General features: G+C 47.2%; 3 protein-coding genes across 11 annotated transcripts in view; 2 read left to right on the forward strand and 1 right to left on the reverse strand.

Annotated features, from left to right (window-relative positions):
• Positions 1 to 30,925: 30,925 nt before the first annotated feature.
• Positions 30,926 to 187,255, forward strand: LOC140726056 (disintegrin and metalloproteinase domain-containing protein 19-like). 7 transcript variants are annotated; one of them, XM_073041955.1, is made up of 23 exons: positions 30,926 to 31,072; positions 33,102 to 33,181; positions 33,355 to 33,431; positions 41,330 to 41,408; positions 41,891 to 41,967; positions 44,285 to 44,459; positions 55,274 to 55,339; positions 60,358 to 60,429; positions 61,151 to 61,317; positions 62,413 to 62,497; positions 68,077 to 68,219; positions 73,511 to 73,688; positions 81,047 to 81,136; positions 109,506 to 109,701; positions 117,834 to 117,942; positions 122,128 to 122,329; positions 135,645 to 135,722; positions 136,065 to 136,173; positions 157,862 to 157,997; positions 159,305 to 159,380; positions 163,996 to 164,394; positions 174,195 to 174,307; positions 179,631 to 187,255. In XM_073041955.1, exons 1-23 carry the CDS (start codon positions 30,985 to 30,987, stop codon positions 179,674 to 179,676), a joined length of 2,841 nt encoding a protein of 946 aa, XP_072898056.1. In that variant the 5' UTR covers positions 30,926 to 30,984; the 3' UTR covers positions 179,677 to 187,255. The 7 variants fall into 7 exon arrangements, with proteins under 7 accessions (XP_072898056.1, XP_072898061.1, XP_072898058.1 ...); XM_073041960.1 differs by lacking the exon at positions 163,996 to 164,394; XM_073041957.1 differs by lacking the exon at positions 135,645 to 135,722.
• An 18,689-nt stretch (positions 187,256 to 205,944) lies between these two features.
• On the forward strand, positions 205,945 to 284,709 carry fam113 (family with sequence similarity 113). 3 transcript variants are annotated; one of them, XM_073041971.1, is made up of 9 exons: positions 205,945 to 206,058; positions 207,252 to 207,342; positions 221,712 to 221,791; positions 226,139 to 226,362; positions 226,801 to 226,951; positions 227,360 to 227,603; positions 257,001 to 257,138; positions 279,877 to 279,999; positions 284,421 to 284,709. In XM_073041971.1, the coding sequence occupies exons 2-9, from the start codon at positions 207,270 to 207,272 to the stop codon at positions 284,678 to 284,680; spliced, it is 1,293 nt and encodes a 430-aa protein (XP_072898072.1). In that variant the 5' UTR covers positions 205,945 to 206,058; positions 207,252 to 207,269; the 3' UTR covers positions 284,681 to 284,709. The 3 variants fall into 3 exon arrangements, with proteins under 3 accessions (XP_072898072.1, XP_072898073.1, XP_072898074.1); XM_073041972.1 differs by having other exon boundaries at positions 227,363 to 227,603; XM_073041973.1 differs by lacking the exon at positions 205,945 to 206,058 and having other exon boundaries at positions 226,746 to 226,951.
• A 364-nt stretch (positions 284,710 to 285,073) lies between these two features.
• Positions 285,074 to 288,358, reverse strand: part of LOC140726062 (dynactin subunit 1-like) — a 225,943-nt gene continuing 222,658 nt past the window's right edge. The window contains exon 32 of the mRNA XM_073041988.1: positions 285,074 to 285,592. Within this exon, the coding sequence (XP_072898089.1) occupies positions 285,460 to 285,592 (133 nt within the window). The 3' untranslated portion in view covers positions 285,074 to 285,459. The remainder of the gene's footprint in view (positions 285,593 to 288,358) is intronic.

A 288,358-nucleotide genomic window follows, 5' to 3' on the forward strand; every position in this document is an offset into this window, starting at 1 on the left:
GGCAGGAAATTGGAGGCTTAAATTGGAAACAAATGTTCTCCAGGAAAAGTATGGAAGAAATGTGGCAAATATTCAGGGAATATTTGTGTGGAGTTCTGTATAGGTACATTCCAATGAGACAGGAATGTTATGGTAGGGTACAGGAACCGTGATGTACAAAGGCTGTAATGAATCTAGTCAAGAAGAACAGAAAAGCTTACAAAAGGTTCAGAGAGCTAGGTAATGTTAGAAATCTAGAAGATTTTAAGGCTAACAGGAAGGAGCTTAAGAAGAAAATTAGGAGAGACAGAAGGGGCCATGAGAAGGCCTCGGCGGACAGAAATAAGGAAAACCCCAAGGCACTCTACAAGTATGTGAACAGCAAGAGGATAAGATATGAAAGAATAGGACCTATCAAGTGTGACAGTGGGAAAGTGTGTATGGAAGCGTAGGAAATAGCAGAGGTACTTAATGAATACTTTACTTCAGTATTCACTATGGAAAAGGATCTTGGTGATTGTAGTGATGACTTTCAGCTGACTGAAAAGCTTGAGCATGTATATATTAAGAAAGAGGATGTGATGGAGCTTTTGGAAATCATCAAGTTGGATAAGTCGCCGGGACCAGATGAGATGTACCCCAGGCTACTGTGGGAGACGAGGGAGGAGATTGCTGAGCCTCTGGTGATGATCTTTGCATCATCAATGGGGACGGGAGAGGTTCCAGATGATTGGAGGGTTGCGAAAGTTGTTCCTTTTTTCAAGAAAGGGAGTAGAGATAGCCCAGGAAATTATAGACCAGTGAGTCTTACCTTAGTGGTTGGTAAGTTGATGGAGAAGATCCTGAGAGGCAGGATTTATGAACATTTGGAGAGGTATAATATGATTAGGAGTAGTCAGCATGGCTTTGTCAATGGCAGGTCGTGTTTTAACAGCCTGATTGAATTTTTTGAGGATGTGACTAAACACGTTGATGAGGGTAGAGCAGTAGATGTAGTGTATATGGATTTCAGCAAGGCATTTGATAAGGTACCCCATGCAAGGCTTATTGAGAAAGTAAGGAGGCATGGGATCCAAGGGGACATTGCTTTGTGGATCCAGAACTGGCTTGCCCACAGAAGGCAAAGAGTGGTTGTAGATGGGTCATATTCTGCATGGAGGTCAGTGACCAGTGGTGTGCCTCAGGAATCTGTTCTGGAACCCCTACTCTTTCTGATTTTTATAAATGACCTGGATGAGGAAGTGAAGGGATGGGTTAGTAAGTTTGCTGACGACACAAAGGTTGGAGATGTTGTGGATAGTGTGCTGGGCTGTCAGAGCAGGACATTTATAGGATGCAAAACTGGGCTGAGAAGTGACAGATGGAGTTCAACCCAGATAAGTGTGAAGTGGTTCATTTTGGTAGGTCAAATATGATGGCAAAATATAGTATTAATGGTAAGACTCTTGTTAGTGTGGAGGATCAGAGGGATCTTGAGGTCTGAGTCCTTAGGATGCTCAAAGCAGCTGCGCAGGTTGACTCTGTAATTAAGAAGGCATACGGTGTACTGGGCTTCATCAATTGTTGAATTGAATTTAGGAGCCGAGAGGTAATGTTGCAGCAATATAGGACCCTGGTCAGACCCCACTTGGAGTACTGTGCTCAGTTCTGGTCACCTTACTACAGGAAGGATGTGGAAGCCATAGAAAGGGTGCAGAGGAGGTTTACAAGGATGTTGCCTGGATTGGAGAGCATGCCTTATGAGAATAGGATGAGTGAATTCGGCCTTTTGTCCTTGGAGCGACGGAGGAGAGATGACCTGATAGAGGTGTATAAGATGATGAGAGGCATTGATCGTGTGGATAGTCAGAGGCTTTTTCCCAGGGCTGAAATGGCTGCCACAAGAGGACACAGGTTTAAGGTGCTGGGGAGTAGGTACAGAGGAGATGTCAGGGGTAAGTTTTTTACTCAGAGAGTGGTGAGTGTGTGGAATGGGCTGCCGGCAATGGTGGTGGAGGCGGATATGATTGGGTCTTTTAAGAGACTTTTAGATAGGTACATGGAGCTTAGTAAAATAGAGGGCTATAGGTGAGCCTAGTAATTTCTAAGGTAGGGACATGTTCTGCACAACATTGTGGGCCGAAGGGCCTGTATTGTGCTGTAGGGTTTCTATGGTTTTTCTTCTGTCTATCCTTCCTCACAAACTCCCTACAAGCTGTTTCTACTTGTGCGCAAACAGCCCCATCCTCTGCCTCTTCTCTTCGGTTCCCACCTTCTGGCAAATCTCGTTTAAACCCTCCCCAGTAGCATTAGCAATCCTTCCAGCCAGGATATTGGTTCTTCTCCAGTTCAGGTGCAACCAGTCCCTTGGGTACTGGTCACCCCTTCCCCTGAAGATGTTCCAATTATCCAAGAACTTGAAACCCTGACCGCTGTACCAACTCCTCAGCTACTCATTCGGTTCCCAAGAACCTTCACTCTAGTTATGGTGACTTCACACATTTCATGACCCCTGAGATCTGGAACTTCCACCAGACTTCCGGAGTCTTCCACAGTGAAAACTAATGCAAAAATACTTATTCAGTTCATCTGCCATTTTCTTGTTCCCCCATTGCTGCCTCTTCAGCATTGTTGGATATCCACTCTCTCTTCTCTTTTACAGTTTGTGTATCTGAAGAAACTTTTGGTATCCTCTTTAATATTATTGGCTAGCTTACTTTCATATTCCATTTTCACCTTCTGAATGATGTTTTAAGTTGGCTTCTGTTGGTTTTTAAAAGCTTCCCAATCCCGGTCAAGATGGCACCTGCGTGCAACACTCCCTTGGTCGACATCTTCTGGATAGATCATGAAACTATATTTTCACTCTTTTATATCTTTTTTGTTTGTTTTTCTTCTTGAATGTGTTTCTGGAACTGTTGGAGCCTAGGTTTGTCTGTTCGTAGTTGGTTGGGGGCTTCAGCACTCTGCAGTCTCCGAGGTTACTGGAGGCGGAGACAACATGAGTAAACCTCATGGCCAGAGGCCTGCAAGATGGTGTGCTAGCCGATGTTTAACCCTATTTCACCGATTAGAGCTTCCATTGCTTACCGGTTAAAGTGATGAGAGTGATTGAAACATCAAAGCAAGTGCAGAACGTTGGTGATTGTTTGGGTGCTCCGGCGCTCTGTCGTCTCTGAGGCAGAGGCAGAGGCAGCGTGAGCAAACCTTGTGGTAAGAAGCCCGTAGGCTGGTGTGTGAGACCACGTTTGACACCATTTTGTTTATTATAGCTTACATTATTCACTGATTAAAGTAATGAGGGTGATTGAAACATGAAGGGGAGTGCAGACATTTGGAGAATGCATGCCTGGACCTTTTAACGGGCAGGCTGCAGGATGGGGCGCAAGCTCCATTTCATCTCATTTTCCCAAGAAAATGAGATGGTCTGCTGTCATCCCTGCCTGCAGCTCCTTCCAATTTACTTTGGCCAACTCCTCTCTCATACCACTGTAATTTCCCTTACTCCACTGAAATACTGCCACATCAGACTTTACTTTCCCCCTATCAAATTTCAAGTTGAATTTGATCATATTGGAATCACTGTCTCCTAAGGCTTCCGTTGTTCGCTGACTAAACCAACCAGGGTGATTAAAGCATCGAAGCAAATGCAGAGGCTGAGCACTAGCTGTCTTTTGATCGGTTGCTCTGTACTGGAGAGGGAGAGCCTACTGCTGTGCCTGGGCCTGGAGTGTATTGCCCAGGTTTTGTCTGCGTTTTTGGATTTGGACTTTGGACTATAGACTCTATTTTTCAGTCATATAGTTTTTATATTCTGTATTTTGCCTGTTCTCGTTTTTTTTTTAATCCCCAGAGGGATTTGAGGGTCAATGTGCCTAATCTCCTTTGTGTAGGAGGAGAGAAAGAAGGATTTAGGAGTGGATGTGCCTGATACTTTTTGTTCATTTTTTTTGTACAGGGAGAAAATGTTCAAAAAGCTGAAAGACTTAATGGTACATAAGTCACCTGGACCAGATGAACTGCACCCTAGGGTTCTGAAAGAGGAAGGCAACAGAAAGGAAATTATAGACCAGTTAGCCTGACCTCAGTGGTTGGGAAGATGTTGGAGTCAATTATAAAGGATGAGATTTTGGAGCACTTGGTAACACAGGACAAGATCAGACAAAGTCAGCATGGTTTCCTTAAGGGAAAACTTTGCCTGTCAAATCTTTGAGGTGATTAAAAATAGGATAGATGAAGGGGATGCAGTGGCTGTTGTATATTTGGACTTTCAGAAGGCCTTTGACAAGGTGCCATACACGAGGCTGATTACTAAGTCAAGAGCCCATGGTATTACAGGAAAGTTACTAACATAGTTAAAGCATTGGCTGATTGGTAAGAGACTGTAAATGGGATCAAAAGGATCCTTTACTGGTTGGCTGCCTGTGACGAGTAGTGTCCCTCAGAGGTCAGTGTTGGGACCATTTCTATTTATGCTGATTATCAATTATTCAGATGACGATCTTGTTGCCAAGTTTGCAGATGATACGAATATTGTTGGAGGGGCAGGTAGTGTTGAGGAAACAGATAGGCTGCAAAAAGACAGATTAGGAGAATAGGCAAGAAAGTGACAAATGAAATACAATGTTGGAAAATGCATGGTCATGCACTTTGGTAGTAGAAATAAATGTACACACTATTTTCTAAATGGGGTGAAAATCCAAAAATCTGAGATGCAAAGGGACTTGGGAATCCTTGTGCAGAACACCCTAAAGGTTAACCTGCAGGTAGAGTCGGTGATGAGGAAGGCAAATGCCATGTTAGCAATCATTTCAAGAGGTCTAGAATACAAGAGCAAGGATGCAATGCTGAGGCCTCACCTTGAGTATTGTGAACAGTTTTGGGCCACTCATCTTAGAAAAGATGTGCTGGCATTGGAGAGGGTCCAGAGAAGGTTCACAAGGATGATTCCAGGAATGAAAGGGTTATCATGAGAATCGTTTGATGGCTTTGTGTCTGTACTCGCTGGAATTCAGAAGGATGAGGGGGGGGGATCTCATTGAAACCTTTCGAATGTTGAAAGGCCTAGACAGTAGATGTAGAAAGGATGTTTCTCATGATGGGGGAACCTTGAACAAGAGGGCACCATCTCAGGATAGAGGGGCATTCATTTAAAACAGATGCAGAGAAATTTCTTTCATCAGAGGGAGGTGAATTTATGGAATTTATTACCACAGGCAGCTGTGGAGGCCAGGTATTGGGTGTGTTTGTCAGAGATTGATAGGTTCTTGATTGGACACAGCCCCAAAAGTTACAGGGAGAGGCCGGGGAGTGGGGTTGAGGAGGGAAAAAAAAAGGATCAGTCATGATTGAATGGTGGAACTGACTCGATGGACCAAATGGCCTAATTCTGCTCCTATGCCTTATGGTCTTATAAAACCTCAGCATTATCTCCTTGCTTTTATATTCTATTCTCCTTGAAATAAATGCTAACTTTGCATTTGCCTTCTTTACCACAGATTCAACCTATAAATTAACCTTCTGGGAGTCTTGCATGAGGACTCCTCAGTCCTTCTGCACCTCTGATGTTTGAACTTCTCCGTATTTAGATAATAGTCCACACTATTGTTCCTTTTACCAAAATGCATGATCATTCATTTCCCAACATCTGCCACTTCTTTTGCCCATTCTTCCAATTTGTCTGTCCTGTTGCAATCGCATTGCTTCCTCAGCACTACCTACCCTTCCATCTATCTTTGTATCATCCGCAAACTTTGCCACAAAGCCATCTATTCCATTATCTAAATCATTGACAAATAATGTTTAAAGTTACGGTCCCAATACTGACCCCTGTGCAACACCACTAGTCACTGGCAGCCAACCAGAAAAGGCCCCTTTTATTCCCACTCACTCCCTCATACCTGTCAGCCATTCCTCTATCCATGCCAGTATCTTTCCTGTAACACCATAGGGTTTTATCTTAAGCAGCCTCATGTGTGGCACCTTATCAAATGCCTTTTAAAAATCCAAGTAAATGACATCCACCATCTCTCCTTCATCCACACTACTTGCTACTTTCTCAAAGAACTCTAACAAATTTGTCAGGCAAGATTTCCCTTCACAGAAACCATGCTGACTTTGACTTATTTTATCATTATTCTCACAGTACTCCAAAAACTCATCCTTAATATTAAACTCCAACATTTTCCCAACCACTGAGGTTAGACTAACTGGCCTATAATTTCCTTTCTTTTGCCTTCCTCCCTTCTTAAAGAGTGGAGTGACATTTGCAATCGTCCAGTTCTCCGGGACCATGCCAGAATCAAGTGATTCTTGAAAGATCATGACCAATGCATCCGTTATCTCTTCAGCCACCTCTCTCAGGACTCTGGGATGTAGTCCATCTGGTCCAGGTGACTTATCCACCTTAAGACCTTTGAGTTTGCCTGGCACTTTTTCCTTTGTAATAGCAATGGCACTCACTCCTGCTCCCTGACACTCATGGTCCACTGGCATACTGCTGGTGTCTTCTACAGTGAAGGCAGATACAAAGTACCCATTTAAGTTCATCTGCCATTTCTTTTCCCCCCATTACTACCTCACCAACATCATTTTCCAGTGGCCCAATATCAACTCGCACCTCCATTTTACACTTTATATAACTGGGGAATAAACTTTTACCATCCTGCTTTCTATTATTGGCTAGTCTGCCCTCATATTTCATCTTTTCCCTCCTTATAGCTTTTTTAGTTGTCTTTGCTGGATTTTAAAAGCTTCACAATCGTCCAACTTCCTACAGGGGGTGACAGCCCTCAGCCCAGCCAAACTTTAGAAATCTCGTTTCAGTGGATACTGTGTGATGTGTCCCGTTACAAATCAGTACCCTGAAATTACAAACAGTACACAATATGCAAATAAACAATTAAGCTTTATAATTGTTAATTTTACTATATGGTTAGTAAAGAAAATGAAAAAAAGGGGCCCAATCTTATGACCTTCTTTCAGCCATGATTCAGTGATTCCCACAGTGTCATACCGACCAATCTCTAATTATGCGATATGTCTGTCCATCTTATTCCAAATGCTACGCGCATTTAAATACAGCACCTTCTGTCCTGCATTCTTCACCGTTTTGAATTTTGCTTCTGTGGTACAATTTAACTCTTTGCACTGTCTGCATTTGTATCCAATCATTGGCTTGTCCTTCCTTACACCCATCACCTACATTGTAAACCTGCTGGCTCATCCTCAGCACCATCATCCTGGTTCCCATCCTCCTGCCATATCAGTTAAAGCATTCCACCAGCTCTAGTAAACCTGCCCACAAGAATATTGGCCCACTCAGATACAAGTGCAACCGTCCCTTGTGAACAGATCACAGGGTCAATGTGTCTGATCCATTTTGATGGTTTTTTTGTGTGGGAGGAGGGATGGAAAGATTTCGGGGTCGATGTGCCTGATCCATTTTGTTTGGTTATTTTTTTGTGTGCAGGAGGGATTAGGAGGGTTGATGTGCTGATATATTTTTTTTCTTTTTTGAGCAGAAGGGATTTAACATCCCATCTCCTATGCTCAGTACTTTGATTTCTGAAGACTAATATGCCAAAATCTTCCATTACAACCCTGTCGATCTGTGATACAATAGACAGTAGGTGCAGGAGTAGGCCATTTGGCCCTTCTAGCCAGCACCACCATTCACTGTGATCATGGCTGATCATACACAATCAGTACCCCATTCCTGCCCTCTCCCCATATCCCTTGACCCCACTATCTATAAGAGCTCTATCCAACTCTCTTGAATGCATCCAGAGACTTGGCCTCCACTGCCTTCTGGGGCAGAGCATTCCACATATCCACCACTCTCTGGGTGAAAAAGTTTTTCCCACATCTCTGTTCTAAATGGCCTACCCCTTATTCTTAAACTGCGGCCTCGAGTTCTGGACTCACCCATCAGCAGGAACATGCTTCCTGCCTCCAGCATGTCTAATCCCTTAATAATCTTATATGTTTCAATCAGATCCCCTCTCATCTTTCTAAATTCCAGTGTATACAAGCCCAGTCGCTCCAATCTTTCAACATATGACAGTCCTGCCATTCCGGAAATTAACCTTGTGAACCTACGCTGCACTCCCTCAATAGCAAGAATGTCCTTCCTCAAATTTGGAGACCAAAACTGCACACAATACTCCAGGTGGGGTCTCACCATGGCCCTGTACAGCTGCAGAAGGACCTCTTTACTCCCTTACTCAATCCCTCTTGTTATAAAGGCCAGTATGGCATTAGCTTTCTTCACTGCCTGCTGTACCTGCATGCTTGCTTTCATTGACTGATGTACAAGAACACCTAGATCTCGTTGTGCTTCCCCTTTTCCTAATTTGACTCCATTTAGATAGTAATCTGCCTTCCTATTCTTGCCACCAAAGTGGATAACCTCACATTTATCCACATTAAACTGCATCTGCCATACATTTGCCCACTCACCCAACCTGTTCAATTCACCCTGCATTCTCATAACATCCTCCTGACATTTCACACTGCCACCCAGCTTTATGTCATCAGCAAATTTGCTAATGTTACTTTTAATCCCTTCATCTAAATCATTAATGTATATTCTAAACAGCTGCAGTCCCAGCACTGAACCTTGCGGTACCCCACTGGTCACAGCCTGCCATTCCGAAAGGGACCCATTAATCACTATTTTTTGTTTCCTGTCAGCCAGCCAATTTTCAATCCATGTCAGTACTCTGCCCCCAATACCATGTGCCCTAATTTTGCCCACTAATCTCCTATGTGGGACTTTATCAAAAGCTTTCTGGAAGTCCAGGTACACTACATCCACTGGATCTCCCTTGTCCATTTTCATAGTTACATCCTCACAAAACTCCAGAAGATTAGTCAAGCATGATTTTCCCTTCATAAATCCATGCTGACTCGGACTGATCCTTCTACTGCTATCCAAATGTGTCGTAATTTCCTCTTTTATAATTGACTACAGTGTCTTTCCAACCACTGACGTCAGGCTAACCAGTCTATAATTCCCTGTTTTCTCTCTCCCTCCTTTCTTGGAAAGTGGGACAACATTAGCCACCCTCCAATCAGCAGGAACTGTTCCTGAATCTATAGAACATTGGAAAATGATTACCAATGCATCCACGATTTCTGGAGCCACCTGGGATGCAGACCATCAGGTCCTGGGGACTTATCAGCCTTCGGACTCAACAGTCTATCCAACACTGTTTCTTGCCTAATATAAATTTCCTTCAGTTCATCCTTTACCCTAGTTCCTTTGGCCACTATTACATCTGGGAGATTGTTTGTGTCTTCCCTAGTGAAGACAGATCCAAAGTACCTGTTCAACTCATCTGCCATTTCCTTGTTCCCCATAATAAATTCACCCGTTTCTGTCTTCAATGGCCCAATTTTGGTCTTAACTATTTTTTTGCTATTCACATACCTAAAGAAGCTTTTACTATCCTCCTTTATATTCTTGGCTAATTTACCTTCGTACCTCATTTTTTCTTGGCATTTTGCCTTTTTTGTTATCTCCTGTAACTCTTTAAAAGCTTCCCAGTCCTCCGGTTTCCTGCTCATCTTTGCTATGTTATACTTATTCTCTTTTATTTTTATATTGCCCTTTACTTCCCTCGTCAGCCACGGCCACCCCTTACTCCCCTTAGGATCTTTCTTCCTCTTTGGAATGAACCGATTCTGCACCTTCTGCATTATTCCCAGAAATACCTGCCATTGTTGTTCCACTGTCTTCCCTGCTAGGGTATTGTTCCATTGAACTTTGGCCAGCTCCTCCCTCATAGCTCCATAGTTCCCTTTGTTCAACTGTAATACTGACACATCTGATTTTCCCTTCTCCTTCTCAAATTGTAGGTTAAAACATATCATATTATGGTCACTACCTCTTAATGGCTCCTTTACCTCGAAGTCCCTGATCAAATCCAGTTCATTGCACAACACTAAAACTAGAATTGCCTTCTCCCTGGTAGGCTCCAGTACCAGCTGTTTGAAGAGTCCATCTCGGAGGCACTCCACAAACTCCCTTTCTTGGGGTCTAGTACCATTCTGATTCTCCCAGTCTACCTGCATGTTGAAATCTCCCATGACAACTGTATCATTACCTTTGCGACATGCCAATTTTAACTCTTCATTCAACTTACACCCTACATACCCTTTCAACAAATTATGGACCACTCTTCCCTTTGTTCTTCAGCACTCCACAAGTCCAACTATTCATTGTGGAAAACCTACCCAGGTTGTTCCTACCAAAGTGCAAACCTTGCACTTGTCCACATTAAATTACATCTGCTATTTTTCAGCCCGTTTTTCCAAGTGGTCCAAAACCCACTGCCAAGCTCTGAAAGTTTTCCTCACTATCCACTACACTCCCAATCTTGATGTTATCTGCACATTTTCTGATCCAGTTAACCACATTATCATCCAGATCATTGATATACTGTAGATGACAAACAACAAAGGACCCAGCACCGATTCCTGTAGCACAACATTAGTCATAGGCCTCCAGTCAGAGAGGCAACCATCTACTAGCACTCTCTGGCTTCTCCCACAAAGCCAATGTCTAATCCAATTTACTAGCTCATCTTGAATGCCAAGTGACTGAACCTTCTTGACCAACATCCCAAATGGTACCTTGTCAAATGCCTTGCTAAAATGTTATGCCCAAGTTAAGATTTTTACTGCTATGCTGTAGATATTCCGTTTTAGCAGATTCTGCTAAAGTTTGTCCAGCTTGTAGAATGTTTTTGTTTCGGCTATAGGCAAGAAGCCCTGAAGTTCACTTAGGAATGTTGTGTCAACCAATCAGGATGGTGGAATCAGGAGAAATTTCCAGAGTGAGCATGGCTGAGAGATAGTCTGATTCAGGGCTTTTGGTGGGAGCAGTGGAGAAGGAAAAATGCCTTTGAAAGGAGAGTGCCTGCTGCACATAGTGTTTTGTGTAGATGAATGGCTTCAAGGAGGAAGGGCCAATATTTCTGAGAAGGAGACTGCTTGAGATGGATTTTGAGTGAAGAATGTGATGTATGCCTTCACGCATACCATTGGTCCAGCACGTGAGTAAAACATAGAAAACCTACAGCACAATACAGGCCCTTCGGCCCACAAAGCTGTGCCGAACACGTCCTTACCTTAAAAATTACCTAGGTTTACCCACAGCCCTCTTTTTCTGAGCTCCATGTATCCATCCAGGAGTCTCTTAAAAGACCCTATCATATCTGCCTCCACCACTGTTGCCAGCAGCCCATTCCATGCACTCACCACTCTCTGTAAAAAACATACCTGACATCTCCTCTGTACCTACCTCCAAGCACCTTAAAACTGTGCCTTCTTGTGTTAGCCTTTTCAGCCCCAGGGAAAAGCTACTGACTATCCACACCATTAATGCCTCTCATCATCTTATACACCTCTATCAGGTCACCTCTCTTCCTCCATCACTCCAAGGAGAAAAGACCAAGTTCACTCAATCTACTCTCATAAGGCATGTTCCCCAATCCAGGCAACATCCTTGTAAATCTCCTCTGCACCCTTTCTATGGCTTCCGCATCCTCCCTGTAGTGAGGCGACCAGAACTGAGCACAGTACTCCAAGTGGGGTCTGACCAGGATCCTACATAGCTGCAACATTACCTCTTGGCTCCTAAACTCAACCCCATGGTTAATGAAGGCCAATGCACCATATGCCTTCTTAACCACAGAGTCAACCTGCACAGCAGCTTTGAGCGTCCTATGGACTCAGACCCCAAGATCCCTCTGATCCTCCACACTGCCAAGAGTCTTATTATTACCATATTCTGCCATCATATTGACTGACCAAAGATGACTCTAGGATGAGCTCCAACTTTATGTGCACATTGGTCCAGTTTAACTGTAATTAGCCCTTTTATTATTTTTTCCCATTCCTACTAACCGTTTGATAAAGCTGAAAATTGTGATTATATTCTCTTTATAATTTTATGCCACATATGACCTGTTAATTCTTGCTGACTGACAATTGTGTATGGGCAATTTTTACACAACATTCTAGTGGCAAAAGCAGAATAGAGAGCTGCCTGCAGCTTCCTGCAAGCCAAATAGAGACAGATACAAAGTGATTGGTGGACTGCCCTAGTGGAAGAAATGCAGTACTATGCAGACACCAGCAACACTCGAGCCTTCTATGACTCGCTGTGCGTAGCGTATCGTCTGACTCGTCAGGCTCAAGCACCTCTACGCTCATCCGAAGGATCCAGCCTGCTGGCAGACAAGAAAGCCATCATGAGGTGATGGGCGGAGCCACTATGAGAGCCTTTTCAGGGATAAATATCATGTACAAGAAGCTTCCAGTAAAATGCTCCACCAGCTTGAGCTCAGGGTTAAGCCCGATGGCCCACCAACTCTGGACAAGGTCAAAGCTGCTATTTCCAAGCTGAAATGCCATACAGCCTTAGGAATTGATGGGAGCCCAATGGAAGTGTACAAAATGGGCAGAGACATTCTCCTGAGCGAACTCACAGTCTGTTGTGAGAAAGGTTCAGTCCCAAATGACCTATGTGATGCTGTGGTTGTTTCCCGGCACAAGATATCAGGTTGCTCAGACTACAGAGATGTTACCCTGCTACCACTACTGGAAAGATCCTCACCAGAATTCTCTTGGATAGAATCATCCCTACCATTTCCAAAGGCAACCTCAGGGAGTCTGTGCAGAGTCACAGTGAACAGAGGCACATTCAACATTATTTGTCCTGTGACAGATACAGAAGTGTTGTGAACAGAACATGGGACTGTTCATTGGCCTGAATTACGCCTTTGATACAGTTAGCAACAATGATCTCTGGAACATTCTGTCAAAGCTCGGCTGTCCCCTGAAATCCTGCAGCAGCTTCATGAAGGCCAAAGTGGTCAGGTTAAACACAAGGGCAACCTGCCTGACCTATTCGCCATCAGTACCAGTGAGAAAAAAAAAAAAAGACTGTTTTGGCACCAACACCCTTTGCCACCTTTCTCAGCATGACGCTAAGGGAAGTGAAAGAGGCCTCAGAGAGCATCTATTCTCAGTTCAGCACTGTCAGAAATTTCTTCAACCTCCACCACCTTCTCACCTGAACAAGAGCCAGGCAAGAGCCCATTCTTAAGCTACTATTTGTGAACGACTCTGCTTTGCTCATAGACACAGATGACATGCTACAGGCTTGTGGTAAACTATGTATACCTGTCTGGACACACCCCTCTGCTGACTGCACCTGTGGCTTCTCCCACAGACCCCTGTATAAAGCAATTGGAGGCACTGCTCCTCCCTCAGTCTCCAAGATGTCGTGGTCTCTTTTGCTACTAATAAGAGCCTATCGTTCACCTCCCGTCTCCGAGAGTTATTGATGGTGTATCAAGGCCGAAGTCACTCAGTTCACCAAGGCTGCAAGGGCTTTTAGATTAATGGACAGGCTGAAGAAAACAATGATCCTCTATTAGAAGCCCCCCCGTGAAGTTTACAACCCTCCTCGGATCACCATTGACGATCACCCTCTCACCATGGTCAATTAGTTCACCTACCTGTGCAGCGTCATCTCCAACGATGCTATGGTAGTAAGGGATGTTGACAGTCGACTCACTGTGCCTTCAGCGCTTCCAGAAACGTGTGGAAGAACCACAGCTGTGTCTGTCCACAAAAATCCAGGTGTAAAGGGCTGCTGTCATCACAACACTTATACCTATAACACACTAAGGTTTCACTGCTAATGTAATGGCTTCTCTGTAATGTTCTACTGTTCAGGTAATGGTTTCTCTGTAGCAGCAATGTTTGGGTTATGACTAAAGATAATGGGGCATGCTCGCCAATGAGCAGGATGTTGTTTTTTTCTAGTGTGTCTGGGAGCCAGAATTCATGGGTCTTTTGCCAGGGAAAGATGAGGAAAGAAGATGCAAATGGAGAGACTTGGTAGACCACCAGTGGATTTAGAGCAAGGGTTCAAAGGTCGATGGTGGACAAACAGCCTTATCAGTGAGCTCCAACCTTGCACAATAGACTGTTTCATGAGAAGGGGCCCTTTTTTTGTTTTCTTTACTAACCATATAGTCAATTTTAGAATTCTAAAGCTCAATCGTTTAATCGCATATTGTGTACTGTTTGTTATTTCATGGTACTGATTTGTAACAGGACACATCACGCAGCTTCCACCCAAATGAGATTTCTAAGAATATACAGACCAACACTAAACTAGGCATGACAACCCGCCTCAAAGTACTGAAATGTTACATTTATCCAGTTATTATATGGTTCAGAATGCCAGACAATATCTAATAACATGAGGAAACGAATTGAAGCAGCAGAAATATGGTTTTTGAGGAGGATGCAAAGAACATGATGGATAAAACGAATATCTAATGAGGATGTCATGAACAAAGTAAGCAAAAAATGTATGAGATCATGAAAAGGCAACGTAACTTCATTGGACATGTGATTAGGAAAGAGGAGTTAGAATGCACGGTAATTATGGAAAAGATTGAAAGGAAGAAAGCAAAAGGAAGCCAAAGACAAATGATGATGGAGACAGCAGCCAGAGAACTGGAAATGAATACCAATGGATTGATCCACTTGACCTGAAACAGGAGTGAGTGGGTCATGGCAGTCAAAGCTCAGACTGGACATGGCACCTGATGAAGATAATGATGAAAGTTTGGACAGGCCAGGGGCTATCATCCCCTATATTAAACCACTAGCCGAGGTGAGAGTTACACACCACAAGCAAATCTGGTTGCTCAAACACTTCCATCAGCATTGTCTCCGCTCCCATCATGGGTATCAGCTGGCAGGATTGTGTCTCCAACAACAAGTTCCTGGAGAAGCTCAACTTCAAGCACTGAAGCCACTTTGCTTCTCAGACCACGTGTCTCGCATGGACAGCTGCAGGTTACCGAAAACAGTACTCCACGGAGAAATCTCTCAGAGAGAGATCGTGGTGCCCTGCACAGGAGATACAGAGACAAACTTAAGTAGTAGCTCTCTCAGGTAAGTATTGAGGTCAATGAATGGCAGCAGCCAGCTTGTGACAGAGAGCACTGGAGAACGCTGATCCATGGAGCAGCCAAGAATTCTGAGGAATCCAGAAGAATGACTGCTGAAGAGAAGAGGAGATGCAGGAAGGATCTGACTATCCAAGCACCCGCATCCCAGCTGTTCCCGTGTCCCTCCTGCTCCAGAGTCCGCAGATCCAGAACTGGCCTCTACAGTCACCAACAATCCTGCCGTCACACCCGAGGACTCTTCTTCCTTCCTGATCTTCACAAGTGAAGAACCAGCCATCATCAAACAGCATTTGTTCAAATCGAGGTTTCTTTAATCGGAACATGACAATGTTTCCGTTTGACTGAACCCCAGATCATACTGGCTCTAGAAATATAGCGTTTGTGAAAGGTGACCTTCTCATCGAGTCACCTACTCCACTGAGCCATGTTTGTATACGAGCCCAGTGACAGGGTTACATACACAGCATCCACTGTCCTTCCTGGCAACTTCCTCACAAAACTCTACAAGATTGTTACATGACCTACCACACACAAAGCCATGCGGACTATCCTTAATCAGTCCATGTCTATACAAATACTTATATCTGCTCCCTTAGCATACCTTCCTACAAGTTCCCCACAACTGATGTCAGGCTCACCATCCTATAATCTACTGGTTTAAATTTAGTGCCTTTCTTGAACAGCAGAGCAACATTGGCTATGCTCCAATCCTCTGGTACCCCACCTCTCAGTAAGTATGATTTAAATATCTCTTCTAGGGGCATAGGCAATTTCTGCAGTTGCCTTCTTTAGGTTCCAAGAAAACACCTTGTCAGGCCCTGGGGATGTATCCACCCTGAACTGCCTCAGGGAATCCCCTGATGATCCAATGATTTCAGTCTCTGAAGCTGATGTAAGGGATGCCTTCAGGAGGGTGAATCCACAGAAAGCATCTGGACAAGATGAGATACCTGGCCACATATTAAAGACCTGCACTGACTAACTGGCTGGGGTGTTCACTGAGATCTTTAACTCCTTGCTTCAGCAGTCTAAGGTACCCACCTGCTTCGAGCAGGCTTCGATTATACTGTGGTGACCTGTCACAAAGTCTATCATAGAAACATAGAAAACCGACAGCACAATACAGGCCCTTCAGCCCACAATACTGTGCCACACACATCTACTTTAGAAATTACCTAGGGTTACCCATAGTCCTCTATTTTTCTAAGCTTCATGTCCCTATCCAGGAGTCTCTTAAAAGACCCCATCGTATCCGCCTCCACCACCGTCGCCATCAGCCCATTCCACACACTCGCCACTCTCTGCGTAAAAATCTTACCCCTGACATCTCCTCTGTACCCACTTCCAAGCACCTTAAAACTGTGCCCTCTAGAGATAGCAAGTTGTTCTATCGCCTAGTTGCACTTTCATCCAGTGATGAAGTGTTTTGAGAGGTCGGTGATGAAGCATATCAGCTCCTGCCGGAGATGCAACTTGGACCCACTCCAATAGCAACAAGTCCACAGCACATGCCATTTCTTTGGCTTAATCCTGGAACATCCGGATAGCAAAGGATGCTCTTTATCAACTAAAGCTCAACATTCAATATTGATGGTACTGAATTTGAGGGAAAATTAGTTTCCCTCAAAACTAATTAATAAGCTCCAAGACCTTGGCCTCAGTACCTCCTTGTGCATTGGATCCTGAATTTCATTAATTGTAGACCCCAGTCAGTTTGGATTGGCAACAATATTTCCTTCATTACCTCAACGCAGGTGCGCTAAGGTCTGTGTGCCAATCCCCTGCTCCACTCGCTTTGTGCCTATGACTCTCTAAACTAAATTGGCAGGGGGTGGGAACCGGAGGGAAGGGACTCAGGATCATATGGATGGTCAAAGAGCAAGAATAGTCTGCACTCAGGCTGTCAGGAAGAGCAGGTAGATGATGGGATATAATTGCAGCCAGCAGGGTGAATATGTGTGTTAGGGATGCAGAATCAAAAAGGGTAGCAAATGCGGCACTCGAAGTTTGATATCTTAAAGCAGAGTACAAGAAATAAGGTGGATGATCTTGTTGCACTTTTACAGATTGCCAGGTATGATGTTACGGCCATCACTGAATCGTGGCTGAAGGATGGGTGTAGTTGGGAGCTGAATATCCAAGGTTACACGTTGTATCGGAGGGAGAGGAAAGTAGGCAGAGGGGGTGGTGTGGCTTTGCTGGTAAAGAATAGCATCAAATCAGTAGAAAGATGTTGAATCCTTGTGGGTTGAGTGAAGAAACTGAAAGGGTAAAAGGACCCTGATGGCAGTGATTATGCAGGCCTCCCAACAGAAGCTGGGATGAGCATCACAAATTACAAACAGGAAATAGAAAACGTGGGTCAAAAGGGCAATGTTATGGTAGAGATTTCAACATGCAGGTCGATTGCATGTTGAATGTAATTAGGGGATCAGTTATACTACATTAGCTGCTTTGAAATGAACCGGGGGTGATTAGGAAGCTTAAGGTAAAAGAACCCTTTGGAGGAAGTGATTACAATATAAATGTTTAACTTGAAATTTGACAGGGAGAAAGTAAGTCTGATGTAGCAGTATTTCAGTGGGGTAAGGGAAATTACAGTGGTATGAGAGAGGAGTTGGCCAAAGTAAATTGGAAGGAGCTGCTGGCAGGGATGTTAGCAGAGCAGTAATGGTGTGAGTTTCTGGGGAAAATGAGGAAGGTGCAGGACATGTGTATTCCAAAAATGAAGAAACACTCAGATGGCAAAATAGTACAACCGTGGCTGACAAGGGAAGTCAAAGCTAATCATAAAGCAAAAATTAGTTGGAAGACAGAGGATTGGGCAGTTCTTAAAACCTACCGAGAGAACTAAAGGAGTCATTAGGTAGGAATAGAAGAAATATGAAAGCAAGCTACAGCAAATAATATCAATGTGATAGTTAAATCTTTTTCAAGTATGTGAAAAATAAAAGAGAAATGAGAGTGGATAGAAGACCACTAGAAAATGAGGCCGGAGAAATAATAACAGGAGACAAGGAGATGTCAGATGAATTGAATAAGTATTTTACATCAGTCTTCACTGTGGAAGATACTAGCAGTGTGCCAGATGTTGAAGGCTGTGAGGGAAGAGAAGTGAGTGCAGTTACTAATACAAGAGAGAAATGCTCAAAAAGCTAAAAGACCCAAGGGTATACAAGTCACCCGGTCCAAATGACCTTCACCATAGAATTTTGAAAGTGGTAGCGGCAGAGATTGTAGAGGTATAGAAACATAGAAAACCTACAACACAATACAGGCCCTTCGTCTCACAAAGTTGTACCGCACATGTCCCTACCTTACAAATTACTAGGCTTACAGATAGCCCCCTATTTTTCTAAGCTCCATGTATCTATCCAAACGTCTCTTAAAAGACCCTATCGTATCCGCCTCCACCACCATTGCCGGCAGCCCATTCCATACACTCACCACTCTGAGTAAAAACTAACCTCTGACAGCTCCTCTGTACCTACTCCCCAGCACCTTAAACCTGTGTCCTCTTGTGGCAACTATTTCAGCCCTGCAAAAAAGCCTCTGACTATCCACACGATCAATGCCTCTCATCATCTTTTACATCTCTATCAGGTCACCTCTCATCCTCCTTCACTGCAAGGAGACAAGGCCGAGTTCACTCAACCTATTCTCATAAGGCATGCTCCCCAGTCCAGGCAACATCCTTGTAAACCTCCTCTGCACCCTTTCTATGGTTTCCACATCCATCCTGTAGTGAGGTGACCAGAACTGAGCACAGTACTCCAAGTGGGGTCTGGCCAGGGTCCTATACAGCTGCAACATTACCTCTCGACTCCTAAATTCAATTCCATGATTGTTGAAGGCCAATACACCATACGCTTTATTAAACAGAGTCAACCTGCGCAGCCCAACGGGCCTGGCGAGAGTTCAATCGTTTGGCGGTCTGAATATACCCCAGGTTTTTATGACCAGTCCACACCACAAAGGGGTGTTCTGCCCCCTCCAACCAGTGCCTCTATTCTTCCAGTGCTAGTTTGACCGCAGCAGTTCCCGATTTCCCACATTGTAATTCCGCTCGGCGGGGGACAGTCTGCAAGAGAAGGTGGCGCAGGGGTGAAGCTTTTCGTCCGAACTTGCCCGTTCGGATAGAACCGCTCCAATTGACAGGATGGGTCCAGATGGACCAGGATGGGAGTGGTTGTGAAACCCTTTCAGGTCGGTGAATGCTGAGTCTGCTTCGGAGTCCCAGCAAAACAGTATGGTAGGCGAGGCAAGCCGGGAAAGGAGGTCCGCCACTCGACTGTAGTCTCTGATGAATCTGCGGTAGAAGTTTGCAAACCCCAGGAATTGTTGAAGTTGTTTGCATGTCGTGGGTCTGGGCCATTCCTTCACTGCCCGGATCTTCTCAGGGTCTGTTTTCACCTGCCCACTTTCAATGATATACCCTAGGAAACTGACCGATCGGACATGGAACTCGCATTTTTCCACCTTTGTAGATAACTGGTTTTCCCATAGTCTCTGGAGGACTTGATGGAATGGTGTACGTGTTCTTGGGGGCTGCTAGAAAATATCAGGATATCATCAAGATAAACAAATGCGAACTGATTGATAAAGTCCCTCAGTACATCATTGATCGGGTTTGGAAAATGGTGGGAGCATTGGTGAGGCCAAACGGTATGGCCAAATATTCAAAGTGGCCCAGGGGTGCATTGAAGGCTGTCTTCCATTCATCCCCCTCCCTCATCCTGACTAAATGGTAGGCATTGCGAAGGTCCAGCTTTGAGAAGATAGTGGCTCCATGCAGTGGTTCAAATGCCAAACTAATGAGGGGTAAAGGGTACTTGTTCTTAACTGTTATATGATTTAAGCCTCGGTAGTCGATACAAGGGCGAAGCGTCCCGTCCTTTTCTACAAAAAAGAAACCAGCACCAGGATGAAGACCTGATCATGCCCGCAGCGAGACATTCGCTAATGTATTTCTCCATGGCCTCTCTCTCCTGTCAGGATGGATTAAAAAGGTGACTGGTGGGTAGTGGGGCCTCGGGGAGAAGGTCAATGGCACAATCATATGGGCGATGTGGAGGCAGGGAAAGGGCCCGCTGTTTACTGAACACCTGTCTCAAGTCATGATACTCCTTGGGGACGCGGGACAAGTTGAGGGGTTCCAAAACAGGCGGGGTCGTGGTAGCTTCTCTGGGAGATGTGGCCAACCGCAGACAGTTGGCATGGCAAAACGGGCTCCATTTGGCTATCCTCCCGGTAGAACCAGTTGATATGGGGATTGTGCTGGGTCAGTCATGGAATCTCTAGAACTACCGGGGCTTGAAGTGAATGAATGAGACTGAATCGTACCTCCTCCCGATGGTTGTCAGATCGGATCAAGGTCAGGGTTGGCATACAGTGGGTCACCCGAGCCAGCAGTTTTCTATCCAGGGCCCGGGCCTCTGGGGGGGATGGTTAGCGGATCACGAGGTATTCCGGTCTGGGTGGCTACCTCTTCATCCAGCCAATTGCCCTCAGCACCGCAATCCACCAATGCGGATAGGGACAGGGACTGTTGTTGGTAATTCACGGTTGCCAGGATCTGCATCCGAGTCTGGGGTGCTGAAGGGAGTATCATTTGGCTTACCAGAGCTCCCTTTCTCACTGGAGCCCTCCCTTTTGGCTGCTGAGTGCAGGTCTCCCGGAAATGTCCTGGCTGGCCACAATAGTAGCAAACCCCAGCTCTCCACCTCCAAAGTCATTCGGCCGGGGAGAGACGGTTCCATCCTAGCTGCATCGGTTCCTTCCCCCGGGGGGGGGGGGGGGGGGGGGGGGTGAGGACAGTCATAGCAGAAGCCACACTGAGAGCAGCTGGGGAAGGGGGGGCTGGGTGAGACTGGTAAGGTGGACTGTGGGCTTCCCTGAGGAGCAAGTCACTCAGTCTCTCTCTCTCTCTCTCATCTAATCGAATGGCTAGCGAGATCAGAGTCCAGACAGTCCGTGTCGTCCCTCGCGGCCAACTCTTCCTTTATGTTGTCCGAGAGGCCCTGTCGAAACACCTCCCATAGGGCCTCGTCATTCCACCCGGAGTCTGTGGCTAAGGTCTGGAACTCAATGGAATACATGGCCACACTTCGCGAAGCCTGACGAAGAGTAAACAACCGTTCTGCAGCAGCCTTACCGCGAATGGATTGTTCAAAGACTTTCTTCATTTCAGTGACAAAGGAGGAGCAGGAGAATCAAACCTCTGGTCAATTACCCCATATCACTGTTGCCCAAGCCAAGGCATCCCCTCATAGCAGCCCCATGATGTACGCAATCTTTGATTTATCAGAAGTGCAGGTACGTGGCTGCAGCTCAAAGACTAGGGCACTGTAACAGGAAGGCCCAGCACCTACCTCAGTCCCCGGCGTAAGGTTCAGGCTCAGGTACATACAGCTCTCGAGGGGATGGTGTTGCTGATTCCAGGGGCAAAGCCATCCCGAGCATTGCAGTTTGGGTAGCCGGGGTTCTTGGAGGGGACGGAGAAAAAGAAGCAGAGACCCGGTCCACTTGTTCATTGACCTTCTGCACATTCATGGTTAGTGTCCGAAGGTTTTCTGTGATCTCCCAAAGCAGTTGGTTGTGGGCACCCAATAGGTAGCCCTGGCTGGCTAGGGCCTGTTGTACAGGATCCACATCCACTGGGTTCATCGTGGCCAGTTCATTCTGTTGCAAGGACGTGGCAGTGGAACGAACCCAAGTGCAGAACACGGGTGTGGAGGCAGAGTCGGGAGGCATTATTAACATAGCGAGCGTGGGGCCAGTATCCAGGAGCGATGCTTGACTTACAACTGGTAGTCCTAAGAACCATGAAATAAGGTTACTCACACCAGAGTCAACCAGTGAACTGGCAGTTCCTTGTTGTGCTCACAGGGTTTTTATACTGCATTTGCTGATGGAAAGCAGGTGTTTGCAGTTAGTGGAACCTGGGAATGATTGGGAACTAAATGAGGTGATTGAGGCCCAATTCCTGAGGTAAATAGCCAGGTGGGCGATTGCCAGAAGGGACCATGACATTTGTTGCTTTCTGTTTTAACTGCACCTTCCCTCTTTTGCCCTGTAACTCATCCTACTGGCTGTTATCATGCCTCATCTCCTGCCTGTCCTTTCTATCATCTCTGTTGCATGCTATCTTTGATTTATTTCTGTTTTCCCCTTCCTCAGCCCTATCACTCTGGTTCCCATCCCCCTGCCGAATTAGTTTAAACCTTCACTGACAGTTCTATTAAATATCCCTACTAAGATATTGGACTCCTTTGGGTTCAGGTATAACCTGTCCTTTTTGTACAGGTCGTACCTCCCCCAGAAGAGGCCCCCAATGATCCATACCCAGGAACTTCACCGGGTTCTGAGCGACGGGGACTTTGGAGGGAGAACAATGTAGCCAACAGCGATGTAGGAAATTCAGGTCTGCAGGATCCTTTCGACATGTTTCCTCGCTCGAGATGGCATAGCCTGGAGGAAGAGAGCACAGCCCTGTGGGGACTGCTTCTCCGGATCGTGCAGAATAAACGGAATTACAGCGTTCTAGGAAATCGTCAGGGGTCACCTTTCTTGGTTTACACTCCAAGACATCGCTGGCGTCCAGAACATGGGACAAGGCGTCCAGTATATTTTCAATGGTCTGCGGTTCGGTTTGGCCGCTCACGATTTACTGGTCACGATTGCCGTGTTCGAACCGAGTGTCTGATCAGTGGAGTAAGGGTGGCCACAGCCAGAGGGAACAAACCTCGGGAGTCAGGACAGTTCTTAAATAATTACAGAACGCTTGGGGTCGACCTTACTGTCGGGGCGGCACTCAATATACCACAGAGCTCGGAAGGGGTCCAGGGCATATAGATCTGAATAGTAGGTGCTTGTCCTGCCACTCCGGATTGCGGACTAGGAACGGTCCTCATGGGCCATTGACACTGAGTCCCGGTAAAACCAATGGCCTTGTTCAGGGTCCAGTCTGACTGTGCGTGCGGGCAGAAACGGGTACTGGGCTTCCCGACCGTTCTGGAGGATCTACATCGGTCGGTGGTGATGCAGTGACTGTCGATCTGGCGACTGAGGCACCAGGGCGAGAACCATACGGGGGTGGGGAAGCTGACCGTGGTAACACAAGCGCCGACGCGGTGGGAATATTAGATCGTTTTACCCATTCCCAATCATCATCAGTATCGTTTGGGGAATCGGTCGGTATGTCTGGATAGAGGCAGGGTACCCCAGAATTATTTTTTTATTTTCAGTTTCCCTTTATTCACTCTTCCATGGCCAGTATCTTTTGTCTCTGATACAATTTATTTCCCCGTCTCCTCTGTCCCTTCTCCCATTCTTCACAAAAAGCTCTCCACTCTTGCCTAGGATTGTCTCTTTCGTACGTCTATTCCTCTTCGCTTAATGTTATGGTCCAACAATTTAATTAATGCCAGTCTTTTAATTCTGCCTCTTGCCACCATAGGCGACCATACTCTTTCCCTGCCTTCCCTTTCCATAGTAACTTCAAATCAAATGTACCTCCTGCAGGTCAATTGCCTTTTCCCAAATGTCTTGATAATCGGAACATTTGTCTCGATTTCTTTTCATTGACTGGATATTTGTCTATTATTTTCTGTAACGGACTACTCTTTCCGGCCCCCCCCCCCCCCCCATCTGAGTGCGCACCCATTGTTTTGACTTATTAGAAGACTCGACCTCAGTTATTCCGGGGACTCGAACCAGCCGTCTTCTCTTTATTCTCTTTGGGTCCCATCAGTGGACGTTCCCTGCCGAGATGAGGGAACAAACAGAGTCGGCAGAGAGGAACCAAGGTTAAAGCTTACCCCTTTCGTCTCTGAGTCACCCCAAAGATACGTCTGACCACTTCTTCAGTTTTGGCGAGGGGTCTACCACTCACAGCGCCATGATATTGATCTGCCTCTCTACCAAAAGACTTTAGGTTTAGACCAAGGGAATAACTGTCAAACCCAGTTTATTTAAGATTACATATTGTTTATTAGCAACCTTGCGTCACTCAGATGGTCCATGGAGTCCCGCTCATAGAGCCTGGATATCTATGTCCCGCTCATAGAGTCTGGATATCTATGACCAAGCGAGTCCCGCTCATAGAGCCTGGATATCTATGACCAAGCGAGTCCCGCTCATAGAGCCTGGATACCTATGACCAAGCGAGTCCCGCTCATAGAGCCTGGATATCTATGACCAAGCGAGTCCCGCTCATAGAGCCTGGATATCTACGACCAAGCGAGTCCCGCTCATAGAGCCTGGATATCTACGACCAAGCGAGTCCCGCTCATAGAGCCTGGATATCTACGACCAAGCGAGTCCCGCTCATAGAGCCTGGATATCTACGACCAAGCGAGTCCCGCTCATAGAGCCTGGATATCTACGACCAAGCGAGTCCCGCTCATAGAGCCTGGATATCTATGACCAAGCGAGTCCCGCTCATAGAGCCTGGATATCTATGACCAAGCGAGTCCCGCTCATAGAGCCTGGATATCTATGACCAAGCGAGTCCCGCTCATAGAGCCTGGATATCTATGACCAAGCGAGTCCCGCTCATAGAGCCTGGATATCTATGACCAAGCGAGTCCCGCTCATAGAGCCTGGATATCTATGACCAAGCGAGTCCCGCTCATAGAGTCTGGATATCTATGACCAAGCGAGTCCCGAGAATTGTCCGGTGCTGCTTGTTGAATATTCGTTATCACGTTCTCTGATCAGTGGTTACACAAAACAGCTGTCTCATACAACGACCACTCCTTCATCTGCGTCTCGAGCAACCCTCCGGTTTGCAGTTAGTAAAGCGCGATTATCCGCACAGGGTGACTCGTCAAACTGCAAACAAGTCGTCAGGTTTTCATCCTTTTTATTCTACGTATAATTCCCCACATTCTCCCAACTTTGTCCACTCTCATCCCAGTCTATTCTCCCACACCTCTCAATGCCAACACCTCTATCCACTCTCCCACCCCTGTCCACTCTCATACATGTTCATTATTCCACCTCTCTCTACTCTGCCACTCCTGTCCATTCTCCTACCTCTGTCCACTCTCCCACCCCTGTCCACTCTCATACATGTTCATTATTCCACCTCTCTCTACTCTGCCACTCCTGTCCACTCTCCCACCACCGTCCACTCTCCCACCCCTGTCCACTCTCATACCTGTTCATTATTCCACCTCTCTCTACTCTGCCACTCCTGTCCATTCTCCTACCTCTGTCCACTCTCCCACCCCTGTCCACTCTCATACATGTTCATTATTCCACCTCTCTCTACTCTGCCACTCCTGTCCATTCTCCTACCTCTGTCCACTCTCCCACCCCTGTCCACTCTCATACCTGTACATTATTCCACCTCTCTCTACTCTGCCACTCCTGTCCATTCTCCTACCTCTGTCCACTCTCCCACCCGTCCACTCTCATACCTCTACTTTCCCACCCCCTGTCCCCTCTCCCACTCCACCCATTCTTCCACCCCTGACCATGCTCCTACCCCTGTCCATTCTTTCTTCTCTTCTAATATTGGTATATCTGTGCACTTATAATGCTACAGTGACATTGTAATTTCCTTGGGTATCAATAAAGTATCTAACTGGACGAGGGAAGTTTAGTGTAGCGGGGGGCAGGGAGACAGGGCTTTGGACAGGACAGGGCTGAACTCCGCCCTCAGCACCCTGACTGTGGTGGTTCAGTCTGAAGTCCATGGTCCGGTCCGCGGACACCGGACTCCAGGTTTTCCGGCAGCCCCTTGCTGCGGTTGGACTTAACTAGAAACACCTGAGGCTCATATTGGAACTGGGAATATAAGTGGCCCTGGTATTGGGGGGGGGGGGGTGTGTGTGTGTGTCTGTCTGTCTGTATGTATGTCTGTCTGTCTGTCTGTCTGTCTGTCTGTGCGGGCACAGGTGGCTGGTGGAAGGCTAGAATGGACTCTTGCCATCCTTTGGGCTGTGTTGGAGAACCATGGCTTCTGGGAGCCTTGCTGGTAGTAGTCGGAGCAGTCATTGTGGTATGGATTCAGCTGTTCCCCGGGCCAGCTGGGTGGCTGTCAGCCACTCCGAGCTAGGTAGGGATCCGGTTGCTTCCGTAGCCAGCCAAGGCTGCCGGCCATAATGGCTACTCGGAGCTACCCTGATGCAGAGGTGGAACTGTCTGTTGTTCCTTGGTGTTTGTCTCTTCCTGTCCTCGCCCTCATGGGGTAAGTCTGGCTGTTCTGCCATTGCCCTGCAGGAGGGTTCTGTCTTATGACAATAATAGACAATAGACAGTAGGTGCAGGAGTAGGCCATTCGGCACTTCTAGCCAGCACCGCCATTTACTGTGATCATGGCTGATCATACACAATCAGTACCCCGTTCCTGCCCTCTCCCCATTTCCCTTGACCCCGCTATCTATAAGAGCTCTATCTAACTCTCTCTTGAATGCATCCAGAGACTTGGCCCCCACTGACTTCTGGGGCAGAGCATTCTACATATCCACCACTCTCTGGATGAAAAAGTATTTCTGCATCTCGGTTCTAAATGGCCTACCCCTTATTCTTAAACTGTGGCCTCTAGTTCTGGACTCACCCATCAGCAGGAACATGCTTCCTGCCTCCAGCGTGTCCAATCCCTTAATAATCTTATATGTTTCAATCAGATCCCCTCTCATCCTTCTAAATTCCAGTGTATACAAGCCCAGTCACTCCAATCTTTCAACATATGACAGTCCCGCCATTCCGGGAATTAACCTTGTGAACCTACACTGCACTCCCTCAATAGAAAGAACGTCCTTCCTCAAATTTGGAGACCAAAACTGCACACAATACTCCAGGTGGGGTCTCACCAGGGCCCTGTACAGCTGCAGAAGGACCTCTTTAGTCCTATACTCAATTCCTCTTGTTATAAAAGCCAGCATGCCATTAGCTTTCTTCACTGCCTGCTGTACCTGCATGCTTGCTTTCATTGACTGATGTACAAGAACACCTAGATCTTGTTGTACTTCCCCTTTTCCTAACTTGACTCCATTTCTCTAGTGCCTTTAACACCATCCAGCCCAAGATCTTAAGGCACAAACTAACGGAGATGGGAGTAGACTCTCACATGGTGGATTGGATAGTGGACTACTTGACAGATAGACCTCAGTATGTGCGGTTGGGAGACTGTAGGTCTGACACGGTGGTCAGCAGCACAGGGGCGCCGCAGGGAACCGTACTCTCTCCGGTCCTGTTCACCCTGTACACATCAGACTTCCAATATAACTCGGAGTCCTGCCATGTGCAGAAGTTCGCTGATGACACGGCCATAGTGGGGTGTGTCAGGAATGGACAGGAGGAGGAGTATAGGAAACTGATACAGGACTTTGTGATATGGTGCAACTCAAACTACCTGCATCTCAATATCACCAAGACCAAGGAGATGGTGGTGGACTTTAGGAGATCTAGGCCTCATATGGAGCCAGTGATCATTAATGGAGAATGTGTGGAGCAGGTTAAGACCTACAAGTATCTGGGAGTATAGTTAGACGAGAAGCTAGACTGGACTGCCAACACAGATGCCTTGTGCAGGAAGGCACAGAGTCGACTGTACTTCCTAAGAAGGTTGGCGTCATTCAATGTCTGTAGTGAGATGCTGAAGATGTTCTATAGGTCAGTTGTGGAGAGCGCCCTCTTCTTTGTGGTGGCGTGTTGGGGAGGAAGCATTAAGAAGAGGGACGCCTCACGTCTTAATAAGCTGGTAAGGAAGGCGGGCTCTGTCGTGGGCAAAGTACTGGAGAGTTTAACATCGGTAGCTGAGCGAAGGGCGCTGAGTAGGCTACGGTCAATTATGGATAACTCTGAACATCCTCTACATAGCACCATCCAGAGACAGAGAAGCAGTTTCAGCGACAGGTTACTATCGATGCAATGCTCCTCAGACAGGATGAAGAGGTCAATACTCCCCAATGCCATTAGACTTTACAATTCTACCGCCAGGACTTAAGAACTTTTTAAAAGCTATTATTAATGCTTTTTGAGATAGTGATTTAGATGCATATCATATTTTTTACTGAGTTAAGTATTGTATGTAATTAGTTTTGCTACAACAAGTGTATGGGACATTGGAAAAAAAGTTGAATTTCCCCATGGGGATGAATAAAGTATCTATCTATCTATCTATCTATCTTTAGATAGTAATCTGCCTTCCTGTTCTTGCCACCAAAGTGGATAACCTCACATTTATCCATATTAAACTGCATCTGCCATACATTTGCCCACTCACCCAACCTGTCCAAGTCACCCTGCATTCTCATAACATCCTCCTGACATTTCACACTGCCACCCAGCTTTGAGTCATTAGCAAATTTGCTAATGTTACTTTTAATCCCTTCATCTAAATCATTAATGTATATTGTAAACAGCTGCGGTCCCAGCACCGAACCTTGCGGTACCCCACTGGTCATAGCCTGCCATTCCAAAAGGGACCCATTAATCACTATTCTTTGTTTCTTGTCAGCCAGCCAATTTTCACTCCATGTCAGTACTCTGCCCCCAATACCATGTGCCCTAATTTTGCCCACTAATCTCCTATGTGGGACTTTATCAAAAGCTTTCTGGAAGTCCAGGTACACTACATCCACTGGATCTCCCTTGTCCATTTTCATAGTTACATCCTCACAAAACTCCAGAAGATTAGTCAAGCGTGATTTTCCCTTCATAAATCCATGCTGACTTGGACTGATCCTTCTACTGCTATCCAAATGTGTCATAATTTCCTCTTTTATAATTGACTCCAGCATCTTTCCCACCACTGACATCAGGCTAACCGGTCTATAATTCCCTGTTTTCTCTCTCCCTCCTTTCTTGAAAAGTGGGACAACATTAGCCAGCCTCCAATCAGCAGGAACTGTTCCTGAATCTATAGAACATTGGAAAATGATTACCAATGCGTCCACGATTTCTAGAGCCACCTCTTTAAGTACCCTGGGATGCTGACCATCAGTTCCCGGGGACTTATCAGCCTTCAGACTCAACAGTCTATGCAACACTGTTTCTTGCCTAATATAAATTTCCTTCAGTTCATCCTTTACCCTAGTTCCTTTGGCCACTATTACATCTGGGAGATTGTTTGTGTCTTCCCTAGTGAAGACAGATCCAAAGTACCTGTTCAACTTGTCTGCCATTTCCTTGTTATAAATTAATAAATAATAAATTCACCCATTTCTGTCTTCAATGGCCCAATTTTGGTCTTAACTATTTTTTTTTGCTATTCACATACCTAAAGAAGCTTTTACTATCCTCCTTTATATTCTTGGCTAGTTTACCTTCGTACCTAATTTTTTCTTGGCGTATTGCCTTTTTTGTTATCTTCTGTTGCTCTTTAAAAGCTTCCCAGTCCTCCGGTTTCCCGCTCATCTTTGCTATGTTATACTTCTCTTTTATTTTTATACTGCCCTTTACTTCCCTCGTCAGCCACGGCCGCCCCTTACTCCCCTTAGGATCTTTCATCCTCTTTGGAATGAACCGATCTTGCACCTTCTGCATTATTCCCAGAAATACCTGCCATTTTTGTTCCACTGTCTTCCCTGCTAGGGTATTGTTCCATTGAACTTTGGCCAGCTCCTCCCTCATAGCTCCATAGTTCCCTTTGTTCAACTGTAATACTGACACATCCGATTTTCCCTTCTCCTTCTCAAATTGTAGGTTAAAACATATCATATTATGGTCACTACCTCCTAATGGTCTTGTCTTGTCCTCGCCTCTGTTGGGTAGGTCAGGCTGTTCTGCCGTTACCCAATGGATGGTCCTGCCCCACCTTGGTGTGGAGTTATAGATGAGTCCCAGCTTGTCAGAGGATAACTCCTGGCTCTATGTCTGTGTACACTGTCCTGTCTCATGTCAGTGTCCTGTTAAAGATGAGTCCTGGCTCCATGTTGATGTACAGTTCCTAGTCTGCCCCTAGCTCCAGCCTCTGAGTTCCCCAAGCTCCAAGCCTGCAGCCTCTAGCCTCAAGTCTTGACCCGAGCCTCAAGACCCTAAGTCCCTAGCCAAGCCTCATCACGTCTGAGCCTGGGTTTGGGGGTCCGAGCCCAAGGCAAGACCCAGGTTACGGGTCCTTGTCCAATCTTGGGCTCGGAGTCCATCCCAGGCTCCTTGTTCCCAGTCCCTCGTCCTGGTCCTGCTTTCCCTGTCTAGACTGCATCCCGTCCCGTCTTTGGGTTCCATCTCGTCCTGCTTCTGGGTCTCCAGTGTCTGTGTCCTGATTCAACACCCGACCTATGACACTGACAGTTGGACTCGGAGTGGCTGAGTTGGAGTAGGTGAGGGGTGCAGAAGACAAGATATTGAGGTCCCATCAGCAACTGGAGATGACTAGAATGAGAATCTGAATCAAATTTATTGTAAATGATCTATGAATGCCCTGAAATGTGTTGTATAGCCGCAGTGAAGTGCAAAACATAAAATATACTACAAATGAGAACTATACAGTATATATTTAAAAAAATGTTGTGCAAAGAGAGTAGAAAATAGTTAATGTTTATGGACCATTTATAAATCTCATGGCAGAGGGGAAGAAAATCCCCTCGCTCCCGGTGGTCAGTAACTCACTCCTGGTGGTCAATACCTCTCTCTTGATGGTCAGTAACTCATTCCTGGGCGTCGGTATCTGGTTAGTGGGTGGGGTTGTGTCCAGAGATGGCGGGAATGGGAAGAGGCCAGGTCCGACTCGGAGCGAGGACGGGGACGGGTGACGGGGAGGCCAGGGTTCGGCTATGGCATGGACTGGAGACAGAGAGCGGAGATGGAAGGGAGAGACGGGGGTCGGGGACGGGTAGGGAAGAGGAGAGATCGGTATCCGGGAACGGAGGGAGGAGAGTCCTTGCGGGAGCCGGGTCCGCTCTGGATGAGGGAAGGCTGGAGGGGCGGGGCGGCGAGACAGGGCTCTGGGCAGGACAGTGGGAGATGGAGGGGAGGGAAGAGGAGTTGATAGAGGGGCGGGGCGGCACCGGACCGGGTCGAGCTGGGCCAGGCCTTGGGCTGCAGGCAGTGTCGGCGATTGTAAAGGATGCGGCCGGACACTCGGCTGAACCCCGCCTTCATCACCCTGACTGTCGGACTCGGACTGGCGGCGGCTAGCGGGCAGCCGGCAGCTGGTAAGTGGGGCCGAAGGAGGCGCGGACGCGGGGTCCGGACGGCCCTTCATCCCCGATCCCTCACACCCGACCCCTCACTCCGATCCCTCACTCAGCCCCTCACCCTGATCCCTCACACCCGACCCCTCACTCCGGCTCCTCATCCCTGACGCTTACTCCGACCCTTCATCCCTGATCCCTCATTCCGCCCCTCACCCCGATCCCTCACTCAGCCCCTCACCCTGATCCCTCACACCCGACCCCTCACTCCGGCTCCTCATCCCTGTCGCTTACTCCGACCCTTCATCCCTGATCCCTCATTCCGCCCCTCACCCCGATCCCTCACTCAGCCCCTCACCCTGATCCCTCACCCCGATCCCTCTCTCAGCCCCTCACCCTGATCCCTCACACCCGACTCCTCACTGCGGCTCCTCATCCCTGATGCTTACTCCGACCCTTCATCCCTGATCCCTCTTTCCGCCCCTCACCCTGATCCCTCACACCCGACCCCTCACTGCGGCTCCTCATCCCTGACGCTTACTCCGACCCTTCATCCCTGATCCCTCATTCCGCCCCTCACCCCGATCCCTCACACCCGACCCCTCACTCCGGCTCCTCATCCCTGATATTTCACTCAGACTCCTCACTCCACCCCTCATCCCTGATCCCTCATTCCACCCCAACTCACGATCCCTCACCCCGATCCCGAACTCCACCCCTCACCCCAATCCTTCACCCCCGACTCCTCACCCTGATTCTTCACACAACCCCTCACTCCGGCTCCTCACCCAAGATCCCTTACTCCATCCCGATCCCTCACTCCCAACCCCTCACCCTGATCCCTCAATCCAACTCCTCATTTTGGCCCCTCCTCCGATCCCTCACTCCATCCCCTCACCCGCAACCCCTCACCCGCAATCCCTCACTTCATCCTTCAACCCTGACCTCTCGCTCTCAGCAAATCAACCAAGACCCCGACCCCCAATTGCTCAACCCAATACCTCACCCTGACCATTCACTCCTGACCCCTCACCCTGATCCCTCACTCCATCCTTCATCCACAATTCCTCATCCCTGGCCCCTGACCCCTGATCCATTGCCCCCAATACCTCAACCTAACCGCTCAACTTCAAAACCCTCACCCTCAACCCCTTACTCCACTTCCTCACCCACAACCCCTCATCCCTGATCCAACATACCCAACCCATAATCCCCGATCTCTCATCCCTGACCCATCACCCCAATCTGATCCCTCAACCCGATCCTTCAATCTGACCCATTGCCCGACCCCTCTTCCTCGATCCCTCACTCCATTCTTCATCCCTGATATCTTGCACTAGGCCAATCACCCTGACCCTGATCCTTCAACACTGATACCACACCCTGACCATGACCCCTGACACCTCAGGCTGACCCCGCACTCTGGCCTCTCACTCCTGATCCCTCACTCCCAATACCTCACCATGACCCCTCATCTGACCCCCTACTCCTCCGACCAACTCCTCACCTTAATCTCTCACCCCTGAATCCTCACCTTAGACCCTCACCCCCGACCTCTCACTCCAATCTGTCACCCCCAATCCCTCACTTCTGCTCCTCACCCTGACTCCTCATCCCTGATCATTCATCCCCAACCTCTCATATCAGGCCAATCACCCCTTACCCCTGCCTCCCCATTCCCTCACCCACGATCCCTCACTCCAGCCCTTCACTCCAGATCCTTCACTCCAACCCCGATACCTCACTCAAAATCCTCGCCCTAACTCCTCACCCTGATCTCTTACCTCCGACCCCTCACCCGTGGCCACTCACCCCGATCCCTCACTTCTGCCCCTCACCCCTGATATCTCACACCAATTCCTCATTCCATCCTTCATTCCCGACCTCTCATCCCATGCCAAACACCCCTGACCCCTGACTCCCGATCCCACACTCTGATCTTTCAACCCAACCTCTTCCTTCCCCCTCCCCTCCCCCTCTTCCCCCTCCTGCCCCTCCTCCCTTCTCATTCAGCCTACATGCGCTGCTGAGTTTTTGCTGTTGTTCACAGGGCTGCCCGGTGAGGATCTGACCATCCTGTACTGGTTGGGATCTGGACTCCGCCGACACGTCGTCTCTGTGGAGGGCCAGGTTAGTCCAGCTCTCACTCGCACACTCACACACACTCCCTCTTTCCCTCTCCCCCCTCCCTCCCCCTCTCTCCCCTCCCCCTCTCTCCCCTCCCTCTCTCTCCCCTCCCTCTCACCCCCACCCTCACAGGGAACACTGAGCCCTGTACTGATCTGACTGTCTGTCTATGCCAGGGGCGGTGCCCTGATGCCGGTGTGTTGGCATTGTCTGTCGATGGCAGGGAGCTGGTCCTGGATATCACGCGTAATCAGTGAGTACTGACCTCTGTGCAGCTAACACCAGCCTGTGACCCGGAACTGTCTCAGCATCTACAGTCCTGCTAACAATGGGGATAGCTTACGGAGAAAACCCTGGGCTAGCGATCGCAGGACACGAGCCAGCTCTGTAGGTTCCCTTATATGGTGGGACTCTCCAAAAAGCACCGTGACCTGTGCTCAGTTAAACCTTTCACGCGTGATGCTTGGACTCTTACTGGGCACCACAGTGGTAAGAATCAGTGGAAGTCTGCTCAAAGGCTGACTGCCTCCAGCCCAAGGGCCTGAGTGCCAGGCACTTACGGTGAAACAGAGGGCTGCCCCCTTTTCTCTGCCTTCCCCCCCTCCCGCCAGTGCTGACCTTCGTTCACTGTGTGAAAAATTCAGTTCCACTCCCAACATTTGGATGAATCAGGGATCCTACAGGTAGGTGCAGAAGACTAGTTAATTCTACACCTGGCTTGCTGACACTCCAAAGACTTGAGTACAAGATGTTGTTGAGGCCACATATCAGAATCAAAAACAGGTTTAAAATCACTGACATATGTCGTGAAATTCGTCGTTTTGTGGCAGCAGTACAAAGTAATACATAACAATAAAAATTGTAAATTACAATTAGTAGGTTTATATACATGTGTGTACATATATAAATTAAACAATTGAGGGAAAAACAAAGTGATGTTGTGTTCACGGGTTCATTGTCCATTCAGAAATCGGACAGCAGTGGGGAAGAAGCTGTGTCTCCTCACTCCTGTACACCCTCCTTGCCAGTAGCACGGAGAAAACGGCCTGTTCTGGGGCTGGGGTCCATAATAACAGGTGCCTCCTTTTTGATCCAGTATAGTTGCAACATTATGTTTAGTTTTGTCAGAAAGATGCCGTTGAGTTGGAGAGTGTGCAGAGGAGATTAATGAAGATGTTACCAGAATTGAGTCTGGATAAGTTGGAGCTTCTTTCCTTAGAGCACAGGAAACTGAGGGGTGATCGTATGGAGGTGCAGAAAATCACCAAGGATGAATGTATACAGTGTTTCCCCAGGTTTGGGAAATGTATATAGTGTTTCCCCAGGTTTGGGAAATGTATACAGTGTTTCCCCAGGGTGAGAGGGGAGCGATGCTTTTATTTATTTAATGATACTGCAGAGAATAGACCCTTCTGGCCTTTTGAGCCAGCCCCGATTTAACCCTAAGCTAATCTTGAGACTGGGGTAAAGGGCTGATTTATCTATTACCATTCCCACATGGAATGTGGAAGCTAACAGGGTTGCATGGAAAGTTTGGGAATGGGATGGAGAGCTCACATTTCCTCACCTTCTCAGGCACTGTGATCCTCATTTAAGTGGATTCTCTCCAACATTAAACTTGTGCTATCTGGTGCTTGCCAGCTGTCTGAGGTCCTTGTGGGTCACGCACCCATGGCCGAACTCTGTGTTTAGTGCGCTGCTGTGTCAGGCAGAGTCTGTGGTTGCTGGGGAAGGGTGGATGACAATGGTTGACTGGCTGAGCTTTACGAGTGGCTAACAGGAAGGAAGCTGAGGCAAGTGTTATTTTAAGAGCATTACACTCCCTGTGAGAATGGGCAGATTTCTATGTGCAGCTGGCGAAACAGGCGCCCTCAGCTGTAGCACATTGGTCAAAGTCCAAGAGTCTCTGTCCCCTCTGGATTCTACCTCGGCCATCAGAACCTGAGAGTCTCTCTGTCGTGCTGGAGTATCCCCATGGAATGACAGCATGGCTCTGAGAGTGTATACGTTCTCTCAGTCTGTCTCAGCCTTTCTGTACTTCCTCAACACTATCTGCCCCTCCACCTATCTTCACAAACTTGATTTGTCAACAGATTTGTCAGGGAAGTCTTTCCTTTGAGGAAACCATGCTGACTACAGCTTATTTTATCACGTGCCTCCAAGTACCTCAAAACCTCATCATTAACAGACAACTCCAACATCTTCCCAGCCACTGAGATCAGGCTATCTGGCCTGTAATTTGCAATTTTCCATTCTTCTGGAACCATTCCAGTCTAGCGATTCTTGAAAGATCATTACTAATGCCTCCACAATCTCTTCAGCCACCTCCTTCAGCTTTGTGGACCGAAGTGTCTGTATTGTGCTGTAGGTTTCCTATGTTTCTATGTTTTGTAAATCCCACTGCACTGTCCCTGCTTAACAGCACAAATTGCTCTCCACTAATCCCACTGACCAGCAGGAATCCCTTTCCACTGACCCACTATTCAGGAGGAATCCTCTGCACCAATCCCACTGACCATCAGGAATCCCACTGCACTGACCCCACTGACCATCAGGAATCCGACTGCACTGACCCCACTGACCATCAGGAATCCCACTGCACTGACCCCACTGACCATCAGGAATCCCACTGCACTGTCACCACTGACCAGCAGGAATCCCACTGCACTATCCCCACTGACCATCAGGAATCCCACTGCACTGTCCCCACTGACCATCAAGAATCCCACTGCACTGACCCCACTGACCATCAGGAATCCCACTGCACTGACCCCACTGACCAGCAGGAATCCCACTGCACTGTCCCCACTGACCAGCAGGAATCCCACTGCACTGTCCCCACTGACCATCAGGAATCCCACTGCACTGACCCCACTGACCATCAGGAATCCCACTGCACTGTCCCCACTGACCAGCAGGAATCCCACTGCACTGTCCCACTAACCAGCAGGAACCCCACTGCACTGTCCCACTGACCATCAGGAATCCCACTGCACTATCCCCACTGACCATCAGGAATCCCACTGCACTGTCCCCACTGACCAGCAGGAATCCCACTGCACTGTCCCCACTGACCAGCAGGAATCCCACTGACCATCAGGAATCCCACTGCACTGACCCCACTGACCATCAGGAGTCCCACTGCACTGTCCCCACTGACCATCAGGAATCCCACTGCACTGTCCCCACTGACCAGCAGGAATCCCACTGCACTGTCCCCACTGACCATCAGGAATCCCACTGCACTGACCCCACTGACCAGCAGGAATCCCACTGCACTGTCCCCACTGACCAGCATGAGTCCCACTGCACTGACCCCACTGACCATCAGGAATCCCACTGCACTGACCCCACTGACCATCAGGAATCCCACTGCACTGACCCCACTGACCAGCAGGAATCCCACTGCACTGTCCCCACTGACCAGCAGGCATCCCACTGCACTGTCCCCACTGACCATCAGGAATCCCACTGCACTGACCCCACTGACCATCAGGAATCCCACTGCACTGTCCCCACTGACCATCAGGAATCCCACTGCACTGACCCCACTGACCATCAGGAATCCCACTGCACTGTCCCCACTGACCAGCAGGAATCCCACTGCACTGTCCCCACTGACCATCAGGAATCCCACTGCACTGACCCCACTGACCATCAGGAATCCCACTGCACTGACCCCACTGACCAGCAGGAATCCCACTGCACTGTCCCCACTGACCAGCAGGCATCCCACTGCACTGTCCCCACTGACCATCAGGAATCCCACTGCACTGACCCCACTGACCATCAGGAATCCCACTGCACTGTCCCCACTGACCAGCAGGAATCCCACTGCACTGTCCCACTGACCATCAGGAATCCCACTGCACTATCCCCACTGACCATCAGGAATCCCACTGCACTGTCCTCACTGACCATCAGGAATCCCACTGCACTGTCCCCACTGACCAGCAGGAATCCCACTGACCATCAGGAATCCCACTGCACTGACCCCACTGACCATCAGGAGTCCCACTGCACTGTCCTCACTGACCCGCAGGAGTCCCACTGAAATCCCCACTGACCAGCAGGAATCCCACTGCACTGTCCCCTGACCAACAGGAGTCCCACTGCTCTATCCCCACTGACCAGCATGAGTCCCACTGCACTGACCCCTGACCAGCAGGAATCCCACTGCACTGTCCCCTGACCAACAGGAGTCCCACTGCACTGTCCCCACTGACCAGGTGTCCTACTGCTCTGTCCCCACTGACCAGCATGAATTGGACTGTTACCCCGCTGACCATCAGGAATCCCACTGCACTGACCCCACTAACCAGCAGGAATCCCACTGCACTGACCCCACTAACCAGCAGGAGTCCCACTGCACTGTCCCCACTGACCAGCAGGAGTCCGACTGCACTGTCCCCACTGACCATCAGGAATCCCACTGCACTGTCCCCACTGACCATCAGGAATCCCACTGCACGGACCCCACTAACCATCAGGAATCCCACTGCACTGTCCCCACTGTCCAGCAGGAATCCCACTGCACTGACCCCACTAACCAGCAGGAGTCCCACTGCTCTGTCCCCACTGACCAGCATGAGTCCCACTGCACTGTCCCCACTGACCATCAGGAGTCCCACTGCACTGTCCTCACTGACCCGCAGGAGTCCCACTGAAATCCCCACTGACCAGCAGGAATCCCATTGCACTGACCCCTGACCAGCAGGAATCCCACTGCACTGTCCCCTGACCAGCAGGAGTCCCACTGCTCTATCCCCACTGACCAGCATGTCCCACTGCTCTGTCCCCACTGACCAGGTGTCCTACTGCTCTGTCCCCACTGACCAGGCGTCCTACTGCTCTGTCCCCACTGACCAGCATGAATTGGACTGTTACCCCGCTGACCATCAGGAATCCCACTGCACTGACCCCACTAACCAGCAGGAGTCCCACTGCACTGTCCCCACTGACCAGCAGGAGTCCGACTGCACTGTCCCCACTGACCATCAGGAATCCCACTGCACTGTCCCACTAATCATCAGGAATCCCACTGCACTGTCCCCACTGACCATCAGGAATCCCACTGCACTGTCCCACTGACCATCAGGAATCCCACTGCACTGTCCCCACTGACCATCAGGAATCCCACTGCACGGACCCCACTAACCAGCAGGAATCCCACTGCACTGTCCCCACTGACCAGCAGGAGTCCCACTGCACGGACCCCACTAACCAGCAGGAATCCCACTGCTCTGTCCCCACTGACCATCAGGAATCCCACTGCACTGACCCCACTGACCAGCAGGAATCCGTCTGCACTGTCCCCACTGACCAGTAGGAATCTGCAGTCCCCACTGACCAGCAGAAATCTGACTGCACTGTCCTCACTGACCAGCAGGAATCCGTCTGCACTGTCCCCACTGACCAGCAGGAATCCGTCTGCACTGTCCCCACTGACCAGCAGAAATCTGACTGCACTGTCCTCACTGACCAGCAGGAATCCGTCTGCACTGTCCCCACTGACCAGCAGGAATCCGTCTGCACTGTCCCCACTGACCAGCAGAAATCTGACTGCACTGTCCTCAATGACCAGCAGGATTCGGACTGTTACCCCGCTGACCATCAGGAATCCCACTGCACTGTCCCCACTGACCAGCAGGAATCTGCAGTCCCCACTGACCAGCAGAAATCTGACTGCACTGTCCTCACTGACCAGCAGGAATCCGTCTGCACTGTCCCCACTGACCAGCAGGAATCCATCTGCACTGTCCCCACTGACCAGCAGAAATCTGACTGCACTGTCCTCAATGACCAGCAGGATTCGGACTGTTACCCCGCTGACCATCAGGAATCCCACTGCACTGTCCCCACTGACCAGCAGGAATCTTTGTGCACTAAGCCTTTGGTGCAGAGGCGTCTTAGAGTTCCTCAGTGTTGAGAGTCTTGGCTTTCACCTGCCTCGGGGTGTAACCGTCCTTCTGTTTCAGAGACTTCCTGCCCTTTGTTCCAAGTGTCTGGTTGGTCACACTAGAGTCCTTGCTGATTGCATGTGCTGCATGCTGGGAGTCGTTAATGACCAGCAGCCATGCCCTCTCCTGCCAGGGACCCAGCTTTGCAGCACCTACCCCCCAGCCCCCTCCTCGCTGCTCTCTGCCCTCAGCTCCAGGCTCAGACAGACTGTTCTGTGTGGCTGCACGCCATTTCACTGGTGTTAAAAGTGCTTTAATCGCCAACCCTTGTGGTTGAAACCACCAGTTCAAGAAACCAAAACACGACAGAGTGGCTCTGAGCTGGAAGCAGTGTACAGACAGCTTTGGCTAGATGTCAGACACCCCTACACCCTGGGCCTTGTTTAAGTCTTGCTACAATTACATAGCTTCCTCAGCACATCTACCCCTCAACCTATCTTCCTATCATCATGAAACTTTGCCACAAAGCCATCAATTCCATTATACAAATCACTGACAAACAATGTGAAGAGTAGTGGTCCCAATACTGACCCCTGTGCAACACACTGCTTACTGGAAAACCAGAAAAAGCCCCCTTTATTCCCACTCACTGCCTCCTTGTCGGCCATTCCTCTATCCATGCTGGTATCTTTCCTGTAATGCCATAGGATTTTATTTTGTTTAGCAGCCTCATATGTGGCACCTTATCAAATCCTTCTGAAAATCCTGGCAGGCAGGTTTGCTAAGGCTACTGGGGAGAGCTTAAACTAGAATTGTTGGGGAGTGGGATCCGAACTGAAAAGTCAGAGGAATAGGAATTCCAGACCTCTGAGTGTAATGGTAGGAACTGCAGAACTCAGTGTGTAATGGGAGGAACTCCAGAACTCAGTGTGTAATGGGAGGAACTCCAGAACTCAGTGTGTAACGGGAGGAACTCCAGACCTCTGTGTGTAACGGTAGGAACTCCAGAACTCAGTGTGTAACGGGAGGAACTCCAGACCTCTGTGTGTAACGGTAGGAACTCCAGAACTCAGTGTGTAATGGGAGGAACTCCAGAACTCAGTGTGTAATGGAAGGAACTCCAGAACTCAGTGTGTAATGGGAGGAACTCCAGAACAGTGAACGGTAGGAACTCCAGACCTCTGAGTGTAATGGTAGGAACTGCAGAACTCAGTGTGTAATGGTAGGATCTCCAGAACTCAGTGTGTAATGGGAGGAATTCTAGAACTCAGTGTGTAACGGGAGGAACTCCAGACCTCTGTGTGTAACGGTAGGATCTCCAGATCTCAGTGTGTAATGGTAGGAACTGCAGAACTCAGTGTGTAATGGGAGGAACTCCAGAACTCAGTGTGTAACGGTAGAAACTCCAGAACAGTTTCCAGAAATTGATTCCCAGAAACACGACCCACCAGCTGTGTAACGGTAGGAACTCCAGAACAGTGAACGGTAGGAACTCCAGACCTCTGTGTGTAACGGTAGGATCTCCAGACCTCAGTGTGTAACGGTAGGATCTCCAGAACTCAGTGTGTAGTGGGAGGAATTCCAGAACTCAGTGTGTAACGGGAGGAACTCCAGAACTCAGTGTGTAACGGGAGGAACTCCAGACCTCAGTGTGTAACGGGAGGAACTCCAGAACTCCGTGTGTAACGGGAGGAACTCCAGACCTCAGTGTGTAACGGGAGGAACTCCAGAACTCCGTGTGTAACGGGAGGAACTCCAGAACTCCGTGTGTAATGGGAGGAACTCAGTGTGTAACGGGAGGAACTCCAGACCTCAGTGTGTAACGGGAGGAACTCCAGACCTCAGTGTGTAACGGGAGGAACTCCAGAACTCAGTGTGTAACGGGAGGAACTCCAGAATTCAGTGTGTAACGGGAGGATCTCCAGACCTCTGTGTGTAACGGGAGGAACTCCAGAACTCCGTGTGTAACGGGAGGAACTCCAGAACTCAGTGTGTAACGGGAGGAACTCCAGAATTCAGTGTGTAACGGGAGGAACTCTAGACTTCATTATGTGGCTAAAGTTGGCTACTCCAACAGTTATCACTAAACCAGCATTGTCAGGGTTCCATTGCTCAATCCACCAGTTAGAGCCTGAGAGCCATTATTCAAATCCTTAGTATGTCTACACTTTCCTGTCCCAGACTGAGACTGTCAGCTACCCCATCGCCACCCCTGAATAAATCTGTTTCTAACTTCCTGTTGTGATTCCAGGAGGCTGCTCACACATGGTTACACGGAGACACATTATCATCTGGATGGCAGTCGGGTTACCATCAGTCCGAACCGCACGGTGAGGGAATGGGGAACCAGCCTGGGTATGGTTCATACCATGTGTCAGTGGAATGGGTGAGGATAGTTCATGGTGGTGGGGGGAGGATGGCGGGAAGGGAGGTCATAGGGGTATGGGTCACCCCAAGGGTTTATTCGGATGGGAAGGCGAGGCGTGAGTGGGAGGGGAGATGTCAGTGCCTGTGGGGAACAGGAGGGGAGTGGTCATGGGTGTAGGTTGTCCTGGGGTTGGGAGATGTAAATGAGGTGTGGGTCATCCCAGGGGTGTGAGGTACAGGCTGGGTCACATTGAGGGTTGGCTCACCCACGGGTGTAGAGTGGGTCACTCAGGTGTGAGGGTTTATCACCCGGGCTGAGGGATCGATCACCCGGGGTACAGGTGGGGCACCTAAGGTGAAGATCTTGGTCAGCCAGGGTGCAGATTGGGTCACCAAGCGGTGCTGGTGTGAGTGTGTGGTGGTGATGTCTGTTTTGTCCCTACAGGATCACTGCCTGTACCATGGACTTATCCGTGGCTATCGGCACTCCTGGCTTGCCCTCAGCCTGCGCTACGGTGTCCGGTGAGAAGCTGGAGGGGAGAGGGAAGGTTGGGTTTGGGGTGGGGGTAACTGGTGGAGAGGGGGTGGTTGGGCATTAGGAGTGTATCTGGGATTATTGATCGAGGGGAGTCAGAGGGTGATTGGATGTTGGGAGTCAGGTTTATGTCGGTGAGGGGTGCGAAGGGTGAGTGTGGGGGCTGTCAGTGGGAAATGGAGGTGTGTGGTTCTCAGTGAGGGTGAGTGGGGTGTCAGGGGGTGTGGATGTGGGTTGTTGGGAAGTCAAGGAATGGCTGGGGGTGACATTAGGAGTCAGTCGGTGGGTTTGTGTCAGTGTTGTTGGGGGTGTCAGTGGGAGTCAATCAGTGAGTGGCTGCTGGTGGTGAATGTGGGGGTATCACTAGGAGTCAGTCGGTGGATGGGTGTTGGTGGCGACTGTGGCGGCGTCAGTGGTTGTCAGTTGGTGGGTGGGTGTAAGTGTTGACTGTAGGGGTGACAGTGGGAGACAATCATTGGAGGGGTGTTGGTGGTGACTGTGGGAGCTATCGGGTGTCAGCAGGGTGTGTCTCTGGGAGTCAGTGGGTGGGGCGTGTCTTTGGGAGTTGGTTGGGGGGTGTGTCTTTGGGAGTTGGTCGGGGGGTGTGTCTCTGGGAGTCAGTTGGTGGGGTGTGTCTCTGGGAGTCAGTGGGTGGGGGGTGTCTTTGGGAGTTGGTCGGGGGTGTGTCTCTGGGAGTCAGTTGGTGGGGTGTGTCTCTGGGAGTCAGTAGGTAGGGGTGTGTCTCTGGGAGTCAGTTGGTGGGGTGTGTTTCTGGGAGTCAGTCGGTGGGGGTGTGTCTCTGGGAGTCAGTCGGTGGGGTGTGTTTCTGGGAATCAGTCAGTCGGTGGGGGGTGTCTCTGGGAGTCAGTCGGTCAGTAGGGGTGTGTCTCTGGGAGTCAGTCGGTCAGTGGGAGTTTGTCTCTGGGAGTCAGTTGGTGGGGTGTGTTTCTGGGAATCAGTTGGTCGGTGGGGTGTGTCTGTGGGAGTCGGTCGGTGGGGAGTGTCTCTGGGAGTCAGTCGGTCAGTGGGAGTGTGCCTGTGGGAGTCTGTCGGTGGGGTGTGTTTCTGGGAATCAGTTGGTCCGTGGGGGTGTGTCTCTGGGAATCAGTCAGTCGGTGGGGGGGTGTCTCTGGGAGTCAGTCGGTCAGTAGGGGTGTGTCTCTGGGAGTCAGTCGGTCAGTGGGAGTTTGTCTCTGGGAGTCAGTCGGTCAGTAGGGGTGTGTCTCTGGGAGTCAGTCGGTCAGTGGGAGTTTGTCTCTGGCAGTCAGTCGGTGGGGTGTGTTTCTGGGAATCAGTTGGTCAGTGGGGTGTGTCTGTGGGAGTCGGTCGGTGGGGCGTGTTTCTGGGAGTCAGCCGGTCAGTGGGAGTTTGTCTCTGGGAGTCAGTCGGTGGGGTGTGTCTGTGGGAGTCAGTCAGTGGGGTGTGTCTCTGGGAGTCAGTCGGTCAGTGGGAGTTTGTCTCTGGAAGTCAGTCGGTGGGGTGTGTTTCTGGGAGTCAGTCGGTCAGTGGGAGTTTGTCTCTGGAAGTCAGTCGGTGGGGTGTGTTTCTGGGAATCAGTCGGTCAGTGTGAGTGTGTCTCTGGGAGTCAGTCGGTGGGGTGTGTCTCTGGGAGTCAGTCGGTCAGTGGGAGTTTGTCTCTGGGAGTCAGTCGGTGGGGCGTGTTTCTGGGAATCAGTAGGTGGGGGCGTGTTTCTGGGAATCAGTCGGTGGGGGAGTGTCTCTGGGAATCAGTAGGTAGGGGTGTGTTTCTGGGAGTCAGTCGGTGGGGGTGTGTCTCTGGGAGTCAGTCGGTGGGGTGTGTTTCTGGGAATCAGTCAGTCGGTGGGGGGGTGTTTCTGGGAGTCAGTCGGTGGGGAGTGTCTCTGGGATTTAGTTGGTCGGTAGGGGTGTGTCTCTGGGAGTCAGTCAGTGTGGGGTGTCTCTGGGAGTCAGTCAGTGGCAGGTGATGACTGTGGGGGAGTGTCAGTCGGCAGGGGGTGTCTCTGGGAGTCAGTCGGTGGCGGGTGATGACAGTGGGGGGTGTCAGTCAGTGGGGAGTGTCTATGGGGGGGTAATCTTTTGCTATCCATGGACTTTAACACTTGTTATTGTACCAACACCCTGTAGCATCTGATTCCACATACCCACTGCCAACTGGGTGGAAAAAGTTGCCCCTCGGGTCCTTCTTTTAAAATCTGTCGCCTATCAATGTAACTTGTGTTGTCTGATTTTGGAATCTCCTCCGGCCTCAGCTGACCGCTGGTGGAGGTGATCAATAAACCCTGTCGGTTCTAGAGTAACTGCTGTTATTATTGTATTCCACAGTGGGATTGTTGCCATGGATACCACTGATGGTTTTTACCTACAACCAATCAGCGATAATCTACACCGGGTGACCCGGATGGGGAGCCTGACTATTGGCCACGGCCGGTGTGGACGGGGCGATGACAGGTGGACAGACAGGGTCTTGATGGGTCGCCTGGTGCAGCACTTACACAGGGTGAGGTTCACCGTCATCTTTTCCTACCTGATCCTTGGAGCCTAGCTTCCCACTCAGTTTCCCCTATGTACACCCTGCCCCCCGACCTCCACCACCTCCCTGGACTGACCCCTGACCCCCTACTTCCAACCACAACAGTTGGACCCAATAGAGCACTGACCAAGGATTCTTGACCACCCCTGGGCCCCTGAGCTGTGATGGACTTCTCAACTGTGATTGACCACGACCCTGCCGGAGCCCGTCCCTGACAGGACCCCATGACCCTATCCCACAGCCCAGAACCCGAACCCACAATGGTCCCTTTGAGCCCAGAGTCCCTGAGAGACCCTGGCCCTGCGGTCACCTTGACCCCAACTTCCTACTGTTTTTGTCCCCCCCCCCACCAATCCTCGAACGGCCAACCTGCTGAGCCTTGACTCCAATTCCCTACTGACCAATTTACTCCTATGAACCCCTGTCTGCCCCTGCTGAGCCAAACCCCTGACTATTCCTAAAGTTCTAGAACATAGAACCTTGCCAAATAGTACAGGCCCTTCATAGAGATCTAGAACATGGAACAGTGCAGAATAGATCAGGCACTTCGTGCAGATCTAGAACATAGAACCGTGATGAATGGTACAGTCCATCCAAAGAGATTTAAAACATAGAATAGTGCAGAAAGTGAAATGCCATCTATAGGGATCTAGAACATCGAACAATGCCAAAACATAAAGGTCCTGTACTGAGATCTAGAACATATAACAGAGTTAAATATTACATGTGTTTCAGATTGATCTAAAATATAGAACAGTGCTGATCAGTACAGGCCTTTCATTAGATCTAGAGCATAGAAAAGTGCTCAACAGTACAGACCATTCATGGAGATCTGGAACATAGAATTGTGTGGAACAGAACAGACTATTCATAGAGATCTAAAACATAGAACAGTGCTGAATAGTACAGAGCTTCATAGAGGTCTAGGACACAGAACAATGCCGAACAGTACAGTCCATTCATAGTAATCTAGAACATAGAACTGTACAGAATAGTACAAGCCCTTCAGGGAGATTTTGAATGTAAAACAGTGCCAAACCATGCAGACCCTTCAGACGGATCTAGAACATAGAACAATGCCAACCAATAAAACCCTTCACGGGGATCAGAACATGGAAGAGTGCCAAACATTACAGGCCCTTCAGATTGATTTGGAACATAGAACAGTGCTGATCATTACAGGCACCACATAGAATCTAGAACAGAACTGTCCTGAGAAGTACAGGCACTTCAAAGAGATCTAGAAGAGTGCCATACAGTATAGTCCTTTTATAGTAACCTAGCACAGAGAATTGTGGCGAACAGCACAAGTCCTTCAGCGGGATTGTGAATATCCAACAGTGTAGGTTTTTCCACTGTGTGTGGTGGGTACCAGAACAAGTTGTTAGGGCTGGTGTCGGAATCTGGTTTCAGGGCTGGTGTCGGAATCTGGTTTCAGGGCGGTGTCGGAATCTGGTTTCAGGGCTGGTGTCGGAATCTGGTTTCAGGGCGGTGTCGGAATCTGGTTTCAGGGTGGTGTCGGAATCTGGTTTCAGAGCGGTGTCCGAAACTGGTTTGAAAGTGGTGTCGGAATCTGGTTTGACGGCGGTGTCGGAATCTGGTTTCAGGGCGGTGTCGGAATCTGGTTTCAGGGCGGTTTCGGAATCTGGTTTCAGGGTGGTGTCGGAATCTGGTTTCAGGGCGGTGTCGGAATCTGGTTTCAGGGCTGGTGTCGGAATCTGGTTTCAGGGCTGGTGTCGGAATCTGGTTTCAGGACTGGTGTCGGAATCTGGTTTCAGGGCGGTGTCGGAATCTGGTTTGAAAGTGGTGTCGGAATCTGGTTTGACGGCGGTGTCGGAATCTGGTTTCAGGGCGGTGTCCGAAACTGGTTTGAAAGTGGTGTCGGAATCTGGTTTGACGTCGGTGTCGGAATCTGGTTTCAGGGTGGTGTCGGAATCTGGTTTCAGGGCGGTGTCGGAATCTGGTTTCAGGGTGGTGTCGGAATCTGGTTTCAGAGCGGTGTCCGAAACTGGTTTGAAAGTGGTGTCGGAATCTGGTTTGACGTCAGTGTCGGAATCTGGTTTGACGGCGGTGTCGGAATCTGGTTTCAGGGCGGTGTCCGAAACTGGTTTGAAAGTGGTGTCGGAATCTGGTTTGACGGCGGTGTCGGAATCTGGTTTCAGGGTGGTGTCGGAATCTGGTTTCAGGGCGGTGTCGGAATCTGGTTTCAGGGCGGTGTCGGAATCTGGTTTCAGGGTGGTGTCGGAATCTGGTTTCAGGGCGGTGTCGGAATCTGGTTTCAGGGTGGTGTCCGAAACTGGTTTGAAAGTGGTGTCGGAATCTGGTTTAACGTCAGTGTCGGAATCTGGTTTAACGTCAGTGTTGGAATCTGGTTTGACGTCGGTGTCGGAATCTGGTTTGACGGTGGTGTCAGAAACTGGTTTGAAAGTGGTGTCGGAATCTGGTTTAACGTCAGTGTCGGAATCTGGTTTCAGGGCGGTGTCGGAATCTGGTTTGACGTCGGTGTCGGAATCTGGTTTGACGTCGGTGTCGGAATCTGGTTTCAGGGCGGTGTCCGAAACTGGTTTGAAAGTGGTGTCGGAATCTGGTTTGACGGCGGTGTCGGAATCTGGTTTCAGGGCGGTGTCGGAATCTGGTTTCAGGGCTGGTGTCGGAATCTGGTTTCAGGACTGGTGTCGGGATCTGGTTTCAGGGCGGTGTCGGAATCTGGTTTGAAAGTGGTGTCGGAATCTGGTTTGACGGCGGTGTCGGAATCTGGTTTCAGGGCGGTGTCCGAAACTGGTTTGAAAGTGGTGTCGGAATCTGGTTTGACGTCGGTGTCGGAATCTGGTTTCAGGGTGGTGTCGGAATCTGGTTTGACGGCGGTGTCGGAATCTGGTTTCAGGGCGGTGTCGGAATCTGGTTTCAGGGTGGTGTCGGAATCTGGTTTCAGAGCGGTGTCCGAAACTGGTTTGAAAGTGGTGTCGGAATCTGGTTTGACGTCAGTGTCGGAATCTGGTTTAACGTCAGTGTCGGAATCTGGTTTGACGGCGGTGTCGGAATCTGGTTTCAGGGCGGTGTCCGAAACTGGTTTGAAAGTGGTGTCGGAATCTGGTTTGACGTCGGTGTCGGAATCTGGTTTAACGTCAGTGTTGGAATCTGGTTTGACGTCGGTGTCGGAATCTGGTTTGACGGTGGTGTCAGAAACTGGTTTGAAAGTGGTGTCGGAATCTGGTTTGACGTCGGTGTCGGAATCTGGTTTGACGTCGGTGTCGGAATCTGGTTTCAGGGCGGTGTCCGAAACTGGTTTGAAAGTGGTGTCGGAATCTGGTTTGACGTCAGTGTCGGAATCTGGTTTAACGTCAGTGTCGGAATCTGGTTTGACGTCGATGTCGGAATCTGGTTTGACGTCGATGTCGGAATCTGGTTTGACGGCGGTGTCGGAATCTGTTTCAGGGCGGTGTCGGAATCTGGTTTCAGGGCGGTGTTGGAATCTGGTTTGACGGCAGTGTCGGAATCTGTTTCAGGGCGGTGTCGGGATCTGGTTTCACGGCGGTGTCGGGATCTGGTTTCACGGCGGTGTCGGGATCTGGTTTCAGGGCAGTGTCGGGATCTGGTTTGACGGCGGTGTCGGGATCTGGTTTGACGGCGGTGTCGGAATCTGGTTTCAGGGCGGTGTCGGGATCTGGTTTCAGGGCGGTGTCGGGATCTGGTTTCAGGGCGGTGTCGGGATCTGGTTTCAGGGCGGTGTCGGAATCTGGTTTGACGGCGGTGTCGGAATCTGGTTTGACGGCGGTGTCGGAATCTGGTTTCAGGGCGGTGTCGGAATCTGGTTTGACGGCGGTTTCGGAATCTGGTTTCAGGGTGGTGTCGGGATCTGGTTTCAGGGCGGTGTCGGAATCTGGTTTCAGGGCGGTTTCGGAATCTGGTTTGACGGCGGTTTCGGAATCTGGTTTCAGGGTGGTGTCGGAATCTGGTTTCAGGGTGGTGTCAGAATCTGGTTTCAGGGCGGTGTCGGAATCTGGTTTCAGGGCGGTGTCGGAATCTGGTTTCAGGGCGGTTTCGGAATCTGGTTTCAGGGCGGTGTCGGAATCTGGTTTCAGGGCGGTGTCGGAATCTGGTTTCAGGGCGGTTTCAGAATCTGGTTTGACGGCGGTTTCGGAATCTGGTTTCAGGGCGGTGTCGGAATCTGGTTTCAGGGCGGTGTCGGAATCTGGTTTCAGGGCTGGTGTCGGAATCTGGTTTGACAGCGGTGTCGGAATCTGGTTTCAGGGCGGTGTCGGAATCTGGTTTCAGGGCGGTTTCGGAATCTGGTTTCAGGGTGGTGTCGGAATCTGGTTTCAGGGCGGTGTCGGAATCTGGTTTCAGGGCGGTGTCGGAATCTGGTTTCAGGGCGGTGTCGGAATCTGTTCAATAGCCACATGTACAGCAGGGATTGGGACATGTGAACATTTGTAGTTAGAAGAGATGTACTTTGATTTGCATTTTGTTCAGTACAGGGCATAAGACCATAAGCTTTTGGAGCAGAAGTAGGCCATTTGGCCCATTGAATCTGCTCCCCTATCAATCATGGGCTGATCCAATTCTTCCAGTTATCCCCACTCCCCTACCTTCTCCCCATACCCTTTGATGCCCTGGCTGTTCAAGAACCTATCTATCTCTGCCTTAAATACACCCAATGACTTGGCCTCCACAGCTGCTTGTGGCGACAAGCTCATGATGTTGTTGGCCATAGAATCCATTCCTGTGCAGTATTGTTTTGTGTTCTGTGTTGTGGTGGGTATCACCGGAAATGACCTGTTGTTCTTCACTGCAACAGAGCTGTAGTTGAACAGCAGAGAGGTTTTGTTCCTGCTGCACAGGGAGCTGGCGAGTCCGTGTCGGAATCTGGTTTGAGCTGTCGTTGAACAGCAGAGAGATGTTGTTCCTGCTGTACAGGGAGCTGGCGAGTCCGTGTCGGAATCTGGTTTGAGCTGTCGTTGAACAGCAGAGAGGTTTTGTTCCTGCTGTACAGGGAGCTGGCGAGTCCGTGTCGGAATCTGGTTTGAGCTGTCGTTGAACAGCAGAGAGGTTTTGTTCCTGCTGTACAGGGAGCTGGCGAGTCCGTGTCGGAATCTGGTTTGAGCTGTCGTTGAACAGCAGAGAGGTTTTGTTCCTGCTGTACAGGGAGCTGGCGAGTCCGTGTCGGAATCTGGTTTGAGCTGTCGTTGAACAGCAGAGAGGTTTTGTTCCTGCTGTACAGGGAGCTGGCGAGTCCGTGTCGGAATCTGGTTTGAGCTGTCGTTGAACAGCAGAGAGGTTTTGTTCCTGCTGTACAGGGAGCTGGCGAGTCCGTGTCGGAATCTGGTTTGAGCTGTCGTTGAACAGCAGAGAGGTTTTGTTCCTGCTGTACAGGGAGCTGGCGAGTCCGTGTCGGAATCTGGTTTGAGCTGTCGTTGAACAGCAGAGAGGTTTTGTTCCTGCTGTACAGGGAGCTGGCGAGTCCGTGTCGGAATCTGGTTTGAGCTGTCGTTGAACAGCAGAGAGGTTTTGTTCCTGCTGTACAGGGAGCTGGCGAGTCCGTGTTGGAATCTGGTTTGAGCTGTCGTTGAACAGCAGAGAGGTTTTGTTCCTGCTGTACAGGGAGCTGGCGAGTCCGTGTCGGAATCTGGTTTGAGCTGTCGTTGAACAGCAGAGAGGTTTTGTTCCTGCTGTACAGGGAGCTGGCGAGGCCACTCTGGGGTTCTGTGCACATTTCTGCTTCTCTTGCCAAACAATGGCAGGGCAATACCAGAGGCAGCCGAGAGACTGATCCTGGGATGTGTGATCAGGACTGACTGAGCAGTTTGGGCATGTTAGAGTTCAGATGAAGGGGGGTGACACTAATCACACATCTCAGACCATGAGTTCGGTTTGGCAGCTCAGCTGTTGGGAGAGTCGGAGGTAGGGGTCTGATGCACCATCAATAACTCACGCTGAGACTTAGGAAGTGAGATATCGGCTTTTATTGACTGGAAGAATAAACAACACTACATCCTGGGGAAAATGAGGGAGAGCAGCAGCCCACAGTCGCCTTTATACAGGGGTCTGTGGGAGGAGCCACAGGAGCAGTCAGCAGGGTCTGTGGGAGGATCCACAGGAGCAGTCAGACAGGTATATCTAGTTCACCACATTCACCCCCCCTTTGTTTTAAAAGAGTCCCCAAGTATATTTACAGGTTAAGTCTATCAGGTGGTCGAATCGTTCGCTGCGATCTACGTAGCTCCGGCTGCAATTGCACAGGTGCCGGAGGTGGTGTTTGCACCAGAGGCGGAGAGTGGGTTGGTTCTGTCCCAACTGGAAGTGTCAGGGATCCCTCGCGTGTGTGCGAGGCCCCCGGAATAGACGCGTACGAGATGCCCGGTACATGAGCGTCGTGAGGAGTCTGGGTGTGGCACGGTGTGTGCGGTGTCACCTCGGGTACAGGGTTCATAGTTATCGTGGAATGTTCGGGGTAGTGGTCTGCTGCTCCGGCGGGCGCCAGGTCACGGACAGAGACCGTGTCCTCCTGTCCATCAGGCAAGACCACGTAGGCATACTGGGGATTAGCATGCAGGAGGTGAACCCTCTCGACCAGCGGGGAGTACTTATTACTCCTCGCATGTTTACGTAGCAGCACTGGCCCCGGGGACGTCAGCCAAACTGGTAGGGTGGTCCCAGTGACAGACTTCCTGGGAAAAGAGAATAGGCGTTCGTGAGGGGTGGCATTAGTGGACGTACACAACAGGGAGCGGATAGAGTGGAGTGCTTCAGGGAGGACCTCCTGCCATCGGGAGACTGGCAACCCTTTTGACTTAAGGGCTAAAAGTGTGGCCTTCCACACTGTGGCATTCTCCCTCTCCACCAGGCCATTCCCCCGGGGATTATAACTCGTGGTTCGACTAGTAGCAATGCCCCTAGCCAGCAGGAACCGGCGCAGCTCGTCACTCATAAAGGAGGACCCTCTATCACTGTGGACATAGCAGGGATATCCGAACAGTGTGAAGAGCTGGCGCAGGGCTTTTATGACCGACGTGGTAGTAGTGTCGGGGCAGGGAACGGCAAAGGGGAATCGCGAGTACTCGTCAATAATACTGAGAAAATAGACATTGCGGTCGGTGGAGGGAAGGGGGCCCTTAAAGTCAACACTCAGTCGCTCAAAAGGGCGGGTGGCCTTGACAAGCTGCGCAGTGTCAGGACGGTAGAAGTGCGGTTTGCACTCAGTGCAGATCTGGCAGTCCCTGGTCATCGTCCTGATGTCCTCCAGGGAGTACGGCAGGTTCCGGGCTTTAATGAAATGGTAAAATCGGGTGACCCCCGGATGGCAAAGATGGGCATGAAGGGCATACAGCTGGTCGAGCTGTGCGCTAGCACACGCTCCCCGGGATAGGGCATCAGAGGGTTCATTGAGTCTGCCAGGCTGGTACAGGATATCATAATTGTAGATGGAGAGTTCTATTCTCCACCGCAAAATTTTATCATTTTTGATTTTGCCCCGCTGTTGGTTGCTGAACATGAACGCAACCAGGCGCTGGTCGGTCAGCAAGGTGAACCTTTTGCCGGCGAGATAGTGCCTCCAGTGCCTAATAGCTTCCACTATGGCCTGGGCTTCTTTCTCCACCGTGGAGTGCCGAAGTCCAGAGCCTTGAAGGGTACGAGAAAAAAACGCCACTGGTCTGCTTTCCTGATTGAGGGTAGCAGCCAGCGCAAAGTCGGAGGCGTCACTCTCTACTTGGAAGGGAATGGTCTCGTCCACCGCATGCATCGTTGCTTTGGCAATGTCCCCTTTAATGCAGCTGAAGGCCGCACAGGTCTCGGCAGAGAGGGGGAAATGTGGTAGACTTGACCAGGGGGCGGGCCTTGTCTGCGTAATGGGGGACCCATTGGGCGTAATAGGAAAAAAAACCCAGGCACCGCCGGAGGGCCTTGAGAGTGGTGGGAAGAGGGAGTTCTAACAGGGGGCGCATACGGTCGGGGTCAGGGCCAATGACCCCTTTCTCCACGACATACCCAAGGATAGCGAGTCGTGTGGTTCGGAACACACACTTGTCCTTGTTATAAGTGAGGTTCAAAGCTTCGGCCTGGAAAAATCGTTGTAGGTTGGCGTCGTGATCCGACCAGTCGCGACCACAGATGGTGATGTTATCTAGATAGGGAAATGTGGCCTTCAGTTTGTACTGGTCCACCATCCGGTCCATCTCCCTCTGGAAGACTGAGACACCATTGGTGACACCAAATGGGACGCGCAGGAAGTGATAGAGCCTGCCACCCGCCTCGAAGGCGGTGTAGGGGCGGTCCTCTGGGCGGATGGGGAGCTGGTGATAAGCGGATTTCAGATCTGTTGTCGAGTACACCTTGTACTGAGCTATCTGGTTGACCATACCGCGATGCGGGGTAGGGGGTACGCGTCAAGCTGCGTGAATCTATTGATGGTCTGGCTATAGTCCACAACCATCCTATTTTTCTGCCCAGTCCGAACAACAACCACCTGGGACCGCCATGGGCTTGTGCTTGGCTCAATGATCCCCTCCCCGAGCAGCTGCTGCACCTCTGACTGAATGAAGGCCCTGTCCCCTGCGCTGTACCTCCTGCTTTTAGTCGCCACCGGTTTACAGTTGGGGGTCAGGTTGGTGAACAGTGACGGGGGAGGGATCTTGAGGGTGGAGAGGCTGCAAGTGTCAGCAGCACAGCTATCGACATGGTGCTGGGCGGGATGTGTGGTTCGGTGTGTATGTGCGTGTGGTAACGGAGTATATGGCGAAGTCCCACCAAACTGAGGATTCCTGACAGTGAGTGGTGGTAGGGGCCCGTCATATGCCATAGTCACACTTTTGAGATGGCTCTGGAAGTCGAGCCCCAACAGCACAGGGGCGCACAGCCGAGGCATGACCAGGAACGCAAAGATCCGATATTCTGTGCCCTGCACCACCAATGTCGCTACACAACCCACCCGGATGTCTGTGGAATGCGACCCCGAAGCCAAGGTGATCTTCTGATGTACCGGCCGTGTCACGAGTCCACAGCGTTGCACTGTGGCCGGGTCAATAAAACTCTCAGTGCTGCCTGTGTCAAACAGGCAGCTAGTCCTGTGTCCCTGCACCAGGATGTCCATCATCGACCTTGCGAGCTGGTGCGGAGCGCTTTGATCGAGGGTCACGGTAGCCAGCGTTGAACGGGGCGAGTCGGGGGTGGGGCCTGGTGACGCCAGCAAAGATGGCCGCTCACATCCGGGCATGCAAAATGGTGGCTCCCAGGTCGCACACGGTTAGGTAGGGGCGGGGCATGGTGACGCCGGCAAAGATGGTTGTTCACATCCGGGCATGCAAAATGGCGGCCCCCAGGTCTCAGACGCAGCGCTGCTCGACCCCGGGCGCGGTTTAGATTTACAGACCTTGGCGAAATGGCCCTTCTTCCCGCAGCTGGAACAAGTCGCTTCGCGAGCCGGGCAGCTGTTTCTGGAATGTTCCGGAAGCCCACAAAAGTAACAAAGTTTTATGCCTGGCGAGGTCGGGGAGTTCGTGATACCACGACTGGCAGCGGCGTTGGCGAATTCGCCCGCAGGAACCGGTGGCGGCGGGGAATCGCGCGGCTGGACCACCTCGGCCTACAGCTGTGCAGCCTCCAACGTATCAGCCGTCTCTATCGCTGAGCGTAAGGTCAGATCAGCTTTTTCCAGCAGCCGCTGGCGCAAATACACTGACCTGACTCCGGTCACAAAGGCGTCTCGGACCAAGAGTTCCGCATGCTGTTCCGCTGTGAGCGTTTTGCAGTCACAAGTCTGCACGAGAGCCTGTAGAGCTCGGAGAAATTCAGCAGTCGACTCCGTAGGCCGCTGTTTTCGGGTAGCCAAGCGATGCCAGGCATAAACTGCGTTCACCAGCCGCAGGTACTGTCTTTTGAGGGCGTCAAGCGCCCCTTCATAGGTCGAGAGGTCCCTGATGAATGAATAAACTTTTGGGGCGACCCTCGAGAGGAGAAGTCTGTGCCTAACAGCTGGGTCGGTTGCACGAACCTCCTCCAAGTAGGAGTGGAAGCATACAAGCCAGTGTTCAAAGGCAAGAGCTGCGTCAGGGTCCTGGGGGTCCAAATCTAAACGTTCTGGGCGTAAAAAGGTTTCCATGTTTTAACTTCCAGTCAATAAAATTGATGCACCATCAATAACTCACGCTGAGACTTAGGAAGTGAGATATCGGCTTTTATTGACTGGAAGAATAAACAACACTACATCCTGGGGAAAATGAGGGAGAGCAGCAGCCCACAGTCGCCTTTATACAGGGGTCTGTGGGAGGAGCCACAGGAGCAGTCAGACAGGTATATCTAGTTCACCACAGGGTCTTAACAACGTGATGAGGACTGGTCTGTGTAAAGCCGAGGTACGAAGATATTTCTTCTGTCAGGGACTATAGAATCTGTGGAACTTTGTGCCCTGGCCATTGGTGAGAGACACTCATTGGAAATGTTTAAGGTGGAGGGGTGTGGGGCTTGGTGCAGGTGGGAAATCGAGGCCTTGAGAAGACTCACTGTCATCAGGTCTGGGAGTCCTGACTACCCCCTGCTGCCACCATTCTGTCAATATGGGACAGCCATGGGGTCAATGCTCAATGGGCTGAGTGGCCTGTCTCCTGCTGATGTTTTGGGGGTGGGGTCTGCAGTTGAATTGCATGGAGCCCAGATCTTCCATTCTCCCTCAACACTGGCCTGACCGGCCCCTGTGTCGTGGCAAAGGCAGGGCAGGAGAACAGTCCCTGAGAAGGTCAGTGTTAACGCATGAGACACTCCCTTTCCTCCCGTCTCCTCTCCCACAGGTCCGGCGCGATTCCTGGGACACAGAGAAATTCATGGAAATCTATATTGTAGCCGACCATGCAGAGGTCAGAGGTTGCTGGCTGGGCGAGGGGTCAGGGGACTGGGAGGGGGATTATTGGTGGTGTGAGGGGTCAGGGGACTGGGAGGGGGATTACTGGCGTGACGAGGGAACGGGATGGAGGGTGAAGAGTCAGGGGATGGGGGGTTTACTGGTGTGGTGAGGGGACAGGGAGGGGGATTACTGGCATGGTGAGGGGTAGGGTGAGAGGTTACCATAAGACAGGAGTAGTATTAGGCCATCTGGCCCATCGAGTCTGCTCCGCCATTCGATCATGGCTGATCCTTTTTTCTCCTCGACAGACACACTCACCGGCCTTCTCCCCATAACCTTTGATGCCATGTCCAATCAAGAACCTATCAATCTTTGCCTTAAATACACCCAACGACCTGGCCTCCACAGCTGCACGTGGCAACAAATTCCACAAATTCACCACCTTCTGGCTAAAGAAATTTCTCCACATCTCTGTTTTGAAAGGATATCCCTCTATCCTGAGGCTGTGCCCTCTTGTGCTACACTCTTCCACCATGGGAAACATCCTTTTCACATCTACTCTGTCTAGGCCTTTCAACATTCAAAAGGTTTCAATGAGATCCCCCCCCCCCCCCCCATCCTTCTGAATTCCAGTGAGGACAGACCAGAGCTAACAAACGTTTTTCCCGCTATTCATTCTTGGAATCATCCTTCTGAACCTCCTCTGGACCCTCTCCAATGCCAGCACATCTTTTCTAAAATGAGGGGTCCAAAACTGTTCACAATACTCAAGGTGAGGCCTCATCAATGTCTGACAAAGCCTCAACATCACTTCCTGCTCTTGTATTCCAGACCTCTTGAAATGAATCCTAACATGGCATTTGCCTTCCTCACCGCCAACTGGACCTGCAAGCTAACTTGTAGAGTTCTGCACAAACCCTCTCAAGTCCCTTTGTACCTCCCGTTTTTGGATTTTCTCCCCATTTAGAAAATAGTCCACATTTATTTCTACAATAAAATGCATGACCATGCATTTTCCAACATCGTATTTTATTTGCCACTCTCTTGCCCCATTCATTACATAACGCCCAATCTAGTATAGCTGATCTCCTCATAAACTCAGTGATAAACTGCTCTAAAAAGCCGTCTCGTAGGCATCAAACAAATTCACTCTCTTAAGATCCATTTCCAACATGATTTTCCCAATTGATCTGCATGTTGAAATCTCCCGTAACTACCATAACATTGCCTTTTTGACTCGCCTTTTCTATTTCCTGTTGTAATCTGTGGTCCATATCCCAGCCACTGTTGGGAGGCCTGTATATAACAGCTGTAAACTTGCCAGTCCAAATAACCACACCACACATAAGTCTTTACCTTAACCTTTCACCAGTTTATTTGTTTGAACTCAACTGGCGAGAAGACTTGGAGCCGATCATCAGGAAGACAGAGTGTCTCCCTGGCAGCTCGCAATGAGCTTTCTAACACTCAGAAACATGACAATTTATAGAACCGGTGAAACAAAGAATCACTTAGTTGAACAGATATTCCAGCCAAGTCAGTTAGAGCAAAACTTAATTACTTAGATAAGAGAGTTACTAAATCAAGGTTTTAATTACAGATAGATTTTTGCCTTATCAGTGTGTCTTCTCCAAACAAAGAGGGAACTTAGATCAGTGATGTGAAAACGTAAGAAATGTACGCAGCCCACAGATCATTCCCAAAGGTACAGCTTTGAGTCATTAATCTAAACAAACTGAAGGCAGTTTTTTTTTTCAGTCAAGGACAGTCTCTGCAACTTTTCATGGAACAGAGCATACACGAGGTGGCACTTGATTTTAACCCGCTACTTACCAGAATCAGATAATCATTTCTTATGTCCCCCAATTCCCTTAAAATTTCATCACTACCATCAGGGTCCTTTTACTCTCGCAAGTTTCTGAACTCAGCTCACAAGGATTCAACATCTTCTGATCCTATGTCACATCGTTACACTGATTTGATGCCATTCTTCACCAGTACAGCCACACCGCCCCCTCTACCTACCTTCCTATCCCTCCGATATAACGTGTAACCTTGGACATTCAGCTCCCAATCACAACCATCCTTCAGCCACGATTCAGTGATGGCCACATCATACCCAATAATCTATAAAAGTGCAACAAGATCATCCACCTTATTTCTCCTACTCCGTACATTGAGATATAACACTTTGATACTGTATTTGCTGCCCTTTTTTGGTTCTGCACCCATAATGCACTGATACTCACCCTGCTGTCCGCAGTTATGTCTTATCATCTGCCTGCCTCTCCTGAATGTCTGACTGCACGCAATCTTTGCTTTTTTATCAAGAGGTCCCTTCTTTCCAGTTCCCACCCTCCTACCGAATTAGTTTAAAACACCCCAACAGCTCTAACAAGCCTTCCCGCAAGAATTTTGGTGCCCCTTGGGTTGAAGTGCAATTCATCACTTTTGAACAGGATGAGGGGTTACAGGGACAAGTGAGGGGTTACGGGGAAGGGTGTGGGGTTAAGGTGCAGCATGAGAGGTTGGGTGTTATTTGGGTTATAGGAGGGGCGTTACTGGGTGAGCATTTCACTGTGTGAAGGGGGCTATTGGGAGGGGGTGAGAGGGGTTATTGGGAGAGGGAGGTTTGTTGAATGAGGGGGGTTTCTGGGAGGTTGCTGGGTGATGGGGGTTACTGAGCGAGGGGGTTACTGGGGTGAGGGGTTACAGGTTGAGAGGAACTACAGGGTGAGAGAGTTAGTGGGTGAGAGGTTACAGGGTGAAGGAGGTTACAGGGTGAGAGGTTATTGGGTGAGGGGTGTTACAAGGTAAAAGGGGGTGCTAAGTGAGGGGGTGATAGGGTAAAGGGGGTTACTGGGTGAGGGGGTTAACTGAGTGAGGGGTTTACTGGGTAAGGAAAGGTTTCCGTGTGAAGTGGTTACTTGGTGGGGGTGGATACTGCTTGGGGGATTAATGGGTGAGGGTGTTGTTACTGGGTGAGGATGTTGTTAATGGGTGAGGGAGATTGTTATTAGAGTGAGGGGTCGTTGTTACTGGGTGAGGGAGATTGTTATTAGAGTGAGTGGTGGTTGTTACTGGGTGAGGGTGTTATTGAGAGTGAGTGGTGGTTGTTATTGGGTGAGGGTGTTATTGAGAGTGAGTGGTGGTTGTTACTGGGTGATTGTTATTGAGAGTGAATGGTGGTTGTTACTGGGTGATTGTTATTAGAGTGAGGGGTCGTTGTTACTGGGTGAGGGAAATTGTTATTAGAGTGAGTGGTGGTTGTTACTGGGTGAGGGTGTTATTGAGAGTGAGTGGTGGTTGTTATTGGGTGAGGGTGTTATTGAGAGTGAGTGGTAGTTGTTACTGGGTGATTGTTATTGAGAGTGAGGGGTGGTTGTTACTGGGTGAGGATGTTATTGAGAGTGAGTGGTGGTTGTTACTGGGTGAGGATATTATTGAGAGTGAGTGGTGGTTGTTACTGGGTGTGGGAGATTGTTATTGAGAGTGAGTGGTGGTTGTTACTGGGTGAGAATGTTATTGAGAGTGAGGGTTGGTTGTTACTGGGTGAGGATGTTATTGAGAGTGAGGGGTGGTTGTTACTGGGTGAGGGTGTTAATGAGAGTGAGGGGTGGTTGTTACTGGGTGGGGGTGTTATTAGAGTGAGTGGTGGTTGTTACTGGGTGAGGGTGTTATTGAGAGTGAGGGGTGGTTGTTACTGGGTGGGGGTGTTATTGAGAGTGAGTGGTGGTTGTTACTGGGTGAGGGTGTTATTGAGAGTGAGGGGTGGTTGTTACTGGGTGAGGGTGTTAATGAGAGTGAGGGGTGGTTGTTACTGGGTGAGGGTGTTATTGAGAGTGAGTGGTGGTTGTTACTGGGTGATTGTTATTGAGAGTGAATGGTGGTTGTTACTGGGTGATTGTTATTAGAGTGAGGGGTCGTTGTTACTGGGTGAGGGAGATTGTTATTAGAGTGAGTGGTGGTTGTTACTGGGTGAGGGTGTTATTGAGAGTGAGTGGTGGTTGTTATTGGGTGAGGGTGTTATTGAGAGTGAGTGGTAGTTGTTACTGGGTGATTGTTATTGAGAGTGAGGGGTGGTTGTTACTGGGTGAGGATGTTATTGAGAGTGAGTGGTGGTTGTTACTGGGTGAGGATATTATTGAGAGTGAGTGGTGGTTGTTACTGGGTGTGGGAGATTGTTATTGAGAGTGAGTGGTGGTTGTTACTGGGTGAGAATGTTATTGAGAGTGAGGGTTGGTTGTTACTGGGTGAGGATGTTATTGAGAGTGAGGGGTGGTTGTTACTGGGTGAGGGTGTTAATGAGAGTGAGGGGTGGTTGTTACTGGGTGGGGGTGTTATTAGAGTGAGTGGTGGTTGTTACTGGGTGAGGGTGTTATTGAGAGTGAGGGGTGGTTGTTACTGGGTGGGGGTGTTAATGAGAGTGAGGGGTGGTTGTTACTGGGTGAGGGTGATTGTTATTGAGAGTGAGGGGTGGTTGTTACTGGGTGAGGGAGATTGTTATTAGAGTGGGGGTGGTTGTTACTGGGTGAGGGTGATTGTTATTGAGAGTGAGGGGTGGTTGTTACTGGGTGAGGGTGTTAATGAGAGTGAGGGGTGGTTGTTATTTGGTGAGGGTGTTAGAGTGAGTGGTGGTTGTTACTGGGTGAGGGAGATTGTTAGAGTGAGGGGTCGTTTTTACTGGGTGAGGATGTTATTGGAGTGAGGGGTGGTTTTTACTGGGTGAGGATGTTATTGAGAGTGAGGGGTGGCTGTTACTGGGTGGGGGTGTTATTGAGAGTGAGGGTTGGTTGTTACTGGGTGAGGATGTTATTGAGAGTGAGGGGTGGTATTGAGAGTGAGGTTGTTAGGTGAGAGGGTGTTACTGGGTGTGTGTAACTGGGAGAGGGTAGTTACTAGGTGCATTAGGAAACTGGGTGAGTTAAGTTACAGAGTGAGGGGGATTACTGCGTGAGGAGATTACTGGGTGGGAGTTATGGTGTGGATGTCCTGTCCTATTCGCTGCACTCTGACGTTTTGCTGCCGCAGTTCCAGAGCCAGGACCGTGACCTGGGGAAAACCAAGGACAGAATCCTGGAGATTGCAAACTATGTGGATAAGGTACGAGCGACCTCTGTCCCCACCTCCTGGCCCAGTGAGGGTCCACCATCGTATACGTGGTAGTGAAAATTTGGTGTTTCCAGAACCTTCCACTGCTTCTGGGAAAGCTGATGTTATTCTCAGAGCACAGGAACAGTCCTTTGGCCCACACTGTCTGGCTGAACTAATTCATAATTTAGTTAGGCATTCGGCCCAAAAAATCTAATCCCTTGTCTCTACACAATCTACATCCCTTTCCAGTTTCCTCTCATTCATGTCTCTGTCTAAGAGCTTCTTGAACACCTTCATCTTATCTGTGTTTACCACTACTCCAAGAAGCATGTTTCTGGCGCCACCACTCTCTGTCCCTTACATCTCCTTTGAAATTACCCCCTCTCACCTGGTATTCAGCATTTCAACCCTGGGGAAAAGATGCTGTCTGTCTACTCTATCATAATATATAAACCTCTATCAACTTCTGACACTCCTGACCCAAATAATAACCCCAAAAAACCCCCAAGTTTGTCCAAGCTCTTGTTATAGCACATGACCTCTCATGCAGACAGCATGGAGAGATAGTGTCAGCTGGACAGGGTGAAGGGTCTTCACAGGTGTGACCTCAGTCACTTCCACAGTGTGTGAGTGTCACTGAATCTCAGGTTTGTATATGGTGATATATATGTACTTTGATAATAAATTAACTTTGAATTTTGTATTTCGCGTGTCCCGCTTTTCCCGGCAGTTTTACAGAAGTCTGAATATTCGAATCGCACTGATCGGGCTGGAAGTGTGGACCCACAGGGACCAGATCACCATCAGCACAGACCCCAATGCCGTGCTCTCCGCCTTCCTGAAGTGGAGGCAGCAGCTTTGGACGCGGATGCAGCACGACAATGCCCAGCTCATCACGTAGGGGGGAGATTTCTACAGGAGTGTGCACAGGAGGGGCTATGGGCTTACTCATTTGTTTCTGTCTCTGCATAGCTACGTGTATGTGTGTGTGTGTATGTACACCTGTTTGTGTGAGTGTGCTTGTTTGTGTGTCTGTGAGTATCTGTGTGTTTGTGTGAGGGTACATGTGTGAGAGTGTATGTGGCTCTGAGGTTTTTGTGTCTATCTGTGTGTCTCTACGTGTGAATGTGTTTGTGTGTGTATATGTATATTTGTGTGAGTTTGTGTATTTGTGTGTATGTGTGTCTGTGTGAGTGTGAGTATTTGTATAAGTTTGTGAGTGTGTCTGTGTGTTTGCATGATAGTGTATGCAAGTTGGTTTGTGAGAGTGTGTGTGCTTGTGTGATAGTGTACGAGTTCGTGTCTGTGTGTGATAGTGTGTGAGTTTGTGTCTGTGTGTGATTGTGTGTAAGTTTGTGTCTGTGTGATTGTGTGTGCTTGTGTGATTGTATGTGAGTTTGTGTGTGATAGTGTGTGAGTTTGTCTGTGTGATTGTGTGTGCATTCATGTGATTATGTGTGTTTGTCATTGTGTGAGTTTGTGTGTCTGTGTGCTTGTGTGTTTGTGTGTGAGTTTGAGTGTGTGTTTATGTGAAAGTGTGAGCCTGTGTATGTGTGTCTCTGCATGTGTATGAGTTTGAGTGTGTGCGTGTGTGCATTTGCCTGCGTGTGTGTGTGCTTGTTTGAGTGTCTGTGTGTGTGTTTCTGTGAGTGTGTTTGTGCATGTTTGTGTGAATGTGTGTGTCTGTGAGTATCTATGTATGTGAGTGTGTGTTTTTCTGTGTCTCTTGGAATGTGAATGTGTGTTTATGTAGGTTTGTATGAGTCTGTGAGTTTGTGTGTGAGTGTGTGAATGTGTGTGTTCCTATGTGAATGTGAGTGTGTGTATGTTTATGTGTGTGAGTGAGTTTGTGTATGATTGAATATGTGTGTGTGTGTGTTCCTGTGTGTATGTGAGTGTGTATGAATAGGTGTGTGTGTGCATGAATTTGTGTGTGTGTGTGTGTCTTTGTCTTTGTGAGCTGAGCTCTTTTTACCCTCTTCCCCGCTGCAGAGGTGTGACATTCCGGGGAACGACCATCGGGATGGCACCATTGGAGGGGATGTGCTCGCTGGATACCTCTGGGGGCGTCAGCATGGTGGGTCTGCAATCTTCCTCCAAGGCTGTGCATTGACTGGTAGTGGGGAACGAGGGAGTAAAAGGCAGGAAAGAGCGAGTGGGAGGGGGAGGGTGGATAGGGTCTCTCTTTCTATCTATCTACCTAACTATATATAGTGTATATAGAAAGTATACACCTCAGCTTGGAAGTTCCCCTGTCTTACTGTCTTATAACATTGAATTTTTCGTTTGGAGAAGGAAATCGGAGGATCAGAACGGGAGTGCGGTGGGAGCCATCTTGAATTTTTCTTATTCTCATCGGAGTTAAGAGAGGCAGGACTGCGCAGGCGTGTGACGGCGGGCAGTGAAGCGGGGAAGATTTAAAAAGGGTAGAAATCCTGAATTGGTTTTCGTTTGGAGAAGGGAGTTGGAGGATCAGAATGAGAGTGCGGTGGGAGCCATCTTGAATTTTTCTTATTCTCATCGGAGTTAAGAGAGGCGGGACTGCGCAGGCGTGTGACGTCGAGCAGTAAAGTGGGGAAGATTTAAAAAGGACACAGCCTTATACAGCGGGCAGCGTTGTTTGCGGGCAGTGGAGTGAGCCGGGAGCAGAGTGAAGGCTTAAGGGCTTGGGCTCAACGGGCTTAGGAGGAAGCGGACGAGGCAAGGTAGGTTTAGGTTTCAGTTTTTCCTGTTATTTGAGGAAAGGGAAAGTATGAGTGTGAGGGCAGCTTGTTGTTCTCGGTGTCGGATGTGGGAGGTCCTGGAGTCTCCTAGCCTCCCGGACGTCCATATCTGCGCCAGGTGCGCTGAGCTGCAGCTCCTAAGGGACCGTGTTACAGAACTGGAGCTTCAACTTGATGACCTTCGTCTGGTCAGGGAGAGTGAGGAGTTGATAGAGAGGAGTTACAGGCAGGTGGTCACACCGGGACCATGGGAGGGAGACAAGTGGGTCACGGTTAGGAGGGGGAAGGGGAAGAGTCAGGTACTAGAGAGTACCCCAGTGTCTGTACCCCTTAACAATAAGTACTCCTGTTTGAGTACTATTGGGGGGGCGGGGGGGAACAGCCTAACAGTGGCCGTGCCTCTGGCACAGAGTCCAGCTCTGTGGCTCAGAAGGGTAGGGAAAGGAAGAGGAAGGCAGTAGTAATAGGGGACTCGATAGTTAGGGGGTCAGACAGGCGATTCTGTGGACGTGATCAGGAGACCCAGATGGTAGTTTGCCTCCCTGGTGGCAAATGAAATGCAATGTTGGAAAGTGTACGGTCATGCACTTTTGTGAAAGAAATAAATGGGCAGAATATTATTTAGATGGAGAGAGAATTCAAAATGCAGAGATGCAAAGGGACTTGGGAGTCCTTGTGCAAGATGCCCTAAAGGTTAACCTCTAGGTTGAGTCAGTGGTAAAGAAGGCGAATGCAATGTTGGCATTCATTTCTAGAAGTATAGAATATAAGAGCAGGGATGTGATGTTGAGGCTCTATCAGGTACCCGTGAAACCACACTTGCAGTGTTGTGTGCAGTTTTGGGCTCCTTATTTTAGAAAGGGTGTACTGACATTGGAGAGGGTTCAGAGAAGATTCACGAGAATGATTACAGGGATGAAAGGGTTACTGTATGAGGAATGTCTGGCAGCTCTTGGGCTGTATTCCCTGGAGTTCAGGAGAATGAGGGGGGGGGGGATCTCATAGAAACAATCTGAATGTTAAAAGGCCTGAACAGATTAGATATGACAAAGTTATTTCCCATGGTAGGGGAGTCTAGGACAAGAGGGCATGACTTCAGGATTGAAGGACGTTCATTTAGAACTGAGATGTGGAGAAATTGCTTTAGTTAGAGACTGGTAAATCTGTGGAATTTTTTGCCACGATCAGCTGTGGAGGCCAAGTCATTGGGTGCATTTAAGGCAGAGATAGATAGATTCTTGATTAGCCAGGGCATAAAAGGATATGGGGAGAAGGCAGGGGAGTGGGGATGACTGGAAGAATTAGATCAGCCCATGATTGAATTGTGGAGCAGACTTGATGGGCTGAATGGCCTACTTCTGTTCCTGTATCTTATGGTTTTATAGATTGGGACAGGCTGTTTTGTGGCTAAGTTGTATTTGGTAAGTAGGAGACATCCAAAAGTGAAAATTTGAGAGTGCAGAGCTTGTATGTGGCTGTCAGAATACAAGATTAAGATGAGAAGTATAAGAGAGCCTTGGTTTTCAAGAAATACTGAGACATTGGTTAAGAGAAAAAAAGGAAGTGCATTGTAAGAACAAGTGAGGTGTTTATGGAGTGTAAGAAATCCAAGAGAACATTGACGAAAGAAATCGGGAAGGCAAAAAGAGGGCATGAAGTTGCCCTGGCAGCAAGGTGAAAGAGAATCCTAAGGAATTCTACAGATATATTAAGAGCAAAAGGATTGTAAGGGACAAAACAGGTCCTCTGGAAGATCAGAATGGTAATCCATGTGAGAACCAAAAGAGATGGGGAAGTTCTTAAATGAATTCTTTACATCTTTATTTACTCTGGAGACAGACACAATCTATAGAAATGAGGGAAGATGGCTTCAATTTCACGGACCTGATACAGATTACAGAGGAGGAGGGGTTTGCTACTTTGAGGCAAGTCAGGGTGGATGAATCTCTAGAGCCTGACAAGGTGTTGCCTCAGACCCTACGGTAGGCAAGTGCAGAAATGGCAGAGGATTGGAGGATAGCCAATGTACTTGCACTGTTTAAAAAAAGGTTCTTAAAATGAACCAAGCAATTATAGGTCAGTAAGCCTTGCATATTCAGTGGAAAAATTATTGGAAGATATTCTAATGGACCTGATATATGAGTATTTGGATAGAGATAGACTGTTTAGGATAGTTAACATGGCTTCATGTGTGGTAGGTCATGTCTAACCAATCTTACAGAGTAGTAAATTGGATTAGACATTGGCTTTGTGGGAGAAGCCAGAAAGTGGTAGTAGAAGGTTGCTTCTCTGACTGTTGGAATGACAGTGGAGTGCCACAGGGATCGGTGCTGAGTCCATTGTTGTTTGTCATCTATATCGATGACCTGGATGACACCCAGATTGGGGTTGTAGTGTACAGCGAGGGAGACTATCAGAGCTTGCAATGGGATCTGGACCAGCTGGAAAAATGGCAGGTGGAATTTAATGCAGACAAGTGCAATCATAAATAAAGCAGTGACTGATTGGCACGAGGCAAAAATTTGGAATTAAGGGAGACTTTTCCAGCTGGCTGCCGGTGAGAAGTGATGTTCCACAGGAGTCTTTGAGGGGACCAATTCTTTTTATGTTATATGTCGACAATTTGGATGATGGAATTGATGGCTTTGTTACAAAGATTGTAGGCAATATGAAGATTGGTGGTGATTTTGAGGGAAGTAGAGAGGCTACAGAAGGACTTGGATGAGGAGAATGGGCAAAGAGGTGGCAAATGGAATACAGAGTCAGGAAGTGTACGGTCATGCACTTTGTTACAAGAAATGAAAGGGTTGACTATTTTCTAAATGGAGAGAAAAAAAAGATTTGAGGCACAAAGGGACTTGGGAGTCATTATGCATTATCCTAAAATGTTGATTTGAAGGTTGAGTTTGTGGTGAGGAAGGCAAATGCAATGTTAGCATTCATTTCAAGAGGACTAGAAAATAAAAGCAAGGATGTAATGTTGAGACTTTATAAAGCACTAGAGAGGCCTCACTTGGAGTATTGCGAGCAGTTTTGGGCCCCTTTTCCTAGAAAGAATGTGTTGAAACAGAGAGGGTTCAAAGGAGGTTCACGAAACTGATTTTGGGATTGAATGGCTTGCCACATGAAAAGTGTTTGATGGCTCTGGGCCTGCGTTTGCTGGCATTCAGAAGAATAAGGGGTGACCTAATTGAAATCTATCGAATGGTGAAAGACCATGATAGAATGGATGTGGAGAGGATGATTGCTGTGGTGGCAGAGTGTAAGACCAGAGGACACAGCCTCGGAAAAGAGGGGTGTCCTTTTAGAACAGAGATGAGGAGGAATTTCTTTAGCCAGAGAGTGGTGAATCTGTGGAAACCATTGCCCCAGGAAACCATCTGTGGAGGCCAAGTCTTTATGTATATTTAAGGCAGAGGTTAATCGATTCTTGATTGGTCTGGGTATGAAGGGATGAGGGTTAGGGTTAGGGTGGGGGGGACAGGAGACTGGAGCTGAGAGGAAAAGTGGATCAGCCATGATGAAATGGTGACGCAGACTTGATGGGCCAGATGGGCTAATTCTGCTCCTGTATCTTGTGATCTTATGGTGTTGCACTTCAGTAGGACCAACCAGGGTAGGTCTTACACAGTGAATGGTAGGGCACTGAGGAGTGTGGTAGAACACAGGGATCTGGGAATACAGGTCCAAAGTTCGTAGAAAGTGGTGTCGCAGGTAGATACGGTCATAAGGAAAGCTTTTGGCACATTGGCCTTCATAAATCAAAGTATTGAGTACAGGAGAAGGGATGTAATGAAGTTGTGTAAGATATTGGTGAGGTCTAATTTGAAGTATTGTGTGCTGTTTTGGTCACCTACCTACAGGAAAGATGTAAACAAGGTTGAAAGATGCAGAGAAACACGTTATAGGGTGTCGCCGGGTCTGCAGGACCTGGGTTATAAGGACTTTATTCCTAAGAACAAAGAAGATTGAGAGGAGATCTGATGGAGGTGTACAAAATTATGAGGAGCATAGACAGGGTAAATGCAAGCAGGCCTTTTCCTTTGAGATTTGGTGAGACTACAACCCGATGTCTGGGTTAAGGGTGAAAGGTGAGAAGTTTAAGGGGAACATGAGGGGAAACTTCTTCACTCAGAGGGGCATGAGAATGTGGAATGAGCTGCCAACACAGGTGGTGCATGCGAGTTCGATTTCAATGTCTGAGAGAAGATTGGATAGGTATGTAGATAGTAGGACTATGGATGGCTGTGGTCCTGGTGCAGGTTGATGGGAGTAGACAGTTTAAATGATTTGGAATGGACTAGATTAGCCAAAGAGCGTGTTTCTGTGTTGTACTTTTGTATCACTCTCTGCCTGTCTCCTCTCTCTCCCTCCCCTCTGGTACAGAAGCTGGGCCCCGCCAGCCCCATCCCCCAGCAGAACCACACCCGCTCCCATACCATCGCCTCGACCCCTCACACCCAGACAATCTGAGGGGGTACAGTCCACGCCGTCTCTGCCACCATCCTCCTCACCTCTTGGCCTCCATACTGCAGCAGGGGCAGACCAGCGGTTCTGGCCAACGGAGAGTGGAGGGACCGAATGCCCAGTCTCTGTATAGTATGACATTTGCCAGAGCAGCTAGCTGGTGATGGCATGACCAAAATGGGGAGTTTGTGTTTTTGGGAGACAATCACAGTTTTGGGCCCGGAGCTTTCCTGAGGATGCATCCCCCCCCCCCCCCCACCACGGACCCTTCACTGGGGCATACCCTCACCCAACCCCGTGGACCCTCCATCAGGACATATCTCCCCAGGCCTCCTCTCCGTCTTATGTTGTGAAGGGAGGCAGAGGAAGAGTGGAAGAGCCGGTGTCTGCAGAGGGGAGTAGGTTGGATGGGGTCACTGTGTAGTGTGTGTTCTGTGTCTGACACTGATGGGTTCTTCACTCTCAGGATCACTCGGAACCAGCCATTGGAGCAGCCTCCACTATGGCCCATGAGATCGGCCACAACCTGGGACTGGCCCACGATGGCGTCGGCTGCTGCACGCAGGCCTCGGCCGAGCAGGGAGGCTGCATCATGGCAGCTGCCACAGGGTGAGGACATGCAGACACTCCTCCGACATTCCCACCTCCTGAAACCCCCGACGGTTTGGATGACGGAATTGATCGCTTTGTGGCAAAGTCTGCAGACAATATGAAGAGAGGAGGTGGGGGGGGTGGGCAGGTAGTTTTGAGAAAGCAGAGAGGCCACAGAGGATGTATACAGATAAGGAGAATGGGCCAAGAAATGGCAGATGGAATACAGTGTCAGGAATTGTATGGTCATGCACTTTGGTAAAATAAATTAAAGCAAACTATTTTCTAACTGGAGAAAAAATTCAAAAATGCAAGAGGAAAAGAACTTGGGAGTCCTTGTGCTGAACACCCCAAAGGTACGTTTGCACATCGAGTCTGTGGTGAAGAAGGTATGTGCAGCATTAGCATTATTTTCTTTTCAAGAGGACTGGAATATTAAAGCAAGGACATAATGTTGAGACTTTATAAAGCACTTATAAAGGAGTTAGGAAGGAAGTTGAGAAGCAGGACCATAAAGGTAGTAATCTCGGGATTACTGCCTGTGCCACGCGACAGTGAGAATAGGAATTGGATGAGGTGGAGGACAAATCTGTGGCTGAGGGATTGGAGCAGGGGGCAGGAATTCAGATTTCTGGATCATTGGGACTTCTTTTGGGGCAGGTGTGACCTGTACAAAAAGGACGGGTTGCACTTGAATCCCAGATGGACCAATATCCTGGTGGGGAAGATTGCTAAGGCTTCTGGGGAGAGTTAAACTAGAATAGTTTAAACTAGAAACTTTAAACTAAGACTTTGGACATCTTCATGAGGCACTCCTCTATTTTATTGCGAGGAGTATTGTGAACAAAGCAGATGAGCTTAGAGTGTGGATCAGTTCTTGGAGCTATGATGTTGTGGCCATTGCAGAGACTTGGATGGCTCAGGGACAGGAATGGTTACTTCAAGTGCCGGGTTTAGATGTTTCCGAAAAGACAGGGAGGGAGGCAAAAGAGGTGAGGGCATGGCACTGTGGATCAGAGATAGTGTCACAGCTGCAGAAAAGGTGGACGTCATGGAGGGATTGTCTACAGAGTCTCTGTGGGTGGAGGTTAGGAACAGCAAGGGATCAATAACTTGGTGTTTTTTTATAGGCCACCCAATAGTAACAGGGATATCGAGGAGGAGATAGGGAAACAGATCCTGGAAAGCTGTAATAATAACAGAGTTGTCGTGATGGGACATTTTAATTTCCCAAATATCGATTGGCATCTCTAGAGCAAGGGGTTTCGATGGGGTGGAGTTTGTTAGGTGTGATCAGGAAGGTTTCTTGACACAATATGTAGATAAGCCTACACGAAGACAGACTGTACTTGATTTGGTATTGGGAAATGAACCTGGTCAGGTGTCAGATCTCTCAGTGGGAGAGCATTTTGGAGATGGTGATCATAATTCTATCTCCTTTACAATAGCATTGGAGAGAAATAGGAACAGACATGTTAGAAAAATGTTTAATTGGAGTAAGGGGAATTATGAGGCTATCAGGCAGGAAATTGGAAGCTTAAATTGGAAACAGATTGTTCTTAGAGAAAAGTATGGAAGAAATGTGGCAAATGTTCAGGGGATATTTGTGTGGAGTTCTGAGTAGGTACGTTCCAATTATACAGGGAAGTTACGGTAGGGTACAGGAACCGTGGTGTACAAAGGCTATAATAAATCTGGTCAAGAAGAAAAGAAAAGCTTACAAAAGGTTCAGAGAGCTAGGTATTGTTAGAGAGCTAGAAGATTATAAGGCTAACAGGAAGGAGCTTAAGAAGGAAATTAGGAGAGCTAGAAGGGGCCATGAGAAGGCCTTGGCAGGCAGGATTAAGGAAAACCCCAAGGCATTCTACAAGTATGTGAAGAGCAAGAGGATAAGATGAGAAAGAATAGGACCTATTAAGTGTGACAGTGGGAAAGTGTGTATGGAACCGAAGGAAATAGCAGAGGTACTTAATGAATACTTTATTTCAGTGTTCACTATGGAAAAGGATCTTGGTGATTGCAGTGCTGACTTGCAGCAGACTGAAAAGCTTGAGGATGCAGATATTAAGAGAGAGGATGTGCTGGAGCTTTTAGAAAGTATCAAGTTGGATAAGTCACCAGGACCAGATGAGATGTATCCCAGGCTACTGTGGGAGGTGAGGGAGGAGATTGCTGAGCCTCTGGCAATGATCTTTGTATCATCAATGGGAACGGGAGAGGTTCCGGAGGATTGGAGGGTTGCAGACGTTGTTCCTTTATTCAAGAAAGGGAGTAGAGATAGCCCAGGAAATGATAGACCAGTGAGTTTTACCTCAGTGTTTGGTAAGTTGATGGAGAAGATCCTGAGAGGCAGGATTTATGAACATTTGGAGAGGTATAATTTGATTAGGAATAGTCAGCATGGCTTTGTCAAGGGCAGGTTGTGCCTTACAAGCTTCATTATATTTTTTGAGGATGTGACTAAAACACATTGGTGAAGGTAGAGCAGTAGATGTAGTGTATATGGATTTCAGCAAGGCATTTGACAAGGTACCCCATGCTAGGTTTATTGAGAAAGTAAGGAGGCATGGGATCCGAGGGGACATTGCTTTGTGGATCCAGAACTGGCTTGCCCACAGAAGGCAAAGAGTGGTTGTAGACTGATCATATTCTGCATGGAGATTGATCACCAGTGGAGTGCCTCAGGGATCTGTTCTGGGACCCTTACTCTTCGTGATTTTTATAAATGACCTGGATGAGGAAGTGGAGGGATGGCTAGATGGGAGATGCCAGAGAGTAGTGGTGGATAATTGTTTATCGGGATGGAGGCCGGTGACTAGCGGGGTGCCTCAGGGATCTGTTTTGGGCCCAATGTTGTTTGTAATATACATAAATGATCTGGATGATGGGGTGGTAAATTGGATTAGTAAGTATGCTGATGATACTAAGGTAGGAGGTGTTGTGGATAATGAGGTGGGTTTTCAAAGCTTGCAGGGAGATTTATGCCGGTTAGAAGAATGGGCTGAACGTTGGCAGATGGAGTTTAATGCTGAGAAGTGTGAGGTTCTACATTTTGGCAGGAATAATCCAAATAGAACATACAGGGTAAATGGTAGGGCATTGAGGAATGCAGTGGAACAGAGAGATCTAGGAATAACAGTGCATAGTTCCCTGAAGGTGGAGTCTCATGTAGATAGGGTGGTGAAGAAGGCTTTTGGAATGCTGGCCTTTATAAATCAGAGCATTGAGTACAGAAGTTGGGATGTAATGTTAAAATTGTACAAGGCATTGGTAAGGCCAAATTTGGAATATTGTGTACAGTTCTGGTCACAGAATTATAGGAAAGATATCAATAAATTAGAGAGAGTGCAGAGACGATTTACTAGGATGTTACCTGGGTTTCAGCACTTAAGTTACAGAGAAAGGTTGAACAAGTTAGGTCTCTATTCATTGGAGCGTAGAAGGTTGAGGGGGGATTTGATCGAGGTATTTAAAATGTTGAGAGGGATAGATAGAGTTGACGTGAATAGGCTGTTTCCATTGAGAGTAGGGGAGATTCAAACAAGAGGACATGATTTGAGAGTTAGGGGGCAAAAGTTTAAGGGAAACACGAGGGGGTATTTCTTTACTCAGAGAGTGATAGCTGTGTGGAATGAGCTTCCTGTAGAAGTAGTAGAGGCCAGTTCAGTTGTGTCATTTAAGGTAAAATTGGATAGGTATATGGACAGGAAAGGAGTGGAGGGTTATGGGCTGAGTGCGGGTAGGTGGGACTAGGTGAGATTAAGAGTTCGGCACGGACTAGGAGGGCCGGAATGGCCTGTTTCCGTGCTGTGATTGTTATATGGTTATATTGTTAGTAAGTTTGCTGATGGCACAAAGGTTGGAAGTGTTGTGGATAGTATGGAGGGCTGTCAGAGGTTACAGCGGGACATTGATAGGATGCAAAACTGGGCTGAGAAGTGGCAGATGGAGTTCAACCCAGATAAGTGTGACGTGGTTCATTTTAGTAGATCAAATATGATGGCAGAATATAGTATTAATGGTAAGACTCTTGGCAGTGTGGAGGATCAGAGGGATCTTGGGGTCCAAATCCATAGGACAGCTAAAGCAGCTGCGAAGGTTGACCCTGTGGCTAAGAAGGCATATGGTGTATTTGCCTTCATCAGTTGTGGAATTGAATTTAGGAGCCGAGAGGTAATGTTGCAGCTATATTGGACGCTGGTCAGACCCCACTTGGAGTATTGTGCTCAGTTCTGGTCACCTCACTACAGGAAGGTTGTGGAAACTATAGAAAGGGTGCAGAGGAGATTTACAAGGATGTTGCCTGCATTGGGGAGCATGCCTTATGAGAATAGGTTGAGTGAACTCGGTCTTTTCTCCTTGGAGTGAAGGAGGATGAGAGGTGACCTGATAGAGGTGTGCAAGATGATGAGAGGCATTGGTTGTGTGGATAGTCAGAGGCTCTTTCTCAGGGCTGAAATGGTTGCCACAAGAGGACACAGGTTTAAGGTGCTGGGTTGTAGATACAGAGGAGATGTCAGGGGTAAGTTGTTACTCAGAGTGCTGAGTGCATGGAATGGGCTGCTGGCAATGGTGGTGGAGGTGGGTACGATAGGGTCTTTTAAGAGAATTTTGGATCGGTGCATGGAGCTTAGAAAAATAGAGGGCTGTGGGTAAGCCTAGTAATTTCTAAGATAGGGACATGTTCGGCACAACTTTGTGGGCCAAAGGGCCTGTATTGTGCTCTCGGTTTTCTATGTTTCACTGGTGAGGCTCCACTTGGACTAATGTGAGCAGTTTTGAGCCCTTTGTCTAAGAAAAGAAGTGCTGAAACTGGAGAGCGTTCAAAGGAAGTTCACTCAGCTGTGGAGGCTAATTCTTCAGGTATATTTAAGGCAGATGTGGATAGATTCTTGATTATACAGGGCATGAAGGGATGAGGGGGTAAAGCAGGAGGGGCTCAGAAGGAAAATGGATCAGCTGTGAAGAAATGATGGAGCAAACTCGATGGGCCAAAAGGTCTATGATTATGCTCCAATATCTCATGGTTTGATGGTCATGCATAGCAGGATCCCAGGGACTACACTGGCTTGCCAACACGTACAGCAGGGACACAGAGACAGTGCTGACCACCCGACATCCACAGCAGGATTCCAGAGACACTATTGACCACCTCGACGCCAGTCACACATTTCCTTCTCCCTCAGAAACCTATTCTGAAGATCACTACGCACACCCTGGCACCCATTCCCGATGGTCTTCACTCCGCTCTCCAACTCCCTTTCACTCATTTTCCCAAGGATCTTCACTCTGTTCTCCCTCCCCCTCAGACACCCGTTCCCGAGGGTCTTCAGCTCCTGTAGCCATTCGGACCTACGGTTTTACCTTCAGCGTGGAGGAGGTGTCTGCTTGTACAACCGGCCGGATATGGAGAGACTGTACGGAGCTCAACGCTGTGGCAATGGCTACCTCGAGGCTGATGAAGAGTGCGACTGTGGGGAGGTGCAGGTCAGTGGGGCAGGGGGAGGTAACTGCGAGGACAGGAACGGCAGTCGCAGGGGTTGCAGAACCTGATGGGGCTTTAACTGGCGGGAAGATGGGGGCTTTAACTGGCAGGAAGATGGGGGCTTTAACTGGTGGGAAGATAGGGGCTTTAACTGGCGGGAAGATGGGGGCTTTAACTGGCAGGAAGATGGGGGTGACTGAGAGTGACTGTAACTGGCAGGAAGGTGGGGGCTTTAACTGGCGGGAAGATAGGGGCTTTAACTGGCGGGAAGATGGGGGTGACTGAGAGTGACTGTAACTGGCAGGAAGGTGGGGGCTTTAACTGGCGGGAATTTGGGGGCTTTAACTGGTGGGAAGATGGGGGTGACTGAGAGTGACTGTAACTGGCAGGAAGGTGGGGGCTTTAACTGGCGGGAAGATGGGGGTGACTGAGAGTGACTGTAAATGGCAGGAAGGTGGGGGCTTTAACTGGCGGGAAGATGGGGGCTTTAACTGGCGGGAAGATGGGGGTGACTGAGAGTGACTGTAACTGGCAGGAAGGTGGGGGCTTTAACTGGCGGGAAGATGGGGGTGACTGAGAGTGACTGTAACTGGCAGGAAGGTGGGGGCTTTAACTGGCGGGAAGATGGGGGCTTTAACTGGCGGGAAGATGGGGGTGACTGAGAGTGACTGTAACTGGCAGGAAGGTGGGGGTGACTGAGAGTGACTGTAACTGGCAGGAAGGTGGGGGCTTTAACTGGCGGGAAGATGGGGGTGACTGAGAGTGACTGTAACTGGCAGGAAGGTGGGGGGTTTAACTGGCGGGAAGATGGGGGTGACTGAGAGTGACTGTAACTGGCAGGAAGGTGGGGGTGACTGAGAGTGACTGTAACTGGCAGGAAGGTGGGGGCTTTAACTGGCGGGAAGATGGGGGTGACTGAGAGTGACTGTAACTGGCAGGAAGGTGGGGGGTTTAACTGGCGGGAAGATGGGGGTGACTGAGAGTGACTGTAACTGGCAGGAAGGTGGGGGCTTTAACTGGCGGGAAGATGGGGGTGACTGAGAGTGACTGTAACTGGCAGGAAGGTGGGGGCTTTAACTGGCGGGAAGATGGGGGTGACTGAGAGTGACTGTAACTGGCAGGAAGGTGGGGGCTTTAACTGGCGGGAAGATAGGGGTGACTGAGAGTGACTGTAACTGGCAGGAAGGTGGGGGCTTTAACTGGCGGGAAGATGGGGGCTTTAACTGGCGGGAAGATGGGGGCTTTAACTGGCGGAAGATGGGGGTGACTGAGAGTGACTGTAACTGGCGGGAAGATTGGGGTGACTGAGAGTGACTGTAACTGGCAGGAAGGTGGGGGCTTTAACTGGCAGGAAGGTGGGGGCTTTAACTGGCGGGAAGATGGGGGTGACTGAGAGTGACTGTAACTGGCAGGAAGGTGGGGGCTTTAACTGGCAGGAAGGTGGGGGCTTTAACTGGCAGGAAGGTGGGGGGTTTAACTGGCGGGAAGATGGGGGCTTTAACTGGCGGAAGATGGGGGTGACTGAGAGTGACTGTAACTGGCAGGAAGGTGGGGGTGACTAACTGGTGGGAAGATTGGGGTGACTGAGAGTGACTAACAGGCGGGAAGGTGGGGGGGACTGTAACTGGTGGGAAAGTGGTGGTGACTGTGAGTGACTGTAACAGGCGGGAAGGTGGGGGTGACTGTGACTGTTGGGAAGATTGGGGTGACTGTAACTGGCGGGAACGTGAGGTTGACTGTAACTGGTGGGAAGATTGGGGTGACTGTGTCTAACTGTAACTGGCGGGAAGGTGGGGTGACTGTGACTGTTGGGACGGTGGGGGTGACTGTAACTGGCTGGAAGTGGGGGTGACTGTAACTGGCGGGAAGGTGGGGTGAATGTAAATGGTGGGAAGGTGAGGGTGACTGAGTGTGACTGTAACTGGTGGGAAGCTGGGGGTGACTGTGACTGGCGGGAAGGTGAGCGTGACTGAGAGTGACTGTAACTGGCTGGAAGGTGGGCTGACTGTAACTGGCCCGAAGGTTGGGGTGACTGTAACTGGTCGGAAGATTGGGGTGACTGAGAGTGACTGTAACTGGCGGGAAGGTGGGGGTGACTGAGTGTTACTGTAACTGGCGGGAAGGTGGGGGTGACTGAGAGTGACTATAACTGGCAGGAAGGTGGGGGTGACTGTAACTGGTGGGAAGGTGGGGGTGACTGAGTGTTACTGTAACTGGCGGGAAGGTGGGGGTGACTGAGAGTGACTATAACTGGCAGGAAGGTGGGGGTGACTGTAACTGGCGGGAAGGTGGGGGTGACTGAGTGTTACTGTAACTGGCGGGAAGGTGGGGGTGACTGAGTGTTACTGTAACTGGCGGGAAGGTGGGGGTGACTGAGAGTGACTATAACAGGCGGGAAGGTGGGGGTGACTAACTGGTGGGAAGATTGGGGTATCTGAAAGTGACTGTAACTGGCGGGAACGTGAGGGTGACTGTGACTGTTGGGAAGGTGGGGGTGACTGTAACTGGCGGGAAGGTGGCGGTGACTGAGAGTGACTGTAACTGGCGGGAAGGTGGGGTGACTGTGACTGTTGGGAAGATGGGGGTGACTGAGAGTGACTGTAACTGGCGGGAAGGTGGAGTGACTGTAACTGACGGGAAGGTGGGGGTGACTGTAACTGGTGGGAAGATTGGGGTGACTGAGAGTGACTGTAACTGGCGGGAAGGTGGGGGTGACTGTGCCTGTTCGGAAGATGGGGGTGACTGAGAGTGACTGTAACTGGCGGGAAGGTGGAGTGACTGTAACTGACGGGAAGGTGGGGGTGACTGTAACTGGTGGGAAGATTGGGGTGACTGAGAGTGACTGTAACTGGCGGGAAGGTGGGGGTGACTGTGCCTGTTGGGAAGATTGGGGTGACTGAGAGTGACTGTAACTGGCGGGAAGGTGGGGGTGACTGTGACTGTTGGGACGGGTGGGGTGATTGTAACTGGTGGGAAGGTGGGGGTGACTGAGAGTGACAATAACTGGCGGGAAGGTGGGGGTGACTGAGAGTGACTGTAACTGGCAGGAAGGTGGGGGTAACTAACTGGCGGGAGGGTGGGGGTGACTGTAACTGGTGGGAAGATTGGGGTGACTGAGAGTGACTGTAACTGGCATGAAGGTGGGGGAGACTGTAACTGGCGGGAAGGTGGGGGTGACTAACAGGCGGGAAGGTAGGGGTGACTGTAACTGGCGGGAAGGTGGGGTGACTGTAACAGGCGGGAAGGTGGGGGTGACTGTAACTGGCGGGAAGGTGGGGGGTGACTGTAACTGGTGGGAAGGTGGGGTAACTGTAATTGGCAGGAAGGTGAGGTGACTGTAACTGGCGGGAAGGTGGGGGTGACTGAGTGTGACTGTAACTGGCAGGAAGGTGGGGGTAACTAACAGGCGGGAAGGTGGGGAGACTGTAACTGGCGGGAGGGTGGGGGTGACTGTAACTGGTGGGAAGATTGGGGTGATTGAGAGTGACTGTAACTGGCATGAAGGTGGGGAGACTGTAACAGGCGGGAAGGTGGGGAGACTGTAACTGGCGGGAGGGTGGGGGTGACTGTAACTGGTGGGAAGATTGGGGTGACTGAGAGTGACTGTAACTGGCATGAAGGTGGGGGAGACTGTAACTGGCGGGAAGGTGGGGGTGACTGTAACAGGCGGGAAGGTGGGGGTGACTAACTGGCGGGAAGGTGGGGTGACTGTAACAGGCGGGAAGGTGGGGGGTGACTGTAACTGGTGGGAAGGTGGGGTAACTGTAATTGGCAGGAAGGTGAGGTGACTGTAACTGGCGGGAAGGTGGGGGTGTGTGACTGTAACTGGCAGGAAGGTGGGGGTAACTAACAGGCGGGAAGGTGGGGAGACTGTAACTGGCAGGAGGGTGGGGGTGACTGTAACTGGTGGGAAGATTGGGGTGATTGAGAGTGACTGTAACTGGCATGAAGGTGGGGGTGACTGAGAGTGACTATAACAGGCGGGAAGGTGGGGGTGACTGAGTGTCTGTAACAGGCAGGAAGGTGGGGTTGAGTGCAACAGGCGGGAAGGTGGGGTGACTGTAACTGGCGGGAAGGTGGGGGCGACTGTAACTGGCGGGAAGCTGGGGGTGACTGAGGTTGACTGTGACTGTTGGGAAGGTTGGGGTGACTGTAACTGGTGGGAAGGTGGGGGTGACTGAGAGTGACAATAACTGGCGGGAAGGTGGGGGTGACTGAGAGTGACTGTAACTGGCAGGAAGGTGGGGGTAACTAACTGGCGGGAGGGTGGGGGTGACTGTAACTGGTGGGAAGATTGGGGTGACTGAGAGTGACTGTAACTGGCATGAAGGTGGGGGAGACTGTAACTGGCGGGAAGGTGGGGGTGACTGTAACAGGCGGGAAGGTGGGGGTGACTAACTGGCGGGAAGGTGGGGTGACTGTAACAGGCGGGAAGGTGGGGGGTGACTGTAACTGGTGGGAAGGTGGGGTAACTGTAATTGGCAGGAAGGTGAGGTGACTGTAACTGGCGGGAAGGTGGGGGTGTGTGACTGTAACTGGCAGGAAGGTGGGGGTAACTAACAGGCGGGAAGGTGGGGAGACTGTAACTGGCAGGAGGGTGGGGGTGACTGTAACTGGTGGGAAGATTGGGGTGATTGAGAGTGACTGTAACTGGCATGAAGGTGGGGGTGACTGAGAGTGACTATAACAGGCGGGAAGGTGGGGGTGACTGAGTGTCTGTAACAGGCAGGAAGGTGGGGTTGAGTGCAACAGGCGGGAAGGTGGGGTGACTGTAACTGGCGGGAAGGTGGGGGCGACTGTAACTGGCGGGAAGCTGGGGGTGACTGAGGTTGACTGTGACTGTTGGGAAGGTTGGGGTGACTGTAACTGGTGGGAAGGTGGGGGTGACTGAGAGTGACAATAACTGGCGGGAAGGTGGGGGTGACTGAGAGTGACTGTAACTGGCAGGAAGGTGGGGGTAACTAACTGGCGGGAGGGTGGGGGTGACTGTAACTGGTGGGAAGATTGGGGTGACTGAGAGTGACTGTAACTGGCATGAAGGTGGGGGAGACTGTAACTGGCGGGAAGGTGGGGGTGACTAACAGGCGGGAAGGTAGGGGTGACTGTAACTGGCGGGAAGGTGGGGTGACTGTAACAGGCGGGAAGGTGGGGGTGACTGTAACTGGCGGGAAGGTGGGGGGTGACTGTAACTGGTGGGAAGGTGGGGTAACTGTAATTGGCAGGAAGGTGAGGTGACTGTAACTGGCGGGAAGGTGGGGGTGACTGAGTGTGACTGTAACTGGCAGGAAGGTGGGGCTAACTAACAGGCGGGAAGGTGGGGAGACTGTAACTGGCGGGAGGGTGGGGGTGACTGTAACTGGTGGGAAGATTGGGGTGATTGAGAGTGACTGTAACTGGCATGAAGGTGGGGAGACTGTAACAGGCGGGAAGGTGGGGAGACTGTAACTGGCGGGAGGGTGGGGGTGACTGTAACTGGTGGGAAGATTGGGGTGACTGAGAGTGACTGTAACTGGCATGAAGGTGGGGGAGACTGTAACTGGCGGGAAGGTGGGGGTGACTGTAACAGGCGGGAAGGTGGGGGTGACTGTAACTGGCGGGAAGGTGGGGTGACTGTAACAGGCGGGAAGGTGGGGGGTGACTGTAACTGGTGGGAAGGTGGGGTAACTGTAATTGGCAGGAAGGTGAGGTGACTGTAACTGGCGGGAAGGTGGGGGTGTGTGACTGTAACTGGCAGGAAGGTGGGGGTAACTAACAGGCGGGAAGGTGGGGAGACTGTAACTGGCGGGAGGGTGGGGGTGACTGTAACTGGTGGGAAGATTGGGGTGATTGAGAGTGACTGTAACTGGCATGAAGGTGGGGAGACTGTAACAGGCGGGAAGGTGGGGAGACTGTAACTGGCGGGAGGGTGGGGGTGACTGTAACTGGTGGGAAGATTGGAGTGACTGAGTGTGACTGTAACTGGCGGGAAGGTGGGGGTGACTGAGAGTGACTATAACAGGCAGGAAGGTGGGGGTGACTGAGTGTCTGTAACAGGCAGGAAGGTGGGGTTGAGTGCAACAGGCGGGAAGGTGGGGTGACTGTAACTGGCGGGAAGGTGGGGGCGACTGTAACTGGCGGGAAGCTGGGGGTGACTGAGGTTGACTGTGACTGTTGGGAAGGTTGGGGTGACTGTAACTGGTGGGAAGGTGGGGGTAACTAACAGGCGCGAAGGTGGGTGTGACTGTAACTGGCGGGAAGGTGAGGGTGACTGTAACGGGTGGGAAGATTAGGGTGACTGAGAGTGACTGTAACTGGTGGGAAGGTGGGGTGACTGTGACTGTTGGGAAGGTGGGAGTGACTGTGACTGTAACTGGCGGGCACATTAGGGTGACTGACAGTGACTGTAACTGGCGGGAAGGTGGTGGTGATTGTAACTGGCGGAAAGGTGGGGGTGATTGTAACTGGCGGAAAGGTGGGGGTGACTAACTGGCGGGAAGGTGGGGGCGACTGTAACTGGCGGGAAGGTGGGGGTGACTATAACTGGCGGGAAGGTGGGGGTGACTGTAACTGGCGGGAAGGTGGGGGTGACTATAACTGGCGGGAAGGTGGGGGTGACTGTAACTGGCGGGAAGGTGGTGGTGACTATAACTGGCGGGAAGGTGGGGGTGACTGTAACTGGCGGGAAGGTGTGGGTGACTGTAACTGGCGGGAAGGTGGGGGTGACTGTAACTGGCGGGAAGGTGTGGGTGACTAACTGGCGGGAAGCTGGTGGTGACTGTAACTGGCGGGAAGGTGGGGGTGACTAACTGGCGGGAAGGTGGGGGTGACTGTGACTGTTGGGAAGGTGGGGTGACTGTGACTATTGGGAAGGTGGGGGTGACTGTAACTGGCGGGAAGGTGGGGGTGACTGTGACTGTTGGGAAGGTGGGGTGACTGTGACTATTGGGAAGGTGGGGGTGACTGTAACTGGCGGGAAGGTGGGGGCGACTGAGAGTGACTAACTGGCGGGAAGGTGGGGTGACTAACTGGCGGGAAGGTGGTGGTGACTGTAACTGGCGGGAAGGTGGGGTGACTGTGACTGTTGGGAAGGTGGGGGTGACTAACTGGCAGGAAGGTGGGGTGACTGTAACTGGCGGGAAGGTGGTGGTGACTGTAACTGGCGGGAAGGTGGGGTGACTGTAACTGGCGGGAAGGTGGGGGCGACTGAGAGTGTCTGTAACTGGCGGGAATGTGGGGGTGACGGAGTGGTGATGTGGTGCGATATTTAACAGGGACAGTAACTGTATCGGTGCAGGCACAAGGCAGTGGACAGAACCTGTCTGTATGGCGAGGCCTGTGTAAGGCGACTTTCAGACATTATTATTCTCTGCTTGTGTTACAGGAGTGTGTGAACCCGTGTTGTAACGCCAATAACTGTACTCTTACTCCAGGTGCCCAGTGTGCACACGGAGTCTGCTGCAGCCAGTGTAAGGTATGATTCCAGGATGCTCTCTCGCCCAGCAACACCCCTCACTGCCCCTGGACCTAGGGTCAGGCAGTTGATATGACCTCACTGACCGTGGATCTTTATTACCATGAGATGTAGGAGCACAATTAGGCCATTTGGTACATTTTGTTTGCCCCACCATTCCATCATGGCTGATTTATTATCCCTCTCAACATCATTCTCCTGCCTTCTCCCCATAACCTTTGATGTCCTGACTAATCAAGAACCTATCAAGCTCTGCTTTAAATATACCCAATAACCAGGCCTCCACAGCTGACTGTGGCAATGAATTCCACAGATTCACTCCTCACTGGCTAAAGAAATTCCTTCTCATCTCTGCTCTGAAAGGACGTCTTTGTATTCGGAGGCTGTGCTCTTCGATCCTACACTCTCCCACTCTATTCAGGCCTTTCAATATTCAATAGGTTTCAATGAGATCCACCCTCATTCTTCTAAACTTCAGCAAGTACAGACCCTAAGCCATTTGCTCATTAACCCTTTTTTATTCCTGGGATAATTTTCATGAATCTCCTCTGAACCCTCTCCAATGCCAGCAGATCCTTTCTTAGATTAACCCCGACCCTCACTGCGCACATGCATTTATTACCCTGAATATTTATTAACCCCTGGCCTCACACTTGTGCAACAGTCACCATGGCTGTGTGCTGTTTACAACGTGGTTCATTTGGAGGATGTGATAATAGTGATTGGTGAGAAGAGGATGGTGTGTGGACATCAGTGAGGCTTTGGCATGGATCCTCGTGTTAGGCTCCTCCAGAAGTCACCAGGGATCCACACTGACTTGGGAAATAGGCTTGGCACTGGAGGTAGAGAGTGTTAGTGATATTCAGTAATCATTGGATCCACCCACACCATTGTCAGGCACTGGCCTGTAGATACCCTTGCCCACCCAGCATCAGCCTCTGTGTGAACGCAGAGATTAATGGGTCGTGATCAAATCACAAACGAGAAAACCTGCAGATGCTGCAAACCCAAGCGACAGACACAAAATGCTGAAGGAGCTCAGCATTCATTGGCTTCGTTGTATACCCACCGGCCACTTCGAATGAGCATCCTCAGACATCACAAACATGGAATCCATGAATGGCCCAGCAAAGTCAATATGTACTTTTTGCCATAGTGATGACGGCCACTCCCATGGGTGTAATAGTGCTTGTCGGAGTGCAATTTGAACTTCTTGGAATCCTGAACAGCTTTTGGTCAAGTCTTCAATCTGTCTGTCTATTCCTGGTCACCACACATATTAGGTCCAGGCAAGACTCTTCACCTTGACTGCACCCTGATGTCTTTCATGTAGATGCTCTAACACTCCGGTATGCAGCTTAGAGGGAACCGGAACATGAGATCCACACATCAGCGTTCTTTAACATACTGACAGTCGGTCTCGACTCACTGAGAACTCTGGAAACAGGGTTGCCACTAACTGGCCGTCCTTGCATGGTGATGTCATAGACTTCTGACAATGAAGGGTCATTCCTTGTTATTCTTTTGTTTCAGAATTTGTTACTGGCAACTGGTGCACCAATGCCTTGTGGACCACTTCTGCTGGGTCACAGGGCCACTGTTTTCTTCTTCAGTTGTCAACAGTGGAAAGTGTGACAAATCATCAGGTTTGCCTTGTTTTTTGGTGCCCTTGAACTCTATGTCATAAGAGAGGGCTCCTAGGGAAGGTGCCCAAAGCTGCAACCGGGCAGCAGTCATCACTGGAATTCCCTTCCTGGGATTGAAAATGAACACAAGGGGCTGGTGATCTGTCACTAGTGTAAATCTTTGTCCGTAGGGGTAGTGGTTGAACCTCTTTATTCCTCATACTAGACTAAGTGTCTCTTTGTTGACCTGTGTGTAGTTGTGTTCTGCGCTCATCGGTGATCTTGAAGTAATCAGGCATTCAGATCCATCTTTCAGTATGTGTGACAAAGTGGACCCAATGCCATAAGGGGACACATTGAACGCCAGTCTGATGGACAGAGATGGATCACAATGGATGAGCAGTTCATCAGATGTTATTAATCCCTTTATTTCATTGAATGCTCTTTCACATCTTTCTGACCATTCCCGCTTTGTTTCTGTCTGCAACAGTGCATTCAGTGGGCACAGCACTGTTGCAACATGTGGGTTAAACCAGTGGTAGTAGTTTGCAAAGCCCGAGTAAGACCTGAGTTGTGACACATCTTCCAGCTGGGTGCCTGCAGCACTGCTTCGATCTTCTCTTGTGACTTGGGTAAGCCCTGCTTGTCCACAATATGAGACTTGTGTCATTTCTTCATTTTCAATTCTTGGAAAAACTCAAATTTATCACTCTTTGCACACAGACCATACTCACTCAGCCTGGTGAGCACTTTTCCAAGGTTCTGGAGGAGCTCTTCATCTTTCTTGCCAGTCACAATGATGGCATCAGGTAACACTGTGTTCCTGGGATATCTTGGAGTACTTGGTTTACTCTTTGCCAAATTGCTGAAGCTGATGCAACACCAAAGATGAGATGATTATACTGGAACAGTCCCTTGTGAGTGTTGATTTTGAGAAAATTCCTGCTTGACTCCTCAATCTCCATTTGCAGATAGGCTTGTGACAAGTCAATCTTTGAAAACCTCTCCCCACCTGCCAAAGATGCAAAAATGTCTTCTATTCATGGCAGGGGATACTGCACAGTACGCAGCACTGGGTAACAATTACAGCACGGAAACAGGCCATCTCGACCCTTCTAGTCCATGCAGAACGCTTACTCTCACCTAGTCTCACTGACCCACACTCAGCCCATAACCCTCCATTCCTTTCCTGTCCATATACCTATCCAATTTTACTTTAAATGACAATACCGAACCTGCCTCTACCACTTCTACTGGAAGCTCGTTCCACACAGTTATGTCTCTCTGAGTAAAGAAATTCCCCCTCATGTTATCCTTAAAGTTTTGCCCCCTAACTCTCAACTGATGTCCCCTTGTTTGAATCTCCCCTACTCTCAATGGAAAAAGCCTATCCACGTCAACTCTGTCCCCCTCATAATTTTAAATACCTCTATCAAGTCCCCCCTCAACATTCTACACTCCAAAGAATAAAGACCTAACTTGTTCAACCTTTTCTTGTAACTTAAATGATGCTCACTTTGAAATCCCCACAAATGTGAATTACTCTGGACTTCCCTTTCTTGATCACTGAGACAATGGGCATGGCTCAATCACTCCACTCGATGTTGGAGAGAATTCCAGGTGCCTCCAAGTCTGAAGTTCAGCATCTGTTTTAGGACGTAGTGTGTAAGGCACTGGACGTGCTTTTGGAATCTTGCTGTTGCTGTTTCAGCCAGTTCATTTCTGTTCTGCAAACCTTTGAGTTTACCAATCCCCTTCTCAAATACCTTCTCAGAGTCAGAATCAGGTTTATTATCACCGGCATGTGTCGTGAAATTTGTTGACTTAGCAGCAGCAGTTCAATGCAATTCATAATGTAGAAGAGAGAAAAAACAGTAACACTAATATATAAGTAAATCAATTACAGTAAATGTATATTGAATAGATTAAAAATCATCAGAAAACAGAAATAATATATATTTAAAATGTAAGGTAGTGTCCAAGGGTTCAATGTCCATTTAGGAATCGGATGTCAGAGGGGAAGAAGCAGTTCCTGAATCGCTGAGTGTGTGCCTTCAGGCTTCTGTACCTCCTACCTGATGGTAGCAGTAAGAAAAGGGCATGCCCTGGACACTGGAGGTCCTTAATAATAGACGCTGCCTTTCTGAGACACCGGTCCTTGAAGGTGTCCTGGGTACTTTGTAGGCTCGTACCCAAGATAGAGCCAACTGAATTTGCAACCCTCTGCAGCTTCTTTCGGTCCTGTGCAGTAGCCCCCCCCCCCCCCCACATACCAGACAGTAATGCGGCCTGTCAGAATGTTCCCCACAGTACAACAGTCATTGGATTGAGTTCAGGAGCCGAGAGGTACTGTTACAGCTGTATAAGACCCTGGTCAGGCCCCACTTGGAGTACTGTGCTCAGTTCTGGTCACCTCACTACAGAAGGCATCTGGAAACCATAGAAAGGGTGCAGAGGAGATTTACAAGGATGTTGCCTAGATTGGGGAGCATGCCTTATGAAAATAGGTTGAGTGAACTTGGCCTTTTTTCCTTGGAGTGATGGAAGATGAGAGGTGATCTGATAGAGGAGTATAAAATGATGAGAGGCATTGATCGTGTGGATAGAGGCTTTTTCCCAGGGCTGGAATAGCTAGCAAGGGAGGGCACAGTTTTAAGGTGCTTGGAAGTAGGTACAGAGGAAATGTCAGGGGTAAGTTTTTTATGCAGAGAGTGGTGAGTGTGTGGAATGGGCTGCCAGCAATGGTGGTGGAGGCGGATACAATAGGGTCATTTAAGAGACTCCTGGCCAGGTACATGGAGCTTAGAGAAATAGAGGGCTATGGGTAACCATAGGTAATTTCTAAGGTAAGGACATGTTTGGCACAGCTTTGTGGGCTGAAGGGCTTGTATTGTGTTGTGGGTTTTCTATGTTTTTATGTTTTTTGAGAGTATTTGTTGACATGCCAAATCTCTTCAAACTCCTAATGAAGTATAGTTGCTGTCTCGCCTTCTGTGTAACTGCATCGATATATTGGGACCAGGTTAGATCCTCAGAGATCTTAACTCCCAGGAACTTGAAACTGCTCACGCTCTCCACTTCTGATCCCTCTGAGGATTGGGATGTGTTCTTTCGTCTTACCCTTCCTGAAGTCCACAATCAGCTCTTTTGTCTTACTGACATTGAGTGCCAGGTTGTTGCTGCGACACCACTCCACTAGTTGGTATATCTCACTCCTGTACGCCCTCTCATCACTGCCTGAGATTCTGCCAATCCACATAGTCATGGGTATAGAGAGAGCAGAGGTGGGCTAAGCACACGCCCCTGAGGTGCGCCAGTATTCATCGTCAGCGAGGAGGAGATATTATCACCAATCCACACAATGGTCTTCTGGTTAGGAAGTCAAGGATCCAATTGCAGAGAGAGGTACAAAGGCCCAGGTTCTGTAACATCTCAATTAGGATTGTGGGAATGATGGTATTAAATGCTGAGCTATAGTTGATGAACAGCATCCTGACATAGGTGCTTGTGTTGTCCAGGTGGTCTAAAGCTGTGTGGAGAGCCATTGAAATTGCATCTGCTGTTGACCTATTGTGGCGATAGGCAAAATGCAATGGGTCCAGACCCTTGTTGAGGCAGGATTTCATTCTAGTCATGACCAACCTCTCAAAGCATTTCATCACTGTAGATGTGAGCACTACCAGGTGATAGTCATCAAGGCAGCTCACATTATTCTTCTTAGGTACTGGTATAATTGTCGCCTTTTTGAAGCAAGTGGGAACTTCTGCCCATAGCAGTGAGAGGTTGAAAATGTCCTTGAATAATCACACAGTTGGTTGGCACAGGTTTCCAGAGCCTTACCAGGTACTCCATCAGGACCTTCCACCTTGCGAGGGTTCGCTCTCTTTACGGACAGCCTAACATTGGCCTCTGAGACAGAGTTCACAGGGCTGCTCATTAGCATTAAGCAGCATTGACAGTTTCTGATAAATGCTACCATTTGGACTGCAGTTTCCTGTTGATGACAGATGAGAGCTTTGATTCAGTGACAAGTCTAGTTGGATTTTTCTCAACCATTCATGTCCAAAAAGTGCTGGCCCTCCACTTTTCAATACATACAGCTCTAACTGCTGTGTTTGGCTTGCATATGTTACATTCATCTTCAGTTTGCCTTTGAGAGACACTTTTTTGCCTGTGTAGGTCTTCAGCATCACTGAAGTTTCATCTAATGACATCTCAGAAAACAGTCTTGTAGTCAGCCACTGAAGTTATGGACAAAGCTAACCCTGTATCCAGCTCCATTTTCAGTTTTACACCAGACACATACATCTATTGTGATCCTTATGATTTTCTGATCTGCTTCAGCCATACTCTGCAGTTCCAGATATGACAGTTCACTTTTGTCAGGCTCTGTTTTATCTCTTTCTGTTTTACATTCGGTCATCCATTTGCTTAATTTTGTGTTTGAAACTTTTCACTCAGTGTGTTCCTTCTCTTTGGTTCTGCTTTTTGTCTGCCTTGCACATTCTTTCTGTGACCTTGTCTATGATACTTCCTGCAAATATTTTCTTTGAAACAATAGTCACTTGTTTCATGGGAGGATTTGCTACATCGATAACATTTTTGGCTTTGTTATGTGCCAGTAGCACTAGACCACAGACTCAGCTTTTAATGTTAAACAAATATATTTTCAGTATCTACCCAAAATACAGACAATTGAACAAATTACACTCCTAAACAAAAATTAACAGTGCTATGCATTTTAGCTCACAAACTGGAGGTCTAGGAACAGTTCTTCCCAAGTCTAACTCAAACCGAGTCCTAGGATGGCAATCCAGAAGATACCAGAGATTCACGGAAACAGGTGAAGAAAAACTCATAAATCCACACTAAGATGACACAAGGTGGCAATCATGGAGGATCCATGTTGAGAAAACAAGGACAGTCACAGAAGATTCTAGACGTCGAGCAGTCATCTTAGAGTCCACGCAGGGTAACAAAGTGATGCCTAAGTTCCAATATCCAAATAAGGATATCACTAGGTGACAGTCACAATATTCCTTAGGTCACCACGTAACACAGTCGATTTCATGTATAGATTAACAAAAGTGGTCATCACAGAATACTCCAGAAATCCAAGTATGGATCATACAAAGTGACAGACACGCATCCAACATGCACTGTGTGCCACTAGTTATCACAATCTTCTTGACGTGGAGAAGTTTTAGACTCGCCCACTGCTGCAGTGAACTCTTCAACTAACTCCACTCAGCTCGCTCTCCCGCTGGTAGCTCGCAGTCCGTTGTATCCCTTAACAGCCGAATGTCCCAGAAACCTCTTCGCATTTATTATAAAGACGTCATCCACCCACCTCGTCCAGGCGCCCAAATGACACTCACGGTTTAAAAAAAACATTGACATGTAACAGCTTTTTGCACTATTCAGGAACGTTCTGTGCACTTCACATTCTAACCTCCTTTTCTGTAGTTCTGCCTCATTGTTTGCTGTGGGCTCTATTGTAATGGACAATGACCTTTCTAAGCTTAGGTCTTTTTCTGACAGTAGCCTCTTTTGAGTGCTATGACCAGGCATGCCACATATAATCCTGTCTCTTAGTGCACCAGAAAGTCAATCTCTAAAGTCACAATATTGGGAAAGTTTGCACAGTTCTGCAATGTATTCAGAAATGCTTTCATCCTTTGGTTCCTTTTGTAAAATCTGAATCTCTCAGCTAATACCAGTGGTTCAGGGCTCAAGTGATTTTGTAAAATTGTAACATTTTCATTGAACATCCTGCTTGCTGTCTTTTCAGGAGTTACTAAGTTGCTTCAGAGACTATACGACCTTGCATCCATTAAGTTAGGAAGTGTGGGGGCTTTCTTTTTGTTACTCCACGTTCCACCCTCTCGAAATACGACATTCAGCTTTCATTAGCGTGATCAAATTCATCAATTTTCCTGACTAAAGCCATCACCACCTTATTTACACTTTAACTTTGCTGGTTGCATCTTGCTATGCAGTGTTACTCATGCATTCCTTTGTTAGCGTCTGTGACGCAGCCTACTCTGTACTCTTTAACTCTGAACTCTCGCTGTTTTGTCCCATAACTGTTGGTGCAGTTCGTGATATTTTCTGACATTCAGAGCCGTACTTTTCACCAATTTGTTCTGTCTGTGTACAACTATATATTGATTAAATAGAAGAACACATGCAGGAGATGGCTTCAACTGGTGTACAGTATTCATGTTGCAGCGCGAGAGAGAGAGATCAATATGCAACCGTGAGTCGTGGCTGAAAGAAAGCCATAGTTGTGACCATTACATCTAAGATATACTTTGTGTCGAAAGGACAGACAGGAAGGCAGAGGTGGTGGTATGGTGTTGTTGGTAAGAGGTGGAATTATAAAATTAGAAATGGTGATAATAGGTCAGAGAATGTTAAATTTGTGTGTTTCTTTAAGTTAAGAAACTGCAAGGATTAAAAAAAAACCATTATGGGAATCATATATAGGCATCCAAATAGAGGCCAAGATGTGGGGTTGAGATTGCAAAGAGAGCTGGAAAGGTAATGTCACAATTGTAATGGGGAACTCCAATATGCAAGGAGATTGGGAAAATCAGGTTGGTGTCAGATCACAAAAGAGGAAATTTGCTGAATGCCTATGAGATGGCTTTTTAGAACAGCTTGTGCTTGAGCTTACCCAGGGAAAGGCGAACTTAGATTGGGTGTTGTGTAATAACCCAGATCTGATTAGGGAGCTTAACATAAAGGAACTCTGAGAGGGCAGTGATCATCATACGATTGAATTCATTCTGCAATTTGAGAGGGAGAAGCATATGTCACACGTATCAGTATCGCAATGGAATAAAGGGAATTACAGAGGCATGAGAGAGGAGCTTGCCCAGGTGCACTGGAGGAGAATACTGGCACGGATGAAAGCACAGCAGAGATTGCTGAAGTTTCTGGGGATAGTTCACATGGCGCAGGATAGATATAGAACATTACAGCACATTACAGGCCCTTCGGCCCACAATGTTGTGCCAACCCTCAAACCATGTCTCCCATATAAACCCCCACCTTAAATTCCTCCATATACTTGCCTAGTAGTCTCTTAAACTTCACTAGTGTCTCTGCCTCCACCACTGACACAGGCAGTGCATTCCACGCACCAACCACTCTCTGAGTGAAAAACCTTCCTCTAATATCCCCCTTGAACTTCCCTCCCCTTACCTTAAAGCCATGCCCTCTTGTACTGAGCAGTGGTGCCCTGGGGAAGAGGTGCTGGCTGTCCTCTCTGTCTATTCCTCTTAATACCTTGTACACCTCTATCATGTCTCCTCTCATCCTCCTTCTCTCCAAAGAGTAAAGTCCTAGCTCCCTTAATCTCTGATCATAATCCATACTCTCTAAACCAGGCAGCATCCTGGTAAATCTCCTCTGTACCCTTTCCAATGCTTCCACATCCTTCCTATACTGAGGCAACCAGAACTAGACACAGTACTCCGTGTGGCCTAACTAGAGTTTTATAGAGCTGCATTATTACATCGCGTCTCTTAAACTCTATCCCTCGACTTATGAAAGCTAACACCCCATGAGGCAACTTTCAGGGATCTGTGGACATGTACCCCCAGATCCCTCTGCTCCTCTACACTACCAAGTATCCTGCCATTTACTTTGTACTCTGCCTTGGAGTTTGTCCTTCCAAAGTGTACCACCTCACATTTCTCCGGGTTGAACTCCATCTGCCACTTCCCAGCCCACTTCTGCATCCTATCAATGTCTCTCTGCAATCTTCAACAATCCTCTACACTATCTACAACACCACCAACCTTTGTGTTGTCTGCAAACTTGCCAACCCACCCTTCTACCCCCACATGCAGGCCGTTAATAAAAATCACGAAAAGTAGAGGTCCCAGAACAGATGCTTGTGGGACACCAGTTGTCACAACCCTCCAATCTGAATGTACTCCCTCCACCACGACCCTCTGCCTTCTGCAGGCAAGCCAATTCTGAATCCACCTGACCAAACTTCCCTGGATCCCATGCCTTCTGACTTTCTGAATAAGCCTACCGTGTGGAACCTTGTCAAATGCTTTACTAAAATCCATGTAGATCACATCCACTGCACTACCCTCATCTATATGCCTGGTCAGCTCCTCAAAGAACTCTATCAGGCTTGTTAGGCACGATCTGCCCTTCACAAAGCCATGCTGACTGTCCCTGATCAGACCATGATTCTCTAAATGCCTATAGATCCTATCTCTAAGAATATTTTCCAACAGCTTTCCCACCACAGATGTAAGGCTCACTGGTCTATAATTACCTGGACTATCCCTACTTTTTTGAACAAGGGGACAACATTCGCCTCCCTCCAATCCTCCGGTACCATTCCCGTGGACAATGAGGACATAAAGATCCTAGCCAGAGGTTCAGCAATCTCTTTCCTTGCCTCGTGGAGCAGCCTGGGGAATATTCTGTCAGGCCCCGGGGACTTATCCGTCCTAATGTATTTTAACAACTCCAACACCTCCTCTCCCTTAATATCAACATACTCCAGAACATCAACCTCACTCATATTGTCCTCGCCGTCATCAAGTTCCCTCTCAGTGGTGAATACCGAAGAGAAGTATTCATTGAGGACCTCGCTCACTTCCACAGCCTCCAGGCACATCTTCCCACTTTTATCTCTAATCAGTCCTACCTTCACTCCTGTCATCCTTTTGTTCTTCACATAATTGAAGAATGCCTTGGGGTTTTCCTTTACCCTACTTGCCAAGGCTTTCTCATGCCCCCTTCTTGCTCTTCTCTGCCCCTTCTTGCACGTCTCAGCCCCTTAAGCTCCTTTCTTGCTACCCTATATTCCTCAATAGACCCATCTGATCCTTGCTTCCTAAACCTCATGTATGCTGCCTTCTTCCACCTGACTAGATTTTCCACTTCACTTGTCACCCATGGTTCCTTCACCCTACCATTCTTTATCTTCCTCACCGGGACAAATTTATCCCCAACATCCTGCAAGATATCCTTAAACATCGACCACATGTCCATAGTACATTTCCCTGCAAAAACATCATCCCAATTCACACCCGCAAGTTCTAGCCTTATAGCCTCATAATTTGCCCTTCCCCAATTAAAAATGTTCCTGTCCTCTCTGATTCTATCCTTTCCATGAAAATGTTAAAGGCCAGGGAACCGTGATCACTGTCCCCCAGATGCTCACCCACTGACAGATCTGTGACCTGACCCAGTTCGTTACTTAATACTAGATCTAGTATGGCATTCCCCCTAGTCGGCCTGTCAACATACTGCGACAGGAATCAATCCTGGACACGCTTAACAAACTCTGCCCCATCTAAACCCTTGGAATTAATCAAGTGCCAATCAATATTAGGGAAGTTAAAGTCACCCATGAAAATAACCGTTATTTTTGCACCTTTCCAAAATCTGCCTCCCAATCTGCTCCTCGGTATCTCTGCTGCTATCAGGGGGCCTATAGAATACCCCCAGTAGAGTAACTGCTTCCTTCCTGTTCCTGACTTCCACCCATACTGACTCAAAAGAGGATCCTGCTACATTACCCACCCTTTCTGCAGCTGTAATAGTATCCCTGACCAGTAATGCCACCCCTCCTCCCCTTCCCCCCCATCCCTTTTAAAGCACTGAAATTCAGGAATATTGAGAATCCATTCCTGTCCTGGTGCCAGCCAAGTCTCCGTAATGGCTACTACATCATAATTCCATGTATGTATCCAAGCTCTCAGTTCATCACCTTTGTTCCTGATGCTTCTTGCATTGAAGTACACGCACTTTATCCCTTCTACCTTACTACCTTTATACCCTATATTCTGCTGCTCTTTCCTCAAAGCCTCTCTATGTGTTAGATCTGGCTTTACCCCATGTACTTCTTTCACTGCTCTATCGCTCCAGGTCCCATCCCCCTTCCAAATTAGTTTAAACCCTCCCGAACCATGCTAGCAAACCTACCAGCAAGGATATTGCTCCCCCTCGAGTTCCACAAAGAAAGAAGTTCTCAAATGGCAGGGGTAGGCAACCATGGCTGACGAAGGAAGTTAAGGACTCCATAAAAGTCAAGTAAAGGGCATATAAGGTAGTAAAAGTGAGTGGGAAGTTGGATGATTGGGAAGCTTTTAAAATCCAACAAAAGGCAACTAAAAAAGCTATAAGAAAAGAAAAGATTAAATATGAGAGCAAACTAGCCAATAATGTAAAGCAGGATTCTAAAAGATTTTTTCAGTTATATTAAGAGTAAAGGGGAGGTGAGAGTTGATATTGGACCACTGGAAAATGATGCTGGTCAGATAGCAATGGGGGACAAAGAAACAACAGATGAACTTGTATTCCATCTGGGTAGCCTCCAACCTTGTGGCATGAACATTGATTTCTCTAACTTCCATTAATGCCGCTCCTCCCCTTCTTACCCCATCTCTTATTTATTTATTTATTTATTACTTTTTTTTTCTCCTTTTTTTTCTTTTTTCTCTTTTCTCTCTCTCTCTCTCTGTCTCACAATCACTTCTTGCCTGCTCTCCATCTACCTCTGGTGCTCCCCTCCCCCTTTCTTTCTCCCTAGGCCTCCCGTCCCATGATCCTTTCCCTTCTCCAGTTGTGTATCCCTTTTGCCAATCACCTTTCCAGCTCTTAGCTTCATCCCTCCCTCTCCTGTCTTCTCCTATCATTTCAGATCTCCCCCTCCCCCTCCCACTTTCAAATCTCTTACTATCTCTTCTTTCTGTTAGCCCTGACGAAGGGTCTCGGCCCGAAACGTCAACTGTACTTATTCCTATAGATGCTGCTAGGCCTACTGCATTCCACCAGTATTTTGTGTGTGTTGTTAGATTAACTTAATGGGTACTTTGCATTAGTCTTCACTGGGAAGGCACTAGCAGTGAGCCAGAGGTTCGTGAGTGTCAGGGAGCAGGAGTGAGCGCCATTGCTATTACAAAGGAAAAAATGCTAGGCAAACTGAAATGTCTTAAGGTGGATAAGTCACCTGAACCAGATGGACTACACCCCAGAGTCCAGAGAGAGGTTGCTGAAGAGGTAACTGATGCATTAGTCATGGTCTTTCAAGAATCACTTGATTCTGGCATGGTCCTGGAGAACTGGACGATTGCCAATGTCACTCCACTCTTTAAGAAGGGAGGAAGGTAAAAGAAAGGAAATTATAGGCCAGTTACCCTAATCTCAGTGGTTGGGAAAGTGTTGGAGTTTAATATTAAGGATGAGGTTTTGGGGTACTTAGAGACTAATGATAAAATAAGTCAGTCAGTATGGTTTCTGTAAAGAGAAATCTTGATTGACAAATCAGTTTTTTGAGAAAGTCACAAGCAAGGTTGACAAAGGAGAGGCAGTGGATATCACTTGGATTTTCAGAAGGCATTTGATAAGCTGCTATAAGTGAGGCTGCTTAAAATCCTATGGCATTACAGGAAAAATACTGGCATGGATAGAGGACTGGCTGACAGGCAGAAGGCAGCCAGTGGGAATAAAAGGGACCTTTTCTTGTTGGTTGCCAGTGACTAGTGGTTTTCCTCAGGGGTCAGATTGTTTCACATTGTTTGTTAGTGATTTTGATAATGGAATTAGAAACATAGAAACAGAAAACCTACAGCACAATACAGGCCCTTCGGCCCACAAGGCTGTGCTGAACATGTCCTTCCCTGAGAAATTACCTAGGGTTAGCCGTAGTCCTGTATTTTTCTGAGCTCCATATACCTGTCCAGGAGTCTCTGAAAAGATCCCTATTGTATCTGCCTCCACCACCATCACCGGCAGCCCATTCCATGCACTCACCATTCTTCAGCGGTTTGATCTAGGCACGACTGCACAAGCATGTGTCTGTCAGCCAGTGAGAAGAGTTTAAAAGGAGACAGCCTTATAGAGCGGGTGTCGGAGGATCGGGCAGCGGAGTAGAGGGAGACAGAGTAGGAAGGCTTTGGCTCAATGGGGCTTCAACGTTAACGGGTTGAGGTGAGGTACTTTACTTGTGTAGAATACAGACAGGAAGTATGTGCATGAGGCCGGTTTAATGTGCTCAGTGTCAGATGTGGGAAGTCTGGGAGACTTCCAGCCTCCTGGACGGCCATATCTGCGCCAGGTGCATCGAGCTGCAGCTCCTTAGGGACTGGGTTAGGGAATTGGTGATGCAGCTCGATAACCTTCGCCTGGTCAGGGAGAGTGAGGAGGTGATGGAGAGGAGCTATAGGCAAGTAGTCACACCGGGGCCTCAAGAGACAGATAAGTAGGTAACAGTCAGGAGAGGGAAGGGCAGGGGTCAGAGGCTAGAGAGCACCCCTGTGGCTGTACCCCTTGACAATAAGTACCCCTGCTTACTGTTGGGGGAGGGGGGACAGCCTACCTAGGGAAAGCGGCAGTGGCCTTGCCTCTGGCACAGAGTCTGGCCCTGTGGCTCAGAAGGGTAGGGAAAGGAAGAGGATGGCAGCAGTGATAGGGGACTCTATAGTTAGGGGGTCAGACAGGTGATTCTGTGGACGCAGGAAAGAAACGCAGATGGCAGTCTGCCTCCCAGGTGCCAGGGTCTGGGATGTTTCAGATCGTGTCCACAGAAGTGAACTGGGATGGAGAACAGCCAGAGGTCGTGGTGCATATTGGTACTAATGACATAGGAAGGAAAAGGGAGGAGGTCCTGAAAACAGACTGTGGGGAGTGGAAAGAAATTGAGAAGCAGGACCCCAAAGGTAGTTATCTCGGGATTACTGCCTGTGCCACGTGACAGTGAGTATGGGAATAGAATGAGGTGGAGGATAAATGCGTGGCTGAGGGATTGGGGCAGGGGGCAGGGATTCAGATTTCTGGATCATTGGGACCTCTTTTAGGGCAAGTGTGTCCTGTACAAAAAGGACGGGTTGCACTTGAATCCCAGGGGGCCAATATCCTGGCGGGAAGGTTTGCTAAGGCTACTAGGGAGAGTTTAAACTAGAATTGCTGGGGGGGTGGGAACCGAACTGAAGAGACTGGGGAAGAGGCGGTTGGCTCACAAATAGAGAAAGCTTGTAGACAGTGAGAGAGGGAGAAAAGGCAGATGATAGGGAAGGGATGCGCTCAGATTGATGGTTTGAGATTTGTCAAGGAGTGTTGTGAGCAAAGCGGATGAGCTTAGAGCGTGGATCAGTACTTGCAGCTCTGATGTTGTGACCATTACAGAGACTTGGATGGCTCAGGGGCAGAAATGATTACTTTGAGTGCCAGGCTTTAGATGTTTCAGGAAGGACAGGGAGGGAGGCAAAAGAGGAGGGGGTGTGACACTGTTGATCAGAGATAGTGTCATGGCCGTAGAAAAGGAGGAAGTCATGGAGGGATTGTCTACTGAGTGTCTGTGGGTGGAAGTTAGGAACAGGAAGGGGTCAATAACTCTACTGGGTTTTTTTTATAGACCACCCAATAGTAACAGGGACATCGAGGAGCAGATAGGGAAGCAGATTCTGGAAAGGTGTAATAATAACAGGGTGGTTGTGGTGGGAGATTTTAATTTCTCAAATATTAGAAACAGAAAATCTACAGCACAATACAAGCCCTTCAGTCCACAAAGTTGTGCCGAACACATCTCTACCTTAGAAATTACTAGGCTTACCTATAGCCCTCTATTTTACTAAGCTCCATGTACCTATCCAAAAGCCTCTTATAAGACCCTATCATATCCGCCTCCACCACCGTTTCTGGCAGTCCATTCCATGCACTCACCACTCTCTCAGTAAAAACTTAGCCTGACAGCTCCTCTATACCTACTTCCCAGCAGCTTAAACCTGTGTCCCCTTGTGATATTGATTGGTTGGCATATTGATTGGCATCTCCCTAGAGTGAGGGGTTTAGATGGGGGCGAGTTTGTTAGGTGTATTCAGGAAGGTTTCTTATGTAGATAAGCCTACAAGAGGAGAGGCTGTACTTGATTTGGTATTGGGAAATGAACCTTGTCAGGTCTCTCAATGGGAGAGCATTTTGAAGATATCGATCACAACTCTATCTCCTTTCCCATAGCATTGGAGAAGGATAGGAACAGACAAGTTAGGAAAGCATTTAATTGGAGTAAGGGGAAATATGAGGCTATCAGGCAGGAAATTGGAAGCTTAAATTGGAAACAGATGTTCTCAGGGAAATGTATGGAAGAAATGTAGCAAATATTCTGGGGATAATTGCATGGAGTTCTGCATAGGTATGTTCTGATGAGACAGGGAAAGGATGGTAGGGTATGGGAACCGTTGTGTACAAAGGCTATTTTAAATCTAGTCAAGAAGAAAAAGAAAAGCTTATGAAAGGTTCAAGAAACTAGATAATGATAGAGATCTAGAAGATTATAAGGCTAGCAGGAAGGAGCTTGAGAATGAAATTAGGAGAGCCAGAAGGGGCCATGAGAAGGCCTTGGTGGGCAGGATTAAGGAAAACCCCAAAGCATTCTACAAGTATGTGTAGAGTAAGAGGATAAGGCGTGAGAGAACAGGACCAATCAAGGGTGTATGGAACTGGAGGAGATAGCTCAGTGGTTGGTAAGTTGATAGAGAAGGTCCTGAGAGGCAGGATTTATGAACATTTGGAGAGGCAGAATATGATTAGGAATAGTCAGCATGGCTTTGTGAAAGGCAAGTTGTGCCTTACAAGCCTAATTGAATTTTTTGAGGATGTGACTAAACACATTGATGACGGTAGAGCAGTAGATGTAGTGTATATGAATTTCAGCAAGGCATTTGACAAGGCTTATTGAGAAAGTAAGGAGGCATGGGATCCAAGGGGACATTGCTGGCTTTGTGGCAAAGTTTGCGAATGATACAAAGATAGGTGGAGGGGTAGGTAGTGCTGAGGAAGCAATGTGATTGTAGCAGGACTTAGACAAGTTGGAAGAACGGGGAAAAAAGTGCAGGTGGAATACAGTGTTGGGAAATACATGCTAATGCATTTTGATAAAAGGAACACTAGTGCAGACTATTATCTGAATAATCTGTCTGCACAGCAAAGAGAGATGTTATGGATGCGATGGGAGGTGAGGACCTCGATACAATAGCTATCACTAAAGAGGTAGTATTGAGCAAACTTGTGGGTCTGTAGACAGGTAAGTCCCCTGGTCCTGATGGAATGAATCCCAGGGCACTGAAAGAAATGGCAGAAGTTATAGTGGAGGCTTTGGTGATGATTTACCAAAATTCTCTGGACTCTGTGCCAGTCCTGGCAGATTGGAAGGCAGCAAATGTCACGCCACTGATCAAAAAAGGATGCAGGCAAAAGGCAGGTAACTATAGGCCAGTTAGTTTAACATCTGTAGTTGGGAAAATGCTTGAAGCCATCGCTAAAGAAGAAATAGTGAGGCATCTGGAAAGAAATGGATCCATCAGGCAGACGCAGCGGGTATTCAGCAAAGCAAGTCCTGTTTGACAAACTTTCTGGAGTTCATCGAAGATATAATGAACACAAAGGATAGAGGGGAACAGATGGACGTTATTTACTTGGATTTCCAGAAGGCCATTGATAAGCTGTTGCATAAAAGGCTTATCCATAAGATAAGGATGCATAGAGTTGGGGTGATGTATTAGCATGGATAGAGGATTGGTTAATTAATAGAAAGCAGAGAGTTGGGATACATGGGTGTTAATCTGGTTGGGAATCCGTGGGGAGCGGTGTGTCACAGGGGTTGGTGCTGGGATCACAACTGTTCATGATATACATTAACAATCTGGAAGAGGGAACCGAGTGTAGTGCATCAAAGTTTGCTGATGATACTAAATTGAGTGGAAAAGCAAACTGTGCGAAAGTTACAGCGAGTCTGCCGAGAGATATAGATAGGCTAAGTGAGTGGGCAAGGGTTTGGCAGATGGAGTACAATGTTGGTAAATGCAAGGTCATCCACTTTGGAAGGGAAATGGAAAAGCAGGTTATTATTTTTAAAATGCAGCGTGCTGCTGTGCAGAGGGAAATGGAAAAGCAGGTTATTATTTTTAAAATGCAGCGTGCTGCTGTGCAGAGGGACTTGGGAAAAGCAGGTTATTATTTTTAAAATGCAGCGTGCTGCTGTGCAGAGGGAAATGGAAAAGCAGGTTATTATTTTTAAAATGCAGCATGCTGCTGTGCAGAGGGACTTGGGAAAAGCAGGTTATTATTTTTAAAATGCAGCATGCTGCTGTGCAGAGGGAAATGGAAAAGCAGGTTATTATTTTTAAAATGCAGCATGCTGCTGTGCAGAGGGACTTGGGAAAAGCAGGTTATTATTTTTAAAATGCAGCGTGCTGCTGTGCAGAGGGACTTGGGAAAAGCAGGTTATTATTTTTAAAATGCAGCATGCTGCTGTGCAGAGGGAAATGGAAAAGCAGGTTATTATTTTTAAAATGCAGCGTGCTGCTGTGCAGAGGGAAATGGAAAAGCAGGTTATTATTTTTAAAATGCAGCATGCTGCTGTGCAGAGGGACTTGGGAAAAGCAGGTTATTATTTTTAAAATGCAGCATGCTGCTGTGCAGAGGGAAATGGAAAAGCAGGTTATTATTTTTAAAATGCAGCATGCTGCTGTGCAGAGGGAAATGGAAAAGCAGGTTATTATTTTTAAAATGCAGCATGCTGCTGTGCAGAGGGACTTGGGAAAAGCAGGTTATTATTTTTAAAATGCAGCATGCTGCTGTGCAGAGGGAAATGGAAAAGCAGGTTATTATTTTTAAAATGCAGCGTGCTGCTGTGCAGAGGGAAATGGAAAAGCAGGTTATTATTTTTAAAATGCAGCGTGCTGCTGTGCAGAGGGACTTGGGAAAAGCAGGTTATTATTTTTAAAATGCAGCATGCTGCTGTGCAGAGGGACTTGGGAAAAGCAGGTTATTATTTTTAAAATGCAGCATGCTGCTGTGCAGAGGGACTTGGGAAAAGCAGGTTATTATTTTTAAAATGCAGCATGCTGCTGTGCAGAGGGACTTGGGAAAAGCAGGTTATTATTTTTAAAATGCAGCATGCTGCTGTGCAGAGGGACTTGGGAAAAGCAGGTTATTATTTTTAAAATGCAGCATGCTGCTGTGCAGAGGGAAATGGAAAAGCAGGTTATTATTTTTAAAATGCAGCATGCTGCTGTGCAGAGGGACTTGGGAAAAGCAGGTTATTATTTTTAAAATGCAGCGTGCTGCTGTGCAGAGGGAAATGGAAAAGCAGGTTATTATTTTTAAAATGCAGCATGCTGCTGTGCAGAGGGACTTGGGAAAAGCAGGTTATTATTTTTAAAATGCAGCATGCTGCTGTGCAGAGGGACTTGGGAAAAGCAGGTTATTATTTTTAAAATGCAGCATGCTGCTGTGCAGAGGGAAATGGAAAAGCAGGTTATTATTTTTAAAATGCAGCGTGCTGCTGTGCAGAGGGAAATGGAAAAGCAGGTTATTATTTTTAAAATGCAGCGTGCTGCTGTGCAGAGGGACTTGGGAAAAGCAGGTTATTATTTTTAAAATGCAGCATGCTGCTGTGCAGAGGGACTTGGGAAAAGCAGGTTATTATTTTTAAAATGCAGCATGCTGCTGTGCAGAGGGACTTGGGAAAAGCAGGTTATTATTTTTAAAATGCAGCATGCTGCTGTGCAGAGGGACTTGGGAAAAGCAGGTTATTATTTTTAAAATGCAGCATGCTGCTGTGCAGAGGGACTTGGGAAAAGCAGGTTATTATTTTTAAAATGCAGCATGCTGCTGTGCAGAGGGACTTGGGAAAAGCAGGTTATTATTTTTAAAATGCAGCATGCTGCTGTGCAGAGGGAAATGGAAAAGCAGGTTATTATTTTTAAAATGCAGCATGCTGCTGTGCAGAGGGACTTGGGAAAAGCAGGTTATTATTTTTAAAATGCAGCGTGCTGCTGTGCAGAGGGAAATGGAAAAGCAGGTTATTATTTTTAAAATGCAGCATGCTGCTGTGCAGAGGGACTTGGGAAAAGCAGGTTATTATTTTTAAAATGCAGCATGCTGCTGTGCAGAGGGACTTGGGAAAAGCAGGTTATTATTTTTAAAATGCAGCGTGCTGCTGTGCAGAGGGAAATGGAAAAGCAGGTTATTATTTTTAAAATGCAGCATGCTGCTGTGCAGAGGGACTTGGGAAAAGCAGGTTATTATTTTTAAAATGCAGCATGCTGCTGTGCAGAGGGAAATGGAAAAGCAGGTTATTATTTTTAAAATGCAGCATGCTGCTGTGCAGAGGGACTTGGGAAAAGCAGGTTATTATTTTTAAAATGCAGCATGCTGCTGTGCAGAGGGACTTGGGAAAAGCAGGTTATTATTTTTAAAATGCAGCGTGCTGCTGTGCAGAGGGACTTGGGAAAAGCAGGTTATTATTTTTAAAATGCAGCGTGCTGCTGTGCAGAGGGACTTGGGAAAAGCAGGTTATTATTTTTAAAATGCAGCGTGCTGCTGTGCAGAGGGAAATGGAAAAGCAGGTTATTATTTTTAAAATGCAGCGTGCTGCTGTGCAGAGGGACTTGGGAAAAGCAGGTTATTATTTTTAAAATGCAGCGTGCTGCTGTGCAGAGGGACTTGGGAAAAGCAGGTTATTATTTTTAAAATGCAGCGTGCTGCTGTGCAGAGGGAAATGGAAAAGCAGGTTATTATTTTTAAAATGCAGCGTGCTGCTGTGCAGAGGGAAATGGAAAAGCAGGTTATTATTTTTAAAATGCAGCGTGCTGCTGTGCAGAGGGAAATGGAAAAGCAGGTTATTATTTTTAAAATGCAGCGTGCTGCTGTGCAGAGGGACTTGGGAAAAGCAGGTTATTATTTTTAAAATGCAGCGTGCTGCTGTGCAGAGGGAAATGGAAAAGCAGGTTATTATTTTTAAAATGCAGCGTGCTGCTGTGCAGAGGGACTTGGGAAAAGCAGGTTATTATTTTTAAAATGCAGCGTGCTGCTGTGCAGAGGGACTTGGGAAAAGCAGGTTATTATTTTTAAAATGCAGCGTGCTGCTGTGCAGAGGGAAATGGAAAAGCAGGTTATTATTTTTAAAATGCAGCGTGCTGCTGTGCAGAGGGACTTGGGAAAAGCAGGTTATTATTTTTAAAATGCAGCGTGCTGCTGTGCAGAGGGACTTGGGAAAAGCAGGTTATTATTTTTAAAATGCAGCGTGCTGCTGTGCAGAGGGACTTGGGAAAAGCAGGTTATTATTTTTAAAATGCAGCGTGCTGCTGTGCAGAGGGAAATGGAAAAGCAGGTTATTATTTTTAAAATGCAGCGTGCTGCTGTGCAGAGGGAAATGGAAAAGCAGGTTATTATTTTTAAAATGCAGCGTGCTGCTGTGCAGAGGGACTTGGGAAAAGCAGGTTATTATTTTTAAAATGCAGCATGCTGCTGTGCAGAGGGAAATGGAAATGACTTGGCAGCGCTTGTGCTTGGCAAAAGGTGACTTTTTGGAACAGGGGCAAGGAGGAATTTTTTTAGCCAGAGAGAAGTGAATCTGTTGAATACTCTGCCACAGACTGCAGGGTAGGTGAAGTCCGTGGGTATATTTAAGGCAGATTGATCATTTCCTGATCGGTCAGGGCAACAAAGGATATGGTGAGAAGGCAGGTGTACGGGGTTGAGCAGGATCTGGGATCAGCCATGACCGAATAGACTGAATGGCCTAATTCTACTCCTTTGCTTTATGATCTTATGGTTCTTGCGTAGCACTAAAAGGGAGTCATTGCTCTAAAAGAAATAGATCCATACATTGCAGGGAAAGAGGCAGGGGGTCAAATGGCCTCCTGCCAAAAGTGACTTGGAGCTTCAGCCATCCTTCCTCAGCTGTGGTTTTGTCTGATCTGATCCAGACATCCCATGTCTTGTTACACATGACTCAGCCGCTCTTCTCAGTCATTGTTCTCTGTCATGTTAACCATCACTTTAACCCCTGCATTGCCATGCTTCAGGATATCTGTCATAAACCTCTCTTCACTGTTTGTTCAGCATGCACGGGGTGGTAGGTAAGAGCTTACTGAACCCCTGGCCTGTCTCTATTTCAACTTTAATTGCTTCCCCAATCATGAGACAGATTCACCTTCATGCAGTTCCCTCTTGCCAAAATACTTTTTCACTCTGTAGAATTGACTTTACCCCAGTTATAGAGTCGTAGATTCACAGAAAGGTACAGCACAGAAACAGGCCCTTTGGCCCATCTAGTCCATGCTGAACCATTTAAAGCACCTACTCCCATCAACTTGCACCAGGACCATGGCCGTCCATGCCCCTCCCATCCATGTACATATCCAAACTTTGTTTAAACATTGAAATTAAGCTTACATGCACCACTTGTGCTGGCAGCTTGTTTCAAACTCTCACAACCCTCTGAGTGAAGAAATTTCCCCTCATACTCCCCTTAAACTTCTCAATTTTCACCCTTAACATGTGACCTCTGGTTGTAGTCCCATTTAACCTCAGTGGAAAAAGCCTGCTTGTATTTACCCTATTTATACCCCTCAGAATTTTTATACAGCTTCAAGATAACATCCAATTTTCAGCACTCAAAACATTGATTTATGATGGCCAGTGAATTAAGCAGCACACACAAAATGTTGGAGGGACTGAGCAGACCAGAGTCCTGTACAGTCGACATTTTGGGCTGAAACCCTTCGGCAGAACTGGAGGAAATAGCTGAGGAGTAGATTTAAAAGGTGGGGGGAGGGGAGAGAGAAACACCAGGGGACAGGTGAAACCTGGAGGGGGAGGGATGAAGTAAAGAGCTGGGAAGTTGATTGCTGAGGGGTGGGTTCACTACCGGAAGTTTGAGAAATCAGTGTTCATACCATCAGGTTGGAGCCTGTCCAAATGAAATATAAGGCATTGTTCCTCCATCCTGAGTGTGGCCTCATCACGACAGGAGGCCATGGATGGACATATGGGAATGGGAAGTGGAATTAAAATGGGTGGCCACTTGTTCTGGCATGCATGCTCGGCAAAGCTGTCTCCCAATATATGTCGAGTCTCACCTATGTACAGGAGGCCACACTGGGAGCCTCCAACCTGATGGCATAAAGAATGTCCCCCACCCCATTCCCCATCCCCTTTTCCCTCTCTCACCTTGCCTGCCCATCACCTCCCTTTGGTGCTCCTCCCCCTTTTCTTTCTTCCATCTGTCTTTCACCAATCAACTTCCCAACTCTTTACTTCATCCCTCCCACTCCAGGTTTCACCTATCACTGGGGGTGTTTCTCTCTCCCTCTCCCCCCATCTTTTACATCTACTCAGCTTTTTTCTCCAGTCCTGCCGAAGGGTTTCAGTCCGAAACATCAACCATACTTTCCTTCATAGATGGTGCCTGGCCTGCGGACATTTTGTGTGTGAAGACATAGTTCGCTTAGGTTTGCTGATTCAGTGACTCGCGGTAGTTTGGAGCTTTGAGCAGCACACAATCAGCGTTCAGGATTGATTAGCAAGAACAAATTAAAGTAAGGCAGGGGCAAGTGGAGTGGCCATTGTCGTAATTGCCGTTGTTGGAGTGGTCAGAGTCAGAGTGGAGATGTTGAGGCTTCAGTCAGAGAAGGTTAAAAAAAAAGTTGCAGATAGATTTTTTGCTTCCCCCGCAGTTTATTAGTTTTCCTTCTTTATATCTGCTCAGCTAGGACAGTAGAGATGCCAGGCAGGATGGTTGAATGCTCCTCTTGTGGGATGTGGGAAGGCAGGGAGCATCCACTGTCCCTGATGACTACAACTGTGAGAAGTGCATCCAGCTGCAGCTTCTAACACTCCATCTTAAGGAGTTGGAGCTGGATGAACTGCAGATCATTCGGGAGGCTAAGGGGGTGATAGATTGGACATATAGAGAGATAGTTATACCCAAGGTGCAGGACACAGGAAACTGGGTACATTCATGAAGGGGAAAGGGGTTAGGAGTCAGTGCAGAGACCTATCCCCCTCAACAACAGGTATATCATTTTGGATACTGTTGGTGGAGATGACCTAGTAGGAAGTCAATGTGGTCAGTGAGTCTGACTCTGACTCAGAGGGGAGGTGGGGGCGGTGGAGGGTGGGGAAAGAAGCACGCTGTGGTGATAGGGGATTCATTACTTAGAGAAACAGAAAGGAAGTTCTGTAAATAACAACAAGATTCCTGGATGGTATATTGCCTCCCAGGTGCCAGGGTCCAGGATTTCTCAGATCGAGTCCTTAGCATTCTTAAGTACCTACCTTTTGAAACCTATTGAGTAAGTGGGTGAACAGCCTGTGAGTTCAGGGAGTTGGATGCTAAGTGAAAGGGCAGGCCCTTCAGGGTTGTGATCTCGAGATTGCTACCCGTGCCACATGTTAGTGAGGCTGGCAGTAGGAAGATTATGCAATGAAGTAGGTTTTCAATGCTTGCAGAGAGATTTAGGCCAGTTAGAAGAGTGGGCTGAACAATGGCAGATGGAGTTTAATGCTGATAAGTGTGAGGTGCTACATTTTGGTAGGAATAATCCAAATAGGACATACATGGTAAATGGTAGGGCATTGAAGAATGCAGTACAACAGAGTGATCTAGGAATAATGGTGCATAGTTCCCTGAAGGTGGAATCTCATGTGGATAGGGTAGTGAAGAAAGCTTTTGGTATGCTGGCCTTTATAAATCAGAGCATTGAGTATAGGAGTTAGGATGTAATGTTAAAACTGTACAAGGCATTGGTGCGGCCAAATTTGGAGTATTGTATGCAGTTCTGGTCACCGAATTATAGGAAAGATCAAGTCAAGTCAAGTCACTTTTATTGTCATTTTGACCATAACCGCTGGTACAGTACTTAGTAAAAATGAGACAACGTTTTCCAGGACCATGGTGTTACATGACACAGTACAAAAACTAGACTGAACTATGTAAAAAAACAACACAGAGAAAGCTACACTAGTCTACAGACCTACACAGGGCTGCATAAAGTGCACAAAAACAGTGCAGGCATTACAATAAATAATAAATAGGACAATAGGGCAAGGTGACAGTCCAGGCTCTGGGTATTGAGGAGTCTGATAGCTTGGGGGAAGAAGCTGTTACATAGTCTGGCCGTGAGAGCCTGAATGCTTTGGAGCCTTTTCACAGACGGCAGGAGGGAGAAGAGATTGTATGAGGGGTGCGTGGGGTCCTTCATAAAGCTGTTTGCTTTGCGGATGCAGCGTAAAATGTAAATATCCGTGATGGCGGGAAGAGAGACCCCGATGATCTTCTCAGCTGACCTCACTATCCGTTGCAGGGTCTTGTGATCCGAGATGGTGCAATTTCCGAACCAGGCAGTGATGCAGCTGCTCAGGATGCTCTCAATACAACCCCTGTATAAATGTGATGAGGATGGGGGGGGTGGGAGGTGGACTTTACTCAGCCTTCGCAGAAAGTAGAGACGCTGCTGTGCTTTCTTTGCTACGGAGCTGGTGTTGAGGGACCAGGTGAGATTCTCTGCCAGGTGGACACCAAGAAATCTGGTGCTCTTAACGATCTCTACCAAGGAGCCGTTGATGTTCAGCGGGGAGTGGTCGCTCCATGCCCTCCTGAAGTCAACAACCATCTCTTTTGTTTTGTTCACATTCAGAAACAGATTGTTGGCTCTGCACCAGTCTGTTAGCTGCTGCACCCCCTCTCTGTAAGCTGTCTTGTCGTTCTTGCTGATGAGACCCACCACGGTCGTGTCATCGGTGAACTTGATGATGTAGTTCAAGCTGTGTGTTGCAGCACAGTTGTGGGTCAGCAGAGTGAACAGCAGTGGGCTGAGCACACAGCCCTGGGGGGCCCCCATGCTCAGTGTGATGGTGTTGGAGATGCTGCTCCCGATCCGGACTGACTGAGGTCTCCCAGTCAGGAAGTCTAGGATCCAGTTGCAGAGGGAGATGTTCAGGCCCAGTAGGCTCAGCTTTCCAATCAGTTTCTGAGGGATGATTGTGTTGAATGCTGAACTGAAGTCTATGAACAGCATCTGAACGTATATGTCTTTTTTGTCCAGGTGGGTTAGGGCCAGGTGGAGGGTGGTGGCAATGGCGTCGTCTGTTGAGTGGTTGGGACAGTACGCAAACTGCAGGGTGTCCAGTGACGGGCAGCGGGGTCTTGATATGCCTCATGACAAGCCTCTCGTCATGTCAACAAAATAGAGAGAGTACAGAGGAGATTTACTAGAATGTTACCTGGGTTTCAGCACCTAAGTTACAGAGAAAGGTTGAACAAGTTAGGTCTTTATTCTTTGGAGCGTAGGAGGTTGAGGGGGGACTTGATAGAGGTATTTAAAATTATGAGGGGGATAGATAGAGTTGACGTAGATAGGCTTTTTCCATTGAGAGTAGTGGAGATTCAAACAAGAGGACATGAGTTGAGAGTTAAGGGGCAAAAGTTTAGGGGTAACACGAGGGGGAACTTCTTTACTCAGAGAGTGGTAGCTTTGTGGAACGAGCTTCCAGTAGAAGTGGTAGAGGCAGGTTCGATTTTGTCATTTAAAAAAAAATTGGATAGGTATATGGACAGGAAAGGAATGGAGGGTTATAGGCTGAGTACTGGTAGGTTGGACTAGGTGAGAGTAAGCGTTTGGCACGGACTAGAAGGGCCGAGATGGTCTGTTTCTGTGCTGTAATTGTTATATGGTTACATGGTTACTGGTCTACCTTCATCAAAGTGTTTAGTCACATCCTCAAAAAATTCAATCAAGCTCGTAAGGCATGACCTGCCTTTAACAAAGCCATGCTGACTATTCCTAATCATATTCTGCCTCTCCAAATGTTCATAAATCCTGCCTCTCAGGATCTTCTCCATCAACTTACCAACCACTGAGCTATCTCCTCCAGTTCCATACACCCTTGATTGGTCCTGTTCTCTCACACCTTATCCTCTTACTCTACACATACTTGTAGAATGCTTTGGGGTTTTCCTTAATCCTGCCCACCAAGGCCATCTCATGGCCCCTTCTGGCTCTCCTAATTTCATTCTCAAGCTCCTTCCTGCTAGCCTTATAATCTTCTAGATCTCTATCATTATCTAGTTTCTTGAACCTTTCGTAAGCTTTTCTTTTTCTTCTTGACTAGATTTAAAATAGCCTTTGTACACAACGGTTCCCATACCCTACCATCCTTTCCCTGTCTCATTGGAACGTACCTATGCAGAACCCCACACAAATATCCCCTGAACATTTGCCACATTTCTTCTGTACGTTTCCCTGAAAACATCTGCTTCCAATTTATGCTTCCAAGTTCCTGCCTGATAGCCTCATATTTCCCCTTACTCCAGTTAAACGTTTCCTTAACTTGTCTGTTCCTATCCCTCTCCAATGCTATGGTAAAGGAGATAGAATTGTGATCACTATCTCCAAAATGCTCTCCCACTAAGAGACCTGGCAAGGTTCATTTCCCAATACCAGATCAAGTACAGCCTGTCCACTTGTAGACTTATCTACATAAGTTGAGGGGCGACCCCTCAAAAGAGGTAAGGAGGGTTTTTTGTTAGACAGAGAGTGGTGAGTCTGTGGATTGCTCTGTCACAGAGCTGTGGATGCCAAGTCTGTGGATGCATTTAAGGTGGAAGTTGATCACTTCCTTATCAGTCAGGGCTTCAAAGGATATGGTGAGAATCACCTAATTCTGCTCCTATACCTTATGGTCTAATCCATGCCTTCTCAACCTCAGTGAAAAAAGCCTGCTTGCATTTACCCCATAAAACCCTCATAATTTTGTAAACCTCTATCAAATCTCCCCTCAATTTTCTATACTCCAAGGAATAAAGTGCTAACCTATTCGTTCTTATCATATAACTCAAGTCCTTCAGACCAGCAACGTCCTTGTAAATGTTTCTCTGTACTTTTTCAACCTTGTTTATATCTTCCCTGTAGGTAGGTGACCAGAACTGCACACAATACTCCAAATCAGGCCTCAGCAATATCTTATACAACTTCAAAATAACATCCCATCTCCTGTATACGGGTTTCCCCTGCTATCTGAAGGTAGAGGGTTCCTATGAAACTGTTTGTAAGCCGAAATGTCATAAAGCAAAGAAGCAATTAGCATTAATTTATATGGGAAAAATTTTTGAGCATTCCCAGACCCAAAAAATTAACCTACCAAATCATACCAAATAGCACATAAAACCTAAAATAACATGAACATATAGTAAAATCAGGTATGATGATAAATACACAGCTATATAAAGTAGAAATATTGTATGTCAAAATCAAAATCAGGAAGACAGCGAGCCAAAATCGATTTGGAGAAAAAAATTTGGCACGTACATGCATGCGCACACAACTGCCCACACAAGGCTTCACAGTCATGGTAGTTTTTCTTGGGGTAAACACACATATAAAGCGGGCGTCTTTTTTCTTAAAAGCGAAAATCTTCTTTGGTTAGCGAAAACAGGTACTAATGTAGGTCTTTTGTAACAGCGAGCTGTCTTAAAGCGAACGTTCAAAAAACGGGGGCCACCTGTATTGATTAATGAAGGCCAGTGTGCCAAAAGCTCTCCTCATGACCTTATCTGCTTGTGACACCACTTAGAATGAATTATGGACCTTTGCTCTACCACACGCCTCAGTGCCCTACCATTCACTGTGTGAGACCTACCCTGGTTGGTCCTACCGAGGTGCAACACCTCACCTGGCCTGCTGAGCTCCTCCAGCATTTTGTGTGTGTCTCTGCACTCACTGATGAAGGCTGAACAGCTTCCACATCGCTCTGCCCATTTGTGATGGCATTTTCAGGGAACTCTATTGCGTTACCCTGATGCGATTGCGGGAGGGGGTGGGGGATTCAATAGCAGTTTGTGATGTGAGATTTCTCCGCTGTTATAATGTGTTGATTAAAGAGGAACGTTGGAAGTAATTTCTAATCAAATACTGCAGTTAAAGTCAGCCGGGACGGTGTGCCGCAGGGCTGCAGGATCGTGTGACCTCCCAGAATACTGCACAGGAGCGTCGGCATTCTGTCCTTCCAATGTTTACCGAGCAGACGGCTCCAGCTGTGAGCACGGCCACGCCTACTGTTACAACGGAATGTGCCAGTCTCACCAGGAGCAGTGCCGGATGCTTTGGGGCTCAGGTAAGACCCGTTCCATTACAACTCCGTACTTTGGTCAAGTAGACTGAATGTTACTGGACTGGGGCATGTGGGCACTGTGCTTAGTGTAATACTGTTACAGCACCAGTGCCCCAGGATCAATTCCCATTGCTGTCTGTAAGGAGTTTGTTCATGCACCCCATTACTGTGGGGGTTTCCTCTGGGTCCTCCCACATTACAAAGACATACCGGTTTATAGGCTAACTGGTCATGTGGTTGGATTTGGGCAGTGCAGGTTGATTGAGCCGGAAGGGCCTGTACTGTGTTGTATCTCTAAATAAAATGAATCTCGTACCTGGCAGTCTGTATCTTTGTACATTAGAAGACAGTTACTGGTCATGGCTCCAGTCTTTGGAGCCTGTTTTGGCACATTAGTCCAGTGAGGTAGATTTCCAGGATTTATCAGTGCAGTGTGACATTGATACAGGAGAGAATTTCAAACTAACACAGATTGAAACAAGTGACCTGTTACTGGACTCTGCCCCCATGTAGCAGGTGGCTTTATTGGGCTATAGCTCGTGTTATCGACAGCTTGACAGGACTCTACCTTACTGTAGTGAGGTTAGGTTATGGGGGCAAGGCTGTGTGATGCAGTAACCTCTTGGTTTCTGTCCCTTCACCCCCTAGACAATTTCTAATCCCGTGCTTCATCTCCACCATAATCACCCACCCCCCCCCCCCCGTCTCAACAGACACAGGATGGGCACAACAGCGTGTCTTCACACAGTTCCCATCCATCGATGCACTCCCATCCACCATCACACCCCCCTCACAGAACCATCACATCAGGGACTCGTCCTCACACCATTCCCCTGCACCAACACTCGTGTTCTCCCTGTGCAAACAACTCTGCCCCGTCTGGCTCCAAGCTCTGCCTGTCTCTGTGGGGTGGAAATGCCCATGTGTCAGCTCCACTCAGCTCCCCCCCCCCCCCCCCCCCGCCCATCACATGTCAGTGGATTGGGTGAAATGATTGTTGGTGGATGGGGAGTGTAAAGCCATGGCCCCTGATTCTGGATTCCCCAGTTATTGAATAAAGTCTCCATGTGTTCTCCCTCTCTGGGCTGCTGTATAAGACCACCTCTCAGTTTCCTTTGATCCAAGGTATGAAACCTCAGCTTATCCAATCTAAACCCTCGAGTCTCATAAAAGGTTCTGCACTTTTTAGGGCTTATTGACTGTCTTCCTACCCACCACTCCATGTGTCACTTCATCAGTCTGTCCCGTACAACTGTGGCGTAACAGCCCAGATGCCTGACTGGTGAAGAGTAAATGGCGCGCTGTCCCTTGTGACGAGACTAGAAATTGGGCCTAGAGCAGTGATAGTCCAGGTGCCCAAATGACTATCTGCCATCTTTCTTCTATGGCACGTGGGAATGTCTTTGTTCCTCTCCCACACGGACTCCCTCCCCGGGGAACCTCAAGCAGTATCTTCGGGGGGAGGAGCTCTTGATGTTTTGGGTCACAGCCTTGCATCAGACACGGTCGAGTTCCTACAGCAGAGACTATGTTGATACACACGCCAGTATCCGTGGTGTCCCTCACCCAACCCTTCCCAATCTATCAGTAACCTCAGATAGGCGTGGGAAGTGAATACCAAGGCTGTCAGCAGATCAGTGAGCAGGGGTGCAAATTCAAACTGCATCTATGACCTTTCATCACAAGGGTTCCATTTAGATCTGAAGGGAGGGTGAATCTACTATGGGGGTGTAGTGAACATAAAGGCACATCAGTCATCCCAGGAATGTGTGGGGGAGAGTCAGTGTGGACACACAGGCATTAAATGTGAAATTCCAGAAAAAACCTGCAATTAAGGGACACTGGGCCGGATCGTGGTCAATAGTGACCGTTCACAGGGTCAGAACAGTGTGGTCACTAGAGACGGTTCACTGGGTCAGAACGGTGGTCACCAGAGGCCTTCAGAACAGTGGTTACTAGCAACTGTTCAGTGGGCTGGAACGGGGATCACCAGAGGTCGTTCACTTTGCTGGATCAGTGCTTCACAGAGGCTGATCACTGGGCTGGAACAGGGATCAGCAGAGGCCATTCAAAGTCCCTACTTATTTATTTAGAGGTACAGTGTGGAACTGGCATTTCTGCCATGCTGCCTGGCAACCCTAGCCTAATCATGGGACAATTCACAATGACCAGCTGGTAACTGGTACATCTTTGGACTGTAGGAGGAAACTGGAGCACTTGGAGGAAACCCACGCGGGCACAAGGAGAACAAACAAACTCCTTTAAGAAGGCGGTGTATTTGAACTCCGATTCCCTGAGCTATGATTTCCTCCTACTAAGCACTACGCTACCATGGTGTCCCGCATTTTAAAGAACAGATATTGCAGCTCTGATTTGCTTATTTGGAGCTGGGTTCTGAGTCTAGAGGACCCTGCAGTGTCTGTATCACCCAGGTCAGCTTTTCCCTCAGCTCAGGTGGGCCTGTGTGAAGAGGCAAGTGGGAGGCACAGTCAGAGGGCAAAGCTGGGTATTATGACAGGACATACTGAAGGAGTCTGTCTTTGCATTGACACCATGATAGGAACAGAATTAGGTCATTTGACCCAGTGAGTCTGCTCCACCATTCCATCATGTCTGATTTATTCTCCCTCTCAACCCCATTCTTCTGCCTTCTTTCTACAACCTAATCAAGGATCTTTCACAAACGAGAAAATCTGCAGATGCTGGAAATCCGAGCAACACACACAAAGTGCTGGAGGAACTCAGCAGGCCAGGCAGCATCAATGGAAAAGAGATCATTGGCCACCCATTTTAATCCCACTTCCCATTCCCATTGGCCACCCATTTTAATCCCACTTCCCATTCCCATTGGCCACCCATTTTAATTCTGCTGCTTTTGCCTTCCTCACTGCTGACTCAACCTGCAAATTGACCTTTAGGGAATCCTGCACAATGTGAAAAGAATAGGGCCCAACACAAACCCCTGTAGAACACCACATCAAACCAACTCAACCGCCAGGAGTAAGATATGTTAAAGTGCCGGGGTTAGGACTGAGCTTGTTACCATTCAATGTATTTAAGAACTTTTTAAAAGCTATTTATTAATGCTTTTTGAGAGGGTGACTTTAGATGCATATCATATTTTTACTGAGTTAAGTATTGTATGTAATTAGTTTTGCTACAATAAGTGTATGGGACATTGGAAAAAATGTTGAATTTCCCCATGGGGATGAATAAAGTATCTATCTATCTATCTATCACCAGCAGCCAGCCAGAAAAGGCTCCCTTTATTCCCACTTTTTGCCTCTTGCCAGTCAGCTACTGTTGTATCCATGCTGGAATCTTTCCTTTAATACCATAAGCCCTTAGCTTGTTAAGCAGCCTCATGTGTGGCACTTTGCCTTCTGAAAATCCAAGTACACAACATCAACCGATTCTCTGCCTGCCTGTCTATCCTGCTTGTTAGTTCTTCAATGAATTCCAACAGATTTGTCAGGCAAGACTTTACCTTGAGGAAACTATGCTGAATACAGTCAATTTCATCATGTGCCTCCAGGAACCCTGAAACCTCATCCTTAATAATCAACTCCCAACAGCTTCTCAACCATGAGGTCAGACTTACTGGCCTATAGTTTCCTTTCTGTTGCCTCTTTGCCTTCTTAAAGAGTGGAGTGACATTTGCAATTTTCCAGTCTTCCGAAACCATTCCAGAATACACTTTATGATACACTTTATGTATCTGAAGAAGCTTTTGGTATTCTCTTCAATATTGTGGCTAGCTTACTTTCATTTCCATCTTTACCTTAATGACTTTTTAGTTCCTTCTGATGGGTTTTTAAAAGCTTCCCAATCCTCCAACTTCCCTCAAATTTTTGCTCTATTATTTAAGACCTCTCTTTGGCTTTTATGTTTGGTTTGACTTCTTTTATTAGCCACGGTTGTGTCATCTTGCCTTTAGAGTAGTTCTTCCTCTTTGGGATGTATATACCCTCTGCCTTCCGAAATGCTTCCAGAAATTCCAGCCATTGCTGCTCTGCCATCATCTCTGCTAGTGTTCTTTTCCAGTCAATTCTGATCAACTCCTCTCTCATGCCTCTGTTATTCTCTTTACTCCACTATCATACTGATTGTTCTCACTTTAGCTTCTCTTTCTCAAATGTCAGGGTGAATTTGATCATATTATGATCACCTTCTCTAAGGGTTCTTTTACCTTAAGCTCTATAATCAATTCTGGTTCATTGCACAACATCCAGTCCAGAATGGCTGATCCACTAGTGGGTTCAACCATGAGCTGCTCTAAAAGGCCATGCTGATTTTGACTTATTTTATCATTAGTCTCCAAGTATCCCAAAACCTCATTCATAATAGTAGACTCATATTTTCCTAACCATTGAGGTTAGACTAACTGGCCTATAATTTCCTTTCTTTTGCCTTCCTCCCTTCTTATAGAGAGGAGTGACATTTTGCAAATTTCTAGTCCTCCAGGACCATGCCAGAATCAAATGATTCTAGAAAGATCATAACCAATGCATAAGTTATCACTTCAGCAACCTCTCTCAGGACTCCAGGATGTAGTCCATCTGGTCCAGGTAACTTATCCACCTTAAGACCTTTGAGTTTGCCTAGCACTTTTTCCTTTGTAATAGCAATGGCTCTCACTCCTGCTCCCTGACACTCTCGGATCTCTGGCACACTGCTAGTTCTTTCCACAGTGAAGACAGATGCAAAGTGCCATTAAGTTCATCAGCCATTTCTTTCTCCCCCCCATAACTACTTTGCCAGCATCAGTTTCCAGTGGTCCCTTCCCCTAAATGATGAATCCCCTATCTCCACAGTGTTCCTCCTCCTTTCTAGGTCACAGAGACAGACTCAGTGCCAGAGACCGAATCACTGTGACTTTCCTCTGGTCATCACCCCCAACAGTATCCAAAGACAGTAGACACTCTTTAAGAAGGGAGAAAGGCAAAAGAAAGCAAATTATAGGCTGGTTAGCCTAATCTCAGTGGTTGGGAAAGTGTTGGAATCTATTATTAAGGATGAGATTTTGAGTCACTTGAAGACTAATGATAAAATAAGTCAAAGTTGGAAAATCTGTTAGAGTTCTTCAAGGAAGTAACAAGCAAGGTGGACAAAGGAGAGGCAGTGGATGTCATTTACTTAGCTTTTCAGAAGGCGTTTGATAAGGTGCCACACATGAGGTTGCTTAACAAGATAAAATCCTATAGTGTTACAGGAAAGATACTGGAATGGAAAGAGGACTGGCTGACAGGCAGGAGGCAACAAAAGGGAATAAAGGGGGCCATTTGTGGTTGGCTGCCAGTGACTAGTGGTGTTCCTCAGGGGTCAGTATTGGGACCACTACTTTTCACATTGTTTGTCATTGGTTTAGATAGTGGAATTGATGGCTTTGTTACAAAGTTTGCGGATGATACAGAGATAGTTGGAGGCTGTAGGTAGTGCTGAGGAAGCAATGTGATTGCATTAGGACCGAGACAAATTGGAAGAATGGGTAAAAAAAGTGGCAGATGGAATACAGTGTTGGGAAATGTACAATCATGCATTTTGGTAAAAGGAACAATAGTGCAGACTATTATCTAAATGGGGAGAAGGTTCAAACATCAGACGTGCAGAGGGACTTAGGAGACCTTGTGCAAGACTCCCAAAAGGTTAATTTACTTGTGAAGGCAAATGTAATGAATGTATTCATTTCAAGCAGAGTAGAATATAAAAGCAAGGAGATAATGCTGAGGCTTTATAAGGCACTAATCAGGTTGCAGTTGGAGTATTGTCAATAGTTTTGGGCCCCATATCTCTGAAAAGATATATTGTTATTGGAGAAGTCCCCAAGGATAATTCGGGGAACGAAGGGGTTAACATATGAGGAGCATTTGGCAGCTTTGAGCCTGTACTCACTTGAATTTACAAGAATGTTGGTGAAACCTACTGTATTTTGAAAGGACTGGATAGGGTGGATGTGGAGAGGATGTTTCCTCTGGTAGGGGTGTCCGGAACTAGAGGGCACAGCCTTAAAGTTGAGGGGTAAACTTTTATAACAGAGATAAGGAGGAATTTTTTTTGTCAGAGAGTAATGAATCTATGGAATGCTGTGCCACAGACTGCGGTGGAGGCCAAGTCTGTCGGTATACATAAAGCGAAAGTTGATCATTTCCTGATTGGTCGGAGCATCAAAGGATATAGTGAGAAGGCAGATGTATGGGGGTGAGTGGGATTCGGGATCAGCATGACAGAGCAGACTCGATGGGCTGAATGGACTAATTCTGCTCCTGTGTCTTACGGTCTTATGGATTCAGTCAGCCCCTTTAGCCTCTGCCTGTTCTTGGCGAAGCCCGTTGAGCTAAATCTTATCACAATCAAGAGAAAATCTGCAGATGCTGGAAATCCGAACAACACACACAAAATGCTGGAGGAACTCAGCAGGCCAGGCAGCATCGATGGAAAAGAGCAGGACAAAGGGTTTCAGCCCGAAACGTTGACTGTACTCTTATCCATAAATGCTGCTTGCCCTGCTGAGTTTCTCCAGCACCTTGGTGGATTGCTGAGCCAAATCTTGACTGCTCCTAACACTGGCCCACTCACAAAATGGCAGCTTTGCTTACACTTCCCTTTTATTTATTGGCTGAAAAAAGTCTCACACCAGCAAGACTTGCTTTTTTGAAACGACTCCTGCCTTGTAATATGTCACTCTCTCACTCGCTACTTCAACAAACGACTCACTCCCAAATGGCTCCTGTCCTACAAAATGTTGCTCTCTCACTTCCTACTTCAAACTATGATTCACTCCCAACTAGACTTGCAGCTTTCAAATGGTTCCTGTCCTGTGGAAGAAGCAGACTGTTAGGGCGTGAGGACTGTGTCCAGGAGGGCAAAAATCTTGTGCTGTGCAATTTTTTGCCCTGCGACAAAAACATGTGCACACTGATTAATTTCTTCAATAAAAATAGCATAATTCTGAAATCTACAGACAAATTATCACAAACTCCCATGTTGTCAACACCATCTGCATCAGAAACTGGAAAAAGAAATGTAATTGTGTATGATGGTAAAATATACATAACATGGCATTGAGGTATTTACAGCACATTACAGGCCCTTCCGCCCACAATGTTGTTGCTGACGATGTAACCTACTCTAGAAATTGCCTAGAATTTCCCTTCTGCATAGCCCTATATCTTTCTAAGCTCCATGTATCTATCTAAGAGGCTCTTAAAAGACCCTGTTGTATCCACCTCTACTGCCATCACTGGCAGCCCATTCCATGCACTCACCACACTCTGTGAAAAACTTAGCCCTGACATCTCGGGGTACCTATTTCCAAGCACCTTAAAACTATACCCACTCACGTTAGCCATTTCAGCCCTGGGAAAAAGCCTCTGACTATCCACACGATCAATGCCCGTCATCATCTTATACACCTCTACCAGGTCACCTCCCATCCTCCGTCGCTCCAAGGAGAAAAGGCCCAGTTCACTCAACCTGTTTTCATAAGATACGCTCTCCAATCCAGGCAACAACCTTGTGAACCTCCTCTGTGCTCTCTCTATAGTATCCATTTCCTTCCTGTAGTGAGGTGACCAGAACTGAACACAGTACTCCAAGTGGGGTCTGACCAAGGTCTTATATAGCTGTGTTTAAATTCATTTATGATCTAATATTAAATCCTTAGAGGGAACATTGGTGGGGGTATGTGGAATAAGATGCCTGAAGAAGTGGCAGATTGAACAGGCCACAGGTAGGATTAGCTCAGTGGGGCAACTTGGCTAGCATGGATGAGAGGGGCTAATGGGCCTGCTTCTGTGCTGTATAATTCTGTGCCTGTAATAGTGTTCTATCACACAGGGATATGTGTGGTATCACTGTACCACTGCAGAAACAGAAGTTTGTAATACATCCTGTCACACTACTGTAGTGAATGACATCAGACTCACTGGCCAGTCACTCCCAGCTTTGTCTTTGCTGCCCTTTTATAAAGTTACAACATTAGCCACCTTCTTATCTTCCGGTACCTCACTACAGTCAACAAGTGTATAAAAATCTCTGCCAAGACCACAGCAATCACCTCCTTTGCATCCCTCCACATACATCGAGGGGTGTGAGACCGTCTGCTCTGTCTGGTGTTGATGTCTCCATTCTTCCAGGTGCCCAGCCCGCCCCACCAGTCTGCTTCGAAGCTGTTAACTCTGCTGGTAACGAGTACGGCAACTGTGGCAAGCACGGGAATGGGACCTTTATTAAGTGTTCCAGTAGGTGAGTGTGGGGGGGGGGGGGGTGGTCAGGAATGATTTGCCCTCTGTCACACCCAACCGAGCCCCCCACAAGTACCTGCTCCATTCCCCGATGAATACCCCACCTCAGAGAGAGTAGCAGGGTGCGCGTCACAGCAGGAGTTAGTGGTCATCGTGATGCCAGCAATCCATGTTCAAACCCACTGCTGTCTTTCAGAGGTTTTATATGTTCGCCCCATGACCATGTGGGTTTCCTCTGGTGCTCCAGTTTCTTCTGACAGTATGACTTAGTGTTAGTAAGTTGTGGGCATGCTGTGTTGGCCATCCCTCTCAACAACAGGTATATCACTTTGGATATTGTCGGGGTGGGGGGTGACCTAACAGAGGAAAGCCACAGTGGTCAGGTCTCTGGGACCGAGTCTGCCTCTGTGACTCAGAAGGGAAGGGGGAGCTAGGGGATTTGTTTGGTGGACGAGAACAAGATTCCCGGATGGTATGTTGCCTCCCGAGTGCCAGGGTCTGAGATATCTCAGATTGAGTCTTCAACATTCAACAAGTGGGAGGGTGAACAGCCTGAAGTCATGGTCTTCATAGGTACCAATGACATGGGTAGGACGAGTGACAACATTCTGCATAGGAAGTTCAGGGAGTTAGGTGCTAAGTTAAAGGGCAGGACCTCCAGGGTTGTGATCTCAGGATTGCTACCTGTGCCACGTGCTAGTGAGACCAGAACTGGGAAGATAATACAGTTTGACATGCGGCTAAGGAGTTGGTGTAGGAGGGAAGGCATAAGATTTTTGGATCTTTGGGCTCCCTTCCAGGGAAGGTGGGACGTGTACAGAAGGGACAGTTTGCACCTGAACTGGAGGGGGACTAATATCCCAGTGGGAAAGTTTGTTAATGCTGCATGGTTGGGTTTAAACTAGAGTTGCAGGGGACGGGAACCAGAGTGCCAGAACAGTTAGTGGAGAGGTTGTGGAGGGAGATGTTAGTAAGATCTCAAACAAAGTTAGGAATCAAAGGGTTGAGCATGGTGTGACTCATGCGACTGCATATATTTCAATGCAAGAAGTATCATAGGAAAGGCGGATAATAGTGCTGAAGATGAGGCAACGTGTAGTGAGGAGAGGCTGTTGACAGGGCAAAATTGCAGTCAGTGGCATGAGTTGAAATGTAAAAAGGGGAAAAAAATCAAAAAGGGTGAATACAGGACTGAAGGTGTTGTATTTGAATGTGCATAGTTCACAGAATAAGGCAGATGAACTTGCACCACAGTTGCAGATTGGCAGATATGATGTTGTAGGCGTCACTGCACCATGGCTGAAAGAAAATTATAGTTGTGAGCTTAATGTCCGAGGATACATATTGTATTGAAATGATAGGCATTGGTGTGGTTCTGTTGGTAAGAGATGGAATTACATCTTTGGAAAGAGGTGACATGAGGTCAGAGAATGTTGAATCTTTGCGGGTGGAGTTAAGAAACTGCAAGGGAAATAAGTGGTTGCACTGTATATGGATTTCAGTCAGGCATTTGATAAGTTCCCCATGCAAGGCTCCTTCAGAAAGTAAGGAGTTATGGGATCCAAGGAGACCTTGTTTTGTGGATCCAGAATTGGCTTGCCACAGAAGGCAAAGGGTGGTTGTAGATGGTTCACATTCTGCATGGAGGTCGGTGACCAGTGGTGTTCCACAGGGATCTGTCCTGGGACCCCTCCTCTTTGTGATTTTTATAAATCACTTGGATGAAGAATTAGAAGGGTGGATTAGTAAGTTTGCTGAGGACACAAAGTTTGGGGTGTTGTGGATAGTCTGGAGCATTGTCAGAGGTTACAGCAGGACATTGATAGGATGCAGAACTGGGCTGAAAAGTGGCAGATAGATTTCAACCCAGATAAGTGTGAGGTGGTTCATTTTGATAGGTCCAATTTGAAGACAGAATACAATACTAATGTTAAGACTCTTGGCAGTGTGGAGGATCAGAGGGATCTTGGAGTCCACATTGATAGGACACTCATACCTGCTGTGTGGGTTGACTCTGTGGTTAAGAAGCCATATGGTGTGTTGGCATTCATCAACCATGGGATTGAATTCAAGAGCCATGAGGTATTGTTACAGCTATATAAGACCCTGGTCAGACCCTACTTGGAGTACTGTGTTCAGTTCTGGTCACCTCACTTCAGGAAGGATGTGGAAACTATAGAGAGAGTACAGAGGAGATTTACCATGATGTTGCCTGGATTGGGGAGCGTGCCTTATGAGAATAGGTTGAGTGAACTCTGCCTTTTCTTCTTGGAGTGACAGAGGATGAGAGGTGACCTGATAGAGGTATATAAGATGATGAGGGGCATTGATCGTGTGGATAGCCAGAGGCTTTTTCCCAGGGCTGAAATGACCAGGACAAGAGGGCACAGTTTTAAGGTGCTTGGATATGGATACCGAGGGGAGGTCGGGGTTAAGTTTTTCCACACAGAGAGTGGTGAGTGCATGGAATGGGCTGCCGGCAGCGGTGGTGGAGGTGGATACAAGAGAGTCTTTTAAGAGCCTCTCAGATAGGTACAAGGAGCTTAGACAAATGGGGGCTATGCACTAGGGAAATTCTAGACAGTTTCTAGAGTAGGTTACATGGTCAGCACAACATTGTGAGCCTGTAATGCACTGTAGATTTCTATGTTCTATAAAAGCAAGGATGTAATGTTGAGACTTTATAAGGCACTGGTGAGGCCTCACTTGGAGTATTGTGAGCAATTTTGGGCCCCTTAGAAAGGGTTTACTGAAACTGGAGAGGGTTCAAAGGAAGTTCATGAAAATGATTTCAGGATTGAATGGCTTGTCGTATGAAGAGCATTTGATGGATCTGGGCCTGGATTCACTGCAATTCTGAAGAATGAGGAGTGACCTCATTGAAACTTACAGAATGGTGAAAGGCCTTGACACAGTGGATGTGGAGAGGATGATTCCAGTGGTGTGAAGGTCTGAGACCAGAGGGCACAGCCTTAGAATGGTAGGGCTTCCTTTAAGAATGGAGATGAGGAGGGATTTCTTTAACCAGAGAGTTGTGAATCTGTGGAATTCTTTGCCACAGGCGGCTATGGAAGCCAAGTCTTTATGTATATTTAAGGCAGATGTTGATAAATTCTTGATTGGACAGGGCGTGGAGGGGTACGTAGATTTGGGCTGAGAGGAAAATTGGATCAGTCATGATGAAATGGTGGAGCAGACTCTATGGGCCAAATGGCCTAATTCTGCTCCGATATCTTCTGGTCACGATAGAGTGGATGTAGGAGGATGTTAGGAGTGTGGGGAGTCTAGGACTAGAGGGCAGAACCTCAGAATAGATGGACATCCACTAGCACTGCATGTGAAGTTAACCAACACATGCCAGTGATAATAACCCTGATTCTGATTCTAAGATGAGGAATTTCTTTAGCCAGAGGGTGGTAAATTTGTGGAATTCATTGCTTCAGGTGGTCAAGTCATTGAGTGTATTTAAAGCAGAGGTTGATAGATTCTTGATTAGACAGGGCATGAAAGGTTACGGGAAGAAGGCAGGGGAATAGGACAGAGAGGAAACTAGAACAGCCATGATCAAATGGAGGAACAGACTCAATGGGCCAAATGCCTATTTCTGCTCCGATGTCTTTGGGGCAAATAAAATTAATCTTAATTTCACTTATTTAGGCATACATCGTGGAACACAGCAACCCACAGACTAAACCCTAGCTGAATCACGGGACAATTTACAATAACCAATTAACTTCATCTTTGGAGTGCGTGAGGAAACTGCAGCGCTCAGTGGCAACCCTCGTGGTCATGCAAGAAAGTACAACTTCCGTGCAGACAATGCTGGAATTGCCCCGAGCTGTAACAGTGTCCCATTAACCGGGACGCCACAGTCTTTCATCTTTGGGTGATCCTCGATGATTTCCACTCCATCACCAGACACGCCTTCTGCTCAGTCCGCACCCCGTCACCCTCATCCCTTCATTCCTCACCCCTCCCTCTGTCAACCCATTGCCCTGACCCTCACCTCATTGCCCCATCCACCCTGCCGCCTCCTCTCCTCACCCCCTCTCCTGTGTATGCTGGGCCTGTTCCTGTCAGTGTGGGGGTTGTGTGCTTGGTGCTGGTGGGTGTACTGTGGACGGGTGACCCCGGCGTGGCCTCAGGCCTTCCTGTGTTTTACTTTGGAGTCGTGCTGTGTCCACAGTGACGCCCTGTGCGGCAAAATCCAGTGCCTTAGTGTGGCGGAAAACCCGCGGGAGCGCAACACCGTGCCCATCGACACCACCATTCTCCACCGTGGCAGGGAAGTGAGATGCCGGGGCACCTACCTGTACTCGGCCCAGGATGGAGGGGACGAAGCTGACCCTGGCCTGGTGAGGACGGGCACCAAGTGTGGTAATGGCAAGGTGAGTATGAAGATACGATTGAGGGAAGTGTCAGGATCCTGTCACTTCACTTGAGGCTGCCAGACGAGAGTGAGCCCAGGGAGGGAGAGCGATGGAGGCCAGGATAAGCGTCAGACATCAGTGGGGTGGAGCACGGTAACCAGATCAGGGATTTCTCAGCCAAAAGCATGGAAAATGAAGGACCCAGAGGGCAGGAAGTGGGACTTGTACTAATGGAGAGGTTTTTTCCTATAGTGGCGAATGTTGCATGGACTAGGGCCTCATTCTGCAGCATTGCCTGGTACAGCTTACCAGGGGAGGAGGTACCGGAGGTTATGCAGGAGAGAACAGTGGCGCCACTGGCAGGCTGCATTCAGTGCTGGGTGTGGGCTGGCCCCTGCAGACTGGTTCCACAGTGTTTGCTTCCTGGAAAGCAAGCTGGATTGACTTCGTCTGTGGCTGACACAACATGAGATGAAGAACTGCGTGCTTATTCCTGCAGAAGCATGGCTCCAGGACAACATGTGATGCACTTCAATCTTCAGGCCATGACACACGGGGAAATGGGCTTGTTGCCAAGTCTGCAGATGATAAAAAGATTGGTGGAGGGGTAGGTAGTGTTGAGAAAAACAGGTAGGATACAGAAGGGCTTAGACAGATTAAGAGAATGGGCAAGAAAGTGGCAAATGAAATGCACTGTTGAAAAATGCATGGTCACACACTTTAGTAGAAGAAATAAATGTGCAGACTATTTTCTAAATGGGGAGAAAATTCAAAAATCTGAGGTGCAAAGGGGCTTGGGAGTCCTTGTGCAGAACACCCTAAAGGTAAACTTGCAGGTTGAGTCAGTGGTGAGGAAGGCAAATGCAATGTTAGCATTCATTTCAAGAGGTCTAGAATACAAGAGCAGGGATGTGATGCTGAGGCTTTATAAGGCACTGGTGATGCCTTGTCTTGAGTATTGTGAACAGTTTTGGGATCCTTATCTCAGAACGGATGTGCTAGCATTGGAGAGGGTTTAGAAATGATTCACAAGGATGATTCCAGGAATGGAAGAGTTTTGTGAGGATCATTTGATAGCTCTTGTCTGTACTTGCTGGAACTTAGAAGAATGAGGGGTGACCTCATTGAAACCTTTTAAATATTGAATGACCTAGACAGAGTAGATGTGGCAATGATGTTCCCCATGGTAGGAGGGTTAAGGACAAGAGAGTACAGTCTCAGGATGGAGGAGTCTCCACTGAAAACAGAGATGCAGAGAAATTTCTTTAGCCAGAGGGTGGTGAATTTGTAGAATTTATTACCACAGGCAGCTGTGGAGGCCAGGTCGTTGGATGTATTTAAGCCAGAGCTTGATAGGTTCTTGATTGGACACGGCATCAAAGGTCATGGGGAGAAGGGTGGGGAGTGCAGCTGAGGAGGGAAAACAAGGATCAGCATGACTGAATGGCGGAGCAGACTCGATGGCCTAATGCCTAATTCTGTTCCTGTCTCGCATGGTCTTATATTATCATCATTGCCTCCCAAGGGTTCCTTTACATTAAGTTCCCTCGTAATATCTGAGTTATTACACAATATAAGAGAGCTTTTTCCCAGGTCAGCTTAAGTACAAACTGCTCTAAGAAGCCATCTCGTACACAGTCAACAAGTTCCTGCTCTTGCAATCGGACAGCAACCTGATTTTCCCAAACTCTGCAGATTAAAGTTCCCCCATTACAATCGTGCCTTTGCCCTTATTACATGCATTTCCAGCTCCCTTTACAATCTCAACCCCACATCTTGGCTACTATTTGGAGGCCTATACATGATTCCCATAATGGTATTTTTATCCTTGCAGTTTCCTAATTCCATCTACTGTACAAATATTGAACATTCTCTGACCCTATATCACATTTTTTTAAAGATGTAATTCCATCTCTTACCAACAGAGCCACACCACCACCTATGCCTTCCTGCCTGTCCTTTTGATACAAAGTATATCATATGACCAAGAGGGAGAGGAGCAGAATTACGCCATCTGGCCCATCGTCTGCTCCACCATTCAATCATGGCTGATCCTTTATTTCTTTCTCCTCCTCAACCCCAGTCCCGGCCTTCTCCCCATAACCTTTGATGCCATATCCAATCAAGAACCTATCAAGCTCTGCCTTAAATACACCCAATGACCTGGCTCCACAGCTGCACGTGGCAACAAATTCCACAAATTCACCATCCTCTGGCTAAAGAAATTTCACTGCATCTCTGTTTTGAAAGGTCACCCCTCTATCCTGAGACTGTGCCCTCTTGTGCTAGATTCCCCCACCATGGGAAACATCTTTTCCACGTCTACTCTGTCTAGGCCTTTCAACATTCGAAAGGTTTCAAAGAGATGTCTCCCTCATCCTTCTGAATTCCAGCCAGTATAAACCCGGAGTCATCAAATGTTCCTCTTATGATAACCCTTTCATTCCTGGAATCATCTTTGTGAACCTCCTCTGGACCCTCTCCAATGCCAGCACATCTTTTCTAAAATGAGGGGCCCAAAGCTGTCACAATACTCAAAGTGAGGCCTCACCAGTGCCTTATAAAGCCTCAGCATCACATATCTGCTCTTGTATTCTAGACTTCCTTGAACTGAATGCTAACATGGCATTTGCCTTCCTCATCACCGACTCAACCTGCAAGTTAACCTTCATGGTGTTCTGCACAAGGACTCCCAAGTCCCTTTGCATCTCAGATATTCTGGATTTTCTTCCCGTTTAGAAAATAGTTGGCACATTTATTTCTACAACCAAAGTGCATGACCATGCATTTACCAACATTACATTTCATTTGCCCCTTTCTTGTCTATTCTCCTAATCTGTTGAAATCCTTCTGCATCCTACCTGCTTCCTCAACACTACCTGCCCTTCCACCAATCTTCTCTTGTCAGCCATGGTTGTACTATTTTATCATTTGAGTATTTCTTCATTTTTGGAATACGCATGTCCTGTACCTTCCTCATTTTCCCCAGAAACGCACACCATTGCTGCTCTGCTGACATCCCTGCCAGCAGCTCCTTCCAATTCACTTTGGCCAACTCCTCTCTCATACCACTGTAATTTCCCTTAGTCCACTGAAATACTGCCACATCAGACTTTACTTTTTCCCTATCAAATTTCAAGTTGAACACAATCATTTGTGATCACTGGTTCCCAAGGGTTCCTTTACCTTAAGCTCCCTAATCGTCTCCGTTTCATTACATAACTCTCAATCCAGTATAGCTGATCCCCTTGTAGGCTCAACAACAAACTGCTCTAAAAAGTTATCTCTTAGGCATTCAACAAACTCACTCTCTTGGGATCGATTACCAACCTGATTTTCCCAATCAACCTGCATGTTAAAATCTCCCATGACTACCATAACATTGCCCTTTTGACACGCCATTTCTATTTCCTGTTGTAACCTGTGGTCCACCTCCCAGCCACTGTTGGGAGGCCCGTATATAACTACCATCAAGGACTTTTACCCTTTCAGTTTCTTAACTCAACCCACAAGGGTTCAACATCTTCCAATCCTATGTCACATCTTTCTACTGATTTGATGTAATTCTTTACGAGTAGAGCCACACCACCCACTCTGTCTACCTTCCTATCCCTCCGATATAATATGTAACATACAAACATAGAAAACCTACAGCACAATACAGGCCTTTCAGCTCACAATGCTGTGCCGAGCGTGAACATAATTTAGAAATTACCTCAGGTTACCCATATCCCTCTATTTTTCTTAGCTCCATATTCTTATCCAGAAGTCTCTTAAAAGACCCTATCGTAACTGCCTCCACCACCATTGCCAGCAGCCCATTCCATGCACTCACCACTCTCTGCGTAAAAAACTTACCCCTGGCATCCCCTCTGTACCTACTTCCAAGCATCTTAAAACTGTGCCCTCTCGTGCTAGCCATTCCAGCCCTAGGAAAAATCCTCTGACTATCCACACGATCAATGTCTCCCATGATCTTATACACCTCCATCAGGTCACCTGTCATCCTCTGTCACTCCAAGGATGTGTTGGGGAGCACTTCGGGTCCAGTGATCACAATACCATTAGTTTCAATATAATTATGGAGAAGGATAGGACTGGACCCAGGGTTGAGATTTTTGATTGGAGAAAGGCTAACTTTGAGGAGATGCGAAAGGACTTAGAAGGAGTGGATTGGGACAATTTGTTTTATGGGAAGGATGTAATAGAGGTCATTTAAAGGTGAAATTTTGAGGGTATAAAATCTTTATGTTCCTGTTAGGTTGACAGGAAAGGTTAAAAGTTTGAGAGCGCCATGGTTTTCAAGGGATATTGGAAACTTTGTTCAGAAAAAGAGGGAGATCTATAATAAATATACGCAGCATGGAGTAAATGAGGTGCTCGAGGAATATAAAGAATGTAAAAAGAATCTTAAGAAAGAAATTTAAAAAGCTAAAAGAAGATACTAGGTTGCTTTGGCAAGTAAGGTGAAAATAAATCCAATGGGTTTCTGCAGTTATATTAATAGCAAAAGGATAGTGAGGGATAAAATTGGTCCCTTAGATAATCAGAGTGGACAGCTATGTGTGGAGCCGAAAGAGATGGGGGAGATTTTGAACAATTTCTTTTCTTCGGTATTCACTAAGGAGAAGGATATTGAATTGTGTAAGGTAAGGAAAACAAGTAGGGAAATTATGGAAACTGATGATTAAAGAAGAGGAAGTACTGGCACTTTTAAGGAATATAAAAGTGGATAAATCTCTGGGACCTGGAGGGATATTCCCTAGGACCTGGAGGGAAGTTGGTGTAGAAATAGCAGGGGCTCTGACAGAAATATTTCAAATGTCATTAGAAATGGGGATGGTGCCAGAGGATTGGCATATTACTCATGTGGTTCCATTGTTTAAAAAGTGTTCTAAGAGTAAACCTAGCAATTATAGGCCTGTCAGTTTGATGTCAGTGGTGGGTAAATTAATGGAAAGTATTCTTAGAGATGGTATATATAATTATCTGGATAAACAGGGTCTGATTAGGAATAGTCAGCATGGATTTGTGCATGGAAGGTCATGTTTGACAAATCTTATTGAATTTTTGGAAGAGGTTGCTAGGAAAGTTGACAAGGGTAAAACAGTGGATGTTGTCTATATGGACTTCAGTAAGGCCTTTGACAAGGTTCCGCACGGAAGGATAGTTAGGAAGGTTCAATCGTTAGGTATTAATATTGAAGTAGTTAAATGGATTCAACAGTGGCTGGATAGGAGATGCCAGAGAGTAGTGGTGGATAACTGTCAGGTTGGAGGCCGGTGACTAGTGGTGTGCCTCAGGGATCTGTATTGGGTCCAATGTTGTTTGTCATATACATTAATGATCTGGATGATGGGGTGGTAAATTGGATTAGTAAGTATGCAGATGATACTAAGGTAGGTGGTGTTCTGGATAATGAAGTAGGTTTTCAAAGTTTGCAGAGAGATTTAGGCCAGTTGGAAGAGTGGGCTGAAAGATGGCAGATGGAGTTTAATGCTGATAAGTGTGAGGTGCTACATTTTGGTAGGAATAATCCAAATAGGACATAATCGTAAATGGTAGGGCATTGAAGAATGCAGTAGAACAGAGTGATCTAGGAATAATGGTGCATAGTTCCCTGAAGGTGGAATCTCATGTGGATAGTGTGGTGAAGAAAGCTTTTGGTATGCTGGCCTTTATAAATCAGAGCATTGAGTATAGGATTGTTACCCAGGGTAACAATCTCAGGATTGCTACCTGTGATTGTTATCCAGGGTAACAATCTCAGGATTGCTACCTGTGCCATGTGCGAGTGAGGCAAGGAACAGAAGGATTATACAGATTAATACGTGGCTGAGAGGATGGTGCAGGAGGGAGGGCTTCAGGTTTTTAGATAATTGGGCTTTGTTCCAGGGAAGGTGGGATCTGTTCCGACAGGACGGTTTACACCTGAACTGGAGCGGTACTAACATTCTTGCAGGAAAGTTTGCTAGTGCTTCTTGGGGGGGTTTAAACTAAATTTGCAGGGGGCAGGGATCCAGAATGCGAGAGAGGATAGCGAGATGAAGAATAAAGGACAGGTGGGGACTACACGGTTCTGGAATATTAAGTGTGTAGTAGAGAAAGGTGAGGCGGAACAAATGATAAGAAGTACACATGTACAGAGGGATGGTCTGACGAAACATGGAGTTAAATGTGCAGAAAGAATAAGTAAATTTAGAAAGGACAACAACATTCAAGGGGCGTATAGCCCGATGGGATTTTGGGGAGCTGGGTTAAGCACAATAGGCAGCGATAGGCACAATAGGCACAATAGCACTGGGGAAAGCTGATCACAACCTGGTTTTGTTACAGCCCAGATATAAATCAATTGTGATGAGGCATCCCACTACCACACGCTCTTTTAGAAAGTGGACTCTTGAAGCTGAACAGGCCCTGAGAGACTGCTTCGGTACTACTAACTGGGATGTACTGCAAGGGGGGCTTTGTAGGGGCGTTGGGGAGGTCACTGAATGCACAACGGACTATATTAACTTTTGTATGGATGTTGTTGTTCCTGTCAGAACTGTTCGCTGCTATCCCAATAATAAGCCCTGGATCACTAGTCACATCAAAGGCCTCCTAAATCAGAAGAAGAGGGCCTTTAAAGATGGTGATCGGTTGGAGCTTAAAAGAGTTCAGAAGGAACTCAGAGTACAGATCAGGGGGGGAAAGGAGCAGTATAGGAGGAAGCTAGAACAAAAGCTGCAGAACAAAAGCATGAAGGAGGTGTGGGATGGGATGAAGATCATCACCAGATGCGGTGCAAAGCGGGGGGCAAACATAAGTGGAGATGTGGAGAAAGCGAACCAGCTGAACAACTTCTTCAATAGGTTCGACAGCACAATCTCATCCTCACTGCAGAACTCCACACCAGGCTTACTTCCCTCACTGGAAAATAGCCACTCACAGGAGACCTTGCCCACGCCCGGGATTACGGCTGCACAGGTGGAAGGTCAACTGAGGAAGATCTGTACCAGCAAGGCGGCTGGACCGGATGGAGTATCCCCACGATTACTGAGGGCCTGTGCGACTGAGCTGGGAGAACCCCTACGGCGCATCTTCAACATGAGCCTGGAGCAGAGAAGAGTACCCAGACAGTGGAAAACATCCTGAATTGTCCCGGTACCGAAGAAACCACAACCAAAGGAGTTAAATGACTTCAGACCTGTTGCCTTGACGTCGCACGTGATGAAGACCATGGAGCGGCTGATAATACAGAATCTGAGGCCACAAACCAGGCACGCCCGGGATCCTCTTCAGTTTGCGTATAAGGAGAAGGTGGGAGTGGAGGATGCTATCACGTATTTGCTGCACAAATCCCTCTCTCACTTGGATGGGGTCAGTGGTGCTGTGAGGATTACATTCCTGGACTTCTCTAGTGCCTTTAACACCATCCAGCCCAGGATCTTAAGGCACAAACTAACGGAGATGGGAGTAGACTCTCACATGGTGGATTGGATAGTGGACTACTTGACAGATAGACCTCAGTATGTGCGGTTGGGAGACTGTAGGTCTGACACGGTGGTCAGCAGCACTGGAGCGCCTCAGGGGACAGTGCTCTCTCCGGTCCTGTTCACCCTGTACACATCAGACTTCCAATATAACTCGGAAGTCCTGCCATGTGCAGAAGTTCGCTGATGACACGGCCATAGTAGGGTGTGTCAGGAATGGACAGGAGGAAGAGTATAGGAAACTGATACAGGACTTTGTGATATGGTGCAACTCAAACTACCTGCGTCTCAATATCACCAAGACCAAGGAGATGGTGGTGGACTTTAGGAGATCTAGGCCTCATATGGAGCCAGTGATCATTAATGGAGAATGTGTGGAGCAGGTTAAGACCTACAAGTATCTGGGAGTGCAGTTAGACGAGAAGCTAGACTGGACTGCCAACACAGATGCCTTGTGCAGGAAGGCACAGAGTCGACTGTACTTCCTTAGAAGGTTGGCGTCATTCAATGTTTGTAGTGAGATGCTGAAGATGTTCTATAGGTCAGTTGTGGAGAGCGCCCTCTTCTTTGTGGTGGCGTGTTGGGGAGGCAGCATTAAGAAGAGGGACGCCTCACGTCTTAATAAGCTGGTAAGGAAGGCGGGCTCTGTCGTGGGCAAAGAACTGGAGAGAATAACATCGGTAGCAGAGCGAAGGGTGCTGAGTAGGCTACGGTCAGTCATGAAAAACCCTGAACATCCTCTGCATAGCACCATCCAGAGACAGAAGCAGTTTCAGCGACAGGTTGCTATCGATGCAATGCTCCTCAGACAGGATGAAGAGATCAATACTCCCCAATGCCATTCGGCTTTACAATTCAGCCGCCAGGAGTAAGATAAAGTGCCGGGGTTAGGACTGAGCTTAAGTTACCACTCAATGTATTTAAGAACTTTTTAAAAGCTATTTATTAATGCTTTTTGAGAGGGTGACGTTAGATGCATATCATATTTTTACTGAGTTAAGTATTGTATGTAATTAGTTTTGCTACAATAAGTGTATGGGACATTGGAAAAAATGTTGAATTTCCCCATGGGGATGAATAAAGTATCTATCTATCTATCATCTATCTATTTAAACAGAGAGAGGAGAAATGGGCTAAAAATTCTATATCTGAATGCATGAAGTGTCAGAAATAAGGCGGATGAGCTTGAAGCTCAGGTGCGAATGGGTAACTATGATGTTGTTGGGATAACGGAGACATGGCTGCAGGGAGATCAGACCTGGGAAATGAATGTACAAGGGTATACGTGCTATTGTAGGGACAGAAATGTGGGCAGAGGGGGTGGGGTGGCCCTGTTGGTGAGGAATGAGATTCAGTCCTTTGCAAGGGATCAGGAGAAGTAGAGTCTGTGTGAATAGAACTGAGGAACAGTAGGGCAAAAAGACCCTAATGGGTGTTGTCTACAGGCCACCAAACAGTAACATGGATATTGGGTGCAAGTTGAATAGGGAGTTAACATTGGCATGTGGCAAAGGTAATGTCGCAGTAGTTATGGGGGATTTCAACATGCAGGTGAACTGGGAGAATCAGGTTGGTGCTGGACCACAGGATAGGGAGTTTGTAGAGTGCCTACGGGATGCATTCTTGGAACAGCTTGTACGAGAGCCGACCAGGGACAAGGCTATTCTGGATTTAGTCTTGTGTAATGAACAGGATTTGATAAGCGATCTTGAAGTAAAGGAGCCATTAGGAGGTAGTGACCATAATATGATAAGTTTTTATCTGCAATTTGAGAAGGATAAGGGCAGATCGGAGGTGTCAGTGTTGCAGTTGAACAGGGGAGACTATGGAGCCATGAGGGAGGAGCTGGCCAAAGTTAACTGGACGGATATCCTAGCAGAAAAGACAGTGGAATAACAATGGCAGGTGTTCTTGGGAATAATGCACAAGGTGCAAAATCAGTTCATCCCCCAGAGAAGGAAGGATTCAAAGGGGGGAAAGGGGCCACAGTGGTTGACAATGGAAGTCAGAGATTGCATAGCATTAAAAAAAAAGGAAGTATAACAGAGCTAAGGTGAGTGGGAGGACAGATGATTGGGAAATTTTTAAGGAACAACAGAACTTAACTAAAAAGGCAATACGGGGAGAAAAAATGAGGTATGAATGCAAGCTAGCCAGGAATATAAAGGAGGATAGCAAAAGCTTTTTTAGGTATGTGAAGAGAAAGAAGATAGTTAAGAACAATGTTGGGCCCTTGAAGAATGAATTGGGTGAAATTGTTATGGGAAACAGAGAAATGGCAGAAGAATTTAATAAGTACTTTAGATCTGTCTTCACTAGAGAAGACACAAGCAATCTCCCAGATGTATGGATGGGCCAAGGACATAGGGTAACAGAGGAAATGAAACAGATTGACATTAGGAAGGAAACGGTGATGAGTAGACTGATGGGACTGAAGGCTGACAAATCCCCAGGTCCAGATGGTCTGCATCCTCGGGTACTAAAGGAGGTGGCCCCGGAAATTGCGGATGCATTGGTAATCATTTTCCAATGTTCCTTAGATTCAGGATCAGTTCCTGAGGATTGGAGAATGGCTAATGGAGAATGGCCACTTTTTAAGAAAGGAGGGAGGGAGAAAACAGAGAACTATCATCCTGTCAACCTAACATCAGTAGTGGGGAAGATGCTAGAGTTCATTATGAAAGATGAAATAGTGGCACATCTAGATAGGTAGATAGATAGATAGATAGATAGATAGATAGATAGATAGATAGATAGATAGATAGATAGATACTTTATTCATCCCCATGGGGAAATTCAACATTTTTTCCAATGTCCCATACACTTATTGTAGCAAAACTAATTACATACAATACTTAACTCAGTAAAAATATGATATGCATCAAAAGTCACCCTCTCAAAAAGCATTAATAAATAGCTTTTAAAAAGTTCTTAAATACATTGAATGGTAACTTAAGCTCAGTCCTAACCCCGGCACTTTAACATATCTTACTCCTGGCGGTTGAATTGTAAAGCCGAATGGCATTGGGGAGTATTGATCTCTTCATCCTGTCTGAGGAGCATTACATCGATAGCAACGATAGCAGTGATAGGATTGGGCCGAGCCAGCATGGATTTACCAAGGGCAAATCATGCTTGACTAATCTATTGGAGTTTTTCAAGGATGTAACCAGGAAGTTAGACAAGGGAGATCCAGTGGATGTAGTGTACCTTGATTTTCAGAAGGCATTTGATAAGGTCCCACATAGGAGATTGGTGGGTAAAATCAGAGCTCATGGCATTGGGGGGAAGATATTGACATGGATAGAAAACTGGTTGGCAGATAGAAAGCAAAGGGTAACGGTGAATGGGTGTTTCTCGGAATGGCAGGTGGTGACTAGTGGGGTGCCACAGGGCTTGGTATTGGGACCACAGCCGTTTACGATTTACATCAATGATTTAGATGAAGGCATTGAGAATAACATCAGCAAGTTTGCTGATGATACTAAGCTGGGTGGCAGTGTGACATGTGATGAGGATGTTAGGAGAATTCAGGGTGACTTGGATAGGCTGAGTGAGTGGGCAGATACTTGGCAGATGATGTTTAATGTGAATAAGTGTGAGGTTATCCACTTTGGGAGTAAGAACAGGAAGGCAGATTATTATCTGAGCGGTGTAGAGTTAGGTAAGGGAGAAATACAAAGAGATCTAGGAGTACTTGTTCATCAGTCACTGAAGGTGAATGAGCAAGTGCAGCAGGCAGTGAAGAAAGCTAATGGAATGTTGGCCTTTATTACAAAGGGAATTGAGTACAAGAGCAAGGAAATTCTTTTGCATTTGTACAGGGCCCTGGTGAGACCACACCTGGAGTATTGTGTACAGTTTTGGTCTCCAGGGTTAAGGAAGGACATCCTGGCTATAGAGGAAGTGCAGCGTAGATTCACGAGGTTAATTCCTGGGATGTCCGGACTGTCTTACGCAGAGAGGTTAGAGAGACTGGGCTTGTACACGCTGGAATTAAGGAGATTGAGAGGGGATCTGATTGCAACTTATAATATTATTAAGGGATTGGACAAGATAGAGGCAGGAAATATGTTCCAGATGCTGGGAGAGTCCAGTACCAGAGGGCATGGTTTGAGAATAAGGGGTAGGTCATTTAGGACAGAGTTAAGGAAAAACTTCTTCTCCCAGAGAGTTGTGGGGGTCTGGAATGCACTGCCTCGGAAGGCAGTGGAGGCCAATTCTCTTGTTGCTTTCAAGAAGGAGCTAGATAGGTATCTTATGGATAGGGGAATCAAGGGATATGGGGACAAGGCAGGAACCGGGTATTGATAGTAGATGATCAGCCATGATCTCAGAATGGCGGTGCAGGCTCGAAGGGCCGAATGGTCTACTTCTGCACCTATTGTCTATTGTCTATAGGAGCTGGGATGTAATGTTAAAATTGTACAAGGCATTGGTAAGGATGAATTTGGAGTATTGTGTACAGTTCTGGTCACCGAATTATAGGAAAGATATCAACAAAATAGAGAGAGTACAGAGAAGATTTACTAGAATGTTACCTGGGTTTCAGCACCTAAGTTACAGGGAAAGGCTGAACAAGTTATGTCTTTATTCTTTGGAGCGTAGAAGGTTGAGGGAGGACTTGATAGAGGTATTTAAAATAATGAGGGGGATAGATCGAGTTGACGTGGATAGGCTTTTTCCATTGAGAGTAGGGGAGATTCAAACAAGGGGACATGAGTTGAGAGTTAGGGGGCAAAAGTTTAAGGGTAACACGAGGGGGAATTTCTTTACTCAGAGAGTTGTAGCTGTGTGGAATGAGCTTCCAGTAGAAGTGGTAGAGGCAGGTTCGGTATTGTCATTTAATGTAAAATTGGATAGGTATATGGACAGGAAAGGAATGGAGGGTTATGGGCTGAGTGTGGGACAGTGGGACTCGGTGAGTGTAAGCGTCGGCACGGACTAGAAGGGCCGAGATGGCCTGTTTCCGTGCTGTAATTGTTATATGGTTAAGAGGCTGAGTTCGCTCAACCTATTCTCATAAGGCATGCTTCTCAATCCAGGCAACATCCTTGTAAATCTCCTCTGCACTCTCTCTATAGTATCCACTTCCTTCCTGTAGTGAGGTGACTAGAACTGAGCGCCATACACAAAGTGGGGTCTGACCAGGGTCTTTTATAGCTGTAACATTACCTGTTGGCTCTTAACCTCAATCCTACGGTTGATGAAGGCCAATACACCGTCATTAAGTTCCCAGCTTAATATCCTGTGATGTTAATCTCCCAACCATGACCTTCTTTCAGCCACAACTTAGTGATGCCCACAACATCATACTTTCATTGCACCACAATGTTCGTCCATCTTATTCCAAATGCTATGCGCATTTAAATACAGTACATTCAGTCCTACATTCCTCGCCCTTTAGAATTCTACCTCTGTGTTACAATTTAACTCTTTGCATCGTCTGCATTTGTACCCAATCAATGGCTTGTCTTTTCTTACATTCATGTTACATCCATTATCTATTTGTCGATGGGGTGTGATGGGGTAAGGGTGAGGGTGGGGGGGGGTCAATTTGAAGTGACGGTAGGGGTATGATGGAATGATGGTGGGGGTTGATGGGTGGGTAACAGTGGAGAAGTGATGGGTGGTTAACAGGGAGGGATGATGGGGTGGGCTGATGGGTGCATGAGAGTGTGAGGTGTTGATCAAGTGTGGATGGAGGGTAATGTGGTTTGACAGTGGAGGGATGAAGTGCTGAGTCAGGTGATGGAGGAGGTGTTGGGGGTTTCTGAACTGGGGGAGGGTGTAGGGTGGTTACGGTATAAGAGTTAGGCTCATTGTGACCCAGTGCCATTGCCATTGCCCTCGACCAGGTATGCTTGCAATACCGATGTCAAAATGCCTCTTTCCCTCACCTTGCTGCCTGTGAGGAGAAGTGCCATCACCACGGGGTAAGTCCTTACAATGCCCCAAGACTCGCCCGCTACCAAATTCCCCCATCCTCCCCCGGGTTCCCCCCACTCCCCAGATTCCCCATCCTCCCCCACCCTCCTCTCTCTCTCTCACCCCGCCCCATCATCCTCCTCTCTCTCTCACCCCTCCCCATCACCCTCTTTGCTCTCCCCTCCTTTCCCTCCTCCAGCTCCTCGAAGGGGTATCAAGGGAATCAGGTGGGTGACCCTGTCACACCGAGGGAGGTGGAGAGGTGGGGATTGTTGTTTTGGAGGGGCGATGTGTCACAGCTGGGTTGGTCTGAACTCTGTGTTGACGTCTCTACCTCCGTACTTTGTCAGGTGTGTAACAGCAATGGGAACTGCCACTGTGATCCGCACTGGGCTCCACCGTTCTGTGATAAACCCGGCCTTGGAGGCAGCATCGATAGTGGACCTGTACACACAGACAGTAAGGACCACTTGTTCCCTTGGACCCCGGCTCCACTCCTGGGTGGGTGGTCTCACAGTCACACCTCCAGTGCAAGAACTATGGGGGCATTGACAGGAACCATGTGGTTGTTGATTAATATTGGAGCAGAATTAGGCCATTCAGCCCATTGAGTCTGCCCCACCACTCCATCATGGCTGACTTATTATCCCTCTCAACCCCATTCTTCTGCCTTCTCCCCATAACCTTTGACACCCTGACTAATCAAGAAGCCATCAACCTCCACTTTAAACATACTCAGTGACGGCCTCCACAGCCGTCTGAGGCAAATAATTCCACAGAATCACCACCCTCAGGCTAAAGAAGTTCCTCCTCATCTCCATTTTAGATAGATAGATAGATACTTTATTCATCCCCATGGGGAAATTCAACATTTTTTCCAATGTCCCATACACTTATTGTAGCAAAACTAATTACATACAATACTTAACTCAGTAAAAATATGATATGCATCTAAAATCACCCTCTCAAAAAGCATTAATAATAGCTTTTAAAAAGTTCTTAAGTAGTTTACTTAAATACATTGAGTCCTAACCCCGGCACTTTAACCTATCTTACTCCTGGCGGTTGAATTGTAAAGCCGAATGGCATTGGGGAGTATTGATCTCTTCATCCTGTCTGAGGAGCATTGCATCGATAGCAACCTGTCGCTGAAACTGCTTCTCTGTCTCTGGATGGTGCTATGTAGAGGATGTTCAGGGTTTTCCATAATTGACCATAGCCTACTCAGCGCCCTTCGCTCTGCTACCGATGTTATTCTCTCCAGTTCTTTGCCCACGACAGAGCCCGCCTTCCTTACCAGCTTATTAAGACGTGAGGCGTCCCTCTTCTTAATGCTGCCTCCCCAACACGCCACCACAAAGAAGAGGGCGCTCTCCACAACTGACCTATAGAACATCTTCAGCATCTCACTACAAACATTGAATGACGCCAACCTTCTAAGGAAGTACAGTCGACTCTGTGCCTTCCTGCACAAGGCATCTGTGTTGGCAGTCCAGTCTAGCTTCTCGTCTAACTGTACTCCCAGATACTTGTAGGTCTTAACCTGCTCCACACATTCTCCATTAATGATCACTGGCTCCATATGAGGCCTAGATCTCCTAAAGTCCACCACCATCTCCTTGGTCTTGGTGATATTGAGACGCAGGTAGTTTGAGTTGCACCATATCACAAAGTCCTGTATCAGTTTCCTATACTCTTCCTCCTGTCCATTCCTGACACACCCCACTATGGCCGTGTCATCAGCGAACTTCTGCACATGGCAGGACTCCGAGTTATATTGGAAGTCTGATGTGTACAGGGTGAACAGGACCGGAGAGAGCACGGTCCCCTGCGGCGCTCCTGTGCTGCTGACCACCGTGTCAGACCTACAGCCTCCCAACTGCACATACTGAGGTCTATCTGTCAAGTAGTCCACTATCCAATCCACCATGTGAGAGTCTACTCCCATCTCCGTTAGTTTGTGCCTTAAGATCCTGGGCTGGATGGTGTTAAAGGCACTAGAGAAGTCCAGGAATGTAATCCTCACAGCACCACTGACCCCATCCAGGTGAGAGAGGGATTTGTGCAGCAAATACGTGATAGCATCCTCCACTCCCACCTTCTCCTTATACGCAAACTGAAGAGGATCCCGGGCGTGCCTGGTTTGTGGCCTCAGATTCTGTATTATCAGCCGCTCCATGGTCTTCATCACGTGCGACGTCAAGGCAACAGGTCTGAAGTCATTCAACTTATGAGATGAAGAGTCCTTGAAAGTGAGTCCACAGGTTGTTGGAACAGTTCAGTGATGGGGCGAGTGAAGTTCAGTAGTTGCATTTAATATCAGAAATGTATGCAATGTACATCCTGAAATCCTTGTTCTTTACACACATCTACAAAAACAGAAGAATGAATGACAGCAAAATCATTAGAACCCCAAAGACACCCTGCTCCCTTCCCCCCCAACAGATGGGCCACAAGTAACAGTAAAGAAATTATACTCCCTGACTCCTATCCATCCATGACCACACAGATATGTCCCACAGAAGATTTTCTCAAATGGCAGGGGTAGGCAACCATAGCTGACAAGGGAAGTTAAGGACACAAAAATACAACTGCAGATGCTGTGGATCAAAGAATACGTACACAACGCTGGAAGAATCCTTCCTGATGAAGGGTCTCGGCCCGAAACGTTGGCTACTCTTTTCTCACAGATGCTGCCTGGCCTGCTGAGTTCTTCCAGTGTTGTGTACGTATTCTAAGGGAAGTTCAGGACTGTATAAAACCCAAGGAAAGGGCATATAAGGTAGCAAAAGTGAGTGGGAAGCGGATACAATAGGGTCATTTAAGAGCCTCTTAGATAGGTACATGGAGATGAGAAAAGTAGAGGTCTATGTACTAGGGAAATTCTAGACAGTTTCTAGAATAGTTTACATGGTTGGCACAACATTGTGGGACGAAGGGCCTGTATTGTGCAGTAAATTTCTATGTTCTATGTAAAAAAAAGCTATAAGAAGGGAAAAGGTGAAATATGAGGGCAAACTAGCCATCATTTTATTAACAACCTGGATGTGGGGGTAGAAGGGTGGGTTGGCAAGTTTGCAGACGACACAAAGGTTTGTGGTGTTGTAGATAGTGTAGAGGATTGTCGAAGATTGCAGAGAGATGTTGATAGGATGCAGAAGTGGGCTGAGCAGTGGCAGATGGAGTTCAACCCGGAGAAATGTGAGGTGGTACACTTTGGAAGGACAAACTCCAAGGCAGAGTACAAAGTAAATGGCAGGATACTTGGTAGTGTGGAGGAGCAGAGGGATCCGGGGGTACATGTCCACAGATCCCTGAAAGTTGCCTCACAGGTAGATAGGGTAGTTAAGAAAGCTTATGGGGTGTTAGCTTTCATAAGTCGAGGGATAGAGTTTAAGAGATGCGATGTAATGATGCAGCTCTATAAAACTCTAGTTAGGCCACACTTGGAGTACTGTGTCCAGTTCTGGTCGCCTCAGTATAGGAAGGATGTGGAAGCATTGGAAAGGGTACAGAGAAGATTTACCAGGATGCTGCCTGGTTTAGAGAGTATGGATTATGATCAGAGATTAAGGGAGCTAGGGCTTTACTCTTTGGAGAGAAGGAGGATGAGAGGAGACATGATAGAGGTGTACAAGATATTAAGAGGAATAGACAGAGTGGACAGCCAGTGCCTCTTCCCCAGGGCACCACTGCTCAGTACAAGAGTACATGGCTTTAAGGTAAGGGGAGGGAAGTCCAAGGGGGATATTAGAGGAAGGTTTTTCACTCAGAGAGTGGTTGGTGCGTGGAATGTACTGCCTGAGTCAGTGGTGGAGGCAGATACACTAGTGAAGTTTAAGAGACTACTAGACAAGTATATGGAGGAATTTAAGGTGGGGGGTTATATGTGAGGCAGGGTTTGAGGGTCAGCACAACATTGTGGGCTGAAGGGCCTGTAATGTGCTGTACTATTCTATTAATATAAAGCAGGATTGCTAAAAGCTTTTTCAGTTATATAAGGAATAAAAGGGAAGTGACTATTGATATTGGACCACTGGAAAATAATGCTGGTGACATAATCATGGGGGACAAAGAAACGTCAGATGAACCTAATGAGTATTTTGCATCAGTCTTCACTGTGGAAGGCACTAGCAATGTGCCAGAGGTCCATGTGATTCAGGGACTGAGTGCCATTGCTATTGCAAAAGAACACTGAAAACTGAACAGTTTTAAGGTGGATAAGTCATCTGGACCAGATAGACTACCTACAAGAGTCCTGAGAGAGGTTGCTGAAGAGATAATGGATGCGTTGGTCATGATCTTTCAAGAATCACTTGATTCTGGCATGCTCCCTAAGGACTAGAAGATTGCAAGTCCACTCTAAGAATCTGTTATTAAGGATGAGATCTTCCTGCAGCAGTGAGAAGAGAGCATGCCCTGGGTGCTGGGTGTCTTTGTAGATGGATGCTCCTTTCCTGGGACAGTGCTCAGTGCAGATGTGCTCAATGGAGGGGTGGGCTTTACCCCGATGGACTGGGACCTATCCACTCATTTTTGTAGAATTTTCCATTCTAGGCCATTGCTGTTTCTATAGCAGGTCGTGATGCAACCAGTCAATATACTCTCCTCTACACATCTATAGAAGTTTGGTAAAGATACAGATGACAAGCCAAATCTTTGTAAACTTCTAAGTAAGTAGAGGCACTGCCATATTTTCTTCATAATTGTACTTACGTGCTGTGTCCAGGACAGATTCTCCGAGATGATAACACCAAGGAATTTAAAGTTGCCAACCTGTTCCACCTCTGATACACCAATGAGGACTGGCTCATGGACCTCTGGTTTCCTTCTCCTGAACTCAACAATCAGCAACATGGTCTTGCTGACATTGAGTGAGAGGTGGTTGTTATGGCACCACTCAGGCAGATTTTCAATCTCCCTCCTATATGCTGATTCATCACCACCTTTAATTTGGCCTACAACGTTAGTGTCATCAGCAAAATTAAAACTGGCATTAGAGCTTTGCCAAGCCTCCCGGTCATGTGTAAAGCAAGCGGAGCAGGGGGCTAAGCACACAGCCTTATGTGCATCTGTGCTGATGGGAATTGTGGAGGAGATGTTGCCAATACAACTTGATTGGAGTCTGCAAGTCAGGAAATTGAGGTTGCAGTTACACAAGGAAGAATTCAGGCTATGGTTTTGGAGCTTATTGATTAGTTTTTGAGGGGATGATTGACAGACAGACAGACATACTTTATTGATCCCGAGGGAAATTAGATTTCGTTACAGCTGCACCACCAAGAATAGTGAAGAAATATAGCAATATAAAAACCATAAATAAAATAATAATAAGTTAATCATGCCAAGTGGAAAAATAAGTCCAGGACCAGCCTATTGGCTCAGGGTGTCTGATACTCCAAGGAAGGAGTTGTAAAGTTTGATGGCCACAGATAGGAATGACTTCCTATGATGCTCAGTGTTACATCTTGGTGGAATGAGTCTCTGGCTGAATGTACTCCTGTGCCTAACCAGTACATTATGGAGTGGATGGGAGTCATTGTCCAAGATGGCATGCAACTTGGACAGCATCCTCTTTTCAGACACCACCACCAGAGAGTCCAGTTCCACCCCCACAACATCACTGGCCTTACGAATGAGTTTGTCGATTCTGTTGGTGTCTGCTACCCTCAGCCTGCTGCCCCAGCACGCAACAGCAAACATGATAGCACTGGCCACCACAGCCTCGTAGAACATCCTCAACATCGTCCAGCAGATGTTAAAGAACCTCAGTCTCCTCAGGAAATAGAGACTGTTCTGACCCTTCTTGTAGACAGCCTCAGTGTTCTTTGACCAGTCCAGTTTATTGTTCATTTGTATCCCCAGATATTTGTAATCCTCCACCATGTCCACACTGACCCCTTGGATGGAAACAGGGGTCACCGGTGCCTTAACCCTCCTCAGGTCCACCACCAGCTCCTTAGTCTTTTTCACATTAAGCTGCAGATGATTCTGCTCGCACCATGTGACAAAGTTTCCCATCGTAGCCCTGTACTCAGCCTCATCTCCCTTGCTGATGCATCCAACTATGGCAGAGTCATCAGAAAACTTTTGAAGATGGGAAGACTCTGTTGTAGTTGAAGTCCGAGGTGTAGATGGTGAAGAGAAAGGGAGACAGGACAGTCCCCTGTGGAGCCCCAGTGCTGCTGACCACTCAGCCTGACACACAGTGTTACAAGCGCACGTACTGTGGTCTGCCAGTCAGGTAATCAATAATCCATGACACCAGGGAAGCATCCACCTGCATCACCATTGTATTGAAAGCTGAGCTGCAGTCAATGAAGAGCATCCTGATGTCTGTATCTTCACGGTCCAGATGTTCCAGGGTTGAGTGAAGTAGCATCTCCTGAGGACCTTGGCCCCAGTTAGAAAATTGGAGCAGATCCAAGTCACTTCTGAGGCATAAGTTGATGTGCTTCACCACCAGCCTCTCAAAACACTTTGTCACATTGGATGTACTGTAAGTGCTACTGGACAATAGTCATTGAGGCAAGCTACCATATTCTTTTTAGGCACTGATATAATTGAAGCCTGCTTGAAGCAATTGAGTACCACACACTGCTGAAGAAAGAGATTAAAGATCTCTGTGAACACTCCAGCAAGTTGATCAGCACAGTCCTTTAGTACTCAGCCAGGTACACTGTCTGGGCTGGAGGCTTTCCGTGGGTTCACCCTTCTGAAGGATTCTCTCTCGTCGGCTTCAGACAATGAAATCACAGGGGCATTGGGGCTGTGAGAATTCTTCTATCCATGCCAGTATCTTTCCTGTAATACCATAGGCACTTAAATTGTAAAACAGCATCATGTGTATGTCACCTTGTTAAAGGCCTGAAAATCCAAATAAATTACATCTTCTGACTCTCTTTTATCTATCCTGCTTGTCCTTTCCTTGGACTTCCAACAGATTTGTCAGGTAAGATTTTCCCTTGAAGAAACCATGTTGTCTACGACCTGTTGTGTCAGATCCAGCAAACTATGCTGACTGTGGCCTGTTGTATTGTGTCCGATCCAGGAAACCATGCTGACTGTGACCTGTTGTACTGTGTCCGATCCAGGAAACCATGCTGACTGTGGCCTGTTGTATTGTGTCCGATCCAGGAAACCATGCTGACTGTGGCCTGTTGTATTGTGTCCGATCCAGGAAACCATGCTGACTGTGGCCTGTTGTATTGTGTCCGATCCAGGAAACCATGCTGACTGTGGCCCGTTGTATTGTGTCCGATCCAGGAAACCATGCTGACTGTGGCCTGTTGTATTGTGTCCGATCCAGGAAACCATGCTGACTGTGGCCTGTTGTATTGTGTCCAATCCAGGAAACCATGCTGACTGTGGCCCGTTGTATTGTGTCCGATCCAGGAAACCATGCTGACTGTGGCCTGTTGTATTGTGTCCGATCCAGGAAACCATGCTGATTGTGGCCTGTTGTATTGTGTCCGATCCAGGAAACCATGCTGACTGTGGCCTGTTGTACTGTGTCCGATCCAGGAAACCATGCTGACTGTGGCCTGTTGTATTGTGTCCGATCCAGGAAACCATGCTGACTGTGGCCTGTTGTACTGTGTCCGATCCAGGAAACAATGCTGACTGTGGCCTGTTGTATTGTGTCAGATGGAGGAAACCATGCTGACTGTGGCCTGTTGTACTGTGTCCGATCCAGGAAACCATGCTGACTGTGACCTGTTGTACTGTGTCCGATCGAGGAAACCATGCTGACTGTGGCCTGTTGTACTGTGTCCGATCCAGGAAACCATGCTGACTGTGACCTGTTGTACTGTGTCCGATCCAGGAAACCATGCTGACTGTGGCCTGTTGTATTGTGTCCGATCCAGGAAACCATGCTGACTGTGGCCTGTTGTATTGTGTCCGATCCAGGAAACCATGCTGACTGTGGCCTGTTGTATTGTGTCCGATCCAGGAAACCATGCTGACTGTGGCCTGTTGTATTGTGTCAGATCGAGGAAACCATGCTGACTGTGGCCTGTTGCATTGTGTCATATGGAGGAAACCATGCTGACTGTGGCCTGTTGTATTGTGTCCGATGGAGGAAACCATGCTGACTGTCGCCTGTTGTACTGTGTCCGATCCAGGAAACCATGCTGACTGTGGCCTGTTGTATTGTGTCAGATGGAGGAAACCATGCTGACTGTGGCCTGTTGTACTGTGTCCGATCCAGGAAACCATGCTGACTGTGGCCTGTTGTATTGTGTCCGATCCAGGAAACCATGCTGACTGTGGCCTGTTGTACTGTGTCCGATCCAGGAAACCATGCTGACTGTGGCCTGTTGTATTGTGTCAGATGGAGGAAACCATGCTGACTGTGGCCTGTAGTATTGTGTCCGATCCAGGAAACCATGCTGACTGTGGCCTGTTGTATTGTGTCCGATCCAGGAAACCATGCTGACTGTGGCCTGTTGTATTGTGTCCGATCCAGGAAACCATGCTGACTGTGGCCTGTTGTATTGTGTCCGATCCAGGAAACCATGCTGACTGTGGCCTGTTGTATTGTGTCCGATCGAAGAAACCATGCTGACTGTGGCCTGTTGTATTGTGTCCGATCCAGGAAACCATGCTGACTGTGGCCTGTTGTATTGTGTCCGATCCAGGAAACCATGCTGACTGTGGCCTGTTGTACTGTGTCCGATCCAGGAAACCATGCTGACTGTCGCCTGTTGTACTGTGTCCGATCCAGGAAACCATGCTGACTGTGGCCTGTTGTATTGTGTCAGATGGAGGAAACCATGCTGACTGTGGCCTGTTGTACTGTGTCCGATCCAGGAAACCATGCTGACTGTGACTTGTTGTACTGTGTCCGATCCAGGAAACCATGCTGACTGTGGCCTGTTGTATTGTGTCCGATCGAGGAAACCATGCTGACTGTGGCCTGTTGTACTGTGTCCGATCCAGGAAACCATGCTGACTGTGACCTGTTGTACTGTGTCCGATCCAGGAAACCATGCTGACTGTGGCCTGTTGTATTGTGTCCGATCCAGGAAACCATGCTGACTGTGGCCTGTTGTATTGTGTCCGATCCAGGAAACCATGCTGACTGTGGCCTGTTGTATTGTGTCCGATCCAGGAAACCATGCTGACTGTGGCCTGTTGTATTGTGTCAGATCGAGGAAACCATGCTGACTGTGGCCTGTTGCATTGTGTCATATGGAGGAAACCATGCTGACTGTGGCCTGTTGTATTGTGTCCGATGGAGGAAACCATGCTGACTGTCGCCTGTTGTACTGTGTCCGATCCAGGAAACCATGCTGACTGTGGCCTGTTGTATTGTGTCAGATGGAGGAAACCATGCTGACTGTGGCCTGTTGTATTGTGTCCGATCCAGGAAACCATGCTGACTGTGGCCTGTTGTACTGTGTCCGATCCAGGAAACCATGCTGACTGTGGCCTGTTGTATTGTGTCAGATGGAGGAAACCATGCTGACTGTGGCCTGTAGTATTGTGTCCGATCCAGGAAACCATGCTGACTGTGGCCTGTTGTACTGTGTCCGATCCAGGAAACCATGCTGACTGTGGCCTGTTGTATTGTGTCAGATGGAGGAAACCATGCTGACTGTGGCCTGTTGTACTGTGTCCGATCCAGGAAACCATGCTGACTGTGGCCTGTTGTACTGTGTCCGATCCAGGAAACCATGCTGACTGTGGCATGTTGTATTGTGTCAGATGGAGGAAACCATGCTGACTGTGGCCTGTTGTATTGTGTCCGATCCAGGAAACCATGCTGACTGTGGCCTGTTGTACTGTGTCCGATCCAGGAAACTATGCTGACGTGGCCTGTTGTACTGTGTCCGATCCAGGAAACCATGCTGACTGTGGACTGTTGTATTGTGTCCGATCCATAAACCATGCTGACTGTGGCCTGTTGTATTGTGTCCGATCCAGGAAACCATGCTGACTGTGGCCTGTTGTATTGTGTCCGATCCAGGAAACCATGCTGACTGTGGCCTGTTGTATTGTGTCCGATCCAGGAAACCATGCTGACTGTGGCCAGTTGTACTGTGTCCGATCCAGGAAACCATGCTGACTGTGGCCTGTTGTACTGTGTCTGATCCAGGAAACCATGCTGACTGTGGCCTGTTGTATTGTGTCAGATGGAGGAAACCATGCTGACTGTGGCCTGTTGTACTGTGTCCGATCCAGGAAACCATGCTGACTGTGGCCTGTTGTATTGTGTCAGATGGAGGAAACCATGCTGACTGTGGCCTGTTGTACTGTGTCCGATCCAGGAAACCATGCTGACTGTGACTTGTTGTACTGTGTCCGATCCAGGAAACCATGCTGACTGTGGCCTGTTGTATTGTGTCCGATCGAGGAAACCATGCTGACTGTGGCCTGTTGTACTGTGTCCGATCCAGGAAACCATGCTGACTGTGACCTGTTGTACTGTGTCCGATCCAGGAAACCATGCTGACTGTGGCCTGTTGTATTGTGTCCGATCCAGGAAACCATGCTGACTGTGGCCTGTTGTATTGTGTCCGATTCAGGAAACCATGCTGACTGTGGCCTGTTGTATTGTGTCCGATCCAGGAAACCATGCTGACTGTGGCCTGTTGTATTGTGTCAGATCGAGGAAACCATGCTGACTGTGGCCTGTTGCATTGTGTCATATGGAGGAAACCATGCTGACTGTGGCCTGTTGTATTGTGTCCGATGGAGGAAACCATGCTGACTGTCGCCTGTTGTACTGTGTCCGATCCAGGAAACCATGCTGACTGTGGCCTGTTGTATTGTGTCAGATGGAGGAAACCATGCTGACTGTGGCCTGTTGTATTGTGTCAGATGGAGGAAACCATGCTGACTGTGGCCTGTTGTATTGTGTCCGATCCAGGAAACCATGCTGACTGTGGCCTGTTGTATTGTGTCAGATGGAGGAAACCATGCTGACTGTGGCCTGTTGTATTGTGTCAGATGGAGGAAACCATGCTGACTGTGGCCTGTAGTATTGTGTCCGATCCAGGAAACCATGCTGACTGTGGCCTGTTGTATTGTGTCCGATCCAGGAAACCATGCTGACTGTGGCCTGTTGTACTGTGTCCGATCCAGGAAACCATGCTGACTGTCGCCTGTCGTACTGTGTCCGATCCAGGGAACCATGCTGACTGTGGCCTGTTGTATTGTGTCAGATGGAGGAAACCATGCTGACTGTGGCCTGTTGTACTGTGTCCGATCCAGGAAACCATGCTGACTGTGGCCTGTTGTATTGTGTCAGATGGAGGAAACCATGCTGACTGTGGCCTGTTGTACTGTGTCCGATCCAGGAAACTATGCTGACTGTGGCCTGTTGTACTGTGTCCGATCCAGGAAACCATGCTGACTGTGGACTGTTGTATTGTGTCCGATCCAAGAAACCATGCTGACTGTGGCCTGTTGTATTGTGTCAGATCCAGGAAACCATGCTGACTGTGGCCTGTTGTACTGTGTCCGATCCAGGAAACCATGCTGACTGTGGCCTGTTGTATTGTGTCAGATCCAGGAAACCATGCTGACTGTGGCCTGTTGTATTGTGTCCGATGGAGGAAACCATGCTGACTGTGGCCTGTTGTATTGTGTCCGATCCAGGAAACCATGCTGACTGTGGCCTGTTGTATTGTGTCCGATCCAGGAAACCATGCTGACTGTGGCCTGTTGTATTGTGTCCGATCCAGGAAACCATGCTGACTGTGGCCTGTTGTATTGTGTCCGATGGAGGAAACCATGCTGACTGTGGCCTGTTGTATTGTGTCCGATCCAGGAAACCATGCTGACTGTGGCCTGTTGTATTGTGTCCGATCCAGGAAACCATGCTGACTGTGGCCTGTTGTATTGTGTCCGATCCAGGAAACCATGCTGACTGTGGTCTGTTGTACTGTGTCCGATCCAGGAAACCATGCTGACTGTGGCCTGTTGTATTGTGTCCGATCCAGGAAACCATGCTGACTGTGGCCTGTTGTACTGTGTCCGATCCAGGAAACCATGCTGACTGTGGCCTGTTGTACTGTGTCCGATCCAAGAAACCATGCTGACTGTGGTCTGTTGTATTGTGTCCGATCCAGTAAACCATGCTGACTGTGGCCTGTTGTACTGTGTCCGATCCAAGAAACCATGCTGACTGTGGTCTGTTGTATTGTGTCTGATCCAGGAAACCATGCTGACTGTGGCCTGTTGTATTGTGTCCGATCCAGGAAACCATGCTGACTGTGGCCTGTTGTATTGTGTCCGATCCAGGAAACCATGCTGACTGTGGCCTGTTGTATTGTGTCCGATCCAGGAAACCATGCTGACTGTGGTCTGTTGTATTGTGTCCGATCCAGGAAACCATGCTGACTGTGGCCTGTTGTACTGTGTCCGATCCAGGAAACCATGCTGACTGTGGCCTGTTGTATTGTGTCCGATCCAGGAAACCATGCTGACTGTGGTCTGTTGTATTGTGTCCGATCCAGGAAACCATGCTGACTGTGGCCAGTTGTACTGTGTCCGATCCAGTAAACCATGCTGACCGTGGCCTGTTGTACTGTGTCCGATCCAAGAAACCATGCTGACTGTGGTCTGTTGTATTGTGTCTGATCCAGGAAACCATGCTGACTGTGGTCTGTTGTACTGTGTCCGATCCAGGAAACCATGCTGACTGTGGTCTGTTGTATTGTGTCCGATCCAGGAAACCATGCTGACTGTGGCCTGTTGTATTGTGTCCGATCCAGGAAACCATGCTGACTGTGGTCTGTTGTATTGTGTCCGATCCAGGAAACCATGCTGACTGTGGCCAGTTGTACTGTGTCCGATCCAGTAAACCATGCTGACTGTGGCCTGTTGTACTGTGTCCGATCCAAGAAACCATGCTGACTGTGGTCTGTTGTATTGTGTCTGATCCAGGAAACCATGCTGACTGTGGCCTGTTGTATTGTGTCCGATCCAGGAAACCATGCTGACTGTGGCCTGTTGTATTGTGTCCGATCCAGGAAACCATGCTGACTGTGGCCTGTTGTATTGTGTCCGATCCAGGAAACCATGCTGACTGTGGTCTGTTGTATTGTGTCCGATCCAGGAAACCATGCTGACTGTGGCCTGTTGTACTGTGTCCGATCCAGGAAACCATGCTGACTGTGGTCTGTTATACTGTGTCCGATCCAGGAAACCATGCTGACTGTGGCCTGTTGTATTGTGTCCGATGGAGGAAACCATGCTGACTGTCGCCTGTTGTACTGTGTCCGATCCAGGAAACCATGCTGACTGTGGCCTGTTGTATTGTGTCAGATGGAGGAAACCATGCTGACTGTGGCCTGTAGTATTGTGTCCGATCCAGGAAACCATGCTGACTGTGGCCTGTTGTATTGTGTCCGATCCAGGAAACCATGCTGACTGTGGCCTGTTGTATTGTGTCCGATCCAGGAAACCATGCTGACTGTGGCCTGTTGTACTGTGTCCGATCCAGGAAACCATGCTGACTGTCGCCTGTTGTACTGTGTCCGATCCAGGAAACCATGCTGACTGTGGCCTGTTGTATTGTGTCAGATGGAGGAAACCATGCTGACTGTGGCCTGTTGTACTGTGTCCGATCCAGGAAACCATGCTGACTGTGGCCTGTTGTACTGTGTCCGATCCAGGAAACCATGCTGACTGTGGCATGTTGTATTGTGTCAGATGGAGGAAACCATGCTGACTGTGGCCTGTTGTATTGTGTCCGATCCAGGAAACCATGCTGACTGTGGCCTGTTGTACTGTGTCCGATCCAGGAAACTATGCTGACTGTGGCCTGTTGTACTGTGTCCGATCCAGGAAACCATGCTGACTGTGGACTGTTGTATTGTGTCCGATCCATAAACCATGCTGACTGTGGCCTGTTGTATTGTGTCCGATCCAGGAAACCATGCTGACTGTGGCCTGTTGTATTGTGTCTGATCCAGGAAACCATGCTGACTGTCGCCTGTTGTATTGTGTCCGATCCAGGAAACCATGCTGACTGTGGCCAGTTGTACTGTGTCCGATCCAGGAAACCATGCTGACTGTGGCCTGTTGTACTGTGTCTGATCCAGGAAACCATGCTGACTGTGGCCTGTTGTATTGTGTCAGATGGAGGAAACCATGCTGACTGTGGCCTGTTGTACTGTGTCCGATCCAGGAAACCATGCTGACTGTGGCCTGTTGTATTGTGTCAGATGGAGGAAACCATGCTGACTGTGGCCTGTTGTACTGTGTCCGATCCAGGAAACCATGCTGACTGTGACTTGTTGTACTGTGTCCGATCCAGGAAACCATGCTGACTGTGGCCTGTTGTATTGTGTCCGATCGAGGAAACCATGCTGACTGTGGCCTGTTGTACTGTGTCCGATCCAGGAAACCATGCTGACTGTGACCTGTTGTACTGTGTCCGATCCAGGAAACCATGCTGACTGTGGCCTGTTGTATTGTGTCCGATCCAGGAAACCATGCTGACTGTGGCCTGTTGTATTGTGTCCGATTCAGGAAACCATGCTGACTGTGGCCTGTTGTATTGTGTCCGATCCAGGAAACCATGCTGACTGTGGCCTGTTGTATTGTGTCAGATCGAGGAAACCATGCTGACTGTGGCCTGTTGCATTGTGTCATATGGAGGAAACCATGCTGACTGTGGCCTGTTGTATTGTGTCCGATGGAGGAAACCATGCTGACTGTCGCCTGTTGTACTGTGTCCGATCCAGGAAACCATGCTGACTGTGGCCTGTTGTATTGTGTCAGATGGAGGAAACCATGCTGACTGTGGCCTGTTGTATTGTGTCAGATGGAGGAAACCATGCTGACTGTGGCCTGTAGTATTGTGTCCGATCCAGGAAACCATGCTGACTGTGGCCTGTTGTATTGTGTCCGATCCAGGAAACCATGCTGACTGTGGCCTGTTGTACTGTGTCCGATCCAGGAAACCATGCTGACTGTCGCCTGTCGTACTGTGTCCGATCCAGGGAACCATGCTGACTGTGGCCTGTTGTATTGTGTCAGATGGAGGAAACCATGCTGACTGTGGCCTGTTGTACTGTGTCCGATCCAGGAAACCATGCTGACTGTGGCCTGTTGTATTGTGTCAGATGGAGGAAACCATGCTGACTGTGGCCTGTTGTACTGTGTCCGATCCAGGAAACTATGCTGACTGTGGCCTGTTGTACTGTGTCCGATCCAGGAAACCATGCTGACTGTGGACTGTTGTATTGTGTCCGATCCAAGAAACCATGCTGACTGTGGCCTGTTGTATTGTGTCAGATCCAGGAAACCATGCTGACTGTGGCCTGTTGTACTGTGTCCGATCCAGGAAACCATGCTGACTGTGGCCTGTTGTATTGTGTCAGATCCAGGAAACCATGCTGACTGTGGCCTGTTGTATTGTGTCCGATGGAGGAAACCATGCTGACTGTGGCCTGTTGTACTGTGTCCGATCCAGGAAACCATGCTGACTGTGGCCTGTTGTATTGTGTCCGATCCAGGAAACCATGCTGACTGTGGCCTGTTGTATTGTGTCCGATCCAGGAAACCATGCTGACTGTGGCCTGTTGTATTGTGTCCGATGGAGGAAACCATGCTGACTGTGGCCTGTTGTATTGTGTCCGATCCAGGAAACCATGCTGACTGTGGCCTGTTGTATTGTGTCCGATCCAGGAAACCATGCTGACTGTGGCCTGTTGTACTGTGTCCGATCCAGGAAACCATGCTGACTGTGGTCTGTTGTACTGTGTCCGATCCAGGAAACCATGCTGACTGTGGCCTGTTGTATTGTGTCCGATCCAGGAAACCATGCTGACTGTGGCCTGTTGTACTGTGTCCGATCCAGGAAACCATGCTGACTGTGGCCTGTTGTACTGTGTCCGATCCAAGAAACCATGCTGACTGTGGTCTGTTGTATTGTGTCCGATCCAGTAAACCATGCTGACTGTGGCCTGTTGTACTGTGTCCGATCCAAGAAACCATGCTGACTGTGGTCTGTTGTATTGTGTCTGATCCAGGAAACCATGCTGACTGTGGCCTGTTGTATTGTGTCCGATCCAGGAAACCATGCTGACTGTGGCCTGTTGTATTGTGTCCGATCCAGGAAACCATGCTGACTGTGGCCTGTTGTATTGTGTCCGATCCAGGAAACCATGCTGACTGTGGTCTGTTGTATTGTGTCCGATCCAGGAAACCATGCTGACTGTGGCCTGTTGTACTGTGTCCGATCCAGGAAACCATGCTGACTGTGGCCTGTTGTATTGTGTCCGATCCAGGAAACCATGCTGACTGTGGTCTGTTGTATTGTGTCCGATCCAGGAAACCATGCTGACTGTGGCCAGTTGTACTGTGTCCGATCCAGTAAACCATGCTGACCGTGGCCTGTTGTACTGTGTCCGATCCAAGAAACCATGCTGACTGTGGTCTGTTGTATTGTGTCTGATCCAGGAAACCATGCTGACTGTGGTCTGTTGTACTGTGTCCGATCCAGGAAACCATGCTGACTGTGGTCTGTTGTATTGTGTCCGATCCAGGAAACCATGCTGACTGTGGTCTGTTGTATTGTGTCCGATCCAGGAAACCATGCTGACTGTGGTCTGTTGTATTGTGTCCGATCCAGGAAACCATGCTGACTGTGGCCAGTTGTACTGTGTCAGATGGAGGAAACCATGCTGACTGTGGCCTGTTGTACTGTGTCCGATCCAAGAAACCATGCTGACTGTGGTCTGTTGTATTGTGTCTGATCCAGGAAACCATGCTGACTGTGGTCTGTTGTACTGTGTCCGATCCAGGAAACCATGCTGACTGTGGTCTGTTGTATTGTGTCCGATCCAGGAAACCATGCTGACTGTGGCCTGTTGTATTGTGTCCGATCCAGGAAACCATGCTGACTGTGGTCTGTTGTATTGTGTCCGATCCAGGAAACCATGCTGACTGTGGCCAGTTGTACTGTGTCCGATCCAGTAAACCATGCTGACTGTGGCCTGTTGTACTGTGTCCGATCCAAGAAACCATGCTGACTGTGGTCTGTTGTATTGTGTCTGATCCAGGAAACCATGCTGACTGTGGCCTGTTGTATTGTGTCCGATCCAGGAAACCATGCTGACTGTGGCCTGTTGTATTGTGTCCGATCCAGGAAACCATGCTGACTGTGGCCTGTTGTATTGTGTCCGATCCAGGAAACCATGCTGACTGTGGTCTGTTGTATTGTGTCCGATCCAGGAAACCATGCTGACTGTGGCCTGTTGTACTGTGTCCGATCCAGGAAACCATGCTGACTGTGGTCTGTTATACTGTGTCCGATCCAGGAAACCATGCTGACTGTGGCCTGTTGTATTGTGTCCGATGGAGGAAACCATGCTGACTGTCGCCTGTTGTACTGTGTCCGATCCAGGAAACCATGCTGACTGTGGCCTGTTGTATTGTGTCAGATGGAGGAAACCATGCTGACTGTGGCCTGTAGTATTGTGTCCGATCCAGGAAACCATGCTGACTGTGGCCTGTTGTATTGTGTCCGATCCAGGAAACCATGCTGACTGTGGCCTGTTGTATTGTGTCCGATCCAGGAAACCATGCTGACTGTGGCCTGTTGTACTGTGTCCGATCCAGGAAACCATGCTGACTGTCGCCTGTTGTACTGTGTCCGATCCAGGAAACCATGCTGACTGTGGCCTGTTGTATTGTGTCAGATGGAGGAAACCATGCTGACTGTGGCCTGTTGTACTGTGTCCGATCCAGGAAACCATGCTGACTGTGGCCTGTTGTACTGTGTCCGATCCAGGAAACCATGCTGACTGTGGCATGTTGTATTGTGTCAGATGGAGGAAACCATGCTGACTGTGGCCTGTTGTATTGTGTCCGATCCAGGAAACCATGCTGACTGTGGCCTGTTGTACTGTGTCCGATCCAGGAAACTATGCTGACTGTGGCCTGTTGTACTGTGTCCGATCCAGGAAACCATGCTGACTGTGGACTGTTGTATTGTGTCCGATCCATAAACCATGCTGACTGTGGCCTGTTGTATTGTGTCCGATCCAGGAAACCATGCTGACTGTGGCCTGTTGTATTGTGTCTGATCCAGGAAACCATGCTGACTGTCGCCTGTTGTATTGTGTCCGATCCAGGAAACCATGCTGACTGTGGCCAGTTGTACTGTGTCCGATCCAGGAAACCATGCTGACTGTGGCCTGTTGTACTGTGTCTGATCCAGGAAACCATGCTGACTGTGGCCTGTTGTATTGTGTCAGATGGAGGAAACCATGCTGACTGTGGCCTGTTGTACTGTGTCCGATCCAGGAAACCATGCTGACTGTGGCCTGTTGTATTGTGTCAGATGGAGGAAACCATGCTGACTGTGGCCTGTTGTACTGGGTCCGATCCAGGAAACCATGCTGACTGTGACTTGTTGTACTGTGTCCGATCCAGGAAACCATGCTGACTGTGGCCTGTTGTATTGTGTCCGATCGAGGAAACCATGCTGACTGTGGCCTGTTGTACTGTGTCCGATCCAGGAAACCATGCTGACTGTGACCTGTTGTACTGTGTCCGATCCAGGAAACCATGCTGACTGTGGCCTGTTGTATTGTGTCCGATCCAGGAAACCATGCTGACTGTGGCCTGTTGTATTGTGTCCGATTCAGGAAACCATGCTGACTGTGGCCTGTTGTATTGTGTCCGATCCAGGAAACCATGCTGACTGTGGCCTGTTGTATTGTGTCAGATCGAGGAAACCATGCTGACTGTGGCCTGTTGCATTGTGTCATATGGAGGAAACCATGCTGACTGTGGCCTGTTGTATTGTGTCCGATGGAGGAAACCATGCTGACTGTCGCCTGTTGTACTGTGTCCGATCCAGGAAACCATGCTGACTGTGGCCTGTTGTATTGTGTCAGATGGAGGAAACCATGCTGACTGTGGCCTGTTGTATTGTGTCAGATGGAGGAAACCATGCTGACTGTGGCCTGTAGTATTGTGTCCGATCCAGGAAACCATGCTGACTGTGGCCTGTTGTATTGTGTCCGATCCAGGAAACCATGCTGACTGTGGCCTGTTGTACTGTGTCCGATCCAGGAAACCATGCTGACTGTCGCCTGTCGTACTGTGTCCGATCCAGGGAACCATGCTGACTGTGGCCTGTTGTATTGTGTCAGATGGAGGAAACCATGCTGACTGTGGCCTGTTGTACTGTGTCCGATCCAGGAAACCATGCTGACTGTGGCCTGTTGTATTGTGTCAGATGGAGGAAACCATGCTGACTGTGGCCTGTTGTACTGTGTCCGATCCAGGAAACTATGCTGACTGTGGCCTGTTGTACTGTGTCCGATCCAGGAAACCATGCTGACTGTGGACTGTTGTATTGTGTCCGATCCAAGAAACCATGCTGACTGTGGCCTGTTGTATTGTGTCAGATCCAGGAAACCATGCTGACTGTGGCCTGTTGTACTGTGTCCGATCCAGGAAACCATGCTGACTGTGGCCTGTTGTATTGTGTCAGATCCAGGAAACCATGCTGACTGTGGCCTGTTGTATTGTGTCCGATGGAGGAAACCATGCTGACTGTGGCCTGTTGTATTGTGTCCGATCCAGGAAACCATGCTGACTGTGGCCTGTTGTATTGTGTCCGATCCAGGAAACCATGCTGACTGTGGCCTGTTGTATTGTGTCCGATCCAGGAAACCATGCTGACTGTGGCCTGTTGTATTGTGTCCGATGGAGGAAACCATGCTGACTGTGGCCTGTTGTATTGTGTCCGATCCAGGAAACCATGCTGACTGTGGCCTGTTGTATTGTGTCCGATCCAGGAAACCATGCTGACTGTGGCCTGTTGTACTGTGTCCGATCCAGGAAACCATGCTGACTGTGGTCTGTTGTACTGTGTCCGATCCAGGAAACCATGCTGACTGTGGCCTGTTGTATTGTGTCCGATCCAGGAAACCATGCTGACTGTGGCCTGTTGTACTGTGTCCGATCCAGGAAACCATGCTGACTGTGGCCTGTTGTACTGTGTCCGATCCAAGAAACCATGCTGACTGTGGTCTGTTGTATTGTGTCCGATCCAGTAAACCATGCTGACTGTGGCCTGTTGTACTGTGTCCGATCCAAGAAACCATGCTGACTGTGGTCTGTTGTATTGTGTCTGATCCAGGAAACCATGCTGACTGTGGCCTGTTGTATTGTGTCCGATCCAGGAAACCATGCTGACTGTGGCCTGTTGTATTGTGTCCGATCCAGGAAACCATGCTGACTGTGGCCTGTTGTATTGTGTCCGATCCAGGAAACCATGCTGACTGTGGTCTGTTGTATTGTGTCCGATCCAGGAAACCATGCTGACTGTGGCCTGTTGTACTGTGTCCGATCCAGGAAACCATGCTGACTGTGGCCTGTTGTATTGTGTCCGATCCAGGAAACCATGCTGACTGTGGTCTGTTGTATTGTGTCCGATCCAGGAAACCATGCTGACTGTGGCCAGTTGTACTGTGTCCGATCCAGTAAACCATGCTGACCGTGGCCTGTTGTACTGTGTCCGATCCAAGAAACCATGCTGACTGTGGTCTGTTGTATTGTGTCTGATCCAGGAAACCATGCTGACTGTGGTCTGTTGTACTGTGTCCGATCCAGGAAACCATGCTGACTGTGGTCTGTTGTATTGTGTCCGATCCAGGAAACCATGCTGACTGTGGTCTGTTGTATTGTGTCCGATCCAGGAAACCATGCTGACTGTGGTCTGTTGTATTGTGTCCGATCCAGGAAACCATGCTGACTGTGGCCAGTTGTACTGTGTCAGATGGAGGAAACCATGCTGACTGTGGCCTGTTGTACTGTGTCCGATCCAAGAAACCATGCTGACTGTGGTCTGTTGTATTGTGTCTGATCCAGGAAACCATGCTGACTGTGGCCTGTTGTATTGTGTCCGATCCAGGAAACCATGCTGACTGTGGCCTGTTGTATTGTGTCCGATCCAGGAAACCATGCTGACTGTGGCCTGTTGTATTGTGTCCGATCCAGGAAACCATGCTGACTGTGGTCTGTTGTATTGTGTCCGATCCAGGAAACCATGCTGACTGTGGCCTGTTGTACTGTGTCCGATCCAGGAAACCATGCTGACTGTGGTCTGTTATACTGTGTCCGATCCAGGAAACCATGCTGACTGTGGCCTGTTGTACTGTGTCCGATCCAGGAAACCATGCTGACTGTTGCCTGTTGTATTGTGTCCGATCCAGGAAACCATGCTGACTGTGGCCTGTTGTACTGTGTCCGATCCAGGAAACCATGCTGACTGTGGCCTGTTGTACTGTGTCCGATCCAGGAAACCATGCTGACTGTGGCCTGTTGTACTGTGTCCGATCCAGGAAACCATGCTGACTGTGGCCTGTTGTATTGTGTCCGATCCAGGAAACCATGCTGACTGTGGCCTGTTGTACTGTGTCTGATCCAGGAAACCATGCTGACTGTGGCCTGTTGTATTGTGTCCGATCCAGGAAACCATGCTGACTGTTGCCTGTTGTACTGTGTCCGATCCAGGAAACCATGCTGACTGTGGCCTGTTGTATTGTGTCCGATCCAGGAAACCATGCTGACTGTGGCCTGTTGTATTATGTCCGATCCAGGAAACCATGCTGACTGTGGCCTGTTGTATTGTGTCCGATCCAGGAAACCATGCTGACTGTTGCCTGTTGTACTGTGTCTGATCCAGGAAACCATGCTGACTGTGGCCTGTTGTATTGTGTCCGATCCAGGAAACCATGCTGACTGTGGCCTGTTGTATTGTGTCTGATCCAGGAAACCATGCTGACTGTCGCCTGTTGTATTGTGTCCGATCCAGGAAACCATGCTGACTGTGGCCAGTTGTACTGTGTCCGATCCAGGAAACCATGCTGACTGTGGCCTGTTGTACTGTGTCTGATCCAGGAAACCATGCTGACTGTGGCCTGTGGTATTGTGTCCGATCCAGGAAACCATGCTGACTGTGGCCTGTTGTTTTGTGTCAGATCCAGCGAGCATATCTCCACTTTCAGCCCTGGGGGGAAGGATAGAAGCATGGGTGGGGGAATGGCGTGTGGTCGGGGATGGGATGTGGATGCTGATGGAGGGTGGGGCTGAGGTAAGTTTTAAGGATGGGGATGGATTTGGGGCCCAGTGAGGCTGAGGACTGACGTGACCCTTTTGCGCACAGGTTACCGTTTGCTGGTGTTGGGATTACTCCTGACCTTCCTGCTTGTCCCAGCTCTGGTAATGGCTGCCCTCTGCTATCGGAAACACCAGGAGCAATTCTGTGGCCAGATCGGCTTTGTCCCACCTTTCACACGCAGGTATCCCTTCCCCCCATCCCCTGCCCCCTCCTCCATCTATCTCCTCCTCCACTTCCCTCTTCCTCTTTCTTCTCTGTTCCCGCCTCCCTTCCTCCCCCAACCCATCCCCTCCCTTCCCATCCCTATCCTCTCTCCCTACTCCTTCCCCTTTTACCTTTCTACCACTTGGCTGGCATCTCATTCCACTCTCTCACCACCCTCTGTGAAGATGTTTCCCTTCATGCTTCCCTTAAACTTTTCACTTTTCACCCTTTACCCATGACATCTCGTTGTAGTCCCACCCAACCTCAGAGGAAAAAGCCTGCTTGCATTTACCCTATCAATACCCCTCATAATTTTGTCTTCCTCTATCAAATTCCCCCTCAGTCTTGATCGAATAAGTTTGGATTTTATTGCTTGTAAAATAGAAGACTGAAGATGAGGTTTGACAGAGGAATAAAGTCCTATCTTATTTAATCTATCCTTATAACTCGGGTACTTCAGACCCAGCAACATCCTAGTAAATTTTCTCTACACTCGTTCAACCTTGTTTATGTCTTTCCTGTAGGGAGGTAACCAAAACTTCATACAATGCTCCATATTAGGCCTCACCAATTTCAACATTATATCCCAAATCAAGTACTCATAGCAATACAGACAAAATGCTGGAGAAACTCAGCAGGCCAGGCAACATCTATGGTAAAGAGTTAACAGTTGACGTTTTGGGCTGAGACCCTTCATCAGGCACAGGCAGAGAGGCAACCATCTGCAATGCCTCCCTGGCTTCTCCCACAAAGCCAATGTCAAATCCAATTTACTACCTCATCCTGGATGCTGAGCGACTGAACCTTCTTGGCCAACCTCCTATGTGGAGCCTTCTCAAGTGTCTTGCTAAAGTCCATGTAGACAGCATTAAATGCCTTACCTTCATCCACTTTCCTGGTAACTTCCTTGAAAAACTATATGGTTGGTTGGAGGCAACCTACCATGCATGAAGCCATGCTGACTATCCTTAATCTGTCCACATCCATCCAAATACTCATATAGAATACCTTCCAATAACTTTCCCATAACTGATGTAAGGCTCACCGGCCTATAACTTCCTCATTTACTTTTAGAGCCTTTCTTAAGCAATGGAACAACATTGGCTCTCCTCCAATCCTCTGGTACCTCACCTATCACTAGGGATGATTTAAATGTCTCTGCTGGGGCCCCTGCAATTTCTGCACTAGCTTCTCAGAGTGACTCCTGACTCTCAGTCCCTATTGACCCTTTCCCGGCACTGCCTGCTATTCCATACACTCAGTAACTGTGTTCTCTTCATACAGGGGTGCGGGGTACCCTCCCCCTGAACACACAACCATTCCGCTGAGGGAACTGCGGCTAAGTAAAGCCCCAAGCAGGGTGAGTACAGAGAGTGAGGCTGCTGTTCTGACCGGGAACAAGGGTTGCCAACCCTATCAGAACCTTCTAGACCATTCCAAGGATGGTGGTAGGTGGAAGGAGTAAGAAACCTCCCCGTGCTCCGGCCAGAAGGGGTCACTGTTAATGAAGGGTTTGACCAAAACCTCCCCATGGGTGGATTCCACAACCCTTCCCGAACCTCACCCCACCCCTCCCCTCCCAGACGTCACCCGTCCCCTCCCCTCCTTGGACCTCACCCATCCCCTCCCCTCCCAGACGTCACCCCCTCCCCTCCCCTCCTTGGACCTCACCCATCCCCTCCCCTCCCAGACGTCACCCCTCCCCTCCCCTCCTTGGACCTCACCCATCCCCTCCGCTCCCAGACGTCACCCCTCCCTTCGCCTCCTTGGACCTCACCCATCCCCTCCCCTCCCCGGCCCTTCCCAGACTTCGCCCCACCCCGGACCTCACTTCACACCTCCCCTCCCCTCCTTGGACCTCACCCATCCCCTCCCCTCCCTGGACCTCAACCCTCCCCTCCCCAGACCTCACTTCACCCCTCCCCGGACCTCACCCCACCCCGGATCTCACCCATCCCCTCCCCGGACCTCACCCCTCCCCTCCTTGGACCTCACCCATCCCCTCCCCGGACCTCACCACCCCTCCCCTCCCCTCCCAGACGTCACCCCTCCCTTCGCCTCCTTGGACCTCACCCATCCCCTCCCCTCCCCGGACCTCACCCCTCCCCTCCTTGGACCTCACCCATCCCCTCCCCTCCCTGGACCTCAACCCTCCCCTCCCCAGACCTCACTTCACCCCTCCCCGGACCTCACCCCTCCCCTCCTTGGACCTCACCCATCCCCTCCCCGGACCTCACCACCCCTCCCCTCCCCTCCCAGACGTCACCCCTCCCTTCGCCTCCTTGGACCTCACCCATCCCCTCCCCTCCCCGGACCTCACCACCCATCCCCTCCCCGGACCTCACCACCCCTCCCCTCCCCTCCCAGACGTCACCCCTCCCTTCGCCTCCTTGGACCTCACCCATCCCCTCCCCTCCCCGGCCCTTCCCAGAATTCGCCCCACCCCGGACCTCACTTCACCCCTCCCCTCCTTGGACCTCACCCATCCCCTCCCCTCCCTGGACCTCACCCCTCCCCAGACCTCACCACCCCTCCCCGGACCTCACCCCACCCCGGATCTCACCCATCCCCTCCCCGGACCTCACCTCACCCCTCCCCTCCCTTCCTTGGACCTCACCCCACCCCGGATCTCACCCATCCCCTCCCCTCCCCAGACCTCACCACCCCTCCCCTCCCTTCCTTGGACCTCACCCATCCCCTCCCCTCCCTGGACCTCACCCATCCCCTCCCCTCCCTGGACCTCAACCCTCCCCACCCCAGACCTCACTTCACCCCTCCCCTCCTTGGACCTCACCCATCCCCTCCCCTCCCCGGACCTCACCCCTCCCCTCCTTGGACCTCACCCATCCTCTCCCCGGACCTCACCTCACCCCTCCCCTCCCTTCCTTGGACCTCACCCCACCCCAGATCTCACCCATCCCCTCCCCTCCCTGGACCTCACCCTACCCCGGATCTCACCCATCCCCTCCCCTCCCCAGACCTCACCCCACCCCGGACCTCACCTCATCCCTCCCCTCCCCTCCCAGACGTCACCCCTCCCTTCGCCTCCTTGGACCTCACCCATCCCCTCCCCTCCCCGGCCCTTCCCAGACTTCGCCCCACCCCGGACCTCACTTCACACCTCCCCTCCCCTCCTTGGACCTCACCCATCCCCTCCCCTCCCTGGACCTCAACCCTCCCCTCCCCAGACCTCACTTCACCCCTCCCCGGACCTCACCCCACCCCGGATCTCACCCATCCCCTCCCCGGACCTCACCTCACCCCTCCCCTCCCCTCCCTTCCTTGGACCTCACCCCACCCCGGATCTCACCCATCCCCTCCCCTCCCCGGACCTCACCCTACCCCGGATCTCACCCATCCCCTCCCCTCCCTGGACTTCAGCCCACCCCGGATCTCACCCATCCCCTCCCCTCCCTGGACCTCACCCCACCCCGGATCTCACCCATTCCCTCCCCTCCCCGGACCTCACCCCACCCCGGATCTCACCCATCCCCTCCCCTCCCCAGACCTCACCACCCCTCCCCTCCTTGGACCTCACCCATCCCCTCCCCTCCCTGGACCTCAACCCTCCCCACCCCAGACCTCACTTCACCCCTTCCCTCCTTGGACCTCACCCATCCCCTCCCCTCCCCGGACCTCACCACCCCTCCCCTCCCAGACGTCACCCCTCCCTTCGCCTCCTTGGACCTCACCCATCCCCTCCCCTCCCCGGCCCTTCCCAGACTTCGCCCCACCCCGGACCTCACTTCACACCTCCCCTCCCCTCCTTGGACCTCACCCATCCCCTCCCCTCCCTGGACCTCAACCCTCCCCTCCCCAGACCTCACTTCACCCCTCCCCGGACCTCACCCCACCCCGGATCTCACCCATCCACTCCCCTCCCCGGACACCCCTCCCCTCCCCAGACCTCACCCCACCCCGGATCTCACCCATCCCCTCCCCGGACCTCACCTCACCCCTCCCCTCCCCTCCCTTCCTTGGACCTCACCCCACCCCGGATCTCACCCATTCCCTCCCCTCCCCGGACCTCACCCCACCCCGGATCTCACCCATCCCCTCTCCTCCCCGGACCTCACCCCACCCCGGACCTCACCTCATCCCACCCCTCCCCTCCCTGGACCTCACCACCCCTCCCCTCCCCTCCCAGACGTCACCCCTCCCTTCGCCTCCTTGGACCTCACCCATCCCCTCCCCTCCCCGGCCCTTCCCAGACTTCGCCCCACCCCGGACCTCACTTCACACCTCCCCTCCCCTCCTTGGACCTCACCCATCCCCTCCCCTCCCCAGACCTCACCCCTCCCCTCCCCAGACCTCACTTCTGGGGTGAGACCCCACCCCGGATCTCACCCATCCCCTCCCCGGACCTCACCCCTCCCCTCCTTGGACCTCACCCCTCCCCTCCTTGGACCTCACCCATCCCCTCCCCGGACCTTACCCACTCCATCACGAAGTAGATTGTGAGGTCAAGAGTCCTTCTTATGAGATGAGGAAACTGTTCAATAACAACGCGATAGAAGCTGAGCTCAAGCCTGGGGGGATGTGCTTTCAGACCAGCATTTCCTGCCCAGTGGGAGAGCGCACAAGAGAGACTGTCTGGGGTCTGAGATAATGGAGACACTTTACCGAGACGGTGAGAGAGACTGTCTGGGGTGGGAGGGGTCTGTCGGGTTCAGACTTCTGGATCACTTCAAAGGAAGGTATGACTGAACCAGAGGGTGACCAATATCTTTGCGGGTAGGTTTGCTAGAGTTGTTTTGAGCGTTTAAACTAATTTGGCAGGGGGATGTGAACTGGAGTGATAGTGCTGAGGATAAGGGAGTTGGTTTACAGACAGGCAGTGTGTAGTGAGACAGCAAGGAAGGAGAGGCTGATGACAGGGTTAAACTGCAGTCAACAGGATGAGTTGAAATGTAAAAGGGGGTCAAAATCAAAAATGGTGAATGCAGGTCTGAAGGCATTACATTTGGACTCGTGCTGTGTGCAGAATCAGGTAGATGATCGTGTAGCACAGTTAGAGATTTGCAGTTGTGATGTAGGCACTACGGAGTAGTAGTGAGGAAAGATTACATCTGTGAGTTTAACATCCAAGGATACGCATTGTATCAAAAGGACAGGCGGGTAGGCAGAGAGCGTGGGGTGGCTCTGTTAGTAAAAGATGAAATCAATCCTTAGAAAGAGGTGACATAGTAGCCTCCTGTGGGGTAGAGTTAACAAACTGCAAGGATAAAAAGACCCTCGTGGGAGTTATATACAGCCCTCCAAACAGTAGTCAGGATGTGGGCTGCAGTGTACAACAGGAGAGAGACAATGCAGGTTGAAAGGGCAATACTCATGGGGATTTCAGTATGCAGGTATTTTGGAAAAATCAGGTTGGTGCTGGATCCCAAGAGATGGCATTTGTAGAATGCCTACAAGATTGATTTTTAGAGCAACTGGTGGTTGAAACCATTCTGGATTGGGTGTTGTGCAATGAACTGGAATTGATTAGAGACCTTAAAGTAAAGGAACCCTTGGGGGTCAATTGTTAAAATGTGGTTTTTGGGGTACTTAAAGGCATGTGTCATCAAATACACTCAAAAACTTCTATAGATGTACCGTGGAGAGCATTCTGACAGGCTGCTTCACTGTCTGGTATGGGGGTGGGGGGAGGGCTACTGCACAGGACCGAAAGAAGCTGCAGATTTAGTCGGCTCCATCTTGGGTGCTAGCCTACAAAGTACCCCGGACATCTTCAAGGTGTGGTGTCTCAGAAAGGCAGTGCCGACTGCCTTTATGACGACTGCTTTATCGAGGCAGCGAGAGAGAGTGTGTGGGGTGTGTTCATCTGAGATTTTACTGGCTGTTTACTCTAGCAGCGAGAGAGAATATATGTATTTCTTCAGTATTATTTCTTCAGGATCGCATCATATGGTGGGTCAGGTTTGAGGGTTCGAATGGCCTACTCCTGTGTCCTAAAGTTTGATTTCTTCATGCAGCCAGTGCCATGTCATCCTCCACCTCCGTCTGGTTCTCCGGTTCTGTCTCGTCTGATACCTCCATCTCGTCCTCCACCTCCGTCTGGTTCTCCGGTTCTGTCTCGTCTGATACCTCCATCTCGTCCTCCACCTCCGTCTGGTTCTCCAGCTCCGTCTCGTCCTCCACCTCTGTCTGGTTCTGCAGCTCCATTTGGTTCTCCGGCTCTGTCTCGTCTGATACCTCCATCTCGTCCTCCACCTCTGTCTGGTTCTCCAGCTCCGTCTCGTCCTCCACCTCTGTCTGGTTCTCCAGCTCCGTCTCGTCCTCCACCTCCGTCTCGGTGTAGTCTACGTCAATTACAGCTGGTCAGTGTGGTCCAGCCGATGCTGGCTGTGGACACCAGAGTGGACGCTGGGAAGGTGAGTGGGCAGCTAATCAATACGGAGACCAGAGAGTGGGGGAGGGGCAGTGCAATGCAATATATAATAATAAAAACTGTAAGTTATAATAAGAACAAACACGAGGAAATCTGCAGATGCTGGAAATTCAAACAACACACACAAAATGCTGGTGGAACACAGCAGGCCAGGCAGCGTCTATAAGGAGAAGCACTGTCGACATTTCGGGCCAAGACCCTTCGTTAGTCCTGACGAAGGGTCTCAGCCCGAAACATCGACAGTGCTTCTCCCTATAGATGCTGCCTGGACTGCTGTGTTCCACCAGCATTTTGTGTGTGTAGTTATAATAAGAAGCCCATATATTAAAAAATTAAATTGAACCAATAGTGCAAAAATAGAGGGAGAAAGTAATACTGGGGTAATTTCATGGGTTCACTGTTCATTCAGAAATCTGAGGGTGGAGGGGAAGAAGCTGTTCCTGAAAGCTGTGTGAGTCTTCAGGCTCCTGTACCACCACCTTGATGTAACAATGAGAAGAGGGCATGTCCTGGGTGATGGGGGACCTTATGTAGTACCAAAACAATTAAATTAGTAATTAAATGGCTAACTAAACTCATCTCTTCTGCCTACACAATCTTTGTGTCCCTCAATTTTTCTCACATGTATATGCCTATCTAAGCATTTCTTAAAATTCCCTAATGTTTCTGACTCTACCACCACCCCAGGCAGCACACTCCAGGCATCCTCCATTTTTATATTAAAAAAACTTGTCCCTTATATTGCCTTTGAACCTACCCCCACTCACCTTCAACACATGTCCTCTGGTATTAGACATTTCAACCTGGGGAAAACATATTGTCTGTCTACTCTATGCCTCTCATAATCTTATCAACCTCTATCAGATCTCCCCTCAGCCTCCGCCAGTCCAGAGAAGACCCCTCAAGTTTGTCCAACCTCTCATTAGAGTACGTGCCCTCCAGGCAACATCCTGATAATTCTGTTCTGCACTTTCTACAAAGCGTCAACATCCCTCCTATGATGGGGCGCCCAGAACTCCAGTACAGTGCAGTACTCCAGAAGTAGCCTAACTAGAGTTTTGTAAAGTTGTATTTTGAATGATCAGACCAGGGTAGGAGTTGCATTGTGAATGGCAGTACATTGTGGAGTGTTGCAGAATAGAGGGACATAGGGTCACAGAGAGACAGGGTGGTGAAGAAGGCTTTTAGCTTAGAGACCTTCATCAGTCAGGGCACTGAGTACAGGAGTTGGGAGGTTGTGGTGTAGTTTGTAAGCCTTTCCCTGGCTACCCCCTTATTCTTGATATACTTATGGAATGGCCTGGTTTCTCCCTAATCTTACCTGTCAAGGATATTTCATTGTTTGTATTCATTGGTGCTCAGCTCACTAAAGGAAGGGCGGGGGTACAATAGAGAGAGTGCAAAGGAGATTTACAAGGATGATGTTTGGATTAGAGCGCTAGGGAAATTCTAAGCAGTTTCTAGAGTAGGTTACACGAACGGCACAACATTGTGGGCTGAAGGGCCTGTCATGTCTGTAGATTTTCTATGTTTCCATTTTGCTGTCCTAATTTGTTTCTCAGTGTTTCCATTACACCCTCCATATTCAATGCCATTTCCAGTACACAAGTGTGAAGGAGATTGATACTCCCCATCCGATGCAACAGAACAGTACAATAAGATAAAGAACACAATAATTTAAAAAAACAATAAATATAAATACATAAGGTAGCTTATATGCACAGATTGATTGTATGTCCTTAAAGTGATACTAGGCACGGTCATGGAGGGATTGTCTACTGAGTGTCTGTGAGTGGAAGTTAGGAACAGGAAGGAGTCAATAACTCTACTGGGTGCTTTTTATAGACTACCCAATAGTAAGAGGAACATCAAGGTGCAGATGGGAATAGAGATTCTGGAACAGTGCAGTCATAACAGGGTTCTCGTGGTGGGGGATTTTAATTTCCCCAATATTAATTGGCATCTCCCTAGAGCAAGGGGTTTAAATGGCGTGGCGTTTGTTAGGTGTGTACAGGAAAGTTTCCTAACACAGTATGTAGATAAGCCTACAAGAGGAGAGGCTGTACTTGGTTTCATATTGAGAAATGAACCTGGTCAAATGTCAGGTCTCAGTGGGAGAGCATTTTGGAGATAGTTATCACAATTCTATTTCCTTTACCATAGCATTGGAGAGAGATAGGAACAGACAAGTAAGGGAAATGTTTAATTGGAATAAGGGGAAATATGAAGCTATCAGGCAGGAACATGGAAGCATAAACTGGGAACAGATGTTCTCAGGGGAATGTATGGCAGAAATGTGGCAAATGTTCAGGGGATGTTTGTGTAATGCCATTAGGCTTTACAATTCAACTGCCAGGACTTAAGAACTTTTTAAAGCTATTATTAATGCTTTTTGAGCTAGTGATTTAGATGCATATCATATTATTACTGAGTTAAGTATTGTATTGTATGTAATGAGTTTTTGCTACAACAAGTGTACGGGACATTGGAAAAAATGCTGAATTTCCCCATGGGGATGAATAAAGTATCTATCTATCTATCTATCTATCTATCAAAGGTATGTTCCAATGAGACAGGGAAAGGATGGTAGGGTACATGAATCATGGTGTACAAAGGCAGTTGAAAATCTTGCCAAGAAGAAAAGCTTACAAAAGGTTCAAAAAACTAGGTAATGATAGACACCTAGAAAATTATAAGGCTAGCAGAAGGAGCTTAAGAATGAAATTAGGAGAGCCAGAAAGGGCCATGAGAAGGCCTTGGCAGACAGGATTAAGAAAAACCCCAAGGCATTCTACAGGTATGTGAGGAACAAGAGGATAAGACGTGAGAGAATAGGATCAATCAAGTGTGACAGTGGAAAAGTGTGTATGGAACCAGAGGAGATAGTGGAGGACTTAATGATTACTTTCCTTTAGTATTCACTATGGAGAAGGACCTTGGCGATTGTAGGGATGACTTACAGTGGATTGAAAAGCTTGAGCATATAGATGTTAAGAACGAGGATGTTCTGAAGCTTTTGGATAGCATCAAGTTGGATAAGTCACTGGGACTGGATGAGATATACCCCAGCCTACTGTGGGAAGCGAGGAGATTGCTGAACCTCTGGCAATGATCTTTGGATTATCATTGGGGACAGGAGAGGTTCTGGAGGATTGGAGGTTTGCAGAGTTTGTTCCCTTATTTAAGAAAGGGAGTAGAGATAGCCCAGGAAATTATAGACCAGTGAGTCTTACTTCAGTGGTTGGTAAGTTGATGGAGAAGATCCTGAGAGGCAGGATTTATGAACATTTGGAGAGGCATAATATGATTAGGAATAGTCAGCATGGCTTTGTGAAATGCAGGTTGTGCCTTAAAAGCCTGATTCAATTTTTTGAGGATGTGACTAAGCACATTGATGAAGGAAGAGCAGTAGATGTAGTGTATATGGATTTCAGCAAGGCATTTGATAAGGTACCCCATGCAAGGCTTATTGAGAAAGTAAGGAGGCATGGGATCCGAGGGGACTGGCTTGCCCACAGAAGGCAAAAAGTGGTTGTAGACGGGTCATATTCTACATGGAGGTCGGTCACCAGTGGTGTGCCTCAGGGATCTGTTCTGGGACTCCTTCTCGTCATGATTTTTATAAATGACCTAGATCAGGAAATGGAGGGATGGATTAGTACATTTGCTGATGACACAGAGGTCGGTGGGGGGTGGGGGGGGTGTCGTGGACAGTGTGGAGGACTGTCAGAGGTTACAATGGGACATTGATAGGATGCAAAACTGGGCTGAGAAGTGGCAGATGGAGTTCAACCCAGATTAGTGTGAGGTGGTTCATTCTGGTAGGTCAAATATGCTGGCAGAATGTAGTATTAATGGTAAGACTCTTGGCAGTGTGGAGGATCAGAGGGATCTTGGGGTCCGAGTCCATAGGACACTCAAAGTTGTTGTGCAGATTGACAGTTTTGTTAAGAAGGCATATGGTGTAGTGGCCTTAATTAACCATGGGACTGAGTTCAAGAAATGAGAGGTAATGTTACAGCTATATAGGACCCTGGTCAGACCCCACTTGGAGTACTGTGCTCAGTTCTGGTCGCCTCACTACAGGAGGATGTGGAAACTATAGAAAGGGTGGAAAGGAGATTTACAAGGATGTTGCCTGGATTGGGGAACATGCCTTATGAGAATAGGTTGAGTGAACTCGGCCTTTTCTCCTTGGAGCGACGGAGGATGAGAGGTGACCTGATAGAGGTGTATAAGATGATGAGAGGCATTGATCTTGTGGATAGTCAGAGGCTTTTTCCCAGGGCTGAAATGGCTAACATGAGGGTACAGTTTTAAGGTGCTTGGAAGTAGATACAGAGGAGATGTCAGGGCTAAGTTTTTTTACTCAGAGAGTGGTGAGTGCGTGGAATGGGCTGCCGGCAATGGTGGTGGAGGCAGATACGATATGGTCTTTTACGAGACTCCCGGATAGGTACATGGAGCTTAGAAAAATAGAGGGCTATGGGTAACCCTAGGTAATTTCTAAAGTAAGTACGTGCTCGGTACAGCTTTGTGGGCCAAAGGGCATGTATTGTGCTGTAGGTTTTCTATGTTTCTCGGCACAGCAGTGTCTGTACATAGGTGACTCTGACAGGAGATGATAAAGTAGTGGTGAAGCTGTGGGTTAGAGGGTGGCAGGTGTTGATCAGACTTACTGCTTAGGGAAAGTAACTGTTTTTGAGTCTGATGGTCCTGGTGTGAATGTTATGTAGCCTCCTCCCTGATGGGAGTGGAACAAACAGTCCTTGAAAAGGGTGGGTGGGATCCTTCATGACTTTTTTGACCCTTCTCTGGCACCTTTCTGTGTATAGGGTCATAAAGTCAAAGAAAAGTACAGCAAAGTAACAGGCCCTTTGGCCTATTTAGTCCATGCCGAGCCATTTAAGCTGCCTACTCCCATCGAACTGCACCCAAACTATAGCCCTCCATGCAAAGAACATAAACATAAGAACATAAGAAATAGGAACAGGAGTAGGACATCCGGCCCATCAAGCCTGCCCCGCCATTCAATAAAATCATGGCTGTCCTGTCCGTAAACTTAGCTCCATCTACCTGTCTTTTCCCCATAACCCTTAATTCCTTTACTATGTGTTACGTATTCAGGCAACAATAAATATATGTGAGTTAGGCAAGGGTTTTATATAACAAATAACATGTTTATTAAACACTGAAAACAAACCCCCCAAAAGTAAACAAAACACTAACATAACCGGAAATCAGCTGCTGTGCAGCAGCTTGAACAGTTCTTAAAGCGATGCAGCTCAAACAGTCCTTAAAGCGATGTTGCAAGAACAGTTCTTTAAAGTGGTATTGCCAAAAGTTCAAAATGCTCAGTCCATTTAAAAAAGGAGAGACTTTTCAAGACGATTTAAATTCTCTTTCACGTCGTTTTTCTTCAGTCTCCAAAGTCGAACTCTTCCCACGAAGAATTTTATGAAACGTAACGGCTTAAAGGCACTGACCTTTCCTTTATCACCATTCTCAATCCTTTCTGGTCATCCCAGGGATTAACACGAGAATAGTCAACGAAATCCTTCCGAATAAGGATCAAATAAGGTCGAACCCATTTCACCGTCGAAAATCGATTCTCCTCGATCTTTAACTCCCGAACTCCGATCTTCACTCTCCACTGATTCTCAAATAGCAGTATTGTAAAGAAACTGCTGGCAATAACCTTTTAAACTTTATGCATTAGATAAAACTTCATCTTTCAACTAAACTGCGTCATAACATTAAATCATGCAGTGGCATGAAGTCAACATGGCAAATCCAGCCACGAACTGCCCCACCTCACAGGGAGGGGTCCTCCTTTTATACCCTGCAAAAAAAAAACAGTCACATGACAAGGGTACCACTGTCACGTGTCACGAGTACGTAACATATGTAAAAACCTGTCTAACTGTTTCTTAAATATACTTAGTGAAGAAGCCTCAACTGTTTCCCTGGGCAGAGAATTCCACAGATTCACCACTCTCTGGGAAAAACAGTTTCTCCTCATCTCAGACCTAAATCTTGTCCCCTGAATCTTGAGGCAATGTCCCCTAGTTCTAGTCTCACCCACCAATGGAAACATCTTTCTTATCTATCCCTTTCAAAATTTTGTATGTTTCTATAAGATTCTTCTGAACTCCAGAGAGTATAGTCCCATGTGAGGAGATTACAAGTAGGATAGATAAGGGGGATGTAGTGGATGTTGCATATGTGGACTTTCAGAAGGCCTTTGACAAGGTGCCATACATGAGGCTGCTTACCAAGTTAAGAGGCCATGCTATTACAGAAAAGTAACTAACATGGTTAGAGCATTGGCTGATTGGTAGGAGGCAGCGAGTGGGAATAAAAGGATCCTTGTCTGGTTGGCTGCCAGTGACTAGTGGCGTTCTGCAGGGGTCGGTGATGGGACCACTTCTTTTTTATGCTGTATATAAATGATTTGGATGATGGAAAAGATGGCTTTGTTGCCAAGTTTTCAGATGATATGAAGATTGGTGGAGGGGCAGGTAGTGTTGAGGAGACAGGTAGGATGCAGAAGGACTTAGACAGATTAGGAAAATGGGCAAGAAAGTGGCAAATGAAATACACTGTTGAAAAATGCATGGTCACACACTTTAGTAGTAGAAATGTGCAGACTATTTTCTAAACAGCAAATCCAAAAATCTGAGATGCAGAGGGACTTGGGAGTCCTTGAGCAGAACACCCTGAAAGTTAACTTGCAGGTTGAGTCAGTGATGAGGAAGGCAAATGCCATGTTAGCATTCATTTCAAGAGGTCTAGAATACAAGAGAAAGGATGAGGATTTATAAAGCACTGGTGAGGCCTCACCTTGAGTATTGTGAACAGTTTTTGGCCCCTCATCTTAGAAAAGATGTGCTGGCATTGGAGAGAGTGCAGAGGAGGTTCACAAGGATGATTCCAGGAATGAAAGAGTTACCATACGAGCAACGTTTGATGGCTCTGGGCCTGTACTCACTGGAATTCAGAAGGATGCGAGGGGATCTCATTGAAACCTTTCGAATTTTGAAAGACCTAGACAGAGTAGATGTGGAAAGGATGTTTCCCATGGTGGGAGAGTCTAGGACAAGAGGGCACAGCCTCAGGATAGAGAGGCGTCCTTTCAAATCAGAGATGCAGAGAAATTTCTTTAGCCAAAGGATGGTGCATCTGTGGAGTTTGTTGCCATATGCAGTGGTGGAGGCCAGGTCGTTGGGTGTACTTAAGGCAGAGATTGACAGGACATGGCATCTTGATTGGACATGGTATCCAAGGTTACGGGGAGAAGGCCGAGAACTGGAATTGAGGAGGAGAAGGAAAAAGGATCAGCTATGATTGAATGGTGGAGCAGACTCGATGGACCAGATGGCCTAATTCTGCTCCTGTGTCTTGTGGTCTTATGGAAACCTACTGAATGTTGAAAGGACTGTGTGGGTGGGTGTGTGCATCTGTGACTCTGAGTGTGAGTGTCTGAGTGCCTGTCTGTGTGTGTGTGTGTGTGTGTCTGTGTGTGTCTGTGTGGTGTATCTCTGTGTGTGTGTGTGTGGTGTATCTGCATGTCTGAGTCTCTGTGTGTGAGTCTGTATGAGTGTGAATCTGTGTGTGCGAGTATCTGTATGAGTGTGTGTCTGTCTGTGTGTGTGAGTCTGTATGAGTGTGCGTGCGGGGATGTGTGTGTGTGTGCGTCCCTGTGTGTATGGGTCTGTATGAGTGTGTGTCTGTGTTTGCGTGTGTGTGTCGGTGTGCGTGTGTGTCTCTGTGTATGATTGCTTGTGTGTGTGGCTGTGTGAGTGTGTGTGACTGTCAGTGTGGATGGCTGTGTGTATGGGTGGGTGGGTGTGGCTGTAGGTGTGTGTGTCTGTGTGGCTTTTGGTGGGGGTGTGTAAGTGTGTGCGTGGCTGTGGTTCTGCGCATGCGTGTGTGGGTGGGTGAGGGTGAGTGTGGGTGTGTATCTGTCTGTTTGTGTACCTAAAGAAATGGCCTCCTGTAGAAGGCTGAGGGTGGTTGTAGATGGAATTATTCTGCCTGGAAGTTGGTGGCCAGTGGTGATTTTGATAAATGGCCTTCATGAGGTAAATTGAAGGGTGGGTTAGTAAGTTTGCAGACAATATAAATGTTGGTGGGGTTGTAGTTACTGTGGACAATTATCATACTGTCGTTTATAACAGGAGATTGACAGGATGCAGAGTTGGGGGAAGAAGTGGCACATGGAGTTCAACTCAGAAAATTGTGAAGTGATTCACATTGGAAGGTCAAAGTTGAAAGCAAAATACAGAGTTAATAGCAAGATTCTTACCAGTGTGGAGGAACAAATGAATCTTTGGGTTTACAACTATTGTCATCATCATCATTATGTGCTGTACCATATGACATGGGCCATCATGGTCTATCCATGACCGTGATTGTTCTCGGCAAATGTTTCTACAGGAGTGGTTTGCCATTGCCTTCTTCTAGACAGTGCCTTTACAAATCCTGTGACCCTAGCCATTATCAATACTTCAGAGATTGTCTGCCTGGCGTCAATGGTTGTGTAACTAGGACTTGTGAAATGCACCTAGTACTCTTACGACCATCCACCACCTGCTCCCATGGCTTCACGTGATCCTGATCAAGGTGGGGCGAGGAGGGGCAAGCTATCAGAGGGAAGGAACACTTACACCTCCTTTGGTAGTGATGCCAACCCCCATCACCCACATCTATAGATCCCTCAAAGTGGCAGTACAAGTTGACAGGGTGGTTAAGGTGTTTGGTGTGTTGGCCTTCATTAGTCAGGGGATGGTGTTCAAGAGCCGTGAGGTAATGTTGTAGCTCTTTAAAACTTTGGTTAGACCACACTGGAATATTGCGTTCAGTTCTGGTTGCCTCTTTTAGGAAGGATGTGGAAGCTTTAGAGAGGGTACAGAGGAGATTTACCAGGCTGCCGTCTTTTGAGGAAAGGTTGAGCGAGCTGGAACTTTGGAGTGAAGGAAGTTGGACCATAAAACCATAAGATACAGGAGCAGAGTAGGCCATTCAGCCCATCAAGTCTGCTCCGCCATTCAGTCATGGAGTGATCCAATTCTTCCAGTTTTCCCCACTCCCCTGCCTTCTCCCCATACCCTTTGATGCCCTGGCTAATCAAGAACCTATCTATCTCTGCCTTAAATACACCCAATGACTTGGCCTCCACAACCGCTCGAGGCAACAAATTCCACAGATTTACCCCCCCCCCCCCCCCCGACTAAAGTAATTTCTCTGCATCTCAGTTCTAAATGGACGTCCTTCAGTCCTGAAGTCGTGCCCTCTTGTCCTAGAATCCCTGGGAAATAGCTATGCCATATCTAGTTGAGATGACTTGACAGAGATGTACAGGATGATGAGAGGCATAGAGAGGATAACCAGAGACTTCCCCAAAACCAGAGAATATCATTTAAGGTGAGTGGAGAGAAGTTCAGGAGAGATGTCAGAGATAGGATTTGTTTTACACAGAGATTGATAGTTGCCTGAAAGCCAGTCCTGGGTGAGATGGCCCAGGCTGGTACAATAGGGACATTTAAGAGGTTCTTTGATGGGTGTAGGAAAAATGAAGGCTTATGGGCTGAGTAGGAGGGAAGGGTTAGTTTGATCATGAATCAGGTTTGTACAGGTTGGCCCAACATTATGGTCTGAAGGGCCTCTCGTGTGGTGTGGTGTGGCGTGGTCTAAGATGAACCATGCTCTGTGCTCCTGATTGTCTATGTATGGGACCGGTGGCTCTGACGCTGATTCTATGCCATTGTGTTTGTGTTTCAGAGGGAACACCGACAGAGGGTGACCCCCAGCACCGGTGTATCAGCACAGGACCCCGTATCCCAGTACCCAGCTTTGCCCACAGCGGCTGTCACCTTCTCCCGCTCTGTACTCAGGTATGTGAAATATACCTGCCTGTTTACCTCCCACCCCACACTCCCCTGCCCATGTACCCCACCCTGCATAATCCTGCCCCCGTACCCTGAACACTGTGTACCCCTGTCTGCATGTGCTGCCCATGCTCTCCTTCCCCACAGAGGAAGCTGTGTCTCCAATGCTGGAGGACTGGGTTCTTCATGTACCGTGCACTTGCTGAGCCGCACCAGGTACAACACAGCGTTCAGGACTGGACACACACACACACACACACACACGCACGCACGCACTCACTCACTCACAACTGGATACGCATACACATTGTACCAGACATGCACAGTACTGGAGAAACACACACACACAGTACCAGACACACACGTGCTGCACCGGACATGTGCATGCTGTACCAGAGACGCATGCCATACTGGAGGCGGACGCGCGCACACATACACACAATACTAGACATGCACACGCTGTACCTAAGATGGATGTGCACACAGACACGATACTGAACACGCACATGCTGTACCTGACATGGATGTGTGCACAGACATGATACTGGACATGCACACGGTGTACCTGACATGGATGTGTGCACAGACATGATACTGGACATGCACACGCTGTACCTGACATGGATGTGCACACAGACATGGTACTGGACATGCACACGCTGTACCTAAGATGGTGTGCACACAGACATGATACTGGACACGCACACGTTGTACCTGACATGGATGTGCACACAGACACGATACTGGACGTGCACACGCTGTACCTGAAAAATCACGCTGTACAGGAGACACATGCACACGCACGCGGTACCGGACGTGCACACACTGGACACACACACAAGTGACACCGGATATCTTCGACCTCCCGCTCTGGTGGTGTGTGGTACCCACCTGCTTCAAACAGACTTCAATTGTACTGGTGCCCAAGAAGAGTGAAGAGCGCGATAATCTATCTAAGTACTATCACCCAGTGGCACTTGCATCCACAATGATGAAGAGTTTTGAGAGGTTGGGGTTGAAGCATATCAGTTCATGTCTGAGTGGTGGTTTGGATACGCTCCAATTTGCCTACCAATACAACAGGTCTACAGCCGATGCTCTTCACACAACCCTAGAACATCTGGTCAGCAAAAAAGCAAACATCAGGATGGTCTTTATCGATTACAGCTCAGCATTTAACATCATCACCCTCTCAAAACTAATCAGTAAACTCCAACCCCCTTGTGCAAATGGATCTTGTATTTCCTCACTTGTAGACCCCAGTTAGTTCAGATTGGCAAAAACATCTCCACATTCTCCATCAGCACAGGAGCACCAGAGGGATTTATACTTAGCCCCCTGCTCTACTCTCTCTACACCTGTGACAGTGTGGCTAAGTACAGCTCCAACACCGTATACAAGTTTGCTGTTGATACCACTATTGTGGTCTGTATCACGGGGGGTGATGAATCAGCATACAGGAGGGAGACTGAAAACTTAGCTGAGAGGAGTACTAACAACAACCTCTCACTCAATGTTAATAAGACCAAGGAACTGATTGTAAACTTCAGGAGAGGGAAACCAGAGGTCCATGAGCCAGTAATCATCTGAGAATCAGAGGTGGAGATTGTCAGTAACTTTAAACTCCTGGGTGTCACTATCTCAGAGGACCTGTCCTGCCTGGACCCATCATATAATTGTGAAGAAAGCACAACAGCACCTCTACTTCCCCAGAAGTCTTTGCGGATCCAGCAAGTTAAACACAACTTGTTGGGTTAAACACAACAGGCAGTGATTCAAACAGAGAGAGGAGAAATGGGCTAAAAATTCTATATCTGAATGCACGAAGTGTCAGAAATAAGGCGGATGAGCTTGAAGTTCAGGTGCGAATGGGTAACTATGATGTTGTTGGGATAACGGAGACATGGCTGCAGGGAGATCAGACCTGGGAAATGAATGTACAAGGGTATACGTGCTATCGTAGGGACAGAAATGTGGGCAGAGGGGGTGGGGTGGCCCTGTTGGTGAGGAATGAGATTCAGTCCTTTGCAAGGGGGGACATAGGATCAGGAGAAGTAGAGTCTGTGTGGATAGAACTGAGGAACAGAAAGGGCAAAAAGACCCTAATGGGTGTTGTCTACAGGCCACCAAATAGTAGCATGGATATTGGGTGCAAGTTGAATAGGGAATTAACATTGGCATGTGGCAAAGGTAATGTCGCAGTAGTTATGGGGGATTTCAACATGCAGGTGAACTGGGAGAATCAGGTTGGTGCTGGACCCCAGGATAGGGAGTTTGTACAGTGCCTACAGGATGCATTCTTGGAACAGCTTGTACGAGAGCCGACCAGGGACAAGGCTATTCTGGATTTAGTCTTGTGTAATGAACAGGATTTGATAAGCGATCTTGAAGTAAAGGAGCCATTAGGAGGTAGTGACCATAATATGATAAGTTTTTATCTGCAATTTGAGAAGGATAAGGGCAGATCGGAGGTGTCAGTGTTGCAGTTGAACAGGGGAGACTATGGAGCCATGAGGGAGGGAGGAGCTGGCCAAAGTTAACTGGACAGATATCCTAGCAGAAAAGACAGTGGAACAGCAATGGCAGGTATTCTTGGGAATAATGCACAAGGTGCAAAATCAGTTCATCCCCCAGAGAAGGAAGGATTCAAAGGGGGGAAAGGGGCCACAGTGGTTGACAAAGGAAGTCAGAGATTGCATAGCATTAAAAAAAAGGAAATATGACAGAGCTAAGGTGAGTGGGAGGACAGATGATTGGGAAATTTTTAAGGAACAACAGAACTTAACTAAAAAGGCAATACGGGGAGAAAAAATGAGGTACGAACGCAAGCTAGCCAGGAGTATAAAGGAGGATAACAAAAGCTTTTTTAGGTATGTGAAGAGAAAGAAGATAGTTAAGAACAACGTTGGGCCCTTGAAGAATGAATTGGGTGAAATTGTTATGGGAAACAGAGAAATGGCAGAAGAATTTAATAAGTACTTTAGATCTGTCTTCACTAAGGAAGATACAAGCAATCTCCCAGATGTATGGATGGGCCAAGGACATAGGGTAACAGAGGAAATGAAACAGATTGACATTAGGAAGAAAACGGTGATGAGTAGACTGATGGGACTGAAGGCTGACAAATCCCCAGGTCCAGATGGTCTGCATCCTAGGGTACTAAAGGAGGTGGCCCCGGAAATTGCGGATGCATTGGTAATCATTTTCCAATGTTCCTTAGATTCCGGATCAGTTCCTGAGGATTGGAGAATGGCTAATGTTATCCCTCTTTTTAAGAAAGGAGGGAGGGAGAAAACAGAGAACTATCGTCCTGTCAGCCTAACATCAGTAGTGGGGAAGATGCTAGAGTCCATTATTAAAGATGAAATAGCGGCATATCTAGATAGCAGTGATAGGATTGGGCCGAGCCAGCGTGGATTTACCAAGGGCAAATCATGCTTGACTAATCTATTGGAGTTTTTCAAGGATGTAACCAGGAAGTTAGACAAGGGAGATCCAGTGGATGTAGTGTACCTTGATTTTCAGAAGGCATTTGATAAGGTCCCACATAGGAGATTGGTGGGTAAAATCAGAGCTCATGGCATTGGGGGGAAGATATTGACATGGATAGAAAACTGGTTGGCAGATAGAAAGCAAAGGGTAGCGGTGAATGGGTGTTTCTCGGAATGGCAGGTGGTGACTAGTGGGGTGCCACAGGGCTCAGTATTGGGACCACAGCTGTTTACGATTTACATCAATGATTTAGATGAAGGCATTGAGAATAACATCAGCAAGTTTGCTGATGATACTAAGCTGGGTGGCAGTATGACATGTGATGAGGATGTTAGGATAATTCAGGGTGACTTGGACAGGCTGAGTGAGTGGGCAGATACTTGGCAGATGACGTTTAATGTGAATAAGTGTGAGGTTATCCACTTTGGGAGTAAGAACAGGAAGGCAGATTATTATCTGAACGGTGTAGAGTTAGGTAAGGGAGAAATACAAAGAGATCTAGGAGTCCTTGTTCATCAGTCACTGAAGGTGAATGAGTAAGTGCAGCAGGCAGTGAAGAAGGCTAATGGAATGTTGGCCTTTATTACAAAGGGAATTGAGTACAAGAGCAAGGAAATCCTTTTGCGTTTGTACAGAGCCCTGGTGAGACCACACCTGGAGTATTGTGTACAGTTTTGGTCTCCAGGCTTAAGGAAGGACATCCTGGCTGTAGAGCAAGTGCAGCGTAGATTCACAAGGTTAATTCCTGGGATGTCCGGACTGTCTTACGCAGAGAGGTTAGAGAGACTGGGCTTGTACACGCTGGAATTAAGGAGATTGAGAGGGGATCTGATTGCAACTTATAAGATTATTAAGGGATTGGACAAGATAGAGGCAGGAAATATGTTCCAGATGCTGGGAGAGTCCAGTACCAGAGGGCATGGTTTGAGAATAAGGGGTAGGTCATTTAGGACAGAGTTAAGGAAAAACTTCTTCTCCCAGAGAGTTGTGGGGGTCTGGAATGCACTGCCTCGGAAGGTAGTGGAGGCCAATTCTCTGGATGCTTTCAAGAAGGAGCTAGATAGGTATCTTATGGATAGGGGAATCAAGGGATATGGGGACAAGGCAGGAACCGGGAATTGATAGTAGATGATCAGCCATGATCTCAGAATGGTGGGGCAGGCTCAAAGGGCCGAATGGTCTACTTCTGCACCTATTGTCTATTGTCTATAAGTCATCAACAATCTTAACAAACTTCTGTTGATGTGTGGTGGAAAGTGTGCTGACTGGCTGCATTACAGACTGGTATCTTCACCACCCAGGCCATGCTCTTTTCCACTGTTGCCATCAGGTTCAAGAGCCTCAGGACTCGCACACCAGGTTCAAGAACAGTTACAACCCCTCAACCAACAGGCTCTTGAACAAAAGGGGATAAACGGCACTCAGTTAAGGATTCTGTTATATTGTTTTCATACTCATTATTTATTACTGTTTATTTATATCTGCATTTGCACAGTTTGATTACAGTTTTCAGCTACTGTTCTATAGATTTGTAACATATGCCCTCAGGAAAAGAATCTCAGGGTTATATGTGGTGACATGTATGTATTCTGATAAATTTTACTTTGAAATTAAAAAATGCACATTACCACACACATGCACAGTACTGAACACTGTATCAGATGCACAGTCCCCACCTCTATATCAGACACTGTCCTGAGCCCCGAGCCGAACACTTATGAGCTCCATCAGCCTCCTGTTGACCATGAGGGTGAGGTAGGTTTATCTGGCTGCTAGTTTGTCAGCGGGTCTCCCTGCTCACAGGTTCAGGACAGTGACCATTCATCTTGTCTTCCAGAACCACTCCAGATGTCAGCCACGGAAAAGTGAACATCAGGCGCTGAAGTCTCTTGGATCTACTGTCAGAGCCTCCCGTTACCACCAGCAGGCTGAATGTACTTCACTGGCTGCAGCAAAGGGACACAACTCCTTGCTGGGGACATGGTGTGCACGGAGCTCTTCACCGAGGACATAGGGGGTGGTGAGAGCTCCAAACTGGGTTGACAGGGTGTTGGTTCAGCTCCAAGCTGGAGACACAGGGTGTAGCTACAGCTCCGTGTGGGAACACTGACAACTCCATGCTCTGGACACGGGGCGTTGGGTCTCTCCGTGCTCTGGACACAGGGTGTTGGGTCTGTCCTTGCTCTGGACAGGGGGTGTTGGGTCTGTCCGTGCTCTGGACAGGGGGTGTTGGGTCTGTCCGTGCTCTGGACAGGGGGTGTTGGGTCTGTCCGTGCTCTGGACACGGGGTGTTGGGTCTGTCCGTGCTCTGGACACGGGGTGTTGGGTCTCTCCGTGCTCTGGACACGGGGTGTTGGGTCTCTCCGTGCTCTGGACACGGGGTGTTGGGTCTCTCCGTGCTCTGGACACGGGGTGTTGGGTCTCTTCCTGCTCTGGACACGGGGTGTTGGGTCTGTCCGTGCTCTGGACAGGGGGTGTTGGGTCTGTCCGTGCTCTGGACAGGGGGTGTTGGGTCTGTCCGTGCTCTGGACACGGGGTGTTGGGTCTGTCCGTGCTCTGGACACGGGGTGTTGGGTCTGTCCGTGCTCTGGACACGGGGTGTTGGGTCTCTCCGTGCTCTGGACACGGGGTGTTGGGTCTGTCCGTGCTCTGGACAGGGGGTGTTGGGTCTGTCCGTGCTCTGGACAGGGGGTGTTGGGTCTCTTCCTGCTCTGGACACGGGGTGTTGGGTCTCTCCGTGCTCTGGACACGGGGTGTTGGGTCTCTTCCTGCTCTGGACACGGGGTGTTGGGTCTGTCCTTGCTCTGGACAGGGGGTGTTGGGTCTGTCCTTGCTCTGGACACGGGGTGTTGGGTCTGTCCGTGCTCTGGACACGGGGTGTTGGGTCTCTTCCTGCTCTGGACACGGGGTGTTGGGTCTGTCCTTGCTCTGGACACGGGGTGTTGGGTCTCTTCCTGCTCTGGACACGGGGTGTTGGGTCTGTCCTTGCTCTGGACAGGGGGTGTTGGGTCTGTCCTTGCTCTGGACACGGGGTGTTGGGTCTGTCCGTGCTCTGGACACAGGGATTAGTATAGCTCCATTTTGGTACACACTCACCCCAGACACTAACATCACCTCAGACCCCTGACCCCCCATCCCCCACACCCCACTAATCCTGGGCAACTTCAAATACTTGCCACTCCTATTTCTCAGCCCTTAACCACACACATAACCCCAGAAACGTTTGGGTCGTCCTGCCGACCCCTGACCCCATGAATGCTAGGTCACCTCTGACCCAGTCAAAGACTACAGCTACCCTAACCCAGCTTCGGTCTCTGCAGTGGTAAGTGTGAAATAGTCACATCTCACTTAACTACTGTCACTCCTAGAACGTGAGAGATAGATCCAGACTGGTCAGGGTGGATGGGATGTTAGAGGATGCACTGCAAGAGGGTAACATGTTTATGCAGGAAGGTCAAGGCTGCTCTGTGCACAGGAGATTCTGCAGATGCTGTATTCCAAAGCAGTGTACACAAAATGCTGGAGGAACTCAGCAGTTCAGGCAGCACCAAGGCTGAGAGATCGACTGTTCATTCCCACTCATTGATGTTGCCCGGCCTGCCGAGTTCCTCCAACATTGTGCGTGCAGGGCAGTTCTGGGTCAGGATGGCCCACTGGAAACACAATAAATGGTACTGTGAGGTACAGTCCCTTCTGTCCTGTGCTTCCATGTCACTACCAGTGTGCGGATAGGTTGTTCCCACAAGGAAAGGCACCAGGCTCCCAGACCAGTGCTCCAGCCTGTGGAAGTGTCCGACCACTGGGGACTCCTGAAAACGAAGGGGTGACATCCTCAGTGAGACAAGGTATTTCAGTGATCTGGCTGATGTCTGAAGGAAGAGCTCAGCATTATTAACAAGTGTGGTCAGTGTGTCCGTCCCACAGTGACAGGTCAGTGCATCCGTTCCCACAGTGACGGGTCAGTGCATCCGTTCCCACAGTGACTGGTCAGTCTATCTGTTCCCACAGTGACCCACAGCAAAGGGTCAGTGTATCCGTTCCCTCAGTGACAGGTCAGTGCATCCGTTCCCACAGTGACCTACAGCAAAGGGTCAGTGTATCCGTTCCCACAGTGACTGGTCAGTGTATCCGTTCCCACAGTGACGGGTCAGTGTATCCATTCCCACAGTGACCCACAGCAAAGGGTCAGTGTATCCGTTCCCACAGTGACGGGTCGTGTATCCGTTCCCACAGTGACGGGTCAGTGTATCCGTTCCCACAGTGACAGGTCAGTGTATCTGTTCCCACAGTGACGGGTCAGTGTATCCGTTCCCACAGTGACGGGTCGTGTATCCGTTCCCACAGTGACGGGTCAGTGTATCCGTTCCCACAGTGACCCACAGCAAAGGGTCAGTGTATCCATTCCCACAGTGACAGGTCAGTGTATCCGTTCCCACAGTGACGGGTCAGTGCATCCGTTCCCACAGTGACCCACAGTAAAGGGTCAGTGTATCCGTTCCCACAGTGACTCACAGCGACTGGTCAGTGTGTCCATTCCCACAGGACCTGGAGCGACTGGTCAGTGTGTCCGTCCCATAGTGACCCTCAGCAAAGGGTCAGTGTATCCGTTCCCACAGTGACGGGTCAGTGTATCCGTTCCCACAGTGACTCACAGCGACTGGTCAGTGTGTCCATTCCCACAGGACCTGGAGCGACTGGTCAGTGTGTCCGTCCCATAGTGACCCTCAGCAAAGGGACAGTGTATCCGTTCCCACAGTGACGGGTCAGTGTATCCGTTCCCACAGTGACAGGTCAGTGCATCCATTCCCACAGTGACCCACAGCAAAGGGTCAGTGTATCCATTCCCACAGTGACGGGTCGTGTATCCGTTCCCACAGTGACGGGTCAGTGTATCCGTTCCCACAGTGACAGGTCAGTGTGTCCGTTCCCACAGTGACGGGTCAGTGTATCCGTTCCCACAGTGACTCACAGCGACTGGTCAGTGTGTCCATTCCCACAGGACCTGGAGCGACTGGTCAGTGTGTCCGTCCCATAGTGACCCTCAGCAAAGGGTCAGTGTATCCGTTCCCACAGTGACGGGTCAGTGTATCCGTTCCCACAGTGACAGGTCAGTGCATCCATTCCCACAGTGACCCACAGCAAAGGGTCAGTGTAGCCGTTCCCACAGTGACTGGTCAGTGTATCCGTTCCCACAGTGACAGGTCAGTGCATCCATTCCCACAGTGACTCACAGCGACTGGTCAGTGTGTCCATTCCCACTGGACCCGCAACGACCAGTCAGTGTGTCCATCCCCACGGTTACCAACACCAACTGGTCAGTGTGCCTGATCCCACAGCGACTGGTCTGTGTCCATTCCCATGGTGACCCTCTCCGACTGGTGAGTGTGTCCATTTTGACAGTGACCCTCACTGGCCGGTCAGTGTGAGTATTCTTACGGTGACCCTCAGCAGCTGGTCAGTTTCTCCTTTCCCATCGTTAACCACAACAACCAGTTAGAGTGTCCATTACCATGGTGACCCTTACAAGCTGGTCAGTGTGACCATTCTCACAGTGACCCACAGCGACCGGACAATGTGTCCATTCCCACGGTTGCCAACACTGACCAGTCAGTCTGTCTGTTCCCATGGTGACCCACAGCGACCAGTCAGTGTGTCCATTCCCACAGTGACCAACACTGACCAGTCAGTCTGTCTGTTCCCATGGTGACCCACAGCGGCGGTCAGTGTGTCCATTCCCACAGTGACCAACACTGACCAGTCAGTCTGTCTGTTCCCATGGTGACCCACAGCGGCCGGTCAGTGTGTCCATTCCCACAGTGACCAACACTGACTGTCAGTATGTCTGTTCCCACAGTGTCCTACAGCAACCGGTCAGTGTGTCCATTCCCACAGTGACCAACACTGACTGTCAGTATGTCTGTTCCCACAGTGTCCTACAGCAACCGGTCAGTGTGTTCGTTCCCACAGTGACCAACACTGACCAGTCAGTATGTCTGTTCCCATGGTGACCCACAGCGGCCGGTCAGTGTGTCCATTCCCACAGTGACCAACACTGACCAGTCAGTCTGTCTGTTCCCATGGTGACCCACAGCGGCCGGTCAGTGTGTCCATTCCCATGGTTATCAACACTGTCCATCCAGTCAGTCTGTCCATTCCCACACTGACCCACAGCGGCCAGTCGGTGTTTCTGTTTCCATAGTTACCTACACCAACTGGTCAGTGTGTCCGTTTCCACAGTGACCCACAGCGAACAATCAGTGTGCCCCTTCCCATGGTTACCAACACCGACCGGTAAATGTGACCATTCCCACAGCAACTGGTCACTGTGTCCATTCCCATGGTTCCCTCACCGACCAGTCATTGTGTCCATACCCACTGTGACCCACACTGACCATTCAGTGTGCCTATTTCCACAGTCTCCCAGAGCAACCATTCAGAGTGTCCATTCCCACAGTGTCCCTCACCAACAGGTCAGTGTGCCAGTTCCCTCGATGAACCTCACCGGCTGATCAATGTGTGTCTGTTCCCACGGTGACCCACTGCAATTGGTCAATGATGTCCAACATCTCTGGACATCGCTGACACACCATCGGCATCTCTGGACATCTCCCACACACCGTCGGCATCTCTGGACATCTCCCACACACCGTCGGCATCTCTGGACATCTCCCACACACCGTCGGCATCTCTGGACATCTCCCACACACCGTCGGCATCTCTGGACATCTCCCACACACCGTCGGCATCTCTGGACACCTCTCAGATACCGTCGGGATCTCTGGACACCTCTCAGATACCGTCGGCATCTCTGGACATCTCTCAGATACCGTCGGCATCTCTGGACACCTCTCAGATACCGTCGGCATCTCTGGACACCTCTCAGATACCGTCGGCATCTCTGGACACCTCTCAGATACCGTCGGCATCTCTGGACATCTCTCAGATACCATCGGCATCTCTGGACATCTCTCAGATACCATCGGCATCTCTAGACACCTCTCAGATACCATTGGCATCTCTGGACACCTCTCAGATACCATTGGCATCTCTGGACACCTCTCAGATACCGTCGGCATCTCTGGACATCTCAGATACCGTCGGCATCTCTGGACATCTCTCAGATACCGTCGGCATCTCTGGACATCTCCCACACACTGTCGGCATCTCTGGACACCTCTCAGATACCGTCGGCATCTCTGGACACCTCTCAGATACCGTCGGCATCTCTGGACACCTCTCAGATACCGTCGGCATCTCTGGACATCTCTCAGATACCGTCGGCATCTCTGGACATCTCTCAGATACCGTCGGCATCTCTGGACACCTCTCAGATACCGTCAGCATCTCTGGACACCTCTCAGATACCGTCAGCATCTCTGGACATCTCTCAGATACAGTTGGCATCTCTCAGATACCGTCGGCATCTCTGGATGCCTCTCAGATACCGTCGGCATCTCTGGACACCTCTCAGATACTGTCGGCAGCTCTGCTTCTATTGCTCCCTCCAGCAGTTTGTGCAGGCCCTCACGTGCCTCTGGGTGAAGAAGGTTCCCCCTTAGACTGTCCTTGTCCCTTGTCTGTCAGTTTCATACACCTCTGATATTGAGAGAAGTTTCCTAAGGTCTGTCCTATCTGTACCCCTCATCATCGTGTTTACTCAGTCAGGTCCCCTTTTAGCATACTGCACTCAGGGACCACTTCTCTTCATAACTGAACCATTCCATCCCAGGCAGATTTAGCATTCTGCTAAATCTCTTCTACATCCTTTTCTGCACTGTCAGGTTCGAGCACAGCTTCTATCCCACTGTTATCAGACTTTTGAAAGGAGCTCTTATATGATCAGATGGACTCTTGGCCTCACAATCTACCTTCTTATGATCTTGCAGTTTATTGTTTACCTGCACTGCACTTTCTATGTAACACTTCATTCTGCATTCTGTTACTGTTCTACCACAATGCACTGTGTAATAATCTGATCTGTATGAACAGTCTGCAAGACAGACATGAATATCAAATTATATCTCGGTACATGACACAATAATAAACTAATACTGATCCTTCTCACAGTGACCGGAACCGCATGCAGTTCTCCAGGAGGTCGGAGGTGTATATAGTTACCAGCTCCTGTGTGCAATGCCAGGGCAATGAAAGCCAGTATCCCATTAATTGGAATTGGTTTACTATTGTAATGTGCACTGACAGACAGTGAAAAGTCTTGTTTTTGTGCTGTCCAGACAGATCATTCCTTATATAAGTACACTGAGGAGGTACAGATGGTGATATTACAAAGTGCAGTGTATAACATTACAGAGCGTGTACAAGAGTGGTGATGAGATAGATTGAGAGATCAAGCGTTCATGATAGACTGGGCTGTGTTTAGAATAAGACCATAAGGTGTAGGAGAAAAAACAGCCCATCGAGACTACTCTGCCATTCCATCATGGCTAATTTATTATCCCTCTCAATCCTATTTTTCTGCCTTCTCCCTGCAACCTTTCAAGATTCAATTGCATTTATAACCAAAGAAAGCATAAATTATACAACCGTATACAACCTTAAGATTTGCTTTCTCACAGGTAGCCGCAAAGCAAGAAACCCAAAAGAACTCAAAGAAAAAAAATAAAAGACCAACACTTGTGCAAAAGAAAGAAAAAAAATACAAGTCATGCTAACAAGTGAAGCAAACAACAGCATTCTGAGCCAAAACTGAGTCCCTAGATCTGCTGCCCAGAGTAGGCCCAAAGCCTCACTTATTAGCAGGCCCGGAGCACAGCAGCTGGGGCAGTCTTTAGAGCCTCAGTGCCATGGAGATGACCATTGCTGAGGACAAACATAATCAGCTCTTGTCCCAAATGACACCCTGTTTTTTCAGTCCATCTGGGTAGGCATTTAAGTTGACCAAACAACAGAACAGCAAAAGGCTTCCTACTCGGGAGAGAGATGTGAAGATTGCGGACAGCGAGTGAAATCAGCTCTCGCCTCTGATCCAGGCTAGTGTTTAAATTGTGTAAACAGCACATTATACCTTGCACTTGGACCCAGGCACCACTGCTATGAAGGGCCCTGGGCTGAGACCATGACTCACTCCGTTGCCCAGCCAGAAACTCTCTCAAGCTCTTCAAATCAGCTTGCCACCCAGAATGATCCAACCTTGCACCAGGCTAGTTGTATGGATATCAAATTGAATCTCCTCTGCCTACGCCCCTTTGACATCCTGATTAATCAAGAAGCTATTAACATCTGCTTTAAATATACCCAATGACTTGTCCTCTATAATTGTATGTGGCAATGAATTCCACAGCAAAGCCTCCACCGCTTTATTCCCATTCTTTGCCTCCTGGTAGTCACCAAATCTTCTACCCATACTAGTACCTTTCTTGTAGTACCTGCTTGTTCAGCAGTCTCATGTGCGGCACCTTGCCAAAGGTCTTGTGATAATTCAATTAAACAACATTTACTGACTCTCCTTTGTCTATCCTGCTTGTTATTTCTTCAAAGATTTGTACAGGGCCCTGGTGAGACCACACCTGAAGTATTGTGTACAGTTTTGGTCTCCAGGGTTAAGGAAGGACATCCTGGCTGTAGAGCAAGTGCAGCGTAGATTCACGAGGTTAATTCCTGGAATGTCCGGACTGTCTTACGCAGAGAGGTTAGAGAAACTGGGCTTGTACATGCTGGAATTAAGGAGATTGAGAGGGGATCTGATTGCAACATATAAGATTATTAAGGGATTGGACAAGATAGAGGCAGGAAATATGTTCCAGATGCTGGGAGAGTCCAGTACCAGAGGGCATGGTTTAAGAATAAGTGGTAGGTCATTTAGGACAGAGTTAAGGAAAAACTTCTTCTCCCAGAGAGTTGTGGGTGTCTGGAATGCACTGCCTCGGAAGGCAGTGGAGGCCAATTCTCTGGATGCTTTCAAGAAGGAGCTAGATAGGTATCTTATGGATAGGGGAATCAAGGGATATGGGGACAAGGCAGTAACAGGGTATTGATAGTAGATGATCAGCCATGATCTCAGAATGGTGGTGGAGGCTTGAAGGGCTGAATGGTCTACTTCTGCACCTATTGTCTATTGTCTAAAGAATTCCAACAGATTTTTCAGGCAAGATTGTCTCTTGAGGAAACTATACTGACTTTGGCCTATTTTATTATGTGCCTCCAAGTACCCGGAAACCCCATCTTTAATAGTGGACCTCAACATCTTCTCCACCACTGAGGTCAGACTAGCTGGCCTATAATTCCCTTTTTTCTGCCTCTCTCCCTTCATAAAGAGTGGAGTGACATTTGCAATTGTCCAGTTCTAAGGAACCATTCCAGAATCTGGTGATTCTTGAAAGATTATTATTAATGCCACCAAAATAGCTACCTCTTTCAGAAACCTACAGTGTAGTCCAGGTGACTTAGCTACCTTCAGACATTTCAGTTTCTCTAGCACCTTCTCTTGAGTAATACCAATAACACCCACTTCTGTTTCCCCCCCCCCCCCGACACTCTTGAATTTCTAGCATTCTGCTGGTGGCTTCCACGGTGAAGACTGACACAAAATACTTACAGAGTCATAGAGAAATACAGCACAGAAACAAACCTTGCCAAAACCGTTTAAACTGCCTATTCCCATCAACCTGCAACAAGACCATTGCCATCCAAACCTCTACCATCCATGTACCTATTCAAACTGCTCTTAAACATTGAAATGAATATCGTATGCATCACTTGTGCTAACAGTTTATTCCACACTGTCACAACCCTCTGAGTGAAGAAATTTCCCCTCATGTTCCCCTTAATTTCTCACCTTCCACCCTTAACCCATGACATATGGTTGTAATCCCACCCAACTTGTTTGCATTTACCCCTCACAATTTTATATGCCTCCATCAAATCTCTTCTCTACCTTCTATGTTCTAAAGAATGCAGTCCTAACCTATTCGATCTTTCCTTGTACTCAGGTCTCCAGACCTAGCAATGTCTTTGTGAATTTTCTCTGCACTCTTTCAACCTTGTTTACATATTTCCTGCAGGTAGGTGGCCAAAACTGCTCACACTAGGCCTCACCAATGTCTTATACAATGTCAACATAACATCCCATTTTCTGTACTCAGTACATTGATTTATGAAGGCCAGTGTGCCACAAGTTTTCTTTACAACCCTATTGAACTGTGATGCCACTTTCAATAAATCATGAACCTGTATTCCCAGATCTCTTTGTTCTACCACATTCCTCAGTGTCCTACCGTTCACTGTGTAAGTCCTACCCTGGTTGGTCCTACCGAAGTGCAAAGCCTCTCACTTGTCTGCATTAAGTTCCATTTGTCATTTTTCAGCCCATTTTTCCAGCTGATGCAGATCCATCTGCAAGCCATTAGAGACTACCCCACTCCCCAATCCTGATGGCATCCACAAATTTGCAGATCGACTTAACCACATTATCATCCAAATCATTCAGGACTGAAGATGACAAACAACAAAGGACCCAGCACTGATCCCTGCGACACTCCACTAGTTTCAGGTCTCAAGTCGGAGAGGCAACCATCCACTACCAAGCTCTGGCTTCTCCCACAAAGTCAATATCCAATCCAATTTAGTACCTCAACCTAAATGCTGGGCAACTGAACCTTCTTGACCAGCCTCCCTGCAGAACCTTGGCAAATGTCTTGCTAGAGTCCAGGTAGACAACATCCATGCCTTCACTTATTCAGTTCCTCTGTCATTTCTTTGTTCCCCCTTCTCCCATTATTACCTCTCCAGCATCATTTTCCAGCAGTCTGATATCTATTAATATCGTAAGATATAGAAGCTGAAGTCGAGTCTGCTCTGACATTCAATCATGGCTGATCCAATTCTTCCAGTCATCCCCACTCCCCTGCCTTCTTCCCATGCCTTTTGATGCCCTGGCTAATCAAGAACCTGTTTATCTTTGCCTTAAGTGCACCCAATGACTTCACGTCCACAGCCGCTTGTGGCAACAAATTCCACAGATTTACCACCCTCTGACTAAAGTAATTTCTCTGCATCTCTTTTCTAAATGGATGTCCTTCAGTCCTGAAGTCATGCCCTCTTGTCCTAGACTCCCCTACCATGGGAAATGACTTTGCCATATCTGTATAGGCCTTTTAACAAACGGAATGTTTCTATGAGATCCCCCCCTCCTTCCTTCAGAACCTGAGGGTGCTTTCCATCAGGTCCAGAAGATTTATCTACCCTCAGACCTGAACACCTGAAGCTTCCTGAACACCTTCTCAGTCGTAATTTTCACTGCACATACTTCACTTCCCTGACCCTCTTGAATGTCTGGTATACTGCAGATGTCTTCCACTGTGAAGACTGATGCAAAAATACACATTCAGTTCTTCTGCATCTCTCATTACAATACCTAAAAAACCATCCCTTAGACATTCTATAAATTATCTCTCTTGTATTAATATGCCTGATCATGCTATTCTTGCACTCAGTAGCAGGTGACACAGGCAGGAATCCTGAGATTACTATGCTAGAGGTCCTGCTTTTCAGCTTCCTACCTAACTACCTGAATTCTCTCTTCAGGACCTCCTCCCTTTTTCTACCAACATCATTGGTACCAACGTGTACCAAAACTTCAGAACCTCCTGTCTGTTCCCCTCACTATGGAATCCCTTATGACTACTTCCACTCATCTTCCTCTTTCCCTTCTGCACCATGGAACCAGGCTCAGTGCCAGAGACCCAATCACCATGGTCGTCCTTTGTCAGGTCATCCCCCTCACCGCATCCAAGACAAGATAACGATTCTGAGGGGGATGGCCACAGGGGTGCTCTCTACTATCTGAGCTCTTACCCTGACCATCACCCACTTCTGCAGCCTCAGGGTGATGAATTCCCTGTAGCTCCTCAGTGTGAGCTGCTGTCTGCTCTCACCATCTTCCTTTTCGGCAGATAGTGTTCCAGATTTTCAAATTCCACTGACTAATGTTTGTCGGGTAATGCTGACAGTTTCTTTCTCCACACGTGCTGAGTGTTTCCAGTATTTGCTTTCATTCTCTCTCTGACATTGTTCAATATTCCTGCCAAGGCATTCTCAACAATGAATTAAATTGTATTTTTCTGAAAATGTGCTCACACATCTGCAACAGGATCTTGACTCTGGAGTCTGCACCTTTGTTTCACAAAACCATTGTAAACTCAATTACCAAGTTCAAAGTTCAATATTCAAAGTAAATGTATTATCAAAGTACATCTATGTCACCATATACAATCCTGAGGTTCATTTTCCTGTGGGCATACTCGGAACATGAGGGACAACTACTTTACACAAAGAGTGGTATCTCTGTGTAACAGAGGAAGTGTAAGAGACAGGTACAATAACAACTTCTAAAAGACACTTTTGGACAGATACGTGGATTGGAACGGTTTAAGAATCAGGGTTCCCAACATTTTTTTATGCCATGTACCCTTACCATCAACTAAGTGGTCTGTGAACCAGAGATTGGCATTGGAAACCCCTGGTTTATAAGATTATGGGCCATACAGAGCCAAACAGGACTATTCTGGATGGGAACTTTGTTCGGTGAAGCTGTGGACCGAAGGGTGTGTGTTACTGTGCTGTACACTATATATCTGTTTCCACCCCCAGTAGCCCCTCCCCCCATTACTTACCAATAGTCTATAGCTGTCTTTGAAATATTTTTACACCCCGATTCTACTGTCTTTAGCCCATAACCACAGAGGTTGAGAGTGAAGCTGTAAAGGAATCTCGGAGAGAAGTCATTTTTCTGTTCGGGGAAAAGAGGCTAGACTGCACAGGTGTGTGACGTAGAGCACCAAAGATTTAAAAAGGTGACCACCATATACAGCAGGCAGCGGAGTGAGAGGAAGCAGAGTGGGACGGCTTTGGCTCAACAGGCTTCGGCGTGAACAGGCAGAGGTGAGGGTAGGTTTCGGTAAGTTTTGTTTGTTCAGAATAGAGAGAATGTCAGGCAGGATGTTGGAATGCTCCTCTTGCAGGATGTGGGAAGTCAGGGAGACCTCTGGTGTCCCTGACAATGACACCTGCAAGAAGTGCATCCAGCTGCAGCTCCTAGCAAACCGTGTTAGGGAACTGGAGCAGGAGCTGGATGACCTCTGGATCATTTGGGAGGATGAGAAGTTTATAGATATTAGTTTCAGGGAGGTAGCTACGCCAAAGGGGCAGGGCACAGGTAATTGGGTTACCGTCAGGCGAGGGAAGGGGAAAGGGCAGGCAGAGCAGGGCTCCCCTGTGGTCATTCCCCTCAACAACAAGTATACCGATTTGGATACTGTTGGGGGGGATGACTTACATGGGACAAGCTGCAGCAGCCGGATCTCTGGCACTGAGTCTGTTTCTGCAGTGCTGAAGAGAGGGTGGAAGAAGAGGAGAGTGGTAGTGATAGGGGACTCAATGGGAGGTTCTGTGGTCATGACAGAGACTCCCAGATGGTTTGTTGCCTCCCGGGTGCCAGGGTCAATTGCATGCACAGCATTCTGAAATGGGAGGGTGATCAGCTAGATGTCATGGTACACTTCGGTACAAATGACGTAGGAAGAAAGAGTGAGGAGGTCCTGAAGAGTGAGTATAGAGAGCTTGGTAGGAAGTTAAAAAGCAGGACCTCAAGGGTGGTAATCTCAGGATTGTTACTTGTGCCACGTGCCAGTGAGGGTAAGTGTAGGATACTCTGGAGGATGAACACGTGTCTGAGGAACTGGTGTAGGGGGCAGGGTTTCAGATTTCAGGATCATTGGGACCTCTTCTGGGGCAGGTGGGACCTGTATAAGAGAGACGGGTTACACCTGAACTACAGAGGGACCAATATCCTTGCAGAGACATTTGTTAGTGCTATTGGGGAGGGTTTAAATGAGATTTGCAGGGGGATGGGAACCAAAGCGACAGAGCAGATAGTGGAGCGGGGGTGAAAATAAATGATGTTAAAGTTTCATGCAAAGTCACAATAGAAGGGTTGTGCGTGGTGGTAGTAATCTTCTGAGTTGTGTCTATTTCAATGTGAGGAGTATTGTGGGGAAGGCTGATGAGCTGAGGGTGTGAATTGACATGTGGAATTACGACATTGTAGCCATTAGTGAAACTTGGCTACAGGAGGGGCAGGACTGGCAGCTTAATGTTCCAGCGTTCCGATGTTTCAGACGTGACAGAGGCAGAGGGATGAAGGGTGGGGGGGGGGGGTGGCATTGCTAGTCAGGGAAAATGTTACAGAAGTGCTCAGGCAGGACAGATTAGAGGGCTTATCTACCGAGGCCATATGGGTGGAGCTGAGAAACAGGAAAGGTATGACCACATTAATGGGGTTGTATTATAGACCACCCAATAGTCAGCAAGAATTGGAGGAGCAATTCTGCAGAAAGATAGCAGACAACTGCAGGAAACATAAAGTTGTAACAGTAGGGGATTTTAATTTTCCACACATTGATTGGGACTCCCATACTGTTAAAGGTCTAGATGGGTTAGAGTTAGCAAAATGTGTTCAGGAAAGTTTTCTAAATCAATATATAGATGTACCAACTAGGGAGGATACAATGTTAGATCTCCTGTTAGGAAACGAGTTAGGACAGGTGACCGAAGTGTGTGTAGGGGAACACTTTGATTCTAGTGATCATAACGCCATTAATTTCAACTTGATCATGGATAAAGATAGATCTGGTCCTCGGGTTGAGGTTCTAAACTGTAAAAAGGTCAAATTTAAAGAAATGAGAAAGGATCTAAAAATCGTGGATTGGGACAGGTTGTTTTCTAGCAAGGATGTGATTGGTAAGTGGGAGGCCTTCAAAGGAGAAATTTTGAGAGTGCAGAGTTTGTATGTTCCTGTCAGGATTAAAGGCAAAGTGAATAAGAATAAGGAACCTTGGTTCTCGAGGGATATTGGAACTCTGATAAAGAGGGAGAGAGAGATGTAGAATGTGTATAGGCAACAGGGAGCAAATAAGGTGCTTGAGGAGTATAAAAAGTGCAAAAAAATAATTAAGAAAGAAATCAGGAGGGCTAAAAGAAGACATGATGTAGCTTTGGCAGTCAAGGTGAAGGATAATCCAAAGAGCTTCTACAGGTATATTAAGAGCGAAAGGATAGTAAGGGATAAAATTGGTCCTCTTGAAGATCAGAGTGGTCGGCTCCATATGGAACTAAAAGAAATGGGGGAGATCTTAAATGGGCTTTTTGCATCTGTATTTACTAAGGAAACTGGAATGGAGTCAATGGAAATAAGGCAAACAGGTAGTGAGGACATGGAACCTACACAGATTGAAAAGGAGGAGGTGCTTGCTGTCTTGAGGCAAATCAGAGTTGATAAATCCCAGGACCTGACAGGGTATTCCCTCAGACCTTGAAGGAGATTAGTGTTGAAATTCCAGGGACCCTGGCAGATATATTTAAAATGTCAGTATCTACGGGTGAGGTGCTGAAGGATTGGAGAATAGGTCATGTTGTTCAAAAAAGGCTCTAAAAGTAATCCAAGAAATTATAGGCCAGTACGTTTGACATCAGTAGTAGGTAAATTATTGGAAGGAGTACTAAGAGATAGGATCTACAAGTATTTAGATAGACAGGGAATTATTAGGGAGAGTCAAGATGGCTTTGTGCGTGGTAGGTCATGTTTAAGAAACCTATGAGTTTTTCAAGGAGGTTACAAGGAAAGTGGATGAAGGGAAGGCAGTGGATGTTGTCTACATGGACTTCAGTAAGGCCTTTGACAATGTCCCACGTGGGAGGTTAGTTAGGAAGATTCAGTCGCTAGGTATACATGGAGAGATAGTAAATTGGATTAGACATTGGCTCAATGGGAGAAGCCAGAGAGTGGTAGTGGAGGATTGCTTCTCTGAGTAGAGGCCTGTGACTAGTGGTGTGCCACAGGGATCAGTGCTGGGTCCATTGTTATTTGTCATCTATATCAATGATCTGGATGATAATGTGGCAAATTGGATCAGCAAATTTGCTGATGATACAAAGATTGGAGGTGTAGTGGACAGTGAGGAAGGTTTTCAAAGCTTGCAGAGGGATTTGGATCAGCTGGAAAAATGGGCTGAAAAATGGCAGATGGAGTTTAATACAGACAAGTGTGAGGTATTGCACTTTGGAAGGACAAACCAAGGTAGAACATACAAGGTAAATGAGGAGTGCAGTAGAACAGAGGGATCTGGGAATATAGATACATAATTCCCTAAAAGTGGTGTCACAGGTAGATAGGGTCGTAAAGAGAGCTTTTGGTACATTGGCCTTTATAAATCAAAGTACTGAGTATAAGAGTTGGAATGTTATGGTGAGGTTGTATAAGACATTGGTGAGGGCAGATTTGGAGTATTGTGTGCAGTTTTGGTCACCTAATTACAGGAAGGATATTAATACAGTTGAAAGATTATAGAGAAGGTTTACAAGGATGTTGCCGGGACTTGAGAAACTGAGTTACAGAGGAAGGTTGAATAGGTTAGGACTTTATTCCCTGGAGCGTAGAAGAATGAGGGGTGGTTTGATAGAGGTGTATAAAATTCTGATGGGTATAGATAGAGTGAATGCAAGCAGGCTTTTTCCACTGAGGCTAGGGGAGAAAAAAAAAACCAAAGGACATGGGTTAAGGGTGAAGGGGAAAAAGTTTAAAGGGAACATTAGAAGGGGCTTCTTCACACAGAGAGTGGTGGGAGTGTGGAATGAGCTGCCAGATGAAGTAGTAAATGTGGGCTCACTTTTAACATTTAAGAAAAACTTGGACAGGTACATGGATGAGAAGGGTTTGGAGGGATATTGGCCAGGTGCAGGTCAATGGGACTAGGCAGAAAAATGGTTCGGCACAGCCAAGAAGGGCCGAAGGGCCTGTTTCTGTGCTGTAATGTTCTATGGTTCTAAGGTTCTAACCTCTAGTTTCAGTCTCACCCAACCTCAGAGGAAAAAACCTGGTTCCAAAAACCTGATACACTTCATAATTTTACATACCTCTATCAAATCTCCCTTCAATCTCCTACACTTGAGGCAATTATGCCCTTATACATTCAAACTTCCCTTATTACTCAGGTCCTTAAGTCCCAACAATATCCTTGTAAATTTTCTCTGTACTCTTTCAGTCTTATTAATTTATTGCCTTGCGAAGGTGGCACTGGCGAGACACAGTGACACTTTGCAGACAGCTAACAGAGCCACAAACAATTCTACTAAATATACTTTCTCGGAACTATGGTATCTGCGATCGGCAGCCTGTAATCTCCTACTGGGATGTGTGCTTTTGAGCCATCCGTACGACCTGGCAATCTGAACTCTTGAGAGTGCAGGCACGGCCATTGCTAGATCGGAAATGGGCTGGACTGAAGTGGTGGGACCCAGAACCTGTGCCCAAAAGTGGATAACGAATCAATGTTTCGGCGATTTAAACGCTGAGCCAGATTAAAAAGATTAAGGTGTCGAAGCCGAGGGCGAATGATGAAAGATAACTGGAGTTCAGCTAAGTATTCCAGGAGGCTTTACTCATCTCAGCGCAGAACCTGACTCTGTGGCTGCGGACTCCCTTTCAGGGACTCTGTGGTTCCTGTCCTATGGATTGTTTATTTGCTTATTTCATTGTTTACACAATCTGCTCTTTCTTTTATACACATTGAATGTATGTCTTTGTGACGTGGGTCTATTGTGTTTGTTTTGTGGCTGCCAGCAAGAAGATGAATCTCAAGCTTGTATATGGTCTACACACTTAGATAATATACTTTGATATATTGTAGGTATGTGACCAAAACTGCATACAATACCCAGCTCTTGTCTGCATTAAATTCCATCTGCCATTTTGCGGCCCATTTTTCCAGCTGGTGCAAATCCCTCTGCAAGCCATGATAGTCTTCCTCACTGTTCGCCATATCCCCAATCTTGGCATCTTCAAGAAATTTGTTGATCCGGTTAACCACATTATCATCCAGATCACTGATATAGATGACAAACAACAATGGATCCAGCACCAATCCCTGTGGAATACCACTAGTCACAGACCACAACAAACAGCAGAGTTCACAAATTACTAGATTCTAGAATGGTTCCAGAGGACTCAAGAATTCAAATGTACAAAATATGTTTACCATATATAATTCAGATGTATAAAGTGTAAAAGAGAGTCAGGATGTGGATTATAAATTACAGCAGGATTCAGAAAAGGCTTGTCAGAAGGACAATGTCATGATAATCATTATAAGTATATCATTTTGGATACTGTTGGTGGGGACGACCTACCAGGGACAAGTTGCAGTGATTGCATCTCTGGCACCAAGACTGGACCCTCAGCTCAGAAGGGAAGGAGGGAAAAGAGGAGAGCAGTAGTGATAAGGGATTTGATAGATAGGGGGACAGATAGGAGTTTCTGTGGGAGAGATCAAGAATCCCAGATGGTCTGTTGCCTCCCTGGTGCCAGGGTCCGCGATATCTCGGATCGAGGTACTCAGTATTCTCAAGAGGGAGGGTGAGCAGCTGGATGTCGTGGTCCATGTAGGGACCAATGACGTGGGTAGGAAGAGTGAGGAGATCCTGAAAGGTGATTTAGGGAGTTAGGTGCCAAGTTAAAAGACAGGACCTCCAGGATAGCAATCTCAGGATTGCTTCCAGTGCCACGTGCAGGTGGGTTTAGAAATAGTAAGATAGTGCCGATCAACACGTGGCTGAAGACATGGTGCAGGAGAGAGGGCTTCAGATTTATAGATATTTGGACAGTTTTCCAGGGAAGGTGGGACCTGTTCCGGCAGGACGGTTTACATCTGAACTGGAGGGGAACAAATATTCTTGCAAGTAGGTTTGCTAGAGAGGCTCCAGTGGATTTAAACTAGATACAAGGGGGGAGGGGAACCAGAGTGTAGGAACAGATGTATGGGAGAAGGAAGAAAAAGAAGATAGTAAAGTTGTTTGCACCATTAGAGATAAACAGAGAGGAATAGGTGGAGAATTTCTTAAATGCATTTATTTTAATGCTAGGAGCATTGTAAGAAAGGTGGATGAGCTTAGAGCATGGATTGGGAAAATCAGGTCGGTAATGAATTTCAAGAGAGTGAATTTGTTGAATGCCTTCAAGGTGGGTTTTTAGAGCAGTTGGTTGTTAAGCCTACTAGGGGAGTAGAAATAAGATATGCCGACTATTTTCTAAATGGGAATAATATCCAAAAATCTGAAGGTTAACTTTCAGGTAGAGTCAGTGGTGAGGAAGGCAAATGCAATGTTAGCATTCATTTCAAGAGGTCTAGAATACATAGCAGGGATGTGATGCTGAGGCTTTATAAGGCACTGGTGAGGCCTCACCTTGAGCATTGAGAACAATTTTGGGTTCTTCATCTAAGAAAACATGTGCTGGTATTGGAGAGAGTTCAGAGAAGGTTCGCAAGGATGATTCAAAGGTTCATTTGATGTCAGAGAAATGTATACAATATACATCCAGAGATGCTTATTCTTTACAACCTGCCACAAAAAGAGGAGTGCCCAAAGAATGAACAATAGTTAAATATTAGAACCCCAAAGTCATCCCCCAGCTTCCCCCTTCTGCACAAAAACATCAGCAACCAACAAACCCCCCTCCCCCCACCGGCAAAAAAGGTATCGGCACCCACCACCAAGCACTCAGGTGTGTAGCAAAGCATCAGTAGAGACACAGACTCACAGTACCCCAGAGACTACGTTGTTCACCCAGCATTCGACATGCCGCAGGTTCTCTCTCTCCCTAATAGGGGGGAAAGAGGTGTCTCCATTTTCACAGCGAGTGGGGAGACATAACAAACAACTTGATGTTAAAAGCCCGCTACATCACTTTTTTCAAACTCTGTGCCCAAAGATCACAATCGTAAATCTCTGGGCGCACAGCTGCAGATAATCTGACACCCCTGATGACACACGGGTCTCCTGTTACGACACCGACCCACAATTCTCCCGTGTTGCCTCCCAGGTGCCAGGTTATGGGATGTCTCGGATTGGGTGCAGAGTATTCTGAAGGGAGAGGTTGAACATTTTGGTACCAATGACGTTGGTACAAACAGGGAGGAGGTCCTGAAGGGAGAATTCAGATAGTTGGGTAGGAAGCTGAAAACAGGACCTTCAGGGTTGTAATCTCAGGATTGCTGCCTGTACCACATGCTAACGAGCGCAAGAGCAGCATGATCAAATATATTAATGCGTGGCTGAGAGACTGGTGTAGGGACCAGGGCTTCGGGTTCCTGGATCATTGGGGCTTCTTCTGGGGGAGGTACGACCTGTACAAAAAGGACGGGTTACACCTGAACCCAAAGGGGTCCAATATCTTAGCAGGCATTTTAGAGCTTTTAGGGAGGGTTTAAACTAATTTGGCAGGGGGATGGGAAGTGGAGTGATAGGGCTGAGGAAGGGGGAAACAGAAATAAATCAAAGATAGCATGCAACAGACATAAAATAGAAAGGACAGGCAGGAGATGACGCATAATCACAGGCAGTGGGATGAGTTACAGGGCAATAGTGGCGTGGTGCAGTTAAAACAGAAAGCAACAAATACTGGACTGAGAGTGTTTAATTGAATGCATGCAGCATAAGAAATAAAATGGACGATCTTGAAATTCAGATACCAGATTGGCAAATATGACATTGTGGCCATTTCTGAAACTTGGCTAAAGGATGGCTGTCATTGGGAGCTGAACATCCAAGGATCTACATATCGGAAAGATAGGTTAGTAGACAGAGGGGGTGGTGTGGCCCTGTGTATAAGAAATAATATTAAATCATTAGAAAGGGATGACATAGGTTTGTAAGGTGTAGAGTCTCTATGGGTTGCGTTAAGAAATGGCAAGGGTAAAAGGACTCTGATGGCAGTTGTATACAGGCCTCCAAACAGCAGCCGGGATGTGGATTATAAATTACAGCAGGATACAGAAAAGGCATGTCAGAAGGACAATGTCATGATAATCATTGGAGATTTGAACATGTAAGTGGATGAGCATGAAAGTACTGGACCTCAAGAGAGAGAATTTGTAGAATGTCTAAGGGATGGCTTTTTAGAGCAGATTGTTGTTGAGCCCACTGGGGATCGACTGTGTTGGATTGGATGTTGTGCAATGAGGGAGATAATAGAGTTTAAGATTAAGGAAACCTTCAGGAACAGTGATCACAATAGGATTGAGTTCATTTTGAGATTTGAGAAGGAGAAACTAAATTCCAATGTTTTGGAATTTTAGTGGAATAAAGGAAATTACAATGGCATGAGAGGAGAACTGGCTGAAGTTGACTGAAAAGGGACGTTTGCAGGAATGACAGCAGAGCAGCCATGGTTGGAGTTTCTGCAAAAAATGAGGGAAGTGCAAGACGATTTATTCCAAATAAGGAGAAATCTTCAAAGGGAAGGACACTACTGTGGCTTACAAGTGAAGTCAGAGCCAAACTAAAAGCAAAAGAGAGGGCATACAAGGAAGCCAGAGCTAGTGGGAAGACAGAGGATTGGGGAGCTTTTAAAAACTTGCAGAAGGAAACTAAGAAGGTCATTTGGAAGGAAAATATGAATTATGAGAGGAAGCTGGTGACTAATGTGGCTCCCATCCATTCTGCTGTCTGCTTGCTGAGGGAATCGGGCCTGCAGTTCTCAAAGTCGCCTGATGCCGGTGGCCGGAGGTGGGGACATCGTAACCGGTGTCTGAGGAAGCGGAAGCGAGGCGAGCGGGCAGGAGTCCGTGCCAGGAAAAAAGCAAACCCTAGCCGGCTGGGGTCCAACTGCTCTACCTTCATCAATGCATTTTGTTACATCCTGAAATAATTCAACCAGGCTCGTAAGGCACGACCTGCCCTTGACAAAGCCATGCTGACTATCCCTAATCAGATTATGTCTCTCCAAATGTTCATAAATCCTGGCATCTCAGGATATTCACAGAACATAGAATAGTACAGCACATTACAGGCCCTTCAGCCCACAATGTTGTGCCGACCCTCAAACCCTGCCTCCCAAATAAGCCCCCACCTTAAATTCCTCCATATACTTGTCTAGTAGTCTCTTAAACTTCACTAGTGTATCTGCCTCCACCACTGATTCAGGCAGTGCATTCCACGCACCAACCACTCTCTGAGTGAAAAACCTTCCTCTAATATCCCCCTTGAACTTCCCTCCCCTTACCTTAAAGAAATGTCCTCTTGTGAAGTGGTGCCCTGTGAAAGAGGTGCTGGCTGTCCACTCTGTCTATTCCTCTTAATATCTTGTACACCTCTATCACGTCTCCTCTCATCCTCCTTCTCTCCAAAGAGTAAAGCCCTAGTTCCCTTAATCTCTGATCATAATCCATACTTTCTAAACCAGGCAGCATCCTGGTAAATCTCCTCTGTACCCTTTCCAATGCTTCCACATCCTTCCTATAGTGAGGCGACCAGATCATTGAATATGAATAAGTGTCATTAATTTGGGTTATTAATTAAATTATGTTATTTTTAAGTATTAATCATAACTTCACCTTTCCTATTTAAATTCTGACTGACAAGAACCTGAGTATTTTTTTCACTCTGAGGTCATGCATAATTATAGCATTACATTTAAATTTCTAAGTGACTTTCATAAACAAATCAATTACCTTCACTAAGATCAGCTTCAAGCAAAGAGAGGCTGGAAATCTGAATGCTAATGGAATATCCACAGGTAAAAAATTGTCTTCAGAATTCAAAGCAGTGTTTTTCACAGACCTAACTCCAGCTTTTCAAGGCTTCTTAGGCAGGTGGCTATGGGAATGGTAGGTGGTGCCATTGGTAAGCCATGGTATGTTCTACACTACCTTTGGTGGCACCTTTGAACAAGGAAGCTGTGGTAATGATATGGCAAAATTACATTACCTTTTCACATTACACTCTTAGTTGCATTTATTGAGGATAATTTCAATATTTTTCAGACTCTCGCAGCCCACCCCCACACAAAATTAGGAGATGTATAGGCCAGGTTAAGCCAGTAGAGTCAGTGGATTCTTACCTGTTTCTTTTTTGGAGTGGTATGGAGTTTTGATTCACCACTTGATAAGCTTTCCTTGCTTGCCTCTTCTAGCAGGCAGTCTTGGTGTGTTTGCCTTCCGGCTGGGAGGCCACACTCCCGATCCGATTGCTGACCCGGTTTTTGGTCTTGCAGTTGCTGTGAGTCTGTAGGGTGGTCTGTCTCCTGACGACTGGGGACATGGATAGTTCTCTTCCAAGAGATCCTGATTCTTCGGGTGAGTTTGACATCATTGTCAGAGAGATTGAGTCTTCGTATAGCAGAGTTAGTTCTGATGGTAATATTTGAAGACACAAGGGCAGCTGCAGGTGCTGGAAACTGGAGCAAAGAAAACTGCTGGAGGAACTCATTGGGTTGGGAGATGGTGGCTAGAACCTCTACATCTCCCCGTTCACCCACCTGGCATCGACAGTCCATCATCTCCCTCCTCACCTGATTTCCTTCCACTTAAATTTCCTGCCAGCAGAAGGACTTTGACAGATTGGGCCAATTGGCAAATGGAATACACTGTAAGCCAGTGTATGGTTGTCTCCAACAACTTGCCCACCACTCACTGGTCTATAATTTCCTGGGTTATCTCTATTCCCTTTCTTGAACAAGGGAACAACATTTGCAACCCTCCAATCCTCCGGTACTTTTCCCGTCCCTATTGATGATCATTGCCAGAGGCTCAGCAATCTCCTCCCCTGCTTCCCACAGTAACCTGGGATATATTTCATCCAGTCCTGGTGACTTATCTAACTTAATGCTTTTCAAATGCTCCAGCACATCGTCTTTCTGAATGTCTGTATGCTCAAGTGTCTCAGTCTGCTCTAAGTCATCCCCACAATTGCCAAGGTCCTTTTTCCTGGTGAATACTGAAGCAAAGCATTCATGAAGTACCTCTGCTACCTACTCCAACTCCATGCATATTTCCACTATCACTCCTGATTGGTCCTGTTCTCACACGGCTCATCCTGTTGCTCTTCGCATGCTTGGGGTTTTCCTTCATCTTGATCATCAAGGCCTTCTCACAGCCCCTTCTAGCTCTCCTAATTTCATTCTTCAGCTCCTTCCTGGCAACATTGTAATCTTCTACAAACCTATCAGTACCTAGTTTCTTGAACCTTTCATAAGCTCTTCTTCTTCTCTAGATTTTCCACATCCTTTGTACGACAGGGTTCTTTTACCTTACCATCCTTTCCCTGTCTCAATGGAACATACCTATGCAGAACTCCACGCAAATCTTCCCTACCACATTTCTGCCGTGCATTTCCTGAGAACGTTTTCTCCCAAGTTCTTGCTTAATTGCTCTATCATCTGCCTGTAATTCCTCACAAACTCCTACAAGCTGTCTCTACGTGTGCTCCAACCTTCCCATCCTCTGCCTCTTCACTTCAGTTCCCACCCCCTAGCAATTCTAGTTTAAACCCTCCCCAGTAGCTGCAGCGAACTTCCCCGCCAGGATCTTGGTTCCCCTGGGATTCAATTGCCACCCGTCCTTTTTGTACAGGTCACACCTGTCCCAGATGAGGTCCCAATGATCCAGAAATCTGAATCCCTGTCCCCTGCTGCAATCCCTCAGCCACATATTTTTATCTTCTGCCTCATTCTATTCCTATACTCCCAGTCGTGTGGCACAGGCAGCAATCCTGAGATTACTACCCTTGAGGTCCTGCTTCTCAGCTACCTTCACAACTCCCTGTTTTCTGCTTTCATCCAGGTCATTGGAATAGAATAGACCTCTTCAATTTTTCTACCTGTATCGTTGGTGCCAATATGTACCATGACTTCTCGCTACTCAGTCTCCCTTTACAGGTTATTGCGAATGCATCCAGGAACATCTCGGTCCCTGGCACCTGGGATCAAACTATCATCTGTGTTTCTTTCTCGTGCACACAGAATCGCCTATCTGTCCCCCTAATTATAGATTCTCCGATTACTACTTCCATCCTCTTCAGTTCCCTAATCTTCTCAGCCGCAGGACCAGACTCAGTGCCAGAGTCACAGCCACTTTTGCTTCCCCCAGATAGGTTGTCCCTTCCAACAGTACTTAAATGGAGTACTTATTGTTGAGGAGGACAGACATGGGAGTGCTCTCCACTACCTGACGCCCTCCCTTCACTCTCCTGGCGATCACCCACTTATCTGTCTCCTGTGGCCTCTAGGTGACTACCTGTCTATCACCTCGTCACTCTCCCTAACAAGCCAAAGGTCATCAAGCTACAGCTCCAGATCCCTAACTCAGACTCTAAGGATCTGCGCTCAATGCACCCGGCACAGATGTGGCCATCAGGGCTGGAAGTCTGATCGTCCCAGTCTCACCGTGTCACCATGTCAAGTACAGTATTCCAGGTACAACTGTACTCCATCTACAGTCTCACCATGTCACCAGGTCGAGTACAGTATTCCAGGTACAACTGTATCCCATCTACAGTCTCACCGTGTCACCATGTCAAGTACAGTATTCCAGGTACAACTGTACTCCATCTACAGTCTCACTGTGTCACCAGGTTGAGTACAGTATCCCATGTACAACAGCACTCCATCTACGATCTCACCAGGTCAAGTACAGTATCACAGGTACAATAGTACTCCATCTACAGTCTCACCATGTCACCAGTTCGAGTACGGTATCCCAGGTACAACAGCATTCCATCAAGTGTCACCAGGTCCAGTACAGTATTCCAGCTACCAGAAATGACCAACATTTGCTGATCATCTATGAAGAGATGGAAAAGCGGTGGTGAGTCCCTTGATCCACCAGTGTCTGTGTGGGGAAGATCCTCCAGTTCTGCTGGAAGGGGGAGCTCCAGGGATTCGAATTTGACACCTTTGAATGGGCTATCCATTTGATGCTAGCAAGCATGACTCTTTTACAGCCCAGGACACTGGATTTCGGAGTTCAATTCTGTCAATGTCTGTACGAAGTTTGCAAATCCTCCCCATGAATGCACGGGTTTTTCTGCGTGCTCTGCTTTCCTCCCTCAGTCCGTGTTAGTCAGTAGTCTTGTAAGTTGTCCTGTTATAGACTAGGTTTAAACAGGTGCGGTGCTAGGCAGTGCTGTAAGGAACAGTATTTGTACCTAGCTCAGAATCATCTTTGTTATGTGGATTTGCAACTTAATTGGAAAACACAGGATGTCCACAAGGTCACAGATTTGTAGCATCATGCACAGCTCTTTTAACCCTATATTCACAATTTTCTTCCATAGTCACCTGGACTGTTAAGCACCATGCCACACTTGTAACCATATCTCACCGTACAACAAAAAACTTACAGCACACACAAAATGCTGGTGGAACACATCAGGCCAGGCAGCATCTACAAGGAGAAGCACTGTCGATGTTTTGGGCCGAGACCCTTCATCAGGACGCAACTTACAGCAGAACAGCTTCATAGGTACAGCCAACACAAAGTAACTGTACACTTTACAGGACAATGAAGAGACAGTAGGTGTGCAAAGTAAGATAATAAGTGTCATCAATGTGTATTAGTACATCCTCAAAGAATTCACTCAAGTTCATAAGGGATGACCTGCCCTTGACAAAGCCATGCTGATGATCCCTAATCAGATTATGTCTCTCCAAATGCTCAAAAATTCTGCCTCTCAGGATTGTCTCCATCAACTTGCCCACCACTGAAGACTCACTGGTCTACAGTCAAAAGATGAGGAGTAGATGTAAAATGTGGGGAATCTGCCCACCTTTTAAATTTACTCTTTTCTTTCTCCAGCCCTACAGAAGGTTCTCTGCCGGAAATATTGTACTTTTGTTCCATAGACGCTGCCCGGCCTGCTGAATTCCTCTAGCATTTTGTGTTTAACGCTCCTCATTCTGATGTGCCGACCTTTTAACCAACCTAACTCTTCCCTTCTATAGCAGCCATTTTGCTTTCATCCACGTCCGTGAGTCGCTTAAATATCCGTTTCCACCACCAACCGAGGCAGTACTAATCTCCGTGTGAAAAAACTGCCTTCCACATCCCCCCTAAACTTTCCTCCCAACATCTAAATGTATTGTAGTGGAATTAAGGGTAAAGTGCAAAGCGTTCCGCAATGACTCCATCGACCGGTAATGAGCGGGTCGTACAGAGTCGAAGGGCCGAACAGCCTGTTCCCGTGACCCTGCCTGAACCCCGGCGTGCGCTTCTTAGCCAATGGGCGGAATTCCGATCCTCACCCTGATTGGCTGCCACGACCACGTGGCTACAGGCACCGTTCTTCCTCCTGATTGGAACAGAGAAGGTGACGTCAAAGAATTAAAGGTGATAATTTGGGCGGGAACTCATCGAAATCCGAAAACAAACCGAAAGAAAGAAAAGGAAACAGAAAGAAAGAAAGACAGAGAAAGAAATAAAGTGAGTGAGTGTATGTGAGTAAATGGCCGGGAGAAGGGAATGAATCGGTACGGTGAAGGAGGAGGGAGAGGTGAGGGGGGGTGGAGGAGGGAGGGGAGGGGACGGAGAGGGAGGGGGAGGTGAAGGGATGGTGAGGGGGGGAGGGAGTGGAGAGAAGTAGAAGGAGGGGTAAGGTGAGGGGCCCGGGGGTGGGTAGGGTTATAGAGGGAGAAGTGTGGGGAGATGGCGAGAGAAGGAAGTTGGTGTGGAAGGGGAGGGGGATTGAGTGAGGTGGGAGAAAGGGGGGGAGGGGACAGAGGGAGGGGGAAGTGGAGGGATGGTGAGAGAGGGGGAGGGAGTGGAGAGAAGTAGGAGGGGTAAGGTGAGGGGCACGGGGGTGGGGAGGGTTATAGAGGGAGAAGTGTGGGGAGATGGCGAGAGAAGGAAGTTGGTGTGGAAGGGGAGGGGGATTGAGTGAGGTGGGAGAAAGGGGGGGAGGGGACAGAGGGAGGGGGAAGTGGAGGGATGGTGAGAGAGGGGGAGGGAGTGGAGAGAAGTAGGAGGGGTAAGGTGAGGGGCACGGGGGTGGGGAGGGTTATAGAGGGAGAAGTGTGGGGAGATGGCGAGAGAAGGAAGTTGGTGTGGAAGGGGAGGGGGATTGAGTGAGGTGGGAGAAAGGGGGGGAGGGGACAGAGGGAGGGGAAGTGGAGGGATGGTGAGAGAGGGGGAGGGAGTGGAGAGAAGTAGGAGGGGTAAGGTGAGGGGCACGGGGGTGGGGAGGGTTATAGAGGGAGAAGTGTGGGGAGATGGCGAGAGAAGGAAGTGTGGAAGGGGAGGGGGATTGAGTGAGGTGGGAGAAAGGGAGGGAGGGGGAGATGGTGAGGGAATGGACGGAGAGGTTGAGAGTGAGATGATGGGGTAGGGGTGAAGATGGGGATGGAAGGAGGGGTGAGGTGGGCAGAGACTGTGGGGATCCCAAAGGGTGAGGTGGTTTGGAACCAAGACTGGCTGTTTAGAGGAGGGTGGGGTTCTACCAGTGAAGGCACTAGTGTTTCTGCACTGGATGCACGTTTTAAACCCCCCCCCCCCCCACCAAACCCTGGTCCTTCCCTTTAATTTCAGGTGTTGTAAGGATGGGGCAGTTCAGGCTAGTTGTGTGTGTGGGGAGCTTGGGGTTTACTGCTGGTGACCCTGCCTTTGGTTTGCCCCTGCAGCTGTCTCTGTCCTGTTCCATGATGAACTTCACCTCCGAAGAGGCCAGAATTCTACTGCGTAATAAGTTTGTGGTGGTTCTGGGAGACTCCAGTAAGTTTGCTTTGTTGAGTTTGTGTTGGAGCATTGGATGTTTCCTACAGCGGGTGAGTCAAAGGAGAGCTTCAGAAGAGAGCGACATCTATTTGGAACTGAGATGAGGAGGAATTTCTTTAGTGGTGAATCTGTGAAACTCATTGCTACAGACAGCTGTGGAGGCCAAGTGATTGGGTATATTTAAAGTGGAGGTTGGTTCGTTCTTGAATTGTCAGGGTGTCAAAGATTAGAGGGCTAAGGCAGCAGAATGGGGTTGAGGGATCATAAATTAGTCACGGTGGAAAGATGGAGCAGGCATGAAGGGCTGAACAGCCTAATTCTGCTCAATGTTTTCTGGTTTTGTGGGCATGTGGGGCACAGCAGTGACTCGGGGATTTCTGGAACTGCTTGCCTCGCCCCAGTAAGTATGCTGGCTGTTGTGGCCTCTGAATGATGGCAGGTATTCCTGCTGGGGTGAAGGGAAGGCTGGCCTACGCAAGACATAGCGATTGTGGTCAGGAAGAGTAGGGAGACAAGTGTCAGGGTCTGTGCAGATGAAGCACAGGAGAGAAATTGACAGTCCAGAGGTGGTGTAGGATGAGTTTGGCAGCTTACGGAAAATTTCAGGAGATTCTACACGTATATTATGGGAGAGAAGGGTGTTCCTGTAAATGTCAGAATGGTAAATGAAATGAAATTGGTTTATTATTGTCACATGTTCTAGGGCACAGTGAAAATCATATAGTTGTTTCAATCCATCAGTGTATTAGATCATAAGACACAGGAGCAGAATTAGGCCATTCAGCCCATCGAGTCTGCTCCACCATTCCATCATGGCTGATCCCGGATCCCACTCAACTCCATACACCTGCCTTCTCCCCATATCCTTTGATGCCCTGACCAATCAGGAAACTTATCAACTTCCGCCTTAAATATGCCCATGGACTTGGCCTCCACCCCAGTTTGTAGCAGAGCATTCTGTAGATTTACTACTCTCTGGCTAAAAAATCCTTCTTACCTCTGTTCTAAAGAGTCACCCCTCAATTTTGAGGCTGTGCCCTCTAGTTCGAGATACCCCACCATAGGGAACATCCTTTCCACATCCACTCTATCCACTTCTTTTAACTTTTGGTATGTTTCAATGAGATCCTTCTTCCACCCCCACCCCCCCGGCATTCTTCTAAATTCCAGTGAGTACAGGCCTAAAGCTGATAAACACTCCGTGTTAACCCCTTCATTCCTGGCATTGTCCTCATGAACCTTCTCTGGACTCTGCCCAATGACAACACATTCTTTTTGAGATATTGGGCCCAAAACTGTTGACAACACTCACTTTTGTTACCTTATATGCCCTTTTCGTGGCTTTTATGCGGAGCTTCCCTTGAAAGCCATGGTTGCCTACCTCCGCCATTTGAGAGCTATTTCTTCTTTGGGACGATATTGAGGTAGCATAAGGGAACACAATAGCAGAATATAGAATGAAGTGTACCAGCTACAGAAAAATTGCTTGCCTGCTCTACGGTGCAAGATTTAAACAAGTTAGCTTGTGAAGACAGGAGTCCATCTCTTGTACTAGGAGACCATTCAGTGGATAGAAGCTGTCCTTGAACCTGCTGGTACGTCCTTTCAGGATTTTTATCTTGTGCCTGATGGGATTAGACGATAAGACCAAAAGACATAGCAGAATTAGGCCATTTGGCCCATTGAGTTTGCACTGCCATTCAGTCGTGGCTGATCATCCTCAAGCCCAGTTCCTGGCCTTCTCCCCATAACCTTTGATGCCGCGTCCAACGAAGAACCTATCAAACTCTTAAATACAGTCAGTGGTCAGTGACCTGTCTTTCATAGCTGCCTGTGGAAATAGATTCCACAAATTTGTCACCCTCTGGTTAAAGAGATTTCTTTGCATCTGTTTTAAATGGATACTCCTCTATCCTAAGGCTGTGCCCTCTTGTCCTAGACTCTCCTACCATGGGAAACATCCTTTCCATGTCTACTCTGTCTAGGCCTTTCAACATTCTAAAGGTTTCAATGAGATCCCTCCCTCATCCTTCTGAATTCCAGTGAGTACAGATCCAGAGTTATCAAACGTTCCTCGTATGATCCCTTTCATTCCTGGAATCATCCTTGTGGACCTCTTCTGCACCCTCTCCAATGTCAGCACACCTTTTCTTCGATGAGAAGCCCAAAACTGTTCAAAGTTCTCAAGGTGAGGCCTCACCAGTGCCTTATAAAGCTTCAGGATCACATCCGTGCTCTTGTATTTAAGACCTCATGCGATGAATGCTAACATTGCATTTGCCTTCCTCAACCTGCAAGTTAACCTTCAGGATGTTCTGCACAAGGACTCCCAAGTCCCTTTGCATCTCAGAGTTTTGGGTTTTTTCCCTGTTTAGAAAATAGTCTGCACATTTATTTCTACTACCAAAGTGCATGACCATGCATTTTCCAGCATTGCATTTTATTTGCCACTTTCTTGCAACCAAAAAAGGATCCTTTTATTCCCACTCACTGCCTCCTACCAATCGGCCAATGCTCAAAACATGCCAGTAACTTTCCTGTAATACCAAGGGCTCTTAACTTAGTAAGCAGCCTCATATGTGGCACCTTGGCAAAGGCCTTCTGAAAGTTCAAATATACAACATCCACTGCATCCCCCTTATCTATCCTACTTGTAATCTCCTCAAAGAATTCCAACAGGTTTGTCAGGCAGGATTTTCCCCGGAGGAAACCATGCTGACTTTGTTCTATCTTGTCATGTGTCACCAAGTACTCAATCATGTCATCATTAGCAATTGACTCCAACATCTTCCCAACCACTGTGGTCAGGCTAACTGGTCTATAATTTCCTTTCTGCTGCCTTTCCCCTTTCTTAAAGAATGGAGTGACATTTGCAATTTTCCAGTCCTCTGGCACCATTCCAGATTCCAGGAATTTTTGAAAGATCATTGCTAATGCTTTCACAATCTCTACCACTACCTCTTTCAGAACCCTATGGTGCAGCTCATCTGGTCTGGGTGACTTTTATACCTTTAGGTCTTCCAGCTTTTTGAGCAGCTTCTCCCTTGTAATAGTAACTACACTCACTTCTCTTCCCTCGCACTGTTCAACATCTGGCACACTGCTAGTGTCTTCCACAGTGAAGACTGATGCAAAATACTCGTTTAGTTCATCTGCCATCTCCTTATTCCTCTTATTATTTCTCTAGCCTCAAGGTCCTATATCTACTCTCATCTCTCTTATTTTTGACATACTTGAAAAAGCTTTTACTATCTATTATGTTTGCTAGCTTGTTTTCATATTTCATCTTTTCCCTTCTAATGATTATTTTAGTTGCTCTCTGTAGTTATTTTAAAAGCTTCCAAATCCTCTACCTGCTAATTTTTGCTTTGTTGTATTCCTTCGCTCTTTAAACATAGAAACATAGAAAACCTACAGCACAATACAGGCCCTTCGGCCACAAAGTTCAATTATTTTTCAATCTTTTTATTGATTTACCAGTAAAGAATATACAAATCAAAGGAGAAGTTTAGCAAACAGATAATACAAAAGACATATAAACAGCAGTAAAATAAAAGTATATATTGTCAAAATCAGATAGGTAAAATGTTACGCTGTTATATAAACAATATAATCAAAAAAACCACAACTCCTCTTAACAATCATAAAAAAAAGATTGGAAACCCACTAACTAAACTGAAACAAAAAAGAAAAGAAAGATTGGGCAGTCCATTTGAGGATAAAATTAGAAGAAAGAGAAAAAAAACATCCTTCCAGTCATCTCCGAACCTTCTCGGATAAGGATTTTCCCTAAAGAGAATAAAGAATAATAAATAAATAAATAAAAATTAAATCATGTGAAAATATTGAATAAAGGGTCACCAGACTTTTTCAAAATTAAAAGATGTATCAAATGTCCTGTTTCTAATTTTCTCCAAACTTAGACATGACATAATGGAGGAGAGCCAATAAAAGACAGTAGGCGGATTAGAATCTTTCCAGTATAACAAGATAGCTCTCCTAGCCAGTAAAGTTGAAAAGGCTATTACATGTTGGGCGGAAGCAGACAGTTTGCTTGCTTCCTCTGGAATGATCCCAAAAATTGCTGTAAGTGAATTGGGTTGAACATCCACATCTATAACTTTAGATAATATTCCAAACACATCCCTCCAAAGTTATTTAAGCTTACACATGACCAAAACATATGAGTTAGAGTAACCACTTCTGCATTACATCATCACAAATAGGGCTTATATTAGGAAAAATATGCGCCAATTTATATCTTTGGGCGCTGTGTATTATCTTAAACTGAATTAAGGTATGGCGTGCACAGATAGATGAATTATTGACTAGATAATAAATTTTAGTCTATTGATTATCTGAAAGTGAATGTTGAAGTTCTATTTCCCAAGTGCGTTGAACCCTATCATTAGGCGACGTGCGAGCATTCATTAACTGTTTATAAATGATAGCTATTGATCATTTTTGAAATGGTTTAAGCTGAAAAATAGCATAAGCTAAATTTAAAGAGTAGGCCAAGGGGTAATTCGGTTTAAAAAAAAATCACGTAAAAAATTCCTAACATGTAAGTATCTTAAAAAAAAGTGTATTAGAGATGTCATATTTATCCATTAACTGCGAAAAGGACATTAAACAATCCTGTAAGAAGAAATCTAAAAAAAGTTTTTATTCCCTTAGTTTTCCATGTTAAAAAAGCCTTATCCAAAGTTGATGGTTTAAAAATATTAGAATAAATATTACTAGAAAGTAGAAAATCATTTAATTCAAAAAGTCTACGAAACTGAAACCAGATTTTTAAGATATGTTTAACAACAGGGTTGAGAGCTTGTCTACCTATTCTGGAGAGTGAAAACGGAAGAGGAGCTCCTAATAAAGAAGCTAACGAAAACCCCGTTACTGAATTTTCCTCCAAATGTAACCATGAAGGGCGATCTTGGTCGTCTATATCATAAATCCAAAAAATAATTTAACGAATATTAATTGCCCAATAATAAAATCTGAAGTTTGGTAGGACCAGTCCTCCATTTTTTTTTTGGTTTTTGCAATAAAAGTTTATTCACTCTAGAGCTTTTATTATTCCAAATGCAAGACAAAATCATAGAATCTATTTTATCAAAAAATGTTTTTGGAACAAAAGAGGGAACTGCTTGAAATATATATAAAAATTTCAGTAAAATAACCATTTTTATAGCATTTATTCAACCTATCAATGACATCGACATAGGCGACCATTTAGAAAGTGCTTGTTGAGTATATTCAATTAAAGGGGAGAAATTATACTTATATAGGTCTTTAAAATCTTTAGTAATTTTGATACCAAGGTAAGTGAAATGATTTTTAGCAATATTAAAAGGTATTTGATCATAATCAGAATAATAGGAAATAATTCACTTTTATGTAAATTAAGTTTATATCCAGAGAAAATACCAAATTCCATAAATATAGATAACATAAAAGGAATAGATTTCCTAGGATTTGAAATGTAAACTAATAAATCATCTGCATATAATGAAACCTTATGTAATTCATCCCCTCTCTTAATACCCTGCACAGAATTAGAATCCCTAAGAGCAATAGCAAGTGGTTCTAAAGCCAAATTAAATAATAAGGGACTAAGGGGACAACCCTGACGGGTACCTCTATATAATCTAAAATAGTTATAACCGTAGCTACCGGGGCCTGATAAATCAATTTAATCCAGGAGATAAATCCTGGGCCAAAATTAAACCTCTCCAAGACCTGATATAGATAAGGCCACTCCACCCTGTCAAAAGCTTTCTCTGCATCCAAAGATACAATACATTCAAATTCTTTGACTGAGGGGGAATAAATGATATTTAACAGTCTTTGAATATTAAAATGTGAGTATCTATTTTTGATAAATCCTGTTTGATCATTTGAGATAACATTAGGCAAGATATTCTCAAGTCTATTTGTTAGAATCTTAGAGAGAATTTTAAAATCTACATTCAGTAAAGAAATAGGTCTATAGGATACACATTCCAGTGGGTCTTTTCCTTTTTTAGGAATCAATGAAATTAATGCCTCATAAAAAGTTTTAGGAAGGTTCCCAGAGGATGTAGAATTGGTAAATGTTTGATGAAATGGTTAAGCATTTCATGAAAAGTCTTGCAAAATTCTATTGTATAACCATCAGGTCCTGGAGCTTTACCTAATTGCATAGAGGATATGGCCTTGGCTATCTCCTCTTATTTAATAGGTGCATCTAACATATCAACATCTTGAATTGAAATTTGAGGTATGTTTAATCTTTGTAAAAATCTATTCATAATAATAGTGTTATCAGAGAATTGAGATTTATAAAGATTAGAATAGAATAGAAATCCATAAATATCTTATTAATTTCATAAGGATCTAAAGTTTCTGTTCTATCTGGTCTACGAATTTTTAAAATCTGTCTTCTGACCATCCCAGCCTTTAACTGACTCGCCAAAAGCTTAGCAGATTTTTCCCTATGTATATAAAATAAACTTTTAGATTTAAAAATTTGCTGTTCAATGGGAAAGGTCAGAAGCAAATCATACTGTGATTGAAGTTCGACCCTTTATTTAGGTCTTCAGTAGGTTTAACTGAATACGCTTTATCTATTAAGCATTAAGAAGAGGGACGCCTCACGTCTTAATAAGCTGGTAAGGAAGGCGGGCTCTGTCGTGGGCAAAGTACTGGAGAGTTTAACATCGGTAGCTGAGCGAAGGGCGCTGAGTAGGCTACGGTCAATTATGGATAACTCTGAACATCCTCTAATAGCACCATCCAGAGATAGAGAAGCAGTTTCAGTGACAGGTTACTATCGATGCAATGCTCCTCAGACAGGATGAAGAGGTCAATACTCCCCAATGCCATTAGGCTGTACAATTCTACCGCCAGGACTTAAGAACTTTTTAAAAGCTATTATTAATGCTTTTTGAGACGGTGATTTAGATGCATATCATATTTTTTTTTACTGAGTTAAGTATTGTATGTAATTAGTTTTGCTACAACAAGTGTATGGGACATTGGAAAAAAAAGTTGAATTTCCCCATGGGGATGAATAAAGTATCTATCTATCTATCTATCTGTCTGTTTAATTTTATTAATAAGCACCGACAATTACGCTTGTTGTTGAACGTCAACCTATCTTAGAAATTACTAGGCTTACCTATAGCCCTCTATTTTTCTAAGCTCCATGTACCTATCCAAAAGTCTCTTAAATTTTTTACTAGCTTTGACTTCCCTCGCCAGCCACTGTTGTACTATTTTGCCATTTGAATATTTCTTTGTTTTTAGAATACATCTGTCCTGCACCTTCCTCACTTTTCCTAGAGATTCACGCCATTGCTGCTCTGCTGACATCCAGCTCCTCTCTCATACCACTGTAATTTCCCTTACTCCACAGAAATTCTGCTATATCAGACTTTACTTTCTCCCTATCAAATTTCAAGTTGAACTCAATCATAATGTGATCACTGGTTCCTAAGGGTCCTTTTATCTGAAGCTCCCTAATTGAGTCTGGTTCATTACATAACGCCCAATCCAGTATAGCTGATCCCCTCGTAGGCTCAGTGACAAACTGCTCTAAAAAGCCATCTCGTAGACATTCAACAAACTCACTCGCTTGAAATCCATTACCAACTTGATTTTCCCAATTTAACTGCATGTTGAAATCTCCCATGACTTTCATTCGGGAGACAAGAGTATATCCGGAGGGAGGGAATGTTGGTATTCAATTATGTTGGCTGCTTCACTAAGGCAGTGAGATATGTAGAAATTCTGTACCAAGCTGTGTTGCAGCCACGTAGGATCAGACGCTTTCTATGGTCCATTGATAAAACTTAGTGAGACTCACTGGGGAATGCCAAATTTCTTTAGCTTCCTGAGAAAGTAGATGTATTGTTGAGCTTAAACAAGAGAAAATCTGTGGATTCTGGAAATCTGAGCAACACACACAAAATGCTGGAGGAACTCAGCAGGCCAGGCAGCATCCATGGAAAAAAGCACGGTCAACTTTTTGGGCTGAAGCCCTTCGGCAGGACTGCACAACTGCTTCCAAGGTCAGTACAGTCAACAAAGATGTCTTAATGCATCTAAACAAACTATCACTGCTTAAAACGGACGGAAACAATGTCAATTGCGGACGGATTCCATGCAGGAAACGTGGCTGCAAGTCAGGGATACAAGTGCGTTTAAGGAAATGGGGTTTTAAACTCCCAATACCGACTATCTTGCTCGAAACCGTGCAGTCTCTGGTGAATAAAATCGATTATCTCAAAGCTAGGGTGCTGAGCCAGAGGGACATTAGGACCGCGTGTGTCCTTTGTTTCACGGAATCCTGGTCAACCCCTTCCACACTGGATCCAACGATTCAGATCGGCGGGTTTACTGTACACAGTCAGGATAGATCTATAGAGTCCCTCAGAAGCAGAGGTGGAGGAGTATGCCTCATGGTCAATTCTTCTTGGTGCACAAATATATCGGTGTGTCCCAATTCTGCTCACCTGGAATATCCAGCAGTTAACTGCTGTCCATTTCACCTACTACGGGGGATTTCTGGAATCATTTTGGTAGCGGTATACATTCCACCTTGGGCCAATGTCAGTCAGGTGATCTGAGCAATGGTATCAACATGCATGAAACAGCGCACCCTAACGCCTTCACCATTGTTTTGGGGGATTTTAACCAGGCCAGTCTGAAAAAAATCACTGAACATTTACCATCAACAGATCACTTGCAATGCCAGAGGAAACAACACGCTGGACCATTGTTACGCCACCATCAAGAATGCCTACTGTGCTATTCCACACCCTCACTTCAGGAAGTCTGATCACCTGGCTGTACTTCTACTCCCTGAGTATAGACAGAGACTGAAGACTGCAGCACCAGTAGTGAGCACCAAGAAGGTATGGACAAGGGAAACACAGGAGTGTCTACAGGACTGCTTTGAATCGGTGGAATGGACTGTGTTCAGGGATTCATCTTTGAACCTGGATGAGTATGCTGCAGTTGTTACTGACTTCATTAAAACTTGTATGGATGAGTGTCTGCCTACAAAGACTTACTGTACATTCCCAAACCAAAAGCCATGAATGAACCAGGAGGCACATCATCTGCTGAAGGCTAGATCTGTGGCATTCAAGTCTGATGACCCGGCCTGTACCAGAAAACCAGGTATGATTTGCAGAGGGATATTTCAAGGGCGAAGGGACAAGTTCGAACGAGGTTGGAGGTGACATTGGATGTACGACAACTCTGGCAGGGTTTGCAAGATATTACCTCCTACAAAGCAAAACCCAATAGCATGAATGGCAGTGATGCTTCACTACCAGATGAACTCAATGCCTTCTTTGCACGCTTTGAAAGGGAGAATATAACTACAGCTGTGAAGATCCCTGCTGCACCTGATGACCCTGTGATCTCTGTCTCAGAGGCCGATGTCTACGTCAAGTCACTTTTTATTATCATTTCGACCATAACTGCTGGTACAGTCCACAGTAAAAACAAGACAACGTTTTTCAGGACCATGGTGCTACATGAAACAGTACAGAAACTACACTGGACTACGTAAAAACAACACAGAAAAAAAAACTACACTAGACTACAGACCTACCCAGGACTGCATAAAGTGCACAAAACAGTGCAGGCATTACAATAAATAATAAACAAGACAATAGGCACAGTAGAGGGCAGTAAGTTGATGTCAGTCCAGTTTCTGGGTATTGAGGAGTCTGATGGCTTGGGGGAAGAAACTGTTACATAGTCTGGTCGTAAGAGCCCGAATGCTTCAGTGCCTTTTCCCAGATGGCAGGAGGGAGAAGAGTTTGTATGAGGGGTGCGTGGAGTCCTTCATAAAGCTGCTTGCTTTGTGGATGCAGTGTGTAGTGTAAGTATCTGTAATGGCGGGATGAGAGACCCCGATGATCTTCTCAGCTGACCTCACTATCCGCTGCAGGGTCTTGCGATCCGAGATGGTGCAATTTCCAAACCAGGCAGTGATGCAGCTGCTCAGGATGCTCACAATACAATCTTTGTAAAATGTGACGAGGATGGGTGGGGGTCGGAGATGGACTTTCCTCAGCCTTTGCAGAAAGTAGAGACGCTGCTGGGCTTTCTTTGCTATGGAGCTGGTGTTGAGGGACCAGGTGAGATTCTCCGCCAGGTGAACACCAAGAAATTTGGTGCTCTTATGACCTCTACCGAGGAGCCGTCGATGTTCAGCGGAGAGTGGTCACTCCGTGCCCTCCCAAGGTCAACAACCCCCTCTATTTTGGTTACATTCAGAGACAGGTTGTTGGCTCTGCACCAGTCTGTTAGCTGCTGCACCTCCTCTCTGTAAGCTAACAGTATGTTAGACTGTCTTTAAAGATGGAAGATCCTGATGAAGTACCTGGTAAGGCTCTGAAAACCTGTGTCAGCTAACTAGCAGGAGTATTCAAGGAGATTTTCAACCTCTCACTGCTACGGGTGGAAGCTCCCACTTGCTTCAAAAAGGCAACAATTATACCAGTGCCTAAAAAGAATAACGTGAGCTGCCTTGATGACTATTGCCCGGTAGCATTCATATCTACAGTGATGAAATGTTTTGAGAGGTTGGTCATGACTAGACTGAACTCCTGCCTCAGCAAGGACCTGGATCCATTGCAATTTGCCTATCGCCACAATAGGTCAACGGCAGACGCAATCTCACTGTCTCTTCACGTGGCCTTAGACCACCTGACAACCTATGTCAGGATGCTGTTTAGCAACTGTAGCTCAGCATTAAGTACCATCATTCCCATAATCCTGACTGAAAAGTTACAGAACCTGGGCCTCTGTACCTCCTTCTGTAATTGGTTCCTCGACTTCTTAACCGGAAGACCACAATCTGTGTGGATTGGTGATAATATCTCCTCCTCGCTGATGATCACCTCGGGCACTGCTTAGCCCACTGCTCTACTCTCTCTATACCCATGACTGTGTGGCTAGGCATAGCTCAAATACCATCTATAAATTTGCTGATGATACAACCATTGTTGGTAGAATCTCAGATGGTAATGAGAGGCGTACAGGAGTGAGATATGCCAACTAGTGGAATGGTGCTGCAGCAACAACCTGGCACTCAACGTTAGTAAGACGAAAGAGCTGATTGTGGACTTCAGGAAGGGTAAGACGAAGGAACACATCCCAATCCTCATAAAGGGATCAGAAGTGAGAGAGTGAGCAGCTTCAAGTTCCTGGGTGTCAAGATCTCTGAGGATCTATCCTGGCCCCAACATAGCAATGTAGTTATAAAGAAAGCAAGACAGCAGCTACTTCATTAGGAGTTTGAAGAGATTTGGTATGCCAACAAATACACTCAAAAACTTCTGTAGCTGTGCTGGGGAGAGCATCCTGACAGGCTGCATCACTGTCTGGTGTGGTGGGGTGGGACTACTACACAGGATCAGAAGAAGCTGCAGAGGATTGTAAATTTAGTCAGCTCCATTTTGGGTAGTAGCCTACCTACAAAGTACCCAGGACATCTTCAGGGAGCAGTGTCTCCGAAAGGCAGTGTCCATTATTAAGGGCCCTCAGCACCCAGGGCATGCCCTTTTCTCACCGTTACCATCAGGTAGAGGTAAAGAAGCCTAAAGGCACACACTCAAGCGATTCAGCAACAGCTTCTTCCCCTCTGCCATTCATTTCCTAAATGGACGTTGAGCCCGTTAACACTACCTTGTTTCTAAAAATTTATATTATTTTTGGTTTTTTTTGCATGATTTTTAATCTATACGTATACTGTTATTTATTTTTCCTCTTCTGTATTATGTATTGCATTGAACTGCTGCTGCTAAGTTAACAAATTTCACAACACACTGGTGAAAAAAACTTGATTCTGAGGATAAGAAAGCTAAAGAGTAGATTTGAATGGTGGGGGGAGGTTATTGAGCTTTCTTGGCCAGGGGATCATTGTGGGTACACCAGGACAAGCCAGTGGTGATGTTCACTCCTAGGAACTTGAAACTCAACACATTGAAATATGCGGGAGTGTGTGCACCGCTAAGCCCCCCATTTATGAAGTCAATTCCCAGCTCTTTTGTTTAGCTGACATTGAGATTAAGGTTGTTATAGCACCTTGTCACTACTCCAACTCGCGGTTGAGATCCTGACCGTTAAAGTGGTATCATCTGCAAACTTATGGAGCATAAATCTGGCCTCGCAATTATGAGTGTGCAGGGAGAGAGGGGGGGCTGCAGATACAGCCTTGTGGAGGACCAGTGTTGAGGATAACTGTGGGAGAGGCTTTGCTCCTATCCTTGGTGATGTTGGTCTGTTGACCTAACCATCTACACTTTGTACTACCACAGATTAGGAGAATGGGTAAGAAATGGGGAAGTGATTGGAGGTTATTTTAAGTGATGAGATATATGTAGAATTGGATAGACATGGACTGATTAAGGATAGTCAGCATGGCTTTGTGCATGGTATGTCATGTCTATCAATCTTAGTGTTTTTGAGGAAATTACTGGAAAAACTGGATGAAGGCAAGTCTACATGGACTTTAGGAAGGTATTTGACAAGGTCTCAGATGGGATGTTAATCAGGAAGGTTCACTCACTCAGCATTCAAGATGAGGTAGTAAATTGGATTAGAAATTGGCTTTGTGGTAGTAGATGGTTGACTCTTTGACTGGAAGCCTGTGATGAGTGGTGTGCCGCAAGGGATTGGTGTTGGGTGCCTTGTTGTTTGTCATCTATATCAATGATCTGGATGATAATGTGGTTAACTGGATCAGCAAAGTTGTGGATGACACCAAGATTGGGAGTGTAATGGAAGATTATCATAGCTTGCAAGGGATCTGCATCTTCTGGAAAGATGGGCTGAAAAATGGCAGGTGGAGTGCAGACAAATACTTCGGTAGGACCTACCAGGTTAGGTCTTACACAGGGAATGAATGGTATGGCACAAGGAGTGTGGTAGAACAAAGGGAGCTGGGAATACAGGTCCATAATTCATTGAAAGTGGTGTCACAGATAGGATCCTGAAGAAAGCTTTTGGCACATTGACTTTCATAAATCAACCTGAATTTTATAGAAAAATTGAGTAGGTTAGGAATTTATTTCTTGCAATGTAGAAGATTGAGAGGAGAGTTGATAGAGGTATGCAGAATTATGAGGGGTATAGTTAGAATGAATGCAAGAAGGCTTTTTCCACTGAGGTTGGGTGGTACTGCAACCAGAGATCATGCGTTAAGGGTGCCAGGTGAAAAGTTTAAGGGGAATGTGAGGGGAAATTTCTTCACTGAGGGCCGTAAGAGGGACGAGCTAGTAGCACAAGCTTGTTTTAATGTTTAAGAGAAGTTTGGATAGATACACTAATAGTAGGGCTATATAGGGCTCTGGTCCCAGTGACAGTTTAAATGGCTCGGCATGGACAAGGTGAGCAGAAGTGCCTGTTTCTGTTCTCTACTTTCCCATGACCACAGCCTGCACAGACGCACAGCCATGGCCGGTCACAGTCTGCGCATTGAGATACACTTGGGAAAGCCATACCTGAATGAAGAGTACAGGGTTAATGGCAGGATTCTTGGCAGTACGAAGGAATAGAGGGCCCTTGGTATCCAAGTCCATACATCCCTCAAAGTTGCCGTGCAAGTTGATATGGTTGTCAAGAAGGCATATGGTGTGTTGGCCTTCATTGGTTGGATGTCAAGAGCCGTGAGTTAATACTGCAGATATATAAAAGCAGGGTTAGACCACACTCAGAAACTCTCTTCAGTTTTGGTTACCTCATTGGGGGATGTGGAGTATTTGGAGGGGGTGCAGAGGAGAGTTACCAGGATGCTGCCTGGATTAGAGAGCATGTCTGATGTGGACAGGTTGTGTGAGCTTAAGCTTTTCTTGGGGTAAAGGAGGATGAGAGATGACTTGGTTGAGGTGTACAAGATGACAAGAGGTATGGATCGAATGGACATCCAAAGTCATTTTCCAAGGGTAGAAATGGCCATGTGGAAGGGAAGGGTTTAATTGATCTCAGAGTAGGTTAAAGGGTTTCCACAACGTTGAGCTCTGAAGGGCCTGTACTGTGCTGTAATGTTCTGTAATCGACTTTGAGCAGAAGACCAGGTCTTTCCACTTCCTTGCGAGATCAAAATTATGATGGTAGACCAAAGGAAATGCTTCTTCATGGCTAAAACTAGAGGGTACAAGCTTAAAGTAAGAAGAAATGTAGAAGGAGTCTGAGGAACAACATGCCATCCAGAGGGGAGGGTGTTGCAAACCCACTCTCCATCTCCTTTCTCTGGTGGGAGCATTTTATAAGCAGTTAGGAGGCTCCCTGTTGTCTGGTGTGTGAATTCTGAGAGCAAGTATAGTTTAACGCCCTTTTTCTCCCCCCGCCCCACACCTCTGCAGTCCAGCGGACCGTCTATAAGGACCTAGTTCTGTTCCTACAGAAGTCAAACCACCTGACTGATGAACAGCTGCGTACTAAGGTACGGGGAGGATTGGGATGTGGGAAGGTGAGGGGAGGGGATTGCGGAGTGGTAGGTGAGGGGAGGGGATTGTGGAGTGGTGGGTGAGGGGGTGGTTATTGATATTGCTGCAACACACACAAAATGCTGGTGGAACCCAGCAGGCCAGGCAGCATCTATAGTAGTGGTCGCCAACTCGTCAATCGCGATTGACTGGTCGATCTTTGAGACTTTCCCAGTAGATCCCGGGGGGAAAAAAAGAAAATAAATACACAAATACTGTTGAGAGATTGTTTCCAGTTTGCGGGGTTTTAGTTCCGTTCTTTCTGCCCAGTGCGCATGCGTGTAGCTCCCCCGCACTACACAGTGTACTTCAGTGGTCCCCAACCTCTGAGCTGGGAGGAAACGTTATGAGTCAGCTGCACTTTTCGTCATTCCCTGTCACGCCCACTGTTGAACACATGCGAGGTCATCAATCGCCTAAACGCAGTGATACCCTTGTGCTAGGGATCACTGGCAGCCTTGTGCGGCCGGTGGGAAGTGCTATTGCTACCGACCTGTAGCGCAGACCGATGGGTGCTGTCTCTAAACCTGTTTAGCACACCGAATGTTCGTGGGGAACCCGGTGATAAAATATTCGCAGACGACATAATCCAGGCTCAGGGTTTGCTAAGTAACAGAGCAGCTACCTCGCAATCTCGGCCGCCCCAGCAACCCAGGGCATCTTCAAAACCCGGACTCCAGCACCATCAACGCGGGTTCCAACGACCATGGACAGCTTCAGAGTGATTGCGCAGCCTCGAACTGCAACTCCAGCCTTGAACTCCAGGCCGAGTCTTCACGTGCTGCGATTGTGACTCCCGTCTCCCCTTCCCCCACCACCACTCTGCAATCCCCTCTCCCTCAGATCCCATCGTCAGCTCCTGGGCCCTCAGAGGCTCCATCTTCCTCTCACCCCAACCCTCCCCTCTCCACTGACACCACCAGCCATCCTCCGCCCTCTGATCCCAGCTCTCATCCGTGCCGGGTCTTTACCGTCCCCTCCGACCGTCAACTCTCTGAGGCAGTGCGCTCTGTCCTCAGTAAAAGCTTCACCTTTGTCCCCCTTCGCCCACACCTCAGCAAGTTCCGCCTACGCCATGACGCTGAACTCTTCTTCCACCGGCTCCGTCTTTGAGCCTACTTTTTCGGCAAGGACTCTCCCACCCCCACCAATGATCCCTTCTCCTGTCTTCAACCCTCCTCCTCTTCATGGACACCCCACCCCGCTCTGGATCTCTTTATTGCTAACTGCCGATGGGACATCAACCGTCTCGACTTCACCACACCTTGTTCCAATTCCAACCTCACTCCTTCCGAACGCTCTGCTCTCCACTCCCTCCACACCAATCCCAACCTCACTATAAAACCCGCTAAGGGGGGGGGGGGGGGGGCGCTGTTGTAGTCTGGCGTACTGACCTCTACCTGGCCGAGGCACAGCGACAACTCTCTGATACCTCCTCTTATTTACCCCTTGATCATGACCCCACTAAGGAGCACCAGGCCACTGTCTCCCACACCATCGCCAACATTATCAGCTCTTGGGATCTCCCATCTACTGCCACCAACCTCATAGTTCCCACACCCCGCACTTCCCGTTTCTACCTCCTACCCAAGATCCACAAACCTGCCTGTCCAGGTAGACCTATTGTCTCAGCTTGCTCCTGCCCCACTGAACTCATTTCTGCATACCTTGACACTGTCTTATCCCCCCTTGTTCAATCTCTTCCCACCTATGTTCGTGACCACTTCTCACACTTTGAATTTTTTCAATGATTCAATGTTCCCTGGCCCCCACCGCCTTATTTTCACCATGGACGTCCAGTCCCTATATACCTCCATCCCCCACCAGGAAGGTCTCAAAGCTCTCCACTTCTTTTTGGATTCCAGACCTAACCAGTTCCCCTCTACCACCACTCTCCTCCGTCTAGTGGAATTAGTCCTTACTCTCAATAATTTCTCCTTTGGCGCCTCCCACTTCCTCCAAACCAAAGGTGTAGCCTTTTTGGCTTTGTGGAACAGTCCATGTTCCAAGTCTATATGGGTATCCGTCCCCCTCTTTTCCTTCGCTACATCGATGACTGCATTGGCGCTGCCTCCTGCATGCATGCTGAGCTCGTTGACTTCATTAACTTTGCCTCCAACTTTCACCCTGCCCTCAAATTAACCTGGTCCATTTCCGACACCTCCCTCCCCTTTCTTGATCTTTCTGTCTCTATCTCTGGAGACGGCTTATCTACTGATATCTACTATAAGCCTACAGACTCTCACAGCTACCTGGACTATTCCTGTTCCCACCCTGTCTCTTGCAAAAATGCTATCCCCTTCTCACAATTCCTCCGTCTCCACCGCATCTGCTCTCAGGATGAGGCTTTTCATTCCAGGACGAAGGAGATGTCTTTCCTTTTCTAAACAAAGGGGCTTCCCTTCTTCCACCATCAACTCTGCTCTCAAACACATCTCTCCCATTTCCCGCACATCTGCCCTCACCCCATCCACCCGCCACCCCACTTGGGACAGGGTTCCCCTTGTCCTCACCTACCACCCCACCAGCCTCTGGGTCCAACATATAATTCTGCGTAACTTCCGCCACCTCCAATGGGATCCCACTGCCAAGCTCATCTTCCCCCCCCCCCCCCCCATCTGCTTTCCGCAGGGATCGCTCCCTACGCGACTCCCTTGTCCACTCGTCCCCCCCATCCCTTCCCACCGATCTCCCTCCTGGCACTTATCCTTGTAAGCGGAACAGGTGCTACATCTGCCCTTACAATTCCTCCCTCACCACCATTCAGTGCCCAGACAGTCCTTCCAGGTGAGGCGACACTTCACCTGTGAGTCGGCTGGTGTGGTATACTGCGTCCGGTGCTCCCGGTGTGGCCTTTTATATATTGGTGAGACCCGACGCAGACTGGGAGACCGTTTCGCTGAACACCTACGCTCTGTCCGCCAGAGAAAGCAGGATCTCCCAGTGGCCACACATTTTAATTCCACGTCCCATTCCCATTCTGATATGTCTATCCATGGCCTCCTCTACTGTCAAGATGAAGCCACAGTCAGGTTGGAAGAACAACACCTTATATTCTGTCTGGGTAGCCTCCAACCTGATGGCATGAACATTGATTTCTCTAACTTCCATTAATGGGATGTAATGGTAAAATTATACAAGGCATTTGTAAGGCCAAATTTGGAGTATTGTGTACAGTTCTGGTCACCGAATTACAGGATAGATGTCAACAAAATAGAGTACAGAGAAGATTTACTAGAATGCTACCTGGGTTTCAGCACCTAAGTTACAGAGAAAGGTTGAACAAGTTAGTTCTTTATTCTTTGGAGCGTAGAAGGTTGAGGGGGGACTTGATAGAGGTATTTAAAATTGTAAGGGGGATAGATAGAGTTGACATGGATAGGCTTTTTCCATTGAGTGTAGGGGAGATTCAAACAAGAGGACATGAGTTGAGAGTTAGGGGGCAAAAGTTCAAGGGTAACGGGAATTTCTTTACTCAGAGTGGTAGCTGTGTGGAACGAGCTTCCAGTAGAAGTAGGTTCGGTATTGTCATTTAAAGTAAAATTGGATAGGTATATAGACAGGAAAGGAATGGAGGGTTATGGGCTAAGTGCGGGCCAGTGGGCCAGTGAGAGTAAGCATTCAGCACGGACTAGAAGGGCCGAGATGGCCTGTTTCCGTGCTGTAGTTATATGGTTTATATGGTTAATGCCCCTTCTCCCCTTCTTGCCCCATCCCTTATTTATTTCCCCCTTTTTTCTCTCTCTGTCCATCTCACAATCACTCCTTGCCTGCTCTCCATCTCTCTCTGGTGCTCCCCTCCCCCTTTCTCCCTAGGCCTCCCATCCCATGATCCTCTCCCTTCTCCAGCTCTGTATCCCTTTTGCCAATCACCTTTCCAGCTCTTAGCTTCAACCCTTCCCCTCCAGTCTTCTCCTATCATTTTGGATTTCCCTCTCCCCCTCCCACTTTCAAATCTCTTACTATCTTTTCTTTCAATTAGTCCTGACAAAGGGTCTCAGCCCAAAATGTTGACTGTACTTCTTCCTATAGATGCTGCCTGGCCTGCTGTGTTCCACCAGCATTTTGTGTGTTGCTTGAATTTCCAGCATCAGTAGATTTCCTCGTGATTGATATTCCTGCCTGTTTTCATTTTGTCTCTGAGTGGAGTGTTGGTGAGGCACAGTAGGCACTGGGGAGGGGCTGGTGACTGTTAATCCTGTCCGATTCCAAGTGTTTCCACAGTGCAATGCAAACAGAGTGAGGAGGTGGTGAGTGGGGGTCGGTGGGGTAGTTACTGACCCTGATTCTGGGTGACCCTGCAGTGTGAACAGAGCTTCGAGGGGGACTGTCAGCTTGAGGCCAGCAAACCGACGAATAGCACAGAGTTCCGAGAGACTCGCCAGTTCTGCGATCCCTTCCACCTGCTGCGTTTCCACTTCCTCACTTGTGTCTACTCTCCCTACGTGGAGGAGATCCTGGAGAGATTCCAGGCTGAAGCCCTGCCGGATATCCTCATCATTAACTCCTGCGTCTGGGACATCTCCAGGTACGTCAGGCAGGGCTGGGTGCTCCAGATGGCACTGTGGGAGGGTAGGGAATAAACCACCCACAGGGATGACTGTCATCAAGGTAACATTGTCTCTCCCCCCCCCCCCCACCCCACCTACTGTCCACAAAACCCCATCCACCCATGGCCTCTCCCCCTACTCACCCACGGTCTATCCCCCTACCCACTCTCACATCCCAATTCGAATGGCCGCGCTCAACAAATGTGCTATATGTGTAATGGAAGTGATGTCTGTGGTGTGTTGTATGTGATAGCTTTGGTGTGTCACAGGCATGTGATGCTGTGCATGTTACAGGTGTGACACATGATGCTGTGACATGTCCCTGGCAAGTTGTGTGACACTAGTGGGTGATTTGTTTCAGTATTGTGTGACACTGGCGTGTTGCAGGCGTGTTGTGTGACACTGGCGTGTTGCAGGTACGGTAAAGACTCCAAGACTGAGTACTGGAAGAATCTTGAGCATCTGTTCATCCGGCTGAGGGAGGTACTGCCAGCTGACTGCTTGGTCATCTGGAGCCTGGCCATGCCCCTTGGCTCCCGGCTCAAGGGGGGATTCCTGCCGTCTGAGGTAGGACTGGTGGTTGTGATGCAGGGGGAAAGACAGGGCAGTGGGGGTGAAGTTAGGTGGATGTGATGTCTGGGGTTGAGATGGGGTGAGGGAGAGGGCTTCCTGTTGGGACATAGATATCACGGGGAGATGCATGCAGTGTGTGGGGAAGTGGGGTTTGGGGGCAGAAGTGGGAGGGGAACAAGATTCAGGGGTGGCGATGTAGCTGCACTGTGGGAGGGTGGGGGTCAGGGATCGTGTGGGTGGATCGGTGGTGGGTGGGGTTAGTAAGTGCTGATTCCACCCCCCCACCTGCTGTCTCACAGCCGTGCTGAGAGAGGGCTGGGGTGAGAGACAGTGTGAGAAGTGATGCTGTCGGTAGAAGGGGTGAGCACTGGTCTCTAACATCCCTCCCATGCTTTCTCACAGCAGGAAGAGCTATATCGAAACCTGCGCAAAGATGTGATGGAGGCGAATTTCTACGCGGCGAAGCTGGCTGCGGCTTATGAGTTTGATGTGCTGGACCTGCACTTTAGGTTCCGGCAGCGGCTGGAGCAGCGAGCGGCAGACGGGATCCACTGGGACGAGCATGCTCACCGCACCATTACCCAACTGCTCCTGCACCATATCGCAGAGGCGTGGGGCATCTGTCTGCCCCAGCACAGGGCTCCAGGTAACATCCCCGATCTCTACTCCACAATTCCCATCCTCTCCTCTTCCTCCCCCAGCTCCAACCCACACCCACATTATAGAAAGCATTGAAGAACATAGAAAACCTACAGCACAATACAGGCCCTTTGTCCCACAATGCTGTGCCGAACATGTACTTTTAAAATTACCTAGCCCTCTCTTTTTCTAAGCTCCATGTACCTATCAAGGAGTCGATTAAAACAGTGGTCCCCAACCACTGGGCCGCGAGGAAACGATATGTTTTTGCAATATGAAACGACATGAGTCAGCTGCGCCTTTCCTCATTCCCTGTCACGCCCACTGTTGAACTTGAACGCATGCACGGTCATTACCCACGCGAGGTCATCAGTTGCCTAAATGCAGTGGTACCCTTGCACCGGGGATCACTAGTAGGCACTGGTTAACTGGCCGACTCGCACGGCCGGCGAGAAGTGCCGTTGCTACTGGCCTGGAACATGGACAGATTGGCGCTGCCTCTAAACCTGTTTAGCACACCGAATATTTGCAGACAACCTAATTCGGGCTCAGGGTTTCGTAAGTAGCAGAGCAGCTACCTTGCTGTGATCTACTGTAAGCCATTCCTTGAGCCAAACTTTTATCAGCCAATAGATCCTACAAGGGGGGCGGGCATGCGTCCTCGCTCGGTCGGTCGCTTTCTCCGGGCTGCGACTGCCGCGGCCCCGGTACGGGGACCTCCAGCCCTCACCTTGTCCTCTCACTGGTGTGTTGCAATGATTTTATATGTTCATACGAGGAAAATACGTGCTGTGTGTTTAATATTAAATTCGTTAGATAAACCCTTTTAGAAATGAAATTGAGTATACTAGCCATTTATAAGTGACATATAGTTAACTAATCACCTTTTATTCCCGTCGATATTAACACCCACACTGCCCCCCCCCTTCAGCCGCTTCGCAAGAATATTGTCGATATTAAACCGGTCCGCGGTGCAAAAAAGGTTGGTGACCCCTGAATTAAAAGACCTTATTGTGTCTGCCTCAACCACCATCGCTGGCAATCCATTCCACGCACTCACCACTCTCTGCATTTGTTTTAAAAAAAACCAAGAACAACTTACCCCTGACATCTCCTCAGTACCTACTTCCAAGCACCTTAAAACTGTGCCCTCTCGTGCTAGCCATTTCAGCCCTGGGAAAAAGCCTCTGACTATCCACACAATCAATGCCCCTCATCATCTTATGCACCTCTACCAGGTCACCTCCCATCCTCCGTCGCTCCAAGGAGAAAAGGCCGAGTTCACTCAACCTATTCTCATAAGGCATGCTCCCCAATCCAGGCAATATCCTTGTAAATCTCCTCTGCACCCTTTCTTATAGTTTCCACAACCTTCCTATAATGAGGTGACCAGAAATGAGCACAGTACTCCAAGTGGGGTCTGACCAGGGTCCTTTTTTAGCTGCAACATCACCTCTCAGCTCTTAAATTCAATTCCACCATCGATGAAGGCCAATACACTGTATGCCTTCTTAACTACAGAGTCAATACAAAGTGCACTGCAGATGCTGTGGTCAAATCAACACGTACAAAAGCTGGATGAACTCTGCAGTTCGGGCAGTATCCGTTGACTGCTCATTTCAATGGATGCTGTCTGACCTGCTGAGTTCATCCAGCTTTTGTACGTGTTAACTACAGAGTCAACCTGTGCAGATGCTTTGAGTGTCCTATGGACTCAGACCCCCAAGATCCCTCTGATCCTCCATACTGCCAAGAGTCTTACCATTAATACTATATTCTGCCATCATATTTGACCTACCAAAATGAACCACCACACTTATCTGAGTTGAACTCCATCTGCCACTTCTCAGCCCAGTTTTGCATCCTGTCAATGTCCCGCTGTAACCTCTGACAGCCCTCCACATTTATCCACAACACCTCTAACCTTTGTATCATCAGCAAACTTACTCATCCATCCCTCCACTTACTCATCCAGGTCATTTATAAGAGTCATGAAGAGAAGGCTTCCAGAGCAGATCCCTGAGGCATCTGTTCTGGGACCCATTGTTCAGACCTAGAGTGTGCACCTGCCCTGGCACAGGGCGCAAGGTAACATCCCCCATCCCAGCCTCTCTCCCCCCACCCCCCCAGTTCCAACCCACACCCGCATCGTCCAAGCCTAGAGTGTGCACCCGCCCTGGCACAGAGGTCCAGGTCAGCCTCCTGACACCACATCACTATAACTTTTAAAAATATTAGGAAGGATAGATAGGTTTTTCAGATATATAAAGACTGAAAGGGGTGAGAGTAGATATTGGAGTGCTGGAAAATGACACTGGAGAGGTAGTAGTGGGCGACAAAGAAATGGTGGACGAACTTATTAAGTATTTTGCGTCATTCTTCACTATGAAAGGACAGTCAAATGACCAAGCTGCAAATATAAAAGGTAAAACCTAATAATGAGATAATTGATCAAAGCTACAGGGAAGTAGTTGCATGAGGCAGGTATCTAGGTGACCGTCAGGAGAAATGGAAATGGCCAGTTAGAGCAGAGCACTCCTGTGGCCATTCCCCTCAAATTTAAGTATACTGCTTTGGTGCTTCTGTGGGGGATGACCTCCCAGGAGAATGCCATGGCAACTGGGTTACAGGCACCAAGCATGGGTCCATGGTACAGAAGGGAAAGAGAGAAGAAGGGAGTGGTAGTGATAGGGAACTCAGTAGTGAGAGGAACAGACAGGAGATTCTGTGGATGTGAACGGGAAACCCAGATGGTATGTTGCCTCCCAGGTGCCAGGGTCAGGGATGTCTCAGATCGTGTCCACAACATTTTGGAGAGGGAGGGAGAGCAGCCAGATGTCTTGGTACATATTGGTAGCAATGACATAGGAAGGAAAAGCTAAGAGGTCCTGAAGAGAGAATTTAGAGAGCTAAATTTAGAAAGCTGAGAAGCAAGGTAGTAATTTCTGGATTGCTGCCTGTGCCATGTGCCAGTGAGGGTAGAAACAGGATGATTTGGCAGATAAATGTGTGGCTGAGAAACTGGTGCAGGAGACAGGGCTTCAGGTTCTTCGATCACTGGGGGAGGCATGACCTGTTCAAAAGTGCTGGGTTGCATCTGAACCCAAGGAGGACCAATATTCTCGCAGGCAGGTTTGTTAAAGCTGTTGGGGAGGGTTTAAACTAATTTGGCAAGGGGATGGGAACCAGAGTCAAGGGACTCAGAATAGAACAGATGGTAAAAAAGCAAAGATAGCGGGCAGTCAGACTGTCTGGAAGGGTAGGCAGATGATGGGAAATAACTGCAGCCAGCAAGCTGAGTATCAGTGCATTAGGGATGCAGAATCAAAAAGGGGAGCAAATACGGTACTCAAAGAGTATCTAACTGCGCGTAGTACAAGAAATACCAGTAGAGTGCCTCAGCGATCTGTTCTGGGACCCTACTCTTTGTGATTTTTATAAATAACCTGCATGAGGAAGTGGAGGGATGGGTTAGTAAATTTGCTGATGACACAAAGGTTTGGGGTGTTGTGGACAATGTGGAGGGCTGTCAGAGGTTACAATGGGACATTGATAGAATGTAAAACTGGGCTAAGAAGTGACAGATGGAGTTCAACCCAGTTAAGTGTGAGGTGGTTCATTTTGGTATGTCAAATATAATGGCAGAATATAGTATTAATGGTAAGACTCTTGGCAGTGTGGAGAATCAGAGGGATCTTGGGGTCAGAGTCCACAGGACACTCAAAGCTGCTGCGCAGGTCGACTCTGTGGTTAAGAAGGCATATGGTGTATTGGCCTTCATCAACTGTGAGAATGAGTTTACAAGCTCAGTTCTGGTTGCCTCACTATAGGAAGGATGTGGAAACCATAGAAAGGGTGCAGAGGAGATTTACAAGGATGTTGCCTGGATTGGGGAACATGCCTTATGAGAGTAGGTTGTGTGAACTCGGCCTTTTCTTGGAGCGACGGAGGATGAGAGGTGATTTGATAGTGGTGTACAAGATAAAGAGAGGCTTTCCCCAGGACTGAAATGGCTATCATGAGAGGGCACAATTGTAAGGTGCTTGGAAATAGATACAGAGGAGATGTCAGGGGTAAATTTCTTACGCAGAGAGTGATGAGTGCATGGGATGGGCTGCCAGCAGCAGCGGTGGAGGTGGAAATGATAGGATCCTTTTAAGAGATTCCTGGATGGGTACATGGAGCTTAGAAAAATAAAGGGCTATGGGTAAAGCCTAGGTAGTCCTAAGGTAGGGACAAGTTCAGCACAGCTTTGTGGGCCGAAGGGCCTGAATTGTGTTGTAGGTTTTCTGTATTTCTAAATAAGGTGGATGATCTTGTTGCACTATTACAGACATAGTTGGATGCCTCAGCAAGGGAGATGAGGCGGAGTACAGGGCTACGGTGGGAAACTTTGTCACATGGTGCGAGCAGAATCATCTGCAGCTTAATGTGAAAAAGACTAAGGAGCTGGTGGTGGACCTGAGGAGGGCTAAGGCACCGGTGACCCCTGTTTCCATCCAAGGGGTCAGTGTGGACATGGTGGAGGATTACAGATTCCTGGGGATACGAATTGACAATAAACTGGACTGGTCAAAGAACACTGAGACTGTCTACAAGAAGGGTCAGAGCAGTCTCTATTTCCTGAGGAGACTGAGGTCCTTTAACATCTGCTGGACGATGCTGAGAATGTTCTACGAGTCTGTGGTGGCCAGTGTTATCATGTTTGCTGTTGCGTGCTGGGGCAGCAGGCTGAGGGTAGCAGACACCAACAGAATCAACAAACTCATTCGTAAGGCCAGTGATGTTGTGGGGGTGGAACTGGACTCTCTGACGGTGGTGTCTGAAAAGAGGATGCTGTCCAAGTTGCATGCCATCTTGGACAATGACTCCCATCCACTCCATAATGTACTGGTTAGGCACAGGAGTACATTCAGCCAGAGACTCATTCCACCGAGATGTAACACTGAGTGTCATAGGAAGTCATTCCTGTCTGTGGCCATCAAACTTTACAACTCCTCCCTCGGAGTGTCAGACACCCTGAGCCAATAGGCTGGTCCTGGACTTATTTCCACTTGGCATGATTAACTTATTATTTAATTATTTATGGTTTTATATTGCTATACTTCTACACTATTCTTGGTTGGCACGGCTGTAACGAAACCCAATTTCCCTCTGAATCAATAAAGTATGTCTGTCTGTCTGTCAGATTGCCAGGTATGATGTTGTACCTGTCACTGAATTATGGCTGAAAGATGGTTGTAGTTGGGAGCTGAATGTCCAGGGTTACACGTTATATCGAGGGATAGGAAGGTAGACAGAGGGGGTGGTGTGGCTCTACTGGTAAAGAATAACATCAAATCAGTAGAAAGGTGTGACATAGGATCGGAAGGTGTTGAATCCTTGTGGGTTGAGTTAAGAAATTGCAAGGGTCAAAGGACGTTGATGGCAGTTATATACAGGCCTCCTAACAGTGTTGCTGGGAGGTGGACCACAGATTACAACAGGAAATAGAAAGATGTCTAAAGGGCAATGTTATGGTAGTCATGGGAGATTTTTAACATGCAGGTCAATTGGGAAAATCAGGTTAGGAATGGATCTCAAGAGTGAGTTTGTTGAATGCCTAAGAGATGGCTTTTTAGACCAGTTTGTTGTTGAGCCTACTAGGGGATCAGCTATACTGGATTGGGAGTTATGTAATGAACCAGAGGTGACTTGGAAGCTTATGGTAAAAGAACCCTCAGGAACCAGTGATCACAATATGATTGTGTTCAACTGGAAATTTGATAGGGAGAAAGTAAAGTCTGATGTAGCAGTATTTCAGTGGAGTAAGGGAAATTACAGCGGCATGAGAGAGGAGTTGGCCAAAGTAAATTGGAAGGAGCTGCTGACAGGGATGACAGCAGAGCAGTAATGGTGTGCACTTCTGGGAAAAATCTGGAAGGTACAGGACATAATCCAAAAATGAAGAAATACTCAAATGGTAAAATAATACCACTGTGGCTGACAAGGGATGTCAATGCTCTTGTAAGAGCAAAAGAAAGGGCATAGAACAAAGCAAAAATTAGTGGGAAGGTAGAGGATTGGGAAACTTTTTAAAAAAAAAACCTACAGAGAGCAACTAAAAAAATCATTAGAAGGGAAAAGATGAAATATGAAAGCATCTAGCATATAATATCAAAGAGGATAGTAAAAGTTGTTTGAAAAATGTTAAAAATAAAAAAGAAATGAAAGTGGATAAAGGACCTCTAGAAAAAGAGGCAGGAGAAATAATAACAGGGGACAAGGAGATGGCTGATGAAATAAATGAGTATTTTGCATCAGTCTTCACTGTGGAAGACACTAGCAGTGTGCCTGATGTTGTAGTGTGTGAAGGAACAGAAGTGGAAGCAGTTTACTATTAAAAGAGAAGGTGCTCAAAAAGCTGAAAGACCTAAAGGTATGTAACTCACTCGGAGCAGATGAACTACACCTTAGGGTTCTGAAAGTGCAAGGGTAAAAGGACCCTGATGGCAGTTATATACAGGCCTCCCATCAGAAGCTGGGATGTGGACCACAGATTACAACAGGAAATGGAAAAAGCATTTCAAAAGGGCAATGTTTTGATAGTCATGGAGATTTCAACATGCTGGTCGATTGGGGAATATCAGGTTGGAAATGGATCTGAAGAGAGTGAGCTGTTTGTTGAATGCCTAAGAGATGGCTTTTTAGATCAGTTTGTCTTTGAGCTTACTAGGGGATCAGCTATACTGGATTGGGTGTTATGTAATGAACCAGAGGTGATTAGGGAGCTCAAAAAGCTGAAAGACCTAAAGGTACCTATGTCACCCAGACTAGATGAACTACACCTTAGGGTTCTGAAAGAAGTAGCGTTAGAGATTGTGGTGGCATTAGAAATGATCTTTCAAAAACTATTGGACTCTGGCATAGTGTCAGAGGACTGGAAAATTGCAAATGTCACTCCACTCTTTAAGAAAGGAGGAAGGCAGCAGAAAGGAAATTATAGACCAGTTAGCCTGACCTCAGTGGTTGGGAAGATGTTGGAATCAATTGTTAAAGATGAGGTGAGGGAATACTTGGTGACATAAGACAAGATAGTACAAAGTCAGCATGGTTTCCTTCAGAGAAAATCCTGCCTGACAAACCTGTTAGAATTCTTTGAGGAGATTACAAGTAGGATAGATAAGGGGGATGCAGTGGATCTTGTATATTTGGACTTTCAGAAGGCGCCACACATGAGGCTGCTTACCAAGTTAAGAGCCCATGGTGTTACAGGAAAGTTACTGGGATGGTTAGAGCATTGGCTGATTGGTTGGAGGCAGTGAGTGGGGATAAAAGGGTCCTTTAGTGGTTGGCTGCCGGTGACTAGTGGTGTTCCTCAGGGGTCATTGTTGGGACCACTTCTTATACTGTATATAAATGATTTAGATGATGGAATAGATGGCTTTGTTGCTAAGTTTGCAGATGATATGAAGATTGGTGGAGGGACAGGTAGTGTTGAGGAAACAGGATGCAGAAGGAGTTAGACAGATTAGAAGAAAGGGTAATAAAGTGGCAAATGAAATGCAGTATTGGAAAGTCCATGGTCATGCACTTGGTAGTAGAAATAAATGTGTGGTCTATTTTCTAAACAAAGAGAAAATCCAAAAATCTGAGATGCAAAGAGATTTGGGAGTCCTTGTGCGGAACACCCTAAAAGTTAACTTGCAGGTTGAGTCAGTGTAAGGAAGGAAAATGCCATGTTAGCATTCATTTCAAGAGGTCTAGAATATAAGAGAAAGGATGTGATGCTGAGGATTCATAAGGCACTGGTGAGGCCTCACCTCGAGTATTGTGAACGGTTTTAGGCTCCTCATCTTAGAAAAGATGTGGTGCCATTGGAGAGGGTTCAGAGGAAGTTCACAAGGATGATTTCAGGAATGAAAGGGTTATCAAACAAGGAATGTTTGATGGCTCTGGGTCTGTACTCACTGGAATTCAGAAGGATGATGGGGGAATCTCATTGAAACCTTTCAAATGTTGAGATGCCTCTACAGAGTAGATGTGGAAAGGATGTTTCCCATGGTGGACGAGTCTAGGACAAGAGGGCACAGCCTCAGAATAAAGGGGCATCCATTTAGTACTCCAGTCAATGACTCCCATCGAGAAACTTACTGCTTTTTAAAGGTCTTTGCCCACGTGCTCAGGGATGCTTCTGTTGCGTCTGCACAGTGCTCCAATTTCAGAATCAGGTTAACTTAGCAGCAGTTCAATGTAATGCATTATATAGAAGAGAAAAAAATAATAGGTCAATAAATTACAGTATACGTATGTTGAATAGATTTAAAAGATCATGCAAAAACAGAAATAATATATATAAAAAAAGTGAGGTAGCGTTCACGGGTTCAATGTCCATTTAGGAATCGGATGGCAGAGGGGAAGAAGCTGTTCCCTGAATCGCTGATTGTGTGACTTCAGGCTCCTGTACCTCCTACCTGATGGTAACAGTGAGAAAAGGGCATACCCTGAGTGCTGAGGGCAATTTGGAGTATTGTGTGCAGTTTTGGTCACCTACGTACAGGAAAGATGTAAACAAGATTGAAAGATTGCTGAGAAATTTTTACAAGGATGTTGCTGGGTCTGGGGAACCTGAGTTATAAGGAAAGCTTGAACAGGACTGTATTCTTTAGAATGTAGAAGATTGAGAGGAGATTTGATAGAGGTATACGACATTATGAAGGGTATAGATAGGGTAAATGCAAACAGACTACAACCCGAGGTTATGGGTTAAGGATGAAAGCCAGGGGGTTTGAGGGGAAACTTCCTCACTCAGCAGGCTGTGAGAGTGTGGAATGAGCTGTCAGTACAAGTGGTCAATGCAAGCTCGGTATCAAAGTTTGAGAAGTTTGGATAGGTATGTGGATTGTACTGATGTGGAGGGCTATGGTCAGTGCAGGTCATTGGGAATCGGTAGTTTAAAAGAGGCCAAATGGGGTTATCACAGGCCTTTTGAGAATGTCCTCCGAGCACGCAGGCACCTGATGGTAGTTCCTAACTACCATTGACTTCCGAAATTATTAACTTTACGAAAAGTCCTGGATGTCTGAGAATGGATAACGATCAGGGAGGTGGTAAGGCATTGGTAATCGCCACATGGGCAGCAGCCACCATGGGACTTGGGACCATTTGATCGGCGTACAATGTCAAATCTTTCCACATTGGCAAACCCAGCTTCACAGTTGCCAGCTTTTCTGGTCCGGTCGATGCGCACGGCTATGGACTGGCAGGCCGGTTGTGGAAATGGGGTGATTGACACCATGTTTTGTGACTGTAGTTGAGAATGTGGGCTTGGTGAGGTCTGGGAATTTGTCCAGCAGTCGAGTGAACTCGCATGTGATGGTGCATGCACTTGACAGAGTTGTTGTGGGGAACATATTGGAGAGCAATTTAACAACCCAAAGTCCTTGACATCCACAAGCTGGCAGTTCTTAAGATCAACCAACAGTCCTTGGGCACACAGGAAATCTGTGCCAAACAGAAGTCTAGCCACTTATGCCAGGACAAAGACCCATGTATAACGTTGCCCACTGAAGCAAAGTGTCACCTTTCAAGTCCTGTAAGTCTGAATGAACTTGATGGGTACTTGGCATCTGTCTTCACTGTGGAAGACACTAGCGGTGTGCCAGAGGTCTGTGAGTGTCAGGGAGCAGGAGCAAGTGGCATTGCTATTACAAAGGAAAAAGTGCTTGGCAAACTCGAAGGTCAAGAGGTGGAAAGGTCACCTGGGCCAGAGTCCCGAGAGAGGCTGGAGAGGTAACAGATGCATTATCATGATCTTTCAAGAATCACTTGATTCTGGTGTAGTCCCAGAGGATTGAAAGATTGCAAATGTCACTCCACTCTGTAAGAAGGGAGGAAGGCAAAAGAAAGGAAATTATAAATCAGTTGGCCTAATCTCAGTGGTTGGGAAAGTGTTGGAGTCTATTATTAAGGATGAGGTTTCAGGTACTTGGAGACTAATGATAAAATAAGTCAAAGTCAGCATGGTTTCTGTAAAGGGAAATCTTGCCTGACAAATCTGTTAGAGTTCTTTGAGGAAGTTACAAGCAGTGTAGACAAAGGAGAGGCATTTAGTCTGATTTTCAGAAGGTGTTTGATAAGGTGCCACAAACGAGGCTGCTTAACAAGATAAAATCCTATGGTGTTACAGGAAAGATACTGCAGGAATGGCAGAATAGCTGACACAGGAGGCAGCAAGCGGGAATAAAAAAGGCTTTTTTGATTGGCTACCAGTGACTTGATGGTCCTCCGGGGTCAGTATTGGGACAACTACTTTTCACATCGTTTGTCAATGATTCAGATAATGGAATTGTTGGCTCTGTGGCAAAGTATGCAGATGATTCAAAGATAGTTGGAGGCAGTAGGTAATGCTGAGGAAGCAATACGATTGCAGCAGGACTTTGTCAAATTGGAAGAATGGGCAAAATGTGGCAGATGGAATACAGTGTTGGGAAATGTATGATAATGCACTTTGGAAAAAGGAATAATAGTGTGCACTATTATCTAAATGGGAAGAAGGTTCAAACATCAGAGGTGCAGAGGGACTTAGGTGTCCTCGTGCAAGACTCCCAGATGGTTAATTTACTGGTTGAGTCTGTGGTAAAGAAGGCAAATGTAATTTTGGCATTTATTTCAATGGGAATAGAATATAAAGGCAAGGAGAAAATGCTGAGGCTTTATAAGGCACTAGTCAGGCCGCATTTCAAGTATTATCAACGGTTTGGGCCCCATATCTCAGAAAGGATGTGTTGTCATTGGGGAGAATCTAGAGGAGGTTTACAAGGATGATTCCAGAAATGAAAGGGTTACCATACAAGGAACATTTGATGGAGGAGGGGCAGGTAGTGTTGAGGAAACAGGTAGGATGCAGAAGGACTTGGACGGATTAGGAGAATGGGCAAGAAAGTGACAAATGAAATATGATGTTGGAAAACGCATGGTCATGCACTTTGCTTCTAGAAATAAATGTGCAGACTATTTTCTAAACAGGGAGAAAACCCAAAACACTGAGATGCAAAGGGACTTGGGAGTCTTTGTGCAGAACAGCCTGAAGATTAACTTGCAGGTTGAGAAGGTGGTCAGGAAGCCAGATGCCAACGTTAACATTCATTTCAAGAGGTCTAGAATACAAGGGCAAGAATGTGATGCTGAGGCCTCACCTTGAGTGTTGTGAATGATTTTGGGTCCCTCATCTTAGTAAAGATGTGCTGGTATTAGAGCGAGTCCAGAGGAGATTAACAAGGATGATCCAGGAATGAAAGGGTTATACAAGGAATGTTTGATGCCTCTGGGTCTGTACTCACTGGAATTCAGAAGAATTGGGGGGGGGGGGGGGTCCTTTCAAATGTTGAAGGGCCTAGACAGAATAGATGTGGAAAAGGATGTTTCCCATGGTGGGAGAGTCTAGGTCAAGAGGGCACAGCCTCAGGATGGAGTGCTGCCCTTTCAAAACGAGAGATGCGGAGAAATTTCTTTAGTGTGGAATTTTGTGGAATTTGTTGCCACATGCAGCTGTGGAGGTCAGGTTGTTGGGTGTATTTAAGGGAGAGATTGATAGGTTCTTGATTGGACATGGCATCATAGGTTATGGGATGAAGGCCGGGAACTGGAATTGAGGAGGAGAAGGAAAAAGGATCAGCTATGATTGAATGGTGGAGCAGACTCGATGGACCAGATGGCCTAATTCTGCTCCTGTGTCTTGTGGTCTTATGGAAACCTACTGAATGTTGAAAGGAATAGAAAGGGTGGATTTGCAGAGGATGTTTCCTGTGGTGGTGGTATCCACAACTTGAGGGCACAGTCTCAAAATTGAGGGGCGGCCCTTTAGACCAGAGGTAAGGAGGAATTGGTTTAGCCAGTGAGTAGTATATTTGTGGAATGTTCTGCCACAGACTGCAGTGGAAGTGACTCCATGGGTATATTTAAGGTGGAAGCTGATCGTTTCCTGATGGGTCAGGGCATAAAAGGATATGGTGAGAAGTCAGGTGTATGGTGTTAAGTGGGATCTGGGCTCAGCCATGATGGAATGGTGGAGCAGGCTCGATGGGCTGAATGGCCTAATTCTGCTCCTGTGTCTTATGGTCTTATGATTCTGCTTACATTGGCAGCCCTCTGTGAGGCATCATTGCTCTTTGCCTTTTCATCAAAAGGTGATGCTGACAGCGTACTCACTTGAGCGCCCATGTCACTCAATAAGCACAGCCCTGAAATGGTGTCCATAATGAATGCCAGGGACCACCCTGGCAGCTGGAACCTACAGTGTTCACAGCCCTCTGAGGTCTCGATGCAACTTTGACTGTGACAGCGCAAGATGGTTGGCACTTCTTAGCGTTCCTACCAAAGTGAGCGTGGCAAAAATACAGGCTCGGTGTTGTCTGTTTCATAGTCGTGGATGTCCTGATGTTGGGGGCCTTGCAGACTGGACTTACTGAGGTGGGGAAAAGAGGAGGAACAATGCACTACTGTCAGGGTAAGTGTAGTAATCTGTGTATAGTCCTTTTCATGGTTATATTACTGAGGCCTACACAAACTTGATCAGGCATTTCCTGCATGAAGAGTTCTTTGAAAGTAAAACAAGGAGAGACAGGATACAATTATAGGAAAGATGTCAACAAAATAGGATAGGACTGGACCCAGGGTTGAGATTTTTGATTGGAGAAAGGCTAACTGAGGAGATGCGAAAGGACTTAGGAGTGGATTGGGACAGTTTGTTTTATGGGAAGGATGTAATAGAGAAATGGTGGTCAATTAAAGGTGAAATTTTGAGGGTACAGAATCTTTATGTTCCTGTTAGGTTGAAAGGAAAGGTTAAGAGTTTGAGAGAGCCATGGTTTTCGAGGGATATTGGAAACTTGGTTAGGAAAAAAGAGATATCTACAATAAATATAGGCAGCATGGAGTAAATTTGGTGCTCGAGGAATATAAAGAATGTAAGAAGAATCTTAAGAAAAAAATCAGAAAAATTAAAAGAAGATACGAGGTTGCTTTGGCAAGTAAGGTGAAAATAAATCCAAAGGGTTTCTATAGTTATATTAATAGCAAAAGGATAGTGAGGGATAAAATTGGTCCCTTACAGAATCAGAATGGACAGCTATGTGTGGAGCCGAAAGAGATGGGGGAGATTTTGAACAACTTCTTTTCTTCGGTATTCACTAAGAAGGATATTGAATTGTGTAAGGTAAGGGAAACAAGTAGGAAAGTTATGGAAACTATGATAATTAAAGAGGAGGAAGTACTGGCGCTTTTAAGGAATATAAAATGGATAAATCTCCGGGTCCTGACAGGATATTCCCTCGGACCTTGAGGGAGGTTAGTGTAGAAATAGCAGGGGCTCTGGCAAATATTTCAAATATCATTAGAAATGGGGATGGTGCCGGAGGATTGGTATATTGCTCATGTGGTTCTATTGTTTAAAAAGGTTCTAAGAGTAAACCTAGCAATTATAGGCCTGTCAGTTTGACGTCAGTGATTGGTAAGTTAATGGAAAGTATTCTTAGAGATGGTATATATAATTATCTGGATAGACAGGGTCTGATTAGGAACAGTCAACATGAATTTGTGCGTGGAAGGTCATGTTTGACAAATCTTATTGAATTTTTTGAAGAGGTTATGAGGAAAGTTGACAAGGGTAAAGCAGTGGATGTTGTCTATATGGACTTCAATAAGGCCTTTGACAAAGTTCCGCACGGAAGGTTAGTTAGGAAGGTTCAATCGTTAGGTATTAATATTGAAGTAGTAAAATGGATTCAACAGTGGCTGGATGGGAGATGCCAGAGAGTAGTGGTGGATAACTGTTTGTCAGGTTGGAGGCCGGTGACTAGTGGTGTGCCTCAGGGATCTGTACTGGGTCCAATGTTGTTTGTCATATACATTAATGATCTGGATGATGGGGTGGTAAATTGGATTAGTAAGTATGCAGATGGTACTAAGGTAGGTGGCGTGTGGATAATGAAGTAGGTTTTCAAAGTTTGCAGAGAGATTTAGGCCAGTTAGAAGAGTGGACTGAACGATGTTACCTGGGTTTCAGCACTTAAGTTACAGAGAAAGGTTGAACAAGTTAGGTCTCTATTCATTGGAGCGTAGAAGGTTGAGGGGGGATTTGATCGAGGTATTTAAAATTTTGAGAGGGATAGATAGAGTTGACGTGAATAGGCTGTTTCCATTGAGAGTAGGGGAGATTCAAACGAGAGGACATGATTTGAGAGTTAGGGGGCAAAAGTTTAAGGGAAACACGAGGGGGTATTTCTTTACTCAGAGAGTGATAGCTGTGTGGAATGAGCTTCCTGTAGAAGTAGTAGAGGCCAGTTCAGTTGTGTCATTTAAGGTAAAATTGGATAGGTATATGGACAGGAAAGGAGTGGAGGGTTATGGGCTGAGTGCGGGTAGGTGGGACTAGGTGAGATTAAGAGTTCGGCATGGACTAGGAGGGCCGGAATGGCCTGTTTCCATGCTGTGATTGTTATATGGTTATATGTTATATGATGGCAAATGGAGTTTAATGCTGGTAAGTGTGAGGTGCTACATTTTGGTAGGACTGATCAAAATAGGACATACATAGTAAATGGTAGGTCATTGAAGAATGCAGTAGAACAGAGTGATCTAGGAATAATGGTGCATAGTTCTCGGAAGGTGGAATCTCATGTGGATAGGGTGGTGAAGAAAGCTTTTGGTATGTTGGCCTTTATAAATCAGAGCATTGAGTATAGGAGTTGGGATGTAATGTTAAAATTGTACAAGGCATTGGTAAGGCCGAATTTGGAGTATTGTGTACAGTTCTGGTCACCGAATTATAGGAAAGATGTCAACAATATAGAGTACAGAGAAGATTTACTAGAATGCTACCTGGGTTTCAGCACCTAAGTTACAGGGAAAGATTGAACAAGTTAGGTCTTTATTCTTTGGAGCGTAGAAAGTTGAGGGGGGATTTAATAGAGATACTTAAAATTATGAGGGGATAGATCGAGTTGATGTGGATAAGCTTTTTCCATTGAGAGTAGGGGAGATTCAAACAAGAGGACATGAGTTGAGAGTTAAGGGGCAAAAGTTTAGGGGTAACACGAGGGGGAATTTCTTTACTCAGAGTGGTAGCTGTGTGGAACGAGTTTCCAGTAGAAGTGATAGAGACAGGTTTAATATTGTCACTTAAAGTAAAATTGGATAGGTATATGGACAGGAAAGGAATGGAGGGTTATGGGCTGAGTGCAGGTCAGTGGGACTAGGTGAGAGTAAGTGCTCGGCATGGACTAGAAGGGCCGGGATGGCCTATTTCCATGCTGTAATTGTTATATGGTTATACTGTCCATTAGCTCCGAAGGTCTAGTATCACCGAGACCAAGTAAGCAGAGCCACTGTGTGGCACGTGCAGACTCCAGTTGTGTAAAAGTCCATAGGGACCATAAGACATAGGAGCAGAATTAGACCATTTGGCTCATCGAGTCTGCTCTGTCATTTAATTGTGGCTGATACTTTTTTCCCCTGCTCAGCCCCATTCCCCACCCTTCTCTCCATAACCTTTGATGCTGTATCCAATCAAGAACCTATCAAGCTCTGCCTTAAATACCCCCAACGATCTGGCCTCCACAGCTGATTGTGGGAATTAATTCCACAAATTCAGTACTCTCTGGCTAAAGAAATTCCTCTGCATTTCTGTTATAAATGATCATACCTCTATCCTGATGTTGTGCCCTCTTGTCCTTGACTCCCCCACTATGGGAAACATCTTTTCCACCTCCGCTCCGTCTGGGCCTTTCAACGTTCAAAAGGTTTCAATGAGATGCCCCCTCCTCTTTCTAAATTCCTGTGAGTACAGATCCAGAGAACGTAAAACAGATATTTACAGCACATTACAGGCCCTTCGGCCCACAATTTTGTGCCAACTATGTAACCTAGTCTAGAAACTGCCTAGAATTTCCCTATCACATAGCCCTCTATTTTCCTAAGCTCCATGTACCTATCAAAGAGGCTCTTGAAAGACCCTATTGTATCTGCTTCCACCACTGCTGCTGGCAGTGTATTCCATGCACCCACCACTCTCTATGTGGAAAAACATACTCCTGATCCCCTCGGTACCTATTTCCAAGCACCTTAATACTATGCCCCCTCATGTTAGCCATTTCAGCCCTGGAAAAAGCCTCTGGCTATCCATACGATCGATGCCCCTCATAATCTTATACACCTCTATCAGGCCACCTCTCATCCTCCGTTGCTCTAAGGAGTAAAGGCCAAGTACACTCAACCTAATCTCATAAGGTATGCCCTCCAATCCAGGCAACGTCCTTGTAAATCTCCTCTGCATTCTCTTTATAGTATCCACATCCTTTTTGCTGTGAGGTGACCAGATCTGAACACAGTACTCTAAGTGGGGTCTGACCAGGGTCTTATACAGCTGTAACATTACCTCACGGCTCTTGTACTAAATCCCCCGGTTGATGAATGCCAACACACCATACGCCTTCTCAACAACACTGTCAACCTGCGCAGCAGCTTTGAGTATCCTATCGACACAGACCCCAAGCCCTGTCAGGTCCTCCACACCGCCAAGAGTCTTACCATTTGTATTATATTCTGTCTTCAAATTTGACCTACCAAAATGAAGCATTAAACACATGTGGGTTGAAGTCCATCTGCTACTTCTCAGCCCAGTTCTGCATGTTATTGATGTCCTGCTGTAACCTCTGACAACCCTCCATACTATCCACAACACCCCAACCTTTGTGTCATCAGCCCAATCTTCTACTACTTCATCCAGGTCATTTATGAAAATCACAAAGAGACCATAAGACCAGATACAGGAGCAGAAGTAGGCCATTCAGCCCATCGAGTCTGCTCTGCCGATCAGTCATGGGCTGATTGAATTCTTCCAGTCATCCCCACTCCCCTGCCTTCTCCACATACCCTACGATGGCCTGGCTAATCAAGAACCTATCTATCTTTGCTTTAAATACAACCAATGATTTGGCCTCCACAGCTGCTCATGGCAACAAATTCCACAGACTTACCACCCTATGGCTTAAGTAATTTCTCTGCATTTCTGTTCTAAATGGACGTCCTTCAATCATGAAGTTTTGCCCTCTTGTCCTATACTCCCTTATCATGGGAAATAACTTTGCCATATCTAATCTGTTCAGGCCTTTTAACATTCTGAATGTTTTTATTGAGATCCCCCCTCATTCTTCTGAATTTCAGGGAATACAGCCTAAGAGCTGCCAGATGTTCCTCATACGGTAACCCTTTCATTCCTGGAATCATTCTCATGAATCTTCTCTGAACCCTCTCCAATGTCAGTATGTATATCCTTTCTAAAGTAAGGAGCCCAAAACTGTGCACAATGTCCCAAGTGTGTTCTCATGAGTGCCTTGTAGAGCCACCACATCTGCTTTGACTACCCTGCTTGTAATTTCCTCAAAAAATTGCAGTAGGTTTGTCAGGCAGGATTTTCCTTTCAGGAAACCATGCTGGCTTTGGCCTATCTTGTTATGTGCCTCCAGGTACTCTGTAATCTCATACCTAACAATTGATTCCAACAACTTACCAACCACTGATGTCAAGCTAACAGGTATAGTTTCCCTTCTGCTGTCTCCCACCCTCCTTAAATAGTGGAGTAACATTTGCAATTTTCAGTCATCCGGTACAATGACAGAATCTATCAATTCTTGAAAGGTCATCATTAATGCCTCCGCAATCTCTCCAGCTACTTCCTTCAGAACTCAAGGCTGCATTCCATCAGGTCCAGGAGATTTATCCACCCTCAGACCATTAAGCTTCCTGAGCACCTTCTCAGTCATAATTTTCACTGCATAAACTTCACTTCCCTGACATTCTTGAATGTCCGGTATACTGCAGACATCTTCCACTGTGAAGACTGATGCAAAATATGCATTCAGTTCTTCTATCTCTGCATCTGTCATCACAATATCTCCAGTGTCATTTTCTGTTGGTCCGATATCTACCCTCGACACTTTTACCCTTTATATACTTAAAAAAGCTTTTAGTATCTTCTTAGATATTAGTCACCAGCTTCCTTTCATAATTCATTTTTTCCCCTTCCTAATGACCACCTTTGTTTCCTTCTGCAAGTTTTTAAAAGCTTCCCAATCCTCTGTCTTCCCACTAGGTTTGGCTTCCTTGTATGCCCTCTCTTTTGCTTTTACTGTGGCTCTGATTTCACTTGTCAGCCACGATAGTGTCCTTCTTTCCTTTAAAAATTTCTTCTTATTTGGAATTTATCTGTCTCGCACTTCCCTCATTTTCACAGAAACTCCAGCCATTGCTGCTCTGCTGTCCTTCCTGCTAGTGTCCCTTTCCAGTCAACTTTGGCCAGTTCCCCTCTCATGCCACTGTAATTTTCTTTATTCCACTGAAATACCGACACATTGGAATTTAGTTTCACATTCTCTAATTTTAAAGTGATATCGATCATATTGTGATCACTGTTCCCTCAGGGTTCCTTAACCTTAAGCTCTCTTATCACCTCCAGATCATTGCACAACACCCAATCCTGTGTATCCAATCCCGTAGTGGGCTCAACAACAAGCTGTTCTAAAAAGCCATCCCTTAGGCATCCTACAGATTTTCTGTCGAGGTCAGTACTGACCTGGTTTTCCGAATCCACTTGCAACACCTGCCCAACAGGCTGGTATATGTCTAGAGGAAGAACTCCAGCCACTCTCCAACCCCACCTCGCGTATACGCAGGTGCCGTGGAAAACAAGTTAATGCAGCGTCGCACGCACAATATCAAACTCACACCAGATACCGTTATGGAATATATTTTAAAGATTTTACTAGAACTAAAAGGTTACTAACAGTACAGTATCTATGAAGGAAAAGAAAAAATAAAAAGGCGCCAGAACTTAGAGTTCAGTCAGTTTAGTGCACATCGTTGGAGCTCAACCATTGAACCACTCGACCCCTCGTTACTTTCCGCTGACCTCCCCGTCCCTGTACCTGGGACCACCCTGCACCTGGGTTGGGTTTTGTGTGTTGCAAGAAGCCTTGGGGAACTCTGGTAATGTCATGAGGGCATGACATTTGCTGGTGGGGGGAAAATGTACAATGACTGTATATGTTAATCAAAATGGCTTTTGAAAGATCTAATCAAAAGATCTTCAATCTTCTCCCCTCATCTGGGGCCAGTAGCACCAGTCTTTGAGTAATCCATAGGTCTTTTCCATCTCCAAGTGTCCGGAATCATCATGCAAGGCCTGGAGTACAGTCTGCCGATACTTCTCCAGCATGACCAGTTGCCAACGCCGGACCCGGTACAAGACTTGGTTCTTTAACTTTAACCGAGGCCACTCCTTCAATAACAGAGGCACAGATACATGTTTCACCTTCTCAGCCAACGCCACATCCCCCTTCTCTACTGCCCTCCACACAGTGCCAAGACCTGGGTCATTTTGCTGAGCTGCGGCCACTTCTCCCGGACTCAGTTCCGACAACTGTTTAGTCTGTAGTGCGGTCAGGTCACAGAAAGCTAGGGGTATGGCGTCATCAAAAACCCCCAAATGGTCCACGGCTCGCTCCAGCCTTCCTCTTCCATCAGCCTTCATGGTGATAGCAAACTGACACATAGCCTTCACTCCAGGGGCAGGGGCACTCTCCCACTCCTCGTCTTTCTCCTGTTTCCCCGGCTCCCGAGGTGACAAAGCATTCGCATCGAGTTTCCTACTTGGTGGTATTTCAGGCAGAAATCATATGCCGACAAGGCCGCCAACCACCGATGTCCTGTAGCATCCAGTTTAGCTGAAGTCAGAATATAAGTGAGAGGATTGTTATCCGTTCTGACCTCAAACTTGGCTCCATACAGGTAATCGCTCAACTTGTCCACCACCGCCCACTTCAGCGCCAGGAACTCCAACGTGAGTGGGATAGTTTCTCTCCGATGGCGACAAGCTTCGGCTGACAAACGCCACCGGCCTCAATGCTTTGCCATGCTCCTGGTACAGGACAGCCCCTAGACCCTCTCGGCTGGCATCAGTGTGCAGCACATATGGCTTCTGGGGATCAGCAAAAGCCAACACCGGAGCCTGGGTCAGCGCCCTCTTCAGAAATTGGAATGCCTCGTCACATTTATTATCCCATCTCGAGCCAAAGGGCTCTGCCGGGTTCCAATATCCTCCAGCGTCTTGCCTCCGGTCCCCCTTCCTCTTCTTTCCCACTGGGGGATAGCCACACAACAGCTGAGTCAATGGGTGACAACGGGGGAGTTAGTCCCCACCAGGAGGGCAGCACCACCGGTTTCCACTGGGTCCAGACACACCAACACCAACGTCTCAATAGCTTCGGACACTCCCACATCGCCCTCCGAGAACTCCAATCTCACCGATAGGTACCCATCGTACGGGTAGTCACCCTCACTCACACCCCAAATCTGCAGGGCGTCAAATGGGGTTACGGGCAAATGCTTTAGATATTTGTTGTAGAACAACTGGTACAATAAGGTCACCTGCGATCCTGTATCAAAAACGGCTTTTGCGTAAACTCCCTCTATCCGTAGACACACACTGGCACGGGGTCCTACCAGCCCATCTGGAATAGAGGGATGGGCACCCAGTGGTCCCCTGGCTGATCTCTGGGAATGTGTTCCTCCAGAGGCTCCAGTCCGTTCCCTCACTGAGCCTTTCCTAAGTTTCCCGACACCTCTCCCTTCTTAGTCACAGGGGGACTTGCCCTCCGCGGGACTCCCTGTCTCTCACAATCCCACTGAAAGTGTCCCCCCTCTCCACAGCTATAGCATACCCTCAGCTGCCCACAGTCCCGCATGAAATGCCCCTCTTTCCCACAGTTAAAGCACACGCTGCCCGCCGTCCCTCCTCTCCCAGGACGGCCCCCGCTCCCAACCCACTGCACGGGCCGCCCCCGGGAGTGGGTACCTTCCCTGTCCTTCCCCTCCAGAGGGGGGTCCCTACTCCCCTGGGGGTTTTCAGTCCTCCACCCAGCCACCACTTCCTGTATCACTGAGGATCGCTCCCGGTGGCCCGAACCCCTTTTCCGCCCCAACGCTCTCTCTTCCTCCCGCACCTCTCTAATCAGTTGCCCGAACGATGGAGGGGGGCCTTTTCTATAAACCTGCTGGATTGTCCACGCCACCTTGTCCTCCTCCAGAGAGCCACTGAATATCTGACTCATCCTCACGCTAGCCACGTCAGGCGCCTTCACTACCCCCCGGCGCCGCAGCCCCGAGAGCATCCCCTCCATCCGAAATATGTACTCGGAGAGCTTTTCCCTTCTCCGTTGTTCCAGGCGTTGGAACTCTGCTAAAAGCAGCCAGGGTTCCCCTGACAACCCAAACACTCCCTCCAAAACTTTTAGGCATTCCTCCACTGAAGGCCCGGGCTTTTCAGCTTTCAACTCCCGGACTGTTCTGGCTGCCAAACCCCTCAAACTTCCCACCAATCGCTGCCTCTTCTCCTCCTCTGAGCTTGGCCACTCCTCTAACATCAAAGACGTATGCTCGATCCAGGTCTCATAGTCCACCTCCCCGTCCGGAGTAGGCTTGGCTCTGGAGAACACCCCCAGCTTCAGCCGTGGCCTCTCGGCCACTCCCACCAGGAAGTTGTGAGGCTGCCAGCTCCGAGGCTTCCACCCTACCTGGGGGGCGGGGTCTAGTCATGCCTTCCCCCTCCGACCCCCCTTTACTGGAGACGGGCACCTCTCCAGGGACCACCTCTAGCTCTAGCTTCTCCTCTGGTGTCTCCTCATCCTCATCCTCGGAGAGGGTGTGGAGCCCCCACGGCCCCGCCTCCCCCGGAACACTGACCATCGCTGGCAGTTCCAACGTCATAACGTCAGCACTCGGTCGAACCAACACCCAGCTAGACCCTACCTCTTTACCACACTGTCTAGCTACTAGTTCGACCTGCCCCATACCTTTTACCAAACTCAACCCCCGCACTAACGCCTCTCCCAAAACCCCAAAATCCACTCCACTCACCACACACGTAATGCGCCGGTACATCCTCCAAATTGCACCAGCTCACAATCTTATCTCTGTCCATCTCCGCACTACTGCTTGCGCGATTTCACAGCCCCTGAAAATCCAAATCCCGAGGACGAGCACCCCACAAATGTAACACCTGCCCAACAGACTGGTATATGTCTAGAGGAAGAACTCCAGCCACTCTCCAACCCCACCTCCCGTATACGCAGGTGCCGTGGAAAACAAGTTAATGCAGCGACACACGCACAATACCAAACTCACACCAGATACCGTTATATACCTTATACTTTAAAGATTTTACTAGAACTAAAAGGTTACTAACAATACAGTATCTACGAAGGAAGAGAAAATAAAAAGGCACCAAAACTTATCAGAGTTCAGTCAGTTTAGTGCACATCGTTGGAGCTCAACCATTGAACCACTTGACCCCTCGTTACTTTCCGCCGACCTCCCTGTCCCTGTACCTGGGACCACCCTGGTGGTCGACCGAGCAGTGCCGCACACGTCCACCTTCCTCGGCGTCCTCTTCCCGACTCCCTGAAAAGACCGTGAAAACCCCCCAGCTCCCAGACCCACAAGACAAAATAACATTCCCCATTGGTTAACAAATGAATACAATCCCAATATCAGCAAGTCTAAAGCTAAACAACTGCGAGAGAAAACACTTATCATAACAAAGAAGCATTCCTACTCTTAACAAAACAAAGAAGCCATTTTGATTAACATACACAGTACATTGTACACACTTTCATGTTAAAATCCCCAATGATTATCATGACATTGCCCTTCTGACACATCTTTTCTATCTCCTGCTGTAATTTGTAATCCACATCCCGGCTGCTGTTTGGAGGCCTGTATACAACTGCCATTGGGGTCCTTTTACTCTTGTCATTCCTTAACTCGACCCATAGAGACTCTACACCTTCCGATCCTATGTCATCTCTTTCTAATGATTTAATATTATTTCTTATACACAGGGCCACACCTCTCCTGCCTACTAACTTCTCTTTACGATACACCGTATATCCTTGGACATTTGGCTCCCATTGACAGCCATCCTTTAGCCAAGTTTCGGAGATGGCCACACCGTCATACTTGCCAATCTGTAGCTGAATTTCAAGATCATTCTTTTTATTTCATATGCTGTATGCATTCCAATATAACACTTTTGGTTCAGTAATTGTTACTTGCCAATCTGTAGTTGAATTTCGAGATCATCCTCTATTGCCCTGTAACTCATCCCACTGGCCTCATCTCCTGCCTGTCCTTTCTATCATCTGTGTTGCATTTGGTTTATTTCTGTTTTTCCTTTCCTCAGCCCTATCACTCTGGTTCCCATCCCCCTGCCAAATTAGTTTAAACCCTCCCTAACAACTCCATTAAACCTGCCTGCTAGGATATTGGACCCCTTTGGGTTCGGGTGTAACCCATCCTTTTTGTACAGGTTGTACCTCCTCCAGAAGAGACCCCAATGATCCAGGAAGCCGAAGCCCTGGTCCCTACACCAGTCTCCCAGCCACGCATTAATATGCCTGATTATTATATTCTTGCGTTCATTAGCACATGGCACAGCTACCCTGGAGGTCCTGCTTTTCAGCTTCCTAACTCCCTGAATTCTCTCTTCAGGGCCTCCTCCCTTTTTCTACCTATGTGATTGGTACCAACGTGTACCAAGACCTTTGGCTGTTCACCCTCTCCCTTCAGAATACTATGCACCCAATCCGAGGTATCCCATACCCTGGCATCTGGGAGGCAATACATCATTCAGGTATCTCTATCAGGCTGAACCTCTTGTCTGTTCCCCTCACTATGGAATCCCCTATGACTACTGAATTCCTTCTCTCCCTTCTGCACCACAGAACCAGGTTCTGTGTCAGAGACCTGATCACCATGGTCGTCCTCTGTCAGGTCATCCCCCCTCAACATCATCCAAAACGAGATAACCATTACTGAGGGGGATGGCCACAGGGGTGCTCTGTACGGTCTGAGCTCTTTCCCTGCCGGTCACCCATTTATCTAACCCCTGCAGCCTCAGGGTGACTAACTCCTATCTATCTCCTGCTCACTATCCTTAATAAGCCGTAGGTCATCAAGCCGCAGCTCCAGATCCCTAACGCAGTCTCTCAGGAGCTGCATCTCGGTGCACCAAGTGCAGATGTGGCCATCAGGGAGGCTGGAAGGATCCCCAGTTTCCCACGTCTGATACCCAGAGCAAAGTACTAACCCTATAGACATGTTCTGTATTTCTCAAAAAATGCAAGGAGAAAGGAAGTCCACTTACCCACTTAGCTTGCCAAAGCCCTACTGCTCTGCCAGTGTCTCCCTTTTATGCCAAACCTTCCCAGCTCTCTAACTCACAATTGGTGCACCAGTTAAGGGAAGATTTCCCCTTTTTAAACTTCGCTCCTAGACCTGTGCACAGCCTCCTCTCTCAAAGCTCTCTGACTCACAATTTGTGTCCAGGTTAAGAGGGGTCTCAGAACAGATCCCTGCTGAACACCACTGGTCATCGACCTCCATGCAGAATACGAACCATCTACAACCACCCTTTGCTCTCTGTGGGCAAGCCACTTCTGGATACATAAAGCAAGGTCTCCTTGGATCCCATACCTTACTTTCTGATTGAACATTGCGTGGGGAACCTTATCAAATGCCTTACTGAAATCCATATACACCAGATCCACTGCTCTACCTTCATCAATGTGTTTAGTTACATCCTTAAAGAATTCAATCAGGCTCATAAAGCACGACCTGCCCTTGGCAAAGCCATACTGACTATCCCTAATCAGATTATTTCTCTCCAAACGCTCATAAATCTTGCCTCTCAGGATCTTCTCCAACAACTTGCCCACCACTGAAGACAAACTCACTGGTCTATAATTTCATGGGTTATCTCTACTCCCTTTCTTGAACAAGGAAACAACATTTGCAATCCTCTGGAACCTCTCCTGTCCCTATTGATGAGGCAAAGATCATCACAAGAGGCTCAGCAATCTCCTCCCTCGCTTCCCACAGTAGCTTGGGGTATATTTCAACCAGTTCTGGTGACTTATCTAACTTAATGCTTTTCAAAAGCTCCAGCACATCGTCTTTCTGAATGTCTACATGCTCAAGTGTTTCTGTCCACTGTGAGTCATCCCCACAATTGCCAAGGTCCTGTTCCCTGGTGAATACTGAAGCAAAGTATTCATTAAGTGCCTCCGCTACCTTCTCTGACTCCTTGCACACATTTCCTGTCTTGCTCCTGACTGGTTCTACTCTCACACAGCTCATCCTCTTGCTCTTTACATACTTGTAGAATGCCTCGGGGTTTTCCTTAATCCTTCTCACCAAGGCCTTCTCATGGCCCCTTCTGGCTCTCCCAATTCCATTCATAAGCTTCTTCCTAGCAACCTTGTAATTTTCTAGAGCTCTAACAGTACCTAGTTTCTTGAACTTTTCATCAGCTTTTCTTTTCTTAACTATATTTTCTACATACTTTGAACACCATGGTTCTTTTACCCTACCGTCCTTTCCCTGCCTCAGTGGAACATACCTATGCAGAACAACATGCAAATGTTCCCTGAACATTTGGCACATTCCTGCTGTGCATTTTCCTGAGAACATCTCCCAGTTAATGCTCCCAAGTTCCTGCTTAATAGGATAGGGAGTACATTCAGATTGAAGGGTTGTGACTAGTGGTGTCCCACAAGGATCTGTTCTGGGACCTCTACTTTTTGTGATTTTTATTAACGACCTGGATGTGGGGGTAGAAGGGTGGGTTGGCAAGTTTGCAGACGACACAAAGGTTGGTGGTGTTGTAGATAGTGTAGAGGATTGTCAAAGATTGCAGAGAGACATTGATAGGATGTAAAAGTGGGCTGAGAAGTGGTAAATGGAGTTCAACCCGGAGAAGTGTGAGGTGGTACACTTTGGAAGGACAAATTCCAAGGCAGAGTATAAAGTAAATAGCAGGATACTTGGTAGTGTGGAGGAGCAGAGGGATCTGGGGGTACATGTCCACAGATCGCTGAAAGTTGCCTCACAGGTAGATAGGGTAGTTAAGAGAGCTTATGGGGTGTTAGCTTTCATAAGTCGAGGGATAGAGTTTAAGAGACGTGATGTAATGATGCAGCTCTATAAAACTCTAGTTAGGCCACATTTGGAGTACTGTGTCCAGTTCTGGTCGCCTCAGTATAGGAAGGATGTGGAAGCATTGGAAAGGGTACAGAGGAGATTTACCAGGATGCTGCCTGGTTTAGAGAGTATGGATTATGATCAGAGATTAAGGGAGCTAGGGCTTTACTCTTAGGAGAGAAGGAGGATGAGAGGAGACATGATAGAGGTGTACAAGATATTAAGAGGAATAGACAGAGTGGACAGCCAGCGCCTCTTCCCCAGGGCACCACTGCTCAATACGAGGGGACATGGCTTTAAGGTAAGGGGAGGGAAGTTCAAGGGGGATATTAGAGGAAGGTTTTTCACTCAGAGAGTGGTTGGTGCGTGGAATGCACTGCCTGAGTCAGTGGTGGAGGCAGATACACTAGTGAAGTTTAAGAGACTACTAGACAGGTATATGGAGGAATTTAAGGTGGGGGGTTATATGGGAGGCAGGGTTTGAGGGTCAGCACAACATTGTGGGCCAAAGGGCCTGTACTCTGCTGTACTGTTCTATGTTCTATCATATTTCCCCCTACCCCAATTAAATGTTTTCCTAAATTGTCTGCTCCTATCCCTCTCCAGTGCTATGGTGACGGAGATGGAATTGTGGTCACTATCTCCAAAATGCTCTCCCACTGAGAGATCTGAGACCTGACCAGTTTCATTTCCCAATAGCAGATCAAGTACAGCCTCTCCTCTATTTGGTTTGTCTTCATATTGCATCAGGAAACCTTCCTGAACACACTTTACAAACTCCACCCCATCTACTCCCCTTGCACTAAGGAGATGTCAATCAATATTAGGAAAGTTAAAATCTCCCATCACACCAACCCCATGATTATTGCACTGTCCGGAATCTGTCTCCCTCTCTGCTCCTCGATATCTCTGTTACTATTGGGGGGGGGGGGGTCTACAAAAACACCCAGCAGAGTTATTGCCCTTTCCAGTTTCTGACTCCCACCCACACTGACTCAGTAGACCATCCCTCCATGACTTCCTCCTTTTCTGCAGCCATGACACTATCCCTAATTAGCAATGCCACACTCCCAGCTCTTTTGCCTCCCTCTCTGTTCTTTTTGAAACAGTTAAAGCCTGTCATGCTCAGCAGCCGTTCCTGCTCCTGAGACATCAAGTCGCTGATGGCCAGAATGTCACAGTCCCATGTATTGGTGCATGCTCCAAGTTCATCTGCCTTGCTTGTGGTACTCCTTGCATTAAAGCAGACACATTGCCAACCATCAGGCTGAGTGCATCTTTGCTCTAACATCTGCCTATCCTTCCTCAACCTCCCTACAAGCTGTCTCTACTTGTGCTCCTACCTCCCGTCTTCTGCCTCTTCACTTCAGTTCCCACCCCCTGCAAATCTAGTTTAAACTCTCCGCAATAACCTTAGCAAACCTCCCTGCTAAGATATTGGTTCCCCTAGGATTCAAATGCAACCCGTCCTTTTTGTACAGATCACACCTGCTGCAGACTAGGTTCCAATAATCCAAAAATCTGAATCCCTGCCCCCGCTCCAATCCTTCAGCCGCACATTTATCCTGTTCCTCATTAGACCATAAGACATAGGAGCAGAATTAGGCCATCTGGCCCATTGAGTCTCTCTGCCATTCAATCATGGCTGATACTTTATTTCTATCTCTTCCTCAATCACAGTTTCCAGCCTTCTCCCCCTAACTTTGATGCCATGTCCAATCAAGAACCTATCAATCTCTGCCTTAAATACACCCAACTTTGCCTCCACAGCTGCACCTGGCAACAAATTCACCACCCTTTGGCTAAAGAAATTTCTCTGCATCTCTGTTTCGAAAGGGTGCCCCTCTATCCTGAGGCTGTGCCCTCTTGTCCTAGAGTCTCCACCATGGGAAACATTCTTTCTACATCTACTCTGTCTAGGCCTTTCAACATTTGAAAGATTTCAATGAGATCCCCCCTCATCCTTATGAATTCCAGCGAGTACAGACCAGAGTCATCAAATGTTCCTTCTATTATAACCCTTTCATTCTTGGAATCATCCTTGTGAATCTCCTCTGGACCCTCAGAGCCACCACATCTTTTCTAAGATGAGGGGCCCTAAACTGTTCACAATACTGAAGGTGAGGCCTCGCCAGTGGCTTCTACATCACATCCCTGCTCTTGTATTCTAGACCTCTTGAAGTGTATGCCAACGTGACATTTGCCTTCCTCAACACCAACTCAACCTGCAAGTTAACTTTCAGCGTGCTCTGCACAAGGACTCCCCAGTCCCTCTGCACCTTAGATTCCTGGAATTTTTCCCCATTTAGAAAACAGTCTGCACATTTATTTCTACTTCCAAAGTGCATGACCATGCATTTTCCAACATTGTATTTCATTTGTCACTTTCTTCCCCATTCTCCTAATCTGTCTAAATCCTTCTGCATCCTACCTGTTTCCTCAACTGCACCAGCCGCTCCACCAAACTTTGCATCATCTGCAAACTTGGCAACAAAGCCATCCATTGCATCATCTATATAAAGCATAAAAAGAAGTGGTCCCAACACTGACCCCTGTGGATTCCTACTCGTCACTGACAGCAAATCGGAAATCATTCTATCCCTATATTCACTATTGCATGGCACAGGCAGCAGTCCACAGGTTATTACCTTTGAGGTCCTGCTTCTCAGCTTCCTTCCTAACTCCCTGTACTCTGCTTTCAGAACCGCCACCCTTTATCCTCCTGTGTCATCGGTACCAATGTGTACCACGACCTCTGGCTGCTCACCCTCCCATTTCAGGATATTGTGGACGCGCTCAGAAACTTCACAAATCCTGGCACCTGAGAGGCAAACTACCATTGTTGCTTCTTTTTTGCACCCACAGAGATGTCGTGTATCTTTTTGTGGATTTTTTTTTACACAGTGGTGAGTGTATGGAATGGGCTGCCAGCGATGGAGGTGGATACGATAGGGTCTTTTAAGAGACTTCTGATAGGTACATGGAACTTAGAAATTTAGAGGGCTATGTGTAACCCTAGGTAATTTCTAAAGTAAGGACCTGTTTGGCACAGGTTTGTGGGCCAAAGGGCCTGTATTGTGCTGTAGGTTTTCTGTTTCTATTCCCACCCAGGATCTTCTGGGAGTGAGGGTGAGGATTCATCTGCTAACCTCCCCCTCCCAACCCTTTAACAGCTCCTCCATCTCCCCTCGGTGTGGCTGCTGCAGAAGGATCTGTGGAGAGGATTGGTGTAGGGAGATAGTGTGGGGTATGAGCAGCTTGGAGGTGTGGCTGGGAATGTTTTGTATTACCTGCTTATATTTAACGCAGTGCACACTGGTTTGTTTTCCAGTTCCGACGTCACGGGGAGTTGGTCCCCGACAATCAGGCCCTCTCAGATGGAACGGTGCTGTGGAAAACCACTTCACATCTGACCTGCCTGAGTCCAGCCTGAGGTACATGAGTTTCAGGGATGCACCTGGACCTGAAGGTAGGTTGTCTGTCTCTTTGGGGCTAAATTCACAATCCTCTGCAGCTTCTTTCTGTTCTGTGCAGTTTCACACCCTGTCCCCAATGCCAGTGATGCAGCCTGTCTGAGTGCTCTCCACGGTAAATCTATAGAAGTTTTTCAGTGTATTTGTTGAAATACTGTATATTTTTTTTTAAAAAGTGAGGTAGTGTCCAAACATTCAATGTCCATTTAGGAATCAAATGGCAGAGGGTAAGAAGCTGTTCCTGAATCGCTGAGTGTGTGCCTTCAGGCTTCTGTACCTCTTACCTAATGGTAACAGTGAGAAAAGGGCATGCCCCGTGTTCTGGAGGTCCTTAATAATGGACACTGCCTTTCTGAGACATTGCTCCTTGAAGATGTCCTGGGTACTTTGTAGGCTACTACCCAAAATGGAGTGACTAATTTTACAACCCTCTGCAGCTTCTTTCAGTCCTGTGCAGTAGCCCTCCCTCCAATTGCAGATGGAGATACAGAGGCCCAGGTTTTGCAACTTCTCAATCGAGATTGTGGGAATGATATTAAATGCTGAGCTATAGTCAATGAACAGCATCCTGATGCAGATGCTTGTATTGTTCAGGTGGTCTAAAGCCGTGTGGAGAGCCATTGAAATTGCATCTGCCGTTGACCTGTTGTGGCGATAGACAAATTGCAATGGACCCAGACCCTTGTTGAGGCAGAAATTCATTCTAGTCATGACCAACCTCTCAAAGCATTTCATCACTGTAGATGTGAGTGCTACTGGGTGGTAGTCATTAAAGCAGCTCACATTATTCTTCTTAGGCACTGGAAAATTTTTGCCTTTTTGAAGCAGGTGGGAACTTCTGCTCTTATATTCTAGACCTCTAGAAATGAATGCCAACATTGCATTCACCTTGTGCACCAACGACTCAACCTAGAGGCTAATCTTTAGGGTATACTGCGCAAGGACTCCCAAGTCCCTTTGCATCTCTGTATTTTGAATTCTGTCCTCATCTAAATAATAGTCTGCCTGTTTATTTCTTCCACCAAAATGCATGACGATACACTTTCCAACATTGTATTTCATTTGCCACTTCTTTGCCCATTCCGCTAAACTACCCAAGTCTCTCTGCAGGCTCTGTCTCCTCAATGCTGCATAGTTTCAGGAAACCATGCTGGCTTTGGACTATCTTGTCATGTGCCTCCAGGTACTCCCAAATCCCATCCCCAACAAATGATTCCGACAACTTCCCAACCACTGATGTCAGGCTAATATGTCTATAGTTTCCTTTCTGCTGTCTCCCACCCTTCTTAAATAGAGTAGAAACATTTGCAATTTTCCAGTCATCCGGTACAATGCCAGAATCTATCAATTCTTGAAAGATCATTATTAATGCCTCTGCAATCTCTCCAGCTACTTCCTTCAGAACCCAAGGGTGCACTCTATCAGGTCCAGGAGATTTATCCACCTTCAGACCATTAAGCTTCCTGAGCACCTTCTCAGTCATAATTTTCAATGCACAAACTTCACTTCCCTGACACTCTTGAATGTCTGGTATACTGCAGATGTGTTCCACTGTGAAGACTGATGCAAAGTACGCATTCAATTTCTCTGCCATCTCTGCGCCTCTCATTACAATATCTCCAATGTCATTTTCTACTGGTCCTATATCTACCCTCAACTCTTTTACCCTTTATATACTTAAAAAAGCTTTTACTATCTTTGATATTAGTCGCCAGCTTCCTTTCATACTTTTTTTTTCTAATGACCTTCTTAGTTTCCTTCTGCATGTTTTTAAAAGCTCCCCGATCCTTTATCTTCCCACTAGCTCTGGCTATGCCCTCTCATTTGCTTTTACTGTGGCTCTGACTTCACTTGTCAGCCATGGTAGTGTCCTTCTTCCCTTTGAAAATTTCTTCTTATGTGGAATATATCTGTCTCGCACTTCCCTCATTTTCACAGAAACTCCAGCCATAGCTGCTCTGCTGTCCTTCCTGCTAGTGTCCCTTTCCAGTCAACTTTGGCCAGTTCCGCTCTCATGCCATTGTAATTTCCTTTATTCCGCTGAAATTGTCACACTGGAATTTAATTTCACATTCTCTAATTTCAAAGTGATATCGATCATATTGTGATCACTGTTCCCTCAGGGTTCCTTAACCTTAAGCACTCTTATCACCTCCGAATCATTGCACAACATCCAATTCAGTACAGCCGATCTCCTTGTGGGCTCAACAACAAGCTGTTCTAAAAAGCCATCCTTTAAACATCCTACAGATTTTCTCTCTTGAGGTCCAGTACTGACCTGGTTTTCCCAATCCACTTTCATGTTAAAATCCCCAACAATTATCATGACATTGCCCTTCTGACACACCTTTTCTATCTCCTCCTGTGATTTGTAATCCACATCCTGGCTGCTGTTTGGGGGCCTGTATACAACTGCCATTAGGGCCCTTTTACCCTTGTCATTCCTTAACTCAACTCATAGAGACTCTACACCTTCTGATCCTATGTCATCTCTTTCTAATGATATAATATTATTTCTTATACACAGGGCCACACCACTCCCTCTGCCTACTAACCTATCTTTCCGATACACTGTATATCCTTGGACATTCGGCTCCCAATGATAGTCATCCTTTAGCCAAGTTTCAGAAATGGCCACAACGTCATACTTGCCAATCTGTAGCTGAATTTCAAGATCGATTTCTATTGCCCAGTAACTCATCCCACTGGCTGTGATTATGCGTCATCTCCTGCCTGTCCTTTCTATTTTATGTCTGTTGCATGCTATCTTTGATTTATTTCTGTTTCCCCCTTCCTCAGCCCTATCACTCCTCTTCCCATCCCCCTGCCAAATTAGTTTAACCCCCCCCCCCCCCCCCAACAGCACTTTTAAACCTGCCTTCTAGGATATTGGACCCCTTTGGGTTCAGGTGTAACCCGTCCTTTTTGTACAGGTCGTACCTCTCCCAGAAGAAGCCCCAATGATCCAGGAACCTGAAGCCCTGCCCCCCACACCAGTCTCCCAACCACACATTAATATGTCTGATCGTGCTATTCTTGTGCTCGTTAGTACGTGGCACAGGCAGCATTCCTGAGATTACTACCCTGGAGGTCCTGTTTTCGGCTTCCTACCCAACTCTTTGAGTTCTCCCTTCAGGACCTCCACCCTTTTTTTTAACCAATGTCATTGGTACCAAAATGTACCAAGACTTCTGGCTGTTCACCCTCTCCCTTCAGAATACTCTTCACCCGATCCGAGACATCCCATACCCTACCACCTGGGAGGCAACACACCATGCGGGTTTCTCTATCAGGCTGACAGAACCTCCTGTCTGTTCCCCTCACTATGGTATACCCTATGATTACCAAATTCCTCATCTTCTCTTCCTTCTGCACCATGGAACCAGGCTCAGTGCCAGAGACCCGATCGCCATGGTCAACTGTCTGGTCACCTCCCTCAACAGTATCCAAAATGAGATAACGATTACTGAGAGGTGCTCTCTACTATCTGAGCTATTTCCCTCATTTCCCTGACTGTCACCCACTTACCTAACTCCTGCAGCCTCAGGGTGACTAACTCCCTGTAACTCCTATCTATCTCCTGCTCACTTTCCCTAATAAGCCGTAGGTCATCAAGCCACAGCTCCAGATCCCTAACGCAGTCTCTCAGGAGCTGCATCTCGGTGCACCAGGCGCAGATGTGGCTATCTGGGAGACTGGAGGATTCCCACATCTAACACCCAGAGGAAAGCACTAACCCTACAGATGTGCTCTCTGTGATATGATCAGATCATCAGGTAAGTCCTAAAACTAGATGAAGAGAACCCAATTAAATAAATAACACAAAATACATTATGCTTGTTCATATATTTGAGATAAATTATCCAATATTACATGTATTTGTTGGAAGAAGTAGGTGAACCTTTGCTTTCAGTAACTGGTGCGCTCCCCTTGTGCAGCAATAACATCAACCAACCATTTCCAGTAACTTTTGATCAGTCTTGCACATCAGCTTGGAGGAACTTTAGACAATTTCTTCTTTTAAAAAAAACTGCTTCAACTCTGGGATGTTGGTGGGCTTCCTTGCCTGAACTGCTTGCTTCAGATCCTTCCACAACATTCCTATGGGATTGAGGTCAGGACTTTGATTTGGCCATTCCAAGACACACATTTTCTTCTTTGTAAACCATTCTGTTGTTGATTTACTCTTGTCTGCTCAGATCATTGTCTTGTTGCATCATCTAATTTCTATTACGCTTCAGGTGACATTCTCCTGTAAAATGTCTTGATAACATTTTGAATGTCATTGTTCCCTCAATAATTGCAAGCTGTCCAGGCCCTGAGGTAGCAAAGCAGTTGCAAACCATGATGCTCCTTCCACCATGCTTCACAGTTGGGATGAGGGTTTGGTGTTGGTGTACCTCCAAACATAGCAATTCTCATCTGTCCATAGAACATTGTCCACAGAGGTGTTGTAGAACATCCAGGTTTGTTTGTTTCATTTTTTGCAGACTTGAGATGTACAGCGATGTTTGGTTTCCTCCACAAACATCATTCTTGTTCAGTGTTTTTCTGATAGGGGACCCATGAACAGAGCAAGTTTTAGAGATTTCTGCAGGTTCACATACTTTTCCCAACAAATACGTGTAACATTGGTTCATTTTTCTCAATAAATAAATGAACAAATATAATGTTTTTGTGTTATTTATTTAATTGGGTTCTCTTTATCTAGTTTTAGGACTTGCGTGAAGATCTGATCACGTTGTGGGTCATATTTATGTGGAAATAGAGAAAATTCTACAGGGTTCACAAACTTTCAGCACCACTGTAAATACAGATCCCCAAAACAGTTGTAAGGATGTGGTCTACAAATTGCGATGGGAGATAGAAAATGCATGCCAAAAAGGCAATGTTACAATAGTCATGAGGGATTTCCATATACTGGGAGATTGGGAAATTTAGGTTGGTGCTGGATTCCAGGAGGGGGATTTTCTGTAATGCCACTAGGGGATCAATTATTCTGGATTGGGTGTTGTGCAATGATCCAGAATTAATTAGAGAGCTTAAGGTAAAAGAACCCTTCAGGTCGAGTGATCATAATATGATTGATTTCACCCTGAATTTTGAGAAGGAGAAGCTAAACTCAGATGTATTAGTATTACAGTGGAGCAAAGGGAATTACGGAGGCATGAGAGAGGAGCTGGCCAGAGCTGATTGGAAAAGGACACTGGCAGGGATGATGGCAATGAGCAATGGCTGCGATTTCTGGAGGCAATTTGGAGGGCACCGAATATATACATCCCAAATTCTAAAGGCAAGATGACACAATTGTGGCTAACAAGAGAAGTCAAAGCCAAAGAAAACAAAAAATTAGTGTGAAGTTAGAGGTTTGGGAAGCCTTCAAAAACCAACAGAAGGCAGCTAAACAAGTCATTAAGAAGGTGGAATACCAAAGTAAGCTGACCAATAATATTAGAGGGTACTATAAGTTTCTTCAGATATAAGTGTAAAAGAGAGGCGAGTGTGGATATTGGGCTGCTGGAAAGGTGGTAATGGGGAGGTGGGGACAAGGAAATATTGGATGAACTGAATAAGAATTTTGTACCTGTCTTCACTGTGGAAGACACTAGCAGTATGGTGAAAGTCCCAGGTGTTGGGGGTCATGAAATTTGTGGTTACCATAATTAGAGAGAAGTTCCTTGGGAAACTGAAAGGTCTGAAGGTAGGTAAGTCACATGGACTAGAGGGTTCTGAAGGAGATGGCTGAAGAGACTGTGGAGGCTTTAGTAATGTAATTAGTGTACAAAGGCTACTGTAATTCTACAGAAAAGAAAAGCTTACGAAAGGTTCAAAAAAACTAGGTAATGATAGAGATCCAGATTATAAGGCTAGCAAGAAGAAGCTTAATGTGATTAGGAGAGCCAGAAGGGACCATGAGAAGTCCTTAGTGAGCAGAAGTATGAAAAACCTTGAGGCATTCTACACATATGTGAAGAGCAAGAGGATAAGACGTGAGAGAATAGGACCAATCAAGTGTGACAGTGGAAAAGTGTGTATGGACCGGAGGAGATGGCAGACGTACTTAATGAATGCTTTGCTTCAGTATTCACTATGAGAAAGGATCTTGGCATTGTCAAAGGGAGGTCGTGCCTTATGAGCCTGATTGAATTTTTTGAAGATGTGACTAAACACATTGATGAAGGAAGAGCAGTAGATGTAGTGTATATGGATTTCAGCAAGGCATTTGACAAGGTACCCCTTGCAAGGCTTATTGAGAAAGTAAGGAGGCACGGGATCCAAGGGGACATTGCTTTGTGGATCCAGAACTGGTTTGCTCACAGAAGGCAAAATGTGGTTGTTGATGGGTCATATTCTGCATGAAGGTCGGTCAGCAGTGGTGTACCCCAGGGATCTGTTCTGGGACCCCTTCTCTTTGTGATTTTTATAAATGACCTGGATGAGGAAGTGGAGGGATGGGTTAGTAAATTTGCTGATGACACAAAGTTTGGGGTGTTGTGGATTGTGTGGAGGGCTGTCAGAGGTTACAGCGGGACATTGATAGGATGCAAAACTGGGCTGAGAAGTGGCAGATGGAGTTCAACCCAGATAAGTGTGAAGTGGTTCATTTTGGTAGGTCAAATATGATGGCAGAATATAGTATTAATGGTAAGACTCTTGGCAGTGTGGAGGATCAGAGGAATCTTGGGGTCCAAGTCCATAGAATTCTCAAAGCTGCTGCACGGGTTGACCCAGTGGTTAAGAAGTCATATGGTTCATTGGCCTTCATCAATAAGGGGATTGAGTTTAGGAGCCGAGAGGTAATGTTATAGCTGTATTGGAACCTGGTCAGACCCCACTTGGAGTACTGTGCTCAGTTCTGGTTGCACACACAAAATGCTGGTGGAAAGTAGCAGGCCAGGCAGCATCTACAGGAAGAAGCACTGTCAACGTTTCGGGCCGAGACACGATTTCCTCGTGTCCATTTCTGGTCACTTCACTACAGGTAGGATGTGGAAACCATAGAAAGGGTGCAGAGGAGATCTACAAGGATGTTGCCTGGATTGGGGAGCATGCCTTATGAAAATAGGTTGAGTGAACTTGGCCTTGGAGCGACGGAGGATGAGAGATGACTTGATAAAGGTGTATAAGATGGTGAGAGGTAAGGGTTATGGGGTAAAGGCAGGTAGGTGGAGCTGAGCCCATAGTCGGATCAGCCATGATCTATTGAATGGCGGAGCAGGTTCGATGGGCAGATGGCCTACTCCTGCTCATATATTTTATGTTCTTATGCTATGGATAGACATATCGGAATGGGAAGTAGAATTAAAATGGGTAGCTATTGGGAAATCCCAGTTTTTCTGGTGGAAATTATAGGCCTGTTAGTTTGACTTTGGTGGCTGCAAAAATGTTGAAGTCAATTGTTAAGGATGTGGTTACGTGGTACTTGGAGGCACGTGATAAAATAGACCAAAGTCAGCATAGTTTTCTCAAGGGAACTGTACAAAAAGGACCAATATTCTTCTGGGCAGATTTACTAGAGCTGTTGGGAGTGGTTTAAACTCATATGGCAGGGGGATGGGAACCAGTATGATAGAGCTGAGGATGAGCCAGCAGGTTTACAAATAGATGATGAGAGAAAGGAAGGTCAAGCCAATGATTGATGCTCTTTGCTCTGTCTGCATTTGTGAGATTGTACCACAGAGGCAAAATTCAAAATGGCAAAGAATGCAGGACTGAAGGTGCTGTATTTATATGCTTGTGGCATTCAGAATAAGGTGGATAAACAATTAGAGATTGGTTGGTATGATGTTGTGGGAATCACTGAGTTATGGCTGAAAGAAGGCCATTGTTGAGACCTTAACATCAAAGGATATGCTTTGTATCGAAAGGACAGACAGGAAGGCATAGGCAGTGGTGTGGCTCTATTGGTAAGAGATGGAATCAGATCCTTAGAAAGAGGTGACTGAGGGTCAGAGAATGTTGAATCTTTGTGTGCGGAGTTAAGAAACTGCAAGGGCTTTAAAAAAAAGTTATAGGAATCATTTAAAGGCCTCCAAATAGCAGTCAAGCTGTGAGGTTGAGATTGCAAAGGGAGCTGGAAAAGGCAAGTAATATAGGTAATGACACAATTGTAATGGGGACTTCAATGTGCAAGGGGATTGGGAATATTAATTTGGTGTTGAATCGCAAGAGAGGGAATTGGTTGAATGCTTATGAGATGCTTTTTAGAGCAGCTTGTGCTTGACCCTACTCGGGGAAAGGCCGTCTTAGTTTGGCTGTTGTGTAATAACGCAGAGCTTATCAGGGAACTTAACGTAAAGGAACCCTTAGGAGGTTGAATTCATACTGCAGTTTGAGGGGGTGAAGCATAAATCAGATGTATCAGTATCGCAATGGAATAAAGGGAATTGCAGAAGCATGAGATAGGAGCTTGTCCAGATGGATTGGAGGATGATGATGGCAGGGCAGAGGTGGCTGAAGCTTCTGGGAACAGTTCACAAGGCACAGGATTGGTGTGTCACACAGAGGAAGAAGTTCTCAAAAGGTGGGGGTAGGCAACTGTGGCTGACAAAGGAAGTTAAGGACTGCATAAAACCCAAGGAAAGGGCATGTAAGGAGGCATAAGTGAGTGGGAAGTTGGATGATTGGGAAGCTTTTAAAATCCAACAATAGGCAACTAAAATAGCTATAAAAATGGATAAGATGAAATATGAGAGCAAACTAGCCAATAATATAAAACAGGATAGTAGGTTTTTTACAGTTATATGAAAAGTAAAAGGAAGATGAGAATTGATATTGGACCACTGGAAAATGAAGGTGAGGTAGTAATGAAATGGCTGATGAACTTAATGGGTACTTTGCATCTGTCTTCGCTGTGGAAAACACTAGCAGTGTGCCAGAGATCCGAGAGTGTCAGGGAGCAGGAGTGAGAGCCATTGCTATTACAAAGGAAAAAGTGCTAGGCAAAGTCAAAGGTCTTAAGGTGGATAAGTCACCTGGGCCAGATGGACTACAACCCACGGTCCTGAGAGAGGTTGCTGAAGAGATAACAGATGCATTGGTCATGAACTTTCACTTGATTCTGGCATGGCCCTGAAGGACTGAAAGATTTGAATGTCTTTCCACCCTTTAAGAAGGGATGAAGGCAAAAGGCGAAAGGTAATTATAGGCCAGTTACTGAGTCTCAGTGGTTGGGAATGCGTTGGAGTCTATTATTACGGATGAAGTTTTGGGGTACTTGGAGGCTAATGATAAAATAAATCAAAGTCAGCATGGTTTCTGTAAAGGGAATCTTGCCTGACAAATCTGTTAGAGTTCTTTGAGGAAGTAATAAGCAGGGTGGACAAAGGAGAGTCAGTTAAGCTCATTTACTTGGATTTTCAGAAGGTGTTTGACATGGTGCCAGAAATGAGGCTGCTTATCAAGATAAAATCCTGTGGCATAACAGGAAAGATACTGGCATGGATAGAGGAATGGCTGACAGGCAAGAGGCAGTGAGTGGGAATAAAAAGGGCATTTTCTGGTTGGCTGCTGGAGAAGTGGTGTTCTTTAGGGGTCAGTGTTGGGACTGTAGCTTTTCACATTGTTTGGAATTTGTGGCAAAGTTTGCGGATGATATAAAGATAGGTGGAGGGTTAGGTAGTGCTGAGGAAGAAATGCGATTGTAGCAGGACTTTGACAAATTGGAAGAATGGGCAAATGGTGGCAGATAAAACACAGTGCTGGAAAACGTATGATGCATTTTGGTAAAAGAAACAATAATGCGGACTACTATCTAAATGGGAAGAAGATTCAAACATTAGAGGTGCAGAGGGACTGAGGAGTCCTTGTGCAAGACTCTCAGAAGGTCAATTTACAGCTTGAATCGGTGGTAAAGAAGGCAAATGCAATGTTGGCATTTATTTCAAAGGAAACAGAATATAAAAGCAAGGAGATAATGCTGAGCCTTGAAGACACTAGTCAGGCTGCACTTGGAGTATTGTCAACAGCTTTGAGTTGCATATCTCATAAAGGATGAGTTGTCATTGGAGAGAGTCCAGAGGAGGTTTGCCAGGATGATTCCAGGAATGAAGGGGTTAACATATGAGGAGCGTTTGGCAGCTTTGGGTCTGTACCTACTGGAACTTAGAAGAATGTGAGTGGGATCTCATTAAAACCGACCAAATGTTGAAAGGACTAGATAAGGTGAATGTGGAGAGGATGTTTCCTATAGTGGGGTATCCTTAAAATTGAGGTGTGACCCTTTAGAACAGAGTTTAGAGCAGTTCTAATTTGGTGGCACACTTCAAGGTCACTAACTTATTACAAATAAAAGATATTAAGCCTTTACCCAATGGACTAATACAAAGAAACAGGTCCACAATGTTTTTCTTGGCCATCTCAGGAAAATTGGATAATAAAGGGTTAATGAAATGTCTAATTTGAAGGTATCTAAAGAAATGGGTATTAGGTAGATTAAACTCTGCAGAGAGTTGTTGAAAAATTGCAGAACGATTATCTATGAAAAGATATTCAAAGTGCCTAATGCCCTTTCTGTACCAATCATGAAATGTTGAGTCTTGCATAGAAGGTAGGAAAAGATGATTATGTAAGATAGGACTAGAGAGAGAGAATGGCCTTCGTGGTGAAGGCCATTAAGTTTTCTAAACTGAGCCCATATTCTCAGAGTATGTCTAATAGAGGATTAACAATTAGTCTATTAGTCTTGTTAATAGAGGATTAACAATTAAGCGACAAGAAAGTGCATTTCCAAGAAGTGCAGAAATAGATATATCCTTACTAGACACACAAAATGCTGATGGAACGGAGCAGACCAGGCAGCATCTATAGGGAGAAGCACAGTCAACGTTTCGGGCCGAGACCCTTCGTCTATCTATCCAACCTTGTCTTAAATATATTTACTGAGGTAGTCTCCACTGCTTTATTGTGCTGAGAACTCCACAGATTCACCATTCTCTGGGAAAAGCAGTTCCTCCTCAACTCTGTCCTAAATCTACTCCCCTGAATCTTGAGGCTATGTCCCCTAGTTCTAGTCTCACCTACTAGTGGAAATAATTTTCCTGCCTCCATCTTGCGTATCCCTTCCATAATTTTTACATGTTTCTATATTACCTCTCATTCTTCTGAATTCCAGTGAGTACAGTCTCAGGTGACTCAATCTCTCCTCACAGTCTAATCCTCTCATCTCTGGAATCAACCTGGTGAACCTCCTCTGCACCGCCTCCAAAGCCAGTATATCCTTCCTCAAATAAGGAGACCAAACCTGCACACAGTACTCCAGGTGCAGCCTCACCTGTATCCTGTATAGTTGCAGCACGACCTCCCTGTTTTTAAATTCAATCCCTCTAGCAATGAAAGTCAACATTCCATTTGCCTTCTTAATAGCCTGCAGCACCAGCAAACGAACCTTTTGTGATTCGTGCACAAGCACTCCCAAGTCCCTCTGCACAGCAGCATGCTGCATTTTTTTACCATTTAAATAATCTGCTCTTTCATTTTTCCTTCCAAAGTGAATGATCTCTCATTTACCAACATTGTACTCAATCGGCCAGACCTTGCCCACTCACTTAATCTATTTCTCTCTGCAGAATTCACTGAAACATTGAAATCGAGCTTGCATACGCCACTTGTGCTGGTAGCTCATTCCACACACTCTCAACTCTTGAGAGAAGAAATTTTCCCTCATGTTCCCCATTCACCTTTCACCCTTAGCCCATGACCTCTGGTTGTAATCCCAGCCAAACTCGGTGGAAAAAGCCTGCTGCATTTACGCTAATTTTGTATACCTCTATCAAATCTCTCCTCAGTCTTCTCCATTCCAAAGAATAGTCCTAACTGATTCAACCTTGCCCTGTAACTCAGGTCCACCAGACCCAGGGACATCCTTGTAAGTTTTCTCTGCACTCTTTCAACCTTGTTTACACCTTGCTGCAGTTAGGTGACCAAAACGGCACACAGTACTCCAAATTAGGCCTCGCCAACATCTTATATAGCTTCAACATAACATCCCATCTCCTGTACTCAGTGCATTGATTTATGAAGCCAATGTGCCAGAAGCTTCCTTTATAACCCGATCCACCTTTCAGTGACTTGTAGACCTGTATTTCCAGAAGTTTGTTCTACCCCACTCCACAGTGCCCTGTGGTTTGTCCTACTGAAGTTCAAAACTTTGTACTTTTCAGCCCATTTATCCACGGTGCAGATCCCTTTGCCCACTGCAACCCCAATCTTGGTGTCATCGCAAATTTGCTGCTCCAGTTAACCACCTTATAAGACCAAAAGACATGAGCAGACCCAATAGGCCATTTGGCCCATTGAGTCTGCTCAGCCATTCAATCATGGCTGATCCCTTCCCCCCCCCTCAGCCCCAGTTTCTGGCTTTCTCCCCATAACTTTTGATGGCATGTCCAATCAAGAACCTATCAATTTCTGCCTTTAATACACCGAACAACCTGGCCTCCACAGCTGCCTGTGGTAATAAATTCCACAACTTTACCCCACCTCTGGCTAAAGAACTTTCTCTGCATCTCTGTTGTAAATAGATGCTCCTCTATCTTGAGGCTGTGTTCTCTTGTCCTAGGCTCCCCTACCATGGGAAACATTCTTTACACATCTACTCAGTCTTGCCTTTCAACATTCGAAAGGTTTCAGTAAGACACCCTCTCATCTTTCTAAATTCCAGCAAGTACAGACCCAGAACTATTAAACGATCCTTGTATGATGACCCTTTCATTCCTGGAATCATCCTTGTGAACCTCCTCTGCACCCTCTCCAATGCCAGCAGATGTTTTCTGAGGTGAGGGGTCCAAAACTGTTCACAATACTCAAGGTGAGGCCTCACCAGTGCCTTATTAAAGCCTCAGTATCACATCCTTGCCCTTGTATAGACCTCTTGAAATGAATGCTAACATTGCATTTGCCTTCCTCACCACAGACTCTACCTGCAAGTTGACCTTTAGGATGTTCTGCACAAGGATTCCCAAATCCCTTTGCATCTCAGATTTTTGGATTTTCTCCCCATTTAGACAATAGTCCGCACATTTATTTCACCTACCAAAGTGCATGCCAATGCATTTTCCAACATTGTATTTCATTTGCCACTCTCTTGCCCATTCTCCTAATCTGTCTAAGTCAGTCTGCATCCTACCTGTTTCTTCAACACTGCCTGTCTCTCCACCAATCTTCATATCATCTGCAAACTTGGCAACAAGAGCATCATCTAAATCATTGATAAACAGCATAAAAAAGAAGTGGTCCCATCACCAACCCCTGCAGAACGCCACTAGTCACTGGAAGCCAACCAGACAAGGATCCTTTTATTTCCATTCGCTGCCTCCTACCAATCAGCCAATGCTCTAAGCATGCCAGTAATGTTCCTGCAACACCACGGGCTCTTAACTTAATAAACGGCCTCTTCTGTAGCACCTGGTCAAAAGCCTTCTGAAAATCCAAATACCTACTGCATCCCCTTCATCAATTCTACTTATAATCTCCTCAGAGTTCCAAGAGATTCATCAGGGAATGTTTTCCCTAAAGGAAACCATGCTGATTTTGTCCTATTCTCCGCAAAGTGCATCTGGTTGTAGCTCCTTGAAGACAGTGTTGGGGATCGGGAGCAGCAGCTGGATAATCTTCAGCTTGTACGGGAGAGTGAGGAGATGATCGATCAGAGTTACAGGGACGTAGTCACCCCGAAGTTGCAGGAGGTGAGTAGCCGGGTGACTGTCAGGAGAAATGGAAGTAAGCAGTTAGAGCAGAGCACCCCTGTGGCCATTTCCCTCAAAAACAAGTATGCCGCTTTGGTTACTGTTGTGGGGATGACCTCCCGGGGAATGCCATGGCGACTGGGTTACAGGCACTGAGCATGGGTCCGTGGTGCAGAAGGGAAAGAGAGAAGAGAGGATTGGTAGTGATAGGGAACTCAGTAGTGAGAGGAAGAGAGAGGAGATTCTGTGGACGTGAACGGGACACCAGGATGGTATGTTGCCTCCCAGGTACCAGGGTCAGGGACATCTCAGATCACGTCAACAACATTTTGGAGAGGGAGGGAGAGCAGCCAGATGTCTTGGTACATATTGGTACCAATGACATAGGAAGGAAAAGCAATGAGGTCCTGAAGAGAGAATTTAGAGAGCTAGGTAGAAAGCTGAAAAGTTGGACCTCCTGGGTAATAGTTTCTGGATTGCTGCTTGTGCCACATCCAGTGAGGGTAGAAACAGGATGATCTGGCAGATAAATGCGTGGCTGAGAAGTGGGTGCAGGGGACAGAGCTTCAGGTTCTTGGATAATCAGGATCTTTTCTGGGGGAGGTATGATCTGTTCAAAAGTGCCGGGTTGCACCTGAACCCAAGGGGGACCGATATTCTCATGGGCAGGTTTGTTAGAGCTGTTGGGGAAGGTTTAAACTAACTTGGCAGGGGGCTGGGAACCGGAGTGAAGGGACTCAGGAAAGGACGGATGGTATAAAAGCAGAGATAGCGTGCAGTCAGACTGTCAGGAAGGGTGGGCAGAGAATAGGACATAACTGCAGCCAGCAGGGTGAGTATCAGTGCAGTAGGGATGCAGAGTCAGTCCAAAGGGGAGCAAATCCAGGACTCAAAGTGTTGTATCACCATGCACGGAGTACAAGTAGTAAGGTGGATGATCTCGATGCACTTTTACAGATTGTCGGGGATGTTGTGGCGATCACTGAATTGTGGCTGAAGGATGGTTGTAGTTGGGTGCTGAATGTCCAAGGTTACACGTTATATCACAGCGATAGAAAGGTAGGCAGAGGGGGTGGTGTGGCTCTGCTGGTTAAAAAAAAGGCATTAAGTAGAAAGATGTGACATAGGATTGATTGGAAGCTGTTGAATCTTTGTGGGTTGAGTTAAGAAACTGCAAGGGTAAAAGGACGTTATATACAGGCCTCCCAGTGGTGGCTGGGACGTGGACCACAGGTTACAACTGGAAATAGAAAAGGCATGTCAAAAGGGCAATGTTATGATAGTCATGGGAGATTTTAACATGCAGGTCAATTGGAAAAATCAGGTTGGTAATGGATCTCAAGAGAGTGAGTTTGTTGAATGCCTAAGAGATGGCTTTTTAAAGCAGTTTGTTGTTGAGCCAACTAGGGATTAGCTATACTGGATTGGGTGTAATGTAATGAACCAGAGACTATTAGGGAGCTTAAGGTAAAATAACCATTGGGAACCAGTAATCACAATATGATTGTGTTGAACTTGAAATTTGACAGGGAGAAAGTAAAGTCTGATGTAGCAGTATTTCAGTGGAGTAAAGGATGTTACAGTGGTATGAGAGAGGAGTTGACTGAAGAAAATTGAAAGGAGATCCTGGCAGGGATGACAGCAGAGCAGCAGTGGCGTGCGTTTCTGGAAAAAATGGGGAAGGTGCAGGATAGATGTGTTCCAAAAACAAAGAAGTACTCAAATGACAACTGTAGCTGTCAAAGGAAGTCAGAGCTAATCTATAAGCAAAAGAGGGCATACAACAACGCAAAAATTAGTGGGAAGATAGAGGATTGGGAAGCTCTTATACCCTACAGAGAGCAGCTAAAAGAATCATTAGGATGGAAAAGATGAAATATGAAAGCAAGCTAGCAAACAATATCAAAGTGGATAGTAAAAGCTTTTTCTAGTGCATAAAAAATAAAGGAGAGATGAGAGTCGTTATCAGACTGCGAGAAAATGAGGCCAGAGAAATAATAGCAGAAGACAAGGAGATGGCAGATGAACTTTGAGTATTTTGCATCATCTTCACTGTGGAAGACACTAGCAGTGTGCCAGATGTTGAAGAGTTGGAGAAAAGAATTGAATTGGCTTTATTTCTTACATCCTTCATGTACATGAGGAGTAAAAATCTTTACGTTATGCCTCCATTTAGATGTGCAGTGAGCAATCATAGTAATTTATAATAATAGAAGAGACAATGTAACATAGGAATACACTCAAATCAGCATGAGTTCATCAGTCTGGTGGGAGAAGCTGTCCCGGAGCTTGTTGATCCTGGCTTTTATGCTGCGGTACCATTTCTCACTTAGAGAGGTGAGTGTAGTAACTGTTACAAGGGAGAAGGTCAGCAGGACAAGAAGAACTGACCCTGGGGTTCTGCAAGAGGTAGCAATAGAGACTGTGGAGATGCTAATAAGTTTCAATAGGTGCATTTAATGTCGAGAAATGTGAACATTATACACCCTGAAATTCTTCTTCAGACATCCACGAAATCAGAAGGGTGCCCCAAAGAATGAATGAGAGTTAAAACATTAGAACCCCAGAGTTCCTCTACCAACTCCCCCTCCCAACACGCACAAGCAGCAGCGTGGCAGCGACCCCCCCCCCCCCCCCGCACTAGCAGAAAGTGTCAGGACCCTCCACCGAGCAATCAAGTGTGCAGCAAAGCACCAATAAAGAGAAAGATTTGCAGTAGTTTCAAAAGATGATGAGAGGCATTGATCATGTGGACAGCCAGAGGCTTTTTTTCCGGGGCTGCAATGGCTGCCACAAGGGACCGTAGTTTTAAGGTGCTTGGAAGTAGGTTCTGGGGGATGCCCGAGGTAAGTTTTTCACACAGTGGTGGTTGTGTGGAATTGACTGCCAGCGATGGTGGTGGAAGCAGATACAACAGGGTCTTTTAGGAGACTCTTAGATAAGTACAGTCAGCTTAGAAAAATAGAGGGCTATGCACGAGGGAAACTCTCGGCAGCTTCTAGACTGGTTACATGGTCAGCACAACGTTGTGGGCCGAAGAGCCTGTAATGTACTGTAAATTTCTCTGGTCTATGTTCTAAAAATCATTGGACTCCGGCATGGTTCTGAAGGACTGTAAAATTGCAAATGTCACTCCACTCTTTAAGAAAGCAGGAAGACAACAGAAAGGAAATTATAGACCAGTTAGTCTGACCTCAGATAGGACAAAGTTAGCATGGTTTCCTTCAGGGAAAATCCTGCCTGATGAAGCTCTTGGAATTCTTTGAGGAGATTACAAGTAGGATAGATAACGGGGATGCAGTGGATGTTGTATATTTGGACTTTCAGAAGGTATTTGACAAGGTGCCACACATGAGGCTGCTTACCAAGTTAATAGCCCATGGTATAACAGGAAAGTTACTAATATGGTTAGAGCATTGGCTGATTGGTAGGAGGCAGTGAGTGGAAATAAAAGGATCCTTTTCTGGTTGGCTGCCAGTGACTAGTGGTGTTCCAGAGGGGTCGGTGTTGGGACGGTGTTGCTTTATGCTGTAAATCAATGATTTAGATGATGGAATAGATGCCTTTGTTGCCAATTTTGCAGATGATACGAAGATTGGTGAAGGGGCAGGTAGTGTTGAGGAAACAGGTAGGCTGCAGAAGGACTTGGACAGATTAGGAAAATGGGCAAGAAAGCGGGTAAATGAAATACAATATTGGAAAATGCATGGTCATGCACTTTGGTAATAGAAATAAATGTGTGGACTATTTTCTAAATGGGGAGAAAATCCAGGAATCTGAGATGCAAAGGGACTTGAGAGTCCTTGTGCAGAACACTCTAAAGGTTAACTTGCAGATTGAGTCAGTGGTGAGGAAGGCAAATGCAATGTTAGCATTCATTTCACGAGGTCTAGAATACAAGAGCAGGGATGTGATGCTGAGGCTTTATAAGGCACTGGTGAGGCCTCACCTTGAGTACTGTGAACAGTTCTGGGCTCCCACATCTAAGAACAGATGTGCTGGCATTGGAAAGGATTCAGAAGAGGTTCACAATGATGATTCCCAAAATGAAAGTGTTATCAGACGAAGAACAATTGATAGCTCTGGGTCTGTACTCGCTGGAATTTAGAAGAATGGGGGGTGGGGGGGAATCTCACTGAAACCTTTCAAATGTTGAAAGGCCTTGATAGAGTAGATGTGGAAAGGATGTTTCCCGTGGTGGGAGAGTCAGGGCAAGAGGGCACAACCTCGTGAGAGGTGCCCATTTAAAATAGAGATGCAGAGAAATGTCTTTAGCCAGAGGGTGGTAACATTGTATAATTTATTACCACGGGCAGCTGTGGAGGCCAGGTTATTGGGTGTATTTAAGGCAGAGCTTGATAGGTGTTCTTGATTGGACATGGCTTCAAAGGTTACAGGGAGAAAGCTGGGATGTGGAGCTGTGGAGGAAAAAAAGATCAGCCATGGTTAAAAGGCTGAACAGACTCAATGAGCCAAATTGTCTTATTATACTCCTGTCTTGTGGTCTTATGATTCCGGGGGTGGGGGTGGTGGTGGGGGTGAAGGTAGGAGATTTTGGCTGTGAGGTAAATTAGGTTGGTCATGATGAAATGGCAGAGCAGACTCAATGGGCCAAAGGGCCTAATTATGCTCCTATAGCTTATGGCCTTATGGATCAGTCATGATCAATCTAATCAAATCAAGTTTAAGCATCTATAAGGAGAAGCACTGTCGACGTTTCGGGCTGAGACCCTTCATCAGGACTAACCAAAAGGAAAGATAGTAAGAGATTTGAAAGTAGTGGGGGGAGGGGGAAATGCAAAATGATAGAAGACCGGAGGGGGTGGGATGAAACTAAGAGCTGGAAAGGTGATTGGCAAAAGTGATACATAGCTGGAGAAGGGATAGGATCATGGGACGGGAGGCCTTGGGAGAAAGAAGGGGGGAGGGGGGGAAGCACCAGAGGGAGATGGAGAACAGGCAAACAACTAAATATGTCAGGGATGAGGGGAGGAGGGGCATTAATGGAAGTTAGAGGTCAATGTTCATGCCATCAGGTTGGAGGCTACCCAGCCGGTATATAAGGTGTTGTTCCTCCAACCTGAGTTTGGATTCATTTTGACAGTAGAGGAGGCTATGGATAGACATATCAGAATGGGAATGGGATGTGGAATTAAAATGTGTGGCCACTGGGAGATCCTGCTTTCTCTGGCGGACCGAGCGTAGGTGTTCAGCGAAACGGTCTCCCAGTCTGCGTCGGGTCTCACCAATATATAAAAGGCCACACCGGGAGCACCGGACGCAGTATACCACACCAGCCGACTCATAGGTGAAGTGTCGCCTCACCTGGAAGGACTGTCTGGGGCCCTGAATGGTGGTGAGGGAGGAAATGAAGGGCAGGTGTAGCACTTGTTCCACTTACAAGGATAAGTGCCAGGAGGGAGATCGGTGGGAAGGGATGGGGGGGGGGGGGATGAATGGACAAGGGAGTCGTGTAGGGAGCGATCCCTGCGGAAAGCAAAAAGAGGGGGAGAGGGAAAGATGTGCTTCGTAGTGGGATCCCGTTGGAGGTGGCGGAAGTTACGGAGAATTATACGTTGGACCTGGAGGCTGCTGGGGTGGTAGGTGAGGACAAGGGGAACCCTATCCCGAGTGGGGTGGCGGGCGGATGGGGTGAGGGCAGATGTGCGGGAAATGGGAGAGATGCGTTGAGAGCAGAGTTGATGGTGGAAGAAGGGAAGCCCCTTTGTTTAGAAAAGGAAAGACATCTCCTTCGTCCTGGAATGAAAAGCCTCATCCTGAGAGCAGATGCGGCGGAGACGGAGGAATTGTGAGAAGGGGAATGGCATTTTTGCAAGAGACAGGGTGGGAAGAGGAATAGTCCAGGTAGCTGGGAGAGTCTGTAGGCTTATAGTAGATATCAGTAGATAAGCCGTCTCCAGAGATGGAGACAGAAAGATCAAGAAAGGGGAGGGAGGTGTCGAAAATTGACCAGGTAAATTTGAGGGCAGGGTGAAAGTTGGAGGAGAAGTTAATGAAGTCAACGAGCTCAGCATGCGTGCAGGAGGCAGCGCCAATGCAGTCGTCGATGTAGCGAAGGAAAAGAGGGGGATGGATACCAGTGTAGACTTGGAACATGGACTGTTCCACAAAGCCAACAAAAAGGCAGACATAACTTGGACCCATACAGGTGCCCATGGCTACACCCTTGGTTTGGAGGAAGTGGGAGGAGCCAAAGGAGAAATTATTGAGAGTAAGAACTAATTCCGCTAGACGGAGGAGAGTGGTGGTAGAGGGGATTTGGTTAGGTCTGGAATCCAAAAAGAAGCGAAGAGCTTTGAGACCTTCCTGGTGGGGGATGGAGGTATATAGGGACTGGACGTTCATGGTGAAAATGAGGCGGTGGGGGCCAGGGAACTTAAAATCATAGAAAAAATTTAAAGCATGAGAAGTGTCACGAACATAGGTGGGAAGAGATTGAACAAGGGGGGATAAGACAGTGTCAAGATATGCAGAAATGAGTTCAGTGGGGCAGGAGCAAGCTGAGACAATAGGTCTACCTGGACAGGCAGGTTTGTGGATCTTGGGTAGGAGGTAGAAACGGGAAGTGCAGGGTGTGGGAACTGAGGTTGGTGACAGTGGATGGGAGATCCCCAGAGCTAACTTCTGTTAATGCCCCTCCTCCCTTTCTTACCACATCCCTGACATATTTAGTTGTTTGTCTGTTCTCCATCTCCCTCTGGTGCTTCTCCCCCCCCCCCCCCCCCCCACTTCTCCCGAGGCCTCCCGTCCCATGATCCTTTCCCTTCTCCAGCTCTATATCACTTTCGCCAATCACCTTTCCAGCTCTTAGCTTCATCCCACCCCCTCCGGTCTTCTATCATTTTGCATTTCCCCCTCCCCCCCACTACTTTCAAATATCTTACTATCTTTCCTTTCAGTTAGTCCTGACGAAGGGTCTCGGCCTGAAACATCGACAGTGCTTCTCCTTATAGATGCTGCCTGGCCTGCTGTGTTCCACCAGCATTTTGTGTGTGTTGTTCAAATCAAGTTTAATTGTCCTTCAAACCATACGTGGATACAGCTGAACAGGACAGCGCTGCTCTGGGGCCAAGGTGCAACAACATACATGTGCAATCAAAATAGCAAGAAACTGGGAAAAACAAAACATAGTCACGTAAGAAAACACATTTTTAGTCCAAGACCCTGAGCAACAAGAACTAATTTATGGTTCCCAATAGTCCAGCCTGTAATTCCACCGATCTAACACTGGAGGGCAGCACTGATAGGAGCGGCCACCCCAACTGAGACTAGACACCACACTGCAACGCATCCTGCAGTGCGAGGCCTAGTCCTCATCGCGACGGAGGCAACAGTGCTGCCTTGTCACCTGTCTCACCACCGAACTAGGGAAGCAAGCCTGTGGCAATCAATCTAAGGGTCTTGCAATTGCAAAAGAAACGTTCAAGACAGTCATGGTTGCATCACACTCCATACATGATGAAATAGTGGAGACACCTGATGGGCCAAATGGCCTAATTCTGCTTCTAAATCTTGGGTTCTTTTTTCTTATGGATAAGGAAGAGTGATGAGGCCCTGAAAAGTGAGTTTCATGCTAAGTTAAAGAATACAAAACACAGTGGCATTGGGGCAGTCTCAGCCCATTGAGACTGCTCCACCATTTGATCATTTTTCCCCCATACTCCATTCTCCTACCTTTTACACCCTGACCTATCGGGAATCTATCACCCTCCACCATAAATACACCCAATGACCAAAGACCTGGCCTCCACAGCCACCTGTCGCAACAAATTCCATAGGTTCACAACTCTGTTGCAGCAAATTCCTCCTCATTTCTGTTCTAAATGGCTGTCTCTCTATTTTGAGGTTGTGCCCTCTGGTCCTAGACTTCCCCACTAAAGGAAACAGCCTCCCCACATCCACTCTATTATGGACTTTTATCATTCGATAGGTTTCAATGAGCAACCCCTCCCCCCACGTTCTAAATTCCAGTGACTGCAAGGCCAGAGACATCTATCGCTCCAGACACGTGACCAGAGCCATCTATCGCTCCAGACATGTGACCAGAAGACATAGGAGCAGTTTGGCCCATCTAGTCTTTGCTGCCATTTCATCATGGCTGATCCAATTTCCTCTCAGCCCCAATCTCCTGCCTTCTCCCCACCTTATCCCTTCAAGCCCTGGCCAATCAAGAATCTATCAACCTTTGCCTTAAATATACATAAAGTTTTGGCCTCCACAGCAGCCTTTAGCAAAGAATTCCACAGATTCACCACTCTCTGGCTGTGTCCTCTGGTCTTAGACTCTCCCACCATAGGAAACATTCTCTCCACATCCACTCTAACAAGGCCTTCTGCCATTCGATAGGTTTCAATGAGGTGACCCCCTCAGTCTGCTGAGTTTCAGTGAATACAGGCCCAGAGTCATTAAATGCTCTTCATATGACAAACCATTCAAACGTGGAAACATTTTTGTGAGCCTCCTTTGAACACTCCAGTCTCAACACATCCTTTTTAAGGGGCCCAAAAACTACTCCCAAGTGAGTCCACAACATTTGCTTTATAAAGTCTCAACATTACATTCTTGCTTTTATATTCTAGTCCTCTTGAAATGAACAATAATAATCACATTTGCCTTCCTCACCATTCCACTGTCCTGCCTAGCATTCCCACTACTCTGAGAAAGAAACTTATTTGAAGTTTACTTTAGGCTCTGCCTCTCGTGGCTGAATCCTTTTGAACCAAAGCCTTCAAGCCTTCTTCCCCACTCAAACCTTAGGTGCTCCTGCAATGGCTTGAACTCCTTTTAAGACCATAAGATTTAGGAGTAGAAGTAGGCCATTTGGCCCATTGAGTCTGCTCTGCCATTCAATCATGGGCTGATCCACTTCATCCAGTCATCCCCACTCCCCTGCTTTCACCCCAAACACCCTTTTATATAGCTACGTGTGTGGCTGGGATGATCATCTGCTCGTATTTAACCCCATGTGTGCGCGTTTAAGTCCCCGTGCTGCTGTGATTAACCCTGCGTATGCTGCTTTGTTTTCCAGTCCAGGTGCCGTGGGAAGTTGGTGCCCAAGGATCTGCCTCTCGCAACTGGAACTACTTCAGATCTGACCTGCCTGAGCCCTGTCCGCCATCTGTGAGATTCAGGAATGCCTCTGGTCCTGACGGTAGGTTACGTGTCTCTGTGTCCCCATATGATTGGCAGAACCATTGTGTTGGGACTAAAACTGCAGGGGAGAAGTAAGTTTGCTGATGACACGTAATAATGTAGAACATTGTCGTAAGTTAGAAACAGCACGCTGATAGGATGCAGAGCTGGGCTGAGAACTGACAGATGGAGTTGAACCTGGAAAAATAGACAATAGACAATAGGTGCAGAAGTAGACCATTCAGCCCTTCGAGCCTGCACCGCCATTTTGAGATCATGGCTGATCATCTACTGAATGCTGAATTTCCCCATGGGGATGAATAAAGTATCTATCAATACCTGGTTCCTGCCTTGTCCCCATATCCCTTGATTCCCCCATCCATAAGATACCTATCTAGCTCCTTCTTGAAAGCATCCAGAGAATTGGCCTCCACTGCCTTCCGAGGCAGTGCATTCCAGACCCCCACAACTCTCTGGGAGAAGAAGTTTTTCCTTAACTCTGTCCTAAATGACCTACCCCTTATTCTCAAACCATGCCCTCTGGTACTGGACTCTCCCAGCATCTGGAACATATTTCCTGCCTCTATCTTGTCCAACACCCTTAATAAACTTATAAGTTGCAATCAGATCCCCTCTCAATCTCCTTAATTCCAGCGTGTACAAGCCCAGTCTCTCTAACCTCTCTGCGTAAGACAGTCCCGGACATCCCAGGAATTAACCTTGTGAATCTACGCTGCACTTCCTCTATAGCCAGGATGTCCTTCCTTAACCCAGGAGACCAAAACTGTACACAATACTCCAGGTGTGGTCTCACCAGGGCTCTGTACAAATGCAAAAGGACTTCCTTGCTCTTGTACTCAATTCCCTTTGTAATAAAGACCAAAATTCCATTAGCCTTCTTCACTGCAAAATGTGGTGATTCATTTTGGAAAGTTGAATTTGAAGGCAGAATACTGGGTTAATGTAAGGATTCTTAGTGTGGAGGAACAGATGGATCTTGTCATCCACATACATAGATTCCTGACAGTTACCAGATGTATTGGCCTTCATTAGTAAAGGGATTGAGTTCAAGAGCACTGAGGTAATGTTGCAGCTCTATAGAATCCTGGGCTGACCACACGGAGTATTGTGCTTAGTTCTGGTCACCTTATTATAGGAATGTACAGCATAACAGAGTACAGGATAGGAACAGACCCCATGGCCCACAATGAATTAATAATGGCCAACTAAACTGATCTCTTCAGCCTGCACAATGCCCGTATCCCTCACATTCTTCTGCCTATCTAAATCTCTAATGTATCTGCCTTTACCACTGGCCCAGTCAGGACATTCCAGGCATCCACTATTCTATGTTTAAAAATAAAAGCTTCCCTTCATATTTACTTTGAACCCTACCCCCTCTCACCCAAAATGCATGCCCTCTGGTATTAGACATTTCATGCCTTGGAAACAGATACTGTACTGTCCGCCTACTCTATCTACACCTCTCATAGAGGAGGTGGTGTTTGCTGCCTCGAGGGAAATCAGGGTAGGTAAATCCCTAGGGCCTAACAGGGTTTTCCCTCGGACCCTATAGGAGGTAATTGCTAACAATTGTGTTCTCATAAGGTATGCTCCCCAATCCAGGCAACGTCCTTGTAAGTCTCCTCTGCACCCTTTCTAGTTTCCACATCCTTCCTGTAGTGAGGTGACCAGAACTGAGCACAGTACTCCAAGTGGGGTCTGACCAGGGTTCTATATAGCTGCAACATTACCTCTCAGCTCCTAAACTGAATCCCAAGATTGATGAAAGCCAATACACCGTACGCAGCCTTAACTACAGAGTCAACCTGCACAGCAGCCTTGAGTGTCCTATGGACTTGAACCCCAAGATCCCTCTGATCCTCCACACTGCCAAAAGTCTTGCCATTAATGCTATATTTAAGATCTCCTCCATCTTTTTTTTTAAACTCCACACATGAATTACCATTCTGAACTTCCAGAGAACCAGTTTTGTCCCTTGCAATCCTTTTAACATGTCTGTAGAATTCTTAGGGTTCTCCTTCACCTTGTCTGCTAGAGCAACCTTGTGCCTTCTTTTAGCCCTCCTGATTTCTTTCTTAAATGTTATAACCATATAACAATACAGCACGGAAACAGGCCATCTCGGCCCTTATAGTCCGTGCCGAACGCTTACTCTCACCTAGTCCACCTACCTGCACTCGGCCCATACCCTCCATTCCTTTCCTGTCCATATACCTATCCAATTTTTTTAAATGACAAAATCAAACCTGCCTCTGCCACTTCTATTGGAAGCTCATTCCACACAGCTACCACTCTCTGAGTAAAAGAAATTCCCCCTCATGTTACCTTAAACTTTTGCCCCCTTAACTCTCAACTCATGTCCTCTTGTTTGAATCTCCCCTACTCTCAATGGAAAAAGCCTATCCACGTCAACTCCATCTATCCCCCTCATAATTTTAAATACTCTATCAAGTCCCCCCTCAACCTTCTACGCTCCAAAGAATAAAGACATTAACTTGTTCAACCTTTCTCTGTAACTTAGGTGCTGAAACCCAGGTAACATTCTAGTAAATCTCTCTACTAATTTGTTGACATCTTCCTATAATTCGGTGACCAGAACTGTACCACAATACTCCAATTTGGCCTTACCAATGCTTTGTACAATTTTAACATTACATCCCAACTCCTATACTCAATGCCTCTGACTTATAAAGGCCAGCATACCAAAAGCTTTTCTTCACCACCCTATCCACATGAGATTCCACCTTCCGGGAACTATGCACCATTATTCCTAGATCACTCTGTTCTACTGCATTCTTCAATGCAGTTAGATATGGCCCTTGTGCTAAAGGGATCAGGGGGTATGGAGAGAAGCAGGTACAGGGTTCTGAGTTGGATGATCAGCCACGATCATACTGAATGGCGGTGCAGGCCTCAAAGGGCCAAATGGTCTACTCCTGTACCTATTTTCTATGTTTCTATTACTGCCCTATCATTTACCATGTGTAGCCTATTTTGATTATTCCTACCAAATGTAGCACCTCACACTTATAAGCATTAAACTCCATCTGCCATCTTTCTGCCCACTCTTCTAACTGGCCTAAATCTCTCTGCAAGCTTGAAAACCTACTCCATTATCCACAACGCCACCTATCTTCGTATGTTGTCTTGCATTTCTTGAGACTCTGTAAGCATATCATTTGTTCAAAACCTGGCTATACCTGCTGTGCTTTTTTTTCTTTTAACCAAGGCTCAACATCTCTTGAAAACCAAGATGTCCTACACCTTTATTCTGACAGGCACATACCCATTTTGGACTCAAAATCTTTTGAAAGCCTCCCACTTACCATTAAACTTTTGTCATTAAACAGCCTTGCATAGTCCACTATTGCCAAATCCTTTCTGATGCCTGCATAACTGGCCTTTCTCCAATTTAGAATCTCAACCTGGAGATCAGACCTATCTTTTTTGCAGATTTGCTTAATGGCATTCTGATGACTAGATGCAGAGTGTTCCTTTACACAAACTATTGTCACCTGCCCTGTCTCATTTCCTAATAGATCAAGTATTGCAAACTCTCTCATTGGGACTTCTACACCTGATGAAGGAAAATTCTCCTGAACACGGTGACAAACTCCATCCCATCTAGTCCTTTGACCATGTGGGATTTCCCCGTCAGTATGTGGAAATTAAAATCACCTACTATAATAACCTTGTGTTTCTTCCAACAGTCTGCAATCTCTCTACAAGGTTGTTTGTCTAAATCCCCAGGATTGTTAGATGGTCTTTAATATATTCCCATTAACGTGGTAATACCGTTCTTATTTCTCAGTTCCATCTGTAACACCTCACTAGACAAGTTCTCCAGTCTGTTCTGATTGAGCATTACTGTGATACCATCCCTCCTCCTTTAATCCCTCCCATTCTGTCACGTCTAAAACAATGAAACCCTGGAATATTGAGCCGCAAGTCCTGTCCCTCCAGTGACTAATGTCTACAATATCAGAGTCCAGGTTTTGATCCGTGCCCTGAGCTCATCTGCGTTTCTTACGATACTTGGATTGAAATACAGGCAGCATGCTCAACCTTTTGATTCCTGACCTTGTCTGAGTCTTACCAGCATCTGCCAGATGTGGACTTGCCTGAAAATTGTTATTCCAATTAACTCCTGTTAAATCTATCCCAATCACCTTGAAACAAATGCCCTGGTCCATGATTCAAGAAGGGAAATGGGAATAATCCTAGGAAGCAGTGGAAGTGAAGTGACTGGAATGTGTTGCTTGAGATGGTGGTGGGAAGGATGTCGAGAACATTACAGAACAGCAACAGGCCTGGCATTGTGAGCAGCGTGATGAGAAGTGTGTGCAGAGCGATGATGTGCTGTCATGTCCAATGACAGAACTTGCCCTTTTGCTTACACCTTTTCTTATTTTGCAGGACCTCCTACTGCCAGGGCTTTTGCCCCCTTCTCGCAGGCCATGGATGACCCTCAGTTCTGGAATTACTCCTGGAGACTGGTCTGCAACAGGCGGGTGATGAGGCGACGAGTGAACCGGGGGAGGGCGCAGGAGCCGTACAAGCCACAGCTCGGCTCATCAGGGTCGCTGCCGGCCAGCATACTCTGTCTGCAGGGGCTTCTCCCACCTGAGAGCCTTGGACATGTCCTGTGTGAGGAGGAATTGTCACTGTGTATCTGACCTGTGGAGTGTGTGTGGGAGGGAGAGAGCGTGTGTAAGATGTTGGGGGGGGGGGGGGGTGGGGGAAGGAAGGATGAGGGGTTGGGGGTGTGAGGGAAGAGCCATTTTCGGAACAGAAAAAAAAAAAAGCTGGATTCTGTAGTGGGACACAGCCTTTGCAAGTGTTACAGACCAGCCGCTGAAGATCTGGAGCTATGGCACTGGGGACTAACCCTTCCTTCCACAGGGGTGGGGGGGTATATTTTCCCCCCCCCAAAAAACATTTTAATTGTGGCCACGGTGATTGCTTCCATCAACCCCCTATGCCAGCGTCCACTGTTATTTTGAGCACTGTAGGCAGTGGTTAGAAGACGCCCCTCTCCCCCCCCAAAGAACAGATACCACACCCAGCAGTTTAGCATTTGATTTTATTCATGAACAGCTACAAGCAGCAGATGCAGAATCCCACCCCCATGAGGACATCAGTCATCTGGTGGTGGACTTCAACACCTCATTGGGAACGTTTACTCCAGTTCTCGTCTGTCCAGACCCTGCAGAAGCATTGTCCTGCAGCTGCTGAGGGATGGGGCTGTAATGCTGCAGTTTTTTTGGGGTGGGGGGTGTATGCAGGGATAGGGGAATCTAGTTCATGGCTGTTTGTACTTACAGGTGTAGTGTGGGGGCTGGTGGGTGAAGGCCATGGCTTTTGGAGAGGAAGGGTGAGTAGGTGAGGGGCTCTAGGAGATTGAGACCACTGGTACACGTGCACACGGTGACCTGGCCAAGGCTGGGTGGTGTCTCTAGGAGATGAGGCGGCTGTGTAACTGGTACAGTTGTTCCTGCTGCATCACCACACGGTGACACTGACCCTCGCCCGGTGCACACGGGAGAACCACCTTGCCCACACACACGGCGTCCGACCGCTGTTTCCTCCTGTGCCTGTAACACAAACCAATGAGAATAGTTCACTATCAGCACACCTCGGTCCCCTGACTCAGATTCCCTGGCCTGTCCCGTCACAGCCAGGAAGGTGCAGCAACAGTGATGACACTCCCCAAACATTCATTACCCAACCTGATGCCGGAACAGCGAAGGACATAGCTCACCCGCAGAGGGAACAGGAACTCACCCACACTGGCCTGTAGTTTCAAAGTAATTCTACACCCTCCAGTCCAGAAATGACGTACAAATCTCTGCCCTTTCTTATCCAGCTTCTCATGAAGTGTGAGAATGCACTAGGTCAGGCCCTGGTCCTCTTGCAGGCTATTTTAAACCTCCACTGTCTTCTCCCTGCAAAACTTGATTGTTGTCCAAGACATCACAAATTTTTGCCATCTTCTTAGCCACCATTGTTTTCTCCACTCTGCACACTTAAGATAAATAGTCCATGGACTTCTTGGCCAAGAAAGTTCACCAACACCCCTACTTCCTCAAGCAATCTGGCACGTCCCAAGTGATCCCAGATCTGGGTGCATCGTTGCTTAGTTTGGCAACTGCTCTGCCTGTGGAACTAGCCTCAGGCACACAGCCAGCATAATCAAAGACCCCTCCCATGGGGCCTGAAAACCTGCCACAAGGCTCAAAAATAGCTTCTACCCTGTCACAGATCTACTGAATGGTTCTCCAGTAATGACCTGAATTGACATTATGTTCTTGCACCTTATTGTCCTGCCTGAACTGCAGAGTCTTTGTAACTGTTACACTTTATTCTGTATTGCTGTTTTACTGTGTAATGAGCTGATCTGTATGGACAGTAGGCAAGACTAGCTCAGTATGTGGCAATAATAAATCAATTCCAATTAAAAATCTCACCCATTTCCTTTGGTTCTTACTCAGACAGCCATGGTGTTCTCTCCCTAGCCACCATGATAATCTTAATATTTCTCTATAATATCTTCAGAGTTTGCCTTCAGCCAGATTCTATCTTTTTGCCTTTCTAACTTCCCTCTGGAATCACCTGCATTTCTTGTGCAGTGTATTTTTCCCACATTCTCTTCACCAGAGTCTCAGTAAATGTCATCAACCAGGGTTCTGAACTTGCTGGCCTTGCCCAACAGGAACATGCAGACCCTGAAAACCTGACATCACTCTGTTAAAGGCTTCTGAATTCCTTTCCCTGCAGTCTCACCCATTCGAGCTCTGCAAGATCCCACCTAATGGCCCTGAAGTCTGTTCTGCCCTGCTTCAGACTTCTCCATAACTGTTTTAAATCTAATAGAATTATGGTCACTGGACCCAAGTGTTAGTCAACAGACACTTGCACCTCATTCACCAGAAGACCCAGTGCTGTACCCCCACCTATATATATTGATAAAGAGTAACACACAGAATTCTGCTGCAACTCGGGCAAAATCCTGATGAAAGTTCTCAGCCCAAAATGCTGATTGTTATTCCCCTGTCGATCCTTTGTTTATTCCCGTCGATCCTGTGTTTATTCCCCTGTCAACCCTGTGTTTATTCCCCCGTCGACCCTTTGTTTATTCCCCTGTGTGTTCTGGATTTGAAAGATCTCATTTTACCCTAAAGTACAGAAGCAGAATTAGGTCATTGAGTCTGCTTCACCAGTTTATCATGGCTGATTTATTATCCCTCTCAACCCCATTCTCCTTCCTTCTCAGCATGATCTTTGACACCCTGACTAATAAAGAACCTAATAACCTCTTTTTAAATAAACTCAATGACTTGGCCTCCACAGCCGTCTGTGGCAATGTATTGCACAGATTAACCACCCTCTGGCTAAAGAAATTCCTCATCTGTTCTAAACAGACACCCCTCTATTCAGAGGCTGTGCCCTCTGGTCCAAGACTCCCCCCAATATAGAAAAAATACTCTCCACATACATTTTCTCAAGGCCTTTCAATGAGATACCCCCACATTCTTCTAAACTCCAATGAATTATAGGCCCTGAGCCACGAAACGCTCCTCATATGTTAACCCTATCATTCCTGTAAATCTCCTCTGGACTCTCTCCAATGCCAGATAAAGGGTCCAAAACTGCTCACAATACTCCAGTGTGGTCTGACCACTGCTTTATAAAGCCTCATAACAACCTTGCTTATATATTCTGGTCCTGAATGCTAACATCACTTTTGCCTTCCTCACCACCGAGTCAACCTGCAAATTAACCTTTAGGGAATCCTGCACAATGACTTCCAAGCTCCTTTGCATCACTGATTTTTGAATTTTCTCCATTTAGAAAATAATCTATGACTTTATTCCTTCCACCAAAGTGCATGACCATTCACTTCCCTACAGTATATACCCTCTGCCACATCTTGCCCATTCGCCCAATCTAAAGTCGTTCTGCAGACTGCCTGCTTCCTCAGCACTCTGCACTATACACTCAGAAAAGAAACTCTCGGACACACTTCACAAATTCTGCTCAGTCCAAACCTTTCACACTGTGGCTGACCCAGTCTATATCAGGGAAGATAAAATCTTCACCAGTACAGTAGTTCTGTTCCCTGTGAATGCAAGGCAGTGTTTATCAGCCAGACAAGATGCACGGTGGAAATGCTTATTAAGGAGCATAGGTGGTGTATCCATTTGGGTTACCCGGAGTAATCGGCAGTAGCAGAACACTACATTCGCAATGGCTTCTGGTAAAGGAAGCCATTGAAATAAAACTAGAGAGAAAGAATTTTAACAAAGATGAAGGTCTCGCTCTAAGTAAGAACTGGAATTTGACTGTAAACTAGG

Source organism: Hemitrygon akajei, chromosome 4 (genome assembly GCF_048418815.1).
Source record: "Hemitrygon akajei chromosome 4, sHemAka1.3, whole genome shotgun sequence".
In the NCBI taxonomy this organism is placed as follows: Eukaryota; Metazoa; Chordata; class Chondrichthyes; order Myliobatiformes; family Dasyatidae; genus Hemitrygon; species Hemitrygon akajei.

Bases quoted from the DNA above. Each gene is read 5' to 3' on its own strand.
- LOC140726056 (XM_073041955.1), top strand. From the start codon at position 30,985: ATGCGGCCGGACACTCGGCTGAACCCCGCCTTCATCACCCTGACTGTC. The intron at 117,943-122,127 runs GTGAGTGTGGGG...CTGTGTCCACAG, and splicing joins TTTATTAAGTGTTCCAGTAG to TGACGCCCTGTGCGGCAAAA. The intron at 157,998-159,304 runs GTATCCCTTCCC...CTCTTCATACAG, and splicing joins GTCCCACCTTTCACACGCAG to GGGTGCGGGGTACCCTCCCC.
- fam113 (XM_073041971.1), top strand. From the start codon at position 207,270: ATGATGAACTTCACCTCCGAAGAGGCCAGAATTCTACTGCGTAATAAG. The intron at 227,604-257,000 runs GTAACATCCCCG...TTTGTTTTCCAG, and splicing joins GCCCCAGCACAGGGCTCCAG to TTCCGACGTCACGGGGAGTT. The intron at 257,139-279,876 runs GTAGGTTGTCTG...TTTGTTTTCCAG, and splicing joins GGATGCACCTGGACCTGAAG to TCCAGGTGCCGTGGGAAGTT.